Genomic DNA, 254,981 nt, shown 5'->3' with positions numbered 1-254,981 from the left:
GTGGTGGGGAGATGGTTAGAGTGGGTGTGAGTGGTGGGGAGATGGTTAGAGTGGGTGTGGGTGGTGGGGAGATGGTTAGAGTGGGTGTGGGTGGTGGGGAGATGGTTAGAGTGGGTGTGTGTGGTGGGGAGATGGTTAGAGTGGGTGTGGGTGGTGGGGAGATGGTTAGAGTGGGTGTGGGTGGTGGGGAGATGGTTAGAGTGGGTGTGGGTGGTGGGGAGATGGTTAGAGTGGGTGTGGGTGGTGGAGAGATGGTTAGAGTGGGTGATGGGGAGATGGTTAGAGTGGGTGTGGGTGCTGGGCAGATGGTTAGAGTGAGTGTGGGTGGTGGGGAGATGGTTAGAGTGGGTGTGGGTGGTGGGGAGATGGTTAGAGTGGGTGTGTGTGGTGGGGAGATGGTTAGAGTGGGTGTGGGTGGTGGGGAGATGGTTAGAGTGGGTGATGGGGAGATGGTTAGAGTGGGTGTGGGTGGTGGGCAGATGGTTAGAGTGAGTGTGGGTGGTGGGGAGATGGTTAGAGTGGGTGATGGGGAGATGGTTAGAGTGGGTGTGGGTGGTGGGCAGATGGTTAGAGTGGGTGTGGGTGGTGGGGAGATGGTTAGAGTGGGTGTGGGTGGTGGGGAGATGGTTAGAGTGGGTGTGTGTGGTGGGGAGATGGTTAGAGTGGGTGTGAGTGGTGGGGAGATGGTTAGAGTGGGTGTGGGTGGTGGGGAGATGATTAGAGTGGGTGTGGGTGGTGGGGAGATGGTTAGAGTGGGTGTGGGTGGTGGGGAGATGGTTAGAGTGGGTGTGGGTGGTGGGGAGATGGTTAGAGTGGGTGTGGGTGGTGGGGAGATGGTTAGAGTGGGTGTGGGTGGTGGGGAGATGGTTAGAGTGGGTGTGGGTGGTGGGGAGATGGTTAGAGTGGGTGGTGGGGAGATGGTTAGAGTGGGTGGTGGGGAGATGGTTAGAGTGGGAGTGGGTGGTGGGGAGATGGTTAGAGTGGGTGTGGGTGGTGGGGAGATGATTAGAGTGGGTGTGGGTAGTGGGGAGATGGTTAGAGTGGGTGTGGGTGGTGGGGAGATGGTTAGAGTGGGTGTGGGTGGTGGGGAGATGGTGAGAGTGGGTGGTGGGGAGATGGTTAGAGTGGGTGGTGGGGAGATGGTGAGAGTGGGTGTGGGTGGTGGGGAGATGGTTAGAGTGGGTGTGGGTGGTGGGGAGATGGTTAGAGTGGGAGTGGGTGGTGGGGAGATGATTAGAGTGGGTGTGGGTGTTGGGGAGATGGTTAGAGTGGGTGTGGGTGGTGGGGAGATGGTTAGAGTGGGTGTGGGTGGTGGGGAGATGGTTAGAGTGGGTGTGGGTGGTGGGGAGATGGTTAGAGTGGGTGTGGGTGGTGGGGAGATGGTTAGAGTGGGTGTGGGTGGTGGGGAGATGGTTAGAGTGGGTGTGGGTGGTAGGGAGATGGTTAGAGTGGGTGTGGGTGGTGTGGAGGTGGGTTGAGTGGGTATGGGTGGTGGGGAGATGGTTAGAGTGGGTGGTGGGGAGATGGTTAGAGTGGGTGGTGGGGAGATGGTTAGAGTGGGTGTGTGTGGTGGGGTGATGGTTAGAGTGGGTGTGGGTGGTGGGGAGATGGTTAGAATGGGTGTGGGTGGTGGGGAGATGGTTAGAGTGGGTGTGGGTGGTGGGGAGATGGTTAGAGTGGGTGTGGGTGGTGGGGAGATGGTTAGAGTGGGTGTGGGTGGTGGGGAGATGGTTAGAGTGGGTGTGGGTGGTGGGGAGATGGTTAGAGTGGGTGTGGGTCGTGCGGAGATGGGTAGAGTGGGTGTGGGTGGTGGGGAGATGGTGAGAGTGGGTGTGGGTGGTGGGGAGATGGTTAGAGTGGGTGTGGGTGGTGGGGAGATGGTGAGAGTGGGTGTGGGTCGTGCGGAGATGGGTAGAGTGGGTGTGGGTGGTGCGGAGATTGGTAGAGTGGGTGTGGGTGGTGGGGAGATGGTTAGAGTGGGTGTGGGTCGTGCGGAGATGGGTAGAGTGGGTGTGGGTCGTGCGGAGATGGGTAGAGTGGGTGTGGGTGGTGGGGAGATGGTGAGAGTGGGTGTGGGTGGTGGGGAGATGGTTAGAGTGGGTGTGGGTGGTGGGGAGATGGGTAGAGTGGGTGTGGGTGGTGTGGAGGTGGGTAGAGTGGGTGTGGGTGGTGGGGAGATGGGTAGAGTGGGTGTGGGTGGTGGGGAGATGGTTAGAGTGGGTGTGGGTGGTGGGGAGTTGTATGAGGAAGCCAAGACCACTGCTTAATTCCAGCCGGGTCTGACCGGGTCGGTGACCCGGCAAATATTTCCACCCGGCACCACCACATCCTGTACACCGTGGACTGTGATTCGTCACGTGCCGCCTACTTTAGTCTACCAACCACCCAAACAATGTTGCAGTGTAAAATGAATCTCTGATCACGACTGTCGGTCTGATGCCCCAAAGTGGGGCGCTTGGGACCTAGAGGGGCGGGGAGGCAGCGGGGACCCCGGAGAGATCAGTGGGATCAGGGGGAACAAGGGGGTCAAGGGGATCAGGGGGGATAGCTGCTCGCGTCCCCACATTGCTCTGTGGATGAGCGCGGGGGAAATGAGCGACTCGGCTCATCACGGAATTAACCACCAACATCACCACCACCAACATCACCACCAACAACATCACCACCACCAACATCACCATCACCAAGATCACAAGACACGCCGCCACCACCACCAACATCACCACCAACAACATCACCACCACCAACATCACCATCACCAAGATTACAAGACACGCCGCCACCACCACCAACATCACCACCACCAACATCACCACCACCAGCATCACCACCACCGAGATCGCAAGACACGCCATCACCACCAACATCACCATATTCCCATCATCAACTTCACCATTGCCAACAGCATCAGCGGGACTATCACTCACGTAGACGTCACCAAATATCCCATCAACTTCATCATCCGCTCCTCACTACAGCCACCAATTATAATCACTGGGGAGTGGGTTGGTGGAGTGAGAGAGAGCGAGAGGATGAGATGGATGAGATGGATGCAGAGGTTTGGAGATGGCGAGGGGAGAGATGAATGGGAGAGCGCTGGGGAGGTGGAGGGAGAGATGGGGGAGGTGGGGGGGTGGAGGGAGCGAGGGGAGGGGCTCGACCTCGTCTCATCGACAGCTGCGCCGCTTATCCCGCTTCTCCCCCCTCGCCTCCCCCTCCCCTCCACCATCGGAGCGCGAAGTTGAAGGAGACTTCGACTCTGAGTGCCCACCCCGGCCCCCCACCCCGGCCCCCCACCCCTGCCCCCCACCCCTGCCCCCCGCCACTGTAAGTGGATCTGTGCGCGATCGATGAGAGACGCGCGCGCCTTCAATAATTAACACCGGGTGGGGGGCACGTTGGGGGATCGATGTGTGTGAAGTGGGGGGGGGGGGGCTTAGGGAGAGGTGGGGGGGGTGTTGGGGGTTAATCCACCTCCCTCCATCTCTCGCCTCTCGCTCCATTTCCCTCCCCATCTCAGTGGCTCTATCTTCCTCCCTATCTCTTCCCATCACACCCCCCCCCCCCACTCATCTCCCACACTCTCTCAATCTTCCTCCGTAGACATCGCTCTCCCATATCCCACTCCTCTCTCTCTCTCCATCTCTCTCTCATCTCCCACACTCTCTCTCCCATCGCCCGTCTACCCACATAGCCACGCTACTCAATTCACCGCGGGCTATGCATTTCGCACGTGACGAGGTGATGTTGGGATGATGATCATGGTGATGATGATGATGGTGGTGATGGTGGAGATACCAGCGGTGTCAAGATCGGCCGCTACGGAGGAGGCTCGTGAAGGACGCTGCTACTGGGCAGTTGGAGACAAATCGCCCTCCATCAATAGCAGAGGGAGGAGTGACGCTCACAACAACGAGCGGAGCGCTGGGCGGATAAAATACAGCGAGGTGACAAGAGTGGGTAGCGCAAGATGTGGTGCGTCTGCCATCCGTCTCAGTCAGGCCATTGAACCTGGGTCTGTCCCACGATCTCCTGAGCCTAGCCCGGCACACACGTCTACGCAAGCTGCCTGGGTCTCTTCCATAACCTGCCAGCGAGCCTGACACACTTCACGTGGTAGCCTCAACGTGCACATAGCCTGGCACATTCGCCGTTGTGGCGTCACCGCAACGTAGCAGCGAGTGGTGGTTGTTGCTGCGTGTGGGTGGTGGTGGTGGCGGTGGTGATGATGACGTAGGATGTGTGTGTGGAGCGGTGATGCAGCGGTTAGGTCACTGCTATGAACCTGGCGACGTGGACTCATGGAAAAGCAAACGCAATCATTTCAGGCAGAGAAGACCAAATGTTCGCCGCGACTGGAAATCGAAAGCGGGTGTTCGGGGGGTCACAGCGCAGTGCGCTAACCACTCCGCCACCGCTCCCCACATTCACACACACACAGACGCGCCGAGACGCTTACACACAGAGACAAGTACAAACAGCCATGCATACTTGCACACAGAGATTCACCAGCAAGCATCGACACACGAACACACACGCACAGACAAAAAGACAAAGATCCCTCGTATAGCCTTAAGAGACTGTTGGGGCAAGTGCTGTTAGCGAGCACCTTTGAAGGCCGGCACGGCACACGAGGGGGTGGGTGGCCAGCACCACGCCCGACCGCCTTTGTCTCCCTAGTGGCGATGTTTACATACCACACTAGGTATTCATTTGAGGCTGAGTCGACCCACACGGACACACGCGCACAGACACACACACGCACATGTACACGCACATGTACACACACGCACAGACACACAAAAACAAAGACACACGCACAAACACACACGAACAGACACACAGACACACGCACAGACACACGCACCGCAGAAGATGGAACTCGAGCAGGAAGGTGACCTCCCCTCCTTACAAACCACGTCACAAGAGACCAGGCCGGGTTATGGGGAGAGACCACAGACACACACACACACCATCCTCAACACACACACACACAACCTTCAACACACACACCATCCTCAACACACACACACACACACCATCCTCAACACACACGCACACACAACCCTCAACACACACACACACCATCGTCAACACACACACACCATCCTCAACACACACACCATCCTCAACACACACCCACCTCATCCTCAACACACACACAACCCTCAACACACACACACCATCCTCAACACACACCATCCTCAACACACACCATCCTCAACACACACACCATCCTCAACACACACACCATCCTCAACACACACACCATCCTCAACACACACGCACACACAGACACAATCTTCAATACACACACCATCCTCAACACACACACACCATCCTCAACACACACACACCATCCTCAACACACACACCATCCTCAACACACACCATCCTCAACACACACCATCCTCAACACACCCACCATCCTCAACACACACACACCATCCTCAACACACACACCATCCTCAACACACACACACCATCCTCAACACACACACACAACCCTCAACACACACCATCCTCAACACACACACACACAATCCTCAACACACACACACACCATCCTCAACACACACACACCATCCTCAACACACACACCATCCTCAACACACACACACCATCCTCAACACACACACACAACCCTCAACACACACCATCCTCAACACACACCATCCTCAACACACACACACACAATCCTCAACACACACACACACAATCCTCAACACACACACACACCATCCTCAACACACATGCACGCATAGACACAATCTTCAACACACACACCATCCTCAACACACACACATACAATCCTCAACACACACACCATCCTCAATACACACACACACCATCCTCAACACACACACCATCCTCAACACACACACACACACACCATCCTCAACACACACACCATCCTCAACACACACACACACCATTCTCAACACACACACACACCATCCTCAACACACACACTATCCTCAACACACACACCATCCTCAACACACACACACAGACCATCCTAAAAACACACACCATCCTCAACACACACACACACCATCCTCAACACACACACCATCCTAAAAACACACAAAGACAAATATCCCCCCCCCCCCATAGCTTTCAACAGACAGCGAATAACTATGAAGGTCGGCACGGAACAAGATCGGGTGGGTGACCGGCACCACGCTCGGCCGCCTTTGTCTCCCTGGTGGCGATGTTTACACACCGCACCAGCTACTCATTTGCGGCCGAGTCGACCGAGGGGAGGCCCAGGACCGCTTCAGACAATCGTCACCGATGTTGGCCGTGAACGCGAATCAAACTCGGGTGGCTGAGTGCGTAGCGCAGCGTAGCGCTAACCACACGCACACCCAGCCCATACTCACACCCAGCCCCGACTCACACCCAGCCCCCACTCACACCCAGCCCCGACTCACACCCAGCCCCTACGCACACCCAGCCCCGACTCACACCCAGCCCCCACTCACACCCAGCCCCTACTCACACCCAGCCCCCACTCACACCCAGCCCCGACTCACACCCAGCCCCTATTCACACCCAGCCCCTACTCACACCCAGCCCTCACTCACACCCAAACCCCACTCACACCCAGCCCCTACTCACACCCAGTCCCCACTCACACCCAGCCCCTACGCCCACCCAGCCCCTACTCACACCCAGCCCCCACTCACACCCAAACCCCACTCACACCCAGCCCCTACTCACACCCAGTCCCCACTCACACCCAGCCCCCACTCACACCCAGCCCCCACTCACACCCAGCCCCTACTCACACCCAGCCCCTACTCACACCCAGCCCCCACTCACACCCAGCCCCCACTCACACCCAGCCCCTACTCACACCCAGCCCCCACTCACACCCAGCCCCTACTCACACCCAGCCCCCACTCACACCCAGCCCCCACTCACACCCAGCCCCCACTCACACCCAGCCCCTACTCACACCCAGCCCCCACTCACACCCAGCCCCCACTCACACCCAGCCCCCACTCACACCCAGCCCCCACTCACACCCAGTCCCCACTCACACCCAGCCCCTACGCCCACCCAGCCCCCACTCACACCCAGCCCCTACTCACACCCAGCCCCCACTCACACCCAGCCCCCACTCACACCCAGCCCCTACTCACACCCAGCCCCTACTCACACCCAGCCCCCACTCACACCCAGCCCCCACTCACACCCAGCCCCCACTCACACCCAGCCCCCACTCACACCCAGCCCCCACTCACACCCAGCCCCTACTCACACCCAGCTCCTACACACACCCAGCCCCCACTCACACCCAGCCCCTACTCACACCCAGCCCCTACACACACCTCAGCCTCCTCGCTCACTTCCCCCGGGTAGCCCACACGGGCTGGAGGGGGCAAGCGCCGATAGAGCAGAGGTCGCAACCGGGTACCCGATACCCGTACCCTACCCGATACCCGGCTACCCGTACCCGGCCGGGTACGGGTATCCGTTTGCGACCCTGGTGCGGCCGGGTACGGGTACGGGTAGGCCGTGTGTCACTGTTAAGTAACCGTTTGTCACTCATTTCGGGTAGGGTACGGGTAGGGAACGGGTACCCGTACCCGGCCGGGTATGGGTACGGGTACCCATTTGCGACCCTGGTGCGGCCGGGTACGGGTAAGGAATCAAAACCCGTTTGCGACCTCTGCGAGGCCGGCACGGTGCACGAGGGGGGTGGCGTGGAGGGCACCACACCCGGCCACCTTTGCCTCCCCAGGGCTGATTGTCATGTTTAAAGCGAAGTCGACCTCGTAGGGGAGGCTCATGACCCGTTCAGACATCACTCGCCACTCGTGTTGATCAAGGCCGGGAATTGAACTTTGGACGCTGGGTTTGTAACAGGGTTGTTAAATCAAATTTTTTTTTGCATTACCGGTAACCGCATGATAAACAAGTATAACCCGTAAAAACAAAGTTTTTCACTATAAATCCTTTATATGCGTGGCGGCTAGAGTCCTCTCGTCCTCTGGCTTGAGATGGCTGCCACCTATGGGTCAGATGATTGCATGGCAGCATTAAGCAATTGGTAATTAAATATAATATTTTTGTCCTAAAAAGTGTACAATTTTGGAAAAAAAATTTCACGAACATTAATTGTCACGCACAACGAGTCTGTGTGGAAAATGTCAGCTCGATTGGATCACGGGAAGTGGGTTAAAAAACGACCGAAAATGTGCACGGTCCTAAGCAAGCAAGCAAGTGAACTTAATATAAAGGATAAAAAAAGGTTACCGATTTGCCGCACACGTGGCGATAATCGTAACCTGCCTTCGTGGTGCAACGGCGATCAGCGGCACCGGAATTGCAGTCCCAGAAGTCGCAGTCGAGTCGATCTTCCGGCCCAGCAGCGTGAACGGGTTCAGCACGGTTAGTGCGGTGTGGGCAAAGTGTGGGTACGACCACCTCGTCCAAGGTGTGTGATCGACGTGTACGCCTGGACCAAGTGCCCTCGAGGGCAAGGTTCTTCAGTGCAAGGCCCGCAGGCTACTAGCGGCCCCTGGTGGCCTTGGGTGCGGCCCCCCAGACAAGACACACGGAGTGACAGCACTCCCCACCACCATCATCATCATCATCGACAAGACACACGGAGTGACAGGACTCCCCACCATCATCATCATCATCAAGACACACAGAGTGACAGCACTCCCCACCACCATCATTATCATCATCGACAAGACACACAGAGTGACAGCACTCCCCACCATCATCATCATCGACAAGACACACAGAGTGACAGCACTCCCCACCATCATCATCATCATCATCATCGACAAGACACACAGAATGACAGCACTCCCCATCATCATCATCATCAAGACACACAGAGTGACAGCACTCCCCACCACCATCATCATCATCGACAAGACACACAGAGTGACAGCACTCCCCACCATCATCATCATCATCGACAAGACACACAGAGTGACAGCACTCCCCACCACCATCATCATCATCGACAAGACACACAGAGTGACAGCACTCCCCACCACCATCATCATCATCAAGACACACAGAGTGACAGCACTCCCCACCACCATCATCATCATCAAGACACACAGAGTGACAGCACTCCCCACCACCATCATCATCATCGACAAGACACACAGAGTGACAGCACTCCCCACCATCATCATCATCATCGACAAGACACACAGAGTGACAGCACTCCCCACCACCATCATCATCATCAAGACACACAGAGTGACAGCACTCCCCACCACCATCATCATCATCAAGACACACAGAGTGACAGCACTCCCCACCACCATCATCATCATCAAGACACACAGAGTGACAGCACTCCCCACCACCATCATCATCATCGACAAGACACACAGAGTGACAGCACTCCCCACCACCACCATCATCATCGACAAGACACAAAGAGTGACAGCACTCCCCACCACCATCATCATCATCATCAAGACACACAGAGTGACAGCACTCCCCACCACCATCATCATCATCATCGACAAGACACACAGAGTGACAGCACTCCCCATCATCATCATCATCAAGACACACAGAGTGACAGCACTCCCCACCACCATCATCATCATCATCGACAAGACACACAGAGTGACAGCACTCCCCATCATCATCATCATCAAGACACACAAGGTGACAGCACTCCCCACCATCATCATCATCATCGACAAGACACACAGAGTGACAGCACTCCCCACCATCATCATCATCATCAAGACACACAGAGTGACAGCACTCCCCACCATCATCATCATCATCAAGACACACAGAGTGACAGCACTCCCCACCACCATCATCATCAAGACACACAGAGTGACAGCACTCCCCACCACCATCATCATCATCATCGACAAGACACACAGAGTGACAGCACTCCCCATCATCATCATCAAGACACACAGAGTGACAGCACTCCGCATCATCATCATCATCATCGACAAGACACACAGAGTGACAGCACTCCCCATCATCATCATCATCAAGACACACAAGGTGACAGCACTCCCCACCATCATCATCATCATCGACAAGACACACAGAGTGACAGCACTCCCCACCATCATCATCATCATCAAGACACACAGAGTGACAGCACTCCCCACCATCATCATCATCATCAAGACACACAGAGTGACAGCACTCCCCACCACCATCATCATCAAGACACACAGAGTGACAGCACTCCCCACCACCATCATCATCATCATCGACAAGACACACAGAGTGACAGCACTCCCCATCATCATCATCAAGACACACAGAGTGACAGCACTCCGCATCATCATCATCATCATCGACAAGACACACAGAGTGACAGCACTCCCCACCATCATCATCATCATCGACAAGACACACAGAGTGACAGCACTCCCCACCATCATCATCGTGCTGTCAACCCCCCCCCCCCCCCCACAATAGTTTCAAATGGTGTGGCGGCCCTCACACTAACACTGACGATGTCTTATCAGCGAAACTGGTGGGCCACCTCTGAAAATGAGTGAAAAACGCCGGGCTACAGCAGCGGCTACCAGCCTGAGGTCCGCCGATGCCCGGTGTTCCGCGAGGCTACTGCAGGGAAAGGGCAAACAACAACAACAACGACAACAATAACAATGACAACAACATCCTCGGCAAGGAGATGTGCAATTTCAAACGGCCAGCAGCGCGTGGTGGTCCGCGAAATGTTTGGAGGCTGAAAAGGGGGTCCGCGCACTCGAAAATATTGGGAACTGCTGCTCCAGAAAGCCCTCGACTGGAGGAGGAGGATGAGGCGATGCCACTGCGTCACGTAGAGGGAGGGCGATGCACAGCGAGATGATGGAATTGTGATTGCATGCAGGCGATGCCTGTGATGGGATGATGATGATTATTATTATTTCGGGGGTGACGTCACGGGAGGTGACGGGGGTCTCGGTATTTTTGGGAGCGAGGTGCTTGACGTGGGCTCGTCTCGCCCGTCTTGTTGTTGGCTGAACGGCGCTGTGCAGAGGTAGGTGGTGGTGGGGGGGGGGGCGGTGATGGGAGGCGATGATTTGGGACGTTACCCGAGTGCAGGTGATTGCGGCTCGTGGTATTTCGGGCCTCGCGAGATGGAAGGTGACGGGGTCGGTAATTAGAACCCCCACGGTGGTGGTGGTGGGGGGGGGGGGGGAGAGTGAGGGGGGGGGGGGACCCCAGCGCCCCGCGAGCTCGTTTATTTACCCCAAGTCGCCACTCACTCTACAAGGGGGGGGGGTCAATTCCTGTAGCAGAGGGGAGCCGACACAGCGCATCCCGTGGGAGAGCGCTGTGGCGGTTTTGGTTGGCGGGGGGAGGTTCCTCGCGCGGGGGAGCCAGAGCCCCCGTTAGGAAGTCGCGCTCACTACGGTCGCAAGGGGTCCCCAGAACGGGAGTACACAGACCCCTCTCGGGGACCGCGAGAACGATATTGGCGAGCCTTTACGCGGCTACTGGCGCACACGGGCGCGGGGAGGGGGGGGGGTATAATCACCGTTGATAAAAGGGATGTTTTCCGAGGTCAACACCGCGTCTCCGTTTTTTCGTCTTTAATTCACGGTCGCTGTGCACTGGTCCAAAACAAGCGGCCAGCAATAAACGGCACAATGTAAGTTGCGATCGATTATAATTAATACGTTCATCAAATTGTGGAAGGTAATTAATTGGGAAAAGAGACGATGGGAGAGAATTCCAAAGCAGGTTGCAGCGGAAAGCGAAAGCGAGGTGGTGACCGAGTGGGGGAGTGTGTAGTGACTCGCAGTGCGGCGAGTGAGTGGGTGAGTGAGTGGGTGAGTGAGTTGGCGAGTGGGTGGATGGCTGAATGAGTTGGCGAGTGGGTAGATGGCTGAATGAGTTGGTGAGTGGGTGGATGGCTGAATGAGTTGGTGAGTTGGTGAGTGGGTGGATGGCTGAATGGGTGGGTGGGTGAGTTGGCGAGTGGGTGGATGGCTGAATGAGTTGGTGAGTTGGTGAGTGGGTGGATGGCTGAATGGGTGGGTGAGTTGGCGAGTGGGTGGATGGCTGAATGAGTTGGTGAGTTGGTGAGTGGGTGGATGGCTGAATGGGTGGGTGAGTTGGCGAGTGGGTGGATGGCTGAATGAGTTGGTGAGTGGGTAGATGGCTGAATGAGTTGGTGAGTGGGTGGATGGCTGAATGAGTTGGTGAGTTGGTGAGTGGGTGGATGGCTGAATGGGTGGGTGAGTTGGCGAGTGGGTGGATGGCTGAATGAGTTGGTGAGTTGGTGAGTGGGTGGATGGCTGAATGGGTGGGTGAGTTGGCGAGTGGGTGGATGGCTGAATGAGTTGGTGAGTTGGTGAGTGGGTGGATGGCTGAATGGGTGGGTGAGTTGGCGAGTGGGTGGATGGCTGAATGAGTTGGTGAGTGGGTAGATGGCTGAATGAATGGGTGAGTGAATTGGTGAGTGGGTGGATGGCTGAATGAGTGGGTGAGTGAATTGGTGAGTGAGGGATGGCTGAATGAGTTGGTGAGTTGGTGAGTGGGTGGATGGCTGAATGGGTGGGTGAGTTCGCGAGTGGGTGGATGGCTGAATGAGTTGGTGAGTGGGTGGATGGCTGAATGAGTGGGTGAGTGAATTGGTGAGTGGGTAGATGGCTGAATGAGTGGGTGGGTGAGTTGGCGAGTGGGTGGATGGCTGAATGAGTGGGTGAGTGAATTGGTGAGTGAGGGATGGCTGAATGAGTTGGTGAGTTGGTGAGTGGGTGGATGGCTGAATGGGTGGGTGAGTTGGCGAGTGGGTGGATGGCTGAATGAGTTGGTGAGTGGGTAGATGGCTGAATGAGTGGGTGGGTGAGTTGGCGAGTGGGTGGATGGCTGAATGAGTGGGTGAGTGAATTGGTGAGTGGGTGGATGGCTGAATGAGTGGGTGAGTGAATTGGTGAGTGAGGGATGGCTGAATGAGTTGGTGAGTTGGTGAGTGGGTGGATGGCTGAATGGGTGGGTGAGTTGGCGAGTGGGTGGATGGCTGAATGAGTTGGTGAGTGGGTAGATGGCTGAATGAGTGGGTGGGTGAGTTGGCGAGTGGGTGGATGGCTGAATGAGTGGGTGAGTGAATTGGTGAGTGGGTGGATGGCTGAATGAGTGGGTGAGTGAATTGGTGAGTGAGGGATGGCTGAATGAGTTGGTGAGTTGGTGAGTGGGTGGATGGCTGAATGGGTGGGTGAGTTGGCGAGTGGGTGGATGGCTGAATGAGTTGGTGAGTGGGTAGATGGCTGAATGAGTGGGTGAGTGGATTGGTGAGTGGGTGGATGGCTGAATGAGTGGGTGAGTGAATTGGTGATTGGGTGGATGGCTGAATGAGTGGGTGAGTGAATTGGTGAGTGAGGGATGGCTGAATGAGTTGGTGAGTTGGTGAGTGGGTGGATGGCTGAATGGGTGGGTGAGTTCGCGAGTGGGTGGATGGCTGAATGAGTTAGTGAGTGGGTGGATGGCTGAATGAGTGGGTGAGTGAGTTGGCGAGTGGGTGGATGGCTGAATGAGTGGGTGAGTGAATTGGTGAGTGGGTGGATGGCTGAATGAGTGGGTGAGTGAATTGGTGAGTGGGTGGATGGCTGAATGAGAGGGTGAGTTGGTGAGTGGGTGGATGGCTGAATGAGTTGGTGAGTGGGTGGATGGCTGACTGGGTGGGTGAGTTGGTGAGTGGGTGGATGGCTGAATGAGTGGGTGAGTGAATTGGTGAGTGGGTGGATGGCTGAATGAGTAAGTGAATTGGTGAGTGGGTGAATGGCTGAATGAGTTGGTGAGTTGGTGAGTGGGTGGATGGCTGAATGAGAGGGTGAGTTGGTGAGTGGGTGGATGGCTGAATGAGAGGGTGAGTTGGTGAGTGGGTGGATGGCTGAATGAGTTGGTGAGTGGGTGGATGGCTGAATGAGTGGGTGAGTTGATGAGTGAGTGGATGGCTGAATCAGTGGGTGAGTGAATTGGTGAGTGGGTGAATGGCTGAATGAGTTGGTGAGTGGGTGGATGGCTGAATGAGAGGGTGAGTTGGTGAGTGGGTGGATGGCTGAATGAGGGTGAGTTGGTGAGTGGGTGGATGGCTGAATGGGTGGGTGAGTTGATGAGTGGGTGGATGGTTGAATGAGTCGGGTGAGTTGATGAGTGGGTGGATGGCTGAATGAGTGTGGTGGCCGAGTCGGCGAGTGTTGTTGTGACCTCCAGCGCGGTGGTTAATCAGTGCAGATAAAACTAGACGGTCTCAAGGCCGTTAGACCGAGATGCGCGTTTGTTCCCCTGATCTACATCTCCCCGTGGTAACGAGCATGGGGCAGACAGAACAAATCACTCGGAGGGATGATGGCCGATGGAGACTCCGGGCAGAACGACAAAGGAGAGAAAGCGCCCGAGAGCACGACCGCCCACCGTGATCAGTTCGCGTGCAGGAATGACAGATGCGTTGCGCCGTCGCAGGACCGCGAGGACGACGTGGGGGAACACCTCCACCCAGCAGCGGACAGAACGTGGCACATGACGACTGTGGCATCGGTACTTTTACATCCAGCAGAGAGGATCGAGAACGGTTGCTGATAATCGTCAATTTGCGAGGAGAGACGCCCGTGACCCGCTGAGTAATGGGCGCTGTCCCAGGTCCTGAATGTGCTCTGGAGGCTGGGGGAGGAAGGAGGGGGGTTGGGGGGTTGGGGCGCCCCCCCCTCTCCCCACACGGGGGAGGGGGTGGATTGTAATTGGGCTTCGGGAATTGTTCCACTTACCAATGACTCAACTGCCGCACACGACCAATTCACCCGGAATGCACCCAGAATGCACCCGTCTAGCAAGTTAAGCAAGGGATGAGACTGGATGGGCGACCACCATTAATAAATCAGGTGCTATAGGTTGCTGAGCGGCTATGTTGCGTGCAGCAGAAGGCAGGGCTGCAAAGCCCCTTGTACGGTAGTCTATTCTCCCGCGTCTGTTACGGACGTGTGCGAGTCCGTGGGTCTCGGCGAGAGTCCGTGGGTCTGTGCGAGCCCACGGTGTCGGTTAAGAGTCCGTGGGTCTCTGTGTGTGAGAACTCATCAGCCGGAAAGCACCGTGTTCTGGAAAACAAAGTCCCATCACCACGCTGATGTCATCGGTTTCCAAGAAAACCCAGGGCAGCCGCTCTGTTTACGCAGCCTTATCAGCACGGGGTCCGTGCGTTCCGTGTGCGCGTGCAATCACCGGTGACGCGTACAAGATGTAAACAAATCAGTAAGCGTTGATTTTATTGAGAAATGCACGCGCATGCGACATCCCAGAGTGAACAGGCGCGTGGGTCCAATGCTGGCACCACCGGACAGACGTTCCATGGCACCAGCCCTCAACATTGTCATCATAAATAAATCATATTTACAAGCGGCAGGGCACTCCAGAGCCATCTCAGAACCGAGCACCCCCCCCCCCCTCCCCACCATAATCACCACACCACCATCGCCATCTGACTCTCTGCAATAGGCATGTAGCGATTCACCGCGGAACACTGCTCACGGCATACGAAGCAACACGCATCGTCCACGAACAAATTAACTGACGCGTTCATTGCGCTCGATATCCACGCAACAAAAGTGTCTCGGAGCGCAGGGCCCCCCCCCCATTGGCAGCTGTCCCTGTGCGGCATATGGTGACATCAGCGGCTGGCTCGGCGATGCCCGTTAGTCTGCCAGTAGGGGGGGGGGGAGCCGAGTAAGGTGAGTAATTTGAGGGCAAGTTTTTAAAAACTTGGCGTTGTAAGGTTTTTGTTTCTGTGTATTCGTTTTTGGTGAGTAATTTGAGAGGAGGAAACCCTGTGAAGAATGAGGGGAGAACAAAAAAACGCTACTGACAGAGATTCACCCCAGTCGGAAATTGAACCACAAATTTGGGCGAAATTACAAAATTAAAAAGTGCAAAAACCCGGGAATAAATCCTGCGTATAAACGACACCCCCCCCCCCGCCATCACCCAGCAAGAGAGATGATGGCTCCGCTGTAAAAAACGTAAAATAAAACTTAAACGAATAGATTAAAGAAATTACTAGTGACGTTCTGCTACTGCTGCCGCTAACAGTTTGTGCTCAGAAGCGACGACGACTGGTTTTCCAGGTGACTCGGCGCTTGAATTAAAAAATAAATCTTAGACCCACGTTCTTAACTCGTGGCTCAGGCTTGGCTCTGGCTCAAGTGAGCGGGCTGAAAGTCATCATCCTCCACTTAACACGAGCCAGCTCTGAGCACAGTCCCCAGCGGTGCTCTGGATTTTGCGTGCGGAGGCTGCGCTGACGCCACACAGCAGAGCCGCATGCTCGTCGCGTACCTTTCAAAGGAAACCACGCGGCTGGCTCAAAGCCCGAGCCTGAGCCACTGTGTTGGAGGCCGAGCCAGAGCCGAGCCGAGTCGAGCTGAGCCAGAGCCGAGCCATTCGGTGGCCTCTTCGCTGCAGAGAGGAATTTTAGTTAAGTCGGGGAGGATGCTAAGGGTAGTGTTACATAGACTGGCGTGGGGGTGCTGATCGATGCCAAATAAAGATACATTATTTTATGACTGTGTGCGAATTAACACTCAGGATTTTCCCTTCAGAATGATAATCACAACCAACGAGATGGAACAAATGAGACAAAGAAGAAAACGCGACAAACGGTAGAAATGGGGAGATGCCGTACAGAAATGACTGACAGTCCAGAAGCAGTAAACAAACAGTCCAGACTAGACAGTACACGGACAACGGTCACTACGGACGAGACAAACGGTGGAAATGAGCGAGACACGGGGACACGGCGCGCCCGTTCAGATGCGACGGGACAGATGACGGCACGGACAAGAAGAGCGACCGCTTCAGGATTGTGATCGAGATCCAGGGGACGACGTTTCGCGTGGCTGAATCGCTACACCTATACAATGCCGCCGCGCGGGCCCAGGGTCTCCACCGTGCCGGTACACATGTGGATCCCCCCCACCCCCCCCCCCCCCCGCTCCTGTCACGATGTTCACACCGGCATCCTCCTCCACCAGCCCACCCTGTATTTGATGTCCACGTCTCGATGGGATCTCACCCGATTTCACAAGTCATCAATTACCTATATTGCCATTACCTATCATTACTGTTGTCCCGCTGACTGCCAACAAGCGAAAGCGGCAAACTCTGTGACTCGGCGTGGCTCTCTGCGCGAGCCTCAACTGGTTCTGAGTGACAGGAGCCCCCCCCCCCACCCCTCCCCTGCCTGGGGACCAGAGGGGTTGTGGAGGTCATGGGCCCCCAATCCAACACTCCGTTCTAATTCTTGCCCGTCTCCTCTCCGAACAATAACTTTCCCTGCATATCTCTCCCCCTCTCTCTACCATGCCCACCCCACTATGTTGCTTAATTTGTTTTGTTACCGAGAAGCAAATGGCTCAGTAAGTTAATTCCAGCACTCTCGGGGTAAACAGGGAGGACCACACAACCACATACGTAGCCACATACACACACACCCACTCACACACGCCCACTCACACACGCACACGTACAACCAGGTACGATTGTTCACAAATACACCCGACCACACGCGGCCACACACATTCACACAAACACAACTACGCACACGCTACACACAAGCACAGATTACCATACGAGCCAGGCTGACACACACAAACACCACCCCAATCCACCTCAATCCACCTCAATCATTAATTGCCGTTGCTGCTGCTATTGCTGTTGCCGCTCGCACAATCATTGCGATTTGCCCCAATGAGCAACCCGTTAACTGTTGCCCAGACTGGAGTAAGTGGCTTCTTGTTTGGGGTATGAGGGAGGGGGGTGGGGGCTCGGTGAGTGTGGGAAGTGGGGGGGGGGGTCCTGGTAGAGTGGGAAGGGAGGGGGGCACAGGGAGAGTAGCCGCTACCCCTCCGCACCCGCCCACAGAAGTGCGCCCCTCCTCCACATGGGCGCACACGGAACCTCGCGTAAATTCCACCCCTCGCAACTGAAACTGTAAAACTCAAAAAGTTCGGCCGCATCCTCGCCTCCGCCTGCCTTGACCACGTGTAGCTGGGTCAGCGGGTCATCGGGTCAGCAGGTCACCGGGTCACCTGGCTGGCCGGCCCAGCTGGGTCACCATGTCGCGTGCCATCCCGGCTGTCTTGCTCGTCCTTCCTCGTGCCGGCCCACGCTCACGGATTGGGGGGGCCCCTCCGTCCCCCCACGTAAGTTCAAGCGGGAGCGGCAGTGCCATCGCGTCTCCCACAGGGAGCAAGAGAAGTGGGGGCCGCCCCCTCGCCGAGGGGGGGGGGGGGGAGTGGGGGGGGAAAGGGGTCGAATTGGGGGGAAGGGAGGAGCGGAGGTGCGGGGGGACCCCAGAATTCCTCATGGGGGCTCCATCTCTCCGACGTCATTCAACATCACCTTCCCTGCGCCCCCCGCGGGGACCCCGAAAGCCTCCGAGACCCCCCCGGAGATCCCTGCGTGAACGCGTGGGGACTCACGGGCAGGCGAGCGTGTAACTGTTGGGGGTGTGGGGGGCAGACACAGAGAGGGGAGGGGGATGCATCACGATTACCATGACAAGAACAAAGATCCCCCCCCCCCCATATACACAATCTTTACCTCGGGCGTCATCACGTTCAAACACACTGCCAGGGCTACCTCTGGGATAGCTGGGGATACTTGGAAGGCTTCACTTCGTCAGTGCGTGCAGGCGCCTGGCAAGAGGCGAGCTCGGCCTGCGCACCAACAAATCCCGGAACGATGTGAATCCGATCCTGAGCTGGAGTCTGGGAAAAGCCTGCGGCCTGGTCATCTCTGCCTCGATCCTGCAATCTCTATCCTACAACCTACGGACTTTATCTCATACCTAGGTCACTCTTGCACGTGAGACTTATCCTGGGTCCCTCTCGTTCTCGCCTGTGAAAACTTTGGATTGGTCAACGCACGCTCCATAGCCTACAAGACGGCACTCATCCAGGATCTGATCAACGATTGTGGATTCGACATATTGGCCCGTTACCAACACCTGGGTAAATGACGACAAACCGGACATAATTCAGCACGAGGCTGCACCTAACGGATACGCTATTGTACATCGGCACCGGGGAAGGAACCCACAATTGTACATCGCAGTTAAGTCAAAGTTAGATATGGAGATCCTTGGTAACCTCGAAGATTGCACGCGAGCAGTGCACGTGTGCGGTTTGCACAAAACTAAATGGTACTTAAGCCAGAACATTCAAGAGGTTCTGCTGGTTGGCACTCAGGCTCAGGCGGAATAAATTGTGGGAGGATAAGGTGTGGCGGTCGCAGCCTCGGCACCATACTCGACCAGAATATGTCACTTGATCACCACGTGCAAAATATTGTTAGATCCTGCAATTTTCATATCAGGGCTCGATGACACATTCGACCACACGGTGGTGTGTAGCATTGTATCGACAAGGCTCGATTATTGCAACTCACTCCTCTACGGGACGTCTGGCAAAAATATGAGCAAGCTGCAGTGTGTACAGCATTGTTTGGCACGTGTCGTGACGGGTACTGCAAGATCCAAACGAGTCTGGCCGGTGCTCACTGAGCTGCATTGGGTTCCGGTTTCTGAACGAATAGATTATAAGGTCATATTCATTACACAGAAAGTTCCCGCCACAAATGAACCACAATACCTTGCCGATCTTGTCAAGAAGCATAAACCATCAAGCGAACGCCAGTCGTTCTTGCAGCGGCTTTTGGCTAGCTATCGAACAAACAAGATCACCGTATCGCGTGCTTTCAGATGCGCTTCTGCGACCATCTTGAACACCATTCCTTCCGATATTAAGAAGTGACCTGGAACTATGCACTTTCAAATATAGACTGAAAACTATTTTTTTTTACAACTGCTTTTTGTGTTTAGATAGTTACCCTTCCCCTGCACCTCCGTACGTACGGTGTGAAAGAAATGCAAGGTACACGCATACATGCAATAACCAATAAACTTGACTTGGCTCGTCTTCGATTTTACGCTCCTGCGACCCAAGGTGGCGTGGCGACGGTCCCTCGTGTGCGGTGGCAGTGGGCGCGATGGCGGCGCAGGGTGGCGCTTTTCGCAGTGCAGTGTGGCGATGCTTGTGCGGCGCGCTTGTGGCTGGCAAACTGACCGGTCGCGACCCCGCAGGCCGTACATCTGGTGGTTGCACTCCTTCTCGCGGGGCAGTGTGAGGAGCACGCGGTTGTGCGTGAGCGTGCGGAAGCGGCGCAGGGCGTCGTCGGGGAGGTCGGGCACCGCGCGCAGGCACAGCATGCGCAGTCGGGGCATGCACGCCAGCGAGCTGAGCACGCCCTCTGTCACGCCCCTACATGAGCTGACGCAAACACACAAGGATCCCCCCACGTGTAGCCTTAACAGACTGTTGGGGAGAGTGCCGTTAACGAGCGGCTATTAAGGCCGCCACGGCACACGAGGGAGTGGGCGGTCGGTACCACCACGCCCGGCCGCCTTTTTCTCCCCAGTGGCGATGTTTACACACCACACCAGGTGCTCATGTGAGGCTGAGTCGACCTAGGGGAGGCTCAGGACCAGTTCAGATAATTGTCACTGGTGTTGGCCGTGAGCGGGAATCGAACCCGGGTCGCCGGGTTCACAGCGCAACGCGCTAACCGCTAAACTACCGCTCCCCACAAGAATCGAACATGCGTACACATATGGGTAAATACACACTCATGTACAAGGGGGTTATAGCAAATATACAGGTTAGCATGGTTATACACACACGTACATGGGTACGTATACACACACAGGTTAGCAAAGGCATGTACAAAGGACAGGTACACACACATGCACAGGATAGCATGGCTATTTACATACACAAACATGGTACACACAGGGGTACATGAACATACACACACACACAGATATTCGTCACTGATGTTGGCTATGAACGAGAATCAAACTTAGGTTGCTTGGCTGGTAGTGCGGTGTGGAAACCACCACACGACTCTCTCCTCACCGACACAAAACAAAGATCCCCCCATTAAACCTTAACAGACTGTAGGGGCAAGTGCCATTAGCGAGCACCTATGAAGGCCGGAATGGCACACGAGGGGGTGAGTGGCCAGGACCACGCCCTGCCACCGCCTTGCCGAGGGCAGGGGCGGGGAACCTTGTTTCTGCCAAGGGCCATTTGGATATTTATAACATCATTCGCGGGCCATTACAAAATTATGAACTTAAAAATTAGCCCGTTATATTCGGTCAAACATTTAATTAACTCACCCCTAATGCGACGGCTGGAACTGCTTCTCTTTGGTGAGGCGTGTGATGTTAACTGGTATTGATGATGTTGCTGCTACTCGCAACTGCTTTTCCAGGTTTGCTCCTAGATTTATTGAATTTCGAGACCCGCCTGCGGTTGCCTTAGCAGGGCTTGAGCAAATGATTTTGCGGGCCTTATACGGCCCGCGGGCCGGACGTTCCCCACCCCTGGCCTAGGGGAAGCCCAGGACCGGTTCAGATAATCGTAACTGGTTTTGGCCGTGAGCGGGAATCGAACTCGGGTCGCCTAGTTCGTAATGTAGCGCGCAAACTGCTACACTACCGCTCCCTACATCGACACACGCGCGCGCGCGCACACAAACATCCCTCACCACCCCCCCATGGCCCACGCAGGTGACATTCATTCATCCGCATTAGCAGCTACAAGCCGCGTCTAATTGAGAGGGATCGCTGCGCCCGGCCACTCAGAATGGCTCCCTCGACAGCCGGGGCCACACGGGTCAAGATCGCTCACTCGCTCTCTCTCTCACTCGCTCTCTCTCTCACTCGCTCTTTTGCTCTCGCTCGCTCTTTTACCCTCTCGCTCTCTCTCTCTCTTTTGCCCTCTCGCTCGCTCTCTCTTTACCCTCTCATGGTCTCCCATCCTGTCATTTACTTGCTCATTCGAACGCTGTCATTCATTCGCTCACTTTCTCACTCAGTCTCTGTTACTCACCAGCTCTCTCACGCTCTCGCTCGCTCTTTTACTCGCTCGCCCTCTCAATTCATTACTCACTCGTTCCTGCACCCTCACTCTCTCACTTAATCTCTCCCTCTTGCTTGCTCTCCCTGCGTGCGTGTGCATGGGTGTGGTGGAGTCACCCATCTCTGCGCGTGTACGGCGCATGTGCAGTGCGTGTACGGCACGTGTACCGTGCGTGCAAGCAATTCGTCACTGGCAGCGGGGAGAGGAGATGGGGAGAGTTCGGGATAGTGGGAGGGAGAGAGGGGGGAGAGTGTGGGCAACGTGATTCATAATTCAGCCTAGACCCAACATCTGTTCAATCATGAGGTGCGGCCGTCGCCACGGCAACCAAGGACGGCCGCTCAGCCCCGCGATGAAACACGGCGCAACACCCCCCACAGGGCCCACTCCTCCTCCTCCCTCTCCTCCTCCGCCTCTCTTAAGCTCCTCCTCCCTCCTATTCCTTCTCCATCTCAGCCCCCCCCCACCGCCACTCTTTATTCTGTCCCCCCTTCCCTACATGGGACCCCAGTCCTCCTGCTTCACCACGCCCCATCTTTCCCGTCTATTCAGTTGACACCGTCACCCCTCACCCCACCCTGCCCCCCCCCTGCCCTTCTCATACCATCCCCACAAGCCCCCCACATCTCTCCCCCTTCCCCCCGATGACGAAAACGGGCCGCGGCATCCCCCTCGTATCCCTCCCCGCATCTCCCCAGTAGCTCCCCCCCCCCCCCAATTACACAACAAAAAATCTCTCCCCCCATCTCACCTTTGTTTCTCACACAGCCCCCCTCCCCCCAATGTCTTCCCCTTCTATCCCAATGCCACCAATGGCCCCCCACCCCATCACATGACTATCCCTCCCTCTTCTGCCCAAATCTCTCCAATATCCCCCCCACCCATCCTGCTTTCATCTCCCCCACAGTTCCGTGGTGTCCCACCCCACCCTGCCCCACACCGGCCCACCGTGACCCTTCGTGACGTCGTCGCTGTGAGTGAAATGTCAGGCTGTCTTAACCTCCACGCTGCTGGGAAATGCGCTCTCCCTTTTTTCAACCCCTTCCTCCTCTTCCTGCCTCTTCCACCACCCCCACCCTGCTGCCCCCTCAACGCCCCTCACCCCCCTGCACTCCCTGCCGTGCCGGGACATCAACACCCGTGTAAATGTGACGTGGGTTTCTACCGAGGTGTCCGTGCCACCGCACACCCTGTCTGTACGTGTTCCGGACGACTCTGGAGACGATGGCGATCAAGACGACGGTAACCATTGCGAAGATGATGACGATGATAAAGATGATGATGAAGACGAAGACGATGACGATGCGGAGGTTGATACCTGAGGTCGAGGCTCTCGAGGTTGGGGAAGAGTTTGTGCAGCACGGCGAGCGGCTGGTGCGACACGCGGTTGCACAGCGAGAGGTTGAGGTGGCGCAGCGATGTGCCCGCGCGCTCCCACAAGAACTGCAGCCCGGCGCCCGAGATGCTGTAGCAGTCGCGCAGGTCCAGCGACTGCAGCGACGCCGGCACGTGCTCCAGCACCGCGTTCTTGCAGTTCGTGGCTACGTGCGGGGAGTGAAGGAGGGACGGGAGGGAGCGACACGGGGGCGCGGTGGGGGGCAGGGGAGAGGAACGGAGGGACAGGGGAAACAGGGGGGCAGAGACAGAAACACGAGAAGAGAAGGAGAGGAGGGCAGGGAGAAGGAAACACAGGAACGGGGAGAAGGAAACAGGGGGGCATTGGGAAACAGGGGCACAGGCGGTTAGAGGAACACGGGGGACAAAGACACACGGCCGCATGCCATGATGCTGTACAGACAGTGCACCTAATTATATTCTTGCCAGAGGCAGTGAGTCATGGACAGAGGAGGAGAGAAAAGGTCTTGAGCCTTCACACGGGCAGGGAGTGGACAGCCCAGACGGCTGTGGGGAGGGAGTTGTGGACTGTGGGGGAAGCAGGAGATTGAGTTTGATGATGGTGAAGCTGGTAACAGCCGCGGCTGATCCTCCTTGGTGGGCATGTTGTGTCGTTGTTTTTGTCGTGTCGTTGTTTTTGTTATGTTGTTGTTTTTGTTATGTTGTTGTTTTTGTCGTGTCGTTGTTTTTGTTGTGTCGTTGTTTTTGTTGTGTTGTTGTCATTGTGGTTGGTACTGACGAGCTGTTATTGTATTCTTATTTCTTGTTATGCTGAAAGCCGGAACGGCGCACAAGGTGGCCAACACCACAATTAACCACTTTGATCTCCCCAGTGTTGATGTTTACACACTGGACCAGGCACTCATTGAGGCCGAGTCGAACTGCGGGAGGCCCAGGACCAGCTCATATAATCGCCAAGGGTGTTGGCCGTAAGCGGGAATCAAACTTGGGTCACCAGGTTCCCAGTGCGCTAACCACTGCGTCACCGCGCCCCATCATCCAAACACAAAGTACGTGTGCACAAGACAAACATACAGACGTACACAACATATAAATACAGTGCACAATGCCGACAAGACATGCGCACCAGATTCTAGAGAACGCACAAGAATATAAAACGGCACAATGCCTGGCTCTAGCGGACCGTGAAAAGGCATTGATTAATTGGAAAGTGATGGTCATTCAAGCTTGCACCATTTAAGGCCTTAATTAAAAAAACAAATATAGAGAGAAATTGTCAAAGCCATTTTACAACTCGATGGAAGAGATACACTGTGACGCCACAGAGCCATGGAGAGACAAGAACCAAATAGAGGGCAGACACTGGGGTCAAGCGGGGAGATGCTTGGCAATAACAGATGTAGTACACCCATCATTATAGTCATCAGCCGTGATCTATCCACTGCTGGAGGGCCTCCCCCAAGCCGCTGCCATCTCTCACGACACTGATGCAATACAGAATGACATTAACTGGACCAACACACTGCTGCGCAAACTCACTCCCACACCAAGCACTAACTCACTCACGCTACGCTCACGCTCACTCATGGTGTGGTGTCAGCAGTGGTGGGCGGCGAGCACTGTTGGTGTGAAGAGGTGATGGGTGATGGAGCGGTGGTGGACTGGTGGTGGAGTAGTGGTGGTGGTGGAATGGTGGTGGAGCAGTGGTGGAGCAGTGTGCGTGTAGAGCGGTTGTGGAGTGGTGGTGGAGCAGTGTTGATGGAGCGGTTGCAGAGTGGTGGTGGAGCGGTGGTGTAGCAGTGTGCGTAAGGAGCGGTGGTGGAGTGGTGTGCGTGAGGAGTGGTGGGTGGCGAGTCGTGTGGGTGAGGGGCAGTGATGGTGGGAGGACAGAGGGAATCTCTAACGAGGAGATACGGCTCTACCCAGCCCTAAATCCTCATCTTCCACATCTCTCACATCGACCCATTTTCCAATCTTCCCTCTCCCGTACAGACTCCGTGTCTCTCCCCCATCACAGCTCTCGGTACGATCTCTCACCTCTCTCTCCCCTCTCTACCCTCTCTCTGCCACACTAAACGCGCCCTTCCCCCTCTTCTACATTGACATTCTCCCTATTCTCTCCCCCTATCTCTTGTCCTTCTGCTCTATTCTCTAACTTTTTTTTCATCCCTTCCTTTCTTGTTATCGCTCTGTTCTGTATTCTCTCTGCTCTCTCTCCCCGTTTCTCTCTCCGCTCCCTCACTCTCTCATCACCCTCCATCACACTCCCCCGCCCACCACCGCCTCTCACCCCCGTGCCGTCTCCCCTCCTCTATTCCACCCTGTCACCGTGTACTCAAGATATTTTTTTCTTAACTACCGTATTCCCTCGTTATTCACGAGGGATACGTTCCGGAAATGATCGTGAATAGCACATTTTGCGGATAATGATATTTGCCTATGAATAAATACATAAACAATAAATCTCATCACTTTTTCATATCATATTTTCTATCATCCCTTTACCTCATCACTCTCTCTCTCGATGAAGTAGTCATGTGGTGTTCCAGATACGATTCGCGGATAGCCAAAATCGCGGATAGCAAGTTCATAAATAACGAGGAAATATTGAATTTTTGTTTAACCAGGTAAGGCCCACTGAGCCAAATGGCTCTTTTTCAGAAGTGACCTGGCCACAAATGATAGCTCAACGAAGTGGCTTATCATGTGGAAATTTATAGCAGCCAAATACTCGAAAAAATGTTTTCTAAATGTGCAGGGAAAAGCCGGAAGACCCAGAGAAAAATCCACACGACCACGGGGAGAGAGACATGCAAACTCCAAATATACAGCAGGCATCAGGGTCAGGATAGAACCCACGAGCTCCTTCATACCAGGCGAGGGAGTTAACATCTCGCCACCACGGCGTCCAAACATAGTACTCACACAGTACAGAGTACTCGTATGGCATTGGCAAGGTACACATGCAGTGCATCAACACATCTCTATGCGGAACCGCACAGTATGTGGCATCTGCCGGCACATGGGTACACATGCCAAACCACACAGACAACGAATCGTACACAAACGACACTGTGTACCATTCATGTACCTGTGCAGATGTGTACCCTAGGACATGAGTGTATACCCGGGTATTTAGCCAATACTAGGTATGGTACACGCAGCCTGGTCCGGTGTGTACAGCCTCATAAACAGCACAAGCCCATACACACAGCACACCCACAGAACGCACAGTAAGACCGCTACATGCACGGGGAACGTGATACGGTACACGCAGGCCATCTGCTGGCCACTCAGTGAGCCTGGTAGTACAATGGCAAATAATAATTCACCTCAGGATGGAGATGATCTGGTCGTCGTAACTCTCACACATGTACAAATACAAAGATCGCCCGTGTAGCCAACACGGACTGTTGCGGTAAGTGCTGTTAGCAAGGACCGATGAAGACTGGCACGGTGCTACGAGGGGCGTCGTGTGGACCAGCACTATGCCTGGCTGCCTTTGTCTCCCCAGTGGCAATATTTAAACACCGCACCAGGTGTTCATTCAAAGCTGAGTCGACCCCATGGAGGTCCAGGACCAGTTCAGATAATCGTCACCGGTGTTGGTCATGAGAGGGAATCGAACTTGGGTCGCCGGGTTCGTAGCGCAGTGTGCTAACCGCTACACCACCGCTCCCCACATACACACACGCTCACATCACCATGCTCGTATGCGCATACACACACATTGCGCACCTCGCGCACACTCACATCCCAGGTCGAGGTGCACGACATTGGGTAGGCGCTGGAAGATAGCGGTGACTTCGCGGATGGGCAGGTCTCTCCGCCGGAACAGGTAGCACGAGTTGACAAGGAGCGTGCGCACGGTCGCCAGCTGATCCAGCGCCTCGTCCGACAGCGGCCAGCTCAGCGAGTGCGTCAGCCCCAGGTTCTCCAGCGCCAGCGACTTGATGCAGGGGAGATCGCCCTCTGCGTTACACGCTGGCAGCAGGCGGCAGCCACGCCGGGGACGGCAACAGCGATGGCAGCAGCAGCAGCGTCAACCGTTAAAACTTTTATCCCGCGGGGGGCGCCGGGTAGCGCGCTGTGATGCTTTTTAGTGTTGTTTTTTTGTTGATTTTGCTATTGAACTCAACGTGTTGAGAACTTAAAAGGGGCCGGGATGAGTCTCGTTTGCAAAGAGAGACTTGGGTCACCGACACTACAAAATCAGAACAAAATAAAACTAAACGTAGCGACGAAGCAAATAGAAATCGGCGTTAAAAACAACCGCATCACGCGAGACATAAAATATATTGCACAAATGTAAATCGACAGTAACTAGTAAATTCACTGTAGCGCAAGTCGGCACAGGCAGGCCTGATAATTTTCAGAGTGATCACTGTACGGCTACGACGCTACGCCAACCAGCGAACCAATCACCGTTCTCGATTACCGGTTGTCGTAGTGCGGAACCTGTAACCGTTTCTCAACAAAAACATTCAATGATTGGCACATGTGAATGGACAAACAGCAAGATGGCAATCTTTCAAAAAGGTGCAGGGGCAGCCCTGCAATCGCTTGATGCTCACACCACTGCTGGCGGAAGGAGTCTCGACTCCAGGAAGCTCAAGATATTAGGTCTCATCCTCCACGTGGACCAGACGTCTTTGAAGAGGTGGCAGTTTATTTATTTAGCGAATTCTATTTCACACGTCTTCCCAAAGTCAAAACACCAGACACGTTTACAAAATATATTAATAAATGTTCTTTGAGTGGACGTCAGCCCACATAGCCACAGGGCCACTTTGCAGCCTCCTCCTCCAGCACCTGCAGGGCAACCAGTCCGCCCTGAGGCACTTCACAGCCGAAGACGATGTGCGCCGTGGTCTCCTGCTACCCGCATTCACACAGTGGGGCTGTCACATAGGATGCCCCATCGATGTTCGGAAGCAGCAACACACTCCACGATCACACCGCAAGCAGTTTAACTGCACCCAGTGGCGCCTTGGAAGGTCGAAGCCAGGCATCTGGACGGATGGATCGCTTATGAGGTCCAAGTTTTCGGCACTTACACGGCTCTCAATTCTTCACTCCACTCCAGAGCTCGCAACCGGTTACCCGATACCCGTACCCTACCCGATACCCGGCTACCCGTACCCGGCCGGGTACGGGTAGCCATTTGCGACCCTGGTGCGGCCGGGAACGGGTACGGGTAGACCGTGAGTCACTGGTGAGCAACTGTTTGTCACTCAATTCCCAACGTCTTGTCTCTTCTCACAATTCAAGTTCATATAATCAACCCACCCGCGCCTGCAACATGGCTTCATCCCAGAGGTTGCAATCAGGTACCCGATACCCGTACCCGGCCGGGTACGGGTAGGATACGGGTACGGGTACCCGTTTGCGACCCTGGTGCGGCCGGGTATGGGTAAGGAATCAAAACCCGTTTGCGACCTCTGCTCCACTCTTCGGACTGTTGTATTGCCCACACTGGGTGTCGGGACTTCAGGCGCATGGGTGGTGGGGCTTGAAAATGTCGACACGAAGGGGTAACTCCGGTGCCGCATGTACTTGCCCAGCATCTTGGCGGCGAATGTTTGGCGGGAGGATGTTGCACAGCACAGGCAGCCATGGTAGTGGGTTGTCCTAATTGCCCAGACTGTGGCTGTATTCCATTGTTTTGACTGCCGAGCCGGGAGATGGAAACGAACCGGTGACCTCTGGATTGCGAGTTCAGTGTGCGACCATTCGACCAGTGGAAACTCCCTTCTTTTCTCAGTTTAAGAGGTTACGTTCATTGGTCTCGAGTTTGCTGTACGTGTGGCACCGTGAGCCGGGATTTTCCAAAATGTAGGCAATGTGGTTGCTGGTAATGGACACAAAACCAATGTTTTAACAACCTTACTATGAACCCGTCGACTTGAGCTCGATTCCAGGCAACAGCTAATATCGGTTGAGCGTGATATCCAAAGAGGTTCGGGGAATCCCCCTTCATCGGCCCGCATTGACCAGCTTGGTGAAGTATGGCCAAAAAATCCCCTCCCCTCCAAATGACTGACACGGTGTGGTAAGGCACTAATCCAGAAATGAACTGACATGGGACTATACATTATGATTGCTATTCACCGTAATACACAGATTCCACCGGTGTTCGCACGTCCCGTTCACACTCCGGCAGCACAAGTGGTAGAAATTCCACATTTACACGGCGGAGGCAAATCCCTCCGAAGGACAATCACTGGAAGACGTCCCCAGGAAGTGGTGCGAGCCGCTCGCTCTGCAGGGGAGCCACGTGGCCGGTTTCCAACTCAAAACATGGCATTAACCAGCATTTTAGACACTCATTTACATGAATGCTGGTATTCATAGTTTTTAGAAAACTCTCTTCTCATTTACACTATGAGACCTCCTTTACCAGTGGCAAAATATAGTAGTAGGTTTCTACCCTTTAAACTGGTACAAAACTGTCACCTTTATACAAGGCATCATGTTTGCAATAAACACAACACAAGCAGTCAAATGCAAACAAAAAGAAACAACTCTGATTATGATAATATGCACTGTCCTTGAAGTTGATTGGTCCACACTCGATACAGCTTTCCTTAGAGCCTAGTCTCCATTGGTTTTGGACCAGATGACGCCTAAAGGCATACAACTCAAAAACAGCGCACTATCAGAGTATTGAAAGCTCGGGGTAAGCATTTACACTATGAGTGTGGACCAATCAACTTCAAGGACAGTGCATATTATTATCATTATCAGAGTTGTTTCTTTTTGTTTGCATTTGACTGCTTATGTTGTGGTTATTGCAAACATGATGCCTTGTATAAAGGTGTCAGTTTTGTACCAGTTGAAAGGGTAAAAACCTATTACTATAACTCTCTTCTCCATTACAACGTTTGAATAACGAGCGTTTTGTTTCGTATGGGAAGAAACCAGAGTAGCCAGAGACAACCCACAATGCATACGAGGGGATCACACTCAAAGGTTCACGATACAGACGAGTTCACGAACCCGCTTGCTGTATTGCCATCTCCTGGTCAAGTCGGAGACTTGTGGGATTGGGAGTTTCACAAACCTCGACGTGATCCGCCAACCCTTGCCTCCAAAACAATTTATCCCGCTACCCGTGTGTAAACCCAGCGATAGTCGTGGCTAAAATGGGGCTGTATTTCCCGGTCTTGATGTCCTGAACCCCCGGTGGTGTGAACAGACCTCCCGTGTAGCCTCAACAGACTGTTGGGGCAAGTGCTGTTAACGAGCACCTATTAATTCCGGCACGGCACACAATATCGCGGTTGGCCAGCACCACACCCGGCCGCCTTTTCTGTCCAGTGCTGATGTTTACATGACGCATTAGCTGCTCGTTTAAAAGCAGTCGACCTCGGGGAGGCCCAGGACCAGTTCAAATATTCGTCACCGATGTTAGCCGTGAGGGGGATTCGAACTCGGGTTGCCGGGTTTGTAGTGCAGTGCGCTAACGACTGCACCACCACTCCAGGAATGAAAATCCAAAACCGGGAAAGTTATGAGCTGTGACCGAGCTCAGAAGTCAACCAACTCAAGCCCTTGCTCCAACCAGCCAGCCACACATACTCGCCCTACTACCACCACCTCCAGTGAACCCACCAACCAGTTAGTCACTCAGCATTCCCACTGACCTGAACCACACCAGTCAACCACATGGTAGCTCGTGGCCCGAGGGATGCCGCGCCAGCTCATAGCATTTCACTCTCCATTCACTCTTCAGTCCTGGCATTTTCTGCGCCACGCCGAGCCACCTCCACCCTCTCCCTCCGCATCCCCACCGACTCCACCCCCACCCCCCCCCCAGAGAGTGAAATGGCCGTACGGGCCCCCTACCTGGGTCCTGGCAGGGCGGCGTGAAGGCGAGGGAGAGCCCGTCGCTCGATAGCCCGGCTGCGTACAGCGCCAGCGAGCGCAGCTTGGGCAGCCGGAACAGCACGTACTGTAGCGCAGGGCCCGAGATGCTGAACCCGCCGGAGCTCTTGAGGCAGCGACGCAGCGAAAGCGCCTCCAGGTTTTGCAGCCGCGCCAGCTGGCGTAGGTCGTCGTCGCCGAAGCTCGTGAGGTTCCCCAGCGTGAGGTGCGTCAGCCGGCCCGTGAAGGGTGCCACGTCGCGCAGCAGCTCGGCGCCCGACAGCCGCGTGCAGTCGTCGAGCCACACGTCGCGCAGCCTCGCCAGCGCGGCCAGCGGCGCCAGCGCGCCGGCGCGGGGCGAGCCCGTGAGCCGCACGGCCGTGACGTCGGGCAGGCCCTCGGCCAGGCGGCGCAGGTCCTTGGCGGCGGCGCGCGCCAGCTCAACGCGGCTGACGCGCCGGCCCTGGAGCGTGCGCCACGTGCGCGCGTCGTAGCGGTGCAGCTCGCGCAGGCGCACCGTGCGGTCGTGCCACAGGCACGGGTGGTCGAGGAGCGCGCGGAACGCCCGGCAGGCGACGCGAGCGCTCGCCCGCTCGCCCGCCGTCAGGTACTGGAAGATCTCCACGTACAGGTCGAAGGGTAGGAGCAGCCAGTCGACGGCGCCGGACATCACCGATGCCATCGCAGCTGCCGGTGCCGTGGGGGGGGGGGGGGCGCGTGGCCCGAGGGATGCCGCGCGGAGTCGAGCTGAGGGGCTGAGCGGCGTTCACACCACGCACGGAGACACACGCAGCGTAAACTCCACACACACTCAATACACACGCTGTACAAGATATAGACATTGTGCATAACACTAATAATGGCGGTGGCACTAGAGACTACCGACAACCAAATTAGCTGCCATTTGCCACGATGTGGTGGTGATGTCAGCATGGCGCTTGTGCCAAACTCAGTGCACTTTGAGGCCACGTGAAGTATCAAAGGCTCGTTGTTAGGAGGTACAGGGGTAGATCCAGGTGTTACAGGTTATATGATTTGAATGATCGGGCCATGTACCACCTACGCTCCCTACCGTGCCACCTTACTGTATTTTAGTCACCCATCGCTATGCTCGTTGGTGAGGGGGTCACTCTTTTACCCCCCTCCAAATTTGCCTCCCAACTGCCCAGCAGTATTTTTCAACTGCGCAGAAGCGAATTTCACGGGCCTCCTCCACAGAAGCTGACACCACTGGAACCAGTGATTCACAAGTCCAATCAAGCTCAACATTTTCTTGTAACACATTCGCCCATCTCCTCCATAGCCCATACAGCAACCGTTTAGCCCCCTCTATTCGGCCAAAGCGGAAACTGTTTTGGAATGCGGTGGCTGGGCATGCGGGCTACATGACCCAGCCCATGCAGCTTCGCTTGTCGCGGAGGTCAATTCTCGGACTAGGTCCAGATCTCTCATGGATCTGAAATATCCAATATGGATACATCCAGGGACGGATCGTAGGCAGGGCCGTCTGCATGTTGCAAGGTGGGTTGCAGGCGTTGTTGCAGGCACAGAGAAGAGGGGGTTGTGTGATTGCGACTGAACAGATCCAGCCGGAGCTTCGTGGGGAGGAAACAGGCCAAGGCAGCTTTACGCGGCCAATGGACTGCTGCTCGACGAATTCTGAGCGAGACCTCCCCCCTCCTGCCGCAATGGAACTGGTCACGAACACACTGCCCACATACGGGAAGTCGTCAACCCTCCGTAAAAACCCCACCGTTACTCACGGAGGGACGAGGTGGTGGGGAGTGTGGATGACACAGAGTTTCTAGGCTGCCATTTTGGTGCAGCTGACGGTAAAGACCCCCCCCCCATCACCTCTTTCTGCCAAAATACGGAGTTTAGAAGCAGTCTCCAACTCATCAGAATCGGCAGTAATTAACCAGGTCAGCAGTGGACAATAAAATTGTTTAACGATAGGGAGCCATCCCTAGACGCTCACCTGAGCAGCAGCCTCCCAATGTATCTGTACCCAGATGAAAAACTCCACGAGTATAGATAGATAGGTATGGAAAGATTGTCAATCTACTTGGTGAAAAACACGACACCTGACAGCACCACAGGGACACACAACTCGTAAAAAACCACGCACAATACACCACTCCGGACACGCCACGCCTCACACCAACACCTCACACCAGCCGCTGTTAGCCACGAAGTGGCGGTGATGTCACCACGGCGATTGTGCCAGGTTAGGTGCACCTCACACTAAAACACACAACCACACACACACCACAGCAGCAGCAATAACCAGCATCCGTTCGGCGCCAAGTGGTGAAGTTTCTGTACCAGGCTAGGTTCACCCTCATGCTGGCAAACGTTGTGGGGTGGGTTGGCCACGTGTATTATATACAATGTCTAGGGCACTACAATTACATTAAATGGACCGCAAAGTTACTTGGCCGGACAACCCAATACCTCAACCCCGATCCTGGGATTGTGGCCTCTTTAAAATACTTCGCTGATGGATCCCTCAAACCCGCATCGGTTCCTATGTTCATTACCCATCGGTTTCTGGGGAACTTTGCCCACCAACCCAAACCCGGGCTCCCTCACACCCCGTCTTTATGATCTCCGTAATCCACGCTCAGTGACCATGATACTCTAAACTACCCCCCCTCCCGATTCGGATCCCAATTGGGTTCACCCCGGAGAATCATTCCAGCCGGGGTTGGAGCACCGGAAAATGAACATCTCCTCGCCCAGCACACACGCAGTAGCAAGCTCGACTATGGCTGCTACAGTACTATCCACCAGCCCACCCCACTGTAGTAGGATCACAACGACCCTAAATACAGCGCTACATTATAACAAGCACACATCATCAAGCGCAGCAGCACATCGCCATGGACTGTGGGTACGAGTTAGAAGCTACGCCAGTCCCAGTCCTGGTTACACCCCGGTCAATGATCGCCGGTCCCTGATAACAGAGTCCCTGGGCCTCTGATCCCCACTGGGATCATTGACCCTCCTACTCCGATCCCTGATCCCCGGACACAGGACCCCCCTACTCTGATCCCTGATCTCCACTCCCCTGATAGTTGCCTCCCCCGCTGCACAATCCGAAGGCCGAGTCCCCGACCCCCCCACACCGCACCGCTGATGCCGCACTCACGCGAGCGAAGTCGGCAGGCCCCGCAGGCGACGCGGGAGGGAGACCGAGGGGGGGGGGGCCTTCAGCTGGCGACGGCGTGGCCGGAGATCAGGGAGGGGGTCAGAGAGTGGTGGGGGGGGGGGGCAGAGGAGTGGGGGGGGGGGGGGCAGAGGAGTGGGGGGGGGCAGAGGAGTGGGGTGGGGGGCAGAGGGGGATGGTGGTGGGGGGCAGAGGGGGGGTCTCAGGGAGTGGTGGGGGGGCAGAGGGGGATGGGGTCTCAGGGAGTGAGGTGGTGGGGGGGTCTCAGGGAGTAAAGTGGGGGGGGGGGCAGAGAGATGAGCCCAAGCAGTCTATGAGGGGGTCGCTGCGTTAAAGGAATCGAGGGGAGTGGAATGGGGAGCAGGAAGAAGCAGAGGGATCAAGCAGGAGACCGGGTAGGGGGGTAAAGGGCGGGAGAAGGGAAAAGAGAACGGGGGGGGGGGGGGGGGGTGAGCAGTGACAGGGAGTGAGAGGCGACCAGGCGGCGAGAGGAGATGGAGTAGTGAGGGTGGTTGGGATCAGGGGATCAGAGGGGGCAGTAGGACGGGGGGAGATCAGTGGATGAAAGAAGTAGGGGACGAGGGAGTGAGTCGGGGGTGAGGAGTCGGCAGACGAGGGGGGATCGGAGAGAGTACAGCGAGCGGGAGAACCGGTTTGAGGGGCTGAGGGGGTGAGGAGTAAGGGGATGAGGGGCTCAGGGGGATCAGGGGGTGAGGGGGATCAGGGGGTGAGGGGGATCAGGGATCCCGCGTCCCCGCGCCGCGAGGCCTAGAGGCGAGCGCCTCCCCCCGCGTACGGGCAGCACGGCGCCATGTCTAGTGCGCGCGGGGCATCACGGGAGCACGGCCCGCCGAGCGAGCATGCACCTCGCACCCACGGCACACCCGGAGCATAGCACATACACACAGCACACACATAGCATACACATAGCACACACACACATAGTATACAAATAGCATACACACAGCACACACACACATAGTATACAGCATACACACACATAGTATACACACACATCATACACACAGCATAGCATACAGCATACACATAGCACACACACATAGCATACACACACACAGCACACACATAGCACACACATAGCACACACACACAGCACACACATAGCACACACACACAGCACACACATAGCATACACATAGCACACACATAGCATACACATAGCACACACACACAGCACACACATAGCACACACACACAGCACACACATAGCACACACACAGCACACACACAGCACACACATAGCACACACACACAGCACACACATAGCACACACACACAGCACACACACAGCACACACACAGCACACACATAGCATACACATAGCACACACACACAGCACACACATAGCACACACACACAGCACACACATAGCATACACATAGCACACACATAGCATACACATAGCACACACACACAGCACACACATAGCACACACACACAGCACACACATAGCATACACATAGCACACACATAGCATACACATAGCACACACACACAGCACACACATAGCACACACACACAGCACACACACAGCACACACATAGCACACACACAGCACACACACAGCACACACATAGCACACACACACAGCACACACATAGCACACACACACAGCACACACACAGCACACACACAGCACACACATAGCATACTCGTAGAATGCACTTGTAACTTGCTGCTCCCATACAATGTATACTATTCCGCAGCAAGCCATATGGCAGACCTAGCATACGCATCCACACGTAGCATCCAGACAGCACACTCATTCATACATTTAATAGCAACATCATAACACTCATAACAGACAGCATACTCCTTCATAGCATGCACATAGCTGACGTAACACACTCCTGCGGAGGGAGCTGGTAGGAACGTTGGGTTGCTCGGTCAATGGCCAGGGTCAACGGCGGCGTGGTGTATTCCGCAAATATGCCCGACTGTGAGGGCGGGTACAAGCCGGCGTGAGTAGGTTAAACGTTGAGTTTTATAAGGGCACCACGGGGTGACCAGCACCTCCCCACCCAGCCCCACCCAGCCCCTCCCCACCCAGCCCCACACTCCCCACCCAGCCCCTCCCTGCACGACGGACGGACACAATAATCCCATGTGGGCTGGTGTAACCAGGAGGTTCCTACCAGTATTATATTCATGCATACAAAGCATAGTGCACATCACACTCATACATAGCATACTCATTAACAGCGCATCATAGCACTCATACATAGCACAGCAGACAGCATACTCAGTGTAGTTAATTCATAAAAAAAGCATCGCAGACATGGCATCCGCAGTCATAGCAAACAGCACAGCACTCTCATACATAGCAGATAGCACGCTCATACATACGCCATATATAGCAAACGAATAAACTCATCAAAATGCACAACTTTATAGACAGCATACAGCCGATATAGCACTCATACAGCGGAGGACACCGCGCACAGCTGACTCACACATGCAGCGTGTTCAATTGAAGGCAGAGCTCACGTGCACGCACAGCAGCAGAAGCAGCAGCAGAAGCAGCAGCAGTAGTAGTAGCAGCAGTCGTAGTAGCAGCAGTAGTAGTAGCAGCAGTAGTAGTAGCAGCAGTAGTAGTAGCAGCAGTAGTAGTAGCAGCAGTACACTCGCAGAGAAGACCCAGGTGGGGAACACGTGCCTCTTACACGGCCCCGCGCTAACATGACGCGACCGGTCGGGTCCTCCACTCACCACCCAGCGAGCCTCAAAGCCAGAGTCCGGCAACACGTGGAGCCCAGGCGCCCTCAACCTCATCCGACCTCAACGCAGCTGACCTCACCCTGACCGTGACCTCACCGCAGCTTACCCAACCCTGACCTCACCGCAGCTGACCTCATCCTGACCGTGACCTCACCCTGACCACGACCTCACTGCAGCTGACCTAACCCTGACCTCACCGCAGCTGACCTAACCCGGACCTCACCGCAGCTGACCTCACCGCAGCCGACCTCCGTGACCCAACCCTGATCTCACCATAGCGAACCTAACCTGACCACCTCACCCCAGCGAACCTATCCTGACCTGTTGACCTGACCCCCACTTGACAAATTCTGATCCTCGACACCACCGGGCATAATCCCACGTGACCAGACCTGAACTCGAGCGCACTTCGACAAGCGATAGATATTTCATTTAAATGGGTAGCCTCGCCGGCCCCCACCACCAGCGGTAGCTGTGCTGCACAGGACTGGGCACTTCGCTTCCGAGGCGGCACGTCCACCAGTAAGGGGCAACGATGGCCGTATTGCTCGTTGTGAAATTACATTTGCGCTAACCCAACACGTATTATCCTACCAGTCACGGAAGCCTACGTGGTTAAATTAATTGATCCACACCGGATTCAATCCATTCCAAGTAAACACATCCCAACCTTGATCATACCAAGCTATGACGCCACAGGACCCTGAAGCCACCAACTCAGTCACTGCTGTATCGCGCAAGTGACGCCACACAAATCAGCCTTGTTCTACCCACTGCCGGATGGCCTCCCCGGCCACCATCACTCACGGTCTTGTGATGGAAGCAACAATCCACGTCACTGTTGCACACAGAGCTTTGTATCAACACTCCATCTCAGCGTGACCTCTCAGGCATGTCATCATTCGGCTCCGTCGCCAGTTGTCCACCGGCCTTGCGGCCATGTGTTGTACAAGCCCCCTTTCGTTCAAGGACGTCTTTAACCAGTGCATCTTCAAATCCACTTGTCCTTTCTCCACATGAAATGTAACCTCAAGCATGCATTTCTTCATACTTCTTTGCACACTTTTAAGTTGTTTTATCAGTGTTCCCATTTCAGGTGTACATCATAGAAGTTTTTTTATCGGCATGTTTTAGACCAAATTGGCATAATTTTATCAATAACAATTTTTTCAGAAGCTCCCATTATAATTTTCCCTGGAAAACCTCGACAACTCTTTTTCGAGTGCCTTGCCAAGTTTCGGAGCTTTTTTCCCTCTTGGAGAACCGAATGGGCTTTTAAAAACCTTCGGGCAGGCAACTACACATTCACAAGACCACCAATGACTTGTCATTACAAAAGGCCCTTGCAGCAATTGACAGGAAATACTTGAGCGTGTGAAAATTAAGTGTGCTGTTGCAAGGTCGTTGAAAATATTTTTCCCTCCAGGACCCAATTGCACTCGTGGAGAAATGTGGGGAGTTTTGAAGTGGTCGGCCTCCTCTACCTGCGGGTTGCATAAAATGAAGTCACGGGCCATAGCCACGTGAAACGGAGTTACAGGCTGCGTGAAATTAAGTCACCGGTCATCGGTTTCTCACCCCTGTAGTAGCCAATTCAGCGTAACGATCGTATCCAACACTTGGAGATAAAGTCAAGCAAAGCGAATGCCTGCAATGGGAGTCTGCCAGGGAACAGCGAGCGCTATATGCTGGGCTGCAAAGGTGGAACAGATGGCTGTACGAGTCGACAAGCAAATGAAATAATCTATCCAATGGTGGGCATTTAGTCTGCAATAAGTTGATACAAACGTGCGATGCTAAACTCGTGCGAGTGACGTGTGCAAGGCTGCGGAGACACGAGGGTGAATGATCTTGAAGGAATCTCCACAACCCCGGGCCACTCCACGCGAATACAATTCTTCCCACACTTCCGATTTAGCAAACGGTGCGAAAGTTCAATACACATACATTGCAGGCACCGCAGTGGCATGTGGAAGCCCATACCCGCGATCCAGTGCTTGAGAGAAGAGTTGGTGGATCACGTAAAGATTTATGAAACTCCTAAACCCACCACTGGCTTGTGAGGAGGCCAAGCAGATGACAGTACAACTGTGGTGCTGAACCTCCCTGTGTGCACCTGTGTTAAAGTGCTATCCTCTATGTATGGTATATTTTTTAAAATTAAAACTGGGGCATTGCAGCACCTGAAGTGGCTATAACTTTTTCCGGAGGCTCCTCCCATCGGAATTTTTGGCCAATTAATTATTTTAAGAATTGTTTTATTTGGAGGAAACCAGACAAGAGAAAACATACCCATCACATACGAGGGGATAACACTCAATGGACCGCGATATAGATGAGTTGACAAACTCATATGCTATACTGCCTTCCTTTGGTCACAAGGCCCAGGTTTGGGAGTTTTGCATCTCTGCACGATCCACCAACCCTTGAATCAAAGCAGTTCACCACCAAGCTGAAGGTCGCCAAACAAGCGAGGGGGGGGGAGGAGATGTGAAACACGGTATATATTCCCTCGCCATGGCCGGGGTCCCACGCCTCCCAACGAGGTGAAGCATCGTCACACATCACCTGAGACACAGCCGCACACGACACTCGGGAGGCTGCTCCTCATCTCACATCGTTTATTTAAAACCCAAAATAACAGCGGTGGCGACGCGAGCTCAGAGTGGAGGCAACGACGCCTTCCATCCCTCTCATCCGCCGCCGGCTTTAATCGAGCTGCGAGGAGGGGAGAAGGGGGAGAGACAGAAGGAGAGTTGCAGTCAAGCAAATCGTCACACGTGACATTTATACACAACTCGCATGGGTGTTACACAACATCGATGCAGTGATATCACAAGCCCTCTCTGAGTATTAACCACGACTTAAGTGTTTTTAATGCTAACAGCATCCATGCATTAGCTGCATCTCTAACAGTGTGTGTGGGGGTGCACAATAACTGTCAAAAAGATGATGACATGTAAACAACTTTTATTGTAAGGTTATGTTCCTATCAATGACAAATAGCAAAGCCTGCAGAAAACCAGCAAAATTGATCCAAGAAATGCCTCACTTGGCAATATAAACAGCGCCAAGAGAACGAGCCTAGCCGGCCAAGGCCATTTCATTGCTACGCGTCATATCACAAGACTTCCTGAAGCGCATCATTATTACCGCTATTTAAAAACCTCGAGGATAGGCACATTGGAAATCAGTACAAAATTCCAAAACAGATTCACTCCTCGTCATGAATAAATCAATTCCTATAAAGCCTCGGGATTGAGTGTGCGCTTCCTAAACCGAAATCTCGCACTGACGGAGACACCTTGGGAGTTGCCACTGATCTTCGGCTCTCCCCACTTATCTCTGCAGGCCCTTATTTCCAACTGTGCAACATCTCCCACATTCATCAGTTCCTTACCAGAGGCTGTAGCCGAGACTCATCCATGCCTTCGTGACATCCTGACGATTGCAACTCTCTCCTCTATGGCATCCTCACATCCTGTACCACCCAAAATACCTCAACCTCCCAATGTCCCTTATCACCAAACTCAAGACGATCCAAAATTATTGCTGCCAGATTCCTCAACTGCGCCATAAACGCGACCGCGTAACCAATATTCTGATCCCAGATAAATTCTAAGATCGAACTCGCTATCTGCAAGATCTTCCCATGGACTGGCCCTGGCCTACCTTTCCACTCTGATGTCCCTACTCTCCCCCACCCCAAGCACCATCCACTCCAGCAACAGAGGCTTCTGTTGAAGCCCTGGGTCAAGTTGTCCAGTGGGAGGACTCTCCCCTCCTCCTCTGCTGCCCCCATGGTCTGGAACTCCCTTTCCCCAGAAATCTGCACTTTCGACTTCCTACCCCTGTTCTTGCTCAGGCTAAAGACAGTCCCCTCCTCCTCCCCTCCACCTATGACTGACCAAGTATATAAAATCCGTTTTCTTGCCACAATTCCCTGGTCTTACTTTTCTGTGCAGCTTCATGAGATGTTGTTGCATGACTTGGCGATAAACCCGAGCCTAATACAACGACCATGACACATTCCCCACTAAAACAAAAGCTGACTTAACCACAACGCCCAACTTAATTATAACACCAACATAACAAAAACCTTAAGCCAATGAACCCCCTGACTTTAACCACGGTTTCTCCGACTCTCATCATCATGACCCAACCAAGGGCAAGCCTTTCCCAGCTCACCAATCTTCTCTATAAACATACATCGAGGCTGTACACTGCCCGTGCCAGATGATTGTTAAACATTTCCTGAGGGACATAGTACCAATTAAAATAAAAAGAACTCCATATTCCACCTCTGATTAGCACAGCTGGCTATGTACGGCACGAAAGAAGTTGAACATACATACATTCCATGTTGGAACATGCACACATGCACAACATCTCCAGCTTATCATATATTGTATTTATTTGGCTTGTTTACCGAGGAAAGCCCAATTGTCAGGACTTTGAGGGTCCTGCCAGGTTTCTTTGTGTGGGAGCCCAATTGTATCATTTTCAGGTATGGGGGATGTTTAACCAACACGAGTTCCATTGTGTTTGAGGAACCAGAGAAAACCCAGAGAAAACCCATGCATAGCAGGAAGAAGTTACAAACTCCACATAGGAAGACACCAGAGTTTGGAATTGAACTCGGACGCCTCCTTGCTGCAGGCTCAAGTGTTACCAAAAGCCTGTCAACCGCAATACATCTTATTAAAATAATTTCAAGACCACAGATTAGACTCAAACAAGATCTCTATACTCATCCGAACCTGCACTCCACATCACAGGTTCACACAATTCAAACAGGCACTTCACATGGAACACACATTCACGAGCTGCAGGTTTGAATCTGTGCTCTCTACATGTGGAAGTCTAGGAATCAAACAATCAAGACCTCCGCTCCTGCACCCGTCGTACACTTGTTTCACGTCGTGTATTAGCACGTTTTGTCGCCGCAACGTAGGCGCTGACGTACGCCCGAACACTCGAAATTTCTCCTGCACGGTATCCACGCCGCAGCCTGCGCCTAAGGCAGCGGATGCTCTCTCGCGGCTGTTCCGGGGGACCGGGCCTCGCTCGTTGAGCCTCCTCACCTTCTGGAAGCCAATGTCCTTGGCGTACTGACGGAAGCACTGGCGGCACATGTTGAGGCCGTACTTGCGGATGAGTCCGTGGCGGTTGGAGCACACGCGGCTGTCGGACGCGCACAAAGGGGGGGGGGGGTAGGTGGGTGAGAGTTAGAATCCACAACGTGGAACCACAAAGTGCACCATGGGCGAATGCAGAACCTAAATGCAATGAACGTAAGGGGTGGGGTGGGGCTCTTCCTGGAATCCAACTCAATGGTGCTCTAAACTAGCATTAGGTTAGAATTTCAACGAGGGTAGTTTAGTTTTGTTTAACCAAGTGAGAACTCAAAGCCAACGTAACTATTTTAAGTTGCTGAGCACAAGTTCAAATGCTCAACGTCATGCAGCCAGCAACAAGCAGCAGTAGAAATATTGTAAGTGTTGTGGTCCGAGTTATATATTACGGTCAGGTCAACATCATTTTTCAGAACAGGGCAAAAGGTCGGTTGATGATCACAAAGTGAACTTGGGGAAGAGTCCCAAGGAATTGGCCAGACGCTTAATTTGGTCAGGTCATCAATTCGGCTTTTAAGGCATCTTCGCATAAGGATCAGATTAATCGTTCGGTGTCCGGATCATTAACTGGGGTAAGTGGATCGTGATAATTGCAGTTATTCGAATCGATCTTTGCGGTAACCTCTTAAACGAGGTTCGTTAATTGGGTCACGTTAATAAATGTAATTATTCAATTACGATTTGGCTCACCAAGGTAATCAACTACATCAGCCGGGGCGGTGGCGCAGCGATTATCGCACTGCGCTAATAATCCGGCCACACAAGTTCGATTCCCGGCCGCGGCTAGCAGTGATCAAACACCCGGTGTGTTGCCCCAGCCCCGCTTCATCAACCCGCACCACCCAACTTGGTGATCCATAGTCGGACAACGCCAATGAACGACACGACGGCGTGAAAGTAGCCTTCATCCAGCAGTGGAGCAAAGATGTACACGGCGATGAGATCCGGGCTGCGACCAGCCGCGTGTCCCACGTGCACGGGGTACTAGGCCCCAACCCCGCGCGCCTTCCGGCAGCACCGCCACTCCACACGTGCCCACCCCGCTCTACCGCTTCCCATCAACTCTCATTCACCAATTAACCACTCGCAATCACCAATCGAACCTCTACAATTCCTCGGTAACACCGACAATCATTTTCACCACCACCCCTCTCTGTCCAGAGGCCTTACTCGGGCCTTGCCCAAGGAGGCTTTATTCGCACACGCTTCCCGCACTGCACACACTCCTGCGCGCTCCTGAGCCAGGCAAACCACCAAAGGGGATCTCCCCTCCTCGGTCCCCCGAACCGCGAGCGAGTTCCGCTCACCAGGAGCGCGAGCCCTGGCCGAACTTCCTCGGGTGAGAGAAGTAGATCTGCTGGTGGCCCATGGCGGACGAAGCGGCGGCGGCGCGAGCAGACGAGGAGGAAGGGGGGCGGGGCGACACGCGCTTATATACCCGCACCCAAGTCTCGCGAGAGCGGGATCTATCCCGCCCGCCTGCCCGCCTGCCCGCCGCCGCTGTCCAAACCACAGATCTCGCGATAAGTGGCGACGCGTTCGTCTGTTAAATAGCTAGAAACATTTATTTTTCTCTGCGCGTGATGAAGACCGCTTGTGTTGCGATTGAAACGTCGCGGGGTTTTTTTGCTTTTGTTATTTTAATTTTATTTTCTATCTACGTGACTTTACCGAAAGAACCAATAATATGAATTACTGCAGTCACGAAAGTTTTAAGTAAAAAGTCTAAAGTCTCGCGAGATGTTAGCGTTAGCCCGGACGCGCCAGGATATTTTCTCAGTCTCGCGAGATTTTAGCGACGAACGCGCACCTCCTGTTCGCGTTGATTGGTTGCCTGCGTGGCGGCCATGTTGGTATGGGAGAGCGACTTGAAGAGTACAGTAGTTTTCAGTTTCATTTACAGTATTTGGTATAGCCCTGTGAGCCATTCGGCTCTTGAATCGGGTGCAACCGCAACAAACAAAAAACAAAAACATGGACAAGAAAACATCTTAAAGTGACTATGTGACTACGCGCAAACAGAAAAATCCAGGAAAAAACAGCAAAAACTTCCAGAAAAAGCACCGTACACCAACGCTGTGTGCAAAAATCCCAGTGGGATGCAAGTCAAACAAAAAGAACCACAAGACAACTTAGATTAAAGCTATCAGTCTAACTCCGTACTACAACAAACAAACATGGCCAAACCAAGAAGCTTTTTGAAATCACCAAAATAAAGCCATAAAAGCAATGTAACAGTGATCATAGGAACCGTGACCGAAATTTCACGATAAACGACATAAATAACATGTACCACCAAACCATGTAGCCATAGCTCGCTGCATGAGTCACTCCACAACAGCAGGAGCATCAGTAGGAGTATCAACATTTATCAATGCACCTTTAAAGATCAGCACACTAAATCAAAACACAAGATCATACTTTGCAGCGGTCATCCTGAGCGAAACATTTGTGTCAAAATCCACCGCTGGATGAGGGGCCTCGTCACGCCGTGATTGGGTGATGGTCGTGAAGGCAGGGAACACAGAAGTAGAGTACAACAATGTACTTTGCTGCACTGCCTCCTTAGGGGCCGTCCATAAATGACGTCACGCGATTTTGGACGATTTTTGATCACCCCCCCCCCTCGTCACACGGCGTCACAAAAAGTCAGACCCCCCTCAAACATGACGTCACAAAGTGCTTCCCCCCCCCCAAATAAAACGTGCTTCAAATCTCTTTAAACTATTGTCTTTGTAGTGCGTATTTAATGTGGCGCTGCACTCTGATGTTGTAGGAGAAAACATTTATTAAAAAGTCAATTTAATCAAGTAGAACGTGTTGTCTATATTTATTTAAAGTTGTGCATTTTGATGTGACGTCACATTTCTCACACCCCCCCACCTCGTCATACATCGTCACAAATATCCGACCCGCCCCCGTAGGTGCGTGACGTCATTTATGGACGGCCCCTTACTGCTGTCCGCCACGTAGCCCCTTCGCCCTGTCCATGGCAAATTAAAAGTGACTGCCAGGTGTATCATTCCTGAATTAGTGAGATGGCACAAACGTCGAGATGCGTCCTACGAGTAACACGACAACAAAGTTTGCGTTGTTTTTTGTTAGATAACAGAAATGTCAATTGTGTGATTAATCATTGTTTTTTTGTAAGGCCACGTTATGAGTGGGACAGATTTGCATCATAAGGCAACACCACCATGCAAAACTACACAGCCAAATTAAATATTTTATGTGGTGTATTGTACGAGCCTTTAACGTACCGGTTATTGTTTCAGCGTATTCACAGGTAAGCTGAAGAGCAATCGTGAAAACCAAACCGAGCTATTAAACACATTCCTGCGGAAGGAGCTGGTAGGAACGTTGGGTTGCTCGGTCAATGGCCAGGGTCAACGGCGGCGTGGTGTATTCCGCAAATATGACCGACTGTGAGGGCGGGCACAAGCCGGCGTGAGTAGGTTAAACGTTGAGTTTTATAAGGGCACCACGGGGTGACCAGCCCCTCCCCACCCAGCCCCACCCTCCCCACCCAGCCCCACCAAGCCCCACCTCCCACCAAGCCCCACCCTGCCCCTCCCCACCCAGCCCCACCCCATCCAGCCCCTCCCCACCCTCTCCACCCAGCCCCTCCCCACCCTCCCCTCTCCACCCAGCCCCACCCCTCCCATTTTTGATGCACGACGGACGGACACAATAATCCCCTGTGGGCTGGTGTAACCAGGAGGTTCCTACCAGTAATATTCCACTTGAAACTGCACCAGGCATCTTCAGAACAAGATCCAGGAAGTCAAAATTAATTTGGCCAGATCATTACGTGGCCGAACCCAAAAAACATGCGTTTTGGGTATTTTTGTTTATACCTTGACAGTAATAGCATTAATCTTTGTTTAAAAACATGCCTTTGGAAAAATAAAGGCATAAGTATAAATGGGTAAACATTTAACCATCTTATATTTGCTTATGCCATTTATGAATCCGACACATCCAATTGAAATATAGCGTACAGTAAATTACTGATTAACTTGAAAAGAGAGAAGACTGCAAAGTTGAGCTTTAGATAAATACTAGCAAGACAAACAGTAAGGAAACAAGGTTCACTAAAACAAACTAATTGCTGGAAGCACACATCTGAAACAATAGCATTGCTATAAAGTACAATGCACACATAAATACGTCAGTAATTGAAGGCGGACCAAAGCAAAATTATTAACGAGATGCAAGCAATGGCAGGTTGGAATACATAGGCTATCTAAACTTGTTTTAACCGTATAAATATTCCAATAGAGGAACGTTCAATAAAACCGCGCTGTGATGTGGCTCAAACACGTGGAAATTTGGCTGGGTGTGGCCTAGGCCCGCGGCCATATTGGTACGGGAGACCGCCCCACACCCACTGGCGCCACACGCGGTCGTGTCCCTGGGCAAGATGGCCGCAGCATAGCCGCGTCTCCTCGGCCTCGAGTTATCATCACGCTGGTGGTGGTGGAGGTGGTTGAGGTGGACGTTTCTGCGGTGAAACCATGGACGACCAGGGCTGCCCGCGGTGTAAGACTACCAAGTACCGCAACCCGCAGCTCAAGCTCATGGTGAACGTGTGCGGACACACGCTGTGAGTAGCGGCCCCATACCCGGTGTCTCCTGAGGCTCTGCACGTCTGCTTGGGACCCTCTCTCCCCGTACAAAGATCCCCCGTGTAGCCTTAACAGACTGTAGGGGCAAGTGCTGTTAGCGAGCACCTATGAAGGCCAGCACGGCACACGAGGGGGTGGGTGGCCAGCACCACACCCGACCGCCTTTGTCTCCCTAGCGGCGATGTTTACACACCGCACCAGGTACTCATTTGAGGCTGAGTCGACCTAGGGGAGGCCCAGGACCGGTTCAGATAATCGTCACTGGTGTTTGCCGTGAGCGGGAATCGAACCCGGGTCGCCAAGTTCGTAGTGCAGCGCGCTAACCGCTACGCCACCGCTCCCCACTCACGTACACCGCCTCACTCACGCCCCGTCTCCATTGTCTCCCCCTACACTACCTCACTCAGACCCTCAGTCTCAACTGAGTACCTGGTGCGGTGTCTAAACATCGCCACTGAGGAGACAAAGGCGGCCGGGGGTGGTGTTGGCCACCCACCCCCTCGTGTGCCGTGCTGGCCTTCATAGGTGCTCGCTAACAGCACTTGCCCCAAGTCTGGCAAGGCTATGCAGGGGTTCTTTGTCATTTGTGTCAGTGTGATAACTATGTGCAAGTGCTATGTGTATGTGGTGCTGTGTAGGTGAGAGCTGAGTGGATGGTGCTGTGTGTGTGTGTATGTGCTGCTGTGTAGGTGTGAGAGCTGAGTGGATGGTGCTGTGTGTGTGTGTATGTGCTGCTGTATGTAGGTGTGAGAGCTGAGTGGATCGTGCTATGTGTATGTGCTGTGTATGTGTGAGAGCTGAGTAGATGATGCTATGTGTGTGTATGTGGTGCTGTGTAGGTGTGAGAACTGTGTGAAAATGCTATGTGTATGTATGTAGGTGTGAGAGCTGTGTGGAGATGCTGTTCGCGCGGGGCGCCGGCTCGTGCCCCGATTGTGCGACGCCTCTGCGCAAGAGCGCGTTCCGCGTGCAGCTCTTCGAGGATGCCCTCGTCGACAAGGAGGTGGAGATCCGCAAGCGTGTGCTCAAGACGTGAGATCCCGGAGACAAAGACACGAAGATGCAGAGAGACACTGACGCGGAGACATCGGGAGACAGACATAGACACACAAGGAGACACTGACACAGGGAGACGTAGACACGGGGAGACGCAGAGAGACAGAGACACAGGCACATCGGGAGACAGAGAGACATGGAGACAGATACATAGACAGGAGGGATGGAGATAGCAGAAAACCCACCATGCAGAGGGGGTGACAATCACCAGCTCCACACAGATAGGGTCGCAAACCCACTTGCTGTACTGCCAACCACACGTGCATTTACCCGCCAGGTACAACAAGCGGGAGGAGGATTTCCCATCGCTCCGCGAGTACAACGACTACCTGGAGGAGATAGAAGATATCGGTACCACTGATACGCTCCCAACCTCACCTACATCACCAAAGATATTTCACCATTTAACCAACACTGCATTACCAACCGCACTCCACCATCACTCCACCAAACCACAGATGACCAACCACACGCATGTCATCAACCCAACACATCCACACCACCAACCCCACCTTGTTTGCTACAAAGTTTAACCAACATTGACCCCCTCCCCTAGTATTTAACCTGACGAACAACGTGGATGTGGAAACCACAAAGCGGCGCATGGAGCAATACCAGCGCGACAACCGTGACATTATCCAGAAAAACCGCGTCAAGACGGTACGTGGTTTGTGTGTGCGCCCCCACTTTTCTATGCTTGCAGAAATGTGGACCCCTTTAAAGGAAGATCTGCACGAAATAGATTGTTTAGCTGGATAGAGGGGGCTAGCTGAGCGCAGCATGGGCAGGGGAAGAGATAAACTGATGTGGTACAGGCGGATGTGGAGCTGATTTGACTTGCCGATAACTGGCACCGGCGGTGTCAAGATCGGCCTTTGTGGAGGCTCGTAAAGGACGTTAATGGGTAGTTGGAGGCCGTTGCCCTCCACAGTTTGCACGGTGGGGAGCACAGATGATGCATCTATTAGTCAGTTAATCCACAACACCTGGGTTCGTCCCGCGAGCTGCCAGTGAGCCTTCGACAATCCACGCGATGGCTTCAAAGCGTACCTCGCACAAGCATTGTGGTGACGTCATGACACTTAGTGGCGAATGGTGGCGGCTGTTGTTGTGTGTGCTGTGGTGCTCTAGAGCCGGGAGCAAGAGGAGCTGTGCGTGGGGCTCCAGTGGGAGCTCGATGAGTCGGAGCGCCGGCGCCTTGAGCTGCTGCAAGGGGAGCAGCAGCAGCGCGATGCGCGCAAACGCGCCGCGCAGGCCTTGCTGGACCAGATGGTGAGCTCGCGGAACCTCGCCAAATGTCAGACTCGAGGGACCTTACTGAGACTTGCCGAGATTCAACAAGCCTCGTCAGTTCTCACCGTGGCTCCCGCATCGTGTATGTGCCCATCTTCACGTAGGAGGCGTCCCAGCTGTGTGCATGTGTACCCATGTGTGTAGGGGGCATCCCAGCCGTATGTATTGATGTATAGCTGTGTATGTGTACCCGTGCGTGTAGGAGGCGTCCCAGCTGCCAGCACGCTTGCTCTTGGCCGAGCACCGTGAGCGCGTGGCTCAGGGCGAGCGCGAACTCCGTCGCCTCCACCCACCCGCTCCCCCCTCCACCACCTTCTCCACCGGCATTAAGATGGTGCGACACTCACCAGCACTCCACAGAATGTGACGTTCTGTTGCGTGATGTTAGCAATGATGGTTATAACCAGTTGAGAACTCAAGAGACCAGGTTGAGTCTCATTTGCAAGAGCAACCTGGGTCACCAAAATGACAAAAAAAACAAATGTTGGTGATGATATAGATGGTGACGGTGCGCGATTGTGATGACTGTCGGTGATGTTTGCTGTGCGTAGAAGGTGCTGCTGGAGCCCGTTATGTGCTCCCAGGAGTCGCTGTTCTCCTACCGTGCGGTGGAGCTCACTACGTGGGGGCCCCGTGCCCCCACCGAGGAGGAGCTGGGGCCCGCTGGGTAAACACAACCACCACAACCCATGCTGTGGTAGTGCCAGGCTGATGATGGCAGTGATTTATAGCAATGGTGATGCTGGTGGTAATGATGCTGGTGGTAATGCCGATGCCAATGGCTACAGTGCCGATAACGATGTTGCGGATGCTGGTGTTGGTAATTTTGTTTACGCTGCTGCTGTTGATCATGCTTTTCGCATTGCCGATAGTGGTGGACATGGTCTATTGCAGAGATCCACGATTCATGGTTTTAATCTAGTGGCCACCTTGGTGAATACAGCGGGTGTAATAATCAGAAAAAACATGTCTGCTTTCACAGTGCACGTAAAAGTGACATAATTCGCAAAAGTAGGCCATTGTGTGCCGGCAAATCCTCCCAATTGGAATCTAATAGCAATTGTCGCCCCCCCTGAAAACTTAGCAGGACCCTCCTGAATAAGTCTTCAGGCTCGGCGAGACTTTCCTGGCGTGATTACATTCACAAATGACAAATCTTCACAAAGCAACTGTAATTGCAGCCATTGAATCACAAGCAGTTGCTGTTGCTGCTGATGGTGGTGCCCGCGGTGTTGGTGGTGTCCCCCAGGTATCTGAGTCACGTGCGCTCGGCCTCATCCCTGGATCAAGGCGGCGGGTACTCGTCGGCTCTCGCCTGCCGCCGTGCGCTGCAGGACGCCCTCAGCGGCCTTTTCTGGCGGCCGCACGCGGCGGCAGGCGGGGGGGTGGTGGCAGGAGGAGCGGCCGCCACCGGGACCACGTGACGGTGCCATCCACACGACGGGCGACCTGGCACCAGCTCAACACCCGGTTATGCAGGCATAGCGTATGTCAACTTAGGCGCGCACACACTGTTGTAGGAGGCAACGCGTTTATTAAACAATTAACTATACACTGGATTCTGTTGCTAAGTGTGGCTAACTTCCTAGGCTGCTCACTATGTGCGCGTGTTCTAGCTTGATCACCGAAACGAGCCCCGAGTCCCCCTTACGCTCCCCCTTTATCCCTTGGCCCCTGCCCCTTGCTGTATCAAGGCCGGCGCTCCAGCACCCTGACTGGCGCGACCCACAGAGATCTGCGTCTCTCCACAGGCAACCAGAGCGACACACAGGCAGCTGTACCACCACCACTGCCAATAGCAGCACCTTCAGCATAACCACCACCGGCAGAAGTACCAGCACCCCCAGCAACAGTCCTCTCCTTTTTCTCAATTAACTCGATCATTAATTCCAGTTTTGGACTCCCAGAATCCCTGGCAAGTCACATGGGGTGGGTGGGGCTGGTACTGGTGTGAGAAAGGGAGGCACATGCAGATGTGACACGAAAAATAATGCTGCAGGCCATCAAAATGAGTTTTGTTACGGGAATGCTAATGAGTGGTGCATCACCGTACATGGAAAAAGGCCTTGAGTAGGGTTAGAGCTACACAGAGTGATTTAAGTTTATTCCAGCTCCAGCAGAACACACAACACAACTTTTATCAATATAAACAGCTGCCATTCGTCACTCGGCAACGGTGATGTCACTCCATCGATTGTGCCAGCCTACATAGGTACACTTTCGGGGGCCACGTGAAGTGTTAAAGGTTTGTCAGCAGGCCACGGGACAGACAGGTGTTAACAACGGTTGAGTGCCCAAGACTAGCAGATGCACCACCGCTTGTGCCGCCCGCTGCCACCTCGCTGCGTTTTAGAAACCGGGTGCTCCACTCAGGGTGAGCGACTCCTCCGCCAGCTATTGCTACTTGAACGGCTGCTTCCAACCGCTCAGTATGTCCTCCATAGGCCGATCTTGACACCGCTGGTACCCGTCTCCGGCAATGGTAAACACATATGCAACCTCCGCAGCGCATGGGAAGATTTTAAGTCTTGTTTTGTCAATGCAAGGCAGCTCAGGCTTTCACAGCACAGGGAGGGGAAAGATGCAATCACAGCTTTGCCCCATGTCGGAGCAGTGTGAGCCCAGCAGAGCGACACACCAACGGGTGACTTATTTGAGCTAAAGGGAAGAAGGCTTTCCGATATCGATGGCTAATTAACCGTTAGTGGCACACAAAGCTCAGCATTTTGGAGGGAGAGCAAATTGTTATGGCCAAGAGGTACCATGTCAAAAACAAGTGTTCCTGTGTTAGTTCGCATCAAACTCTCCTTGGTGAATGCTTATTTCATGTTCATAATGGCAATGTGTTTTTTTTACATGAATGAATAGCATTTGAATAGTTTTTTTAAATGTATAATGACCGTTTAAACATTTCCGGGCAAGGGGATAACTGCCCATTTTTGCTACCGTCTGAGTGCTTTTCTCGGATTAGGACTGTGTGCGTTCCCGCATCTGTTAAACATGTTAGTCCACAGGCACAAACACACAAACACTTGTCATTTTTTAAGCGCGTTTATAATAAATATTTCTGCGTGGACGCATATATGAATGACGTTCACCAATCGCGGTGTCACAGTGCACGGAATGTTCAAATCATTCATGGGGGGGGGGGAAATCGTGTAAACGGGGGAAATAGTCGGGCCCGTGTTGCTAGTCCAGCATCGTGGGTGACCGAGTGGATGGTTGATTGAGCGAACATGCGAGTGAACAAGCCAGGCACCGCGTCGTGCCCTGCCGACGTGCTTTACGATGCGACGGTGGCGATGCCGCCCTTTAGCTCTATAGGTCACAGTTCGGCTCCACGCGATGGTAAAATGTCGCGGTTAGCACCTCGATCCTTCACGAGGCCCGGTGGTGATGATGATGCAGATAGATGATGGTGCTGCGGTCAACCGTGTTTACATCTCGTCGTCCAGACCCAGGTCCTCCTCTGGGAAGTCGCCCACAGTGATTGACATCGGCTTGAGGAATGCGCCGTAGCGTGGCTCGCACTCAAAGTACCGGCGACCACCCACACTGCACGGCACACGCAGCCACGGGAAGAGCATGTGAGCGAGGGGCTATTTAGGCAGCCACCAGACATTGCTATGCATTATAGGCCCAGTTGACATAAGAGGCAGACGCACACAGGACAATGCGCCACAGTAATTGCATCAAACATACCGGGCCCACCACTCGGCACTTGTCCTCACATTTATATTCAAACCACACCCACCAGCACACTCTGCACACACTTCACCACCCTGTGCAATGAGCAGGCGAGGCCTCACCTGCCGTCGTTCTTGCCCAACGGTTCGTCATACTTCACCCCCACCCAGAACCCTGGCTTGAAGTCTGCCTGACCTGGGGGGGTGGGAGGAGCGTTATGTCACCTCACAGCCAATCACAAACATTTACAGCCAACCACACCCAGCAACCACAATGACACTACAACCTATGCCAGCAGTGGAATTATGGGTAGGCGATGAAGGCAACCGAGTCTCAAGGCTTTTTATGAGGGTCCTGCCAAGTTTTTGCAGTCCAGGGCAATGTTGCTATGTGCAACCCCAATTTGGTAATTTGCAGATTATTTTACAGCAATGCAATGTTTGGCAAATAGCAGTTACATTGTTTTTAAAGGTGTGAAACATACCGCAGCTGCAACCTAAGATAATAATGCTGACAATCGTGATCAGATTTTAATTACACACAACACCACCATAACCACACAGGACACCACACACGGCAACAACGACACCACACTCGCACACCAAAACCCACATGCCACGTACCCACGAACATGACGGTTCCACGCTTGTGTGGCTGCCCCACCACTTCCACCTCACACCGCTGCCCGACCGTGATGGCACTTGCCGCCAACTTCTCTTCTTCCTCGCGCTTGCGCCGCTCCTCCTCGCGCTGCGCCTGCATCTCCTCGTCGTAGCGGCCCAGCCGCCGCTGCTTCATGAACGTGCGCACCGACTCTATGCGAGGTGTGATGACAGGTACATGGAGAGGGAGTTAAAATATTAACTTAATGCAGCTGCACCTCTTCACAAACTTCACAGGACGGTGACATCACATCACACTTTCTTCACACAAACACATCCATCAATACTTCTTTAAAAAATCCCACACTGCATTTTACCTCTCAAACTACCTCTTCACACCAATTAACATCACATCTCCTTAAAACAATTACACGACCTCATGGTCCCACACAACCTCACCACCACCTCTTTACACCACCTGAGTAAAAAATGTGTGATTAAGCACCGACTGTGTAAATAGATGTTAATCTGCGAGTGACGAGGGTGAAGACTGCAAGACTGTTGACATGCGAGCGTGAAGAGCGAGCGAGAGAGACGAGTGTGCAAATCTGTCCAGGAGTGAGTGGGCGAGCGAGTGAACGGGATTCTGACCGGAGCGTTTTTCGTAGTCGTCTTCCTGCATGTCGTACTTGGGCACAGACGACAGGTCCTCAAACTCGCCCTTCTGTTGCCCCGTCACGTCCATCACCTGGTGGGGGAGGTGTGGAGCGAGAGCGCGGTGCACACATGCCAGTGTCGGTATCACCGATACCGGAGAAATAGAAAACGTCAATCCGCACTGGCCAGCGTGAAGTACGGTCAAACAACCCCGAGGACCTCAACCAACATTGAAAAAGGGATGTACATGATGAATATTATACAAGCATCCCAAATGTACAGGTGGTATTTTCCAGAATCCTTAGACCCCCCTAATCCTAGGACCCAAGCATCCGGTCGTGGCTACGCACGTGGCCTTTAATCCAGCACTTTGGAGGCAAGGGTTGGTGGATCAGGGACATTCCTCTCAGTGGGCGTTGAGAAGCCATGCTCTGGCGCACCACAAAAATGCAGGAAAGTAAAGTGCAGACGAATATCATGTTCCTTCTGTTAGGGATAGTGTTGCCCCTTCGCAACCTGCTTTTTCTATGGGTGCTCGGGTTTCCTCATGCATGCATAAACACTCATTAGCTCAACACATCGCAATGTATAGGACTGCAGAGCTTGGGCAATTGTTGGCACAGACTCACCACCTGGCTGCTGCCTTCCAGCTAGCATGTGGCTCCTTAGCGATTGTAATATGCAATTTTAACAATGTGAAACTAAACATTATCCCGAGATCCCCCGAATCCCAGGACCCTGGTAGTATTCCTAGATTCGTGGTATCCCTAGAATGCCGAATTGCAGGCCCTGGTCATATCCCTAGACCCAGAACCCTTAGAATCTGGTGGTATCCCTAGACAATCCCAGGACGTTGATGGTATCTCTAGGCAACCTCCGCGCCCCTCAATTTTAGGACCCCCGTGTTGGTATGCCCTATGGCGCACGTGGATGCGACAGCCGTTGTCCACGGGGTAGGATCCGAGTTGGGCGTCGTCGTCGCTGAGCTCGGGGAGGGGCTCGTCATGGGGCCCAAACAACTGCAGGCGCATCCCCGCGGCGGGGGCCCCCGTGATCATCTCCAGCTTCCCCTACACCAGCACGACATCGTACACACAGCATACACACGGCATATCAATTAATGCCCAACAACACAATGTATACACCACGCACACACACACACCATGCTGCAGAGGCTCACGTGATCAGCTACCCCTGAGCGCAGACAAAAGATAAAGATCACCCGTGTAGCCTCTACAGCCTCTTGGACCAAATGCGCTGAGCGAGCACCTATTAAGGCCGGCACGGCACACGAGGGGGTGGGTGGTCAGCACCACGCCCGGACGCCTTTGTCTCCCCAGTGGCGATGGTTACACACCGAACCAGGTACTCATTTGAGGCCGAGTCGACCTAGTAGAAGAGGGCAAGGACCCAAGTCATACCTCCAAACACCAACAGCACACACGCTACACACCACGCAGCACACCAATACCCGGTGACGTCAGCACGGCGCCTGTGCCAGGCCAGGTGCACTTTGAGGCCACGTGAAGTGTCGAAGGCTCAGCTGACAAGATGATATCTCGGGATAGACCCAGCAGGTGCCATGGGTTGGCTGAGATGACCGACAGATGCACCACCAGCTGTACCCACCACTGTGCCAACTTGCTGTATTTTACTGGTAGGAACCTCCTGGTTACACCAGCCCACGGGATTATTGTGTCCGTCGTGCAGGGAGGGGCTGGGTGGGGAGGGGCTGGGTGAGGGCTGGGTGGGGAGGGGCTGGGTGGGGAGGGAGGGGATGGGTGGGGCGGGGAGGGTGGAGCTGGGTAGAGAGAAGAGGGCTGGGTGGGGAGGGGCTGGTCACCCTGTGGTGCCCTTATAAAACTCAAAGTTTAACCTGCTCACGCCGGCTTGTGCCCGCCCTCACAGTCGGGCATATTTTCGGAATGCACCACAACCCAACGTTCCTACCAGCTCCCTCCGCAGGAATGTGTTATCCGCCCGAGCGCTCCCCTCGTTGTTGCGAACGTCGCTCCTCCGCCCTCCGTTGTTGCTGGAGGGCGACTGCCTCAAACTACTGCCCAGCAGCAACCCACGCAGCACCGCACCACACACGCAGCAGCAGCAGCAGCACACACACACACACGCAGAGCACCTTGAGCTGCGCCACGGTGATGTCTCGGCAGAATCTCTTCTCGCTGGGGAAGGAGGAGAGGGAGCTCGTGACGAGCACGGAGACCACCGCGCCCTGCACCTCGCCCAGGTAGAGAGCCGCCATGGCGAAGACAGCTGCGGCCCCGAGGTTCACGTGGCTCTAGGGGAGAAGGAGGCGGCTGGTGAGGGTGTGTGGTGGATGTTGAGAGTGGCGAGGGTGAGGAGGTTACGGTGAGGACTGGTGAGGAGGCGATGCGCACTTCCCGCGTGCTTCTCCCGCGCCGTTGAACCGGATGTGACGTCACTCCTCTTCACGCCGCAGTTTTCGCGATTCCTCGATACCAAATTGATTCTTCGATTCGATCATACAGTCACGATACTCGTTTGTATAAATGCAAAGTGATGTCTTGCAAATGATCGGGTTGTTATCCATAACACTGCTGTTCGAATTCACCCCCCCTCCCCCTTTACAAATTAATAGTGGCCCTGAGTTATTCACGCGAATCGATCCTCGACTTCAACTTTTTCGACTAACTTGGGAATCGACGGCACCCGTTTCTGGATCATACGATCGGCGAAACAAATAGAATCGATTCGGACTACGTAGGAATCGAGCGTGCGAATCGACCGGGTTGTGTCAATGCGATCGTTGCCACGGTGATGGGCAAAAGGGGCCCTGGGATTCTGAGACTTTGCCACAGAAAATGTCACCACCCAGCCACCAAATAACCACACATGGAAGAACACCGCTCTCTTTGTCAACTAAGGCCGTAATTATAATATATATTGGGGGGGACACACCCCCCCCCAATATATATTATATTATAATTACGGACTTGGACACATCCCCCCCAATATTTAAATATGCTCAAAATGTCCCCCACCCCAATATTTTGCTAGAAAATTGATTCCTATTTATATGATTGTGGTTATGGTTGTACTTTATTAATCCCTAATCTCTGCAATTACATACAATGAAACAAGAAAAGGTGAAAAAGAAAAGAAAACAGCAATGTAATACAATACACTATTATATATTATTGTAATAAATAAATAAAAAGTCCGTCCCATGTGTTAGTGAATTTTTTTATATTTTAAGCAGGATATTAGTTTTCAAATTTAGATTTTTTTTTCTGGGGGGGGACCCCCAGGAAGATTTGGTCCCCCCCAATGTTGACTCCATGGCTACGGCTTTGGTGTCGGATACATCACGCACAACTCATCGTCAAACATCGCAAACTCCCTGTACTGAGCACTCTGTGCGTGCCCGGTGGTGTGCGTGGTGGTTGTGTGTGTAGGTGTGTGTGTGTAGGTGTGTGTGTGTAGGTGTGTGTGTGTAGGTGTGTGTGTGTAGGTGTGTGTGTGTAGGTGTGTGTGTGTAGGTGTGTGTGTGTAGGTGTGTGTGTGTGCGTGGGGGGTGTGTGTGCGTGGGGGTTGTGTGTGTAGGTGTGTGTGTGTAGGTGTGTGTGCGTGTGGGGAGCGGTGATGTAGTGGTTAACGCTACGCTGCGCTATGAACCCGGCGACTCGAGTTCATCTGAACTGGTCTAGGGCCTCACCTGGTGCGGTGTCTAAACAAACATTGGGACTGGAGAGACAAAGGCGGCCGAGCGTGGTGCTGGCCACTCACCCCCTCGTGCGCCGTTTCGGCCTTCATAGGTGCTCGCTAACAGCACTTGCCCCTACAGTCTGTTAAGGCTATACGGGGGATCTTTGTGGTGTGGGGCAGTTGTCGGTAGTCGCCCTCCAGCAACAACGGAGGGCAGAGTAGCGACCGCTCACAACAACGAGTGGAGCGCCGGGCGGATAAAATACAGCAGGTTGGCACAGTAGGGGGTACAGCTGGTGGTGCATCTGTATGTAGTGGGTTCTTTAAGACGGCGTAGACGGATCGGTCGAGGCAACGCTATTTATTACAGAGGGGGCTATTACAGCACAACGCAGCCGAACACTTGAAGGGGTAACGGCCCCTTCACCTGCTGCCCGAGGAGCTATGCCTCTGGACTAGCTCGCCCTATCCCTGTGGCTAGGGTCTCGGGATCCTCCAGCTAAGAGGGTCCTAGGGGAGGCTAGTCTGACCTGACCCAGCCAAGGTACAGGTCTCGACCACTGGCCATACGGACCCGGCCCTGATAAGGACGGCGGGTCAGGTGAGTCCCAGGGTCCTGGCTGGCTGGTCTTCCGTCTTCAACTGGCTCTTCGCTTGTGCTGGGCAACACTGCCCGGACCCTCCCTGGGCCCGGCCTTTTATCCTGCGCTGTGGCTTGCTCCGCCCTAGCCACGCCTCCCTTCCCGAACCTTCCACCAGGTTCTGGAAGGGTGACATCATCCCCCCACAGCCCCCTACCTGGGGGTTGGGGTCTTCGTTCCAGGATCCGTTTCCCCGGCTGACTGTTGGCCTCTTGGGTCATCGTCCCCTGGTACCGGCTCAGCCCGTTGACTGCCCCCTATTGGTAAGTAGTGGGTACTACCCAGAGACGGTGTACGTTCACCCAATAACACCGTTACACATCTACAGGTGAAGTATTGGAAAATGACGGCAGGAAACTCCTTGACGGGAACACACTTCTTTTATTAAATCTTGACTTGTAACAATACAACGCGTGGCCTCTCTTCTTCACACCGCACTTCTCTTGACTCAGGATTCTGTGCTGCCGGCTCTCTGTGCCTCGTGTAGACTCCGCGCCTCGGCTACACTCCTCTCTCGCCTCGTGTAGACTCTGCGCCTCTGCTACACTCTCCCCTCTCGCCTCGTGTAGACTTTGCCTCTCTCGCGCTGGCTACACCGTATGCATACTCGGCTCGTGCAGACCGTTCTCTCTCGCTGGCTACACCGTATGCATACTCGGCTCGTGCAGACCGTTCTCTCTCGCTGGCTACACACTACACATTACTCAGCTCGTGTAGACCGTTCTATCTCGCTGGCTACACACTATACATTACTCAGCTCGTGTAGACCGTTCTATCTCGCTGGCTACACACTATACATTACTCAGCTCGTGTAGACCGTTCTATCTCGCTGGCTACACACTATACATTACTCAGCTCGTGTAGACCTTTCTCTCTCGCTGGCTACACACTATACCTTACTCTCTTCTACTCTCCATTACTCTCCTCTCCGGGCTCTATCTCTACACCTTCGTCTTCATTCTTAGATGGTTCCACTTCTGCCCCTTGCTCCTCTGTGCATCACCTTATATACCCCTTCTTCCCGGGAGACGGAGCGGATGCGGACCTCAACGTCGGCACCGCTCCTCCGTTACCCAATCCCCACGCGCTATCCCCACGATCCGGTTCCGCTCAGCGCGTGTTTCCACTCTCCGACCAATCACACCGCGCTGCTACCCGATCACTCCCTCTGGGCGCGTCACCGGCACACAGCCAATCAGCAGCACTACCCCCACCCGCGCACTGACGCCTGCTCCTCCCCGTCAGCGCGCGTCACCACACACACACCCGTACATACGCGCTGGCACACGACATATACACCCAGCGCGTATCACCACTACATCACCCCCTCCCACATAGCTCGCAGCCGGCCCGGCTGCTAACAACAACCAACCACGACGATAAAACGACAACCAACAAAAAAAAACCCCATAACCCCCCGAATGTGCCCCGTAACATAACACAACAACAACAACAACAAGAATAACTATGTACAGATTGACAATGAACGCGAAAAGTCAACAATAACACGATACGAGCAAATTCGAAACAAACGCGCCCCACGTCCCTGCGACTACACGCAGTGACGAGGCGCTCCAACTGCCCCGACTCCTCACGAGGCAGGTCATGCAAAGTAGCACGACCTGGCGCGAGTCCGTCTGGCTGGTCCATCGTATGGGGCGGGACACTGACGACCGTCCGGCGGTTCCGGCCGCTCCAGACGGCGCGGAACGGGCCTGAAAGGGCCGGCCCCGCCGCGGAGATCCGGCCGCCGGTGATCGGCAGCTGTCAGTTCCGAGACACCTGGGAGCAGATCAGGCGACAATACGTGTGGATCAGGCAGAGACATTTCCCCCTCTGGGTCGCCGGTCACGTCACACGCCCGGCCATCACGACACAAGGGGAGGCCATATGGAGGCGAGAACGGTTTCAGTCGGGAGGGGTGAACGTACCACCGGCGCTTTCCCCACTTTATCTGAACGCACTGGGGCCGTGCAACGCGCACGACCTCCACGGGTCCCCTCCACGGTCTCAACAATTTAGGCGACGTAGCCAAGGGTGCCTGAGGGCAATGCAGCCAGGCCCTGTCACCTGGTTTCCATTCGTGCATGGACACCTTCCGTGCCCGCAACCGTTCATTAGCAATTTGGCGAGCCCGCGAATTAAGCCGTGCGGCCTCCCTCGCCTCTGTCAGCTTATGAATATTAAACTTAATATGTTCTGCCAAATTAGAATTAGTTCGTGGAGCGGACAGGCCAAGTTGCGTTTCTATTGGCGGGTCAGCTTCCCGACCGTACATCAAATAGAATGGGGAAAACCCCGTAGCTGCATAGGGGGCCATTCTATACGCGGCAAGGACTCCCGGGACCTGCAGGTCCCAATCTACATGTGCCTCGCACACCTGCTGGCACAGCATGGAAGTCAAGGTTTTGTGGAGTCTCTCCACCATCCCGTCAGTCTGCGGGTGGTACGGGGAGGTACGCACCTTCTTGGTACCCAACAGATCGCACACCTCTTGCAACAATTTACTCGAAAAATGTTTACCTTGGTCGGTCAGCAGGCGTTCGGGAGCCCCCTTGTCCAGGACATAGCCCTGGACGAAGGCATCCGTCACAGCCGCTGCCGACTGGTTAGCGAGAGGCCACGCCATAGGCCATCGGGTAAAGTATTCGACCCCCACTAACAAATATTTATTCCCTCTCGGCGTGACTGGGAAGGGCCCCAAAATATCGAGTGCAACGAGCTCGTTGGTACGCGAGACCTGAATAGATTGCAGCGGTGGATTAGCTGCCACGGCCGGTGGTTTACGCCTGGCGCACTCAACGCACCCCTTCAGAATATGCACCACATCACTTCCCATTCCCGGCCAGTAATAGTCACGCTGAAGCAGGGCAAGCGTCTTGTTAACTCCCAAGTGCAAGAGGCGTTCGTGTGCCGCCAAGACAACCCTCCCCCTCACAGCGGAAGGCACCACGAGTGCGTTCCGCCGGGACAAACTGTCCCATTTCAATAACACGCCCCGCTCAAGTACATAGGAGCCGGTACGCTCCTGGTCCCCCTCGGGACCCCCAACCTTGCGGCGCAATGCTAGCAGCGAGCTGTCCGCCATCTGGAGGCGGCCCCATTCGCTGAGCGACAGCGAGAGCAGCGAGTCCCGACCCTGAGAGGCAGTGGAATCATCCCCACTCGGTGCGCCCGCTGTCGCAGCCAGTGCCCCCATCTCCCCCGCAAGCGTCGGTTTACAGCGCGCCGATCCCGACAAACACGCGCATTCATCACAAGGCAACAACCGCGACAAGCAATCGGCATTCGTGTGTCGCAACCCCTTACGGTACGTAGTCGTAAACTGATAGTCCTGGAGGACTTCCAACCAACGCGACAACTGGCCCGAGGGCTGGGCGACCCTCAATGAATACTGTAGCGCCGCGTGGTCCGTTCGGACTGTAAAGTGACGACCATACAGATATGGCCTAAACTGCTGCACAAAAAAAACAATGGCAAGCAGCTCGCGACGGGTGACACAGTAGCGCTGCTCCGCCGGAGACAACACCCTACTACCGTAGGCGACAACTCTTTCGACACCCCCAACGACTTGGGATAGCACCCCCCCAATGCCCGTGTTGCTAGCATCCGTGTCCAGCAAAAAGGGACTGGCAAAATCGGGATAACACAAGGGTGGGGCACCCACCAAGGCGTCCCGGAGGGAGCGAAACGCGGCCTCCTCCTCCGGTCCCCATTTGAACTTCACTCCCTTCGCCGTTAGAGCGTGCAAGGGTTTTGCAATAGTGGCGAAGTGCTCAACGAACCGCCGATAATAAGAAGCAAACCCGATGAAACTACGCACGTCGGAAACGGACGTAGGTGTCGGCCACGAACCGACACAATCCGTCTTCGCGGGATCGGTGGAGATCCCCGAAGAATCGACAATGTGACCCAAGTATCTAACGGACCTACGAAGGAGGTGACATTTGGCCGGTTTAAATTTCAACTTAGCCGATCGCATTCGCGAGAACACCCCTCTCAATCGCCGGAGGTGTTCCTCAAACGTTTTACTGAAAACAATGACATCGTCCATATAAATCAAGCATGTATCCCACTGCAAGCCCGACAAAACCAGCTCCATAAGTCGCTGAAACGTCGCTGGAGAGGAGTGAAGTCCCATGGGTAACCGGTTAAACTGGAACAGCCCCCCTGGAGTCCGAAATGCTGTCTTAGGTTTCGACTCTTCGTCGAGCGGCAACTGCCAAAACCCCGATAACAAATCAAGAGTGGAAAAATATCGCGCACCAGACAATGCATCGAGGGACTCATCCATCCTGGGGAGCGGATACGCGTCAGCCACAGAGATCTTATTCAGGCGACGGAAATCAACGCAGAATCGCAGGGACCCGTCCTGCTTCTTAACCAGCACAATAGGCGCTCCCCACGGGCTAGAGGAGGGTGAAATAATATCGGCTTCTAGCATATCGTTAACAGCCGACTGAACATGTTCCTTCTCCACGGGACTCAGTCGGAAGGGATTTAGCCTGACCGGCGCCGCATCGCCCGTTTCAATGTGATGGTGCAACAAATCCGTGCACCCAATGTCATACTTATGTTTACTGAATACATCAGAGAATTCAATGAGCAACTCGCGCAGCGCACCCAACTGCGCCGCCGACAAATCGTCCGAGGCGGCACATAACGAATGGACCCACTCAAGGTCTTCCCTTGGCTCAACGTTCCGCGCGGGGCTCGAGCCCACCTGCGCAACCAACCCATCATCCCCAGGAACCTGCGCCGCGTGAGCCAGCACGGTGCCCTGCGGGATGACAGCTGGTCGCGACCCCGCGTTCAAAACCATCACAAACGGATCCCTGTCAGCCCGCACCAAAGTGTGAGCCACCGATAAATCAAGACCCCCGACAGCCTTGTTAGAAGGACCCAAAAGCATACTCTGTCCCGAAGCCTCCCTCACCCATGGTTTTCGCAACCGGAGGGGAATCAACATCTGTGAACCCGGGGGCACTTGCACTGTCTGCGTCGCCACCGCTTGTATCGTAGCGCACGCCGTCCGAATGTCAGTAGGGCCCGTCAAAAATGAAATCCGGCGACCCGATGGCAGTTCAATGCATCGTTGATCGATAAGAATTTTAATGGGCATTTTAGCCAAAAAGTCAGTGCCCAAAAGACACGGAACTGCCAAAGAAGACGAAACGAAAACGGGTCCCGATAATTTGATATCTCCAATGCAAATGGACGCCCTAACCTGACCGATAATGCCCAACGATCCCCCATTAGCGGCGTAAAATGGCACATCCACTGGAAGCAGCGGACGACATTGGACTGGAAGAATATTATAAATGAGGTCCGATATAATAGTTGCCGATGCCCCCGTGTCCACTAACACCCTAATCTCAACCCCATCAATAGATCCCGTAACAACGGACGAACCCGCCGAAGCAGCCACAATTCTATGCCCCAATTCCGCCCATTCAATGTCTCCCTGGTCCCGGCCGAACCCCCCTCGCCGAACCGAATCCCCGAACCTTAACCGGCCCTCCTCCGCCGCAACGCGGCGTCCCATGTGTGCCGAATAAACAGGCCGAGCGTGTGAGGTGCCGCGACTTGCCGGGGATTGTAGAGATGACTTGGGCTCTCGGTCGTCGTCCAGCCGAGCTCCCATGGCGCGCTGCCGCGGAGCGCGGCACCCGGACGCCACGTGGCCCCGGAGGCCGCAGTTATAGCACGTGACGAGGGTCGAAGTAGATCTTGGTTGCTCCGACTTTCGGCCCGATCGCAGAGGCGACCGGGCCCCCGGCCTCCAGTCCCCTGGTCGTCCCGTGGCGAACGCCTCCTCTCGTGGGCTGACGACTTGGGGTTCGGCGACCACCAACCCCGGGGCTGCGACGACAGCAGCGTTGCAACCAACGCCTTGCTTCCGTTGTAGGGCCTCGTGCGCTTGAATACTCGTGGCGACTCTCAAAGAAGAAATATCAATGTCGTCAGCTGTGTTGATAGGGACCCCCAGGTCCTGCGCCAACTTGAGCAGCTGCTCCAAAACCATCGCGTCTTGGCCCTCCTCGTCCATCCGAGGGAACGCAGCATCAGCAAGAGCCAGCAACGCCGTGCGATAGGCCAGCGCGGTCTCCGTGGCCGCTTTCCGTCTTGCGTAGAACTGATGGCGGCATGTAGAGGGAGGCCCGTAGACCCTGGCCAACAAACCCAGCGCATCCTTCAGCGTGGAGCGGTCCGACTTCCGTGCAGCCCTGAAGGCCGCGAGCGCATCGTCGTCCAGCATGGCGGGCAATGCCCGCAGCGCCGTAGCATCGGACCACGCTGACATCTCTTGATGCGCCAAAAACCTTCGCTGAAATTGGCCCCAGTCTCCGCCTTCCGCCTTGAAGGCTGACAACGTGGGCAGGCGTTGCTGAAAAATGAAGTCATCCGCCTCGTGGTTCCTCTCCGCCTGTCCGTCGGTGTCTAAGATGGCGGCTCCAGCAGCAGACGTAAGATGGCGGACCCCCTCGCGCGCTGATGACGTCGATGCGCGCGCTTGGGAACCCACCACCACGTGGCGCTCGCCGTTCCCGCCAAAAGTAGGCCCAGGCGCAATGGCGGGAATCCCCCATTCGTTTTGGCGGGAATCTGCGGGGCGACCTTGTAAAATGTCCCCCACCGTCCCCGCTCCTCCCGACGAGCTGATCTCCGCCAAGATGGACGCGGCGGCGAGCAGCAGCTCCGCCAGTCGGGAGTGCGCCTCACGAAGCCCGGCGTCTGTCCCCGGTCGCTCGGCCGGCGCCGTCGACGGACCCTGCAGCGTGGGCAAGTCCTCTTCCTCACCCCCCGCCACCAGCGGCTCCGAGTCGTCCAGGTCTTCCTCGCGGTCAATCCCGTGGGTCCTACGGGTCTTCCTCGTCTCCATACTTGGAAGCCCGTTTCACTTCTGACGCCAGATGAAGTATTGGAAAATGACGGCAGGAAACTCCTTGACGGGAACACACTTCTTTTATTAAATCTTGACTTGTAACAATACAACGCGTGGCCTCTCTTCTTCACACCGCACTTCTCTTGACTCAGGATTCTGTGCTGCCGGCTCTCTGTGCCTCGTGTAGACTCCGCGCCTCGGCTACACTCCTCTCTCGCCTCGTGTAGACTCTGCGCCTCTGCTACACTCTCCCCTCTCGCCTCGTGTAGACTTTGCCTCTCTCGCGCTGGCTACACCGTATGCATACTCGGCTCGTGCAGACCGTTCTCTCTCGCTGGCTACACCGTATGCATACTCGGCTCGTGCAGACCGTTCTCTCTCGCTGGCTACACACTACACATTACTCAGCTCGTGTAGACCGTTCTATCTCGCTGGCTACACACTATACATTACTCAGCTCGTGTAGACCGTTCTATCTCGCTGGCTACACACTATACATTACTCAGCTCGTGTAGACCGTTCTATCTCGCTGGCTACACACTATACATTACTCAGCTCGTGTAGACCTTTCTCTCTCGCTGGCTACACACTATACCTTACTCTCTTCTACTCTCCATTACTCTCCTCTCCGGGCTCTATCTCTACACCTTCGTCTTCATTCTTAGATGGTTCCACTTCTGCCCCTTGCTCCTCTGTGCATCACCTTATATACCCCTTCTTCCCGGGAGACGGAGCGGATGCGGACCTCAACGTCGGCACCGCTCCTCCGTTACCCAATCCCCACGCGCTATCCCCACGATCCGGTTCCGCTCAGCGCGTGTTTCCACTCTCCGACCAATCACACCGCGCTGCTACCCGATCACTCCCTCTGGGCGCGTCACCGGCACACAGCCAATCAGCAGCACTACCCCCACCCGCGCACTGACGCCTGCTCCTCCCCGTCAGCGCGCGTCACCACACACACACCCGTACATACGCGCTGGCACACGACATATACACCCAGCGCGTATCACCACTACACAGGTAATCAGTCAGCCAACCCATGGCACCTGCTGGGTCTGTCCCCAGACCTCCTCCTGTCAGCGAGCCTTCGACACTTCACGTGGCCCCAAAGTGCACCTAGCCTGGCACAAGCGCCGCGGTATTGGGCCTCCCCTAGATCGATTCAGCCTCAAATGAGTACCGTGGTGCGATATGTAAACATTGCTACCGGAGAGACAAGGCTGTAAGGGGGGATCTTTGTCTTTGGTGTGGGGAGCGGTGGCGCAGCGGTTAGCGCGATGCGGTACGCACCCGGAAGCTAGGAGATGTTCACTCCCTCGCCTGGTATACAGGAGGTCGTGGTTTCGATCCCGACCCTGACGCTTGCTGCTGTATATTTGGAGTTTTGCGGTGTCTCTCTCCCCGTGGTCGCGTGGATTTTTCTCCAGGTCCTCCGGGTTTTCCCCCTCCACATTTAGAATCATGCGTTTAGCGTATTTGGCTGCTATAAATCCACGTGATGTTAAGCCACTTCGCGTTGAGCTGTCATTTGTGGCCTGGTCGCGTCTGGAAAAAAAGCTGCAAAGCTCACTGGGCCTTTACCTGGAACAATAAAAGTAGTTTGCTTCAATTCGATTCTCGCTCGCGGTCAACCACCGGCGACGATTATCTGAACCGGTCCTGAGCCTCCCCAAGGTCGTCTCAGCCTCAAACGAGTACCTGGTGCGGTGTGTAAACATCAGAAATGGTAGGAAGACAAAGCATGCCGTATGATTCTACTGAAATTATACCCTCCCAGGATGTCGTATGGCTGATGGGATGTGTAAAACATATTTTTACATTCCATGTGGATTCACAGATAGGTGAAGGAGGCGGGTTGTCTGATTATAATTTATAATTAACTGTAATTAACAAAAATAGTAACTTTTTTTTATTGACCTGGTAAGGCCTGAGTTATATAGCTCTCTTATAGAAGCGACCTGGCCACAAATAATAGATCAACAAATTAGCTTAACACGTGGAAATGTGCTTGCCACCGACACCATCTATAGCCGTTAAGGCTATTGGGGGAATATTTGTCTTATGACACTCAACCGAGTGCGTGCAAGGGGCTGCTGGTAAACACCTCCACCTTGCACTGATTTAACAAATCACTACGGTTAAAGGGGTGATTGTTTACCCTGCCACAATTCCAAAAAACCCCGGGGAGCATTCCAGTACATAAACTAAACCACGTGCAACTCACACACCCGTAACAAAGCACAAACAAAGATCCCTCAATTATCTACAGGACATTTTTATTGCCAGTGCAGTATCAAAAATATTGAAACAAGATGCCTTGCAAGAGGTGGTCTATTTGGTGTTTGAACATCTGAACGCGCACGTGTTACTGCCAGTAAGGCTCAAGCCCAATAATCGGCCATGTCGCCCGCCCCAGAGGCTGTTGGGGGCAAGTAAAGTGGCGTTCGGGGGCATCAACTATGAAGGCCGCTTACACGGCCGCCTTTGTCTCCCCACCAGTACTGATATTTACACACCGCACCAGGTACTTATTTGAGGCTGAGTCGACCTTGCGGACGCCCAGAACCGGTTCAAATATTCGTAACCAATGTTGGCCGTGGTGGGAATCGAACTCGGTTTGCCGGGTTCCCCATACACAAAGATCCTCCTTATAGGCTTAACAGACTGATGGGGAAGGTGTTGTTTTCGAGATTTCTATTTGACCTTCACAAAGTTCAATTTATTGATCCTTCCCCTTAGGGGCCGTCCATAAATGACGTCACGCACCTAGGGGGGGGGGGTCAGACATTTGTGACGATGTGTGACGAGGATGGGGGGTGAGAAACGTGACGTCACATGAAAATGCTCAACTTTAAATAAATATAGACAACACGTTCTACTTAATTAAATAGACTTTTTAATAAATGTCTTCTCCTACAACATCAGAGTGCAGCGCCACATTAAATACGCACTACAATGACAATAGTTTAAAGCGATTTGAAGCATGTTTTATTTGCAAAATGGAAATATGGTTTTTGGGGATGGCAGAGCTTTGTGACTCTGTGACGCCGTGTGACAAGGGGGGGGGGTCAACAATCCTCCAAAATCGCGTGACGTCATTTATGGACAGCCCCTTATACGTTTAAAATAAGGCATTTCAAACGTAAAGTACAGAACGTTTACAAAACAAAAACAATAAGCAAAACACGCAAGCTGCATTTTTAACAGACTCAGCAGTAATGCTCAAATAAAAAACTATAAAACTTAACTTTTTTTACCAGGTAAGGCCCGCTGAGCTATGTAGCTCGTTTTCAGAAGCGACCTGGCTGCCACAAATGATAGCGCAACGAAGTGGCTTATCATGCAGAAATTTAGAGCAGCCAAATTTTCTAAACGCGTGACGTCGATTATACATTCTAGAGGGGGAAACCCGGATGACCCGGAGAAAAAAAATCCACGCGACCACGGAGAGATGCAAAATTCAAGTATACAGGCGTCAGGGATCGAACCCACAAACTCCTGTATACTAGGCGAGATAGTTAACATCTCGCCACTGTGGCACCCCATTACACAGCAATGCCAAACCGTTGAACCGATTCTTTAACAACTCCGGGTCAAATCCCAAGATCTGTTGTTATTGTTATCACGCTCGTTTAACGAGGCAAAGCCTCATCGAGTCTCAACTCTTTCTCAAGAGGGTCCTGCTCAGGTTCTGCAGTAGGGGGCGATGTTACTTCTGTAATAAACGATTTCCACGACGACTCTTGACTGGTGTCTTTTACTCTTTGGTTCGTTCGGTAAAGTCACGTAGTTAGAAATAAAATTAAACAAATCACGACGTTTCGATCGCTTGTGGTGCGATCGAAACGTCTTTCTCTCTCTCCGTTCACGCCTCTTGCTAGCGGCGTGCCCGGAGGAGATGCTGCTTCGCTGGGGGGTTCGCCACGTGGTCGTTGGCGAGGAGAGGTCGAGCGGCGATGCAGTCCGGACCCGAGGCTTCCCACACCGACGCCGAGTCTTCTCCAGGCTCTCCTGCCTCTGCTTATATGCCACCCTCGTGGGACCCTCTAGAATAGTCTAGATTGTTCCAGAATATTCCCCGTAGCGCCGTCCGTTACCGTTGGCCGAGATGGAATCCCGACTCCAGATTGTATAGCGGTCACCCAGCGGTGGCCATGCAGATGTCCCCTGTAACCCCCCCCCCCCAGGTGGCGCTCTCTCATTACACTTCTGCTGCAGCTATTTGTGATCCAAATTGAGTGAATTGCAGGGAAATTGTTCAGCATTGGGGATTTTGGCGAATACCGGCTACATTGTGTGTGTGTTAAGCTATGCGAGGAAACCAAAGACACTCATGCAGAACAGAGGGGAGACATACAAACTCATCAAAGACAAAGATCCCCATGTATAGCCTGAACAGACTGTTGGGGCGAGCGCTGCTTGGTGGGCACCTATGAAGGCCGACATGGCACACGAGGGAGTGGGTGGCCAGCAACGCGCCCGGCCGCCTTTGTCTCCCTAGTGGCGATGTTTACACATCGCACCAGATTATCATTTTAGGCTGAGTCCACCTAGAGGAAGCCCATGACCGGTTCAGATAATATAATCATCACCGGTGTTGGCCGTGAATGAGACTCGAACTCGGGTCGCTGGGTTCGTCGCGCAACATGCTAATCGCGACACTACCACTCCCCACAAACTCCTCACACGCTCACCCCACACCCTCACTCGTGCTCACTCTCTGACTCCCACTCTACAGATCAGGGCAAGGGCATACAAACTCCCCGCAGAAATACGCCCGAGTCAGCAATTAAACCCACGAATGTTTTGCTGTGGGGCACAAATGTTCCCACTGTGCCGCCCTGCCACCCTATTTAGCTTCACCTCCAGTTGTTGTTGACTGTTGGAGCAGACAGTCGTTTGTGACCACGCGAGATGGCATCTCGATTCTGGAAGATAGAAACTCGCTATCTGATACTCAACACGGTTTCCGGCCTGGTTTTTCTTCAAGATAGGCAGCATTTGAGGGCTTGTGCAAGACTCTACATATCGCCAATGGCATTGACAATTCTGCTGCGTGCGATGCAACAGCTGTTGACTTCGAGAAGGCATTTGAGGTGGCGCCTACCCCACGACTTGCTCAATATTTAAAATGGTTGAATGTGGGAATTTACACAAAAAGGGTGATTTTTTTGGAGCAAATTATATTATTGTTGAGCAACAGGGCTGAGGCAGGTCAGAGTGGTGACATCTGGAGTCCAGCCGGGCAATATTCATGCTCATCTCCATGGATGACCTGTCAGGTGCCTTAGCTTCTTACGTCGTCAGGTATGGACAAGCAACACCCGTGGCAGACGCAGCAAGAGGAGGCTTTCATTCAGCAATGGGTTGGCAAAGGACTGTGCATTTCTATTCAACATAATGACGTCAATATTTGGACATCTGTTACGTTATCTATTATAGTAATATGTTGTTACCCTTTTGTCTGGCACCAAAACTGACACCTTTATACAAGGGATCAAGTTTGCAATAACCACAACACAAGCAGTCAAAATGCAAACAAAAAGAGACAACTCTGATAATGATATGCACTGTCCTTGAAATAGAGCCTAGTCTCTTTTTGTTTGCATTTTGACTGTTTGTGTTGTGGTTATTGCAAACATGATTCCTTGTATAAGGGTGTCAGTTTTGGTGCCATACAAAAGGGTAAAAACCTATTACTATATCTTGCTACTGGCAAAGAAGGTCTCATAATGAAAACGTTATCTATTATCATGTTGAAAGTGCCAACATTTAAATCTCGTCTGCTCGAGTCAGATAAGCACATTCATTATCCGCGTGCAGCCACGAACATTACTCTCACGTGGCAGGGCGGGTGGCATCTTGACGCCCCCTACTCTGTGAACCAGGAGTCACTTGAACGTAGCTCTGCGATCCCCGCGTCCGCGTGCCGCTCTCCAACACGCACGCAGGGTCGCACTGCTCGGCGAGATTTCCGCATCGATTCGTCGCCTCTAGAAGATGTGTCGTGACGCCGATTGCGAAACTCGGAACAGCACTGGAGGTGTAGAATATTTCTAAAAAAGCAATTAACCAGCTCCTGCTGCCACGACCACCACTCTCATAGTGCGATAAACGAGCCCAGTAAAATCAGCAACTACTGGCCCATAAAACAAACCGGTTTTCAGTGTCACATGACAAGTCTGGGGAACTGGGGCGAGTCCCCATTCCCATTGTGGAATTATCATTCCGGAGAGCGATGGGCAGGGAGTGAAGGGTGCGGGATGGAGGGATGTATTCTAGGAGGGAGTGGGGGGGGGCATTGGTGTACGTAGCTGTGGAGTGTGCAGGCGGTGTAACTGCACCGGGCCCAAAGGGCAGAGGGGCCCAGGCGACGGTCTGTGAAGAGAGTTGGGGGAGTGTGTGGATTGGACAGAGGGGGGGGCGGGGGGGGGGGTGTGCAGAGGAGGGGGGGGGTAGGCTGGAGTAGGGGGGGGGTATTTCATTCCTTGCAACCACATTAGGCCACTGGGGGAAGGAATGGACGGTTTGAAGGAGTGATCAACGGATGGTTTGAACGAGGGAGGAAAGGAGGTATTTGAGAGATTGACAGAGGGATTGAAGGAGGAATTGGGGAGGAATTAAAAGGAGGGACTGAAGGATTGAAGGGGGAGGAACGGAGGGGCTGGTTGTAACTAGCCGTCATTACAGAGTTGTAGCCTCAGGGACATAGGGACCCAACCCCATTCCACATTCCTATTTACGCTCCTCCTCTTCCTACTGATCTCCAACTCTTCAAAGTCCGTTTGCGCTGCCGTGCTGTGCTCTCCCCCTCCCAGGTTCTCTACCGCTCTCTTCTCTCTCTCTCCCTCTCCCAGCTGCGCGTGTAAGAATCAGCAGCGCCTTTGCAATGCAGGCGAACTCAACACGCGGCTCGGTGCAAGATCCCGAGCCGCACCTGGGCCAGGACTGGGGGTCCCTCCGGGCGCAGTGCAAGAGAGAGAAAGCCCTCTTCTGTGACCCCCTCTTCCCCGCGGAGCCCAAAGCCCTGGGACCCCCGGCAGAGACCACCGCGGCTCCAGAAAAGGCGCCTCTCGAGTGGCTGCGGCCCCGGGTGAGTGGTAGAGGTCGGGGAGGATGGGTTTGATTCCAGACCCGGGCGGAGTCGGTGGATGAAGTTCGTGGTGGGGTGTGTGTGTGTGTGCTTCAAATGAGTTCGAATCCCGCACACGGGCCAACACCACCAGTGACGATTTTCTGAATTCGGTCTTGGGCCTCCCCCGAGGTCGACTCAGCCATAAATTAGTACCCTGGTGCGGTGTGTAAACATCGCCACTGGGGAGACAAAGGCGGCCGGTCGTGGTATTGGCCACCCACCCCCTTGCCCTTGTGTGCCGTGCCGGCCTTCATAGGTGCTCGCTAACATAACTTGCCACAACAGTCTGTTCCAGGCTATACGGGGGATCTCTGTCTTTGGTGTGAGTGATAGGTTTGGTGTCTTTCGTGGGTGTCTGATGTACGAGTGGGGGCGCGTGTGTGGTGTGTGTGACGCGTGCCATGCCGGCCTTCATAGGTGCTCGCTGACAGCACTTGCCCCTACAGTCTGTTGAAGTCTATACGGTGGGGGGGGGGTCTTTGTTTTGTGGTGTGTGCGTGTGGGGTGTGAGTGATTGCCTGTGAGTGGTGCGCGTTTCCTGTGACGGTACGAGGGTGTGACTGTGTGTGATGCCAGTGTGTGGTGTGAGAGGAGTGTGTGTGTGGGGGTGTGAGAGGGGTGTGTGTGGGGTGTGAGAGGTTTGTGTGTGGTGTGAGAGGTGTGTGTGTGTGTGTTGGGTGTGTGAGAAAGGGGTGTGTGTGTGGGGGGTGTGAGAGAGGGGTGTGTGTGGGGTGTGAGAGAGGGGTGTGTGGGGGGAGGGGGTGAGAGGGGTGTGTTTGTGTGTGGGGTGTGTGTGTGCGTGTGGTGTGAGAGGGGTGTGTGTGTGTGTGTGGGGTGCGGTGTGTGTGTGGGGGGGGGTGAGAGGGGTGTGTGCGTGTGGTGTGAGAGGGGTGTGTGTGTGTGGGGTGCGGTGTGTGTGTGTGGGGTTTGAGAGGGGTGTGTGTGGGGGGTGTGAGAGGGGTGTGTGTGTGTGGGGTGCGGTGTGTGTGTGAGGGGTGCGGTGTGTGTGTGTGGGGTTTGAGAGGGGTTTGTGTGGGGGGTGTGAGAGAGGTGTGTGTGTGTGTGGGGGGAGGTGAGAGGGGTGTGTGTGTGGGGTGTGTGTGGGGTGTGAGAGAGGTGTGTGTGGGGTGTGTGAGGGGTGTGTGAGGTGTGTATGTGGGGTGTGTGTGGGTGTGAGAAGGGTGTGTGGGGTGTGTGTGGGGTGTGAGAGAGGTGTGTGTGTGTGAGGGGGGGGGGTGTGAGAGGTGTGTGTGTGTGGGGGGGGGGGTGTGGTGCGAGAGCGGTGTGTGTGTGTGGGGTGTGTGTGTGGGGTGTGTGTGGGGTGTGTGTGTGTGGGGTGTGTGTGGGGTGTGTGTGTGTGGAGTGTGTGTGAGGTGTGTGTGTGGGGTGTGTGTGGGGTGAGAAGGGTGTGTGTGTGTGGGGTGTGTGTGTTGGTTGTGTGTGGGGTGTGTGTGGGGGTGTGACGGGACGTGGCACAGCGACGCGGACTGCGGCGACCCGAGTTCGATTACCGCTCACGGCTAACATCAGTGACGTATTACTGATCCGGTCCTCGGGGCTCCCCTAGGACGACTCAGCCTTAACCGAGGAGTTCCTGTTGCAGTGTGTACACGTCAGCACTGGGGAGACAAACCGCCCCCTCGTGCGCCGTGCCGACCTTAATAGGTGCTCGCGAACAGAATGTGCCCATGTCGCCTGCACGAGATGAACTGTGAATTTGACAGTAATGGGGCATTTGTGTTTCGTGCGTGAGGGTGTGGTGTGCACGTGGCGTGACAGTGGGTGGACGGGTGTGCGATGCGAGTTACATGGGGGTTCAAACGCGATGTAGTCGTGTGTGTGTGGGGGATGGTTTTGGCGAGACGTGATTGGTAAGTGGTGAATGGTGAGTGTTTGGTGAGGGAGTATGTTAGTGCAATATAGTCGAGTTCCATAACTGTCAACCCATACGGTTTGCCCCGTATTCTTGCACAGCGATATTGGGGTTTCAGGTCCACACGGCGAACAGCTGTTTCGATGCGGGCAAAGAAAACAAGTGTGTCTATTTGATTTTGACTGAAAACTTTCGTGACTGCAGGAATTCATATTCTTTAGTTCTTTCGGTAAAGTCACGTAGTTAGAAAAAAATAACAAAAATAAAGTGGATAAAAAAATAATAATAAAAAAACACTAATGTAGACTGTCGCCTGGTTCTTAATCGGAGTGAGTGTACTGGTTTTATTTTTATTCAGTTTATTATTCAAATTTTTTTCTATCTACGTGACTTTACCGAAAGAACCAAAGAATATGCGTCTATTTGTTTGTGTTTCTCCCTTGTGATGAGACTTTGTAGGATGAACGTCAAGATGTATAAGGGGCACGGGGTGACCAATACGGTCTGAATTGCTCTGTAATGCGGTAGGGCACTGATAAGGGGTTGCCAGCTATGGAGTCTTCAAAGCAGCAATGTTCTTTTAGCGCAGATTTCTGTTGCCTTAATTCCCGTACCATGTCATGTTGTGCTCGCGTCAGTTTGGTGACCTCTTGCAAATGTGACTCATCCTGGTCTCTTGCGTTCTCACGGCTGGTTAAACAAGAAAACAACCCCGAGTGACGGTGTTTAACGTCGTGAGCGGTGGGAGGCGAGTGTTGTGTTTGTTGTTGCTCTGTGGAGTTGCACTATTGTTTTTGTAATTAAATCCGTCTCGATTGAGTCATGCAGAGCAATTATCAGACACCTGAAGCATACGTGGCTGGGTGCGTGTGTGCATTGCAGAGTTGATTTAGGGTCACGTGTAGGTGTGCGGAGACACATGTGGTCTGTGTCTTCTTCGTATGAGGGATGTGCTTCCGAATTCCACGCACAAAAACACATAAAAAATACCAATCCCTATCCACACACGCGCGCGCATCTGCATTGAGTTTACGAAAATCGAAAACATCCCCGTAAACCCGTCCTGATATCCGGACCCCAACTACAATACTGGCCCCCTAATACTGCCCCCCTAATACCGACTGCAGACCCCCAATGCCGACGCTGAGTACTTACCATTCAATGAAGACCCCTGATACGGACAACCTCCACCCCACCCCTTCCAGCAATGCAGATCCGTTACCAAATCACGCGTTTAAGCCGAGCCGGAATTCTGCCGCTGTCACATCTGGATAGAATTCAGAGTAAAAAGCAGCGGTCAGAGTGATTGGTGAGCCAGCACTGACGGTTCTACTCCGGGTCAAAACAACCTCGATTATGGATCATATTGGCCGCGAGAGCCAACGTGTAATAAAACTTACTCCAGTCACTGGCTCAAGTGTTACCACTTGCGCCACGTTGTAGCATAGACCACATTCACTCACACCGCCCCACCCCAAGCCATCGCTCACGCCCTACGCTTACCCCACTCGCCCCGACTCTCTCTCTCTCTCTCCCCCGTAGGAAATTTGCCCAAAGCCGTTCTTCCTTCTGGACGGAGCTTCAACAACAGACATATGTCAGGGAGATCTGGGTGAGAGGAGCTCACCACCGCCGCTCACCACCGGCTCATCATGCACCTCTCACCACCTCTCATGTATCACGTACACTCACCACCTCACCATTACCCACCCATTCCTCATCACGACCTCCTCACCCAAACACCCAACCCCCCTCCCCCCATGTAACCCTCACCACCTCACCAACCTCCTCACCTTGAAGCACCCACCACTCTTCTCCCAGTAACCCTCACCTATCCTCCCCCAGTGACTCTAACATCTCCCTCACCCCGCACCTTCACCACTGCCCCAGTACCCTTCACCACCGTTATACACCCTCAGCCAAAACCCTCACTACCTCCCTGCCAGGTAATCCTCACCACCTACCCTCCTCTCTCACCTCACCCCTCACCTCACCTTTCACCCCTCACCTCACCACTTAACTTCCCCTGACCTACTCCCCGTCTCCCCGCATCCCTCTTCACCCCACCCCATTCCCTCACCCCCCCCGACCCCCACCCCGCCCCGTTCCCCCTACCCCTTCACCCCACCCCGTTTTCTCACCCCCCCACCGACCCCCACCCCGCCCCGTTCCCCCTACCCCTTCACCCCACCCCGTTCCCTCACCCCCCCATCGACCCCCACCCCGCCCCGTTCCCCCTACCCCTTCACCCCACCCCGTTCCCTCACTCCCCCCGGCCCCGTCTCCCCGTACCCCTCACCCACCTCACTCCCCCTCACCACCTCCACCCCAACCCTCCCCCCGCAGGGGACTGCTGGCTCCTGGCCGCCATGTCGTCCCTAACGCTGGAGCCCGCCCTCTTCGAGCAGGTCGTGCCCGCGGGACAGGACTTCGGCACGGACTACTGCGGCATCTTCCGCTTCAGGGTGAGCGGCTTCGACATCCCGGGCACCGGCACGCGGACGATTGGAGGACACAGCCCACGCCGCGTGAGGCCGTGGTAGTCTCGCCCCGGGCGGCGATCGGTGCAGAACTCTCGATGAACAAATCAATTGGCTTGGAAGCGACTTCCAAACTGGCGTTGCCGCCGGTTTACTTTGGGGGTTCGTTTACCGTTTAAGAGAGCGACAACAACATAGGCAGCGCGGCTTGTTGAAAGGGGAACTCATGTACAGCAACTCAATCACTGCTCTCTCTCTCTCTCACGTAACGTTCGCGATGCACATTCATTGCCACGTGCAATTCCAGCACGATCTCTGCTGCCAACACCAACACCTGCACTGAGTCCACGCGGTGCTCCCACCCTGGCCCTTCCCTCCAGCCAAGCTCGGCCCTCTCTCTCCCCCAACACACGATTACCGTCGCCGAGAAAGACCTCCTCGGATCTTCCGGTGACCCGAACGCCTAGAGGCCCACTGCGTGCCTTCTAAGCCAATCAGAGCCACACCGCGTGCATTCTAAGCCAATCAGAGCCGAGCACCGTGTCCCGCTCAGCACTGCCCCTATGGATCATTGAGTAAACCACCGGAGTCACTGCGCTCCTTCAACGAGGAGGAGGAACACCAAAAACGACACGAACTCTCCTCTCCTGAAGCCCTCCCGTCGTGGCCAGCAGACCTCGACGTTGCCGTTTAGCTCATGAACGTGTCCGTGCTATATGCAAGAATGAAACTGATTACCGACCGTTATCAATTTGATTACATGGGTGGGGAGGGTGGTGGCGTAGTGGTAATGCTTGTGCCTCATAGCAAGATAGACCTTGATTCGATTCCCGACTCGGACGCCTTTCTGCGTACCCCCCCCCCCCGTGCCTCCCGTGTCCCCCTGTGCCCCCCCCCCTCCCCCCAGTTCTGGCAGTATGGTCGCTGGCTGGAGGTGGTGGTGGATGATCGCCTCCCATCGCGGAGCAAGCGCCTCGTGTACACGCGCTCCAGCACACGCAACGAGTTCTGGAGCGCACTGCTGGAGAAGGCCTACGCCAAGTGGGTACTCGCACAGCTGGGTACTCACACACACACAGCTAGTTACACACACACACACACAGCTAGTTACACACACACACAGCTGGGTACTCACACACACAGCTAGTTACACACACACACAGCTAGTTACACACACACACAGCTGGGTACTCACACACACAGCTAGTTACACACACACAGCTAGTTACACACACACAGCTGGGTACTCACACACACAGCTAGTTACACACACACACAGCTAGTTACACACACACAGCTAGTTACACACACACACTAGTTACACACACACACAGCTAGTTACACACACTAGTTACACACACACAGCTAGTTACACACACACACAGCTAGTTACACACACACAGCTAGTTACACACACACACTAGTTACACACACACACAGCTAGTTACACACACTAGTTACACACACACAGCTAGTTACACACACCCACAGCTAGTGACACACACACACACAGCTAGTTACACACACACAGCTAGTTACACACACAGCTAGTTACACACACACACACACAGCTAGTTACACACACATACAGCTAGTGACACACACAGCTAGTTACACACACACACACAGCTAGTTACACACACAAACGGCTAGTTACACACACACACACAGCTAGTCACACACACACAGCTAGTTACACACACACAGCTAGTTACACACACACAGCTAGTTACACACACACACAGCTAGTTACACACACACACAGCTAGTGACACACACACAGCTAGTTACACACACAAACAGCTAGTTACACACACACACAGCTAGTCGCACCCACACACACACAGCTAGTTACACACACACACAGCTAGTTACACACACAGCTAGTTACACACACACACAGCTAGTCGCACCCACACACACACAGCTAGTTACACACACATACTGCTAGTTACACACACAGCTAGTTACACACACACAGCTAGTCACACACACACAGAGCTTACACACACACACACAGCTAGTTACACACACACACAGCTAGTTACACACACACACAGCTAGTTACACACACACAGCTAGTTACACACACACAGCTAGTCACACACACACACAGCTAGTCACACACACACACAGCTAGTTACACACACACACACAGCTAGTTACACACACACACACACAGCTAGTCACACACGCACAGCTAGTTACACACACACACAGCTAGTTACACACACACACACACAGCTAGTTACACACACACACAGCTAGTTACACTCACACACAGCTGGGTACTCACACAAACATAGCACCGTATGTGTATCACCATGTGTATGTGTAGAGAGGTTCCCATGGACGTACTCAGAGACGGAGGTAAGTTAAGGGCTTTCGCCAGGGTTTATTAAAGCTTAACAATAACACACAGGGTACACAACTCCCAGGGGCTAGGGGTCCTACTCTGAGTCCGGGTTCCTGCCGGCTAGCTCCGGTCTCTCTCTCTCGTGTCGGATCGTGGACTCTGCCGACTCCACCGACCGGAGAGAGAAGCACCTCTACGGCTACTACCGGCTTCTCCCCACCACTCGATCCCTCTCTCTACCCCTGGTTCCCTCTTCACCCTGCTTACTCTACCCGTTCCCACGGTGACCCCGCTTACGTCACGGGGTCCCCCTTAAGTACCCTAGGAGACGTGACGTCATCGCACTGAACGGCACACCTGATGTCACGTCCCCATTTTACTCCTCTACATATGTATCACCGTGTGTGTATGTATCACCGTGTGTGTGTGTATGTGCTATGCGCCAGGCTAAACGGCTCGTACGCTGGGCTCAAGGCCGGGAAGATTCTGGAAGCCATGGAGGACTTCACGGGCGGCGTGGGAGAGTCGTACCGCTCCGACCCCGCGACCCCCAAACTCTGGCTCTGCGTCACCTCTGCCCTGGCCGGCAATGCCCTGCTCGCCGGCTTTATAAAGGTGATACGTACTATCTTGATTTGAAGCTTTCGTGACTGCAGGAATCCATACTCTTTGGTTTTTTCGGTAAAGTCACGTAGGTATAAAATAAAATAAATTACGACGTAATTTATTTTAATGTGAGAAATTTGCATGTAACTGTAGGATCAGAGAGCGGCATCGTCGACGAGGGCACGGAAGTGGCTATGTTCATGTGAGAGATTAGCATGTTAATGTAAGATCTTAGAGTGGCCTCCACGAGGCAAGAGAGTGCAATCCAAAGGCATGAGAGTGCAATGCAAAGGACATGTGAGCATGAGAGATCTAAGAGAGAGGCATAGAGAGAGAGAGACACAGAGAGTCGGAAATAACAGGTGACATGGGCAGGTAGGATGAAAACATCACAGTCAGTTAAGACTTTACCTGGTTAATAACGTTCTTCCAATGATTGCTCAGTTTGTACCCATCTTCTCGATTGAAGATGTGTCTGTGTTTATATATCTGGATGGCTTCATGAGCAAATCTCTGAAGGTAGCCGGTAGGTTTGCAGAGTACCTCCGTCTTAGAAAAATTTATTTCGTGTGAGCCCACAGCGTTAAAACAATGATCAGCAACGCAGAGGTATTGGTCCTACCTTGTTTCAGATCTGCCTTGTGTTCACGAACGTGGTCCGAGACATGTCGTTTCGTTTCCTCAATGTAACTGCTACCGAAGGTACAACTCAGTTTGTAGACTCCAGGATATTGCATGTCAGGAATGACCTCCTTCACAGATGGGATTAGATCACGGATTTTGTGTACTGTATTGAATCGGACCTGGATCTTGTGTTTGTTTAATATTCCTTTGCCTGATGACGACCGCTTGTGTTGTGATCAAAACGTCGTGATTTGTTTAATTTAATTTAATTTCTAACGACGTGACTTCATCGAAAGATCCAAAGAGTATGGATTCCTGCAGTCACGAAAGCTTCAAATCAAAATCGTCACTGGTGTTGGCCGTGAGCGGGAATCGAACTTGGGTCGCCGGGTTCGTAGCGCAGTGCGCTAACCACTACGTCACCGATCCCCACACACACACACGTGACACACGCATGTGTCGTGTTTCCATGAAGGTGGCGAGTCCCGCGGAGGTGGGTCGCGTGAACGAAAGCGGGCTCGTGCTGGGACACGCGTACTCCATACTCGCCATGGACACGGTACGGAGACACGGGGACCACGGGGACACTGGGGCATGGGGACTTGGGGGGACATCAACACGGGGCACGGAGATACGTGGACATGCGTAATCCATACTCGCAATGGACACGGGACGAAGACACGGGGACCACGGGGACACTGGGGCATAGGGACACAGGGACATGGAGATACGGGGACATATGTAATCCATACCCGCCATGGACACGGTACGGAGACGCAGAGAAACAGGGACAATGGGGACACGGGGACACGGAACACACGTACTCCATACTCGCCACAAACACGATGCATAGACACAGAGACACGGTACATGGAGACGCCGAGCCACTCCGTGGTGTGTGAACAAGACGCTCCCCCACCTCCCCGCCACCCCCAGGTCTCAACTCGGGGGGGATCCGTGCGCCTGGTTCGCCTGCGAAACCCGTGGGGTCGCCAGGAGTACACGGGGGCCTGGAGCGACAAGTAGTGATCCCCCTCCATCCCACCCTCCCTCCCTCTCGTCATCTGTCCATCTTTTCATCTCCCCTCTACTTCCCCCCAATGTCCACTATCCATCTTGGATTTAACAAAACTGGAGTGTGCGAGGAGCTCACAGATCCAGACACAGTACCATCAGGCAGACGAAGCTGCGTTGGCTGGGTTATGTAGTCCGCATGCCCAGCCACTGCATGCCCAAGCAGATTTCTGTTTGACCGGATAGAGAGGGCCAACCTGGCGTGGTACGGGCTAGAGAAGAGATGGACTGATATGGTACGGGGGGTTGGGGAGTGGACTTGTTGATGACTGGTACCAGCGGTGTCAAGATCGGCCTCTGTGGAGGAGGTTCATGAAGGATGCTACTGTGCAGTTGGAGGCAGTCGCCCTCTGTTAGAGAAGCGATGCTCACAACAACCAGCAGAGAGAGCAATGGGTGGCTAAAACGCAGAAAGTTTGCACAGTAGGGAGGTTCTGTTATCTCAGTCAGTTAACCCATGGCACCTGGGTCTGTTCCGGGACCTCCTGCCAGCGACCCTTCAACACTTCACGTGGCCTCAAAGTGCACCGAGCATGGCACACGCGTCGTGATGACGTCACCACCACTTAGTGCCGAACGGCGGCAGTCGTTGTGTGTGGATGCGTGGGTGTGTACCGGCGTGGTGTGTGTGGCGTGCACCACCAGGGCCACTGAGTGGGATTCGGTGGAGCCACAGGAGCAACAGCGACTCAAGCTCAAGAAGTCAGAGGACGGAGAATTCTGGTGAAATCATCAACACCGGCATCATCATCATCACTCACACACTCAATAACTCCCTCGCCCACCACTCATTCACTTACCCACCGACTCCCTTACGTATTCACCCATTCACTCACCCCCCACCCACCCAGCTACCAATTTGTTCACCCACCCACCGAGCCACCCACTTACTGTCGTGTCGATGGCGCCGTCGTCCGGCCAGGATGTCAGTGGAGGAATTCACGAGATTCTTCAGCACCATCGAGATCTGCAGCTTCAACCCCGAGGAGACGGAGGGGACCGACTCGGCCGAGGCGGCCCCGGGGACCCCAGCTCCACCCTCGTGGGCCCTCACCACTCACGACGGACGCTGGATCCCCGGCTGTTCCGCTGGCGGCTGCAGGAAATACAAAGGTGACTCCTGGGAATTATCCGGGAATGTTTAGTAAATCTTACAATGCATAGACGTAGCACCCTCCCTGATAATTGTATGATGATGATAATGATAATCTTAATAATCTGTGCACTCCAATGGCGCTTGCTTAGATACATGAGCAACTCAAAACCACCTGACGTCACATCTCATCCACACCTGGCCTGCAAGTGGGCATCAGTCTGCCAGTAGCGCGCTCATGATTGCTTCCGTGTGCAGTCCCAAATTGAGTTAAGAATGGTGCAAATGCCAAATTAACGTCATGTTAATTTATATTTATAAAAGGGAAATTTGTGAATATGTGTGTCTGTTCGAAATGTTTAGCATACTTCCCGACATGTAACAAACTTGAAATTTGGCATGTGGGTAGCTTCCAGACTGTACACAATGCAAAAAGTATAAACATTTACTTTTGTATTTGGGGGGGGGGGGGGCGCAATAATGGATATATTTTGCACGGCAAGTTAGCGGTGACGTCACGTCTGTGATGTCACCCGAATGCGACAGCGTCACACAGTGTGCCTGCTGACGTCACGCATCCCCCCCCCACCCTCCGCGTAGGCCGTCTATTAATCCAAGACAAGAATCCAAGTCTCAGGCGAAGCCGGGTAGTAAAGATAGTTAGAAATAATTCGCGAATCTATTTACCCAGGATTTATTTCGGCCGGGGTTTGTGTAGGTTGATGGCCCAGACAATATCCCCGCGCACTGCATGCCACATCCAGAATACCTCGCTCTCTCGCTATGTGCTGTGGCTACCACGAGCCAAGGTGCCACGTGCTCTCATCTACCAGAAACCTGGAAGACTGCTCGGCGAGAGATGAAGCGCTGGAATTACCCGCGTGGCTTGTGAGTGACGAGGGAATGATCGCAGAATGAGTCGGAAGTCGTTTGGCCCTGGAATCGGATGAGGCAGCAATGACAAAAAGCTCTCCCAGGACACGCCCTCATCTCTCGAGATCTCAGAAGCTAAGCAGGCTGTTGAGCCTGGATAGTGCTTTGAAGGGCGTCCGCCCACGGACGTTGTGGGCAGCAGAGGGAATTGCAAGAAACTCTACTGCTGTACTGTGCTTCTATGCCCCCACGTCTATGCTCGCCGCATTTACCAACCCGTGCTGACCAGCGTCGTGGTGAAGTATGGTCAAATAACCGCCCCCCCCCTCCCTCGACCTGCAATGTGCTGGAGGCTGTCATCCAGCAGTGGATTTCCAAATCCACATGTACAGGATAGTTCTGGGATATTTCAGGACTATTGACATTCCACCTGCACCCCCTCGCCCCCCCCCCCCCCCTCCACCGCCCCCCACCCCTCTCGCGACCCCACAGTCTCGTTCTGGACCAACCCCCAGTTCCGCCTGAGTCTACGTGCTGGGGACGACGAGGGGGGGTCCCGAGGAGGAGGGCCAGGGGCGGCCCACCGGGGAGGAGCGGTCACCCACTGTACGGTGGTGCTGGCCCTCATGCAGAAGAACCGCAGGGGGGGGGCGCCGGCATCCAACGGGAAGGGGACCCCCGACTTCCTCTACATCGGATTCGCCGTCTACCCGGTGAGTCACCTCGCCCTGGGGTCACGATGGCCTCGTGAAGGTCACGGTGACCGCGTCGGAGACGGCGAGGCGGTGTGCAGCGCGGTGGTGACGCTCGTGCCTTGCGGCAAGAAGGGCCTGGGTTCGATCCCCGATTAGGGCGTCTGTCTGCGTGGCGTTTTGTATGTCTCCCCATTGTTCTGCATGGGTTTCCATTAATTGTAAACTGGGCTTGGCCAAAACATCCCAATGCTGAAAAATGTACCTGCAGATCACTCAATTGTTATCACAATGACAAAGATCCCCCGTATATCTTTCACAGACTTTTGAGGCAAGTGCTGTTAGCGGGCACCTATGCAGGCCGGCATGGCACACGAGGATGGCCAGCACCACGCTCGGCTGCCTTTGTCTCCCAGTGATCACACACACACACAGCAGCAGCATCGCCCCCCTACTGTAAAACTTGGCAGGACCCTCCTGAACAAGGAGTCTTGAGACTCAGTGAGGCTTTCTTGGTTAAGCAAGCGGAATACTGTAGCAGTGCTAATCATTATAATAAATGAATGATTTACTTTTACCCGATGCGGCAGAATGAGTAGGGTACAATATGAGGGGCATGTGGATGCTGTGAGGAGTCCCTGGTTTTAATTGAAGTGTTGTCTGTGTCTGTGTCTGCACAGGTGCCAGAAAAGGTGTGTACAGTGCAGGGTGCAGTGAGTACTGGGGCCAGTCATCACCACCACCATCACCATCAGCATCGTCAAAACATGCAGCATCATCAATCTATATCACCATCAATCGAATTAGAACATCAATAGTTGATTTGCACATCAGTTTCACATACATTCAAAATTCAATACAAACCACAATAGCGCGATCGTGGCCATGCAACCCAAACTATGCACCATACACATTAAACCCATACAGACATACGAAGATGCATACAGATGCATAGATATACATAGAGATGCATAGAGACATATCGAGAAACAGACAAATAAAACACAGAGGTACAGTGACACATAGAGACACACGGAGACTCATGGAGACCCACAGAGATGCATTGATAACAAAGCACATTCGTGTGATTGTGGCCTTGCAACCCAAACTATGGACCACACGGTAACCCACTGCAGTCTGTCCTCCTTTGATGTAGGAGGAACAGCAAAACGAGACCATCTCCAGCTCCTCAAGCCCTCTCGTCTTGGCCACAGACATTGGCATTTTGCCCATGAACGTATTGCCATCATGCGAAATAATCGAATTGTCATCATCGACACACACACACACACAATCATCACTGCTTGCAGCAGCATCATGATGATCATCAAGGGGCTCTCCCTGTCCCATCTCTGGGTCAGTGGCCACGAGCAGAGGGTGATTGCTGGCGTTGGGGCGGGGGGGGGCGTGCCCACGTGACCCCTGCCCCCCCTTGTGTGTAGCTCCGCAAGCAGAAGGACCCCCTCCCGTCCTCGTTCTTCGTGACGACGCGGCCAGTCGAGGAGACGCCGGGATTCTCCAACGCCCGCGAGGTCGGAGGTCACGGGGGTCACGGGGGACACGCGGGAGACGCGGGGACATACGGGACATGGGAACACGGGGGACACGTGGGACATGGGGGACACGCGGGGACACACGGGGAACACGGGGGACATTCGACACAGGGGCAAGGGGGACGCGGGACAAGAGGGGGGGGGGGGGCATTGGGGACGTGGAACACAGGGAGACAGGTGACACGGGGGGCACGGGAGACGTGGGGACAGGGGCACATGGGAACACGTGGTGCCACTAGGACACGGGGACATGGGGACGCAGGACACACGAGGGATACGAGGACACGGGGGACACAGGGCACAGAAGAACACCCAAACCGCTGGGACCACTCCCCCCCCCCCTCTTGTGTCGCAGGTGAGTGTGCGCGCCCGCCTGCCCCTGGGCGACTACGTGGTCGTCCCCTCCACCTACGAGCCCGACGTGGAGGGCGACTTCTTCGTGCGCGTCTATGCCAAGCAGGAGAACCGCTCCCGGTACGAAGGCAAAGCTCCCCCGCGCGCGCACAGCCTCTCGCAGCTGGACAGCCGGTCGGGGCGAGCGCTGTGAGCGCTGTGAGCGTGTAGCACCCACGGAAGCCGGCATGGCACACGAGGGGGTGGGTGGGTGGGTGGCCGGAACCACGCCCGCGCCACCTGTGCCACCCCACCAGTGCTGATGTTTACACATCGCACCAGGTACTTACTCACTTAAGGCCGAGTCGACCTAGGGGAGGCCCAGGGCTAGTTCAGATATTCGTTGCTGATTGTGAGCGCAATGCGCTGACCGCTGCGACACCGCTCCCCGTACCCTCACCACCTCCTCACCACCACCACTTCGCTCTCACCCCCCCCCCCCCCCCCTCAGGAAAGCGGAGCCCCTGAAGTGCGAGTTTAACGGGAGTGTGAGTGTTGACGGACCACCACCACCACTACACCACAACCATGGTCACCACCACCACCACTACTCCACCACCACTTCACCACAACCACCACTACACCACAACCATAGTCACCACTACACCACAACCATAGTCACAACTACACCACCACCACTACACCACAACCATAGTCACCACCACCACTACACCATAACCATAGTCACCACCACCACTACACCACAACCATAGTCACCACCACCACCACTACACCACAAACATTGTCACCACCACTACACCACAACCATAGTCACCACCACCACTACACCACAACCATTGTCACCATCACGACTAAACCACAACCATAGTCAACACTACAGCCACTGCTATCATAATTACAACCAACAACCATCACAACAACCACCACTAAACCACAACAATCACAGCCACCACCACTAAATCACAACCATAGTCAATACCACAACATCCACCACCACCACACCACAACCATAGTCACCATCACAGCCACCGCTATCATAACCACAACCAACAGCCACCACCACAAGAAACCACCACTAAACTACAACAATCACAGCCACCACCACCACCACAAAACCACAACCATAGTCACCACCACAACAACCACCGCCAGTCACGGCCATCACCACAACAGAAACCAACAACAACCACGACCACAAATCGTTGCAGACATTTGGCTACTCTTGTTTATCTGATATCGTTTATGTTTATGTTGTTGTTGTTTATGTTGTTGTTGTTTATGTTGTTGTTTAGATTGTGTTCGCCGCTCCTGCCCCCACTGAACCCGAGCTGGATGACGCCGAGTTTCAGAAGTTGGCGGGCAGAGTAACAACAACCCCAACCATCACTACCAAACAACCACACAACCACCACATCACCAGACAACCACCACACCACAGCCACTGCCAAACAACCACACAACCACCACATCACCAGACAACCACCACACCACAGCCACTGCCAAACAACCACACAACCACCACATCACCAGACAACCACCACACCACAGCCACTGCCAAACAACCACACAACCACCACATCACCAGACAACCACCACACCACAGCCACTGCCAAACAACCACACAACCACCACATCACCAGACAACCACCACACCACAGCCACTGCCAAACAACCACACAACCACCACATCACCAGACAACCACCACACCACAGCCACTGCCAAACAACCACACAACCACCACATCACCAGACAACCACCACACCACAGCCACTGCCAAACAACCACACAACCACCACATCACCAGACAACCACCACACCACAGCCACTGCCAAACAACCACACATCAACACAACCACAACAACTTCCACACTGTAAGAGCCGTAACATTAAGACGTAAATACACGAAGCAGCTAATGGTAGGTGTAGTGGTGATGATGGTGGTGGTAGTGGGGGTAGTGGTGGAGTTTCTACTGGTGATGTTGATAGTATTGGTGGTTATCTATGGTGGTGGTGCAGGAGATGGTGGTGGTGATAATGTTGGACATGGTGATAGTGGTGATGGTGCTCGTGGTGATAGTCTTGGTGATGGTTGTGGTGGTGATTGTGGTGATTGTGGAGGTGGTGGTTGTCTTGGAGGAGGAGGTGGTGGTGGCTTTCTGTAGCTACGGGGGTGATGTTGTGGTGGATGTTTCTATGGCCGTAGTGTCTGTGGTTGGTGTTGTTGATGTTGTTGTTGCTGCCCCTGGGTCCATCCCTTCCCCCCACAGGATGGACGAATCTCCCTGTCTGAGTTCACGCGTCTCGTCAACTCAAGTAAGTGGGGGGCACAGCGGTAGTGGGGGGAGGGGATGACGGCACACAGGGGGGCACGTGGTGCATGGGGCATCGCATGGAACAAATTAGGAGTATTGGGAGCATGGCATGCAAAAGGCACGAGTTGTGGGGGTACATGGGGCATAGCGGGCTTTTGTACTGGGGGGGCTATGGGAATGTGAGCGGCACGGGGCGTGGGGAGCATGGGGGGCACGGGGTGTAGGAGGCACAGGGAATAGGGGGTGGGTGGGCGCAGGGATATCAGAGGCATCATCAGCGGCAGATGGACACGGCTTGTGGGGGGGCACGGGGACACGGGGGTCACAGGGGAGGACACGGAGCGGTCGAATGTGGACCTGAGTTATTGGGCCCCCCTGCCCCCCCCCCCTCCACTGCAGGGTTACCTGCTCGGAGCGCCCTCTCCATGGACGCGTGTCGCAGCCTGGTCTCCTTCCAGCGCGGCGTATCCTCACTGCCCCGACCCCCACACCCCCCTCCCCCCCCCCAAACTGTCGAGATTCGAATGTGGCAATGTTGCTTATAATGATGAATGTTATTAACATTATTGCTTAAACTCGTGTAATGGAGATCACAGCAGCGCGGTCAAGAGAGCAATGCAGTAATATCCATTGTTGTGCTGTACTTCTGTGCTCCCACTTCGGTGCTCCCGACCTTCGCCAACCTGCACTCACCAGAGTGGCGAGGCAGGGTTTGACGACACCCACGAATCGCGCGGCGTGGTGCGTGGGGATGCCCTCATCCAGCAGTGGATTGACAGAGGCCTGGACACGGGTGGCAGGCTGGCCGCGCCTCACAGTCAGAAGGGCCTGGGTTGAACTCTCGACTCTGGCACCGGTCTGATAGACTTTGTATGGCCTCCCTCTGTTCTACATGGGTTTCCTTTGAGTTCTGTGGTTTTCTTCCATAGCTAATAAAACGCACACACACACAACGTAACTGATATTGGCCCAACATCCCCAATGCTGAAACATTATTAGCAAATGACTCAATTTTGGATCTTAAAAGGCAAAGATACCCCGTATGGCCTTAACAGACTGTTGGGGCAAGTGCCGTTAGCGAGGATCACACACAGCAGCAGCAGCAGCAACAGCATCGCCTCCTACTGCAAAAAGAGCTTGGCAGGACCCTCACGAAGGAGAGTCTTGAGACTCGGTGAGGCGTTGCTGAGGAGGAAAAAAATAATAAGAGGAAATGATTGGGACGTATGGTCAATGACGATTTGAGTCCAGGCTTGGATTGGTGCGGGCTGAGGGGTACGGAGAGGCACCCTCAGAAAGCCCGCCGTGCGCGCGACGGGGCAACACGCGCAGTTCCGCACAGATGGCTGTCACGGACCCACTTGCTGTACTGCCATCTGCTGGCTAAACGTGCAGACCCAGTGGGGTTGGGAGTGTCGCAGCTCACGGCGGCATCTCTGCGTAATCCACCAACCCTGCAATCCAGGATTGGGGAGTTCAACTCAAGACTTTAATTCTGTGGATATGTAGCTGCGGGGCGAGGGGGGGGGGGGTCGTGGCAGGGGTTGTGAATGCGGGGTCAAGGTGAAGGTCACGGGTCGATGTCGCGGTCAGTTATGTCCAGTTTTCACTTTGACAATTACGATCAACCTCTCACCACCACCAAACTCACCACCCCACCACTCACCATACACATACAACCACCATGCACTACACACACAACCACGAACGCAATCACCACACACTACCGCCACTCACCATACACACACAAAACCGTGAACACAACCACACTGCCGCTCACCACCGCTCACCACCACAGAAGAAGAAGTCTCTGAGGAAGCTGAATCTGGAGGAAACTCACCAGTCCATGGTCGTCGTGAAGAAATTACAGGTACCGCTCACCACTCACCATTCGCTGCTCACCGCTCCCCACTTCCCACTCACCATCCACCAATCACTGCTCGCCGCTAACCACTGTGCCACCGCTCCACTCCAAATAATATCTTGATATGTACGTTATATTTGACACATATATGAAGGCAACACTCACTACCTCCTCACCACTTCCTTCTCACCACTTATGGTTCACCGCTCACCACTCCCTCCTCACCCCCCACCGCCCCCTCCCCCCCCCCCAGGCTGTATTCCTGGAGTTTGACCGCGATGGTTCGGGCGGCATGAGCACCTTTGAGCTGGGGCAGGCGCTCGCCCAGTGTGGTACATTGCACGATACACCACGATGCACCACACCGCGATACACCACGATACACCACACCACAATACACCACACCACGATACACCACGATACACCACGATACACCACACCACGATACACCACGATACACCACGATACACCGCACCACGATACACCACGATACACCACGATACACCACACCACGATACACCACGATACACCACACCACGATACACCACGATACACCACGATACACCACACCACGATACACCACACCACGATACACCACGATACACCACGATACACCACACCACGATACACCACGATACACCACGATACACCGCACCACGATACACCACGATACACCACACCACGATACACCACACCACGATACACCACGATACACCGCACCACGATACACCACGATACACCGCACCACGATACACCACGATACACCACACCACGATACACCACACCACGATACACCACGATACACCGCACCACGATACACCACGATACACCGCACCACGATACACCACGATACACCGCACCACGATACACCACACCACGATACACCACACCACGATACACCACGATACACCGCACCACGATACACCACGATACACCGCACCACGATACACCACACCACGATACACCACACCACGATACACCACGATACACCGCACCACGATACACCACGATACACCGCACCACGATACACCACACCACGATACACCACGATACACCACACCACGATGCACCACGATACACCACACCACGATACACCACGATACACCACACCACGATACACCACGATACACCACACCACGATACACCACGATACACCGCACCACGATACACCACGATACACCGTACCACGATACACCACGATACACCACACCACGATACACCACGATACACCACACCACGATGCACCACGATACACCACACCACGATACACCACGATACACCGCACCACGATACACCACGATACACCGCACCACGATACACCACGATACACCACACCACGATACACCACGATACACCACACCACGATACACCACGATACACCGCACCACGATACACCACGATACACCACACCACGATACACCACGATACACCACACCACGATGCACCACGATACACCGCACCACGATACACCACGATACACCGCACCACGATACACCACGATACACCACACCACGATACACCACGATACACCACACCACGATACACCACGATACACCACACCACGATACACCACGATACACCGCACCACGATACACCACGATACACCGCACCACGATACACCACGATACACCACACCACGATACACCACGATACACCACACCACGATGCACCACGATACACCACACCACGATACACCACGATACACCGCACCACGATACACCACGATACACCGCACCACGATACACCACGATACACCACACCACGATACACCACACCACGATACACCACGATACACCGCACCACGATACACCACGATACACCACACCACGATACACCGCACCACGATACACCACGATACACCGCACCACGATACACCACGATACACCACACCACGATACACCACGATACACCACACCACGATACACCACGATACACCGCACCACGATACACCACGATACACCGCACCACGATACACCACGATACACCGCACCACGATACACCACGATACACCGCACCACGATACACCACACCACGATACACCACACCACGATACACCACGATACACCACACCACGATACACCACGATACACCGCACCACGATACACCACGATACACCACACCACGATACACCACGATACACCACACCACGATACACCACGATACACCGCACCACGATACACCACGATACACCACACCACGATACACCACGATACACCGCACCACGATACACCACGATACACCGCACCACGATGCACCACACCACGATACACCACACCACGATACACCATGATACACCGCACCACGATACACCACGATACACCGCACCACGATACACCACGATACACCACATCACGATACACCACACCACGATACACCACACCACGATACACCACGATACACCACGATACACCACGATACCCCACACCACGATACCCCACACCACGATACACCACGACACCCCACACCACGATACACCACACCACGATACACCACGATACACCACGATACCCCACACCACGATACACCACGCTACACTGCACCACCTAAGAGCAGACGACGGCGGTGGTGGTGGTGGTGATGAGACCGTTAGAGAAGACATTGGATCTCGGGTGCCGACTATACAACAGCTGTGGGACCTGGCAGAAGGAAGGAAGCGATCGTGGCATGGGCGGCGATAACCCAGAAGTAGATTGGGACATTTCCTAGGGGTGGGTGGGTGGGGGGGTGCAGCCCTTAAATGTGAAGCTTCTTCAATGGGGCCTGTACTAATACAAAAAAAAAATTCCATTATCTGGCAAATATAAAAAAAAAATAGCAACTTTGGGGGTGGGGGGTGGGGGGGGGGCGGGGGGATCGTAGGTCGCGTGCTGACCTTGAGCCGTGTGTGGCGTGACCCCGCAGGTGTGAAGCTGCGCATGGCCGTGTACGAGCGCGCGTGGACGCGCTTCGCGAGCGCCGACTCCAGCCTGAGCCTGAGCGCCTTCGTCAGCTGCGCGTGTCGCCTGCAGAACCTCTTCAGTGAGGCCCCCATCGCCGTCCCGGCAAATCGTCGATCATCACCACCATCGTCAACATCGCCATCATGGTTATCTGATCATCACGATAGGCAGCATCAACACCACCATCATGATTATCATCGTCGACATCGTCGTCACAATAGCCAACATCACCGTTATGGTTATCATCATCGAGGAGCAAAAGCCATCATGCAAACTCCGGTCATCCGCGCAGTGGCTTTTGACTAACCGTCGAACAAAGACGGTCACCGTATCGCGCGCTTTCAGATGCGCTTCTTCGGCCGTCTAGAACGCTCTTCCGTCCAATCATAGGAAGCCACTGGAGCTGTGCACTTTCAAATCTACATTGAAATCACATTACTTTAGAACAGTGTTTTTGTATTTAGTTTATTGTCCTTCCCCCACACTGCCGATGAGCACAGTTGGCTACGTACGATGCGAAAGAAGTTCAGCATACGTCCATCATCACGATGGCCAGCATCAACATCACCATTAGCATTATCATAATCAACATCATCATCATGACCATCATCAACAACATCATGGTTATAATCATCAATATCATAATTATTAACATCGTCATGATCATCATTACTATTAGTATGCGTCAACACTCATTAATTGGCTGCATTTTTTAAATAGAGGACCGCAGAACTTGGGGAATTGTTGGCAGTGCCAGCTCGATGCCTGGTTGCTGCTTTAACCGCTCGTCTGTGCTTCCACAGCAATCGTGGGATTCAATTTGCGTGAGCGACGACGATGAGATGCATACAACTAATCGTTTATTGTCATCAACATCATCGTTCTCATCGCCACCATCGACAGCACAATGACCAAGGCCATCGTCAAAAACCCACCATCACCGTTGACCTTCATAACCATGGACGCTCATCAACCGTCAACCATCAGCGACCGTAACGAAATGAAAACATCAATCCATCATCGGTGTCGGGTCACATAACTTGTGCCCCCCCTCCCCCCTCCCGCCCAGGTGTTTACGAGGTGGAGAAGGAGAGAACGGGGGATGCACTTCCCGAGTTTGACGAGGTGAGGCCAAGGAGATAGTCTCCTCCTGCCATCATCGCTCCACCCTCACGTCACCCCTTCCACATTCCACTCCGCCCATCGCTCTGCACACTTCATCACTTCATCCACACGTCACCGCTGCATACATCACTCCGTTCACCTATGCACCATCCATCCACCCATTCCTCCATCACTCCTTCCACCCATTCATCTGCACGTCAACCCACATACCATCCATCAACGCTCGTCCTTCAACTCGCATCATCTTGTTCCTGCTCCCACACCCCCTTATGCCCCCCTCACATCCTTCCGCCCCCCCCCCCCCCAATTTTATCCCGACTATCCCTTCTCCCCATCCTCTCATGTCTCTGCTCCTCACATTTCTCCCCTTGTATCCCCCCCCCCCCCACGTCCTCACCTGGTGACGCAGTGGGTGACTGCGTACATCGGGCTGTGATGAACCCGGGTGACCCTGGTTGACCTCTGGTGACCTCGGATGACTTCAGCTCACTTCTACTTGGCTCTGGGATGGCTCATGGAGAAGTGGTGATGGTGTGATGACGATGATGATGCTGGTGATGATTGTTAACATGCCATGTATTTACCCGGGCCAACCTTTTTATCAGAAGGGTCCTGCTACATTGGGATGTTTGGCCGTGAATTCCATAGTTAATGAGAGCATGGCTGCATGTGGGAGAAAAGCGGTGAGGAAACCCACCCTCACCTACAGCACCTGGCAAGCCCTGGTGCTGGTCAACCCATCCAGGCTCATCCTGCTGAGCTTCATGATGACGGTATTTGATGGCAATGGTGATGGTAATGGTACACAGTGAAGACGATGGTGATGGTATTAACAGTATTTTGTTACAATGGCAGTAATGGTGTTGGTGGTAATGGTGCAAACATTAGCAGTGAGGTTAGTTCTAATCAATGCATTGATGGTTTGTGGTGATGGTGTTGACGATAATACAGGGATGGTGATGTTGGTGGTCGTCATGACGGCTGTGATGATATTATAGTATTTGATGATGATGTTGGTGGTAATTATCATTGTGGTGGTGATGGTAGCGGTAATGATATTTCGGTAATTGTGATAAGGATGGTGACGTCGATGATGATGTGTACAGGTTGGGTGTTAGTCCCCTCTCTCTCTCCAAATAAACAACACATCGTTTTCACCTCCTAAAACCCGAGTCTGTGGTCGAACTTCGTTTTCACCCAGTAGAGGGCGTCACGCGCACGCAGTTTGCATGGCAATTCCACTTCATCTAACATTCTAACGCATCCACCTCGATTATTGGAATGGGTTAATACTGGTAAAAACCCACTGGTTCCACCAGCCCACAGGGGATTATTGTGTCCGTCCATCCGTCGTGCAGGGAGGGGCTGGGTGGGGAAGGGCTGGGTGGGGAAGGTGGGGCTGGGTGGGGAGGGGCTGGGTGGGGAGGGTGGGGCTGGGAGGGTGGGGAGGGGCTGGGTGGGGAGGGTGGGGAGGGGCTGGGTGGGGAGGGTGGGGCTGGGTGGGGGGTGGGAGGGGTGGGGCTGGCTGGGTGGGGAGGGGCTGGTCACCTCGTGGTGCCCTTATAAAATTCAACGTTTAACCTACTCACGCCGGCTTGTGCCCGCCCTCACAGTCGGGCATATTTGCGGAATACACCACGCCGCCGTTGACCCTGGCCATTGATCGAGCAACCCCTCTGCAGAAATGTGTTTGCTTAGTAATGACTATGCAGTTAATATCGACTTAACACTTTCGTGACTGCAGGAATTCATATTCTTTGAGTCTTTCGGTAAAGTTACGTAGATAGGTTAAAAGAAAATAACAAAAAACTACGACGTTTCGAAAGACCCAAAAAATATGACTACGCAGGACAGTATATTATATTCCAATATTGAATAATCTGCGTGAGCGAGACGAAGATAACATTTATTTTTTTCGTCAAAAACAATCGCGACGAAGGTGGGATTCGAACCCACGCGTGCAGAGCACAATGGATTAGCAGTCCATCGCCTTAACCACTCGGCCACCTCGTCTCGTTGGCCGCGCCCCGCCTCGCGCCACTAATAGGACGAGTTCTGTGTCCACGAGCTCAGAGCAATGGAGAAGATCACTGGGTCCATGTGCGCCTGTGGTGATCCAGAACAGAGACGGAAGAACGTATAAAGACGCAATGCCCCGATCCGCAAATCCGAAGGAGACATCGCGGCGTTCCGCTCCGCGGTTTGTCTGGTCTCGACCACCTTGACTGTGACATTGGAGTTGTTGCTCTGCCTCGAACATCAACCATACGAAAGGGGCCGTTCATAAATGACGTCACGCACCTAGGGGGGATGGGGGTCAGATATTTGTGACGATGTGTGACGAGGGGGGGGGGGTGAGAAATGTGACGTCACATCAAAATGCGCAACTTTAAATAAATATAGACAACACGTTCTACTTAATTAAATAGACGTTTTAATAAATGTTTTCTCCTACAACATCAGAGTGCAGTGCCACATTAAATACGCACTACAATGACAATAGTTTAAAGCGTTTTGAAGCATGTATGGGGGGGGGGGGCAGAGCTTTGTGACGTCATATTTGAGGGGGGGGGGTCTGACTTTTTGTGACGCCGTGTGACGAGGGGGGGTTCAAAAATCGTCCAAAATCGCGTGACGTCATTCATGGACGGCCCCAAAGAAGAATCTCAGAGCACATTTTCTCACTCGTCGGTACCACTGGAGTGGAATTGGAGTGGTTCCTATTGATGTATGTGGTCAATAACAGTGAGTTACATGAAAGACGCTTGAAATGAGTGGGGTTAACAAGTAATTCACTCTCATCGGCCGAGTAAATTAATCGTGAATAAACTCTATTGTAACGTATTGGTTCGTGACGTCATCATATACGAATATATACTGGTGACGTCAAAGATCACAGGAGAGACTTATCTTTTAGTGACGTCATCGCCCACTAACATAGGAGTGACGTCAAAGCTCACGAAAGCGACTTCTCTATTCATGACGTAATTATCCACTAACATATACGAGTGACGTCAAAGCTCACGAAACTAACTTATCTATTCGTGACGTCATCGCCTACTAATTTATACGAGTGACGCTTTGCCCATAATACGCGACGTCTGCTTGTGACGTCAACCGGCCACGCGCTTACCCCCGTCACGTGACGTCACCGGCGGAAGCAGTAGCGGAAGTGAAGTGCGGCGGGGCAATGAAGGCGTCTTAGAAGAGCGGAGCCGCGTCTCCCGTGCCCGCTCTCTCTCGTTCTCTCTCTCCTCCCCCCCGTTCCTCCTCTCTCCCATCGCTCTCCCATCTCTCCCCCCACCACCATCACCACCCTTCTCTCTCTGCCCAGGGGTCGCGGGGTCGCAGAACCCCGACAAGATCGGAGACCCCCCGGCGCCTACGGCCTAGCGGACAGGCCTCTGCCAGTCGACTGTAAATATCAACAACAGCAGCAGCAGCATTTACACAAATATAGTGACAACAACACCTGTAGGGACACAATCATAGTAACAACAACAACAGCGACGGTACCAATAGTACCTATAGCAACCACAACATCGTTTATAATTACATTGACAGCAGTAACGATGATTATACAGTAGTAACACAAATACAACCGGCACTCAGCGATAACTACACGACAACAACAACGCGTATGTTGAACACGTAGCTGGCTTTCGCGACCAATATAATAAAGGGTTTTGTGTTAGATCGCGTTAAGTATAAATGTGTCACGTTTTGTGTTTACGTGACAAACCTTACCGGCTGTGTCGGGTTGTGGAGGGTTACGACACAACATTTATACTTAACGCGATCTCACCCAAAAAATCTGTATCTTAAACAACACGTATGAGTAATTAACATTGACAATAACGCTTATTGCCACAGATTCCATGTTTCAAGTTAACTGGTGGCAAAAAATTGTAATCACTGTACAAACAATGGTGGTACGAACAGCAGCATAAACATCAATAATAACAGCGATGTTAATACTACATGGTAACGGCAACGCTACGACGGGTGACAACACAAACACTGCTCGTGAAAGCGCTATAAGCAAGCTACAGCAACAACGCCAGTCGTAACCAGATCAAGTTAGAATTAGCGAATGTACGATAATAGGATTCGCAACGGTAACCCCATTAATAGCATAGTCAAATTGAACATCACTCTGCAATCAGTGCAACAACACTGATTGCAGAAATAATACAAATACGAAGTCCAACGCTAACGAAAATACAGTATTGTACCATGAATGTCAAACATAACAGTACCACTAGTCACAACGACAATACTCAACATTAAAACCCAACCATAGCTACTCTAAACACAACTAGAATACAAAAACGACGATTATAACAACAATAATTATTATAATAGTAATACAGTGTTCTGTGACGATCAAGAGCTTGCTATGCTGTGTGACGCTGCAGTATGAGGGCGTAAACCGTTTAAAGTACAGTGGAGCTTTTACAACGTCCAATGTTTACACGACTCAAGGAAGCGTGATTTGTATTAACTTATGGGAATTTCCAATTCCTCTGGCGGGTTAAAGTTGTGGTTGTCTGTGTGCCAGACAATCGTAACTTGTGTGTGTGTGTCACTGCCTGTGTATGTGGGGAGCGGTGGTGCAGCGGTTAGCGCGCTGCGTTACGAACCCGGTGACCAGAGGTCGATTTCCGCTCACGGCGAACACCAGCGACGATTATCTGAACCGGTCCAGGGCCTCCCCTAGGTAGACTCGGCCTCAAATAAGTACCTGGTTCGGTGCGTACACATCACAACTGGGAAGACAAAGGCGGCCGGGCGTGGTTGCTGGCCACCAACCCCCTCGTGTGCCGTTCCTGCCTTCATAGGTGCTCGCTAACAGCAATGTTAAGGCTATATGGGGGATTTTTGTCTTTGTATGTTACTGTTTGTGTGTATGTATCACTACCCTTTTTGTCACTGCCGGTGTTTGTCACTGGTGGGGAGCGGTAGTGTAGCCCTTTTGAGTACGAATCGTGATGGATATCTGAACTGGTCCTGGGCCTCCCCGAGGCTGACTCGGCCTCAAATAAGTTCCTGGTGCGATGTGTAAATATCGCCACTTGGTAGACAAAGCTGACCTGGTGTGGTGCTGACCACTCACTCCCTAGGGTTCTGTACCGGTCTTCAAAGTTGCTCACTAACAGCACTTGCCCCAACAGTCTATTAAGGGCTATACGGGGGATCTTTTTCTTTGTGTCGCTGCCGATGTGTGGTTGTGTCCCGGCCTGTATTTGCTTACGTCACTGCTTGTGTGTGATTGCCTGTGTCACACCACACGAAGCTCTGGGTCTTTTTTGGCCACTGTCATGCCTCTAATGGAACATCTGCTCCACTTTGAAACTTTCAGGTTGGCCTGCCTATGATCCATCCTGGGTTTAACCAGGCTGGATTGTGTGAGGAGCTCACATATCCTTGAAAGGTCTGGACATATTCCCATCAGTGAGCTCCTCTGGCAGGCAATGCTGCGTTGGCTGATTCATGTAGCTCACATGCCTAGCCACCAAATGCCCAAGTAGCTAGAGGGGGCTAAACGGGCGCATCACGGGCTGGAGACAAGATGGACTGATGCAGCACGGGAGGATGTGGAGCAGTGTGCACTTCGTTACGACTGGTATCAGCGGTGTCAAGATCGTCCTCTGTGGAGGAGACCCGTGGGTAGTTGGAGGCAGTCACCCTTCAACAACAGTGGAGGTCAGCGGAGCGACACTCACAACAACGAGCGGAGCGCTGGGCAGCTAAAATGCAGCAAGCTGGCACAGTAGGTGGCCAGTCATCTCAGAAAACCCATAGCACCTGGATCTGTCCTCTAACCTCCTGTCAGTGAGCCTTCGACACTTCACGTGGGCCTGGAGTCCACCTGGCCTGGCGCAAGCGCCTTGGTGACGTTACCACCACTTAGTGGCAAATGGCGGCTATTGTTGTGTTTCATCTGCCTATGGGTAAGGTCACCTGTGTATATTTCACCTGTCTGTGTTTCATTAGTCCGTGGGTGTGTTTCTTGGATGGGTGTGCGTTTCGCGTCTCTCTGGGCGAGGTTTATGTTCACGGATCTCGCTCCTGTGTCCATCCCACAGAGACAGGCTGGTGGGGGGGATGCGAGGGGGCCTGGGCCCACGTGGGGGGCCTTCCCAGTGTGGGGGACCGCTGTTCATGGGGTACCTGTCGGCCACCCTGGGTGCCCTGCTCGTGCTCGCACCCAGCCTCACGTACGCCGCCGTCGTCATCAGCACCCGTGCCGCCAACGTCATCAGCACAGGCGAGGAAACTCACCTGACACCACCTGACACTGTTGACACAACCTCATATACCATCAGACAACTGCCGAACACCAGATCGTCACTACCGGTGCTGTTGATGCTATCCAACCTTGCCCTGGCTGCTGCCAGATCCTGTAGTTGTTGCCAACTTGACACCCCACTCTGAAGGCTTCCGTTACAAAATCCCACTCACTGGTTTAGGTCTTCCCCTTAGTCACTAACCTCTGGTTGCCAATCCAATGCGTGTAACTTTCCCTCCTCCACATAGTACATGGTGTCCATCACAACCTCTACATCTACGACACTTTTCCTGCCACACTTCTATTCTGAACTTCCGAGTGGCTTACTTTTCCACATTATTCAATTCCTAGCATCCTTCACACACACCTGTATTCAAAGGGCAGAAGTTGATGTTCTTCTAGTTGCTTTACAAAATTGTAATGACAAAATTGTCATTACAGTAAGTCCCCCGGGTTGCGGAACACCCGACTTACGAAAATCCGACCTTAGGGAAATGGTCCCATAAATCATGGACATTTTTTTAATATGCGCAAGTAGTGCCGCGCGGTGAGGATGAATACCGTGGAGTGAGGCGTAAGGCGGGGAGCCGCCTTACGCCTCACTCCACCAAAACGCCACCTTCACGGAGCCCGAGTTTCACTAGGATTAAGGTAAATGGAATTTTTTGTAGAGTTACGTAATTTTTTTTCCTTTTTGTTGCATTACGTAATTGTTTATTTTCTATGTTTAGAACTTTTTTTCCCATGTTTCTATTGCTAGTTTTCTTCATTTTAAGTTTATTTCACGAGTTATTTACTGTATGTACTTTATTTAACACAATTATGCTGAGGTTGCTTATGGTATCAGCCAACATCGATCAGAGAAGTTTAGGCCCAGCCTAATGCATGGTAAACGAACATTCGGAACGGAGCACTTTCTGTTAACAATTAATATTAAAATGTTTCGTGGTATTCATAAACAGTTTGATACAATGATAGGGTTTTTCCCCTTTTTTTCTAGCAACAAAACTGAAACCTTTTGCAAGGAATCATGCTTACATTAACCACAATGCTTGCAGTTAAAATGCACACAAAAAACAACACTGATAATTTATACATTGTCCTTGAAACTGATTGGTCCACACCAGAGACAGCTTTCCTTAGAGCCTAGTCTCATAGAGTGTTCGACCAAAAAGGCGTCATCTGGTCGAACACCGTTGTTGGATACAGTCTATGTTCCATTCGTTTAATTATGGGTCGTGTTAGGGTGGATATTCGATTAAATGAAAGAATCGTAGGAAGTGCAGAGCGTATGTACAGCGATACGATACAGGTAACGATAGAAAACGGACGACAGCGTGATACGGTACTGAGAGAAAGCAAACCTAGTAATTGGGTAGGAGAGGCACAACTATTTCGAGCTTTGGGATTTTATCGTTCATTTTGGGGGAAAATTGTTCAGTTTCCGACATACGGAAAATTCGGGTTACGGATTGTTCTCAGAAACCTAACCCTTCCGTAACCCGGGGACTTCTTGTAAATACTAATTCCGCTCCTGCCAAACACGGGAATTCCCCACAAACCAATCTGAGGTTTCTCTTCTTCGTGGGACACACAAGCCTCAGTTCTATTATAACAGTTCTCACAACCTGCTCGTCCGACCTCGGGTGTGATACCAACCGCGGAGGTATCACGCGTCACCTGACACTGCTTGAAACCACATCGCAGCCCCAGCATGTGGCTCAGCAGCAGGGGAGGTCATCGCGCTCATGGTGTCGCATTGGGCCACAGATACAGTTACAGTACAGTGTAATCATAGGTCTCAATGTCAGTCTGTTCGTCTCTATGTTCGCATGTGTCTCTTACCTATGTGAGTATGTGGATACTCTGTGTCTCTATCGGTGTGTGGGTCTCTGCATGAGACTCTGGGTCTCAGTGCTACTTGAGTCTATGGGTCTCTGTGTGAGCCAATAAAATAAATGCCATACAGACGTAGAAGGCCTATTTATTATACAGAGAATGGCAGTCAGTCATAGGCAGAGAAGAGGAAGGTCTTGAGCCTGGCCTGGCCTGAAGTCAACTGCACAGATGGGTGGGGGAAGGAAGTACCAAACTAGGAAAATGAGCAACCTCCTAGATCTTTTCCTGATGTGCCCTCGTGTCCCCGTGTGTCTCCTGTGTCTCCCCTGTGAGCAGTGGGGATAAAATGCGTTAGTCCCCGCATAGACCATGCGCTGCCAATGGAGACGCTATGGGAGGTCGGTGCGATGCTGGAGGTGCGGTGCTACCCAGGCTACCGCCTGCAACTGCCCACTCGCCATACTGCCCCGGATCTCGCCGCGACTCGCTACCCCATGTGTCTCGGCAACGGAACCTGGGACTACCAGCCTGTGTGTGCCGGTGAGATTCCGGTGCCAGTGAAGGGTTAGAGTGGCAGGGTGGTGCAGTGGTACCACTCGTGCCTCACAAGCAAGACGGCTCTGGTTTTGATTGCTGGTCAGGCACCTATCTGTGTGGAGTTTGTATGTCCTCCCCCTGTTCTGCATCAATTTCTCCTAGAATCTCCAGTTTTCTCCCAAAGCTAAACACACACCCACACAATGCAACTGGTATTGGCAAAACATCTCAAAGCTGAAAAATTACATGCAAATTACTCAATTGCAATTACACATAGTAATATCGCCCCTACTTCAAAAACTTGGCAGGACCCTCCAGATTCCTGAGACTCGGTGATGCTTTCCTGGGGATACATGCGTACGAAAAATAATCATATTATACAGTTGCTGTAGAGTATAGAACTAGCTTTAGACGGAATATGGGCTTATGTACGGAGGCTGCGTTTTTTCTTTGCCAGGTGCCAGGCCATTTGAAACGCGAGTGAACCCTCGTTGAATATAAAACAACGGTGATAAAATAAACAATGTTAAGCATGTAAAAACGGCAATCGTCATGGCTACATCGTTCCCGTGCATGTTAATACATCGTCGATGCAACGAGAGTGCCATAACGGAACATCCAACCATTTTAGATATTTTTTGATTTTAAGCTTTCGTGACTGCAGGGATTCATCTTCTTGGTTCTTTCGGTAAAAAATACCTCATTAAAAAAGTTTCGCTGCCCAGGTGTGTGTGTACCTTACATGATATGAGACAAAAGTTCCCATCAACAATTAACAGATAAAATAACATGTCATTCCATCAGCCTCTATCTAGTTACTCTTTGGTTCTTTCGGTAAAGTCACGTAGAAAGAGCGCTTTCTCCTGCGTCAGCAGTTCTCCTGCTGTGTTTGTCTCACCTGATGACGGTTGCTTGTGTTGCGATCGAAACGTCGCGGTCTATTAATTTTCTATCTACGGGACTACCGAAAGAACCAAAGAGTATGGATTTCTGCAGTCACGAAAGCTTCAAATCACTCAATCTAGTTATTCTGGAATAATCAATCATTACTTTTAGCAGTGGACAACTCTCGGCTGGTATAACTTCTCTGAGCCTCAACAGGAGGGTCTTGCCTATTAAACCGGAGCTACTGGACGACCTGCTGTTCTTGGCAAGAGCACTCCACAAACAGCACGGCAGGGGGGGGGGGCATTCAGCACAGTGCAGATGGCGTAAAACTCAATCCGCGCTGGCGTGCTGGTGGGAGCAAGCGATGAGGGTGTTTCGCGTGCAGGAAGGAGCTCGATGGATTGTTACATCACTGCGTGGTCACCGACGGTGATAACTTTGGGAGGCTTCATCCAGCAGTGGATATATCGTGGTTGATAATGATGTCAAGGATGTGTCTCGCTGGTATGCGTTGCGTACAAGACAAGGGCCATTTGTTTTGATGGTGGTTGCTGTAAAACGGCCGCGCACCCCCAGTCGTAAGATTTCATCGCCTGTTTTTTTCTCCTCGCCCGGGGCAGCCGGGGTTTGCGACGGTGCTCAGAGCGCCATCGTCACAGGCCAGGGGTCACAGCTCGGGGCTCCCGGACCCTGTGTCCCGCATGTGTGGCGGCGCCCCTGGGCGAGTTGTTGTCTTGGCGAAGTCGGGTCGGGCGGCAGTGCAGGGAACCCGGCGGCGTGTGACGTCGCTGTTGGGCGGGTTTGTGCAAGAGGGGAGAGCGGGGAGGCCGGTCACGCCACATTCCGTGTGGCCTCCCGTCACGTGTACAGTGCGGTCGCCAGTGTGCGGTTTGACGCCGAGACTTGAAAACCCACAAAGGCACAGATTAGTTTACCGATTAAAAACAAAAACTGCGAGTGTGAGGTGTGTTTGTGTGTGTGTTAGTGGGGAGCGGTTGTATAGCGGAGTCTGAATGAAACTTCAGACTCTGTCTTCTCGACAGACCTGTTCTCCACCTGAGGACGGCTGCTTGCGTTGTGGCCGAAACGTCGTGAGAATTATTTTATTATGTTTTATTAGTATTATTTTATTATTTCCATGCTACGTGACTTTACCGAAAGAACCAAGAAGGTGAATCCCTGCAGTCACGAAAGCTTTAAATTGAAAAGTGTAAGGTGTGTTTGTGTGTGTGTCAGTGGGGAGCGGTTGTGTAGCGGTTAGCACACTGCACTACAAAACCAGCAGCCCTGGTCCCATTCCTGCTTACGGCTAACATCAGTGATGAATGTATGAACTGGTAATGAGCCTCCCCTGAGTCGACTTAGCCTGAAATTATTACTAGGTGTGGTGTCTTAATTATCACGTCTGGGGAGATGAAGGCGGTCGAGCATGACGCTAGTCGCACCACTCCACCTCGCGTGCCTTGCCGGTCTTCATAGGTGCTCACTATCGGTACTTGCCGTAACACGTAACAGTCTGGTAAAGGCTACAAAGGGATCTTTGTCTCGTGTGTGTGTGAGTGTAGGCTGTCCGGAGCCGCAGGTGCCTGACAGCTGGGTGAGCGCCAGTGGTGTCACCCCTCCGGCGTACGGTGGTGCGGTGGACATTGAGCCGAGGGACGGTCATGAGGTGGTGCAGGTGGGAGACGGTGGGAGGAGCGTTGGCGGGGTGGAACCGGGACTCAGATATAGTGACCGATAACGCAGGGAAAGGTTTGACAGGGTAATGGGATGATGTGCCGAGAGGTGGATGGGCTGAGCAACTGATGGGTTCACTGATTGAGTAGTGGGTAAGTTGGCTGGTTGATGCAATGACAGGCTGACTGATTGATTGGTGGATGTGTTGACGGAGTGATTGGTTGACAGGTGGATGAGTTGACGGGTTGATTGTAGACTAACAGGCTGACCGGTTTACTCATAGATGGGCTGACTGGTTGACTTGTTGTTAGGTTGACTGGTTGAGTGAAATTTTTGACTAGTTGACTCCGTGAATGGCTGGATTGCTGTTGCCAGGCGGACGTGGGGGACATGCAGCAGTTTCCGGTGGGCTCAACGCTGGCGTTCTCATGCTACCCGGGCTACGTGCTGCAGGGCGCACGCTCCATCTCCTGCACAGAGGCGCTCAGCTGGTCCGCACGCCCTCCACAGTGCCTCGTCTCCCAGTGTGAGTAGTGGGGAGGGCTGGGAGAGTGAGGAAGGGAGCAGAAGGGAAAATGGGAGAAACTGGGGGAAGAGAGAAATGGGGGTAGAAGTGGGTGAGAGGGATAGAGAGTGGGAGAGAGAAACGTGCCTCGTCTCTCGGTGTGAGTGGAGAGAGTGCAGGAGAGTGCAGGAGAGAGAGCGAGGGAGAGGGTAGACGAGATAATGGTGGGGGGCAGAGTCGGGGAGTGACCTCAGAGCCCCACAGTGGAAGTGAGAGCAAGAGAGAGAGCAGGGTGGTGAGGCTGTGGGAGAGAGCTGGAGAGAGAGTGGAGCAGAGAAAGGAGCTGAGAGAGGAGCCGGTGAGATATGGCTTCGGATCGGGGAGGCCTTCATGCAGCAGTGGATTCATCATGGCCAGTGATATTGCAGTGTTGTAATGGTGCCATCATGTGCACGCCTGTGTGTGAGGTGTGTGTATGTGGTGTGTGTGGTGTGTGTGGGGTGTGTGTGTGTGGTGTGTGTGTGGCGTGTGTGTGGTGTGTGTATGTGGTGTGTGTAGCGTGTGTGTATGTGTGGGGTGTGTGTGCGGTGTGTGTGTGTGGTGTGTGTGTGTGGTGTGTATGACCGGTGTGTGTGGGGTGTGTGTATGTGGTGTGTGTGGCGTGTGTGTGTGGTGTGTATGTGTGGGGTGTGTGTGTGTGGTGTGTGTGTGTGGTGTGTATGCCTGGTGTGTGTAGGATGTGTATGCCTGGTGTGTGTGGTGTGTATGACCGGTGTGTGTGTGGTGTGTGTGTGTGGTGTGTATGACCGGTGTGTGTGTGGTGTGTGGGGTGTGTTGTGTGTATGACCGGTGTGTGTGGTGTGTGTGTGTGTGGTGTGTATGACCGGTGTGTGTGTGTGTGGTGTGTATGCCCGCTGTGCAGTCTGTGAGGTGCCCACGCGGCCGCCCCACGGGAGCTTCCTGTGCCACCCCGGCCCGTGCGACCGCTACGTGGGGAACACGGTGGTGGAGTACTACTGTGACGCAGGCTTCACCCTCAAGGGGGAGTACCGCTTCATCACGTGCCACAAGGGCGTGTGGTCGCCCCCGCTTGAAGTCGCCTGCGTGCCCGACTCGGGTCAGTGCTGCTCACGGCCCCGCGCCGGTGCCTTCAACATAGCACGAGCCCCTAACACTTAATGCTAATGCCTAGAATCGCCCGAGCACTAGCCCTATCCCTAACCTTAACCCTACTCCTATCACTTATCCTTACTGAATTCTAACCCATAACACTAACCACACTTAAATTGACCTTAATCCAAACATCTATTAACAGATCACCCTGAATGATCCCAACCTGAGTTGATTCTCGGCCACAAAAAACATCCGTGGCGAGTAATAATTGAAACCAGTCTTTAGCCTCCGCTTCACGAAGCCGCGCTGACCAGCGTGGTGAAGTATGGTCAAACAACCCCGATGGCTGAAACGGTGTGGGGAAGTTTTCATTCAGAAGTGGATTGGCAAAGGGCTGTCAATGTTATCTCCCCTCTCACCCACTTTACCCTCCCCTCCCTGCACTATCGAACCTCTATCGAAGCTCCCAGGAAACCTTTGCTCAATGGGAGATCGCTCATTCTTCTCTGCTGCCCCCACAGTCTGAAATTCCCTTCCCCCTATTCGTCCGTGCTATCGACTCTCTGTTCAAGTCTCGACTGAAGACCTTCTTCTTTTCCTTTGCCTGACTGACTGCCTCTCTCTCTCTCTAGTATAAATATGCCTGCTGTGTCTGTGCAGCATCTTCTAATGCGATCAAATTTCCATACTATAGATAGCCATAGACTCACAGACCCGTAGACGCACATATAGACCTATTGAGTGACACGGAGACCTGTAACTGAGACCTGCATCTGATTGCCTTCATAATATAAGCATGCATCCCCCCCGTGTCTGTGCGGTGTGTTGAGATGCAGTCACATTAGACGTGTTATAAGTCCACATTGTGTTGTATTCTACTTACCCACTGAATTCCAATTGTGTCCACCCCCACGTGTCCACCCTGCGTTTCTCGTGTCCACAACGAGTAGCGGACCCAGGTAATGCCCGTGGCGACAAGTCGCTGACGTCGCCGTGGGCGATCGTTGCCGCGACGGCGAGCTCCGTCGTCATGGTACTGCTGCTCATTGTTGTCCTCGTCATGCTGCAACCTCGACTGAAGAGCCTGCGGCATGCACGGTGAGCGATGGCCACGAGGTGTGGGGAGCTGTGATCTGGTGTGGAGAGGGGCGATGGGGTGTGGGGAGGGGTGGCGAGGTGTGGGGATGGGTAATAGGGTGCAGGGAGGTGTGTGGAGAAGGCCTACGATTTGGGGGATGGGACGACGAGGTGTGGAGAGGATTGGCGAGGTATGGGGAGGGATGAGTACTTGGTGCGGTGTGTAAACATCAGCACTGGGGAGACAAAGGCGGCCTTCGTAAGTGCTCGTGAACAGCACTTTGTCCAATGCTAAACAGTGTCTTTGTTTTGTGTGTGTGCACGTGCAGTCGTGAGCGCGGCATATCGGGCTCCGGCGCCACGCTGTTGGTGGACGGCGTCCCCGTCTCCCTCCCCTCCTACGACGAGGCCACTGGGGCCTCCGCTCTGAGCTCCCCACTTGAGACGTCCGGGGTAATCCCAGGGGCACCCCTCTCCCCGGCACAGCCCCCCACCCTGCTACTTCTACACCAGCAGCAGCAGCAGGCGCCCGCGATCCCCGGAACCCTGCTGCTTACGGGGATTGGCCCGGCGGGATCCCCGCACGTCGCCGACAGGCGTCAGGGGCCGTCCGCGGAGGCGGGGGTCTGCGCCGCACCGGCGGGGGTCGCGTTTTCGGACGGTGACGGAAGCGAGGACGGCACCGGCAGCCTCCTGTCCATGTCTCTGGCGGCCTGCGCCGAGGGTGAGTGGTGCGGTGGGTGCCGTGTGGCGTGGAGTGGTGCGGTGGGTGCCGTGTGGTGTGGTGCGGTGGGGTGCCGTGTGGCGTGGAGTGGTGGGGTGCCGTGTGGCGTGGAGTGGTGCGGTGGGTGCCGTGTGGCGTGGAGTGGTGTGGTGGGGTGCCGTGTGGCGTGGCGTGGTGTGGTGCCGTGTGGCGTGGAGTGGTGTGGTGGGGTGCCGTGTGGCGTGGCGTGGTGTGGTGTGGTGGGGTGGGGTGCCGTGTGGCGTGGAGTGGTGGGTCGAGTGGCATATAATGATTGTGATGTATACGTATGTGGAGCGGTGCGTGGTGTATAATGTTTGTGAAGCATTACGTATGTGATGCGAAGTATAATGTTTCCATTGTCTGTGTGGTGTGGGCTGCGGTGTGCAGACACTCCACTGCTGGATGAGTGACCTCTCCTGGCTCCGACACCAAAATCTTCACCTCGCGTTCTTTAGGCTGCCAAGGCGGCGCCAACGGGAAGCGCCCCCCCCCCCCCCACACTCAGACCCTGCCCCCCTCCCCTCTCCAGTTTTAGCTTTTGTTTAAATTTGTTTTTGTTTGTAAATTATAAAATTAAAATGTCGACTTATTTATGGTGTAATGTGTGGAATCAGCAGCGGGTGGTGTGACTTGTATCGGCCTTCTTTTCTCTCTTCTGTATTCTCTCATACTCTCCACCCCCCCACCCCTCCCCCCCCCCCATCGTGCCCCCCTATTTCCCACATGTTGGGATTGCTGGCGGGGAGGGGGGGGGCTCTGTCGGTTTGGCGTTGGGGGGCGGTGTGTTTATCGTTTATGCGATGGAAGGTGCACGCGCGCGGTGCATGCTTTTAGCTCAGCTTCCTGTTCATTCGATTGCCGTCAGAAGAAGCCAAGGTTTACACTTTACGATTCTTATTAAAAAAATACAAAAAAAACGGTATTCACGTTAGTTTTACTGTAACAGTCGTGATTGTGAGGAGAAATTCACGTCTGGGTTCTAATAAAGTCATTGGCTGTTTATGCGGTGGCCTTAACATTCACGCGGCTCCGAGGCCTCCTGTACTCTCGGGGTGCGTGGTACCGGGTTTGTGTCGAACCGGTTGTGTGGTACCGGGTGTCACACAGGGTATGTTGTACCGAGTTTGTCGTGCCGGGTGTGCGTCCAAGAATGAGGCTCTCCACCACCTTCGCTTGGAGGTTTGGAGAGCTGTGCCGTGAGTGGTAGTTCTGGGGAGATGGACATTGCCTCAACAAGCCTGCGATCGTAAATCACTTGAATTCGATCCAGATAATAACTTGGTGCCATACCTCTTGCTGCGCTTAAGGGAAAGACTGGCGATCTGATCTCTAACCCCTAGGAACAGGTTTACAGATTTGCTTTTCTGTGAGGTCTTGGGGGAGGAAAAAACCCCTTGGCCCAGACAACATCGTGGGGGTAAAGTGGGGCTAGACCTTGGGTTTGTGGAGCCTATTGAAGGAAATGGCCACCGCCTTTGGCTAGCTGATGTGTCATCTGCTTAGGAAGTGCTAAGACCAATCTAGAACCTGAGACCAAGTAAAACCATTGGGAAGAGATGAGCTCCCAAACGAACTTTCTAAGGGAGGGGTGTGATTGCAGGCCGCCCTGCATGACATTGCAACCGCCTGGACTCCAGGATGGGAGCCATAGGATAGGATGTCCTAGTGGTCCATAGTTGCAAGAAGGAGGACCTCACAGAAACAACTTGGGGAATCCCTGGCTTTACTGAGTTGGGAAAGTTCCTGGTAAGGTCAATTCAACGTCTTGCTTTCAACACACGGGGGAGGTTTGCAGAGCTGTGATATTTCAGGCTATTGAGGTCCTGCATGGATGCCATTTTCCCACTTGCTCTGCTATAGCAGAGGTTTAGAGAATTTAAATAGAATCGACATCTCTGCTTTATCGTCTTCGTCAAGGCGTAAGATACTATTAAGAGACCAGACTTTTGCTCACAGCATGCCCAAGTAGTTTCTGTTCGGGTAGATGTAAGAGCCAAGCCGGGTGCGGCACGGGTTCCAGAGGAGATGGGCTGATGTGGTACATGACGATTTGGAGTTGTGGACTTCCCGATGACTGGTACCAGCGATGTCAAGATCAACCTCTGGAGGAGACTCATGGATGGCACCACCGAGCAATCGGAGGCAGTTGCCCTCCAACAAAACGCTCGCAACGAGTGAAGCACCGATAGGATAAAACGCAGCGATTTTGCAAAGTTGGGGGGCACAGTTCGTGCATCTGCCGGTCATCTCAGTCAACTCGTAAACTTCGACCTGTCCGCCAGCAACTGACCCACGCATCACGTGGCCCCAAAGTGGACCTCGCCTGGCACAAGCGCCGGTGGTGATGTCACCGCCACCCCGTGGCGAAAAGCGGCTGTTGTGAAGGGGTGGTGTGTGTCTCGTGTACACATCGGGTCTCGGTAGCTGAGCAGAATTTCAGCCTGCATAGCGCTGGGGTGGGCTGTGCATACCGAGGTTGGCTATAGGCGACGTGGTGGCCAGCAGAGGGCAGTACACCAAATATAAATTGTTGTCCTCTACTTCTACGGTCACGTTGCCTGTGCTCCGCGCCATGAACCACACTGCACTGGCACAGCGTGCAGAGCGGTGCGACTCCGCGCGACATGGGCAGGACCTCATCCAGCAGTGAGTGGGTTGATCAACAAAGGTCCCCTGCACTACGAGTGCACGCTCCCTACGTTCACCGCTAGGGGGCGGCCGAGTCCCGGGGTAATGGATGAGGCGGCGCTGCTCACGATCTCGCTCCACGCGCTCCGCTCCGTGTTAAGTTCAGGCGCTCACCTCTCCCATCCCGTGGTTCTTTGCGCGCTGTCGAGCTCCTGTTCCGTTATTTCTGCAATCCAGCAGTGGGTCGACCTTGGCTGAGGGCGATTACAAAACACAAATCACAGCGCTGTTGTAGTTCACAAACATTATAAAAATAATATGTGGCCCGTACGGGGATCGAACCCGCGACCTTGGCGTTATTAGCACCACGCTCTAACCAGCTGAGCTAACCGGCCACTGATGTAGGTGGGGTCGCTAACGCAGCATGGATAGCAACGTCCCTCACCACAAACTCACCCACACAAGGTGACATCCTCACCAGCTCATCCTTACCGGCAACAACAAATACCGCATAAGCAGAACTCAATTATATCTCCACAAATAACAACAATAATGCTAATACAACAAATTCTCGTGCATGTGGCTGTCTTTCCAGGCAAACGTGACCGACCGCATTTGTTTAAGCACGTGGAACTATGGACCGGTTTCGACGTTCTGGGTCTCATCAGTGGAATGAGACTTGTTTAAACAATTGCTATTGTGTTGCCAGATCTTATTGGCAGCGCATGGCCATCACCATCATTAACAGCTATGCTCAATCCACTGCTGGATGAAGGCATCCCTCCACACCAAGCTGCCACCACCTCTCACGATTCTGTTCTTCTCATATGCACACGTTTTGTTCTGGCGAACAGCAAAAAATGGGATTTTGCAATGCTTGTAAGGAAAATTGTGAGATTTTTAAAAATCGTTCGTGAGGTAAATGTATCTAATTAATCCCGTATTCAATCGCTTTATCATCTAATTCATTCTTACCTCATTCACGCATATCTCTCCTTCAATTTAATTTTCACCTCATTCAATCATTGACACCTCTAATTCATTCTTTCCTAATTCAATCACTAGTTTCCTCTCATTCATTTGAATTATTACTTAGTTAAATCACTTATGCCTGTTATTCATTTCTCATTCTGGCCTCATTCAATCACTCCCTCAAGTACCACCCACAAGGCTCCTTGAGACTGCAATGACTTCGTGGCCTCGCCGTTGCTAGGGGCACCGTTGCTAGGGACCCCGTTGCTAGGGACCCCGTTGCTAGGGACACCGTTGCTCGGGACACCGTTGTTCGGGACACCGTTACTAGGGACACAATTGCTCAGGACACCGTTGTTAGGGACACCGTTGCTCAGGATACCGTTGCTTGGGACATCGTTGCTAGGGAAACCGTTGCTCGGGACATCGTTGCTAGGGAAACCGTTGCTCAGGATACCGTTGCTCGGGACATCGTTGCTAGGGAAACTGTTGCTCGGGACATCGTTGCTAGTGACACCGTTGCTAGGGACACCGTTGCTAGGGACACCCTTGCGCGGTTGACAATTGACCCTCTTGGCCAACAGAGAAATGTTTGATTCCTTCGTGCACATAAGCACGTTAGCGTAGCGAGGTTTTGCATTTTGTAGTCCACATAATGAGTTTTGTTTTTCGTTTATAACACGGCAACCCAAGGTCGTATAATCTTTTTTTTGCTTGCACACCCTCAGACAACGGGGCAATCAATCGATTTCAAATGTGATCAAGTAGCTATAAAAAAAAATGTGGATTTGTATGAAGTGTTTTAAAAGTTCGTACGTCCATACAGACAGCCAAACAAAACAAACAACTAGGTTACGTGAGTATATATATACAGATGGATAGATTGATCCGCCTGGCGCGTGCACGCGAGCTTTCCATTCAATGAGCTGCTCTACATCATTTCCCCGTCACTATCCTTGGCCATCTGCCGGTGCGGCGCTTCTCCACTTCACAGTGATGATATTTATTATTACTGCGACTACTACTACAAGGTTCCTTGGAACACTTTTCAGAGTCAATATCATTCAGTTACACAAAGGCTCCCAACAACCAGCCACGACGACGGTGATGTTGATGTCTCTCTCTCTCTGTCTGTCTCGACGTGAGCCGCGTTCATAGCGGCCTCCCTTCCATTTCGCTCTGTCCGTGATATTTACTCAAGATTACAGGGGTGTTAATTCTAGATTTGAAGCTTTCGTGACTGCAAAGATTCATATTATTAGGGTTTTTCGGTAAAGTCACGTAGGTAAAAAATAAAAATTAATAAAAAGTAAAATAAAAATAAAATAATAAATCACGACGTTTCGGAGGCAACACAAGCTTCCGTCTTCAGGTGAAACCGTCTCACTTGATACAGCAATCGTGCTGTGACGGTTCCACCTGACGACGGAAGCTTGTGTTGCCTCCGAAACGTCGTGATTTTTATTTTATTTTTATTTTACTTTTATTAATTTAAAATTTTTACCTACGCGACTTTACCGAAAAAAAACCTGAGAATATTACAGGGGTGGCCAATCTGTTACAGACCCAAGGCCCAACAAGTTCCCGTGAGTTCTGTAAAGAGGCAAGTGTACAATATATAGCGGCGGGTGATTTTGGCACAGCACGGGAGACATTCGTTCTTCTTCGCTACGACTGTGAGAGCACATTCTACGTTATGCCCCTTCGACAGAGACGCGTGTGATGGATTAAAGAGCCGCATGCTTGCTGCTCAAGAACTTTTCATTGTAAAACTTCTCCAAATTCCATCCAGTTGTTCAAATTGATCGTGGCACTTAATTCGCTGTTTTCCACGGCTTCTTGTGGTACCTCTAATTATCCCGGTCTGCCCCACACTCATATTCAGTGTTTTGTTTTCTTATTACATGTCCAAGAAATATAACTTTGGCTTGCCCCAATTATTCTCTTTCATTTCCTGAGGAGGAATCATACACGAGCGAGAAGGCAGCAGCAGCAGCAGCAGCAGCCAACAACTACCAACAATTGCCCAAGATCTGAAATCTTACGTATATATGTTTTCAGCCATTTAATAATGAGTGTCCATGCACGTAGATCAAATGTGTGATAATTTCGCTAATTGTAATAAAAATATCTTAATAGGGGGGGGGGGGTGGTGATAATAGCAACATGATACACTGGCTGACAGGGTGGCACAGTGGTAGCGCCTCTGCCCCACAGCAAGACATTTTCTGGGTTCGAGTCCCGACCCGGGCACTCTGTGTGGAGTTTATATGTACTCCCCCTGTGATGCATAGTGTGTGAGAGTGTGTGAGTGTGTGGAGTTTATATATCCCCCCCTAATCTGCAGAGTGTGTGAGTTTGTGCACCTAGCCTGGCACAAGCGCTCTGGTGACGCCACTGCCACACAGTGGCGAACAGCTCTTGTTGCTGTTCGAGTTTGCATGTGTCCCCCTGTTCTGCGATGGGTTTACTCCCATAACTAAACACGCAACACACGCGTAGGATGCAACTGGCGTTGGTTAAAAACATTCCCAATGCCTAAACATTACCTGCAAATTACTCAATGGGAATTATACATCGCAGCGACATCGCTCCGTAACTGCGAAAACTTGGCAGGACCCTCCACAAAAGAGTCTCAAGACTCGGTTGGGCTTTCCTGTGTAAACAAGCGGAATGAAAACAATCCCAAATAAAGTATACTGGGTTTGTGGTTGAAAACGAAGGCTCTTGGCTGCGTGAGTTGGCTCAGACAAAAGCGATGCCAATGGGGGGGGGGGGTGAGGTTACCTGTGCGCGAGTCACGTGGTGCGGGCTCTGGGTCGTCTTACCTGGTGAGGGGCGGGGTGAGGGGCGGGGTGAGGGGCTCCTGTTGCCTGTGTGAGGAGGAGTGGCCATGATGATAAAGGCGTCCCCCATTAATCGGCACCGCGCAATCAGCGGCGGTGATTTGTGAACAGGAGAGAGTGGTGACAGCGGACAGGTGAGAACCTGTCTCCCCTTCTCTCTGTGTCTCCCAGCGGAAACCATTTGTCTGCCTTCTTCTATCTCTCTGTGTCTCTCTGCTTCTCTGTGCCTCCCGTATCTGCCTGTCCCCGTGTGTCTCTCCGTGTCTGCCACTGTCTCCCCGCGTCTCCCTATGCCTCCTTACGTCTCGCCGTCTCTCTCACAATGTCCCCATATCTCCCTTGCCGTGTGTCCCCCCCCCCCCCAGTCTCCCCTTGTCTCCCCGTGTCTCCCCGTGTCCCCCCCCCCCCCGTCCTGTCTCCCCGTGTCTCCCCGTGTCCCCCCCGTCCTGTCTCCCCGTGTCTCCCCGTGCCCCCCCCCGTCCTGTCTCCCCATGTCTCCCCGTGTCTCCCCGTGCCCCCCCCGTCCTGTCTCCCCGTGTCTCCCCGTGTCTCCCCGTGCCCCCCCCCCCCGTCCTGTCTCCCCGTGTCTCCCCGTCTCCGCACGTCCCACCGTGCTCTTGTCTCCGGCAAAGGTCACAGAGAAAATACGGGAAGGGGGGCACTTTTGCGGAGGGGGGGGGGGCACAGTGGGAATAGGAAATACGTGTAAGGGGGGTGGGGGGATAAACGAGGCACAGGGTGGGTTGTGGGGGGAGGGGGGTTAGAAGAGGTCACAGGGGTCACGGAGGCGGGGGGGGAGTAGGAGGTTGGGGGGTTCAGACCCCTTCCGCCCTCCCCCTCTGGGGTCCCCGGGCGTGAGTCCCACGAGGTGGCGGATCTCGACTCAGACTAAACACAACGGCGGGGGCGGACAGGCGGGGGGCGGGCGGGTGGGGGGGGGAGGGGACAATTTCCTAAATTCCTTCATCTGGGCCGAGAAAACCCGAGAGACGCGGGGGGGGGGCGGGGGGCAGAAGCCATGGGTGGCCCCCTCCTCCCTCCGTGAGACGTGAGAACCACGAAGACGTCTGACAGACACAGCTGTAATCACGACTTCATCTCTCTCTCTCTCGATCTCTTTCGGAACGCCGCAATAGGCTGGCTTGGAGTTGGGATTTTCGGCGTAAGGCACTGCCACTAGAGTGCACGAGGAATACATCTACGCATAAGAATTGTACATTGTTGTACCACCGTATAACCCTAGAATCCTGTGAACAGGTTTATAAAAAGGGTAAGAAAAATAATGCGAGTAGATGTGACGCGCCAATATAATGAGCGCTAATTCGGGACTGTTATGGCTGAGATGAAGCACCGGGTATAATAACAACGCAACAATGCACGGAGCTTTTCCCAATCCACTGCTGGATGAAAGCCTCCCAAGCCCCGTCGGTCATTGCATCGTCTGACCATACTTCACCACGCTGGTAAACGCGGATTGGTAAAGAAGGGAGGGAGGGGGGGCGTCAGGAACGGTGCTGATAATGAAATCGCCACTGATATGAGCCGTCGTCTGGACTCAGTCTCAGGTCGTCGGGTATCTGACAGTGCAGTGGCCGCTAACCGCTGCGCCACCGCTCCTTCAAATGTAGAACTCTTTCACGGACACCTTTTGCACAGACCATCAGTCTTGTCGTGATCTTACCTGGCGAAATAAGGCCGTGGTGGCTAATGAAATGTGTACACATTTTTTTTTATTTTTTGTATGCAGAGAGACACATGAAAGCGAATGTTCTGCGAAATATTTTGTTAACATACAGCTTTCTCCACAACGACGCGATAACGAATACTTTGTGTTATATAACATAATTTTGCGTCCAAACTCGGACCCACATCTTAGTGAAAGTGGGCCCTTGCCTGTAACCATCTGGCAGTTTACCAGCAATTGATTCCAGCGAGCCCCACGCTGCTGATGAGACACTGAAGGTCGAAACCGGCCCCACGGCCAGATGGGATTTTTGTAAGAAAAGAAATAAGTTATTACATTTTCTGTGGAAAGACAGATGTATGTTGGAGACGTAAAGTCTGCTCGTCAAGTTGGTGAAATAAAGGACGTCACTCACGGTGCGGTGATATCAACAGTCTCTCACCTGGTTAAATAAACAGCCGTAAATTACTGCCGACATTGAATCCCAGTGCTCTTTAACTTGGCAAGTAAAGGACGTCACTCACGGGCGACGTTGAATCTCGGTGTACAGTACTTTCTCCTCGTTAAATAAAGGCAGTACATTCATCTCAGTTGTGCTCTCTCAACTTATCTCTAACAACAATAATTATGATTTACAGTGGGCTTACGGTTAATTAAAGGACGTCCTCGTTTTGCGTTTGTGGTGTCGGGAGGGAGCAGGGTTGGGTGCGTGAACCCCACAGATAACCCGGTCCGGTTGGACTCCCGTTCTGTGACGATCCCCTAAGTACAAGCCCATCCTATAGGAGGGGTCAATGGGAGCACCCCCCCCCCCCACGTCGCCTCATCACCGTGAAGGCGCCTTCGTGTGATCGGGGAGCGGGCGGCGAGTGGAAGCGAGCGGGTTAACGAGAGAGTGTGTGCGTGTGTGTGAGAGAGTGGGTGCGTGTGTGCGTGAGAGTGTGTGCGTGTGTGAGAGAGTGTGCGTGTGTGTGAGAGTGTGTGCGTGTGTGTGAGAGAGTGTGTGCGTGTGTGCGTGAGAGTGTGTGCGTGTGTGTGAGAGTGTGTGAGAGAGTGTGTGCGTGTGTGTGAGAGAGTGTGTGCGTGTGTGTGAGAGTGTGTGCGTGTGTGTGAGAGTGTGTGAGAGAGTGTGTGCGTGTGTGTGAGAGAGTGTGTGCGTGTGTGCGTGAGAGTGTGTGCGTGTGTGAGAGAGTGTGCGTGTGTGTGAGAGTGTGTGCGTGTGTGTGAGAGTGTGTGAGAGAGTGTGTGCGTGTGTGAGAGAGTGTACGTGTGTGTGAGAGAGTGTGCGTGTGTGTGAGAGTGTGTGAGAGAGTGTGTGCGTGTGTGCGTGTGTGAGAGAGTGTGTGCGTGAGAGAGTGTGTGTGTGTGTGAGAGAGTGCGTGTGTGAGAGAGTGTGTGCGTGTGTGAGAGAGTGTGTGTGGGTGTGTGAGAGAGTTTGTGTGTGTGTGAGAGAGTGTGTGCGTGTGTGAGAGAGTGTGTGTGTGTGAGAGTGTGTGCGTGTGTGAGAGTGTGTGCGTGTGTGAGAGAGTGTGGGAGAGTGTGAGAGAGTGTGCGTGTGTGCGTTAGTGTGTGCGTGTGTGAGAGTGTGCGTGTGTGCGAGAGTATGGGGGAGTGTGAGAGAGTGTGAGAGAGTATGGGAGAGTGAGAGAGTGAATCTGTAAGTGTGTGTGGGTGTGAGAGTGTGGGAGAGAGTGAATGTTTAAGTGTGCGTGGGTGTGAGAGAAAGTGTGGGAGAGTGTGAGAGTGTGGGAGAGTGTGATATATTGTGGAAGAGTGTGTGATAGTGAAAGTGCGAGAGATTGTGTATTGTAGTGTGAGAGAGTGTGAGAGAGAGAATGTGTAAGAGTGTGGGGGATGTGAAAGTGTGTGAGAGAGAGAGGACATGTGTGTGAGAGTACAGTATATGGGGGAGCGGTGGGGTAGCGGTTAGCGCGCTGCACGACGAACCCGGCGACCCGAGTTCGATTCCTGGCCAACACTTATATAAATCGGTTCTGGGCCTCCCATAGGTTGGCTCAGCCTCAAATGAGTACCTGGTGCGATGTGTAAACATCGCAGCTGGGAAGACAAATGCGGAGGTGGGCGTGGTGCTGGCCACCCACCCCCTCGTGTGTCGTGCCGGCCTTCATAGGTGCTCGTGCAGAGCACTTGCCCCTACAGTCTGTTAAAGCTATAGGGGAGGGGGGGGGGGCTCTTTGTGTTGAGCAGATGTTCTTGCTTGGACCCAGCGTGCGCTCAAGATGTTTTGTGGATGCGCTTATACCGGAACAGATTGTTGGCGATTCCATGTCCATGGGCTGCACAGAAGTCTAACAACTTCCTCCCGTTGTTATTGAGCTGATCTGGCCCATGCCTTCCAATCACTCAAATTCAAAGTGTTTGCGTCACGACCCCACGCGGGCGTTACCGTTCACCCAGCAGGACGACTCGATCCCGCGGGGCCACGTTAGCCAGCGCCTTGAGCCTTGCCTGCATCCCACCAATCGTGTCCATCTTCGGTGGGGGCAAAGGCAACCACCACCATTTATCACCTCCTGTTGATGGGGAGGTGAGTTCACAGAAGCCTCGGACTGCCTTACAAATCTGCAGGGTGCTTAAAAAACATGTTGACGCTTATATGGAACTATCGTTTTCAGTTGAAAAAGAACGGATAAACACTGTAACATGATGAATGTATGTTAACACGTGCCTGGAATCTTCTCCAGGTGGTCTCCAGAGCCCGGAGGCACATTTCTCGTAGTATTGTTGCAAATTCTCTGAAGTGTTAACATCTTTTTGAAGCACCCTGTATTTCACCCTAGGACTGCAGAGGACTGTCCACCCCTCGTGGTGACAGGAGCCAGCACCAGTCCACAGAGGCGGTACTGGCCCAGCTCCCCACAGAGAAGTGGCAGCCTCTCCTCTCCAGTGAGCATTCGTGCATTCCACGTGGCCAGCCGTAGTAAATGGTTCCGCGAAACCGGGTTTGGCCAGGGGACGTCATGGACGCCCGTGACCCCTCAGGCCTCTGGTGCATGCTCACGGTGCATGTCCATGTGGTTGGCAAACCAAAATAACAAGAAGAGCGAACATTCGAATTCGGTAAAAAAAACATCAATATTTCAAGAGATGCGATGCATTTGAATTCGAGACGGTGGTCCTGATTAAATAACTTCCGCGGAGCAGCCTTTGAAGAGGCGCACGCGGCTCCACAGCCGAAGGTTGCCGACCCCTGCCAAAGCACAATCTGTGGCCGCGGCTCTCCGGTTCGTGAGGTGGAGGGATCATTCGCGCCTCGCACCGCACCAGAGCCCCCGTTTTCCTTTCGCGTGGCTGGCGCGTTGATAACGGCCGTGGCCTCGCCGCGAGAAGGGCCGAGGTTCGATTTCCAATTCGGGCGCCGTTTCTGCTGTGGAGTTTGTAAGTTCGCCCCCTGTTCTTCACGAGGTTCCTCTGGGCTTTCCAGTATTCTCATATGGCCAAACATCCCAATGATTAACTTATTGAGGATTACGCCTCCGACTTTGACAACTTGACGGGACCCTCCTGAAAAAAAGTATCGGGACTCAGTAAGGCTTTCCTGGAGAGCCAAATATCATGCAATAAAATGAAGATTTCCCCATTGTAAAGTGAGGATGCCATGAGATTGTCTAATATCAATCAGCCCCCCCACCCAGTGCAATTGCTGACACTGCATTACGGGTGGTAGCATAGCCCAGGGGAAGGGGCATGGGCCAGGGGAAGGGGCATGGGCCAGGGGAAGGGGCATGGCCCAGGGGGTAGGGGGCATGGCGCTGCTACGGAGGAGCGTGAATTTGGGTGGATCACGCGGACGTCTGGTGGGGCAGGGCCCAATCCAACCACCCCCTATCGCCGGCCCTGGTGGAGCCAAGTGGTGCGTGAGATCTGTCCTGGGCCTTCCTGAGGCCGACTCAACCTTACGCGAGCACGAGGCTCGCTGTTTTAACATCGGTGCTTGACAGACAAATGCGCATGGGGGTTGTTGTTGGCTGCACCACCTCAGAACTCGCGCCAGCGGTCTGCAACGGCACATGGGGGGGTGGTCGTTGTGCTTCGTGTGTTGTTTGAGAGCTGTGTGTGTGTGTACAGAGGACACACACACACAGCTCTTAAACAGCACACGCGCAACATACACACACGACACACAAACCACTCACAGACTCCTTACAACGCGCATACACACATTGCACACTTATCTCACACACACACACCTGATACAACACCAAAGACAAAAATCCTCCGCAAAGCCGGCACAGACTTAAGCGAGCCGGCACCTATGAAGGCCGGCAGGGCACACGAGGGGGTGGGTGGCCAGCACCACGCTCGGCCGCCTTTGTCTCCCCTGTGGCAATGTTCAAACACCGCACCAGGTACTCATTTGAGGCTGAGTCGACCTAGGGGAGGCCCAGGACTGGTTCAGATATCGTTCGTGAGCGGAAATTGAACTCGGGTGTGCACTACCGCTGCCCACATATACATGTAACCCACACACCCCCCTCTATATACCCCTCTTACACACACACACACACCTCTACACACCCCTCTTACACACACACACCGCTACACACCCCTCTTACACACACACCTCTACACACCCCTCTTACACACACACACCTCTACACACCCCTCTTACACACACACACCTCTTACACACACACACACACCTCTACACACCCCTCTTACACACACACACCGCTACACACCCCTCTTACACACACACCTCTACACACCCCTCTTACACACACACACCTCTACACACCCCTCTTACACACACACACCCTCTATATACCCCTCTTACACACACACACACACCTCTACACACCCCTCTTACACACACACCTCTACACACCCCTCTTACACACACACACCTCTACACACCCCTCTTACACACACACACCTCTACACACCCCTCTTACACACACACACCTCTTACACACACACACACCTCTACACACCCCTCTTACACACACACACACCTCTACACACACCTCTTACACACACACACACCTCTACACACCCCTCTTACACACACACACACCTCTACACACCCCTCTTACACACACACACACCTCTACACACACCTCTTACACACACACACCTCTACACACACCTCTTACACACACACACCCCTACACACCCCTCTTACACACACACACACACCTCTATATACCCCTCTTACACACACACACACACCTCTACACACCCCTCTTACACACACACACACCTCTACACACCCCTCTTACACACACACACCTCTACACACACCTCTTACACACACACACCCCTACACACCCCTCTTACACACACACACACACACCTCTACACACCCCTCTTACACACACACACACCTCTACACACCCCTCTTACACACACACACCCCTACACACCCCTCTTACACACACACACACACACACCTCTACACACCCCTCTTACACACACACACACCTCTACACACCCCTCTTACACACACACACCTCTACACACACCTCTTACACACACACACCCCTACACACCCCTCTTACACACACACACACACACACCTCTACACACCCCTCTTACACACACACACACACCTCTACACACCCCTCTTACACACACACACACCTCTACACACCCCTCTTACACACACACACCTCTACACACCCCTCTTACACACACACACACCTCTACACACCCCTCTTACACACACACCTCTACACACCCCTTTTACACACATACACCTCTACACACCCCTTTTACACACACACACCCCTACACACCCCTCTTACACACACACCCTCTATACACCCCTCTTACACACACACACCCCGCCCCCCGCTGATGCTGTGATAAGCTCTGTTGGTAGGGGGTGGGGGTTAGAGGAGGGCAGGGGGATGGGGGAGTGGTGTTGATTTTCCTCCCCGATCTGATCGGGAGTCGCGATTAAAACGGAACAATTACAGAGCACGCGGTGGGGGGGCAGGAGGGGAGGGGCACCCCCCCCCCACTCTCGCCCCCACTGAGAGTTTGAATGAAGCCGCTTCTTCTTGGCATGAAACGGCGCGAGACGGGGACGACGACGACGATGATGATGGCGGCGGCGAGTTTATGATGATGAGTTAATGATGAGTTGATGATCATAATGACGGGTCTTTAATAGTGGTCATTAGGTGATTATGCGGTAGTCGTGATGACGATGGTGACCGGAGACGACAGCGGAGGGGAGAGCGAGGGGTGGGAGGGGGGGGGGAGAGCGAGGGGTGGGAGGGGGGGGAGCGAGGGGTGGGAGGGGGGGGAGCTGGAAAAGAAGAGCGAGCGGAGAGTTCGAGGAGAGAGCGGAGGGAGAGTGTGGGGAGAGGGGAGAGTGTGGGGAGAGGGAAGGAAGAGTGTGGGGAGAGGGGAGAGTGTGTGGAGAGTGTGGGGAGAGAGGAGAGTGTGGGTCAGAGGGCAGAGTGTGGGGAGAGGGGAGAGTGTGGGGAGAGTATGGGGAGAGGGGAGAGTGTAGGGAGAGGGGAGAGAGTGGGGAGAGGGGAGAGTGTGGGGAGAGGGAAGGAAGAGTGTGGGGAGAGGGGAGAGTGTGGGGAGAGGGGGGAGTGTGGGTCAGAGGAGAGAGTGTGGGGAGAGGGGAGAGTGTGGGGAGAGGGGGGAGTGTGGGTCAGAGGGGAGAGTGTGGGGAGAGGGGAGAGTGTGGGGAGAGGGAAGGGAGAGTGTGGGGAGAGGGGAGAGTGTGGGGAGAGGGAAGGGAGAGTGTGGGGAGAGGGGAGAGTTAGGGGAGAGGGGAGAGTGTGGGGAGAGGGGGGAGTGTGGGTCAGAGGGGAGAGTGTGGGGAGAGTGTGGGGAGAGGGGAGAGTGTGGGGAGAGGGAATGGAGAGTGTGGGGAGAGTGTGGGGAGAGTGTGGGGAGTGGGGAGAGTGTGGGGAGAGGGAAGGGAGAGTGTGGGGAGAGGGGAGAGTGTGGGGAGAGTGTGGGGAGAGGGGAGAGTGTGGGGAGAGGGAAGGGAGAGTGTGGGGAGAGGGGAGAGCGTGGGTCAGAGGGAAGGGGGAGTGTGGGGAGATTGTGGGTCAGAGGGGAGAGTTTGGGGAGAGGGGGAGAGTGTGGGGAGAGGGGAGAGTGTGGGTCAGAGGGGAGAGTTTGGGGAGAGGGGAGAGTGTGGGGAGAGGGGAGAGTGTGGGAGAGTGTGGGGAGTGGGGGAGAGTGTGGGGAGAGGGGAGAGTGTGGGGAGAGGGAAGGGAGAGTGTGGGGAGAGGGGGAGAGTGTGGGGAGAGGGGGAGAGTGTGGGTCAGAGGGGAGAGTGTGGGGAGAGGGGAGAGTGTGGGGAGAGGGGAGAGTGTGGGTCAGAGGGAAGGGGGAGTGTGGGGAGAGTGTGGGTCAGAGGGGAGAGTGTGGGTCAGAGGGGAGAGTGTGGGGAGAGGGGAGAGAGCGTGGGGGGGGGGGGCAATCCTCTCGCTCGACTCGGCCGCGCGCAGAGAACAAAGCGCCTCTTGCCAGACCCCTCCACGTTACATCGCCTGCAGCGTTACCCCTCCACGTTACATCGCCTGCAGTGGCGTTACCCCTCCACGTTACATCGCCTGCAGCGTTACCCCTCCACGTTACATCGCCTGCAGTGGCGTTACCTCTCCACGTTACATCGCCTGCAGCGTTACCTCTCCACGTTACATCGCCTGCAGCGTTACCCCTCCACGTTACATCGCCTGCAGTGGCGTTACCTCTCCACGTTACATCTCCTGCAGCGGCGTTACCCCTCCACGTTACTCGCCGCGTTACTCGCCGCTCGGGGGGCTGTTTAAATCCCCGCCTCCGATGCCAGAGTAAACTGTTTAAACGACACGGGGGGGTAGGGAGGGAGGGCATTGCTGGGTGGGAAACGGGGTGAGTGCGGTGGCTGGGTGAGTGGCTGGGTGAATGAATGGTTGAGCCGGTGGCTGGGTGAATGAGTGGGTGAGTGAGTAGATGGGCGAGGGGGTGAGTGTTTGGGTGAGTGGTTGGGTGAGTGGTTGGGTGAGTGGTTGGGTGAGCAGGGGAGTGAATGAATAGCTGGGTGAGTGACTGGGTGAATGAATGGTTGAGCCAGTGGTTGAGTGGGTGAGTGAGTGGGGTGAGTGAGTAGATGGGCGGGGAAGTGAGTGTTTGGGTGAGGAGGTGAGTAGCTGGGTGAGTGGTTGGGTGAGTGGCTGGGTGAGTAGCTGGGTGAGTGGTTGCGTGAGTGGCTGGGTGAGTGGTTGGGTGAGTGGCTGGGTGAGCAGGGGAGTGAGTGTCCTGCTGGACAATGTCTGGCCATGTTTGGCAATGGAGGCTCTGGGCCCTCGTCAATAAGAACGTGCCTCCTCACGTCACCGCGGTGAGGGACGTTACCGCGACGAGGCCGAGTACAGTCTCCAGTCGAAACATTCACCCCCACCCCCACCCTCACCCCCACCCTCACCCCCACCCTCACCCCCACCCTCACCCTCACCCCCACCCCCACCCTCACCCTCACCCCCACCCTGACCCCCACCCTCACCCTCACCCCCACCCTCACCCCCACCCTCACCCCCACCCTCACCCTCACACCCACCCCCACCCTCACCCCCACCGCTGGTGTCTGTGACGAGCGCCTCTCTCTCTCCCTCCCTCCCGCCCCTCAATCCCTGCGTTCTCTCTCCCCGTGTAAACATCTCTCTCTCTCCACTCTCCACTTACTCTCCACCCCCCGTGCATCATCGGCTCCCCTCTCTCTCTCTCCCCTCACTCTCCACGTGTAAAATACCTCCTCTCTCCTACCTCCCTCTTCTCTCTCTCTCACCTCCTCACACCGTGGAATCCCCTCTCCTCCTCCTCATCATCCTCACCCCCTTCTCTCTCCTCGTATATCGTCCGTCTCCCCTCCCCCTCTCTCTCCCCTCTGAGTATTCCCGTTATACCGTCTCTCCTCTCTCTCTGCGTCTCTCCCCTCTGTCTCTCTCCACGTGTACCCCCCCCTTCTCTCTCACCATCTCTCCCCTCTCTCTCCCGTGCCCCCCCCCCCCCACGATCTCCGCCATGCGTCTCAGGTGACGCAGCCCGAGCGAGATTCGAGCCGGGCGAAGCAGGAGGAGGAGGAGCGTGGGGATTCGGGGCTCCCGGTGGCTCCCGGTGGCTCCCCGTGAGAGCCCCCCAACCCCTCCAGCCGTGAGTCTGTGAGCGCCTCGCAGGAGGAGGAGGAGGATGCGTCACCGCCGGCGCCGCGTGGCTGCGCTCTCCGCGCTCTGCCTCTCCCCGTTCCTCATCTCGCTGCTCAACGTCTTCCTCCTGCTCCTCCCGGGCGCCATGGAAGACACGGACGCGCCGCGCACGGCCAAGCCCAGCCCCGGCACGGGAACGTGGACACGATGGACGCGATTGACACCGTGGAGCTGGGGATGCTGCCCCCGCCCCCCGGCGCCGCGGGGGGGGCCCCCGGCGGAGGGGCTGCTCCGCTCGCTGGCGCGCTGGGCGGGGGTGCGCGCCCTCGGGGGCACGGGGGGCGGCCACGCCGAGCTGAGCCGCCTCATCCGCGCCCGGCACGCCGAGGTGAGCCGCCTCCGGGCTCTCCACGCGGGGGGCTCCCCGTGGGGCGGCGGGCGCGTCTCGGACCGCCGCCTCATGGAGACGGGGGGCTACCGCCACCTGTCGAGGCGGGGGGGGTCCCCCCTCTCCGTCGCCACCACGGCCGCCGCCGCCACCAAAGCTGTTGACCCCGAGGAACCCAGGTCTCTGGGTTGCGCCGATTTGGCCACCGTGTCTGGCCTCCAGTATCTGGGCAGCGGGTACACGAAGGCCGTGTACAAGGCTGTGCTGGGGCCTCCCACGGGGTCACCCTCGGGCTGGAGGGGGCCCGTGGCGCTGAAGACGGTGGATTTGGGAGGCCACGATATGGCGACATGCGTGAAGGAGTTTGGTGACCCGGACGGATGCTACCGGCTCGCGGCGGCCAAGCTGCTGAAGGAGATGACCATCCTGGGTCGACTGAGGCATCCCAACGTCGTGCGGGTGAGGCGTGCTGGCATCGGCAGAATCATCGACATCCATCGGCAGAATCATCGTCATCCATCGGCAGAATCATCGTCATCATCTATTTGCAGAATCATCGTCATCCATCGGCAGAATCATCATCATCTATTGGCAGAATCATCGTCATCTATTGGCAGAATCATCGTCATACATCGGCAGAATCATCGTCATCCATCGGCAGAATCATCGTCATCGGCAGCAACGGTAGCATCATCATAATCAGCAACAGCAGCAGAATGAGTCTGCTGAAGCAGTTGTAGCAGATGTAGAATAACCATCATCATCTGTAGCGTCATCAGCAGACATTAGTATCAGCAGTAGTAGTAGCAGCAGTTCCATAATCATGATCGTCATCAGCATCATCAGCAGGGGTAGCAGCAGAAACAGCAGCATCAGCAGTAGCGTCATTGTAAACATAATTAGCATCAAACTCCATCATCAATAACAGCTACATCAACAAAAGTATATACATCATCAGCAGCAATGTTATCATCATTATTGTAATCATCGTTACAATCACCGTCATCCTCAACATTAGCAACATTCTAACCACCATCGTGATACACGCCTTCATCATGCTCCTCTTTATCTGCAGCATGATCAACATCATCAGCATCCTCAACATGATTCATCATCATCATGGAGTCTACTACACTCCATCACCATAGATGCCATCAAAGCCATGAGTGTCGTCATATGTGTTGCTCGTACGTTTACACACCTTACACACTGTACCTTATGTACACACCTACATAAATATCACACACGCCTCTTGCATATCGTACACACACACACACACCGTGCACACATCATACTGTAACGCATTAACCCTTCGTCACCTGCATTGTTGCGAGTACACGCGTGTGTGTACACACGGGATACAAACGCGAGTACGCGTGCGAATATATTATTGTAAACGTGTGAATCCACGTGCGTGAGTACATGTGTGAATGTCGTCGCGTCCGTGTCGCTGTGCGCGTGTGTGTGTGTACAACACGTGGCGTGTACACCACGTGTTGTGTACACGCCGCGTGTTGTGTACACGTGCGCACGTGTTGTACACGCCACGTGGTGTACACACGCACGACGAGTGGCCTTGGATGATGGCGCGACGTGGCCTTGACGCACAGAGCAACATTGGGGGACAATGACCCGTGAAGGACGACGCGTGGAGCGAGCGGGGTTGACGGCGGATCTCGTCTTGATGTGCCTGTCGTCAGCATGCTTGTGGGACAGCCTGTGTGTGTGTATTGAAGGGCGTGAGATCGTAAATGGACACAGTGATCGATGTTGCCACTTGCGTTTGATGGATGAGATCATTATGGAGCCGGGATTGAATTTATGGATGTGAGATTGGTTAGGGTTTTAGTTTGACATCAAATAATTGTGGTGTCTGGTGTGATATTGTTATTGTTGTGATGCTCACTTGCACAGAAAGGCCTCACTGAGTCCCAATACTTTTTTTCCAGGAGGGTCCTGCCAAGTGATTCGCAGTAGCGAGCGATGTTACTATCCGTGATCCCAATTGAGTGATTTGCAGGTAATTTGTAAAGTCTAGGTTGCTTGGCCAATACCGGTTACATTGTGTGGCGCTTTTGCGATGGTAGGAAGAAGATACAAACTCCACACAGGTGCCCGAGTGGAGTGCTGCGAGGCACACGGGTTACCGATGTGCCACCCTGCCCTGGGATTAATGTGGGTCTTGCATTTGATGGATACGAGATCACTATGGATTTGGTATTGGATTATGGATCTGTAATTGGCATTGGGCTTGAGTTTGGGTGATGTCAGGTGGCTATGGTGCGAGGTGTTATGCGGACCCGGGATTGAATGCATCTGAGATTGGATGGATCTGTGATTGAGGATCTTGGATTTATGGATCTGGAATTGGATGGATTCACCAGCGCGGAGATGAAGCGAACGGATACGTTCATGTGCCAGAGAGCGATGTGGGTGGTTTTGCAGATCGTGGGGGGGGGGGGGGCTTCGATCCAGCAGTGGATTAACAAAGGCCTGTGAATTCGAACACCGAGGAGAGATGAGATTCGCCGGAATTCTGTGATGGGAGGAGGAGGGGGGGTGGGAGGAAGAGGAAAATCCGCCCCCGAGGCGACCTCCCACGTAGCGGATGATGATGATAACGAAGATAAACGATGATGATGAGATGATGTGAGCCGGGCGAGATGATGGAAAATATGGGGGCGGGAAGGGCAAGGAGGGGGGAGGGAGGGAGGGGGGTGGATTCCACGTGTGTCTGCGTGTCTGCGTGGGGAGCGTCGTTGTTAGTGCAGCGATTAGCGCTACGCTGCACCACGAACCCGCACACGGGCCAACACCACCAGTGACGATTTTCCGAATTCGGTTTTGGTCCTCCCCCTAGGTCGACTAAGCCCTAAATGAGTTCCCTCTAGTGCGGTGTGTAAACATCGCCACCGGGGAGACAAAGACGGCCGGACGTGCTTGTTGGCCACGCACCCCTTCGCGTGCCGTTCATAGGGTGCTCGCTGAACAATCACCTGCCCCAAGAGTCTGTTTAGACGCCTATAGCGGCGGGGATCTTGTAGAGAGTTGTTGCTGCTTTGTGTCCACTCTTTGTTGTTGTGCGTGCGAGTGGGGAGCGGTGGCGCAGTGGTTAGCGCACTGCGCCACGAACCCGGCGGGCCACGGCCACCATCAGTGGCGACTTCGCTGTAGACGGCTGCCCGGCGCTTTGGGTAAACGTCGCCACTGGGGAGACAAAGGCGGCCGGGTGTGGTGCTGGCCCTCGTTGTGCCGTGTCGTCTGTAGTCGGTGCCCGCAAACAGCACTTGCCCCGACAGGCAGCCGAGGCTACGGCGGGGAGATCTTCTTTGTCTTTGTGTGCGTCCACGTGCGTCTAACGCAGTGCACACCCAACCGCGTGTGCGGTGTGTGGTGTGTGTACGTGTGTGTGTGTGGTGTGTGTACGTGTGTGTGTGTGGTGTACGTGTGTAAGATGTGTGTGTGTACGATGTGTGTGTGTGTACGATGTGTGGTGTGTGTACGATGTGTGTACGGTGTGTGTGTACGATGTGTGTACGGTGTGTGTGTACGGTGTGTGTACGTACGTGTGTGTGTGTACGTGTGTGTGGTGTGTGTACGTGTGTGTACGTGTGTGTGTACGTGTGTGTGTGTAAGATGTGTGTGTGTGTACGATGTGTGGTGTGTGTACGATGTGTGTACGGTGTGTGTGTACGTGTGTACAATGTGTGTGTGTGGTGTGTGTACGTGTGTGGTGTGTGTGTACGTGTGTGTGTTTGTATACGTGTGTGTGTAAGATGTGTGTGTACGATGTGTGTGTGTGGTGTGTGTACGATGTGTGTACGATGTGTGTGTGTAAGATGTGTGTATGTGTACAATATGTACGTGTGTGTGTACGGTGTGTGTGTACGTGGGTGTGATGTGTACGATGTGTGTGTGTGTATGATGTGTGTGTGTACGGTGTGTGTGGTGTGTGTACTGGGTGTATGTGCACGATGTGTGTATGTGTGAGGTGTGTGTGTGTGTACTGTATGTGTGTGTGTACTGTGTGTGTGTACACATTCGCGCCTTGTGGGGTAGCGTGTGTACAGTACGGTGTGTACAGTACGCGGTGTGTGTGAGGCTGTACTGTATATAATGAGTGTGAGGTCAAATGCAGTCGGACGCGTTCAAGGCAAGGTGAGGGATTGGTGGGTACTGGAGGAGGTTAATGTGAGCAGGGTGAGGGAGGTGTGAGTGGTGAGCGAGGTGTTAATGGTGAGGGAGTGGTGAGGGAGGTGTGAGTGGTGAGCGAGGTGTGAGTGGTGAGGGGCAGGGTGAGGGAGTGGTGAGGGGCAGGGTGAGGGGCAGAGTGAGGGAGTGGTGAGGGGCAGGGTGAGGGAGTGGTGAGGGGCAGGGTGAGGGAGTGTTGAGGGGCAGGGTGAGGGAGTGGTGAGGGGCAGGGTGAGGGAGTGGTGAGGGGCTGGGTGAGGGAGTGGTGAGGGGCTGGGTGAGAGGGTGGTGAGGGGCTGGGTGAGGGAGTGGTGAGGGGCAGGGTGAGGGAGTAGTGAGGGGCAGGGTGAGGGAGTGGTGAGGGGCAGGGTGAGGGAGTGGTTAGGGGCTGGGTGAGGGAGTGGTGAGGGGCTGGGTGAGGGAGTGGTGAGGGGCAGGGTGAGGGAGTGGTGAGTGGTGAGGGGAAGGGTGAGGGAGTGGTGAGGGGCAGGGTGAGGTAGTGGTGAGGGGCTGGGTGAGGGAGTGGTGAGGGGCTGGGTGAGGGAGTGGTGAGGGGCTGGGTGAGGGAGTGGTGAGGGGCTGGGTGAGGGAGTGGTGAGGGGCAGGGTGAGGGAGTGGTGAGTGGTGAGGGGCAGGGTGAGGGAGTGTTGAGGTGCAGGGTGAGGGAGTGGTGAGGGGCTGGGTGAGGGGCTGGGTGAAGGAGTGGTGAGGGGCAGGGTGAGGGAGTGGTGAGGGGCTGGGTGAGGGAGTGGTGAGGGGCTGGGTGAGGGAGTGGTGAGGGGCAGGGTGAGGGAGTGGTGAGTGGTGAGGGGCAGGGTGAGGGAGTGGTGAGGGAGTGGTGAGGGGCTGGGTGAGGGAGTGGTGAGGGGCTGGGTGAGGGAGTGGTGAGGAGAGGCTGGGTGAGGGAGTGGTGAGTGGTGAGGGGCAGGGTGAGGGAGTGGTGAGGGGCTGGGTGAGGGAGTGGTGAGTGGTGAGGGGCAGGGTGAGGGAGTGGTGAGGGGCAGGGTGAGGGAGTGGTGAGTGGTGAGGGGCAGGGTGAGGGAGTGGTGAGGGGCAGGGTGAGGGAGTGGTGAGGGGCAGGGTGAGGGAGTGGTGAGTGGTGAGGGGCAGGGTGAGGGAGTGGTGAGGGGCAGGGTGAAGGAGTGGTGAGGGGCAGGGTGAGGGAGTGGTGAGGGGCAGGGTGAAGGAGTGGTGAGGGGCAGGGTGAGGGAGTGGTGAGTGGTGAGGGGCAGGGTGAGGGAGTGGTGAGGGGCAGGGTGAAGGAGTGGTGAGGGGCAGGGTGAGGGAGTGGTGAGGGGCAGGGTGAGGGAGTGGTGAGGGCTGTGTGGGGTTTCCGGAGTCTGGGTATCGTCAGGAGCAGCGGTGAGGGGGGAGGGGCTGTGATAGGGATGGGGGGGTCACGAGGGGAGGGGCTGTGATGGGGATGGGGGGGTTCATGAGGGGAGGGGCTGTTATGGGAATGGGGGGTCACGAGGGGAGGGGCTGTTATGGGAATGGGGGGTCACGAGGGGAGGGGCTGTGATGGGGATTGGGGGGGTCACGAGGGGAGGGGCTGTGATGGGGATGGGGGGTCACGAGGGGAGGGGCTGTGAGGGGGATGGGGGGTCACGAGGGGAGGGGCTGTGATGGGGATGGGGGGTCACGAGGGGAGGGGCTGTGATGGGGATGGGGGGTCACGAGGGGAGGGGCTGTGATGGGGATGGGGGGTCACGAGGGGAGGGGCTGTGATGGGGATGGGGGGTCACGAGGGGAGGGGCTGTGATAGGGATGGGGGGTCACGAGGGGAGGGGCTGTTATGGGGATGGGGGGTCACGAGGGGAGGGGCTGTGAGGGGGATGGGGGGTCACGAGGGGAGGGGCTGTGATGGGGATGGGGGGTCACGAGGGGAGGGGCTGTGATGGGGATGGGGGGTCACGAGGGGAGGGGCTGTGATGGGGATGGGGGGTCACGAGGGGAGGGGCTGTGATGGGGATGGGGGGGTCACGAGGGGAGGGGCTGTGAGGGGGATGGGGGGTCACGAGGGGAGGGGCTGTGATGGGGATGGGGGGTCACGAGGGGAGGGGCTGTGATGGGGATGGGGGGTCACGAGGGGAGGGGCTGTGATGGGGATGGGGGGTCACGAGGGGAGGGGCTGTGATGGGGATGGGGGGTCACGAGGGGAGGGGCTGTGAGGGGGATGGGGGGGTCACGAGGGGAGGGGCTGTGATGGGGATGGGGGGTCACGAGGGGAGGGGCTGTGATGGGGATGGGGGGTCACGAGGGGAGGGGCTGTGATGGGGATGGGGGGTCACGAGGGGAGGGGCTGTGATGGGGATGGGGGGTCACGAGGGGAGGGGCTGTGATGGGGATGGGGGGTCACGAGGGGAGGGGCTGTGATGGGGATGGGGGGTCACGAGGGGAGGGGCTGTGATGGGGGTGGGGGGTCACGAGGGGAGGGGCTGTGATGGGGATGGGGGGTCACGAGGGGAGGGGCTTTCTGGACTTTAGTTCACGAAACCCGAGCGTGGGATGTAACCTGAACTCAGACTCACACACAGACACACAAATACTCCCTCTCACACACACAGACTCACACACACACAGACTCACAAATACTCCCTCTCACACACACAGACTCACACAAATACTCTCATACACAGACTCACACACACAGACTCACAAATACTCCCTCTCACACACACAGACACACACAGACACACAAATACTCCCTCTCACACACACAGACTCACACAAATACTCTCAGACACAGACTCACACACACAGACTCACACACAGACTCACACAGACACACACACACACAGACACACACACAGACTCACACACACACAGACACACACAGACACACAAATACTCTCTCTCACACACACAGACTCACACACACACACAGACACACACACATACACACACAGACACACACAGACACACAAATACTCTCTCTCACACACACAGACTGACACACAAATACTCTCATAAACACACAGACTCACACACACAGACTCACACACAGACTCACACAGACACACACACAGACACACACACAGACACAGACACACACAGACACACACAATATTCTCCCACACAGACTCACACAGACACACACACACAGACACACACACAGACACACACACAGACACACACAAAATACTCACACACACAGACTCACACACATACACACAGACTCACACACAAATACTCTCACACACACACAGACTCACACACAGACTCACTCAGATGCACATACAAAGACAAAGATCCCCCGTATAGCCTTAACAGACTGTAGGGGCAAGTGCTATTCGCGAGCACCTATGAAGACCGGCACGGTACACGAGGGGGTGGCCAGCACCACGCCCGGCCGCCTTTGTCTCCCTAGTGGCGATGCTTACACACCTCATAAGGTACTCAATTGAGGCTAAGTCGATTAGATGCAGATGTAGTGGTGGTATTGACGTGCGCCGACTGTGACAGTGATGGATCACGGGGCGGCGCGGGGTGCGGGGTTGGGCACGCGTTGTGGGCGTGGTGTGGACGCGCGCGCCGGGAGTGACAGATGACGGGGCGGCGCGGAGTGAGTGGTGAGGCACGATGAGATGTGGGAAAAGAGGATCGTAGCCAGCGCCCGGCGATTGGTCGAATAAGTGGGGGCTCGCAGCGACGTCCGCAGGTGGGGTATAAAGGGGGACGCGCGAGAGCACTCGAGGAGAGTTACCCAGTTGAAGACCCGAAGACGGAGCTGAAGACCTAGTGAAGCCGAGTAGCTCAGTGGCGTTAGTCGCCGAGTAGCTAAGTGGATGTTGGTCATCCGAGTAGCTCAGTGGCGTTAGTCGCCGAGTAGCTAAGTGGATGTTGGTCATCCGAGTAGCTCAGTGGCGTTAGTCGCCAAGTAGCTAAGAGGATGTTGGTCATCCGAGTAGCTCAGTGGGCGTTAGTCGCCAAGTAGCTAAGTGGGTGTTTGTCACCCGAGTACTAAGTGGATGTTGGTCATCCGAGTAGCTCAGTGGGCGTTAGTCGCCAAGTAGCTAAGTGGGTGTTTGTCACCCGAGTACTAGGTGGATGTTGGTCATCCGAGTAGCTCAGTGGGCGTTAGTCGCCAAGTAGCTAAGTGGGTGTTTGTCACCCGAGATACAAAGTAGGTGTTAGTCACCTGTAACCAAGTTTGATAAAATAAAGAGTGTGTTACCCGTGAAGTCGTCTCCCGCCGAGTTACTACATTACAACTGGCGTCAGAAGTAAACCTGTCTTCAAGAAGTATGGACACAAGGAAGACTACCCGTACCCACGAGCGAGGTCGGGATGACGACGGCGTACCGGGGACACCGACCTCGGGAGTAGAGGACGAGGAGTTGCCGCCGATGCAGCACTTCGCGGTGATGGCCGACGCTCCGCTTGCCTCCGACACCAGCCTCCAGGACGCGCACTCCCGGTTGGCGGAGTTGCTGCTCGCCGCCGCTGCAATCTTGGCCGAGATCTCCGTTCCAGCGGGCGGGAAAACGGCTGCGGGGTTGGAGGAAGGAGCGAGGCTGGCGGGATCCCGCCAAAAGGCGCTTCGCGCCAAAAGTCTGGAAGTTCCCGCCGTTTTTGAGGGGCCGCCATTGATTGGCGGGAAACACGGACGCCACGTGGCCGGACACCTCCGCGCAGCGCAGCCCACGTCATCAGAGCGCGCCGGAGCCCTCCATTTTGCGCCTGACAACCGAGCCGACATTTTACACAACTCCAGCGGAGCGCGGGAAAATCTCTCCGACGTCGACGACGATCGGGTCCTCCAGCAAAGATTGCCCGCGCTGTCGGCGTTCAAGGCGGATGGGGGCGACTGGGGAGCCTTCCAACGAAGGTTCCTCGCTCATCAGGAGATGTCGGGGTGGTCCGACACCACTGCCCTGCGTGCGTTGCCAGCGATGCTTGACGACGACGCGCTTGCAGCCTTCACATCTGCTGCAAGGTCGTCCCGCTCTACGCTCCAGGCCGCACTACACCTGATGGCGAAGGTGTTCGGGCCGCCCTCCACGTGTCGCCACCAGTTCTACGATCGGCGGAAGGTGGCTGGGGAAACGACGCTAGCCTACCGCACGGCACTACTCGCCTTGGCGGACGCAGCTTTTCCCCGCATGGATAAGGAGGGGAAGGACGCCGGCACCCCGGGAGTTGCGCTCGCCGCCACTGACACCCCGGGAGAGGACACACACTCGTACACAGATACTCATACACACTCATACACACACGGATAAACACATACTCATACACAGACACACACACTCACACATATATACTCAGAGATGCGCACACATACTCAAAAGGCAAAGATCCCATTCCATGTGTAGCCTTCAACGGACTGTTAGGGCAAGTGCTGTTCGCAGAGGTCGCAAACGGGTTTTGATTCCTTAGCCGTACTCGTACCCGGCCGCACCAGGGTTGCAAATGGGTACCCATACCCGGCCGGGTACGGGTACCCGTTCCCTACCCGTACCCTACCCCAAATGAGTGACAAACGGTTACTCATCAGTGACTCACGGCCTACCCGTACCCGTACTCGGCCGCACCAGGGTCGCAAACGGCTACCCGTACCCGGCCGGGTACGGGTAGCCGGGTATCGGGTAGGGTACGGGTATCGGGTACCCGGTTGCGACCTCTGGCTGTTCGTGAACACGCACGAAGGCCGGAACGGCACAACAAGCGGGTGGGGGCCCAGCACTACGGCCGGCCACTTTGTGTCCTCAGTGATGTTTTTACACACCGCACCAGGTACTCATTTAAGGCTGAGTCGGTCTAGGGGAGGCCCAAGATCGGTACAGATAATCGTCACTAGTGTTGGCCGTGAACGAGAATCGAACTCGGGTCGCTGGGTTCGTAGCGCAGCGTAGCGCTAACCGCTGCACTACCGCCCCCCACTCATTGACACACACACTGATACAAAAGACACAGATACACATAGATACCAAGATACACACACATACTCATGGATACATTCTCACGTACACACAAGCTCGTAGATACACGCCCATCGACATTCACACGTAAAGTCACACTCGCACACAGATACACATAGACACAGACGAGAGGCCGACCGAATCTGAACCGAAAAGTTAAAAATTTACTTTCGACCGAGACCGAAACAGAAAGGTATATAACCGAAGTTACCGAATACAAGATTTATGAAATATGTCATGATGCAATGCTACTTTAATTAAAATAAATCTAGAACTAATCATTGAGAGCCTGCAGTAAGAGTCGCTAAATATCAAATCTTTAGGTGTTACGTACTTAGTAATTATATCCAAACAAATAAATGTTGTAGTTAAGAAACAACAGTTTTTCCGCATTCAGCCAGTCAGGCTGCCGTCTGTTGACCGGTCGTATCTACATTAGCAGACCGTGGTTGCGGCTGTAACCTCGCTCCCAAGCTGCTGCTGCTGACCTGTGTGTTTGCAGCCTATCGCATAGGATTGCCTAGCGCCGACTGACCGGCCGATAGGCAGAGTGATAGACGTAGCACTAGCGTTATATTCTAAAAATAGATCTTCGGTTGACGACCACCGAAAGTCAATACTGTATCAGTTTCGGCCGAAACCGAAACCAGACCGAAAGTTAAAAATTGACTTTCGGCCGAAACCGAAAGTATGCCGAAAGAGGCCATTTGCCAACTTTCGGTGCTGAAACCGAATTTGGGTCGGCCTCTAACACACAAAGATATATAACAGTAGCCGCCATTCGCCACAAAGTGCTTTTGCAAGAATAGGTGCACTGAGGCCACGTTAAGTGTGGAAAGCTCACTGCCAGGAGGTCACGGGACCTTGTTGGAGGGCGACTTACTCCAACTGCTCAGTGGCGTCCTTCACAAGCCTCCACAGAGGTCCATCTTGAATACTGCTTGTACCAGTCATCGACAAGTTCCATTAGCTCCACATCCTCCTGTACTGCATCAGCCCATCCTTCTCTTGCACGTCCCGCACCCGTTTAAGCCACCTCTGGGTAGCCTAACAGAAACAGCTTGGGCATGCGGTGGCTGGGCATGCGGGCTACATGACCCAGCCAACGCAGCCTCGCCTGCCAGAGGAGCTCACTGATGGGATCGTGAGCTCCTCACACAATTCAGTTTGGTTAAAGCCAGGATAGCTTGAAGGCAGGTCAGGTCAGCGCACATTTCATTTTTAAAGGCGACCACATTTCACAATCATAAATAAGAGGGGGTATGAGTGTGGCTGAGAAGCCCCGGAGCTTCATGTGGAGCTACAGACTTCCTGATAGCATTATGTAGCCATTGACAAGATAATGCCTGCTCGACTCCATTCGGAGTGAAACCTCTTTCGCCTTATCAGAGCTGGCCACGAAAAACACTGTCCCCACCTCCCCCCCGGTACTCCTGGAAAGCTGGTCAGCGTGGAGTGTTTGTTCACACAAAGTACCCAGAGATTCGCTCTGATTTGGTGCCTCTGATGGTAAGGCTGGATCCACCTCTTCACGGCGATCTCCGGTGGGACGCGTTAACGCTTGCTGCCTGGGATCCAGTGGACTGGAGGGCCTGCTGCCGTCACAAGAGGAATGGACGGTCCTCCATTCGGGCCAGGATGACATCAAACAACAGGGAGTGTGCCTTCTGAATACAACAATGAATGGGTGTGTGGGAGGCCACGAGTCCCAGGCCATTGTTGGCTCGCCTCCGCATCAACGGGAGGAATGGTGGTGGTGGTTGCCTACATCCTCACCAAACGTCACCATCTGTGGAGGGATGCAGGCAAGGCTGGTGATGACTCAGAGTCTGTCTGACCCCTTTCCCGAGCCTCGGCTAAAGTGTCCACGTGATATCGAATCAGCTTATTGGGTGACGTTAATGCCCCCCCCTCCCGAGTTTGCGAGTTTAATCGTGACTCGAGCACTTGATTTTTATTGAGCCAGATTGGCTCATTAAGCAAAGGCTGCTTGATTTCTGTGCAAACCATGGGCTTGTGAGCACCAACAAACCGTTCACCCATTGACACATCCATTACAACGCCTTGCGTGCATGCGGAGTCCCAAGCAAGAACATCTGCTGGCCATGGCCTACACACCAAAATCTGTCATGGAGCTGATCTATCCACCGACCATCGGTTTGTTGTCTATAAGATGATGCGCCTGTCAATCTTCCACTGTGGGGGTGGGGCATCCACCTTGGACCCCATTCAAAACTCACAAACACCTGGTCTCAGATAACTGTTGAAAGTCGTAAGCAATGATGTTATCATGGCTTGCAGGTAGTTGGCATCGACCCGCTGCCAAGGGGGAATGGCTAAGATTCAGGACTGCGACTCGCGCAGCTGTTATGGCTGCACCGGGGTTCCCAGTCGAGACCTCCACAGAAACCCTTCTTGGCGGAGGTGTTCCAGATAGAGCGGGCGCGCATTCTTACCGCCTTCAACATCCCACGGCAAAGAACGAGGAGGTTTACCGCAGCCTATGAACCGCGCGGTGCTGCAACGCTGTTGAGCGGTGGTCGCGGGCTATTGAGATGGAAACGGTCTCAGAGGCACGCATGTGAACATATGAACATACAAATCATAGAGATCCCACGATGTAACGTTACGCACGAACACACGAGATGTGCACACGTGCGCACAAACACACACGTGAACACGCGCACGTAATTCACAAGCGAACATGCACACATGATTTGAAGCTTTCGTGACTGCAAGGATTCATATTCTTAGGTTTTTTCGGTAAAGTCACGTAGGTGAAAAATTAAAATTAATAAAAGTAAAATAAAATTAAAATAAACCCCTCCATCTCTCTGCCCCCGCCCCCTCTGCCTATTTAAGGCCACTCAACAGAGACGATATCCCTCTCTGTACTTGTGTTACTCTCTCTCTCTATGTATCTTGGTGATATCTGTCTGCTTATATGTCTGTCTATAGTTTTTATGGTTAGAATGTTTTGTTGCTATTTCATTTATACCTGATGATGATTGCTTGTGTTGCAATCGAAACGTCGTGATTTTTATTTTATTTTACTTTTATTAATTTTAATTTTTTATCTACGTGACTTTACCGAAAAAAACCTAAGAATATGCACACATGACCTCACGCTCACAGTCCGTTACTAGCCTCCACGGGGAGAGGTAGGGAGACGGGGGAGGCAGGAAGGGGAAGATGTGAGTAGAGAGGCAGGGAGGTAAGCGTGGAGCAATGCAGGGAGCTGAGTCTCGTGCAGACGCCAGGGGTCTCGGGGAGTGGTGAGGCAGGCAGCAGCAGCAGCAGCGGTGAGACGCGCTCGGAATGTCTCGCGCTCCTGCTGAGAGGCGACTCCCATCCCCCCCCCCGTCAACTCCCCGCTGCTCCTCCAGCAGATAGACTCGTGACTGACGAGGAGGAGAGAGTGTGAGGAGCGACACGTGTACACACGTACTGTATCTAATTTAAACACCATGCACATGTAAACAAAGGCGGTGACCCCCCCATATTCGCCTTTAATAGACTGCGAGGGCAAATAGCTGTTGAGGAGCACCTATTAAGGACAGCATGTTCCATATAAACATACCCGGCCGCCTTTGTCTCCCCGGATTTGATGGGTTTTTAATACACCGCACAACTTGGGTCAACCTAGGAGCCGCTGACCCAGGATGTGCATGGCGTGTTGTTGTGGAGTGGACACTGCTACCGGGAGGGTAACGACGTCTCGGACTCGCTCACGACGATGACGACGTTGATGATGATGAGGTTGTTGACGCTGATGATGTTGTTGTTGTAGCTGTACGGACACTGCTACCGGGAGAGTAACGACGTCTCGGACTCGCTCACGGCCATCACGGAGCTCGGCTCTCCGCTCGAGATGATCCAGCTCCTGCAGACGTCGTGGGAGGAGCGATTCCGGGTCCGAGCCACGTGACTACCTCTGTGCCCACCTGTGTGTGACTACCTGTGTGTGTCACTAGCTGTGTGTGTGACTGTGTGTGTGTGACTACCTGTGTGTGTGACCACCTGTGTGTGTGTCTACCTGTGTGTGTGACTGTGTGTGTGACTATGTGTGTGACTATGTGTGTGACTGTGTGTGTGACTAGCTGTGTGACTGTGTGTGTGACTACCTGTGTGTGTGACTACCTGTGTGTGTGACTGTGTGTGTGTGACTACCTGTGTGTGTGACTACCTGTGTGTGTGACTGTGTGTGTGTGACTGTGTGTGTGTGACTACCTGTGTGTGTGACTACCTGTGTGTGTGACTGTGTGTGTGACTACCTGTGTGTGTCTACCTGTGTGTGTTACTACCTGTGTGTATCTACCTGTGTGTGTGACTACCTGTGTGACTGTGTGTGTGTGACTGTGTGTGTGTCTACCTGTGTGTGTGACTACCTGTGTGACTGTGTGTGTGACTGTGTGTGTCTGACTACCTGTGTGTGTGACTACCTATGTGTGTGACTACCTGTGTGTGTGACTGTGTGTGTGACTGTGTGTGTGGCCGCCACCACCCTTGTGTGTGTGTGTGACCGCCCTTGTGTGTGTGTGTGCGTGACCGCCCCGCGTGCGTGCGAGTAGATCTGCTTGAGCCTGACGAGGCTGCTCCACTACCTCGCCCACTCCCCGCTGGGCCCCGTCGCGCTCCTCGACTTCCGCCCGCGCCAGTTCGTGCTGCGCGACGGGGAGCTCAAGGCCAGCGACCTGGACGACGCGGGGGCCGGGGACCCCCCCTGCCGGTGGCGCGGGGGGGCCGCGGGGGGGGCCGCGGGGGGCCCCCCGCCGTGCTTCCTCCACTTCCCCGCGAGGAACTTCACGCTCCCCTGCTGCCCCCGCACCAGGACGTGCGCGGGCCTCAACGAGAAGCGCAACCTCTACAACGCGTACAGGTGAGCGGAGCGGCGAGGGTGCGGGGGTGAGCTGAGCGGTGAGTGTGTGGCGTGGTGAGTGTGCGGGGGGTGAGCGAAGCGGTGAGTGTGCGGGTGTGTGGCGTGGTGAGGGTGCCGGGGGTGAGCGTCGTGGTGGGTGGGTGGGTGTGTGGCGTGGTGAGTGTGCGGGGGGTGAGCGGTGTGGTGAGTGTGCGGTTGAGCGTCGTGGTGAGTGTACGGGTGAGTGATGGGGTAAGCGATGAGTTGAGTGTACAGGTGGGCGACAGGGTGGTGAGTGGCAGGGTGAGTGTATGGATGAGCGAAGGGGTGAGTGACCAGCAGAGTCATGGGTGAATGGCTTAGTCAGTCAATGCTGGGGTGAGTGCGCGTATGGTTGAGTATCTGAGTGAGTATCTGAGTGAGTACCTGGGTGAGTATCTGAGTGAGTACCTGGGTGAGTATCTGAGTGAGTACCTGGGTGAGTATCTGAGCGAGTACCCGTGGCTCTTGCAGGTACTTCTTCACCTACCTCCTGCCCCACAGCGCCCCCGCCGGCCTGAGATCCCAGCTCAACGACATCGTCAACGCGACCGGTGAGGAGGGGGCGCCAAGGGGGGTGACGGGGGGGGTGATGACGGGGGGGGGGGGTGACGGGGGTGGTCAGGGGGGGGGTGACGGGTTGGGTGGTGACGGGAGGGGGTGACGGGGTGGTGAGGGGGGGGGGGTGACAGGGCGGGGTGACGGGGGGGGGGTGACGGGGGGATGCTGGGGGGGGGTGACGGGGGGTGGTGACGGGGGTGGTGAGGGGGGGGGTGACAGGGCGGAGTGACGGGGGGGGTGTGACGGGGGGGGTGGTGAGGGGGGGGTGACGAGGTGCGTGGGCACTTGGGTTCGATTCCCGCTCATGGCTAACATCAGTGACGATTATCTGAACCGGTCCTGGGCCTCTCCTAGGTCGACTCAGCCTCAAAATGAGTACAGTACTTGGTGCGGTATGGAAACATCGCCACTGGGGAGACAAAGGCGGCCGGGCGTGATGCTGGCCACCCACCCCCTCGTGTGTGCCGTGCCGGCCTTCATAGGTGCTACTCGCTAACAGCACTTGCCCCAAGTCTGTTAAAGGCTATATGGGGGATCTTTGTTCTTGGGTATCTGCGTGAGTGACTGCTATTTGTGTGTGTTAGTGTGTTAAGCATGTCCGTGTGTTAACGAGGTGTCTTAACAATGTGTGTTCAGAAGGTATGTGTGTTCACGTTGTGTGTTAAGGAAGTGTAAGTGTGGGTGAGTTAAATGCGTGCTAATGAGGTGAGTGAACAATGTGTGACGACGTTGTGTCCATGAAGTGCGGCGTGGTGAGGTTCGTGTAGGTGAGCTCGCGAGCTGTGTGGTGATGTTAACCAACGAGCTGTGTGTGTTGACGAGGTGAGATAAAGATGCATGTGGTGACGAGGTGAGCTGACGAGGTGTGTGTTGGTGAGGAGAGTGTGACGAGGGGGGTGATGACGAGGTGTGTGTTGGTGAGGAGTGTGTTGGTGAGGTGAGTGTGACGAGGGGGGTGATGACGAGGGGGTGATGACGAGGTGTGTGTTGGTGAGGAGAGTGTGACGAGGGGGGTGATGACGAGGGGGTGATGACGAGGTGAGCTGACGAGGTGATGACGAGGTGATGACGAGGTGTGTGTTGGTGAGGTGAGATAAAGATGCATGTGATGACGAGGTGAGTTGACGAGGGGGGTGATGACGAGGGGGGTGATGACGAGGTGATGATGACGAGGTGTGGCGTGGCCCAGGGGAGCTGCGGGTGGGAGTGGACGAGACTCTGAGCCGCATGGAGTCGGTGCTGCACCAGTACCAGCACGGCACCTACCGCTCCAACCACAGCCAGCAGCTCACCACGGGTGAGCCACTCCTCCTCACCACTCACCACTCACTCACCACTCACTCACTCATCACTCACCACACACTCACCACACACTCAGCACTCACCACACACTCACCACACACTCACTCACTCATCACTCACCACACACTCACCACACACTCATCACTCACCACACACTCACTCACTCATCACTCACCACACACTCACCACTCACTCACTCACTCACCACTCACCCACTCACCACTCACTCACTCACTCACCACTCACCACACACTCACCACACACTCACTCACCACTCACTCACACACTCACCAGTCACTCACTCACTCACTCACCACACACTCACTCACCAATCACTCACTCACTAACTCACCACACACTCACCAGTCACTCACCACACACTGACTCATCATTCACCACTCACTCACCACACACTCACCACTCACTTACTCACCACACACTCACCATTCATTCACCACACACTCACCATTCATTCACCACTCACTCACTCACCACTCACTCACTCATCACTCACCACACACTCACCACACACTCACTCACCACTCACTCACTCACCACTCACTCACTCATCACTCACCACACACTCACCAAACACTCACTCACCACTCACTCACTCATCACTCACCACACACTCACCACACACTCATCACTCACCACACACTCACCACACACTCACCACTCACTCACCACACACTCACCACACACTCACCACACACTCACCACACACTCACTCACCACTCACTCACCACTCACTCACCACTCACTCACTCACTCACCACACACTCATTCACCAATCACTCACTCACTAACTCACCACACACTCACCAGTCACTCACCACACACTGACTCATCATTCACCACTCACTCACCACACACTCACCACTCACTTACTCACCACACACTCACCATTCATTCACCACACACTCACCATTCATTCACCACACACTCACCATTCATTCACCACACACGCACTCACCACTCACTCACCACACACTCACTCACCACACACTCACTCACCACTCACACTCACTCACTCACCGCTCACTCACCACACACTCGCTCACCACACACTCACTCACCACACACTCACCACACACTCACTCACCATTCATTCACCACACACTCACTCACCACTCACTCACCACACACTCGCTCACCACACACTCGCCACACACTCACTCACCACACACTCACTCACCACTCACTCATCACTCACCACACACTCACTCATCACTCACCACACACTCACTCACCACTCACTCACCACTCACTCACCGCTCACTCACTGTCTATGGGCACGCGTGTGTATGGCGACTGCGTTGGTTGTTGTCGCCTCCACGTGAGTGGGGGGGATGAGTTTATAGGTGGGTTGAGTGAGTGAGGGAGGGGGTGAGTGGGTGGGTTGAGTGAGGGAGGAGGTGTGTGGGTGGGAGGGGGGTGAGGGGCGGGGCTGGGGTCTCTCCACCCTCACGTCGTGTTCGCATTGAGCCGCACAAAGGGAGCCTCTCGTCCTCTGCCCCCCCACTCACAAAGGCAGCCCCCCCCCCTCCGCTCTGCGCCTTGACGACCCAATTAGCATTACTCAGCACGGGTCACGGTGGGGGGTGGGGGGACATGGGGGGAGGGGGGGCACGGGTGGGGGCCATCGCCCCCCCCCCACGTCCCACGTTGGAACCTAGATAATGTCCATGCTGTGGATATTGGGCGAGAGAGTGAGATTGTGAATGAATGCACGAGGCGTGCTGTCCCTCCAGCAGCACCACTCGCGTTGTCGAGTCACGTGGTCGGAGCAGCCCCGCATTAGATGTCCCCCCCCCACACACCCGGCACACCACGTCAAGTATTAACGAGTGCCCATGAGAGATTAGGCGACGTGGGGAGAGGCGTGTGCGTACTCACTCACATCCACACACTCTCTCACGATCCCCTGTATAGCCTTAACAGACTGTTGGGGGGCAAGTGCTGTTAGCGAGCACCTATGAAGGCCGGAATGGCACACGAGGGGGTGGGTCGCCAGCACCACGCCCGACCGCCTTTGTCTCCTGAGTGGAAGTGTTAACAGACTGTTGGGGCAAGCGTGGTTAGCGAGCACAGGTACTAACACACACACACTCTCACCCACGGACTCGCACAAACAGCACGTGTGCATACACTCCACGTTACACGTGTACACACCCCCAAACGAGTGAACACACTCCCCATACACGTGTACACACCCCCAAACGAGTGAAAACACACCCCATACACGTGTACACACCCCAAACGAGTGAACACACACCCCATACACGTGTACACACCCCAAACGAGTGAACACACACCCTATACACGTGTACACACCCCAAACGAGTGAACACACACCCCAAACGAGTGAACACACACCCCAAACGAGTGAACACACACCCCATACACGTGTACACACCCCTCGGCTCGCCACAGGAATGCACTCACAGGGGTCCAGGGACCCCTGGGGTCAGGGGTTGGGGTCGGGGCACCTAATAACCGTGCTCGGGAGGGGGAGGGGAGTAGGGGGGAGGGGAGGAGAGCAGAGATGGGAGGGGAGCAGAGAGGAGGGGGGGAGCAGAGAGGAGGGGGGTAGGGGAGGGGGGGAGCAGAGAGGAGGGGGTAGGGGAGGAGGGGGAGCAGAGAGGAGGGGGTAGGGGAGGAGGGGGAGCAGAGAGGAGGGGGTAGGGGAGGGGGGGAGCAGAGAGGAGGGGGTAGGGGAGGGGGGGGAGCAGAGAGGAGGGGGTAGGGGAGGGGGGGGAGCAGAGAGGAGGGGGTAGGGGAGGGGGGAGCAGAGAGGAGGGGGTAGGGGAGGGGGGAGCAGAGAGGAGGGGGTAGGGGAGGGGGGGGAGCAGAGAGGGGAGGGGAGCAGAGAGGAGGGGGGAGCAGAGAGGAGGGGGTAGGGGAGGGGGGGAGCAGAGAGGAGGGGGTAGGGGAGGGGGGGAGCAGAGAGGAGGGGGTAGGGGAGGAGGGGGAGCAGAGAGGAGGGGGTAGGGGAGGGGGGGAGCAGAGAGGAGGGGGTAGGGGAGGGGGGGGAGCAGAGAGGAGGGGGTAGGGGAGGGGGGGGAGCAGAGAGGAGGGGGTAGGGGAGGGGGGGGAGCAGAGAGGAGGGGGTAGGGGAGGGGGGGGAGCAGAGAGGAGGGGGTAGGGGAGGGGGGAGCAGAGAGGAGGGGGTAGGGGAGGGGGGGGGAGCAGAGAGGAGGGGGTAGGGGAGGGGGGGGGAGCAGAGAGGGGAGGGGAGCAGAGAGGGAATCAGAGAGGGGAGCGGAGGGGGTAGGGAAGCAGAGGGGGGAGGGGCGAGAGGTTTCGCTTTAATCCCCTTAAGCCCCCCTCCCTCCCTTCCCCCACGACCAGCCCTGACCTGCCTCCCCCCTCCCTTTGGGGTTGAGGGGACACAGAGGGATGGGATCCGGAGGATCCTGCCCCTTGCTGGGCATGGGGTCTTCGAACACGTGACAGGAACAGGGTGATGATGGTGATGGTGCTGATAACGATGAGTTGGTTGTGATGGTGGTTAGCACGGTCGGCTTCGTACGGTGTGAAAGAAGTTCAACATACATGCAACGGTGGTGTTGATCATAATGGTGATGATGTGACTGTAATTCGTCTGATGATGATGGAGATGTTGGCGGCGACTGATGCTGATGATGACAAAAACACCTGTGCAGGACATCGATCCTCGCAATCACGCACCGCTCTCTCAACTCCCCTCACCCCTCCCCTGCCCCCTATCACTTGCCACCATATCCCTTCCCCCCCCCGGTTCCCTATCCCCTTGGCCTCTTATCCCACCTCCCAACTCCACTCATCTTCTACTCGGTTCTCCTTTCTGCAATATCTCCTACCCCCTGCCCTTCTCTGTCTGACGCTCTGCTCCCCATCCCTGCACTTCGCTGGCTGTGTTGCTCTTGCCCATCACTTCCCTTTCCGCCACTCATGTGCTCTGCCCTTTCTTCTCCGGCCGCCCCGCTCCGGTGCGTAACCCCCCCCCCGCGCCCCACCGTGTCCCCCCCCCCCCCCCGCAGACTACCGCGAGTTGCGCGGCGTGGCCGTGTCGGAGCGCCACGACTACCGCTGCATGCCCTCGTACCACCCCACGGCGTGCCTGCTGTCGGTGCACGACGCGGGCGAGGCCGCGCTCGTGTGCAGCGCCCACGCGCCCTGCCGCGCCTTCGTGCTCACCGGCACGCTCACCTGGACCGGTGAGAGACGCGCCGGCGGGGGTCAGAGAGGGGGCTGGAGGGAGAATGGGGGGCTCACCAGGACAAGTGTAAGGGGTCTAAGATGGGCAGATTGGTGGGGGGCGTCACACACACACGCATACCCATGAATGCACACAGACAGGTACATCAAAATTGGGGAGACAAAGGCGGTCGGGCGTGGCGCTAAGCACCGCCTTGTACCACCATGCCAGCCTTCAGTGGTGCTCGCTAACAGCACTTGCCTCAACAATCCTTCAAGCTATACGGGCATCTTCGTCTTTGTTTGTATATGTGTATTAAGTGTGTGCCTGTGTAGTGGTTAGCGCACCTCCGGTTAGCGCGGTTGGCTACGTACGTTGCAAAAGAAGTTCAACTTATGTACATACATCCTGTGCTACGAACCTGCTCACAGACAACATCGGTGACGAATATCTGAAGTGGTCCTGGCCCTCCCCTAGATCAACTCAGCCTTAAATTAGTAGCTGGTGCGGTGTGCAAAAACATTAGTACGATGGAGACAAAGGCGGCCGGGCGTGGGGCTGGCCACACCACCCCCTCGTGTGCTGTCCCGGCCTTCATAGGTGCTCGCTAACAGCACTTGCCCCAAGAGGCATTCATGGTTACAAAGAGTGTCTTTGTGTGTGTATTTAAATGGCATGTAAGCTTGTGTGTGTGTATTTAAATGTGTGATCACACATGTGTGTGAATCACAGGAGGCACGTGTCTGCCTTGACCGCCTTTGTCTCCCTCACGTGGCTTCCAACTCAATTTAAACATTCACTGCCAGAAAGAATGCGTCTGCAGATTTCAGTCTCCAACCCCCTCTCTCAACCCCTCTCCCTCTCTCCCTCTCTCCTCCCTCCCCATTATTAATCTCTGTCTCTCTGCGTATCCCTCCCCCCGCCTCCCCCATGCTCCCCCCTGCTCCCCCCTCGTCTCTCCCACCGCCCCCAGGTCGCCAGCTTGTGTTCTTCAAAACCGGGGCTGCAGATTTCACCTCTGACCCCGACAAAATCACGTACGTGCGGGAGTGAAGATGGGGGCGGTCACGTGAGCCTGTGTGTGCGCGCGTGCGCGCGCGTGTGTGGCATGTGTGCGTGTGTGTACGTTTGTGCGCGCACACACGCATGCGTGCACACGCATGCACTGGTTTATACAAACACAGCCGACAGAAGATGGAGGGGGAGAGGGGGAGACAGAGAGAGGGAGGGAGGCAGTGGAGGAGGAGAGGGTGTGTGGTGGTGGAGGAGAGTGTGTGTGGTGGAGGAGGAGAGGGTGTTTGGTGGAGAGGGTGTGTGTGGTGGAGGAGGAGAGGGTGTGTGTGGTGGAGGAGAGGGTGTGTGTGGTGGAGGAGAGGGTGTGTGTGGTGGAGGAGATGGTGTGTGTGTGGTGGAGGAGAGGGTGTGTGGTGGATGAGAGGGTGTGTGTGTGGTGGAGGAGAGGGTGTGTGTGTGGTGGACGAAATGGTGTGTGATGGAGGAGAGGGTGTGTGGTGGAGGAGAGGGTGTGTGATGGAGGAGAGGGTGTGTGTGGTGGAGGAGAGGGTGTGTGGTGGAGGAGAGGTTGTGTGGTGGAGGAGAGGTTGTGTGGTGGAGGAGAGGGTGTGTGGTGGAGGAGAGGTTGTGTGGTAGAGGAGATGGTGTATAGTGGAGGAGAGGGTGTGTGTGGTGGAGGAGATGGTGTGTGTGGTGGAGAGAGTGTGTGGTGGAGATGGTGTGTGTGTGGTGGAGGAGGAGATGGTGTATGTGTGCGTGGAGGAGAGGGTGTGTGTGGTGGAGGAGAGGGTGTGTGGTGGAGGAGATGGTGTGTGTGTGGTGGAGGAGAGGGTGTGTGTGGTGGAGAGGGTATGTGGTGGAGAGGGTGTGTGGTGGAGGAGAGGGCGTGTGTTGGAGAGGGTGTGTGGTGGTGGAGGAATGTGAGTGTGTGTGGTGGAGGAGATGGTGTGTGTGTGGTGGAGGAGAGGGTGTGTGGTGGACGAGAGAGAGTGTAATGGAGGAGTGAGGGGATGAGAGACAGTAGGGGGAGGGGTTGATGGAGATGTCGGCTTGTCGTCATGGCAACCTGATGTCACGTGAAGAATTCAGTCAGCTGTGTTGCCATGGCAACTTCGGGGCTCTGTGCCACGTGCCACTGGGGGCCACAGGGGTCCTTGTCCCGAATTCCCAGGGGGCCCTGCGCACACAACACCATCGCCATGGCAACGGCCAGGGAACACACACACCCCGAACCCTGAAATCAAAGGAGGTCAACAGGGGTTCACATGTGATGACAATGATGCTGATGACAATGATTATGACGATGTCGATGATGAAGATGGTGATATGACGACGGTGATGAAGATAGTGAGAGACGGTGACAGTGAAGATGACGGTGATGATGATGATGAAGACGGTGACGACGATGGCGTCGACAATGATAAAGACGACTGTGATGATGTCGATGGCAATGATGCTGAAGACAATGCTTACTACGATGGCGTCGTTCATAGTGACGATGCTGATGAACTGTTAAGAAGATATCACGACGACGATGAGGGTGCTGATGGTGATGAGTCGTCACGATAACATTCACGTCACGTGTTTCATGTAACCACGTGTCCCTCTGATTTCTTGGCCTTAAAGGCCATGGGGTTGGGGAGGGGCATGCAGGGGGTTTGAGGGGGGGGGGGGTTTAGGCGGCCATTGCTGTGTTCTACCTGGGCCGCATTTATGGCTGAGTAGATCTAGAGGCGGCTGCGCTCGCCATTGAGCCGCTACGCTCGGAGCGTAGCGACTGTTGCCACTTGCCTTGAGAAGTGGGGAGGCCATTATGTGCCTACATCTCCCAGCCCAACCCGATGGAGAAGAGGCGGGGGAGGTAGGGGGGGCGGCGCTTGTTACTGTTTGCGGGCCTGAGCCAGCGATGAAAAATTCCACATTCCTGTGGTGGGGACCAGTCTATCCGTAAGGTGGGGACTTCCGTTCACTTCCCACAGTGGTACTACTTGTTTTTTTTTTATCAGCCTCGCTGCGGGCGGCGCGATGGCGGTGAGCGTTCCGTGTAGCTGCTTGGGAGTGTCGCGACTGCACGCGTGGCCCGTCCATTGTCGGTGCTGTGACGTCACAGGCGCGCGGTGACATCACGGGCGTACTGTGACGTCACGGCCGTGCTGTTCCGGAGCGCCTGATGTGAATGCAATAACTCCCATGTTCATGGGACGGTATTAAGATGATGGAAAAAGAAGAAGACGGCTCCATTGCCTTCGTGGCGTTCTCTGGCCTAACACTGCTGCGGAGAAAAGGCCGCAAAGGAGGCCGTGTCTGGTGTAGGTCAATCGGTTCCAAGGACAATGCACACGATATTATCGAAGCGCGTTTGTTTGCATGTTTTACCGCAAGCGTGGATGCGTGTGGTGAATGCGGCCTTGATGCCTTGCCGACGATCGGGGTCTATTCGGCGTTTGAACATCTTAACGCCTCCTGTGCTCTTACTGGAACGGGTCAAGCACTATGCTGTTTTTTTTTCCATCGGCTCTCCGTCCGGCCGCAGCGCCAGGGTCACGGCGACTCTCGCTGACGTCGATGCAACGACTTTTGACGCTCAAGAGTCGCGTTGTTGTCAGGGCCCATTCGGCCTGGAGGGCGCCCGGCCACGTGGACCGAGAAGTCGCCCCCCAACCCCGCCCCCCGCACCGTCCCCGTGGCCTCACCGCACGGCCCACCACGGTCACCGCTTCCGATGCGTAGCGCTTCCGCAATTGCCGCCGATTAAACACTTCCGAGGACAAAGCATAATCGTTCGTTCATTAATTAATAATGATCACAATCATATTTTTTGCACGTGTTGGTTATTCACGCTGTCGTTCTTGTAGCGAGCGCACGAATATCGCTAAGGAAGGTGCTGCCGTTGGGTTTCACGGACGCAGTCTGGGGTGGTTTCGCCGTAGGGGGCGATGCTGCTTCTGCTGCTCCTGCTGAGTAATCCCTGTTGAGTAATTCGCGGTGTAATCTACTTTCCAAATCTGTACCGTGACACCGGCGCACAATGGCTCACTCTTTCAGAATGACGGCAGGGGGGGATCTTGAACGTCCACTGTGAAGCAGACGGTGCGTAGCATTAGTGCGGTCAATGCAAACTGCAGTATTAACTAGGGCGGCTTGCTGGATTCCAACCACGTAACCCCTGACACAAGCGGCGAACGCCGGGGCCGCGTCGCCGCCACCGTGTGTGGGAAATGGTGACGGAATCCGTGCGCGTGATTGTTTTTTTCCTTCTTCCAGGTTTCTCGCCAACGAAGCCTAATTAGGTGCGGCCACAAGGAAATGTTTTGGCTGGGAAGTTAACGCGGGGGACAATCGAGTTGAGTTTGCGTGACCAGGATGAGTCTCGTTTACGTCAACACATACAGTTCATCGTCGTCTCTGATTCATAATTGCTTATTGGGGGTTAGGCCACGCCATGAGCTCACTAAATGTGTGTGATCATGAACCCTCCACCACCCGACACGGTCTAACATTAATTTGTCACGTGGTGTACAAGCGTGTTAACTACGTGCCGATTATGATCGTTTCGGCTCGGTCGCCCGCCCGTAAGTTCGGAGAGCAATTCTGACGGCCGATGTTGTTGAATTAAGAAGGGCAGCGTTTCGCTTGAAACTGCGTCAAGCATCTTCAGGACAAAATGCAGAAAGTCGGAGTGACAATCCAGGAAGTCGGAATCAGGATTCTAATCGATACATCTGGCACACCACGTGACAGTTTAATTTGTTTGGCTATGTCGGAGCGCAAAGAAGTGAAATCGTCATCATCATCGTCGACGAGCACCTCCGATTAGCACGGTTGGCTACATACGATGCGAACGAAGTTCAGCATACACACACAGGTCGTCATCTCTGCGGGGTCGATAAAGTGAGTACTCGGTGGGTGGGGGGAGGGGCTGTGAGGCTGAGACTGCGTGAGCTGTACACGCCGGATGTTACTCGTCACTGTGATTCCTCCCGTATTTATTGTCGGAGCAATAAACGTCCCGTGGACACGGCCCTCGTGCACGCTTCTCGCTCCCCTCGCGCGACGAAACGCACGGTGCCGAGTCGAGAGCACGCCACGTGCACGTAGCACGACCTCGAAGCACGAGCATCCTTGTGCAGAATACAGGTAGCTGTGTAAATGAGAAGACACTGTCGCCTCCACGTACATAAACGTCCCCTCCACTTTACAGATTACAAGTACGCAGTATTTTTTTTTTACACATCCTATCAACCACACTGCGTTGTGGGTGTGTAGAATTTCAGCAGCACTTGGTTCATTGGCGGCAAACTGCACCGCGTTCAGACAGTCAATGGCTCCATCAGCAGAATCAGGCTCGTTCGAATCAATCGTTCAATGCAGGTGTCATGACGACTTGACACACTTACTTCTCTTGAGGTGGCACTTTATTGGAGACACGGTCACTCGACGTCAGGCGGAGACCCCCACTGCAACAGCCCCGAGTCTCCCGCGCATCTCCCCCTTATATACCGACACGAGGCCACGCCCCCCTTCTCGATCATTCTCGCTGATTGGACGGCCGCTCCACCGCCCTCTTCCGTCACCTGACCACGCCCCCTTCTCGAACATTCCTGTAGCCACCGGTCCCTTCGCACTCACAACTGACTCCCCCTGTCATTACCTCCCGTGGCCACTAGTCCACTCACACCGCGTGCAGGCTCGATTGCCATGACACAAGCAAGCACATTCTCCACGAGTTTCGACATTCGTGCCTTATCAGCATAGACAAAGATCCCCCCCCCCCGTGGCGCTAACAGACTGTTGGGGAAAGTGCTTTTAGCGAGCGCCTATTAAGACCAAACCCCCCACATCGGGGGATTGGGTGGCCAGAACCATGCCTGGCCACCTTTGTCTACCCAGTGTCAATGTTGACATTGTGCACCAGGTACCCATTTGAGGCTGAGTCGACCGAAGGGGAGGCCCAAGACCGGTTCAGATAATCGTCACCGCGTGTTGGCCATGAGCGGTACGGGAACTCGCGGAGCACGCTAACCCGCTGCACTGTCGCTCCCCACAGACGCACACAGAGACAGAGACACAGACGAGGACAGACACACGCACTCACACGCCCCCAGCAGCCTGTCCAGCTAACACCACCCCCTGTGAGTCGTCCACACCGCCCCTGGGATGTAGAGTGGTTGGGGTGTAGAGTGGGTGAGTGGTTGGGGTGTAGAGTGGGTGAGTGGTTGGGGTGTAGAGTGGGTGAGTGGTTGGGGTGTAGAGTGGGTGAGTGGTTGGGGTGTAGAGTGGGTGAGTGGTTGGGGTGTAGAGTGGGTGAGTGGTTGGGGTGTAGAGTGGGTGAGTGGTTGGGGTGTAGAGTGGGTGAGTGGTTGGGGTGTAGAGTGGGTGAGTGGTTGGGGTGTAGAGTGGGTGAGTGGTTGGGGTGTAGAGTGGCTGAGTGGTTGGGTGTAGAGTGGCTGAGTGGTTGGGGTGTAGAGTGGTTGGGGTGTAGAGTGGTTGGGTGTAGAGTGGGTGAGTGGTTGGGTGTAGAGTAGGTGAGTGGTTGGGGTGTAGAGTGGGTGAGTGGTTGGGGTGTAGAGTGGGTGAGTGGTTGGGGTGTAGAGTGGCTGAGTGGTTGGGTGTAGAGTGGCTGAGTGGTTGGGGTGTAGAGTGGTTGGGGTGTAGAGTGGTTGGGTGTAGAGTGGGTGAGTGGTTGGGTGTAGAGTGGGTGAGTGGTTGGGGTGTAGAGTGGGTGAGTGGTTGGGTGTAGAGTGGGTGAGTGGTTGGGGTGTAGAGTGGGTGAGTGGTTGGGGTGTAGAGTGGCTGAGTGGTTGGGGTGTAGAGTGGTTGGGGTGTAGAGTGGTTGGGGTGTAGAGTGGCTGAGTGATTGGGGTGTAGAGTGGGTGAGTGGTTGGGGTGTAGAGTGGTTGGGTGTAGAGTGGTTGGGGTGTAGAGTGGCTGAGTGATTGGGGTGTAGAGTGGGTGAGTGGTTGGGGTGTAGAGTGGTTGGGTGTAGAGTGGTTGGGGTGTAGAGTGGCTGAGTGATTGGGGTGTAGAGTGGGTGAGTGGTTGGGGTGTAGAGTGGTTGGGTGTAGAGTGGTTGAGTGGTTGTTGGGTGGTGGAGCACCAGGCTAGGTCCCCCCATGGCCTCGGTTGTACAAACAGAGAACTGGAATGCGGTGCCGCCTCAATGGAAATGAAAACACGAGACGGGGCCCGAGGCGGGAGAGAAGGGGACTCAGAGAGACACAGACAGAGACACAGAGACACACAGCATGGACACAGCATGGACAGAGATACAGACAGAGACACAGCATGGACAGAGACACAGACAGAGACACAGACAGAGACACACAGCATAGACAGAGACACAGACAGAGACACACAGCATAGACAGAGACACAGACAGAGACACAGCATAGACAGAGACACAGACAGAGAAACACAGCATAGACAGAGACACAGACAGAGACACACAGCATGGACAGGGACACAAACAGAGACACACAGCATAGACAGAGACACAGACAGAGACACAGCATAGACAGAGACACAGACAGAGACACAGCATAGACAGAGACACAGACAGAGACACACAGCATAGACAGAGACACAGACAGAGACACACAGCATGGACAGGGACACAGACACAACATAGACAGATACACACAGCATGGACAGGCACACAGACAGAGACACAAAGACAGAGACACAGACAGAGACACAGACACAGACAGAGACACACAGCATGAGCACAGTATGGACAGAGACACAGCGACACACAGCATGGACAGGCACACAGACACAACATAGACAGAGACACCAGCATGGACAGGCACACAGAGACACGGATAAAGGCAGACAGACCGAGACAGAGACACACATCATCTACAGACAGACACATTGAGACACACACATAGACACAACGACCCACAGACAAACGGACAGAGCGACACGGACGCACGGACAGAGACACTGACAGATAGGGATTGACGGAGACGCACAGAGGTCGTACACACAGGCTAATGGGCAGGCAGACGCGGACAGAGACACATATACACGTGGACAGAGATAGAGAATTAGATACACGCACGGAGAGAGAGATTCGCATACCTACAGACAGACACAGAGACAGAGGCACTTTCACAAAAAGGGAGATAGACAAAGATGCCCCGTGTAGCCTTAGCAGACTGTTGGGGCAAGTGCTGTTGGCGAGTACCCCTATGAAGGCGGGCACGGCAAACGAGGGGGTTGGGTGGCCAACGCACCACGCCCGGCCGCCTTTGTCTCCCTCGTGGCGATGTTGACACACCGCACCGGGTACTCATTTGATGCGGAGTCGACCTAGGGGAGACCCAGGACCGTTTCGGCTAATCGTCATCGGTGTTGTCCGTGAGCGGGAATCGAACTCGGTTCGCCTGGTTCGTCGTGCAGCGTAGCGCTAACCGCCGCACCACCGCTCCCCATGAAAGGCGCACGCACCAACACACACACAGAGAAAAACACGCTCACGTACAAGCAGAAACACAGGCAGACAGACGGACAAACATAAACCCAGACATACACACGGGCAGGCTCACAACGGAGGGGGGAGACAACCACAGACGCACCGACAAACATTCACACGCGAGCAGGCGGACACGCAGGCACATACGTAGACGAACGTACACGCAGAGACACGGAAAGGGGCACACACACACAGACACTTTGGAATAGCCTCTCACCGGCTCCTATCCCCAGCTCGTGTCAAGCCCTGCTCAGCAAGTCAAGAACCGTGTTACACTCTTATCACTCACACCTTTGGCGGTGCCGTTTGTTGCTGGTCGCGTGACGTTTTGGATGCCGTCCATAAATGACGTCACGCAATTTTGGACGATTTTTGACCACCCCCCTCTCGTCACACGGCGTCACAAAAAGTCAGACCCCCCCCCCCTCAAATTTGAAAGCTCTGCCCCCCCCCCCCCAAAATAAAACGTGCTTCAAATCGCTTTAAACTATCGTCATTGTAGTGCGTATTTAATGTGGCGCTGCACTCTGATGTTGTAGGAGAAACCATGTATTAAAAAGTATATTTAATGAAGTAGAACGTGTTGTCTATATTTATTTAAAGTTGCGCATTTTGATGTGACGTCACATTCCTCACCCCCCCCCCCTAGTCACACATCGTCACAAATGTCTGACCCCACCCCCTAGGTGCGTGACGTCATTTATGGACGGCCCCTTGGACGATTGCTCAGTAAGTGTGTTACAAAAAAAGTATACAGACGCTCGCGGACACACACAGGCGCCCAGCAAAAAGCGATAACGGAATCACCCTAAGACCATTCCACATTCCCATGGCCAGAGCCGTGGCCTCCGTGTGTCTCGCACGGCCCCGGTGAGTGGACGGTGTGAGTCCCCCCCCCCCTCCGTGTCTCGCTCCATGAGTGGTTTTTGTTCCTGCTGCTGGGGTGGTGGTGCTGGTGGTGGTGGAAATTGCACGTTCCTCTGACAAGAGCAGTCGATAAATAACAACGACGAGTGGCGCTTTACCACAGAGCAGTAGTCGTTTTATCGGCCCCGGAGCAATGACGAGTACGATGATGGGTCGAGGAAATTTTCACACGAGACCCACAGACCGACAGCGCCACCCGGCGGCGTGAGTGAGTACTGCCAGCTGAGAGGGTTTACGTTGGAGTCCGAGGTCCGTGGTGCTGGAGGATTTAGGGGTTGACATTTGGAGTTACGTTCTGGTTCGGAGTTGGGTTTAGAGGTAAGGGTTCATGTCACGGGAAGGATTAGAGTAAAAAAAAGTGTTTAAGTTAATATGGTCGTTAGGGGGTTCGGGCTGGGTTTAGTATTCGGGTTTAGTAGTAGCAGTCGTGTTGGGGTTTAGCGTCAGGGCTTGGGTTATTGTTGGGTGTTAGCGTTATATTAGGGCTGGGTTAGATTAGGGCTTGGTCCTGGAATGAATTACTAAACATTTTAACACTGGAGAAGATTTCAAAGCTCCGATAGAAGAAAATGTCATTGACCATTGTAATTGTTTTTTTATGTTTTGTATAGTACTAGTTCGTATTGTGTGTGTATGTGTGTGTATGTGTGTGTATGTACGTGTGTGTATATGTGTATGTATGTGTGTATGTGCAGCGGCTTCAGTTTAACAGCAGAGGTCTCACTCCGAATCAGTCGAGCGGCAAAATCTTTTAATCAGTTGCGTAACGCTGTGTGGAAGCTACCTGGTCTGTCGCACCGCACGAAGCTTCAGGTCTTCTCGGCCACAGTCATTCCCTCCCTTCTCTACACTTGCGAAACGTGGACCCCCCTAATGGAGCATCTTCGCCGGTTGGAAACATTTAGGCTGGCCTGCCTACGATCCATCCTGGGTTTAACCAGGCTGGATTGTGTGAGGAGCTCACAAATCCTTGAAAGATCTGGGCAAAGTCCCATCGGTGAGCTCCTCCGGCAGGCAAGGCTGCGTTGGTTGGGTTATGTAGCCCGCATGCCCAGCCACCGCATGCCCAAACAGCTTCTGTTCGGCCGGATCGAGGGGGCTAAACGGGCGCGGCACGGGCTAGAGAAGAAATGGAGTGATGTGGTACAGGAGGATGTGGAGCTGAGTGGACTAGCCGATGACTGGTACCAGCGGTGTCAAGATCGGCCTCTGTGGAGGAGGCTCGTGAAGGACGCTACTGGGCAGTTGGAGGCAGTCGCCCTCCAGCAACAACGGAGGGCGGAGGAGCGACGTTCACAACAACCAGCGGAGTGCCGGGTGGCTAAAGCACAGCAAGTTGGCACAGTAGGGGGCACAGGTGGTGCATCAACCAGTCATCTCGGTCATCTCAGTCAGTCGACCCGTGGCACCTGGGTCTGTCCCGTGACCTCCTGCCAGCGGGCGTTCGACACTTCACGTGGCCTCAAGGTGCACATGGCCTGGCACAAGCGTCGTGGTGACGTCACTGCCACTTAGTTGCGAATGGCGGTTGTTGTTGTATGTGGAGTGGTAGTGTAGCGGTTAGCGCTATGCACCTGGCAACCCGGGTTCGATTTCCGCTAATGGCCTACACCAGTAACTATTATCTGAACTGGTCCTGGGCCTCCACTAGGTCGACTCAACCTCAAATGACTACCTGGTGCGGTGTGTAAACATCGCCACAGGGGAGACAAAGGCGGGCGGGCGTGGTGCTGGCCACCCACCCCCTAGTGTACCGTTCTGGCCTTCATAGGTGCTCGCTAACAGCACTTGCCACTACAGTCTGTTAAGGCTACACGAGGGGTCTTTATGTGTGTATATGGCCTATTATGCCATCAGTAGGCCTGGGCTGTGGGTTGTTCTTTGTGCTTTCGGAGTCCCTGACCCTCTGTTCACGCTCATTAAAGACCTTCATGATGGTGAGCGGGCCCGGGTAAAACTACGTGGCCGGGAGTCGGAGCCATTCACTGTTCACCTTGGGGTGCGACAGGGATGTCCTCTGGCTCCCACATTATTTAACATCTTTTTCGACCACGTAGTTCGTGAAGCCTTTGATGGCTGTACCAGAGAAATTTCCATCTGGTACAGATTCAATGGGAGGCTGATCGATGCCCGGGTGCGGTCAAGGGATGGCTCCCTATTGATCAACCACGTTATGTATGCCGATGATTTGGTAATTGCCGTTCACTCAGAGGAGGAGTTGGAGGCGCTGCTGTTGAAACTGGAGCGTGCCACTAAGAGGGTGGGGCCTTACCATCAGCCCCACCATAACTAAACACCTGCCTGGGTATGTTGTACCATCTGGCACTCCACCCCCACAACTCCCAATCGGTGATGGAGCAGTTGTGGAGAGAGTGGAGAGTTTCCCATACCTGGGCAGTGTGCTCATGACCGGCCCCGGTTTGACAGCAGAGATCTCACTCCGAATCAGCCGAGCGGCAATATATTTTAATCGGTTGCGTAACGCTGTGTGGAAGCTTCCTGGTCTGTCGCTTCAGGTCTTCTTGGCAACAGTCATTCCCTCCCTTCTCTGCGCTTGCGAAACGTGGACCCCCCTAATGGAGCATCTTCACCGGTTATGAACATTTAGGCTGGCCTGCCTACGATCCATCCTGGGTTTAACCAGGCTGGATTGTGTGAGGAGCTCACATATCCTTGAAAGATCTGGCCAAAGTCCCATCGGTGAGCTCCTCCGGCAGGCAAGGCTGCGTTGGCTGGGTCATTTAGCCCGCATGCCCAGCCACCGCATGCCTAAACAGCTTTTGTTCGGCCGGATAGAGGGGGCTAAACGGGCGCGGACTAGAGAAGAGATGGAGTGATGTGGTAAAGGAGGATGTGGAGCTGAGTGGACTTGCCGATGACCGGTACCAGCGGTGTCAAGATCGGCCTCTGTGGAGGAGGCTCGTGAAAGACGCTGCCACTGGGCAGTTGGAGGCAGTCGCCCTCCAACAACAACGGAGGGCGGAGGAGCAACGCTCACAATAACGAGCGGAGTGCCGGGTGTCTAAAGCACAGCAAGTTGGCACAGTAGGGAGCGCAGGTGGTGCATCAGTCAGTCGTCTCAGTCAGTCGACCTGTGGCACCTGGGTCTGCCCCGTGACCTCCTTGCAGCAGGCGTTCGACACTTCACGTGGCCTCAAGGTGCACATGGCCTGGCACAAGCGTCGTGGTGACGTCACCGCCACTTAGTGGTGAATGGCGGTTGTTGTTGTTGTGTACGTGTGTATGTGTGTGTATGTGTATGTATGTGTGTGTGTATGTGTGTGTGGTGATTTATTTTTGCTGACTTCTTGCCACGTCCCCCTCGCGAAAGAGGGGTTTAACCTTGATGTTTTATTTTACCTGGTTAAATAAAGGTGAAATGAAAATAAGAATAGAGTTCGGGCTGGTGTTTGGTGTTCGTGCTCATACTCGGGTTCGTGTCAGGTCTGTACGACGTTGAACTTCTTTCGCACCGTACGCAGCCAACCGTGCTTATCAGAGGTGTGCGGGGGAAGGACAACAAATTAAACACAAAAATCATTCCTGCAAAAAGTGAGTTTGTCAATCTAGATGACGAGTTGAAAGTGCGTAGCTCCACTGGCTTCCTCATCGGTTAGGAAAGAGGCATTCCAGACGGCCGCCGCAGAAGCGCATCTGAAAGCGCCCCGCGACGATGCGGTGACCGCTGCCTTCGTTCGACGGGCGAGCCAGAATGCACTGCGACGAAGATGACTGACGGAGTTGGCGTTGATGATTCATGCTCCTTTTATTCAAGTTCATTTCAAGTTCATTAAGTAGGTATAGCCCTGTGAGCCATTCGGCTCTTGAATCGGGTGCAACCGCAACAAACAAAAAAAATGAACAAGAAAACATCTTAAAGTGAATATGTGACTAAGTGCAAACAGAAAATCCAAGAAAAGACAGCAAAAATATTGCAGAAAAAGCACCGTACACCAACGCTGTGCAAAAATCCCAGTGGAATGCAAGTCAAACAACAACAACCACAAGACAACTTAGATTAAGGCCATCAGTCTTACTCCGTACTACAACAAACAAACATGGCCAAGCCAGTAAACTTTTCGAAATCACCAAAATAAAGCAATGAAACAGTGATCATAGGAACTGACGAAATTTTCACAATAAACGACAAACAACATGTACAACCAAACCCTGCAGCCATAGCTGGCTGCATGAGTCACTCCACAACAGCAGGAGCATCAATCGGAGTATTATAATTTTTCAATGCACTTTAAAGATCAGCACACTAAATCAAAACACAGGTCATACTTTGCAGCGATGATCCGGAGCGAAACATTTTATTTTCGGCCACTGAATAGCACTGGCAGCTAGGGGTGTACAACTCCTCTAGAGCAGTTTACAGTGAAGATCTCATAGGTAGTGACTCAAGTTGCAATTTATTGGCAATAGCATTCCAGACCCTGGGGGCATCAATAGCAAAGGCCCTTCCTCCAGTATATGTACGGCAATAGGGAATATGAAGCTGGTGAATGAGTGTAGACCTTAGGTCAAATTTGTTCTTTGAAACAGAGAGGAGATCTAGCAGGTAATCTGCGGATTTTTTTGTAAGTACATCATGAATAAATAAGATCTGGTGCACAAGCCATCGAACGTTCAGATATTGATCCTTGACAAGATGCGCAAGGCGTTTATATCTTAGGGCAAGCTGTTAATGTTACGGTTCAGGTCAGACCTAGAGTGAAGGGTGTATTGGTAGTGTTGGGGCTGTGGCTGGGTTAGGGTTACTTAGGTGATGGAGTTATTAATTATTGACCATTTACGTTCGTTTACACTGGTAACTGTGTTTTTTTCAGGAGGGTGCTGAGAGGTTTTGCCAGAGGGGCGATGTTGCTGATGAGTGTGATCCAAAATTAAATAATTTGCCGGTAACTTGTTCAGCATCGGGACGTTTTGGCCATGATCAGTTATGTTGTTTTATGTTTAGCTCTGGAAGGAAACCCATGCAGAACAGGGAGAGATAAGAGGCTGCCCACAGAAAGGCGTCAACATCGGGAATCGAACCAAGGTCCTTCTTTCTGCGGGGAAAAAGTATTAAAACGAGGCATAGAGGTGGAATGAAGTGTTAAGAGTTGGCCCAAAGTTCGTGGTAGATGTGTAGATGACCAGGTTTAGTGGTAGGTGTGTGGATGACCAGGGTTAGTGGTAGGTGTGTGGATGACCAGGGCTAGTGGTAGGTGTGTGGATGACCAGGCTTAGTGGTAGGTGTGTGGATGACCAGGGTGAGTGGAAGGTGTGGGTATGACCAGGGTGAGTGGTAGGTGTGTGGATGACCAGGGTGAGTGGTAGGTGTGTGGATGACCAGGGTTAGTGGTAGGTGTGTGGATGACCAGGGCTAGTGGTAGGTGTGTGGATGACCAGGGCTAGTGGTAGGTGTGTGGATGACCAGGCTTAGTGGTAGGTGTGTGGATGACCAGGGTGAGTGGTAGGTGTGTGGATGACCAGGGCTAGTGGTAGGTGTGTGGATGACCAGGCTTAGTGGTAGGTGTGTGGATGACCAGGCTTAGTGGTAGGTGTGTGGATGACCAGGGCTAGTGGTAGGTGTGTGAATGACCAGGGCTAGTGGTAGGTGTGTGGATGACCAGGCTTAGTGGTAGGTGTGTGGATGACCAGGGTGAGTGGTAGGTGTGTGGATGACCAGGGCTAGTGGTAGGTGTGTGGATGACCAGGGTGAGTGGTAGGTGTGTGGATGACCAGGGGTAGTGGTAGGTGTGAGGATGACCAGGGCTAGTGGTAGGTGTGTGGATGACCAGGCTTAGTGGTAATGACCAGGGTGAGTGGTAGGGAAAGAGCTGGGTGTGAGTTTTGGGCTCCACCGCCACCTTCATCGCAACCGAGACACTGCACATCCTGCCTCACAGGGATGGTGATGTGGTTGTTGGTCAGGGTGATGGTTACGGTGTGATGTTGTAAAGATTGTTTTGCTGCAGATCATGAACTCTTTTTCACTCTCGCACCCCCCGATCCAGACTTGAGACCAAATGGCCACAGAGTACCGAGTTGAACTAATTTATTTCGCACCCCCTGTTCCAGTGGTGGATAGTCCTCATTCCCATGGGGGACATGTATTTGGCTTGTTGTCCTTCCCCCGCACTTCCGATTAGCATGGTTGGTTTCGTACACGCATCCGTGAGTTAGCCACTGCTGACTTCTCACAGTGTTACTAATTTTATTGACCCAGAATGATGACAGGCTGGGCCGAGTTGACGCCCAGCCTCCTGCCTTGGTCTCCCAGTGCTGACTGTGGTCTTAGATCCACTACCAATCAGCTGCTCCCACAGGGCCCCTCTCTTCCAAGTCCTTCTGGGTCCCCTTGCAATGTCTTCTCTGAACCCCCTGAGGTCGCATTCCTGGGTCCCCCTAGGACCCTTAGGTTTCCCTCTGGATCCCCTCCATAGTTCCCACTCGGACCCCCTGAGTTATCTCTCTGGGTACCCCTCCCCCCTGGGGTCACCTCTCCATGCCCTCCTGGGCCCCCCAATATCATCACTCAAGCTGCCCCTGGGTCTCTTCTTGAAAAGCTCCGTCGCCCCCCCACCCCAAGTCCCCTCTTCACGGCCCCCAGGGTCCCCTCTTTGGGCCCCCAGAGTCTCGACTTGCGGTCTCTCTGAATCCCCAATGTAGCTCCCCTCTGCTCCCCTGGGTCATCAACTCCGGGTCCCAGTGAGTCTCCCCATTAGGTTCCCTTGCGTCCCCTCTCCGTACCCCCCCCCCCCTCCCGGGACCCCTCTGGAGGTCTAGATCAGGTACCCCCCTGGAGGTCTAGATCAGGTACCCCCTTGGTCCCCTCTCCGGTCCCCCCCCCCGGGGTCCCCTCTCCGATACCCCCCCCCCCCCCCGGGGTCCCCTCTTTCGCTCCACGTGGGACACTCCGGGCGGGTTTTTAGGCCGTGCATTGCTCGCGTTGTTCCAATTGGACGGTGCGAGTCACGTGCTGCAAGCGGCGCGCTCCCATTGGTCGCTGCGCGGGGCCGCGCTCGAGCGGCGCGGAGTGGAGAGGCGAGGCGAGACGCGGGGCACCCCAACAGCGCGGAGCCCCTCGGCGCGGGACCCCCTCGGCGCGGGACCCCGCCAACGAAACTCGGGGACCTGCGCGAGCCGTACGGCTGCCGCTGCTTCCGCTTACCCCGAGAGCCCCCGAGGGCGGGCGGTCGGGCGCCACCGTGGGGCCTACCAAAGGCTTCTGCCGGGCAGAGCGCGGGGATCGCGGCGGAGCGGCCAGGCGAGACCGCCCGACCCCGGGACCCCCCCCCCGGATCGTCGCTGTCCTGCCTCGCGCGCCCAAGCGGGAACCGGCCCGGCTCGGCATGGAGGCGGACGCGCAAAGTAAGCGGCGGCTCGCGAGCGTGGGGCGCCACGAGGCTGTGGCGGGAGTGTGGTGGTGGGGGGCGGCAGGCGACGAGGGGGGTCTTGGGGTAAAGAGTTTTCCCAAGTCCCGGGGGTCTCCACTCAAGAGGAGTTCCGCGACTTGCGGACTGGCGGCTCCCGCGGATAAGGAGCCGAGAGGTTGAGGGGGGGGGGGTAGCCGTGGTCGTTCAACTCGTGGTCCCGACGTAAGGTTCTGACACTCGCGGTGTGGGTGTATGGGAATGTGTGTGTTCATGTGGAGGTATGGGGTGGAGGTAGGTGTGGGTTTGTGGGATATGGTGTGAGTGTATGGGAATGTGTGTGTTCATGTGGAGGTATGGGGTGGAGGTAGGTGTGCGTTTGTGGGATGGTGTGGGTGCATGGGAATGTGTGTGTTCATGTGGAGGTATGGGGTGGAGGTAGGTGTGGGTTTGTGGGATATGGTGTGGGTGTATGGGAATGTGTGTGTTCATGTGGAGGTATGGGGTGGAGGTAGGTGTGGGTTTGTGGGATATGGTGTGAGTGTATGGGAATGTGTGTTCATGTGGAGGTATGGGGTGGAGGTAGGTGTGCGTTTGTGGGATGGTGTGGGTGCATGGGAATGTGTGTGTTCATGTGGAGGTATGGGGTGGAGGTAGGTGTGGGTTTGTGGGATATGGTGTGGGCCGCAAGGCTTCGGTGGTACGGCCACGTGATGCGAAGTGAAGAGTCATCAGTGGCCAAGACTGCCTTGCGTATTGAGCCAGAGGGCCGCCGTCCACGCGGGCGTCCGAAGAAGCGATGGATGGACCGAATAAAGGAAGACATGAAGACGGTCAACGCATCCCCTGAAGATGCCCTGGACCGAGCCAAATGGAGAAGACAATGCCGAAAAGCGGACCCTGCGCCACAGCGGGAACAACGCTAGGAAGAAGGTGTGGGCCGCATGTGGAGGGGTGGGTTTGTGGGATGGTGTGCGGTGCATGTGGAGGTCCTCGGTGTTTGGGAGGGGGTGGTTGCTCGTGGAAAGGTGTGTGGGGTGAATGGGAATGTGTGGGGTTCATTGGAATGTGTGGGGTGAATGGGAAGGTGTGGGGTGAATGGGAATGTGTGAGGTGAATGGGAATGTGTGGGGTGCATGGGAATGTGTGGGGTGCATGGGAATGTGTGGGGTGCATGGGAATGTGTGGGGTGAATGGGAAGGTGTGGGTGCATGGGAATGTGTGGGGTGCATGGGAATGTGTGGGGTAAATGGGAAGGTGTGGGGTGAATGGGAATGTGTGTGGGGTTCATTGAATGTGTGGGGTGCATGGGAATGTGGGGTTCATTGGAATGTGTGGGGTGAATGGGAAGGTGTGGGGTGAATGGGAATGTGTGAGGTGAATGGGAATGTGTGGGGTGCATGGGAATGTGTGGGGTGCATGGGAATGTGTGGGGTGCATGGGAATGTGTGGGGTGCATGGGAATGTGTGGGGTAAATGGGAAGGTGTGGGGTGAATGGGAATGTGTGTGGGGTTCATTGAATGTGTGGGGTGCATGGGAATGTGGGGTTCATTGGAATGTGTGGGGTGAATGGGAAGGTGTGGGGTGAATGGAATGTGTGAGGTGAATGGGAAGGTGTGGGGTGCATGGGAATGTGGGGTTCATTGGAATGTGTGGGGTGAATGGGAAGGTGTGGGGTGAATGGGAATGTGTGAGGTGAATGGGAATGTGTGGGGTGCATGGGAATGTGTGGGGTGCATGGGAATGTGTGGGGTGCATGGGAATGTGTGGGGTGAATGGGAAGGTGTGGGTGCATGGGAATGTGTGGGGTAAATGGGAAGGTGTGGGGTGAATGGGAATGTGTGTGGGGTGAATAGGAATGTGTGGGGTGAATGGGAAGGTGTGGGGTACATGGGAAGGTGTGGGTGCATGTAAAGGTGTGTGGGTGCATGTGAAGGTGTGTGGGTGCATGTGAAGGTGTGTGGGGTGCATGGGAAGGTGTGTGGGTGCATGGGAAGGTGTGTGGGTGCATGGGAAGGTGTGTGGGGTGCATGGAAAGGTGTGTGGGTGCATGGGAAGGTGTGTGGGGTGAATGGGAAGGTGTGTGTGGTGCATGTGAAAGTGTGGGGTGCATGGGTTTGTGTGGGTTCGTGGGATGGTGTGGAGGGCATGTGGAGGTGTGGGGTGCATCTGAAGGAGTGGCTGTTTGCGAAGGTGTGGCGTGCATGGGAAGTGGAGGGGGTTGTGAGTGCCTAAGGTGTGTGGCGCAATAGGGAGCAGTGGGGGTGAGCAGTGGGTTTGAGGATGTTTCGGTGTGTTGCGGAGTGGTGGTGGTGGGGTGTGAGGGAGGGTGGGCAGGAAGGGGGCCCGCATGTTCAGGTGAGAAGGCGCGCGGTGTTGAGGGAGTCGTGGGTGTCCAGGAAGGTGTGAGAAGAATGGGGAGGTGTAGGTGTACAGGAATGGTCTTGGGGTGCGAGAAAGTGCATGGTTCCTGGCAAGGTGTGGAATGCGCGGGAGAACGTGAGATGTGTGCGGTGTAGGTGAGGGAGGCATGGTGGGTGTGGGGTGTGTAGGGAGTAAATGGTGTGCACAGTAATGTTGACCAGTGAGCGAGTCAGGTCAATGAACGTGAGTTGTCGGGTCACCGTGGCTCAGACATCGTCTGGGTGATGGCGATTCGGGCGGTGGTGGTGGTGATAGGTTGTTGTTAGTAGTCGTGGTGGTCCTGGTGGCATCATTATTGGTCAGTGGTGTAGGTTATAGCGATTGTGACGATGCTGTTGGCTGTCGTGGTGTCGGCGGTGCAGATGATTTGTCGTGTTGGTGATGAGGATGTTGGTCTCATTGCCAGACAATGCAACTGACGGCATCGCAGTGGCCTGGCTGCAAAAAGCAGAGCGGATGAAGATACTGGGAGGGAAGGGAAAGACTGGGGGGGGGGGGTGATATGGTTGGAGATGGAGGCAGGGAGAAGGCAATCGAGGGAGGGATAGACTGGGAGAATAATGTAGAGGATAGAGACCCTGGGGGAAGGTGCAGACAGCAGTGAGAGGTGATGATGGTGCTGATGGCGATTGAGATGGTGCCGAATTTCTGTATCCCCGTTTACACGTGTTGCGGTGGTGAGATGTTTACTACCTTGCCTGGTGTACAGGAGGCCATGGGTTCGATCCCAACCCAGATGCCTGTATATATTTGGAGTTTCCGTGTTCTCCTCGTGGTCGCGTGGATTTTTATCCGGGTCCTCCGGTTGTCCCCTCCACATTTATAAACACGCGTTTAAGAGTATTTGGCTGCTATACTTTTAAAAACGATAAGCCACTTCATCGGGCTATCATTTGGGGCCAGGTCACTTCTCAAAAAGAGCTGCTGTATAACTCAGTAGGCCTTACATGGTAAAATAATAGTTTTGAAAATGCTAGTTTTACACGCATGTGTCATTGCAGAGTCATACCGAATCGATGTTGCTGCACCCTCTCCCCGGTGCTTGCTCTTGCAGGAGCGACTGACGGAGCCGTTAGTATTTGCATGGTATACTGGTGCTGCGGTCAATTTAATGAAATGGCTACAATGATTTCCCGTAAGCACAACTGCGCTTAATTACAAAGCAAGGGAAATTCCCAATTGAGGTTTTTTTATGTAACCAGCCAGGGGCATCCATAAATCTCAGTCATTCTCATCATCATGACCATCAACAGCAGTGTCATCGTGATCATCATGATCATCATCATCAGGATCTTCCTCATCGTCATCATCTTGATCATCATAAGCAGCAGCATCAGTGGCAACATCTTCTCTGTCAAAACTCTGCAAAAGCTGCTGATGGGAAGGCAGTGATGAGGTTGTGTGGAGTTCTTTGAGGATAATCATTGCCAGGATGATGGTGCTGCTGATGATGTCTAAATGTCCCCCTTTTTAAAACGATTTTCTCTCTCACATCCCAGGTGAATGTGTGATCTTCATGTAGTCGCTATCACCGCCACCACCGCTGGTACCATAACCACCGCCACCATCATAACCATCACCACCGCTATAAATACGACCACCGTAACCACCACCATCGCTACCACCGTCATAACCATAATCATCACCACTTCCTCTGCCACCATCGTTAACCACCACCATCACCAATGCCACCACCATCATCATAACCATCACCACCACGCCTGGCCCCCATACTCCCCAATCTCCCGCCCCTCATCGCGCCGCGGGCGATTTCTCCACATTCCAGCGCCTTAATTAAAACTGTAACGAGAGCGCGTAAACAAATAAATAAATAAACAGAGCCCCACGGCCACCGTGGGAGCAGCGGTCCCCATGCCGGTGGCTGAGTCTCCAAGGGGTGGCCTTGACAAACAACGGTAATAGTGCCGATGATGGCATTGATGATGATGGTGCCAATGATGGCATTGATGATGGTGCCGATGATGGTGCCGATGATGGTGCAGATGGAGCTCATGATGGTGCCAATAATGGTGCCGATGATTCCAATGGTTCATTGCCTGGCTTCTAACGATTCACCGACATCCCCGTTGATTAAAAAAAATTGTTCACTCCGTTCACCTAAATGTAACATTACCATATAATGTGTCCATTGTGAATCATCAATTCTCACTTGTGGTGCATCCTGACCTTAAGAATCGATTAAATTAAGTGATGCATATTGAAATGCCCAGTGTCTATAAGTAGATGTTGCATGAAGTGTACTTGTAGGCAGCGCTTTTGCAGGTGCCGACATTGATGGTGGTGGTGATGCAGCTGGTGGTGATGCAGGTGGCGGTGGTGAAGGTGGTGGTGGTGGTGGAGATGGTGGTGAAGGTAGTGGAGATTCAGGTGGTGGTGGTGATGCAGGTGGTGGTGGTGATGCAGGTGGTGGTGATGCAGGTGGCGGTGAAGGTGGTGGCGGTGAAGGTGGTGGTGGTGATGAAAGTGGTGGTGATGCAGGTGGCGGTGATGCAGGTGGCGGTGATGCAGGTGGTGGTGAAGGTGGTGGTGGTCCAGACGAGTTCAAGATACACTTGCCAAATTGCGAGCACAATAATTAATTACAAATGTTATGCTAATTATCAATATCCGGGTGCGTTCCCAGCAGACCTCGCCGGACTGCTAATGCAGGTTTTGTCCACAGAGGTTGTCATAGCCTTCATGAACCAGAGCATGAAAGAACCCGTTGAGACTCATGAAATGGCATTGCCTGCTTTGCAAGATAGATAAACAAACAATGTCTCATTAACATATGTCTTCCCGCTTACATTAAAAAAAAACATTTTTAATCCCCAACCCGTCGGCCCCACAGCCTTGTGGGAGTGAATAATTTCAGCGGGGCACATTTGCTTTAAACAAAACAAACTCTGTACCGGTTTCGACATACAGAGTCTCACCAGCAGAGTCGGGCTGCCTGACTCAATCGCTGGTGAACTGCCAGATGTAATAGGCAAGGACCTTGTGTTTAAGAAGTGGGTCCTAGTTGAACGCAAACATTTCATAATAAGGCACGAAACGAATGAATCGTTAAGTGTCGTTCGTTACTTATATTCTCTGCCACGATGTTGCTGATGAGGATCTCTCTTGCAAGAGCGACCTGGGTTACATTGATTTAAGAATCGAATAAAACGTTAAACAAATGTGAACAAATCTTCAGGCTAAATTCAACGAATATAATTAATACAGGACAATGTGCATAAGGCGAAGCAATAATGGGTGCAATGTTACTCGATTATACATACATACATGTATAAAAAGTCTAAGTCTAGGAGAGGAAAGTGACTGGATTAGGCAAGTACTGCCAAGGTTTAAATCTGATAACAAAAAGTTACAAAGTGGCTTTGGCAGTTGCAAAACATTGAAGCACAATCCATAAAAACGTCTGCAACGGGGCGATGCTCATTTGCCTGGGGCCTGCGCAAGTGTCGTAGGCAGCGTTGGCGTAGGGGCTGACTGCAAGTGGTGCTCATGGAACTCGTGCCGGGCGGCGATTTGGCACACGCCTGCTGATGATGCCCGTGCAGGTGGTGGTTGTGCCCGTGTCGTGCGCTGAGCTGGGTAGGAGCTGACAGTGCATGCTATGTGGGTGGTGCTGGTTGTGTGGGTGGAGGGGGTGGTGTGTGTGGTGTGGGTAGTGCTGGTGGTTTGAGTGGTGCTGGTTGTGTAGGTGGTGCTGGCGGTGTGGGTTTTGTGAGTGGTGTTGGTTGTGTGAGTGGTGTTGGTTGTGTGAGTGATGTTGGTTGTCTGGGTGGTGCTGGCGGTGTGGGTTGAGTGGATTGTGTGGGTGGTGTGGGTGGAGGGGGATGGTTCTGTTGGTGAGTGATGCTGCTTGTGTGTGGTGGATGGTGTGGGTTGAGTGGATGGTGTGGGTTGAGTGGATGGTGTGGGTGGTGCTGGTGGTGTGGGTGGTGCTGGTGGTGTAAGTGGTGCTGGTTGTGTGGGTGGTGCTGGTGGTGCTGGTGGTGCAAGTGGTGCTGGTGGTTTAAGTGGTGCTGCTTGTGTGGGTGGTGTAAGTGGTGCTGCTTGTGTGGGTGGTGCTGGTGGTGTGGGGACTTGACTCCGCAGGCTCGACTGAAGTAGGCGGTGCTCTGGGCTGACGCGTTTCGCTCACTCGCTTGTGTGCGGCCTCTGTGGCACAAGTGGCCTCTTGTGTGGCCACGGGCGGCCGCGTGCAATCGTTAAACAGAGGAAGCTGTGCCCGCCCGCACGGCTCAAACTTCACAGTGTAGCGTCTCAACCCTCACCGCACGCGTCCGCATGCGCACCCATGCGCGCACACACTGACACACGCGCAAGAAACGCATGCACACACGCGTGGCACACACACACGTGTGGCACACACGCACTTGATCGCACACTCATGCGCTCTTGCACACTCGTGCACACTCGTGCACACTCATGCACACACACCGCCAGTGAGTGGGCACAGCGCGGGTCGGGGATAAAAATTCCAAATATTTCGCTGGTGAGCGTGGAGGGCGGTGGCGGCGCACCGCCCTCCCCGCTCTGTTTACATTCCCCGCCGACGATCGGACCCAGACCCCCCCCCCGACTCCGCATCACCGGCCCCCCCCCAAACCTCCTGCGCCAGTGAGAGCAACATCCGAGACCCCCACACCCCCTCACCTGGCCCCTCTCCCCCTCACCATTCAACTGGCACATCTCACCGTTGCCGCTCTCACCTGGTCCCCTCTCCCCCTCACCGCTCACCTCGTCTCCTCTCCATTCACCTGTTACCCTCTCCTTTTTATGGCTCACCAGCTCCCCTTCCCCTCACCGCTCACCTGGTGCCCGCACAGACCTGCACCTGCTGCTGTGCTTTGGCATGGGGGCTCCTGGCGACGCGCATCTCTTAATGGTTTTTATAATCTCGATGACGCGGGCGTTGTGGATGTCGTGGATATGGGTAGCGGAGCGAGAGGCAGGGGGGGAGGAGGAGAAGGAGGAATGTGCCCTCGCTGCTCGCGATTGTTTTGTCTCTCGCGACGAGGACGATGAGGCCCCCGATCGGAGAACGTGATGGGGGCGGCGTGCGTCTTGCACCCGCACTCGCACACACGGCCTCCACGCTCGCACACACGGCCTCCACGCTCGCACACAGGGCCTCCACGCTCGCACACACGGCCTCCACGCTCGCACACAGGGCCTCCACGCTCGCACACAGGGCCTCCACGCTCGCACACACGGCCTCCACGCTCGCACACACGGCCTCCACGCTCGCACACAGGGCCTCCACGCTCGCACACACGGCCTCCACGCTCGCACACACGGCCTCCACGCTCGCACACACGGCCTCCACGCTCGCACACACGGCCTCCACGCTCGCACACACGGCCTCCACGCTCGCACACAGGGCCTCCACGCTCGCACACACGGCCTCCACGCTCGCACACACGGCCTCCACGCTCGCACACACGGCCTCCACGCTCGCACACAGGGCCTCCACGCTCGCACACACGGCCTCCACGCTCGCACACACGGCCTCCACGCTCGCACACACGGCCTCCACGCTCGCACACACGGCCTCCGCGCTCGCACACAGGGCCTCCGCGCTCGCACACACGGCCTCCGCGCTCGCACACAGGGCCTCTCCCCACTTCCACTCACACACCGGGACCCCCACTTCCACTCACACACCGGGACCCCCACTTCCACTCACACCCTGGGACCCCCACTCATGCTCACACTCTCCCTCGCCTCCCCCTCTGTGCCTGCACGCTCTCTCCCAGGTATCTGGGCACGAGGCACATGTGGAGGCCAAGAATATGGTTGAGTTGTTCAGAAAGGGTGGATGAAGCCAGAAACATTGGAGTAGAGATGGGGGTCGAAAGGAGAGGGGGGAGCATGGGAGGGGGTGGGAGCAGGGAGCGGGGCGGGGGGAGCAGCGAGGGGGAGTTGCGGTGGCGCGCTCCCTCGCTCCGCCCCCGTGTAGAGCCGCGCGATGAATGCCGCCTTTCACCGAACTTCCTGCCGCCCGCTCTTTATTTGTGTTGCAAAATCAGACTCGGTGTTTTCTCTACAGCTCTACCTCAGCCGCAACTCCACCTCAACCCCGACTCCACCTCGGCTCCACCTCAATCCCAGCTCCACTTCAATCCCAGCTCCACCTCAGCTCCACCTCAGCTCCACCTCAGCCCCAGCTCCACCTCAGCCTTAGCTCCACCTCAGCCCCAGCTCCACTTCAGCTCCACCTCAATCCCAGCTCCACCTCAACCCCAGCTCCACCTCAGCCCCAGCTCCACCTCAGCTCCACCTCAACCCCAGCTCCACCTCAACCCCAGCTCCACCTCAGCCCCAGCTCCACCTCAGCCCCAGCTCCACCTCAGCCCCAGCTCCACCTCAATCCCAGCTCCACCTCAGCCCCAGCTCCACCTCAATCCCAGCTCCACCTCAGCCCCAGCTCCACCTCAGCCCCAGCTCCACCTCAATCCCAGCTCCACCTCAGCCCCAGCACCACCTCAATCCCAGCTCCACCTCAGCCCCCTCCACCTCAGCCCCAGCTCCACCTCAATCCTAGCTCCACTTCAGCCCCAGCCCCACCTCAATCCCAGCTCCACCTCAATCCCAGCTCCACCTCAGCCTCAGCTCCACCTCAATCCCAGCTCCACCTCAATCCCAGCTCCACCTCAGCTCCACCTCAGCCCCAGCTCCACCTCAATCCCAGCTCCACCTCAGCCCCCTCCACCTCAGCCCCAGCTCCACCTCAATCCCAGCTCCACCTCAGCCCCAGCTCCACCTCAATCCCAGCTCCACCTCAGCCCCAGCTCCACCTCAGCCCCAGCTCCACCTCAATCCCAGCTCTGCCTCAGCTCCACCAAATTTCACCGAGTTCCACCATATCCTGGCTGCACCACAGGCCACACGTGTGCACTGAGATTACCCGTGGCTGGGGCCGTTAATCCCCTATCTCTTAATCTCACCACAGCCGGCGTTTGTGCAGACAGGGTCATGGGCCATGGCCTCCTGACCCAGACATAGGCAGCAACAGGGAGGCCTACGTGGTGCAAGGATCCTCACTTTGTCATCGCCATCGTTAACATCGTTGTCGTCATCGCCATCGTCACCCTCGTCGCCATCCCTGTCATCACCATCATCGTTGTCACCGTTGTCATCGCCGCCATCATCACCATCGTCGTGAGCAAAATCATAGCCATCACCATAATTGTCGTCAGCATCACATCATCATATGAATCACTGTTGTGGCCATACTCTCCCACAATCATCTATCACACTCGTGCAGTGTTTGCAGCCGCAATTGTCTTCCTGGTCCCAAGTGGACTGGTTAATTTCTGACATAACCCACGCCCTTAGTCTCATATTCACCACCCTGAGTATCATAGCCGGCACTCTGAGTCTCATAGCCAGCACCCTGAGTCTCATAGCTGGCACCCTGAGTCTCATAGCCAGCACCCTGAGTCTCATAGCCAGCACCCTGAGTCTCATAGCCAGCACCCCGAGTATCATAGCCAGCACCCTGAGTCTCATAACCAGCACCCTTAGTCTCATATCCACCACCCTGAGTATCATAGCCGGCACCCCGAGTCTCATAGCTGGCACCCTGAGTCTCATAGCCGGCGCTCTGAGTCTCATAGCCGGCGCTCTGAGTCTCATAGCCAGCACCCCGAGTATCATAGCCAGCACCCTGAGTCTCATAGCTGGCACCCTGAGTCTCATAGCCGGTGCTCTGAGTCTCATAGCTGGCACTTTGAGTCGCATAGCCGGCGCTCTGAGTCTCATAGCCGGCGCTTTGAGTCTCATAGCCGGCACTTTGACTCTCATAGCCAGCACCCTGAGTCTCATAGCCAGCACCCCGAGTATCATAGCCAGCGCTCTGAGTCTCATAGCCAGCGCTCTGAGTCTCATAGCCGGCGCTCTGAGTCTCATAGCCAGCACCCCGAGTATCATAACCAGTCACGTGCATCATAGTTGGTGCCCTGATTGTCGTATGTCGTAACTGGTGCCTTGAGTTGTATCATCGCGAGGTGGTGTGGGAGTTGCTGTGGTGAGCAGGGGAGGAGGGGGTGGGAGGTTTCTTTGGTGGCCCTCAGGGCTCCCCGTCCGGTTTATCGACATAAATCATTAGTGAGTGGGGCTGCGCTGCAGGTGACGATTACAGGTATGCGTCCCGTGAGTGCTTGTGTTAGTGTGTCAGCACGTGTGTGTGTGTGAGGGAGCGAGCGCGCGCATGCATGTGTGCGCGCGTGTGTTTGTAGGGGCTGAAATTGCACCTAGCCTGGCACAAGCGCCGTAGTGCTTTCGCCGTCACTTAGCGGGGACTGCTGCTGCTGTTGTTGTTGTACTCTGCACGCCGTGTATGTGTGCTTGTGTGTGAATGCATGCCCATGCAAGATACCCGGGCAACTCTATCCCCTCCCCCCAATTTCCATGAGCAACCACTCCGCCCCCCCCCTTGTCTATCACCACCCCAGTTCCCCCCCAGCTCACCCCAGGAGCCCCCCTTTGTGAGTGTGGAGGAGCTGCCCCGTGTCTGTGTGAGCTGATTGCACCCCCCCCACTCCTCCCCCTACGGGGGCACTGTTTGTTTGAGACATTTTTCTGCAGAGTTTTTGTTTGATCCCCACATGCCCCCACTCCCCCACCTCCTCTCATCCCTCCCCTCTTCTCCTCCCACATCGCTCTCTCATGGTCCAGGGCTGTATGAGCTGGGTGTATAAGAGGGGGCCTGTTGGTGGGGAGGAGGGGTGTGCGGCGGTGGTGGTGGGGGGGGGGCTTCTGCCTATCAGGGATGTTTGTGGGATCTTGAGGAATGGACAAAACAGGGGTGGGTGGGGGGGGGGAGCTGAAGTGGAGGAGCAGTGCTGATGAAAGTGGGAGCAGAGAGAGACAGGTGGGGGAGGGAGAGCGAGAGAGAGAGAGAACGGAGCTGGAGCGAGAGACGGGAAGCTGTGAGATAGACGGTGAGAACTTCAGGGAGTGAACGGAGCTGGAGAGAGTTGACGGAGCGGGACCAGAGGTTGGGAGGAGGGGGTAGAGAAGGGAGCGGTAGGGAGTGTGGGGAGTGAGGCGGGAAGAGGAGGTGCACGGAGAGGGTCAGGGTGGTGGGGATATATCTGCGAGAGGCCCCAGGGCGTGGGAGTCGGGGGTGGCTCGGGGAGATGCAGCACGGAGCTGGGATCTTCTACGTCTCCTGTGGGGCCCCTCGTGTGGGTGAGCATGGGGGGGGGGTGGTGAACGTCCACGGGTGAGCGTGTGGGTGAATGTAGGGGTGAGCACACATGGGTGAGTGCGTGTGCGAGCATGTGTGTTCGAGAGTGAGTGTGCGTGCTGGCGTGAGCCTGTGTGTTCGCTAACAGCGCCTGCCCCAACAGTCTGTTAAGGCTATATGGGGGATCTTTATCTTTGCCCGTATGTGAGTGTGTGTGGGGAGTGGTGGCGCAGTGGTTGGCGTGCTGCGTTAGGAATCTGACGACCCCAGTTCGGTTCCCGCTCCTGACCAATTTCAGTGGCGCATATCTTAACTAATCGTGTACCTCCCCTTGGTCGAATTATTCTTAAATGAGTACCTGGTGTGATGTGTAAACATCAGTACTGGGGAGACAAAGGCGGCCGGACGTGGTTCTGGCTACCCACCTTTGCATGTACCTTGCCGGCACTCATAGATGCTCAGCAGCAGCACTTGCCCCAATAGTCAGTTTAAGGCTACATGGGGGATCTTTGTCTTTGGTGTGTGAGAACAGCTTTCGAAGGCTCGACGGGGGACATTTGTCTTTGTGTGCTTGTTCGTGTGTGTTGGCAGCACTGCTATTAGGAAGCCACTGGAGCTATGCACTTGCATCATCTAGATTGCAAACTCATTTCTTTAGAACTGCTTTTTGTGTTTAGTTTGTTGTCCTTCGCCCGCACCTCCGATTAACACAGTTGGCCATGTACGGTGCGAAAGAAGTTCAACATACATACATACATGCTGTTGCTATAGCTTCCACAGCTGATACAGCTATTGATGCTGATCGATGCTGCCACTGCTGCTCCTGCTGCGATCATTTTGAGGCCATCATTCGCAGGGTGAAATTACTGAGAATAGCAGGGCACTCATCTCGACCGTAATGTGTGTAATAGCTGGTCCTGTTGCAGCTTGTAGGTCACTGTGCTGTGCGTGCGCGTGTGTATGTGCGCGTGTGCATGCGTGCGTGCGTGTGTGTGTGCATGCGTGTGTGTGTGTGCGCGCGTGTGTGTGCATGTGTGCGTGCATGTGTGCGAGCGTAGATCCAAGAACCTCAACTGCATCTGCATGGGTGTCTGCGTGCGCAACCGTTCATGCCTGCACACGTTTGTGTGTGCATGCGTACATTAGCATAAGCGTGAATGTGCATTGCATGTGACTTTAACACTGCACGTGCAAAAAGTGCATGCGATCATGCACCTGTGTGCACTTAAGTATGTGTGCGCGCGTGTGTTCATGTGTACATCGCATTTGCGGGCGCTTGTGTGAATACAAATCGCCAAACGGGATTGCATGTAGGCGTGTATGTGCGTGCGTGCGGATTGCACATGCGCCTGCGCTCACGAGTGCAGTGCACCCGTGCGGGAGAACATGTGCGTGCATGCATGTGAGCACGCACACGTTCATGACACGCGTGTGTGTGGTACGAACGCGTGCCCCGTGCGTTCGCCTGTCGTGCGTTCGCCTGTCGTGCGTTCGCCTGTCGTGTGTTCGCCTGTCGTGCGTTGGCCTGTCGCTCGCACGTGCACGTGTGACCCGGGGTTGGTGGTTTGAGCTGGGATCGGGCGCACGGATTTACCCCGGTTTTACTCGGGGTATTTTTAGCCAACGCATGGTAGGGGGGTGGCGGTGGTGGTGGTGGTGGTGGGGTTGCCGCCGCACATCCCCGCGCCTCTCCGTGAATTTATTCTGATTCGCTCGCCCGCGTTGGGAAGCCGCATTTTGAAAAAAAAAAGAACAAGAATATCTTCTTCAAAAAATGCTGACCAGCTGAGCTTGTTCCCTCCCCCCAATGCAATGCCTCGTGGGCAATGCCTCGAGATGTAAATGGGCGAGCTGCGATTGCACGCGCGTGACCGCAGGGTCCGGCAGTAGGCACCGTATTTGCCAAAAAATGGAGTACGAAGAATGTTTTTTAATTAAAGCATGTTCACAGGCAGCCTCGTGCAGGCACAGACGTCTGTAACTCCCCCCACCAACCCACCCGCACAGACCTCTCCGCTCACACCCCTCCCCTCCTCCCACGAAAACCTCAGAAATCAACATCCGCAATTGGCCCGACTCTGGCCGATGGAGTCCCCCCCTCTCCCACCACCTCCACCCTACCCACTTGCAGGCACTGCCAACGCACGCACACGGCCACACGCACGCTGACGCTCACAAACACTCATTCACATCGTCGCACGCACATCGAAAGTCATACACGGCCGTACACTCGCTAAGACAACAACGGCAGCAGCCCGCCATTCACCAGCAATGGCGGTGACGTCAGCACTTGTGCCAGGCAGGGTGCACTCAGAGGTCGCATGCAGTGTGGAAGGCTCGCTGGCAGGAGGTCTCGGGATAGACACGGGTGTTATGGGTTGATTGAGATGGCTGGTAGATGCACCATCTGTGCTCCCCACTGTGCCGTCTTGCTGAGTTTTAGCCACTCGGTGCTCAGTTCGTTGTTGTGAGCTTCGCTCCTCCACCCGCTGTTGTTGTCGGAGGGCGACTGCCTCCAACTGCCGAGTAGTGTCCTTGACGAGCCTACTCCGCATCGGCCGATCTTGACACTGTTGGTACCATTCATCGGCAAGTCCAATCGGTTCCACATCCTCCGTTACCGCATCAGCCTTCCTCCTCCCTAGCCCGTGCGCAGGTTAGCTCCCTGTGTCCGGCCAAAGAGAAGCTGCTTGGGCATGCGGTGTCTGGACATGCAGGCTGCATGACCCAGCCAACACAGCCTCGCTTGCCGAAGGAGCTCATTAATGGGACTGCGTCCAAATCTATTAAGAATGTTTGAGCTCCTCACACCAGGATGGATCTTAGGCAGGTGAGCCTGAATGTTTAAAACTGGTGCAGGTGTTCCTGTAAATGCGTTCACATTTCATAAGCGTAGATAAGAGAGGTCTTAACTATGGCCAAAAAGACCTGGGGCTTTGTATGGAGCAATAATAGATCAGGCAGCTTCCACATAGTGTTGTGCAACCGATGAAAAGATTATGCCACTCGACTGCTTCCAAGCGAGATCTCTGCTGCCAAACTGAAGCTGTTAATGAGCACACTGCCCAGGTATGGGAACTCCTCCACCCTCTTTACAACCACCCCATTACTCACGGATAGTTGAAGGGGTAGAGTGATTTATGACATACAATACCCACGCAGGTGCTTTGATTTCGTTGGGCTAATGGTAAGGCCCCACTTCTTAAGTGGCATGCTCCAGGTTCAGCAGTCCAGTCTCCAATTCTTTGCATTTTTCTCGGATTGAGCCGTAATGACCAGATCATCGGCGTACGTAGCATGGCGGACAAGTAAGGTGCCGTCCCTAGACCTCACCTGGAAATCCATCAGCCTCCGATTGTATCTCTCCCAGATGGATGCAAATTCCACTGGTAGAGCCATTGAAGCTTCTGCGAACTGTGTGGTTAAAGAAGATGTTAAATCGTGTAGGGGCCAGAGGACATCCCTGTCACACTCCACGGTGAACAGGAAATGGATGTGACTCCCGGCCGCACAGCTTTATCCAGACCTGCACGCCATCATGACAGCCCTTGATGATTGTGAGCACTGGGTCAGGGATCCTCTTGATGTGGTTCCTGCGCTGCGCTGCAAACCCATCGACCAGGGTTTGATTCCCGGCCACGGCTAGCGTAAGTGGCGAGTGATCTCAAAACCTCCCTTCGGTCGACTCGGCCATGAGGTCGACTCGCCTGCGTTGGTGTGTAAAATACCAACACTGAGGAGACAAAGGTTGCCGGGCGTGGTGGTGGTGGCCACACCACCCCCTCGTGCGCCGTACCGGCATTCATAGGTGCTCGCCGACACACAACGCCCACGTTACGCGCCCACAATTCGTAACCCGCTCAATACCACTCTCGGATGCAATTGGTGACACAGTCCCATTGATTCACACACACACACAGGCACAAATGTGTCGGTGGCTGCTCTTTCAGCTCCCATCGTCAATTAAAATGAAATAAAATGAATCGGGGATGGCATGGATGGCTGCCTTCCTACCCCGCTACCCACCCCACTCACCCCCACACGCTCTCCCTCCTCCTCTGACCACTCCCCCCACGCACAAAGACAGCTTTGAGCGGCGCTGCACGACTCGGGTCCCTGCCACCCTCCTCGTCCTCCTCGCTCCCGTCGTCGTGACGAAGGCAGGAGGCCGCCTCGCTCGCCGCAGCGCGCTGCCCGCAGCGGCGCCGCTCGCTCGCCACAATTAGCAGCGGCGACCGCTCACGGCCGCCCGTTCGTTTTTTTTGGGGAATTTTCGTGGAACAAAGGGAAGGGTCAAGCCATTGTCGCTGGGGGTGAGTGGGGAGATGGAGGCTGTGTCTCTGTGTGTGCGTGCACGCGCTGCGCAAGCTCTCTCCGTGTCCGCCTCCATTTGCCTCCGAGTCTCTCCGTCTGCACCGCCATGGTCACAACCGTTGAAGCTGCTGCTGCTGCTGCTGGTGGTTGTAGTGACAATGAGGATGCTGCACTTGCTGTTGATGCTGTCGAAGGTGCCGTTGCTGCTGCTGCTGTTGATCGTGATGATGGCGGTGATGAGGACGTTGCACCTGCTGCTGATGAAGATGCTGTTGCCGATGATGGTGGTGATGAGGATGCTGATGGTGAAGATGCTGCTGCTGATGGTGTTGGTTGTGGTGATGGTGGTACTGGTGGGGAGGATGCTGTGGCGGCTCGGGAGCTTTCTTGCGACGCGGCGACGTGCGCCGTCGCCCGCGCTAATCGTGTGTGCGCAGTCGCTTTGTCTGTGGAGCCAGCGGACTAATCTGTGTCCCGTGTGCCCGAGTGCGCGTACTCGTGTGTGTGTTTGTGTCCATGTATAACCCATGTGTGTGTGTGTGTGTCTGGCCATGTCTGCCCCTCCATCCTCATGTCTGTGTCCGTGTGTGCATATGTCCGCGTCTGTCTTCGTGTCCATGGGCGTGTGCCTGTGTCTGCCTGTGTGTATCTGTGTATGGTCCGTATGTCTTTGTGTGTGTGTATTTTGTCTTTTCTGTGTGTGTCAAGTGTCTTTATGCATGTGTGTCACGTGTCTCAATGCATGTGTGTTAGTGTATCTGTCCCATGTCTTGTGTCGGTGTGTGTCCTCCGTCCCCCGTGGCGCAGGCGAGGACGGGAGCTGCGTGCTGACGGAGAGCGACGGCGCCGACGCCCCCGGCGACGGAGACCCGGACCTCGTCGCCCTCGGCAATCGCTTCCTCGGCACCGACGCCGACGGCACCGGCGACATGGCCAACAGCACCGACGGTGACGGGGCCGGCCCCACCGGCGGCGGGGCCCAGCGCTCCGTCTCGCTCGCCGAGACCACGGCCTCGTTGAGCCTGGGCTCGGTGAGCGACTACCACCCGCTGCACCACCACCAGCACCAGCACCATCAGCAGCAGCAGCAGCACGGCGGGGCGGGCGGTGCCGATGCCCTGCACCGGCTGGCGGCGCTGGAGCGGCGGGCGCGCGCCCAGGACGACGAGATCACGGTGCTCAAGGCGGCGCTCGCCGACGTCATCCGGAGGCTGTCGGCCGCCGAGGAGCAGCAGCAGCAGCAGCAGCCCGGCACCACCACACCCACGCGCGGCAGTGAGAGACGCCGCACGCTCTATCGCTCGCTCGCACACTCTATCGCTTGCTCGATCACTCGCTCAAGTCTCTTTCAAAGTCGCTCACTCAGGCTCCCTCTCACTCAACCGCGTGTCATGGTGAGAGATGCTGCCCACCCGCTCGCTCACTCGCTCGCTCACTCGCTCACTCCCTCTCACACACGAGCGGCGGTGAGACTACACAACCTTTCACACAATCTCTCTCAATAGGCCTATTTAACTCGCGCAAGCAGCTTTGCCTTTCACATTCCCTGTTTGTCGTGCGTCAGTGAAGTCAATGTGTGGTCCTTAAGAGCTGGGAACGAGCCAAATTAAATAAATCAACTAAATTAATCTGTGCAGCGACATTGGCGTCCAACCATCGACTCCTTGGTCTCAAGAACCTGCTTTCATCGCAAGCAGCTGAAAGCTGGATTCAAACCCTGGATCTCAGCAGTGCCGTCATCCGTCTCTGACATGGCCATTCGGAACCCCCTTGGACCCATCCTGTTACTAGGTTACTATCAACCTGTCTCCTTGCTGCCGCCTCCACACGCCGTCCGTGCGTGTGTACAGTCCGTACACGTTTCCGTCCACTCGTGTCTTTGTGCGTCTCTGGTGTGTGGTGTCCCCGTGTGTCTCCACTTGTCTCCTTTCTGTCTCAACGTCTCCATGTTTCTCTGCGTATCCCCGCGTGTCTCTTTGTCTCACTGCCTCCGTGGGGAGCGGTAGGGTAGCGGTAAGCGCGCGCTGCGCTACGAACCCTACGGCCCGAGTTCGATTCCCGCTCATGGTCAACACCAGTGACGATTGTCTGAACTGGCCATGGGCCTCCCATAGGTCGACTCGGCCTTAAATGGTTACCTAGTGCGATGTGTAAAAAAATATCGCCCTGGGGAGACAAAGGCGGTCGGGCGTGATGCTGGCCACCGACCCCCTTGTGCGCCGTGCTGCTAGGTGCTCGCTAACAGCACTTGGCCTGACAAGCTGTTCAAGGCTATATGGGGGATCTTAGTCTTTGCACTTCTCCGTGTGTCCCCAGGTCGCCCATCTCTGTCCTCCCACCCGTCGCGCTCGAGCCTGCTAAGCGACGGGCCCCCCCTGACCCCCCGCAAACCGAATTCGGGATACGCCCCCCTCAGCACCCCCTCACCCAGACCGTGAGTTTCAACCACAAGACGTCCACCGCACCAATCCAACCAAACCACACCAAGCACACCATGGCAATCGCCCCAGTGAAACCACACCATGGCAACCACACCATTTCAAATACACCACATCGTGTCAACTACGCCACACACTGGTAACCACACCATGGCAACCACACCACTCCCACCCTGCTACACCACTCCCACCACACCACGCCATGCCAACTGCGCCACAACATGGCGACCACACCATTGCGATCAACCCACACCTCGGAGTGCAGCGTCATGAACCACCAATGTGTAATTGTAGGAGCAGTCTGCAGTGCTGCTGCTGCGGCTGTCGCTGCTGCTGCGTCTGCATGCGTCTGTGCTGTGTGCAACCGGCCGGGTGGCGCAGCAATAGAGCGAGCGGCTCGCTAGCGGAAGGTCGCGAGTTCAAACCCTGGTTGGTGGATGGTTGACTCAGCCCATCAACCCTCCCCCCCGGGGTCGATAAAACCAGTACCGCTTTGTGGGGAAGTCAACAGTGGCTCTGCTATGACTGCTAGACGCACCCCCGCCATAGGAATGTGGAATTTCCCACCACTGGCTCAGGGCTGTGAATAGGAGATGAGCACCAATGTCCTCGTAACGTGATGATCAGCTTTGTGTCTCGCTGGGTCATAATGGATGTTCGTGTCTCGCTGTCGCATATATCGCGAAGGTATTTAAACGTATGGTCCTCGCTTTATGACCATATTTGTGTTGATTGTTAAAATTCATGTTTAAAGAGTGTCTTATTTATCTATCATTATCATCATCGTCATCATCGTGATCTCTCCACTGCTGGCTGGGAATCACCGTGGCTTGCTCCTGTGCCGTGTGCAGCACGGAGAACTGCACCCTGCGCAGGGAGGCGCGGCTCAACCGCTCGCGGTCCGTCACGGAGAACAGCGCAAGCAAGCGCAAGCAGCTCGAGTGAGTTCCCCCTCCACACGCTCGCCAAACGCTCACACCACGTTCACCACACTCCACACGCTCACCACGCGATCGCCACACTCCACACGCTCACCACACGCTCACCACACGCTCACCACACTCCACACGCTCACTACACGCTCACCACACGTTCACCACACTCCACACGCTCACCACGCGCTCACCACACGCTCACCACACTCCACACGCTCACCACACGCTCACCACACGCTCACCACACTCCACACGCTCACCACGCGCTCACCACGCGATCGCCACACTCCACACGCTCACCACGCGCTCACCACACGCTCACCACGCGCTCGCCAAACGCTCACCCCACGTTCACCACACTCCGCACGCTCACCCCACGCTCACCACACATTCACCACACTCCACACGCTCACCACGCGCTCACCACACGCTCACCACGCGATCGCCACACTCCACACGCTCACCACACGCTCACCACACTCCACACGCTCACCACGCGCTCACCACACGCTCACCACACTCCACACGCTCACCACGCGCTCACCACGCGATCGCCACACTCCACACGCTCACCACACGCTCACCACACGTTCACCACACGCTCACCACGTGCTCACCACACGCTCACCACGCGATCGCCACACTCCACACGCTCACCACGCACTCACCACACTCCACACGCTCACTACGCGCTCACCACGCGCTCACCACACGCTCACCACACTCCACACGCTCACTACGCGCTCACCACACGCTCACCACGCGATCGCCACACTCCACACGCTCACCACACGCTCACCACGCGCTCACCACACGCTCACCACACTCCACACGCTCACCACGCGCTCACCACGCACTCACCACGCGATCGCCACACTCCACACGCTCACCACACGCTCACCACGCGCTCACCACACGCTCACCACACTCCACGCGCTCACCACGCGCTCACCACGCGATCGCCACACTCCACACGCTCACCACACGCTCACCACACGTTCACCACACTCCACACGCTCACCACGCGCTCACCACACGCTCACCACGCGATCGCCACACTCCACACGCTCACCACACGCTCACCACACTCCACACGCTCACCACGCGCTCACCACGCGATCGCCACACTCCACACGCTCACCACGCGCTCACCACACTCCACGCGCTCACCACGCGATCGCCACACTCCACACGCTCACTACACGCTCACCACATGCTCACCACGCGATCGCCACACTCCACACGCTCACCACGCGCTCACCACACGCTCACCACACTCCACACGCTCACCACGCGCTCACCACACGCTCACCACACGCTCACCACACGATCGCCACACTCCGCACGCTCGCCAAACGCTCACCCCACGTTCACCACACTCCACACGCTCACCACACGCTCACCACGCGATCGCCACACACGCTGCACCCACCGCACACGCCACGTGCACCGCACGCACTGCACACATTACTCGCATCATGCCTCCACCACTCAGACCACACAGACCATGCACACGACTCGCACCACTCGCACAAGTCCTGCGCTGGAGCGGAGTTGAGGCCTCGAACTTTCACTCACCTTCTACCCCCCATCCCTTCTGCCCTCGCTCCCTCTTCTCTCCGAGTAGCAAACCCAAGCCGGAGTATTGCTCAGGTGAGCTCTCCACAAAGATACACACACTCACGTGCATGCACACAGACGCACGTGCACACACGCACGTGCGATCACTAGCGTTGCCGCTGTGTAATTATTCACGACGCGAAATGACGGTCCACGATGGTGATTATCGTGATGTCAGCTTCCCCATAGTTTGTGGTTCTCATATTTGTTGTAACTGCTCATGGGAACAAATATTTACTTATTTTTCAACTGCAGGTCACTCTGCCTTTGCCTGCACTGAGTTATGCAATGTTATGCGTAAAATGCACATGCTGGCCATTATGCAAAAACTGTTGCATTTCCAAATATTAAATCTATGATGTCAATGATGAGGTCATATAATCATGCCATTACTTGCTCCGCAGAACATTCTGCAGAGCACTCAATTTAACGTATAACATCTGTTCGTTGGCAGCTTTAATTTTAGAGTTTGTTATTTCAGACGCAATTTTGTTAGGGAATAAAATAATAGAAATGATCAGGATTTGATATTTAGCAAAACTGACGATAACGATCGTTGTGGATCTTATATATGGTACGACGAATCGTGGTATCGTCACAACGTGGCAACGCTCGTGATCGCACTTCCGGGGGTGAGGCTGGGCGCCAGATAACTCCATCTGCCTCGACCGTGCGCACGCGCGTTCATCGTTATGCTGCGATTGTCGTTTTGCCGGTAATTGATTGGATTGGTGCTGTGATGGCTGCTAGTTGATGTTTAAATGGTTGTGTCGGTGTGGGTGTCTGTGCGACAGACAAGCGTCGCGTCACGTACTCACCAGGTGAGCCTCACCCCACACGGTGCCAGCTTGCTATGCAGCCCCCCCCCCCCCCCACCGTTCTCCACCTCCTATCCTCCTCGCTCACTACCCCGGTCACTCTGCTCCTGTGTGCCGCTGCATGATATCATATCGTGTGTGTTGGTGGTGGGCTGAGGTCACTTCCTGCGTTGGTGGTGGCGTGACGGCACCATGTTGCCGGCGGTGCGACGTCACTTCCTGTGTTGGTGGCGGTGCAACTTCACTTCCTGTGTGTTGGTGGCGGTGCGACGTCGCTTCCTGTGTGTTGGTGGCCATGCGACATAACTCCCCAGCGTGTCGCTGGCGCGGCTGTGTTACACTCCGCTCTGGCTGTTGGTGGTGGTGGCTGCGCTTGTTCCCTGTGGCTGTACCGCTGTCGCTGCCGCTGCTGCCGCTGCTGCTGCTGCTGCATGCCGGTGTTCCAGCTGCTAAACGCTTCTGTTCGATCAAGAAGCAAATCTTAACCCAAACGGCTCTTATCTTGTAGCTACACACCTCGACTCCCTGTTCAGGCTCAAACCCTTCATTTCTTTCCCTTGGCCTATAACCAACGGCGTCAATCGCTCTCGGTACGATAAATATGGCCCCTGTTCCTGCGCCGCGTTTCTGTGATGCGCTCGCATTTGAACGCGATGCCAATCGACGTTGTGTCGCTTTGTATCCACAAGATGAGGGCCGCTCGTTTTTTCCCCCCGTCTTTTAACAAAACAAACTTCGCTCGTGGTGCGTTTCGATGTCTTTTGCCACACGAGGGCGGGCGTGTGAGAAATGCTTCCTCCCCCCCCCCCCCCCCGCGCTTGCGATGGTGGCGGCGCGGAGACCTCGCTCCCCGGCCGGGGCTGCTGATTTCGCCACCGATCATTGTCGGCGACGATGATTGTGTGGCATTGCCTGTGGTGGACGGGGGTGGCGGGGGGGGGGGGGGGTCGGTGCCTGCGCCTGAGACTCACTCGCTGACGCCTTACACTCGAGACGCTCTGCGTCTCCTCGTCTCGCTCTCCCCCGTGGACACTGGGAACGGGAGGGAGGCTTCTTAACGGACCCATGGCCTAGCCCAGGGAAAGGGCAGGCACTTCCCGTTGTGGTTACACAATAATTGTCCCAACGATGCTGTCGGTGCGCCATCATTAAACGAAGATTCCAATTCGGATCTCTCGCAGAGAAGTGCGACCCTCCGTTTTGGGGCACGGCCCGCCCCCTGGTCCACAGAGTAGAGGGCAGCACTTGGCCACCAACAATGCTTCTGAGAGTAAAGTTCATTGCATGACATTGAAACCGATGTTTATGATTGTCAGTGATGGAATTTAGCCAAATTAAGTGAACAAACTAATTTTATACAGTGGGGTTTTTGTGTAGTCATTGGTCATCCGGCTAAAATTATTTTCTTTTTACATCTTGAGAACCCATTTGAATCATGAGCGGCTGAATCCTGGATTCTAACCAAAGACTACAGCGGTGCCGGCTTCGTGCTCTGACACGGCCATCGTGAACCCACTCAGCATCTGGCCACTGCCTCCAGCGTGGTTTTGATTATCTGCTTTTTCCGCACCTCACAACAAACACCTGTGCTCACTCTCCCACCCTCACCCACTCATCTACCAACCTCCACCCGCCCATTCGTTTTATCAAACCACTCATTAACCCACTTATCCACTCAATCAACCATCTATTCCGTCAACCACTCCCTCCCTCCTTCAACCATTCACCCACTGACCCGCTCACCTATCCACCCACCCATACACTACCTCGTTCATCCAACCGCTCATCCACCCCCTCACCCACTCAATGTCACCCCCATCTTCCCACTCACCCTCGCTCACTCCCACCCGCTTGCCCGTGCGGTGGGGGTCACCCGCGCCACCCGCCCGCTGTCCGCAGAGGAGGGCTACGTGAAGATGTTTGTGCGTGGCCGCCCCGTCACCATGTACCTGCCCTCGCACCTCAAGGACGATTACAGCCTGAGCCAGAAGGTGGCGCTGCCTCCAGACAAGCTCAAGCTCGAGTGGGTGTATCCTCTCACCTCGTGTTGTTCGTACAATAATAGAGGGGTGAACGGCACGTCGCCTTCACGTATTTGTAGCGACATGTAAGTAAAAAAAAGTGTCTCCCATAACCCGTTGGCCACGTAGCCTGGGAGCGGGTAAGTTCAGCAGCATTTATTGAGTAAAGCAAATTCTAAACCGGTTTTGACACGCATTGTCCCATCAGCAGGGTCAGGCTCGCTGCCATGGCATGGTGCTGATGGGTTGTGTGAGAAATGCGTCTTTATTTTTTGCATTATGAAACAGATATGTGAAGGAGACATTTTCTTGAAATCTACTCTGTTATCTAAGTTCCCCAGAACTACGCTCATGGTTATTTTATGTTGTTATTATTACATTTGTTTACCCAGGAAAGTCCGAGTTTCAAGACCCTTTTGTTAGCCGGGTCCTGCCAAGTTTTCGCAGGAGGGGGAGATGTTGCTTTGTGTAGTCCCAATTGAGTAATTGCCAGGTCATTTCTGAGCATCGGGATGTTTGGCCAATATCGGTGAACATTGCGTGCTTTAGTTTAGCTATGGGAGAACCCGGAGGAAACACGTGGAGAACAGGGGGATGACATACACACTCCACACAGGTGCCCAATTCGGGAATTGAACCCAGGCCCTTCTTGCTGTGAAGCACACCTATGACATATGTGCCACCCTCTCATATTGATCATCTTTGCATCACTGTGGCGCTTGCTTAAATGCGCCTTGCGCCGCATCTCATCGCAAACATCCGGAGGGCTCCCCCCTAGTGGCAGTTGCAGGGTTCTCGACGACAGCGAATGACCCCTTGACAGCGACGCCCGACCTCAGATACGGCTACCGCGGGCAGGACTGCCGCTGCAACATTCACCTGCTGCCCACGGGGGAGATGGTTTACTTCGTGGCGTCTGTCGTGGTGCTCTACAACGTGCAGGAGGGCACCCAGCGCCACTACCTCGGCCACAACACCGACGTCAAGTGGTGAGCACCACCGCGGTGATGCTGGTGATGGCGGTGATGGTGGTGGTTGGCACAGTCGGCGCCACAGCTGGTGCATCTGTCAGTCATGTCGGTCAACCCATGGCACCTGGGTCTGCCGCTTGACACTGTGAGCGAGCCTTCGACACTTCGCTTGGCCTCAAAGTGCACCTGGCCTGGCACAGGTGCCATGGTGACGTCACCGCCACTTAGTAGCAAATGGTGTGTGCTATTGATGATAGTGGTGATAATGATGGTGTGATAATGAAGGTTAGGATCAGGGCCTAATTTGAGCTGGAGCTGTGCCGGGCTGAGCTCCAGAAAATATATTTCCGAGCGCTGGGTCCAGGAAGTTGCGGGTTTGGGGGACCCCGCAAAATATTCCATGAGCAATGAAGCCCTGTTTATGATGGTGATGAGAGTGATGATGGTGGTGCCTTTGTGATGAGGTGGTGCTGATGATTGTGATGATGATAGTGTGGTGGTGGCGGCAGTTGTCATAATGGTTAGGAAATTATGGTAATTGGTGGTGGGAGTGATGGGTTGGTGGTAGAAGTTATGATGGTGATTATGATGGTTATATTGTGGTGATGGTTGCACTGATGATGATAATGATGAAGAGCATGTTTTAATATTGCTTGTGCCGCACCACTGCCAACGCAGCAGCATCGCTCATTAATTTGATGACCGCGATGGTGCTGGTGGTAATGGTGATTGTGGGCGTAGTGAGGAGATCGTGGTGATGGCGGCGATATTGGTGGTGGCAGTCAGGACAGTGCTGATGATGCTCATGATGTTGCTGGTGATGAGAGATGCGGTGATAACAATGTTGAAGGTTACATGAATAATGGTGGGGGGGGGGGAGTGGTTACCATGGCGATAGTCATGCGGTGTGTTTTTTCCCTGCAGTATCGCAATACACCCTGACAAGGTCACCGTGGCGACAGGCCAGATGGCTGGTGTTACCAAGGAGGGCAAGGTGAGGGTGTGCGTGTGTGTGGGTGAATGTACAGATATGTGCACGTGTGTGGAACGGTCGTGTATTGGTTGGCGCACTTCACTACGAACCCGGTAAGTTCAATTCCTGCTCGCGGCCAACAGAATTGACCGACATCTGACCTGGTCCTCCCTACGGTCAACTCAGCCTTAAATGAGTACCCGGTGCGGTGTAAACATCAGCACGAGAAAGACAAAGGTGGCTGTGGGTTCTGCTGACCACAACACCCCCTTAGTGTGCTGTGACGGCCTTTTATAGGTGCCTCCAAACGGCACTTGGCCCAGCAGTCTGTTAAGGCTACACGGGGGCTCTTTGCCTTATTACGGGCGTGTTTGTGCGCATTCCGTGTGTGTGCGCCCCGCGTAGCCGTTCGCGCCCAACGTGCGGATCTGGGACTCGGTGACGCTCAACTCGCTCCACGTCATCGGCACCGGCTCCTTCGTGCGCTCCGTCAACTGCCTCTCCTTCTCCAAGGCGGTGCGTACACGCGTGTTGAAGTGAGCGAGCGAGTTTGTGTATACGTGCGCCCGAGTGTGTGTACACGCGCGTCGGAGTGAGCGACTGACTGCGTACACGCGCGTCGGAGTGAGTGTGCGTACACGCGCTTCAAAGTGAGCGAGCATGCGTATGTCGGAGTGAGCAATTGTGGATCGTAGGCCATGCGTGGCGACCCCAGTTCGTGGTTTCTCAGCCTGTTACCCTCGGTCTCGGCACTGACGCTGTCATTTGTCATCTCGGTGGACGTGAGGCCATGCGTGGAGACGGCGTGATGTAGGAATGAGCAGTGTTGAGTAATGCTGATTAGTCCGGAGTCGAAGTGATTTCCTGCTCAATTGAACACTGAGGGTCAGTGCTCATCTCCCGTTTACAGCCCTGAGTGATGGACATTCCGCAAGACTGTCCATAGGACAACCACCGTGGATGCCGTCTGCTCACTTGCGTCCATGGCACCCCCCTCCCCTGCGCTCCCATATGACCTTTGACCCCTGCATTTAGATTTTGCGGCGATAAAATTCCACGAGATGACAATTTGTTGAGCTTTCACTTGTGGGCATTTCGCTTATGAAAGTTAAGTTAATACCTCCGTGGTCTTTACCTGGTCAAATATAAATAGTTTAGTTTTAGTTGCATATTTTTCAAAAACGATGTTTACCTTTTCCTATACTTTGTACTTCTATCGCGTTTTTGTATCGTTTGTGTTGTGACGTTCTGACTCGCCCCGACTGGACATCAGTGAAAAGGAGCTTTATAGCTCATCGGATTCCTCCTGCAGTGTAAACATTCTGATTCTTTGACCCCTGCACGCGTGCAGAACGGAGGCCTACACCTCATGGTGGTGGACGATGCGAACGAGCACGTGATGTCCATCTGGAACTGGCAGAAGGAGGACAAGTTTATGGAAATCAAGGTCCTTGTCACCTCCACGTCATCACCATCACTCTCATCATCAGCTGACGATCATTCTGCGGCTTTCATCGTCATAAGCCATCGCTATCTCGCACGATCATGTCAGGCAACGACCCATATCGCTCCGTGCTTCTTCCTCTCGAGTCTCAACCGCTGGCTATTGTCCCTTCGAGTTGTGACGTGTCCTGCACAACCAAGCCCTCTTACTTTTCTTAAGAGCTGGGACACTTTTGTCTGTAACCTGCATTTGTTTTCTTATCCACGTGTTCCTCTCCCGTCTCAAAGTAAAACGATTGTATCTTTCAATGCTCGTGTTGTGCTGCTGCTTGTGATGAGACAATTAGTGATGTGACGGTGGCGATGTCGCGGTGATCGTGACGCTGCGGTGATGTGTTGGCGCGCGGTGCTCTAGTGTGCCGGGGACCCCGTGTTTGCGGCCGAGTTCCACCCCACGGAGAGCAACTCGATCATCACGTGCGGCAAGGGGCACATGTACTTCTGGAGCATGGAGAGCGGCATGCTCACCAAGAAACTCGGCCTCTTCGAGGTGACGCCGCCACGCCTGCGTGCCCGAGTGTGTTTGCACGTGCATCAACATGCAAGCGTGCGAGAGTTTCTGAGTGTTCGTGAGGCTGCGTTTTTGTGCACGCGTGCGCGCACGATGTTGTGCGACGTGTGACGTCGTGCGGTTGTGCCCGCCACTGCCCCGGCCCCGCAGAAACACGAGAAGCCCAAGGCGCTGCTGTGCCTAACGTTCAACGAGAGTGGCGACGCCGTCACCGGCGACTCCAGTGGAAACATTCTCGTGTGGGGCAAAGGTACGTTGGCTTGGAGCGCGCTGGCGGCGGCGCAACCGCGCACCTCGCGTGGCGTGCGGCGCATGTCACGTGTGTCATGTTGCCTATGCGTCCCTTGCATCTCAGGCACCAACAAGATCAGCCACGTGATCTCGGGCGCGCACGAGAGCGGGATCCTGTCCCTGTGCCTCCTGCGTGACGGGACGCTCGTGTCCGGCGGAGGGAAGGACCGGCGCATCGTCGCCTGGGACAGCGCCTACCGCAAGCGCCGCGAGATGGAGGTGTGGGGCAGGGGCATTGGTTGTATTCGAGTGTGTGTGATTTGACATGCGGGGAGCAGCGGCCCATTGGTTAGTGCACTATGGTACTAACCCTAGCGACCCGAGTTCGATTCCCACTCACGCCCAATATCGGTGATGAATATCTGAAACGGTCCTTGGCCTACCGTAGGTTGCATCGGCTGGGCGTGGTGCTGGCCACCCATCTTCTCATGTGCCGTGCCGGCTTCAATAAATGCTTTTAACAGCACTTGCCCCAACAGTCTGTGAAGCCTCCGAAAGGCATCATTGTCTTTGTACACGTGTTTGTGTATGTACACGTGCGCATGTGTACACGTATAGGTCCCCGAGGCATATGGGCCGGTGCGCACGGTTGCCGAGGGGAAAGAGGAAGCCATCTTGGTGGGGACGACCAAGAACTTCATCCTGAGCTGCTCCCTCGACGGGGAGGTCAACCCCATCATACAGGTGCAGCCGCTCGCCCACCCCTACCTGTTCACCCATCGGCTCGCCCACCCGCCTGCTCACTCCCTGCTCACTACACCTTCACCCCCCCCCCCCCCCCCCAAGGGCCACACCGATGAGCTGTGGGGGCTGGAGTGCCACCCGAGCCGCGACCGCTTCTTCACATGCTCCTACGACAAGCGCGTGTCCATGTGGGACGTGCACTCGCACCGCCTCATCTGGAGCAAGTCTGTCGAGGTGGGGGCCTGGCGGTTCGCTCGAGTGCCCTCTCACCCACGTCGCTACACTCCAGCACGTGCTACAATGCTGCAGCGCACACACTGACGTGCGACAAGAACATACAAACAACACACCAACGAACCCACAGTCGTCGAGGTTGTGCGTGTTCATTCACGTGCTTTAATTAGAACTTGTCAAGAGCCCAAAGAGACAAAACATGTATTTCACTCGCCCCGTTCATTTGTGCTTTATGCATAACCAGGTGAGAGCCCATTGCTTAGGAGGTTGTGTTTGTTTTGCTGTGTCTGCAGGAGGCGGCTCAGTCAGCTGACTTCCACCCGACGGGGACAGTGGTTGCGGTCGGAATGCAGAAGGGAAAGTGAGTAAAGAGTTGTCATGGAAGTGATGACACCCGATTTGCAAATGATAATGCATGTTGCGCTGACAGCTAGCTCCCCATCGTCATACTGCTAAAATATTATCAGTGCCATATTACTTTTGAAGACGAATGGACATAACCCACGTGTATACATGGCTTTTCCTTACTAATCTTTGTCCCAATTCTTCTGGAACTTGCTGCTTGTGGGGTCTTGCCACTGAGAAGTGAAGCCAAGTGAGTCGCCCGGCCACCTCAGGTTTCCAGACTGACGTGTGGTTGTGCTGTGGTTGTGCTGCGGTTGTGCTGCGGCGGTTGTGGTGCAGGTGGGCGGTGCTGGACGCCGAGACAAGTGACCTCGTGACCCTGCACACGGACGGAGCCGAGCTTCTCTCCGTCATGCGTTACTCCCCAGGTCCCTATTCGTTTCTCCCCTCGTCTCTTTGCGTTACTCTAAGGATAACGCTCCGTGCCTGTGTTGTGGACACTTGGGTCTGGGCTGTGCCTGGGTTCATTTGGGGTAAAATTGAGCGAACATGGAAGGGTGTGGGATACACCCATACCTGGAGAGACACTGTTTTGGACTTGCTTATTGGCACTCACTAAAAATGTGTGTGTGTCTGTCTGTGTGGGGAGTGGTGGCACAGTGGTTAGCACAATGTACCATGAAACTGGCGAACCAAGTTAGATTCCCACTTATGGTAAAAATCAATGGTGAATATCTGAACTGGTTTTGGACCCTCCCCTAGGTCGAATCGGCCTTAAATGAGTGCCTGTTGCAGTGTATATCTGCATTAGAAAAACAAAGACGGCTGGGTGTGGTGCTGACCACATCACCCCCTCATGCACTGTGCCAGCCTTAATTGGGGTTTGCTAACGGCACTTGCCCCAACAGCTGATGAGCTACATGGGGGATCTTTGTGTGTGTGCGCGATTTACATACAGACGGCTCAATGCTCGCCATCGGCTCACACGAGAACTTCATCTTCCTGCATGCAGTGAGCGAGGATGGGCGGCGATACACACGGCTCGGCAAGTGCACGGTACTGCCAACACCGCGTTCGCCGCACACGTACCACACCCGACACCCCAAACTCACTATACACCCTGCACTCACCACATACCTAACCACACCCAGTGTTGCCAATACTACAAACAGTTGGTCATATCACTGCAAGCTTGATAGGTGCTAACAAACAGCACTTGCCCCAACACTCAGAGATGGCTGCACGTGTGATGTTTTCCGTATGCACGTGTGCGCATGCAGGGTCATTCCAGCTTCATTACTCACCTGGACTGGTCGGTGGACGGAGAGTTCCTCGTCTCAAATTCCGGGGACTACGAGATCCTATACTGTGAGTGCGAGAGGCCATGTTGTGAATGCCTGGGAGTGTGGGTGGAAATAGACGTGTGCCTGTGTATTGTTTGCCACATTGCCCCAACGTGTGCCGTGCAGGCATGCATAGGTGCTCGGAATGGCAGCATTTTCCCCAACAGCCTGTGTAGGCTACATGGATATGTCTGTGAATTTTTTTCTATTTTTTGTAGATGCGTGCCTGCCTTTATAGGTGCTCGCTCACAGCACTTGCCCTTACAGGCTATACGTGGGATCTCTGTCTTGTTTTTGATCATGTGTGGATGTGCTCTTTCAGGGAACCGTAACTGTAGGCAGCAGCTGATGGCGGATACCATCCGGGACATCGAATGGGCGACATACACCTGTGTTTTGGGCTTCCACATCTATGGTACGCACACACGAGCACACGTGATCTTGGATGTTTTTGAGTAAATGTAAGAAATTCTGTCTATGGAATGCCTTGTTTGCAAGAGTGTCAATATAAGTATCCAGCTAACACACATGGGTACATCGTCACATGCGTGTGTACATTTACTGGTGCACAAAGACATTTGACTTCAAGGCTCCTCCCTCCCTCGGTGGGATGAGGGTTAAGTCCTGACGAGGCAACCACCAATTGAATGTGTCTGTGCTCAACAGCCCATTGCGCCTTACAAATTTAAATTATTTGTATCTTTACACGCGCATCTATGAGTAGAACGTTGTTGTGATTTGTGCACTATGCTATCATCCCGGTGACCCGAGTTAGATTAACGGTCACGACTAACGTCAGTGTTAAATATCTGAACTGGTACTGAGCATCTTCTAGGCGGCTCAACCTTAAATGAATGAGTACGTGGTGCAGTGTGTAAACATCAGCACTGCACAGTGCATGGCACACCATCCCATTGTGTGGCCTTCATATGTGCTTGCTAGCATTGCTTGTCCCAACGTTGTGTGTAGGCTACACGGGTGGTTCTTTGTCTTTGCGTGCATCTAGGAGTGTGGCCAGATGGCTCCGACGGCACGGACATCAACGCAGTGTGCCGAGCTCACAACCGCGCAGTCGTTGCTGTGGCCGACGACTTCGGGAAAGTTCACATCTTCGTGTACCCCTGCTCCCAGCCCAAGGTGTGCCATTGGTCCCGTCCAAAATGCAGCGACCAGATTCCTGGCCCACACCTTTCAACGAGACTGTCACCCCTATACTCCGATCGCTGCATTTGGCTTCCGATCTCACCCTGTTCGAAGAACCTCCAGAGACTCATCCCTGCCTACCTATCCTCCATGCACTCTCCTAACTCTGCCCTCATCTCGCTTTACTCGTTTCCACACTCCTCTCCCCCTCACTCTCATCTCACTCTATTCCCCTCCACCCACTTTTCTGTTAAAGTCACAAGTCAACCTTTGGCCTGGAAAAAGTTCAGGCTCAAGTCCTTCCTCTGCTCCTATGACTGGCTGCCCCTATAAATATGCCCAGCATCTCAAGATGTGGTCAAATCCAGATCCTGTTTCCTGTATATCCACAATGAATTGTGTTGCGCAGGTGCCGAGCCGAATCTACAGCGGGCACAGCAGTCACGTGACCAACGTGGCCTTCCTACACGACGACTCGTACCTGCTGAGCACGGGCGGCAGCGACACGTCCGTCATGCAGTGGAAGGTGTGCTGAGGCTGGCGTTGGGGCGCCCCCCCACCCTCCGCAAAGCCTGCGCCACTTGGTTGCCCCCGCTCTCCCATTGGTGGAGAAATTCCGAAAACCGACCGTTGCTACTGCGTCGAAGAGGTAAACGGTACCGTGGAGGCGACGGCGAGCCCTCTCATCCGTCTCGATGGTGGCGTCGGTGCTGGGGAGGCCATGGCTTTGTTGTGCACATGGGTGGGTGAGCGACCCCTCGCAGAGCCCCCTTCCTGACCACCTTGACCCCCTGAACCTGCTTATAGAGCCTGCCCCACACCGCACGGAGTTGGTGAACAAGTCGATTATTGTTGTAAAAACTAAACGGTGACGTTTTCGTGCGCTGGTCTTAAGTGTCCTGCTCGTGTCGGATTCCTGTAAATGTGTAGCTTTGCCTTGTGCCGTCGCAAATGCGCCCCGGTTGTGCGCACACGTTGCTCGATGTCGTTTTTGTAAACAAGGAAATATTTTCAAGAAAATAATAGCGGCTTTGCAAAGAAAAAAATTAAAAACGAAAATACCAGTGGTGTTTAATTGTGGGGCGGAGGATGTACAGTATTTAGTATTAAGGCGCAACTTGGCGTTGTCGCGAGGATCCGTTTTAGAACATAGTGAGTTTTGTTGGTGGCGCTCTAGTCCTGGTAACGGTAGCGTTGTAGTACATTTCACTCCTTGGTTGTTCTGATACATTCCTGTGTCCGCCCCCCCACCCTGCCTCACCTGGCCCCCCACACCCAGGAGAGGGTTGGGTTGAGAGTTTTGGGGCGAGAAGCTTAGGCATTTTTACCTGGAATGTGTTAATGGGTTTTTATTAATTTATGTTTATAGTTTTTATCGTGAATCGTCGGGGGAAGCTGGCATGATGTTGATGCACGATTAGAGAAGAGGTCGTGATGGTGCAAGAAAGGGCATGGAGACTGGCGGCTACAGCTCATGTTTGCTTGACACTGATGGAATGCGAAGGAGGGGGGTAAGGCAGGGATGACCAACCCTTCCCCTGCTTCAGGGTGGGGACATCAGTCCCCCCTCACCCCCCCCCAGTCCCCCCTCACGTCAAGTCACCCTTCACCCCCAATCATACCTTACATTGCTATCCCTTAGTCACTCTTCACTCCCTCGCACCATTGAATCCTCGCCCACTCTCGCCATAATCCCCAGTCACTGCTCACCTCTCAGTCACTCCTTGTCATTCCCAGTCACCTATTGTTGTGCACTTGGGTTGAGGGGAGGTGGAGCCACGTGAGATGAGGGTTTAAAGGCAAGCACGCGCCGGCCACGTGATGATGCTTGTAACTATGATGATGACCCCCCTATTTTGATGGCGACTGTGACAATGTTTGGTGGTGATGTTGGTGATGATTGTTAGTGGTGGTGATGATGTTTTTATCGTGGTGGTTAAGACGATGACGATGGTGACTGTGGTTCATGTCGCACGCTCTCCCGAGTTACGCGCGAGAGGCCGAGCTGTTTTGCTCGTTATCTGAGAAATAAAGAAGACTTCACACGGTGAGGAGGGGCCATGTTGTGGATGATGAGTGACCCTCTCCCCTGCTCGCACTTGTTACTCGCTCTACAGAAAACTCCTCAATAGCCATGAGCAGAATAACTACACTTTTGATGAAAAACGATACGGTAAAAGCACTTTCTTTCAGGATTAAAAAATTTAACTTCAATACATATTTAAATATTTCACATTTTCTTATTAAATGTTTGCATAAAATCAGTTTACAACAACGAGCAGAAAAAGTTGGACTGATTTTTCACAGACTAGTAAATTTAATTATTTAACTGTATAATATTTGTTGTATTTCATAGCATATTTAGGATCAACACCCGTATAAATACTAACATAAGTTAGCATGTTGGGGTTTTACCCCAATCTTGGCAGGACATTTTATAAATACAGTGTCTATACATTTTGTTTCTTATTGAAAAACCAAGTCAATTCTTGCGTACGTTTTTAAAAACCATTACTAGATTGGTCGTATTGAAACATTTTGGCCAATTTTTTTTTTTTACAAATCCCTACTTGTCATTATTTAATATGTTAAAAGCTTATCTATGCCTCGTGAAAAAGTAAAATCTCCTTTTAAATTCCAGTCAAATGTCACAATGTTTTTACCAAGCTACAATACTTTGTTTTTTTGACCCCAGTGACAGCACTTTCAAATTAGAAACGCATTGCCCTTTAGTACCCAATTAGTCCCCAAACAGTCATAGCCTGTGTCAAATTAAGTCGGGGCCAAATGTGGAGGTTCCTCACCCTAGCCGTAAACAAATGACAGCACTGCTGTGCGTTGGGCTTCATCCCAATGCCCAGGATTCACATGTGAAAATATGTAAAACAAGCTAAATGCCATGTGCGCCAGGCAGACCCGGAGGAATCGCAGCCACAACTTTTGAGGCGTGACCTTCACAAATACAATCTCCCTGCACCCGGGCAAACAGTGCCTGGTCACGGTTAAAGGACGGAGGCTGCGCGGAAGTTGGCGTTGAGCGGACGGTCACCTGGGGCAGGTGAGCAGCGGGGGCTAGTAGAGGCCGGGCAGCAGGCGGTATGGCACGCGGTGGCAGTACTCGGCCCACGCGGCGCCATAGCGTCGCACGCACGCCTGCTCGGTGTGCACGCCCCGCACGAGCAGCGCGCCGCACACGTACACGGCCTGCACCCAAGGCAGGGCGGCCTGCACGCCTGAACAGCCCAGAGCGCAGCGCACACGGGGCCACACGGCGCATGCAGGATACATTACACATGGACTTGGAGAGCACACAAATTATAAGATATACATGACACAGATAGGACACGACTGCACACAGGACATGGTATACTTAAAACACAGATCACATACACGAACAGCGCACATAGTATATGCAACACATGGGATATTACACATGCACACAAACACTATATCCGATTGAGAGAATAATTGAACCGACAATCATTATGAGTAAATTATTACATAAATAATCAGATAATCCAGATAGAGGGGTGCAGATGTTTACCACAGGGCAGGGTCCACGCCACCGTCATGAGCAGCTGTCCCAGTGTGTCAGGGTGGCGCAAGACGCCCCACCAGCCAGACACCAGCAGACGCTTGCCAGTCGCCGTGGGAATGCTCTCCTTACCTACGCAGTGGAGAGTTTTACGCAAATGGCACCAATGGGTGGCTCAAGAACACAATCCATCCGCAAAACTCGGGACTTTTCACTTTGGTTTTTCAGTATCGTCAATAATTCGCAAAAGTATTACATCCTCAGAAGTATTTAATTAACAATCAAATGTTTCAAGCCACACAACAGGCTTGATGTCACTAGATGAAGCCACGCAAGATGATGTCATCCCCTTGGCCAGCAAGGGGAATATACTTTAAGCACTGGCGTTTGTCTTCAGAATTTTTGGGCAATGCTTTAATTTTAAAGTCACACTGCTCAAATGAGCGTTGAGGCGGTGCCCATCTCCTGTTAACAGTCTTGACCCAGTGATCGATGTTCCGCATGGCGGAGGGGATATTTGGCCAGTTTTATAAAGAGTAGGTCCCTAATATCAACGCAACTTTATACTAAAAACGAATGCATAATGGATCATCTTTTATGAGAGCTATTGTGGGGTCCCCCGTGGCAGACAGCTAACACATTAACACTTTCAACCTTTGTTGGAAAGCATAAAAAAAAGTAAAACGGTAAGAGGAGTGCGCTGTGAGGCTTACGAAAAGAGCGAGTCAAGCTGGGTTTGTGCTGGAAGGCGCGTCTCTCGGCGCTCGCTCTGCAGTAAATGTACAGACCCAGTCCTGCAAGAAACAGTATACATGGTACAGTAAAAATGTCGGGTACTGACACAGCCAGTGAAGTCGGTGTTTAACACTGCAGGATTAAGAGTGGGTAAGCAGTTAAGTATTAGTGCCATGCAGTCGGTAAGCGGGCATACCATATAGCTATGTGTGCGGGTGAGTATTATTTGTCAAAGTTGAGGGCGAGTGCAGCGCTGAGCAGGTACCATAGAGTAGCGCGAGTGAGGCAGAGTGGTATAGGGGCAGCTGAAGGGGCTGCTGGACCAGGTAGGCAGCCGGAAGGGAGCACACGAGGGGAGTCCAAGCCAGATCAATAAACAGCAGCAGGAACCCGGCCCCTAGAGGCGATGTATCCAATGCAGCCACCAGCTTCCCCTACAACAACAGCCACCATTCATTACTAAGTGACGGTGATGTCACCACAGCGGTTGTGCCAGGCTAGGTGCACTTGGAGGCCACAAAATAACATCTGACTTACCGGTCATGAAACATACCCAGTTGTTGGGTAGTTTTAGTATAAGTGGTGTAACTCCTAACTAAACTATTTTTTTATTTTACCAGGTAAGGCCCTACATCCTGTAAGAGCAGTTGACTGTTGATTATAAACCAAAACAAATTGTCCTGCTTATTGATTTCATTTCAATCATGATTTTCACAAACCAAGGCCTAAGTAAAAAACGTGATTTTTAAGAAAAAAATTCCACATTAAACGGGCAGTCAGACAAGGATATGCTTTTGGCAAAGTTACAGCAACTGAAGATTTCATTGGATGACATAAATAAAGGCATAAATATAAATGCCGAAAATATTAAGCATCCCAGACTTGCCGATTGCAGAGGCCAGTCATACTGCTAGTGCAGGAACCAAAATCGTCCATACTTCACCAGGTCACGCGTTACCTCGTTCCACAGGGCAGCAGCGATGTACACGATCTGAAATGTTGCGACGAGAGCAAGTGCAGAGCACGGGGTGCCAGCATCCCGTGTCTGCGCTGCCACCAAGCCCAGCACTAGCACCACCTAAACCAGCACCGCAACAGTCCAGCAGGGACAAGCGGTTGACTCGTTCCGAGTGTTGTAATGATGCATCGATTAAAATTGATTAAGGATCAAGATGTGTTCATTGAGTCATTGATTAAAATGTATTTTTAGTTACATGTCTAAAGACCATCACTCCACGCTCACAACAGCTCCTCTCACCCACATGTGTTTTTGTTCGAGCACCATTTACGTAGAGGTGTTTCAAGACTGTTCTACACGCAATAACCAACATCTCATCTCAAACATTTGCAAGGGCACCCCCAGTGACAGCTGTCCCTGTGTGGCGCAAGGTGACTCGACACCTGGTCCACAAGCAGGCAAGAGTGTGCCAAGTAGGGGAGGATTCTTGTGTGTATCCCAATTAAACAATTTATGAGTCAATTTCGAATTTGGCAAATTTGGACCATGCATGAAGAGCAATGAACATGGTCATGGACATGAAGTTAGTGATTCTGTGGAGCAATAATCTGAGGCAGGGAAGAGCGTGGGACTTGTTCAAGGCATGGCACGAATCCCCCATAAAGCGCAAGCTGTCACTTGCAGCAGACGAACATGCACCCCGGCACTACTCACCCAGCCCAGCAGGCCCAGACGCAGCTCGCAGAAGTGCTTGACGTTTAGGGCGCCCATGCGTGGGTTCCGCTCCCGGCCGAGAACAAAGTCATATGCCATGTTTCCTGTCAACAGCATGAGGTCGAATAACGATTGGGGGAGAAACCTTAACAAAGATAAATATCCCCCGTTGAGGGAAGCGCTGTTGGCGAGAAACTCGGCAGCCTCTCTGAGGCACAGACGACTGCACCTGGAAGCAACGCTTCTGCACCTCATTGAGCCACTTCAACAAAGTCTCCATTTAAGTCCTATAGCCCGTTTTGGGATCGTGCACATGCTCTCAAAGCACCCTCATTCAATGCTGAAGCAATGGAGAGAAATCTGGGACAATACCAACGTCCATAATTGCTGAATCCACAGAAGATCCACTCGTAATGGTGTGTACATAATCACATCAGAAACTCACACAGCGGATGTGGTTATTTCCTGCAATGTATAATAAACAATAGTCTACAGTGCAATTACATCGTAACGCCACTGCCCGCTTCGATCATTCACAAGCAGCGTTTTGATATTCACGAGGCTACTCCTCAAGCCGCCCACTGGCTGACTCACCAATCTCGATGTGCGCATTTTCATATTGTAGATCAAATGTCTGCTATACAAAAGCAGAGGATGACATACGTTATGCAGCACACAACTTCAACCAATGGCATATTTCGCACAGAAGCCATTCGCTCTTCAATCCTCACCACTGACGCAGCTTGATCCAATGAACGCAACCCAAGGTGCTTACGCTCACCTGTGTTCCCGAGCGGCGCCAGGTCTGCGGTGTCTTTGCCAAGCGAAGCTATGTATAGCGCAACGCCCAACAGCAGTGCGGCGCCGGCAGCGGCGGTGGCCAGGGGAGTGAGGAGGGTGGGAGCCGAGGTGGGGTCCAGATCAAATGCCCACCAGCCCGCCCCCATAGCAGCCATTGTCAGCAACAGCGCCAGCATCCCTGCCCACAGGGAGTGACCACGTGTCAGTGAACTGTCACTGTTGTGTTCTAAAACAGGGATTCCACACTTCATTAGCGTGACTTGCATCCGCAAGTTTTTTTTACCTTTGCTAATCTATTTAAATAATGATTCAGTCGTTTCAAGTTTTATGCACCTGATGGTGAAAATGTAAGGTAACAATCACTTTGAAAATGTTTGTAAAACTATAAGACAATTTATAAAATCGAGATTTCTTGTTTAAGGTTGTGAGTGAGATTTGCAGGTCCAATGAAAGACAGTGAGTAAATGGGGGAATGTATACCAATCATTAGGAATGTGCAGCATGTAATAACCTAATTTGTATGAGACAATTGGTAAATGTGAAAAGACGTATCATGGCAGGCCACGAGGAACGCAGTTTTTCTAAATAAGTACCTGCGATGGCTGCTCTGGACCCAACTGTACCCCACCCTGCCTCAAGTGTCTCACCGTTGGTTCTGTAGGCAAGCACCTCCCCGCTGTGCTGCAGCGCTCCCTTCACCACCTGCACACGACACGGTGCCCAGGTGACATGGCGGCCCCGCATTTACAGAACCACCTGCAAAATTTCTATGATAATTTAATTCGTGAATGCTAAATATTGTATCAGGGTCAGTGAAGCAAATTTATTGCCAAAGTACCAAATAAAGTCAATATAATTTTTTTTACAAAACACCTACGTGTTAAAGCAATAGTTAAAGCTGTAAATAAATAGAAAATATTAAAATTAAGCCTTCAAGTTCATTTATTAGGTATAGCCCTGTGAGCCATTCGGCTCTTGCATCGGATGCAACCGCAACAAACAAAAAACAAAAAAGCATCTTAAAGTGAATATGTGACTGAGTGCAAACACAAAATCCAAGAAAAGACAGCAAAATATTGCAGAAAAAGCACCGTACACCAACACTGTGTGCAAAAATCCCAGTGGGATGCAAGTCAAACAACAACAACCACAATACAACTTAGATTAAGGCCATCAGTCTAACTCTGTACTACAACAAACAAACATGGCCAAACCAAAACACTTTTGCGCCCCTGCCCCCAAACCAACTAAGGTTACTAAAGACCACAGAGGTCACAGGCCCACGCCTCGAGTAATTGTGGTGCTCATAAGGAATTTGTATCATGTGTATTAATGTTTTATCACCGCAATGTGGCACTGACGTTCATTACACATGTATGTTATGCACAATAAAAAATTGTCAGCCTACCTGACTCCCTTTGGAGTGGGTTGAGAAGTCCTGTTGTATTGTGAAAAATTATATCGCAGTAAAACCTCACTACAATCAGCTGTGGCAACAAGCAGGCACCTCTCACCTCACCGCCAAGGGGCAGCACAAACAGCAGCACCTGCAAAGCCATCCACGCCAGCAGTGCCACAAGGCAACGCGGGTCCCACAGCCGCGCTGGGGTCCAGGCAGGAGCACCGGGTGACTGGGACAGGGACCCCAGCAGGCTGCAGCTGGGGGAGCCGGCAACCTGGGCCAGGCACAGCAGACCGGCTGGCCACACCAGCAGCAGTATCACCGCACCTGCAACCCCAGAATTGGAAACTGCCTGATGATGCTGGTTGTAACCGCAAGCGAAACGTCGTATCCAATTGTTAAATGTTGTGGATTGCTCTCCAACATACTGGTGTGCTGAAGCAGTAATACATTGGTACGTTTGTTCACTTAACAACTTTATTAATTGGCTGTTTCGGATGGAGGGCATATGATACATTTAATCTAACCCAAAATATGAATTAGGAATCAATAAAAATGTGACCTTACAAATTATACAAAAAAAATTATATGCATTGATTATGTAATTGTAATAGTTTTCAGGAAGTATTGATATAGCAGTAAGGAAGCCGAATGGTAGCCGTCAGGGTGAAATTTATTTACATATTAGTTCCTTAATTGCAACAACTCTATACTGTAGGTTTAAATTGATCTCCATTACAGATGAATGGAGAGTTTATGGATTAACGTCGTCAACCTTGGTTGGAAAGCATTAAAAAATAAACAACTCTTGGATCAAATCATGACAACTCATCACATTGCAGGGAGCGGCGAGCAGGTGGGTGAGGCAAGTGAATCGTTACTCAACTACCGTGCACTCACCTGCCAGGCCACGGGAGGTGAGCGGTGTTCTCTTGGGGCGACACGGGACGGCACGCTTGTGTGGGGAGAGGAGTGGGAGACACAGGGAGTCCCAGTGTGTGCCTTTGGGTCCCCTCCGAGCACCAGCCGCCCAGCGTCGTTGGAAGCTGTAGTTCTTCACAATATCAGGGGTACGCATCTGCTCATGACGCTCCGCCTGCATGGCATGTCGCACAGCCATGACACGCAGCAACACATAACATGGAGTGCACAGTAGAAACAGCACGTCTGATTAGCACGGGTAGCTACGTACAGTGCGAAAGAAGTTCAACATGCAAGCATTTTTTATCTCCATTATGCTCTTGGCATCATTAAATGAAGAAACCATTTGGATCGCTCACACAGCAGCGCAAGCGTTCGTGTTAGAGAACAGCGCACGGTCAGAGGCAGCACTTCAAGTTTGCCAGATAACTGTCATACAGCAGTGGAATTTAGCCTAACCCAGAGAGTTAATTTTTTGCAGTTATTGGTGGCCGGTTTAATCACAGGCAGCTGCCTGGATTCGAACCCAGACTCTCATAGATGCCAACTCAGCACTCTGACCCGAGCCATATAATTGATTCACATAACCTACTCGACATCTGTGAAAAAGAGCTTCATATCTCATCAGATTTCTCCAGGATCAATATTCTAACCTTTATTTATAAAGATGAAAGATATACATTTTGAGACACATTAAATATTTCCTCAGCAACGAGTGGCACAACTGTTTACCACAAATGGAATCGCAACCCAAATTGTGATTACTCTTCAAACCGCCAGGATATGGTGAATATTTTAAACCACAGTACACAGCAAAACAGGCTTACAGCACGCATCCAGACCAAGGTACACTCATTACTACACACACCTGTGGTGCAGGTGCATCTTGCGAACTGGGCTGGGGCTCAGTGCGGTCAGGGCTGCTCTCCAGGCTGACGCTGCTTGCGGGTCCAGGGGGTTCCGGAGGGCTGGCGGCTGGCTTTGTGGGAGAGCGCGAGATCCTGGGGCGTCCACGAAGGCGCGCCGAGCGACCAGGGGAACCAGGAGCGAGCGAGGACTTGGGGCTTCCAGAAGAGTGAGCAGAAGAGTCAGGAGAGACGGAAGACTGTAAAAAAGCCTTGGAGCGGCCCGGAGGGATAGCATGAGAGGAGGGAGGAGAACCAGACGAGCGTAAAGACTTGTTGCGGCTGGAAGAGCGGGTAGGAGAGCCAGGAGAGACAGCTGAGCGGCGAGCCTTAGAGCGGCCGGGAGAGCGGGCAGTGGTGACCCGGCGCTGCCTCCCTGGCTGCAGACACAACAAAGACGATACAGATGACACAACATTGCACACGCATAGGGGCGGATTAAAAAGATGCACGCAATGAAAATAAGCAACTATTTATCCTTGCATTCACGTCACGGGTTATCCCACGTGATTTAAAGCTTTGCTAATGAGAAAGAACACGTGAATATCAGTTGGGCACGCTCTGATTAAGGCACGGAAGTGATGCTATGCCAAGAACAATTGGAGAGAAGCCATTGCAACATCACGTTAGATATCCTTATGTAGAATGTAAGCTCCTGATCTTACATTCTATTTTCTCATTAACCTCACGTCAGATAGCCGATGAAGTGTTACTGGTGTGAGTATACCAGATTTTGACCCCTGCAATCTAATATGAACCATACAATACTTTTGAGTTGCCCAGAGTTAATAACATAGTCAAGATCATGTGCATTAATCCGTGATGCTGCAAAATAAGTTGAACCTGGTTTCCCTCTTGCAATTCACAAGTCCCCTTTAACATTGGTATCATGCGATAAACTGGATGGCTTTTAAAAGTTGATGTGCAATTATTTCTCATCGTATATTGAAGCTCACACGTAGACTGGAAAAAGAGGTGCCGTGGATGTGGTGTGCAGGGGTCGTAAAATGTTTTCCCAGGTCACTAAACACGGACAAAACCCGTCTGAAATGAAGCCCTGGGTTTAATTTGGGGCTTTGCCAACGTCAACTGCTCCCTTTAACATTGGTATCATGCGATGACCTGGATGGCTTTTAAAAGTGAATGTGCAATAATTTTTTTGATTTAAAGCTTTCGTGACTGCAGGGATTCATATTCTTGGTTATTTCGGTAAAGTCACGTAGAAGGGAAATAATAGTTTTATATTGATATTATTTTATTATTTCCCTTCTACGTGATTTTACCGAAAGAACCAAGAATGTGCAATTATTTCTCACCGTATTTTCTACCCCACTTCATTTACTCTCCAGTGATATTTTCTCACCAAAAAAAATAGAACATTTTCAAGCTCACTCGTAGACTGGAACAAGAGGTGCCGTGGATGTGATGTGCAGGGTTCGTAAAATGTTTTCCCAGGTCACTAATAAACACGGACAAATCCCGTCTGAAATGAAGCCATCTGTTTACTTCGGGGCTTTGCCAACGTCAACTGCTCCCTTTAACATTGGTATCATGCGAGAACCTGGATGGCTTTTAAAAGTTGATGTGCAATTATTTTTTGATTTAAAGCTTTCGTGACTGCAGGGATTCATATTCTTGGTTCTTTCGGTAAAGTCACGTAGAAGGGAAATAATTGTTTTATATGTATATTATTTCCCTTCTACGTGACTTTACCGAAAGAACCAAACACGTGCAATTATTTATCTTTGTATTTTCTACCCCACTTCATTTACTTTGCAGTGATATTTTCTCACCAAAAAAAAACATTTATTTTTAAAAATCTCACTCGTAGACTGGAACAAGAAGAGGTGCCGTGGATGTGGTGTGCAGGGTTCGTAAAATGTTTTCCCAGGTCACTAATAAAACACGGACAAAACCCGTCTAAAATGAAGCCCTCTGTTTAATTCGGGGCTGTGCCAACGTCAACTGCTCCCAACAGCTGCCACCAACGGAACAAAAAAATGGTGTCGCGTGTGAAAGGCAAAGCTCGCGGTCACTCCTCATCCTCTCATCTTCATAATCAGTCACTCCTGACTCCCCCAGTCACCCCTCACAGGTGCTCATCTCAGCCACTCCCCACAGATAAATCAGCCACGATGCCCCGTCGCTCACAGACCCGGCCACACGCCTCGGTCACCACTCTTCATCACTCCCCTCAGCCCTGACACTATCACTTCCCCCCCTAGTCACTCCTCATCCTCTCATCTTCATAATCAGTCACTCCTCAGTCACTCCTCACAGTCACTCATCAGAGTCGCTCGCCTCGGTCACTCCTCACACTCCGTTACCCCCCCGCGTAGCCGATTCTCGGCAGGGTCGAGGCGACGGGAGGTCTGCTTGGGTTCACCCACCGAGCGGGCGACGGCGCCGACTTGCATGCCGTCGGAGCCCCGAGCCTCCGCGCGTGTCTCTCTTCTCTCCTCGTCTTCCCCGCTTCTCTCCTCGTCTTTCCCTCGTCTCGCCTCCGCTCTCCCTTCTCGTCTCTTCGCCTCCCCCCTCATCTTCTCGCGTCCTCCGCCACCCCTCGTCTCGGTTCCGTATTTTGGGCGGGAAAGGCGAAGCAGCTTCGCGAAGCTCTCAGTGCGCATGCGCGAGCGCGCGGATCCAATCGGAATGCCGAACTGTGGGTCCCGCCCACATTAAGTTGTGCACGCCCTCCTTGGCTCCTCCCCCCCTCCTCTTACCCGATATATTAATGCGCCATCACAAATAACTCCCACTATAGTTATTTTGCTGTGCCTTTTTACACCTGATGAAGGAAGCTTGTGTTGCCTCCGAAACGTCGTGATTTATTATTTTATTTCTATTATTATTTCTATTATTTTTTTTTAATTTTTACCTACGTGACTTTACCGAAAAAAACCTTAGAGTATTAATCCTTGCAGTAAAGTCACGTAGGTAAAAAATGAAATTAAAATTAATAAAAAATAAAAACAATAAAATCACGACGTTTCGGAGGCAACACAAGCTTCCGTCTTGTAGGATGAACCTGTAGGATGAACCTCCGAAACGTCATAATTTTATTGTTTTTATTTTTTATTAATTTTAATTTCATTTTTTACCTACGTGACTTTACCGAAAGAACTAAGAGTATGAATCCTTGCAGTCACGAAAGCTTCAAATCTAGAATTAATCCTTGCAGTCACGAAAGCTTCAAATCTAGAATACACGCCCCCTTATTTGCATGCGGCGTCATCGACCATGGTCACTCCGCTGCTGGAATAAGACACCTGTCAACCCGTGTATTCTTGTACAGGGAAATTTAGTTTTCAAGTCAATCGCGCGTACAGCCGTTTCAATACGGGCAAACATAATTGTGTATTTGTTTGTGTTTCTCTCCCTTGTGATGGGACTTTGTAGGATGAACGTTGAGATTGCTAAGGGCACGGGGTGACCAATAAGGTCTGAGTTGGTCTGTAATCAGGTAGGGCACTGATAAATAAGGGTTTGACATGGATGGATTAAGGCCTCCCTTAAGCTGCTCCATCCTTCAAGGCGATTTGTCTAACCAGGCAAAAACTCACGGTGGACCAGGATGAGTCTCAATTGCAAAGGGGGGATGGATCTCGGTCACCAAAACGACGCGCAAGTGAAAACAGCACGAAAATAGCAGTCTCACCACGTGAGCAATCGAAAATATTTCACAAACATAAATCAATGTCAAATGTCAATTAATAAATTCCTCCCCTTCCAGGGAATGGGATCGGACAGATTATGCATAGAATGCACGAAAAGGAGTAAAAGTGCAGAGACAGGAATATGGGGATGGTAAGTTTGGTATTGGAGGTCGTATCTCGAGGTGGACATCTAATACGAGTTCACATCTTCAGCAAAGCATCTTTTAGTTGAAATTGGAAACGAGATCGAATCGATTGTAATGGACAAAGATCAGTGTCAGAGGCATTTCTCTCACTTCGTCCTCACAATTCAAACGCAGGAAGTGACCAGAGTGGCTGTGATGCAGGGTTCACTTCAGCGACCCCCCCCCCCCACATTAGGGGCCGTGCATAAATGACGTCACGCGATTGTGGACGATTTTTGACCCCCCCCCCCCTTGTCACACGGCGTCACAAAAAGTCAGACCCCCCCCCTAAAATATGACGTCACAAAGCTCTGCCCGCTCCCCCAAAACCATATTTCTATTTTGAAAAATAAAACATGCTTCAAATCGCTTTAAACTATTGTCATTGTAGTGCGTATTTAATGTGGCGCTGCACTCTGATGTTGTAGGAGTGTTGTTATAACAATTAGTGTTGTTATAACATTTATGGGCGACCCCTTAGGGGAGGGGTTGGAGGAAGAGGGGGGGCGAAACTAATTACTGTAAATACAAAATATAAATAACATCGGTAAGAGAGATCAGGAGGATAAGTCAGTCGATTGTGACCTCGAATTCGGAGGCTTCGCGGAGCAGCACACGATGCGATGGTTGTTGCCACTTCGCTGCGGTGACCGAATGGAATGAAACCTGACCGGCGAAACGTAAAATGAAACGGGAGTTTAAAAGTAAAAGCTTCAATTTTTTTATACATATATAAAAACGGAGAATGCTCGCGTCGTAGACCCGCGGCGAGACAGACGCTGCGCTCGAACCGCGCGGGTTCCTGCGCTCTTTATTTCGTGAACGCGCGGCAAAGAAGAAGCGAAGCGGTGCGCGCGAAGTCGGCCACTGCTGTAGCCAGCGGGGGGGGGGGGGTCACGGTGGGAGCGGAGGAGGGTCAAGGTGGGAGCAGGGGGGGGGGAGTCAAGGTGGGAGCGGGTGGGGGTCAAGGTGGGAGCGGAGGAGGGTCAAGGTGGGAGCAGGGGGGGGGGCAAGGTGGGAGCAGAGGAGGGTCAAGGTGGGAGCAGGGGGGGTCAAGGTGGGAGTCAAGGTGGGAGCGGGCGGGTCAAGGTGGGAGCGGGGGGGGTCAAGGTGGGAGCGGGGGGGGGGGTCAAGGTGGGAGCAGGGGGGGTCAAGGTGAGAGCGCGGGGGGGGTCAAGGTGGGATCGGGGGGGTGGTCAAGGTGGGAGCAGGGAGTGGTCAAGGACGAGGCGACGAGGCGGCGACGCTGGTACTCGAACCTTGCCGTCCAGCGGCAACAATGAGCCCAGGTCCGCCGAGCTCCCCAGGAACTCTGGGATTTTCTGAACCCCGTGGGCCGGCGAAGCTCCCAGGACCCCGGGGAAGGTCACGTGGCACGCGTGTGGTTGCTAGCAGCGACGTTATTGCTTTGCAAATTATTAACATTGCCATTGCTGCGACTACTACTGCTACCGAGCGGTGAAAATAAAACTTCATATTGCAACAACCGTGGCGGTGGCATCCACCGCCGTGGAGCTCCGAGCACAACGGGAAACCGGGCAGGGCAGCAGCTGCGCTCAGTCCCCCACACACCCGACAGCCCCAGCACATCTGTACACACACCTATATATACACACAAACCTGTGTGTGTGTATATATACCTACACACGCACACACTTGTCTTCACACATGTCCACATAGGGTGCACATCTTATCCAGGGTGTGGAGGCGATTGTTGCATGTCATGGAGGTGACAGGCTGGGCTAGGGGAGATGGATCATGGCAGTGTTCTTCACCAATTTTCAGAGGGGGGCCACTTTTGCCGATAAGACATCGTCATTGTGAGGGCCGCCACAAATTTGAAACCTTAGGGGGGTTTGACGATGATGATGATGATGATGGGGGATGTTGTCACTCTGTGTGTCTTGTCGGGGGGCCGCACGTCAGAGGCCGCACTAAAGGCCACCGGGGGCCGCCAGTGGCCTGCGGGCCTTGCAATGAAGAACACTGAATTATGGTGAATGGATGATGGACGAAGTGCAATGGGATAGGATGTATGGGCTTCGAAAACAGCGATGGATTGGGTTGACAGCAATGGGCGAGCCTAATAATGGAGTGGCGAGAGCTGATCTAGCAGTGGTGGGCTCAATGGAATGGGCAGAGATACATCACATTTGAGGAAGGCCCAGGATGGGTATAATTTGGTGGGGGGGGGGGGTCCTCTTTGTATATTTAATTCCTTCCCTTGACCATTTCACCACCACCCTTGCCCAATGAAGCCAAATGCTCGATTGTTTGGCAATCTCAGCTCTTGTCTTTTTTTTAAACGCGATGCAAGATTTAAAGGCTCAATCAAAGTTAAAAAGAACTATTTTAATTTCGGTACAAGGCTGCTAGTCATACACACAGCGATGCGATGGCTTTTACTCCCAAACTACCCGCAGGACGTGTCATAGTGCTCCAGTATTGCGTTGTAACCATTATAAATTAATACACATATATTTCACAATAAAGGGGGACTTGTCATTCCTAGGACCCAGGCTGCAGCACGATCAGCCCCTGCGTTAATCGAGCCCAGGTGATGGGTTGGGGTTGATGGTCTAGGATGTATGGGCTAGGGTTGATGGGCTAGGATTGATGGACAAGTGTGTATAGGCTGGGGTATCATGGGTTGTGCAAGCAGGAGGGTGCGGGCTGAGGTGTGTCAGAAGCGAAACTCCCACGGCCCCGTTTCAACCACCACGACTGGAAAGCAGCGTTATCGCTTCACCACCCTGCCACCCATTTAATAAAGGGTAGTATTTTTGTTATATATATTGTCCCCATATTAAAATGACAATATCAATAAAGTTCTATATACTTTTTATTTATAATTGATATTTGGGTTAGGCCACGTAACAATCCGGTTACATTTCTGCTGTAAGACCCACCCACCCAACAGTGAAATTGTCACGCGTATGAGCGTTTAACGACACGCCAATTATAATTGTTTTGCTCACCGGTGAAGTTAGTGAGTAATTATCACAACCAGATTCAGCGATTAGATATGCCGCGACGTTCCGTTCGAAACGTTCCGCTTGAAACGGCGAAGAGCATCATCAGGACAAGGTCCATGAAGTCAAAGTAAAATCCAGGAAGTCTAATGGATAAATGTTGATTGCGAGAATCGTTCTCCAACTTTATCCGTTGAGCGAGCTGAAAACAACTGGCATCGTCAAACGCGTGAATGCAACAACCGATTTTGTTTGGCTGCGTCAACCAGTAGTGGGTCTTGCGACAAATTTTACGGGGCCTGAACCAAAACGCAATTATGAATCGAAATACTGACTGCGCACAGATTCGTGCTTAGTTGTATTTTTCGTCGTAAATCATTTTACATTAAACATTTTTATATATATTGTGGACCTGCGTACCACACGGGCAGGCCAACAACCAATTCCAGCCGTGGCCGGACTACAACCACGACCCTTGCATGAAGCCACGGAGAATGGCGAGGACGGGGAGGTGTGGGATGGAGCGAGAGGAAGCGAGTCTATATAGCGTGGGGATGAGGACCCGGGCCCTGGGCCGATACTGGGCCACAGACAACAGTTCCCAATGGTCATGGACATGACGTACCGTACCCCCTTTTCCACTGCCAAATCTGAGCAGAGCCAGCGTGGGGCCCGTTATGGTATGGGTGGTTTTCCAGCGGCTGTTTGCCGTGCCGAGCCAGAAACCAAACAGTGCTACTGCTGGCCTCGCAAGAAAACGTCTGAATCTGGCTGGGGGCCAAGCAGGGTCAGGGAAGACGAGGCGCTGATGACGCGTTCATTGCATCTCACGTCATAACACCCGAACAGTCAACAGCAAGGCGTCTAAGCGAGTTGGGAGGCGTGCGATTGTGAGCGAGTGAATGAGTGCAACGGTGAGTGTGCGAGTCAACTCAAACACAGTGTGACCGCGTCCATCGTGGGTCCCCGACTTCACACGCAGTGCTCGGCAAGGGCGGGGGAAGTGCGGTTGCAACCGTCGCGGTGTGGCTGGTGGTGCCTGAGGGGGGGGGGTGGGGGCCCGGCCCCAATCCTCGGCTATTGCTGCTGCCACCGCTAGGCTTTGCTGAACCGCGTGAGCTCCTGGCGCACGGCTGGGGAAGGAGGGGGGGGGGGTGAAGGGGGGCAGGGAGAGGAACAGAGGAGGGGGATAGGTCAGGGTCGACTAAGGCGCTCTCCGATCCCTTGCCTATTGTCAGTGAAGAACACTAACGGGCGATGGCGCTTAACGAGCCGGGACGTGAATGATGCCACCAGGGGGGAGAATGGGCCATGCGAGTCCCGGTGTCTCCTGGGCCGTGCAATTGTGGCCCCGGGCACGGAGACGTGACTGCTACGAACACGGCGGCCGTGTGCACAGGGAGGGAGGGGGGGGGAATGGAGACACGGAGCTAGAGACTGCGAGACAAAGACGTTGAGAGATACACGGAGAGCAGAGACACGGAGAGGGAGACATGGAGAGGGAGACATGGAGAGGGAGACAGAGACACCGAGAGACGCTGAACAAGAGATCTAGAGAAAGTAAAATGGGGAGGAAACAGACGGAGACACAAAGACACAGAAATACACAGAGATGCAGAGAAATGTGGATGCGCAGAGACACGGCACAAGGTTGCAGGCACCTGAAGAAATGGGGGGCCCTGTGCACAGGAGCCCTCCAACATTAGAGACCCCCCCCCCCTCTACCAACATCCCCCTCACCCCCCACCCCCCCCGGGTCTCACCGGCCAGGATCTCCTCCTTCACCTTGTGCAGCTCCTGCCGCACGCCGGCCAGGATCTCCTAGGGCACCGCGCGCACCACACAGCCACCGTCACGACGCCCGTCCGCTCCGCGAGCACCCACTATCGGCGCCATGAACACCAAGAGGGTGGCGGCGCGGTGGTAACACCTGTGCCTCACAGCAAGAAGGGCCTGGGTTCAATTCCCCGACTAGGGAGTTTGTATGTTCCCCAACTTTCCTCTCTAAGGTAAAACCACCACGAAATGTGACCGCGTTGGCCAAACGTCCCAATTGCTGAAACCTGACCTGCCAATTTATCGATTGGGACTTCCCACACAGCAACAGCATTGCTCTCGAGCGCAAGTACATGGCAGGGCTCTCCTGAAATAGTCTTGAGTCTCACAGTTAGGATGTTCTGGGTGAGCATGTGGAATAATAATGATAATTAACTGATGTTTCATTTGGTTTTGATATCATCCTCAAATTGTCCCGATCTGACCTGGACTAACCCTCCAGTATTAAATCGCTCAATCTGTCGCCGTAGAACTTGCAAGCTCTACTTCAGGCGGTGTCCTGCTACATCAGGCTGTTGAGCCACAAATTCTATAACCAACGGGCTTGGCTTCGCGTGGGAGGAACCCAGAGCAAACCTAGACACGAACACTCCACGCTCCGTACAGATAGATTCAATAATCCATCTGCCTTACCGACATCGGGACACATTGCAGCTCGGCGGTAGGCTTTGGGAGTTTCACAAATCTCTCACGTGATCCACCAACCCCTGCTTTAAAATAGCACCACCACACAGAGGCCCCAAAACCTGGAGGCCGCAGACCCAGAGGCCTTGGCGGGCCCCATGTGTGTGTGGAGTCGGTGCTCGGAACCCTTTTTTCTTATTTTTTTGCGACAAAACGTGAGGCCGGTACAATACGCCGATGAACATTGGAGGACGGGGGGGAGGGGGGACAGAAAGTGCGCAAAAACTCAAATTCGGCGCAAAAACTCAAATTCGCTGCGACGAGACCGAATGTAAGTGGTGGGGGGGGGGGGAGGTCGGGGGGGGTGGGGTGCACGAACCTCTTTGAGGTTCTGCGAGGGGCCGCCATCCGGCACGGCGTGCAGCGTCAGAGACCCGACACACGACTTGGTCCTGGTGGTGGAGAGAGGTGGGAGGGGGTGGGGGGGCCAGTGGACAGTGAGGGGGGCGAGGGGGGGGGGAAGCCACAGGGACATTTGGTGGCTCAGGGCCCAGGCCAGTCCCCCCGCCCCCCCCCCCCACCCCACTAGTGCTGTCCCTGCATCCGCACCTGCTCAGGTTGCGCAAGGAGTTGAGCGCAGCGTCCGGCTGCTTCTTCTCGGCCCCGCGGCTCATCTCCAGCCTGCAGAGACGGAGACGGAGGAGGAGGAGCGGGCAGGTGTTGGAGAGACATGTGGACGCACTTTGCAGGCGAATGGACAGACAGCCAGATGCACGAACGGACCACCGGTGGACGGACCGACGAACAGACGTGGAGAGGCATACGGACAGATGGACAGGGAGACAGATTACGAGACGTAGGCACCTGCTCAGGCTGCTGGAGGAGTTGAGGGAGGGACCGGGTTCCTTCCCCGTGGCCTCACGGCCCATCTCCAGCCTGACGGGGACACGGGGACAGGGGACGGACACAACGCACGCGTGGACGGATGGACGGACGTGTGGACAGATGATCGCACAGATAAACAGTAAAATGGACGGAGAAACGAATCGACATACACAGGAACAGACAAAGCAATGGACGGATAGACCTGACTGATAGACGGCGAATCAACCGACAGATGGACGAACAGTTGGATGGAGATGACGCATGACGATGGGGAGGGGGAGGAGAAGGCAGACATGAAGGGACGCACTTGGACTGCGATCGACTGAGCGGCTTCCCGTTGGCCCACGGCGCCTTCTTGGGGCTCTCTGCGGGCAGACACGGGGAGGGAGAGAGAAAGCGGTACACGGGGAGAGGGAGCGGTACACGGGGAGGGAGAGAGAGAGCGGTACACCGCCAGCAACAGGCGCCCAACGAGAGCCCACACACTCACCAACAACACCACCCAACAAGCACTCGGTTCACACACGTCACACACACACACACACAACAATACCCAATACACACCCCCTTGTTGCCAGGTTGAAAACATTTGCGCCCCTCTAGTGCTCGATTAGTGCTGCTAAGGTGCTACTTGCAGTGACTGAAAAGCATCGTCTATGGGCCATTTCTAAGCGGTAGGCCTCATGTGGCAGGTTCCCCCGCCCCTGATGATCTGGAAGGGTCTAGAGCTGAGATGATGCAGTCGCTATGGTGACACACCGAGAGGCCTCGTGTCTTTCTTGGGACCAGCGATCGCAGCCGGAGCCTCCTCCTACACAGAGAGACCCACCACCACAGTGACACACCATCACATCATCACACAATCATTGGCACACCATCACAGTCACACACCATCATATCATCAGTGGTACACCATCCCATCATCACAGGTGAACCTGGAGACACTCACGGGTCCCGGTGCTGGGTCTGGGGTCCCTGTGGTCCCTGTGGTCCCTGGGGTCCCTGGGGTCCCGGGGGTCCCGGGGGTTCCGGGGGTCCCCGTCGCTGCTGAGAGAACCCCCTGAGAGGTCTTTCTCCTGGTGGGGACACACGGTGGGGGGGGGGGGTGCCGATGATGGTGATGAGGTGTGTGGAGGCAGGAAGGCTCCGATTGTTATTATTGTCGTGCAAGCCGCATGCCACATGACGATGGTGTTGACGATCGTGATGACGTCGACAGCAGCGACGGTCGTCAGGATGATGGTTGTGATCATGGTGAAGGTGGCAGAAGTGATGGCGACGTAAGTGATGGCGACGTGAGTGACGGTGATCGTGATGGTAGTGGTGGCGGGGATGATGATGGTGATTCATGGTGATTATTGATGATGATGGTGATTCATGGTGATTATTGATGATGATTCATGGTGATTATTGATGATGATGGTGATTCATGGTGATTATTGATGATGATGGTGATTCATGGTGATTATTGATGATGATGATGTTGACGAGGGACCCCACCTCCGGGCCAGCATGGCGCTCATCTCATCCATTAGGCCCCCCCCAGAGCCTCCTCCTGCTCCTCCTCCTGGGGGACCCCGGCTGCCCCCTCCTCCTCCAGGCCCCGACTCCTCAGTCTTGGGGGGGGGGGGGGTGCCCAGGGGAGGGGAGTGGAGAGGAGGGGTGAGAGAGGGGGTTAAAGGTGTAGTCCACCTGTCCATACCCAAGGAGCCCTTCACAAGCTCGAGTCGAGGGTTTGGACATGGACTGAGAGCCATCGACGTATCGAACTCTGGATGTATTTGATGAAATCATCGACGTTCACCAAAAGGTCTCAATGAACATGCCATTATTTACGGTAGATATCAATGTCTCTAATTCAAACGCAATGTTTGTTTATTGAATAATACAATTCGCAACGAATCGGTCCGTTCCAGACGTGTCCACGTTTGCTGCCCAATCCCTCCGCGTGGACACCGGCTCCCGGGCGGCCCAGTCCCACAAGCGGTGTGGGGCCCTAGGGGCCCTCCCGAGATTGCCCTGGGAGAGGCGCTGGGAGAGGCGCTGGGGGGATGCGTGGACCCCTTTCTCGCAGGCCAACCCCCAGACACATTTCTCAAGTCGGCCTAGGTCCACTGCGGGCCGACCGAAGTTCAACGCAGCAACAACGGCCGCGAGAACTCGGCACAAACCAATTTCTGCCGCCCGAAACACAGACGCCAACACCCGCACTGTCCCGGGCAAACCCAGAGGCAGGTGGCAGCAACCCTCACTCCGGCCGCTCACGGACTCTTCTGGGACTCGTTGGGCCTTGGTTGCTTTGTCCGCCCCCTGCCCCCCCGACTCCGCCAACTCCCAACCTCCTCGTCCTCCACTTCCGCTTTTCTTCTCCCCGCACTTCCCCCCCCCCACCCCCAATGCCACTCACTCGCATGATGCGGTTGCGTTTTGACGCTGTTTATATATTTCCTGGGTCGTTGACCCGGGCAAGTGGCGGCTAAATTAAGCGTTGCTCCGTGTCCCTGCCTTACAGTGTTCGTGGCGTTGTTTGGTTGTTGTTGGAGTATGTTATCGGTGCTGTGTTGATGTTGTGTTTATCTTGTTGTTTTTTGTTGCAGTGTTCTTGCTGTCGATTGCCTTATGGTTGTTGCGATTGCGTTGCTGTTGGTTACCGGCTGGACTTTCTTGAGTTGGACCCCTGCGATCGAGGCCCCGAACGCAGGGGGCCTTGGGGCCGCGCTTCCTCCCGCGGGGGGCGGCGGTGGGGGAGGGGGCGGGGGTGGCGGGGGCCCCCCCCCAGGCTGGGCCCCCCCAGGCTGGGCACCCTGGGGTCCCGTTCCACACACGGGGGCCGCAGTGTGGGCCAAAGTGGAGGCCCCGTTTCGTCCTGAAGTGGGCACAAACAGGGGTCCCGTGAACCCCCTCCAATCCCTCCCTCGAGTCCCCCCACCCTGTCCCGCCCCCACCCCCCCCCCCCTTTAGGTCCCCCCCTCACTGAAACCTAAACACGGACGGTGAGACTGAGGAGGGGACACAGCAACGAGGTTGAGGACGAGGAGAGGGATGATGGGGAGGGAAAATGAGAGGTGAGGGCGAACGTCATGAACGAGCGAGATTAGAAGAAGAGAAGATGAGGTGAGGAGGGATTAGCAAAGAGGAGAGATGGTGAGAAAAGAGGGGAGATGGGAAGTAGACAGATGAGAGAATAGAGATGAGGTGAGACGAGAGAAGAGGTGAAATTATCGGGAGGGAATATGTGAGACAGGAAATGAGAGATGAGGTAAGGAAGGGGAAAGTGAGATGAGTGAAGGGGACAGGTGGAGAAGGAGGAAGTGACGTGGAGGGAAATGATGAGAGGTAAGACGAGGAGAGATGTCAACTGGAATGGAGAAGAGAAGGTGGTCCCCGTGAGGAGGTGTTACCGTGGAAACTCTTGTGCAGGTCCTGGTACGAGTCTAGGGACTCGTACAAGCTGAGATGCAGACACATGGAGACAGACAGACACACACACACACACAGATTCCCATAGAGCCTATTAAGGCCGGTATGGAACACAAGGGTGGCCAGCACAACGCCCGGCCACCTTTGGTCGCTTCTCTACCCTCCTGTTGGAGGGCAACTTCCTCCAAATGCCCGGCAGCATCCTTCACAAGCCTCCTCCACAAAGGCCGATCTTGACATCGCTGGTTCCCATCATCGGCAAGTACAATTAGCTCACATCCTTCTGTACCGCATCAATTAATCTCTTCTCTAGCCCGTGCCGTACCCATTTAGTTCCTCTAACCGGCCAAACATGCTGCTTGCACTTGGGATGTCTGCACATGTGGGCTACATGACGCAGCCAACACAGCCTCGCCTGCTGGAGGAGCTCCCACAGACAAAAAAAAAATACAAAGATCCCCGTGACTTTACCGAAAGACCCAAAGAATATTAACCAGACTGTTGGGACAAGTGCTGTTAGCGAGCACCTATGAAGGCCGGCACGGCACATGGGGGGGTGGGTGGCCAGAACAACACCCGGCCACCTTTGTCTCCCTCGTGGCGATGACTAACTAGTGCCATGTTAACACATCGCACATGTTAACACATCGCACTAGGTACTCATTTGAGGCCGAGTCGACCTAGGAGAGGCCCAGGATCGGTTCAGATAATCGTCACTGGTGTTGGCCTTGAGCAGAAATCGAACCCGGGCCGCCGGGTTTGTAGCGCAACACGCTACCCGCTGCACTACACAGACACGCACACAGACACACACTCATTGCACACTCATTGCACACTCATTGCACACTCACCACCATTGCCATCATAGCGCAGCAATAGGAACCATTCAGAAGCGTGCTGCTCGGCAAGTTTGGTGCACTGAGAAGTGCCGGTATGGCAGAACGACGCATTAATGACGTCATACTTATCCACCAGGTACAATGACAAAGATCCCCCTGATAGCTTTAACAGACTGTGGGGGAAAGTGCTGTTAGCGAGAGCCTATTAAGGCCGGAATGGTACACGAGGGGGTGAGTGACCAACAGCACGTCAGGCCGCCTTTGTCTCCCTGGTGACGATGTTTACACACCACACCAGGCATCCGATTCAGGTAATAGTCACCGGCGTTGGCCGTGAGCGGGAATCGAACTCGGGTCGCCGGGTTCGTAGTGCAGCACGCTAACCCGCTACACCACCGCTCCACGTACACACACACACGTACACATACATACATACACACACGTACATACATACACACACACACGTACATACATACACACACGTACATACATACACACACGTACGCACCTGTCGCCGCCCGACTCGGCCTCATCACGATCCGGGCTTTGTGGAGGTCCTCCTCCTGAGATGATCACGCGCACACACACACACGTGTACGCCAGTCCACACGCGCGTGTGCAGACAAAGATCCCCCGTATAGTCTACACAAGCTGTTGGGGCAAGTGCTGTTGTTAACCAGCACCTATGAAGGCTGGCACGGCGCACGAGGTGGTTGGTGTGACCAGCACCACGCCCTATCACTTTGTTTACACACCGGACCAGGCATTCATTTAAGGCTGAGCTGATGTGGGCGGGGCCTAGGACTGGTTGAGAAGTCACTCGCTAACGATCTTGGCCGTGGCGGGGAATCTAACTTGGGTGGCTGCGTTCGTTCTTTGTGGTGCAGTCTGCCGACTACCGCACCGCAGGTCCCACATACACACAGTGTCACACACAGTGTCACACACGCAACGTGTCACACACGCACAGTGTCACACACGCACAGTGTCACACAAAGATCCCCCGTATAGCCTTAACAGACTGTAGGGGCAAGTGCTGCTAGCGAGCACCTATGAAGGCCGGAACGGTACACGAGGGGGTGGGTGGCCAGCACCACGCTCGACCGCCTTTGTCTCCCCAGTGGCGATGTTTACACACCACACCAGGTACTCATTTAAGGCTGAGTCGACCTAGGGGAGGCCCAGGACCGGTTCAGATAATCGTCACTGGTGTTAGCCGTGAGCGGGAATCGAACCCGGGTCGCCAGGTTCAAAGCGCAGCGCGCTAACCGCTACACTACACGCACAGTGTCACACACGCAGGCACCGAGCACGCGCAGGTACTACAACCCGCGCAGCTACTGCAGATTTCCTCCCATCACCACAGACCGGGATCCCGCTTCCCCTACACCCACGTGCGTTTAACTACACAAACATACGCCGGTACAACTGCGTACACACATACACACGTTCACACGTGTGTACACACACAACTGCCATTCGCCACTTAGTGACAGTGACGGTACCACACCGCTTGTGCCAGGCTAGGTGCACTTTGGGGCCATCAGATGAAGTGTGGAAGGCTCGCTGCTGTCAGGGGACAGACCCAGGTGCTATGGGTTGACTGAGATGACTATATCCCCTACTGTGCCAACTTGCTGCATTTATCTACCCGGCGCGCCGCTTATTGTTGCGAGGGTCACTTTTTTGCCCTCTGTTATTGTTGGAGGGCGATTGCCTCCAACTGACCAACAGCATCCTTCATGAGTCTCCTCCTGGCACCACTGGGACCAGTTTTCAGCAAGTCCACTCAGCCAAACATCCTTCTGTACCACATCATCCCATCTCTTCTCTAGCCTGTGCCATACACATTTAGCCACCACCATCAGAACAAATAGAAGCTGCTTGGGCATGCGGTGGCTGGGCATGTGGGCTACATGAACCATCCTTGCCTTCCCGAGTAGCTCACCGATACGACTGTGTCCAAATCTTTCAGGGATCTGCGAGCTCCTCACACAATCCAGCCTGGTGAAACCCAGAATGGATCGGTAGGCAGGCCAGTCTACGTTTTTCAAACCGACGCAGATGTTCCATTTGAAGGGTCCACGTTTTGCAAGCATAGAGGAGGGCACAAAACTATGGCCGAGTAGATTTAAACCTTTGTTTGGAGCGACAGACCAGGAAGCTTCCACACAACGTTGCACAGCTGACAAAATGATAACGCCGTTTGACCGATTCGGATATAACATACAAGGACAAAGATCCTCCACAGAGTTGAATCTTGGGGCAAGTTCTGTTAGCGAGCACCTATCAAGACCGGCACAGCACATGAGGGGGGTGGTGGCCACACACACACACGTTCACACACGGACTTGTACAACCAGGGCTTAAAAACTAAACTTTTTCCGAGTCGCTGGTAAACTGCAGTAGCAGTCGTAGCCACAGCTCATAGCGAGAGAGAGGAAGACTGGATGTGGTTTGTGCAGGTCTGGAAATATTTTCCAGGTTGATGACCCGGTCATTGCTAACTGAACTTCAGTTCTGGAAACAACGACATTCACACACACATGCACAAGATAAAGGCAACGATCCACCGTATAGCCTTAACAGATTGTAGGGGCAAGTACTGTTAGCGAGCACCTATGAAGGCCGGAATGGTACAAGAGGGGGTGGGTGGCCAGCACCATGCCTGGCCGCCTTCGCCTCCCTAGTGGTGATGTTTACACACTAGGGGAGGCCCAGGACCGGTTCAGACAATCATCACTGGTGTTGGCCGTGAGCGGGAATCGAACCTGGGTCCCCGGGTTCGTGGCTCCGCATGCTTACCGCTTCGGCAACGCTCCACACCGTACAAGGGCACACACAGAGACAACAACAACAACCGCCATTCGCCACTAAGTGGCGGTGACGTCACCACGACGCTTGTGTCAGGCCATGTGCACCTTGAGGCCACGTGAAGTATCGAACGCCTGCTGGCAGGAGGTCACGGGCAGACCCAGCAGCTGCCACGGGTCGACTGACCGAGATGACTGGCTGATGCACCACCTGTGCCCCCTACTGTACCAACTTGCTGTGCTTTAGCCACCCGGCGCTCCGCTCGTTGTTGTGAGCGTCGCTCCTCCGCCCTCCATTGTTGTTGGAGGGCGACTGCCTCCAACTGCCCAGTAGCGTCCTTCATGAGCCTCCTCCACTGAGGCCGATCTTGACACCGCTGGTACCAGTCATCGGCAAGTCCACTCAGCTCCACGTCCTCCTGTACCACATCACTCCATCTCTTCTCTAGCCCGTGCCCCGCCCATTTAGCCCCCTCGATCCGGCCGAACAAAAGCTGTTTAGGCATGCGGTGGCTGGGCATGCGGGCTACATGACCCAGCCAACGCAGCCTTGCCTGCCGGAGGAGCTCACGGATGGGACTTTGCCCAGATCTTTCAAGGACTTGTGAGCTCCTCACACAATCCAGCCTGGTTAAACCCAGGATGGATCGTAGGCAGGCCAGCCTAAATGTTTCCAACCGGCGAAGATGCTCCATTAGGGGGGTCCACGTTTCGCAAGCGTAGAGAAGGGAGGGAATGACCGTGGCCGAGAAGACCTGAAGCTTCGTGCGGAGCGACAGACCAGGTAGCTTCCACACAGCGTTACGCAACCGATGAAAAGATATTGCCGCTCGACTGATTCGGAGTGAGACCTCTGCTGATAAACTGGAGCCGGTCATAAGCACACTGCCCAGGTATGGGAAACTCTCCACTCTCTCCACAACTGCCCCATCACCAATTGGGAGTTGTGGGGGTGGAGTGTCCGATGGTACAAAATACCCAGGCAGGTGCTTAGTTTTGGTGGGGCTGATGGTAAGGCCCCACCTCTTAGTGGCACACAGAGACACACACACAGACACACACACAGAGACACACACACAGACACACACACAGAGACACACACATACACACAGACACACACAAAAACACACACACACACACAGACACACACACACACACGTGCCACCCCTCCTCCAAATACAATGTACGTGGTGACCTCGACCCATTTTGATCAATCCTGAAGACTCAACACTTCCCAAGTGTCACCCCTGATCCTATGACCCAGTAAACAGTGGGAGAGGGAGCACAACAGGTGGGGGGGGGCACATAGCTTCACCTGTGACACACACCTGTCGTGCATCACACCCCGTGTACAGGTGCCCCCCCCCCCACGTGCTTCTGTACTGGCCACACTTCCATGCACCCCCAAACGCACACACACATACAACTACAGACACACACACGTACAACTACAGACACACACACACGTACAACTACAGACACACACACACGTACAACTACAGACACACACACACACACGTACAACTACAGACACAGACACACACACACAACTACAGACACACACACACGTACAACTACAGACACACACACACACGTACAACTACAGACACAGACACACACACACGTACAACTACAGACATAGACACAGACACACACACACGTACAACTACAGACACACACACACACACAGGTGCCTCCAGGCCACCCTCCCTCCTATCACGAGCCCCCCCCCCCCCCGTACCTCCCGCGCCCCCCACCGAGAGCGCCTCGGTCCCCCACGTCATGGCGTTGATGAAGAGGTTGGCGTCGTCCTCGCTCGTGAAGCTCAGGCCGAACACGCGGCCCTCGCTGCGCCACTGCAGGAAGGTGGGGGTGGCGCGGTGGAAGCGCGTGCCCTGCGTCAGGTGGCACTCCAGCACCGTCTGCGGGACGGGGGGGGGCACGGGGTGAGGGGGGGGCACGGGGTGAGGGGGGGGGCACGGAGTGGGGGGGGGCACGGAGTGGGGGGGGGGCACGGAGTGAGGGGGGGGCATGGAGTGAGGGGGGGGGGGGCACGAGGTGAGGGGGGGGGCACGGAATGAGGGGGGCACGGGGTGAGGAGGGGAACGGGGTGGGGGAGGTGTACGGGGTGAGGCGGAGGGGGCACAGGGTGAGTGGGGGGCAGCGGCGAGGGCAGGGTGGCGAGGTGTGTGTGTGTTTCACCTATAACAGGCATCTCGTCACTGCGATGCTGGACGGGAACCTCGTCAGGCCGCGTGGGCGATTGTTTTTTTGTTTATCGCACTTCACCACGCCGCTCAGAGCTAGGGCTGGCGAGTGCAGTGCAACAGAGCGCTGCACAATTTCCCTGCACCGCCTTTGCTGACGGCGTAGCCAGCGCAGCGCTTGGACATCGGCTCGAGGTGCGGCGGTCGCTGTCCAAGCTCAAAACTGGCTCAGCTGCCGAGATCTGCCGAGATCGGGCGGGTTCCGCGTGACTTGGTCGCAGGAGGGGGACACGCGGAGGAATAATAATAATAATCACCACAGTCACAGGACTGTGACAGCGGCCATTTGTTTACACGGGGAAGTCCTACCGAGTCGGAGAGGCAGCAGAGTGCGTGGAGGGGATTAGAGCGCGGTCAGAGTGGTGAGGTGGGAGGAGTGCGTGGAGGGGATCAGAGTGAGGTGAGAGGGGAGTGTTAGGCAGGAGTGAGTCCATGGAGGATTTTGAATAAAGTGAGTGCAATCTTGACATTGATCTGAGATTGTATTGGGTCGGGGTGATGTGGTCTTGGACCGCGGGCTTCCTGAGCACTGCAATTGAGATTCACTGCTCTACATCAACAACAGCCACTAAGTGGCGGTGACGTCACCACGACGCTTGTGCCAGGCCATGTGCACCTTGAGGCCACGTGAAGTGTAGAACGGGGCAGACCCACGGGGCAGACTCAGGTGCCACGGGTCGACTGACTGAGATGACTGAGATGACAGGCTGATGCACCACCTGTGCCCCCTACTGTGCCAATTTGCTGTGCTTTAGCCACCCGGCGCTCCGCTCGCTGTTGTGAACGTTGCTCCTCCGCCCAGTAGCGTCCTTCACGAAACTCCTCCACAGATGCCGATCTTGACACTGCTGGTATCAGTCATCGGCAAGTTCACATTCTCCTGAACCACATCACTTCAGCTCTTCTCTAGCCCGTGCCGCGCCAGTTTAACCCCCTCGATCCGAACAAAAGCTGTTTAGGCATGCGGTGACTGGGCATGCAGGCTACATGACCCAGCCAACGCAGCCTTGCCTGCCGGAGGAGCTCACCGATGGGACTTTGCCCGGATCTTTCAAGGATTTGTGAGCTCCTCACACAATCCAGCCTGGTTAAACCCAGGATGCATTGTAGGCAGGCCAGCCTAAATGTTTCTAACCGGCGAATATGCTCCATTAGGGGGGTCCACGTTTCGCAAGCGTACAGAAGGGAGGGAATGACTGTGGCCGAGAAGACCTGAAGCTTCTTGCGGAGCTACAGACCAAGTAGCTTCCACACAGCGTTACGCAACCGATGAAAAGATATTGCCGTTCGACTGATTCGGAGTGAGACCTCTGCTGTTAAACTGGAGCCGGTCATAAGCACCCTACCCGGGTATGGAAAACTCGGGAAACTCTCCACTCTCTCCACAACTGCCCCATTACCGATTGGGAGTTGTGTGGGTGGAGTGTCCGATGGTACAAAATACCCAGACAGGTGCTTAGTTTTGGTGGGGTTGATGGTAAGGCCCCACCTCTTAGTGGCACACTCCAGTTTCAGCAGAAGCGTCTCTAACTCCTCCTCTGAATGAGCAGAAATTACCAAACCATCGGCATACATAACGTGGTTGACCAATAGGGAGCCATCCCTTGACTGCACCCGGGCATCGATCAGCCTCCCATTATATCTGTACCAAATGGAAATTCCTCCGGTACAGCTATTGAAGGCTTCACAAACTACGTGGTCAAAATAGATGTTAAATAATGTGGGGGCCAGAGGACATCCCTGTCACACCCCAAGGTGTACAGGGAATGGCTCTGACTCCCGGCCACGTAGTTTTACCCGGGCCCACTCACCATCATGAAGGTCCTTAATGATCGTGAGCAGAGGGTCAGAGACTCCGAAAGCACGAAGAACAACCCAGAGCCCAGGCCTACTGATGGTATCATAGGCCTTGACCAGGTCAATAAAGCAGAGATGTAGGTCTTGTTGGAATTCCCTACACCTCTGCTGTAGCAGCCGGACAGAAAAATATGGCATCTATGCAGGACCGCCCTTTCCTGAAACCACACCTACCCACACCTACACACACACACCCACCTACACACACACACACACCTACACACACACACACACCTACACACACACACCCACCTACACCCACCTACACACACACCTGCTGGTCGTATACACGCTGCCCCCACACGCGGATGGAGGTGCGCTCCTGGAGGAGGTGGATGAATGCGGGACCGGATTCCCCCGCTCCTCCCCCAGCACACGGAACCCAGCGGCGACTCGAGTCATCGTATAACATTGGGGCAGCGACCACCACCGCGAGTTCACTGTGGACATCGGCACGGAGACATCAACATAGAGACGTCGATATTAACACATCAACATGGAGACATGAACACATCAACACGGAGACATCCAGACATCAACACGGAGACATCCAGACATCAACACGGAGACATCAACAGAGACATCGACATTGAGACATAAACACAGAGTCACAGAGACATGAACAGAGACATCGACATTGAGACATTGAGACATCGAGACATCGACACGGAGACATTGACACATCAACACGGAGACATCAACACGGAGACATCAACACGAAGACATCAACACAGATACATCAATACGGAGACATCAACACGGAGACACGGAGACATCAACACAGAGACATCAACACGTCAACACGGAGACAAACACATCGACACGGAGACATCAACACAGAGACATCAACACGAAGACATCAACACAGATACATCAATACGGAGACATCGACACGGAGACATCAACACGGAGACATCAACACATCGACACGGAGACATCAACACAGAGACATCAACACGTCAACACGGAGACATCAACACATCGATACGGAGACATCAACACAGAGACATCAACACGTCAACACGGAGACATAAACACATTGACACGGAGACATCAACACAGAGACATCAACACGGAGACAACACATCGACACGAAGACATCAACACAGAGACATCAACACATCGACACGAAGACATCAACACAGAGACATCAACACGGAGACACGGGGATTCTGATGAACGCATACAAAGACTCGTGGGGACATGGGGGACACGGAGACACGGAGACGTGGGGAGTGGGAGACGTGGGGAGTGGGAGACGTGGGGAGTGGGAGACGTGGGGAGTGGGAGACGTGGGGAGTGGGGGAAGTTGGGAGTGGGAGACGTGGGGAGTGGGAGACGTGGGGGACGTGGGGACACGTAGGGAGACACCCCGGCCGGTGGTGGGGGGGGGGTCAGTGGGGTCACTCACCTGCTGGTCTCCGCAGGTCCCGCGGGTCCCGCGGGGACCGTGGGAAGCAGTCTCCTGCTGCTCATGGGGCCGGAGCTGGGAGAGAACACAGGCGCAGCGCTCTGGACCGCGTGTGTGTGTCTGTGTGCGTTGTATGAGTGTTGGTGTGTGTGTGTGTTGTATGAGTGTTGGTGTGTATGTATTGGTGTGTGCGTGTGTTCCACAGTGCGAGTTGAGCTATGGGAGGTCAGACCACATCCGGTCGGCTCTCTCACACACGCAGACAAATATGCATACACATCAACAATTGTACAACACACACACATACACATCAACACTTGTACAACACACACACACACAAACACACATCAACAATTGTACAACACACACACATACACATCAACAATTGTACAACACACAGACACACATACATACACATCAACAATTGTACAACACACAGACACACATACATACACATCAACAATTGTACAACACACAGACACACATACATACACATCAACAATTGTACAACACACACATCAACACTTGTAAAACACACACACACACATCAACACTTGTACAACACACACACACACATCAACACTTGTACAACACACACACACACATCAACACTTATACAACACACACATACACAGACACACACATACACATCAACACTTGTACAACACACACATACACAGACACACACATACACATCAACACTTGTACAACACACACACACAGACACACAAACACACATCATCAACACTTGTACAACACACACATACACAGACACACACATACACATCAACACTTGTACAACACACACACACAGACACACAAACACACATCATCAACACTTGTACAACACACACACACAGACACACAAACACACATCATCACTTGTACAACACACAGACACACAAATACACATCAATACTTGCACACACACAAATACATACACATTAACACTTGTACAACACAGACGCAAAAATACATACACATTAACACTTATACACACAAATACATTCACATTAACACTTGTACAACATAGACACAAATACATAAACACGTGTACAACTAAAAAGATGAAGATCCCCTGTATAGCCTAAACAGACTGTAGGGGCAAGTGCTGTTAGCGAGCACCTATGAAGGCCGGAACGGCACACGAGGGGGTGGGTGACCAGCACCACGCCCGGCCACCTTTGTCTCCCCAGTGGCCATGTTTACACATCGTACCGGGTACTCATTTGAGGCGGAGTCAACCTCGGGGAGGCCCAGAACCGATTCAGATAGCCACTGATGTTGGCCGTGAGCGGGTAAGTAACTCGGGTCGCCGGGTTCGTAGCGTAACGCGCTAACCGTTGCACCACCGCTCCCCCTTCTCTTTCGCACGACACACACACACGCACACACGACACACACACGCACGCACCCACGACACAAACACACACGCACCCACGACATACACACACACACACGCACCCACGACATACACACACACGCACCCACGACACAAACACACACGACACATACACACGCACCCACGACATACACACACACGCACCCACGACACAAACACACACGACACATACACACGCACCCACGACACAAACACACACGCACCATACACACGCACCCACAACATACACACACACGCACGTGTTCGCGAAAGGGCGGATACGCACGGTGGGTTTATCCCTTAGTAAAGGGGACCTGGATAAGTGGGGGGGGGGGGAGCTGTCAGGATGGGTAATAAGGGGTAGGGGGCTGGTAGTGAACCCGAGTTGGGGTCTTTGTGAAAGCACACGCAAGGCTGGTGGAACTTTGGTTGGGATCACCACAAACCACACTCGGCACCACCACAAACCACAGTCGGCATCACCGTCAGCACCATCACTTGCGACCGGGGTATCCATTCAGATTTCGGGAAAATCTTCCACGAACATGATCACCATCATTACAAACATCACCATCACTGTAATCCTCATTACCACCACAATTATTATCACAACCATCACGGATAAAACACTGCGACTACCAGCGTGACAATCAACACCACCCCCTCGACAGCCATCACCCTCCTCAAGCCACCACCATCACCACCACTTTCTCTCTCGCTCACACCACCAGCATCACCACCACTCCCTATCACCACCACCAGCATCACCACCATCACCACCACTCCCTATCACCACCACTCTCTCTCTCTCCCTCACACCACCAGCACTCCCTACCACCACCACCATCACCACCACCACCATCACCACCACTCTCTCTCCCTCACACCACCAGCATCACCACCACCACCATCACCACCACTCCCTATCACCACCATCACCATCACCACCACTCTCTCTCTCCCTCACACCACCAGCACTCCCTACCACCACCACCATCACCACCACTCTCTCTCCCTCACACCACCAGCATCACCACCACCACCACCACCACTCCCTATCACCACCATCACCACCACCACCACTCCCTATCACCACCACCACCATCATCATCACCACCATCACCACCACCACCATCATCACCACCACCACCACCACCATCATCATCACCACCACCATCATCATCACCACTACCATTCCCTACCACCACCATCATCATCACCACTACCATTCCCTACCACCACCATCATCATCACCACCACTCCCTCCCACCATCATTCCCACTCCCTATCATAACAACCACTACCTCCAACTACCACAACTCCCTTCCACAACCACCACCGCTCACTACTCCCTTCCACCGCTCCCCACTCCCTTCCACCGCTCCCCGACCACCACCACCGCTCCCTGACCACCACCACCACCAAACCATCACAGCCACACCCAGGCCGCGCCGGGTCGTGGCCTCGCGCCGCGCGCACCCTCAGACAAAGGGGACCCGGCCCCTCTCCCCTCGCCACGCCCTGGCACCCCCTCGCTCCCTCCACACACCGCGTGTCTGTCTCCCTCCACACACCGCGTGTCTGTCTCCCTCCACACACCTCGTGCGGGACCGGGGCGGGGGGCTCCGGCACCAGGGTGGACGGCGGCGGCGGCGGCTGCCGACGACAAGGAGGAATGGGAGGATGATGAGGTGGTGGAGAACGAGGTGGATGAGATGAATGAGAATGATGCGGATGATGATGCTGATGTTGTGTATGAGAAAGACGAGGCGGATGATGACGATGATGTAGTGGATGATGATGATGATGTGATGGTGGATGATGATGTTGTGGATGATGATGATGTGATGGTGGATGACGATGTGGTGGATGATGATGACGATGCGTAGAGGTCACGCATCTCTCCCTCCACACGCGGCCACGCGCACGCGCAAAACCTCCCCTGCAGCCCGAGCGGCGAGTGTGAGCACGTGGTCATTCATTCGTGTTCTCATTCACTCGCACGCGATATCATTCACAAGCATGTCTACTCACGTCCCCTCATTCATTCCCGTCTACTCAGACGCGATTTCATTCATTCACGCGTGCACCCGGCGCTTTCATTCATTCGTGTGCTCAGAAACATGCTGTCATTCATTCACGTGTACTCATCGCAAGTGCTTTCATTCAGTCGTTCATTTATCCACACCTGTGCTTTCGCTCGTGTACGCGCTCTCAAAATTCATTCACACCTGCTTCAATCAATACGTGCTCATTCACCCACGTGCTTCAACTCATTCACACACTTTCATTCATCCACTCACACGCGCATTCATTCGCTAGCACGTGGGGGTGGGGCCAAGCGTCAAGTCACGCCTCCCCGCAGCTCCACCCCGGGGAGGTTTCTCTTGAGGACTCCGGCAGAGTGGAGTGGAGCACGAGAGAGCGGAGTGGAGCTCGGCAGAGTGGAGCAGGAGAGAGCGGTGTGGAGCCAGGCAGAGTGAGGTGGAGCCAGGCAGAGCCAGGCAGAGCGAGGTGGAGCACGAGGGAGCAGAGTGGAGCTCGGCAGAGTGGAGCTCGGCAGAGTGGAGCTCGGCAGAGTGGAGCTCGGCAGAGTGGAGCTCGGCAGAGTGGAGCTCGGCAGAGTGGAGCTCGGCAGAGTGGAGCTCGGCAGAGTGGAGCTCGGCAGAGTGGAGCTCGGCAGAGTGGAGCTCGGCAAAGCGGAATACTGCTGCTGCTGCTGCTCTCATTTGTCCTACCTTTACCTGGCTAAACGTAGCCACTCAGTAGAAGCTGGGCATACCTACGCACACCTGATGCAGCATCATCACAGTTCTGTCGTGCTACGGTACGCTGGGTATGTTTTGGATACAATTGCTGAGCACAGGTACGAAGGTCTCGAAACGTAAAGCGGTCAGCAACACACAGCACTATCCGAGTTGTAAACAGAGGGGTGTTATTGTCGTTATAAGAGCTTGGGGAAAGCGACGACGGGAGGGAATTCCACAGCGGAGCAGTGGCAAGGGAGGAAGAGGCAGGATCGAGAAGCGTTGCGTGACCTGCAGGATGGTGGTGCATAATACAGCTTTTGTTTTGGGCTAGATCGCGTAAAAATGAATGTCGTTAAACCCGCCGCCACCAACCACCCGACACAGCCAATTAGTAAGTTTTGTCACGTAAACAGAACATGTAGGAGAGCGAATCCACATTTGTTCACACCGGTGTGCTGTGCTAGTGACGAATTGGCACGTTCTGTTTACGTGACAAACCTTACTAATTGGTGGTGAACGGGTTTAACAACACATATTTACGCGATCTCACCAAAAAAACTTTGCGATGTTAGGGTGGTGATGGTTGAACACAATGTGTGGATGAGACGAAACGATCGGTCTAAATCAGTGGCTTAACCTTCTACTGCAGCCTTGCACCCCTTTGGTTCTCAAGCGTTAAAACATCGACAATGTTAACACACACGTAGGCGGCTTTGATGAATACAAAGCTATGATTTACCTTCTAAAAAGAAACCTGCCCATGTCTCGCAGCCCCAGAAAGGGCAACTCGCACCTCCTGGTCTAAACTAAACAATTTGTATTTTTTTACTTTACCAGGTTAGGTAAACGAAGCTAAATAGCTCTTTTTCAGAAGCGACATGGCGATCACAAATTGTTGTAGGAGGGAGGGCGAAATGGAAGGATGTGGTGGATCGCGATCAGGGGACAGTGGATGTGACCAAAGAAGATGAAATAAACTCGCGGTGGTGAGATAATCAGAGCACACCGACCCTCTGCAATAGCAGTCGGTGTGTTTTTATTTTTTATATTGGGACGCTTGGCTTGGATGATGTAAGCACAGTTATTATAATACAAGCAACACATCATTATAGGAAACTGGTAGGGGGGGGGAGAAGGAAAACTTCTGATACAAGGACACCATCTGGGATCTAGGCAGTTGGCTTTGCTCCCAAGGGGGATGTGCTTATATCCAGATGTGACTTCGCATGGCTAATGGCTACGTAACGATATACCCAAAAACCATCTCCGGAGCAGGGCCGGCGCGATGGTGGGCCCTGGGGTGGGCCCTGCGCCACTAATTGTCCCTGCGGCCCACCCAAGTTGACTCTCCTCGGTAGCGATGACACTGTGCCAACCCCCCCACACACATCACGAATGCCCCCCCCCCCCCGAATCCGAGAGTAGCTGGAGCCAGGCCTGCCCCGATGCCCCCCAGTCCCAGCAGCGTGACTATGGATTGTCACGATTCCGGGTCCCGCAAACCATTCCCGTTCGTCTCGTCCCCCCCCCCCTCCCCCACCTCGTTCGCGTTGTTTCGACCTGGTTGGTGCCGCTGAGTTTGCTCCTTTCTAGTCGGAATGCCACATTCGCTTAGAAAGCATGAGTCCCAGCCATTCTCTATCCACCAACGGCTGAAGGCCTCTTCCCCCCACGCAGTGTCGGTCAGTGTGCTGTTATGACAATACTTCACCACGCTGTCAGCGCGGGATGTCACTTGCGACCGATGTCTGGGAATCGGAACTCCCGTCACCGGGTTCGTACCGCGGTGCGCAAACCGCTGGACCACCGCTCCACGTTCACATGCCGCCTGGTGACGTGGCCCAGCCATGTCAGGTAGGCAGTTCGAATCCGGCAGGCCGTCCTGGTTACTACTGCGTGCGTACATCTGTATAAATATGCAGTTGGTTTCACAGTGGATGTCAGGCCATAGTGTGCCGGAGTAATGGTCCGTAAAAAATTTAACTGCAAATTACTCAATCCGGGTAACGCACATCAATCAATGCTCCCTACTGGCAGAACCATATCCATCTGTGAAACAGCCCCTTGCTTTCTGACAGCAATGCACTATGAGAGTGGCATGAACGCCAAATGCGCGAATTATAAATCTGCGTTCATCGTAATTGCTTCTCGCACACACGACTCGATGCGCGTATCTTGAGTCTAAACAGTCGTATTTAATCGACCAATCGACACATCACGCCAACGGCACACGACCGTTGCTGCACCCTCAATTATGATTGGCTGCATCAGTGTTTCTCTCAGAGCATCTTCGTTCCAGACTACAGCTCCAGTGACAAAGTCCCACGCCATCCGCCAGGTATCGGCCACCCGGCCAACAGGCATCGGAAGAGATTCATTTCTCACTGAATATATTCCAGTTCACAGGTAGACTGGAATGGGTGGCATGTGAACAGTGGTAGTTGGGGCCATAGTAAGGGACAGGGATATACTGGATGTGGTGTGCTGGCGGTGCGGAAATATTTTCCAGGTCAATGCCCCGGACAGACCGCCAGTAGGACCATGTATCTTCCAGGTGTTGACCGGGTATCGTTTCCACAGTGGAAACATATCGCTACAATAGAATGTGTATCCCCAGAGTTCAAACCCCGTGTTTCATATTTTATTCGGTCAAATTTGATCTCACACCAGTAGCAAGGTATTGGCCTTGTGGCCAGGCGTGTGGCCAGGCGTGTGGCGCAGGCCGCGAGTGCAGGCGAGGGTGCGAGGTGCTGGCCGTCGGCAGCGGCGGCGGTGGTGGTGGTGGTGGTGCCCAGGAGCTGGAATCACTTGCGCTTGGTGGCCTGAAGGTTCGGAGCGGAGACCTTCACCTTGCCTGGAACGTTCCTGGACAGGTCCGTGTCCTACGGGGGGGGGGGGACACAGCCAAACTTCTCGGCACTCGGCTCATCGATCCGTCCTCCCTGTGCCCTCTCTGCTGGGTCTGGAACAATCGTGTCATCGTGGATGTGCGATTTGATTCGGTATTCGATGTTTTTGCCATTGAGTTTGACATTTAACACCCCGAGTGGTTGCAGGAATGAGCACCCGCAGTGACTGCAGGGTATGTGTCTGCGTGTTAACGCGCTGAGCTACGAAAGCGGCAACCCGAGTTTGATTCCCGCTCACGGCCAACACCAGTGACGATTATATCAACCGATCCTAGGCCTCCCCTAGGTTGACTCAGCCTCATATGAGTCCCTGGTGCGGTGTGTAAAAACATCGCCACTGGGCAGACAACGGTGGTCGGGCGTGGTACTGGCCACCCACCTCCTTGTGTGCCGTGCCGGCCTACATAGGTGCTCGCTAACAGCACTTGACCCAATAGTCTAAAAGGCTATACAGAAGATCTTTGTCTTTGTCGTGTGTGTACGAGTTTGTGTGTCCCGCACAGCTTCAGCCAGATCAGGGGCAGTCGACTCAGGAGGAAAACTAGGCTTGGAGCAGGGTTCGTCTGAGCAAGCGGTGGAGGCCATGGTCGTTTGAACGTCAAGGTCACGTCCGGCCTCGTCAAAGTTCAAACGACTCTGGCCGGTGTCTCCGAGCTCGAGTCGCTGCCCACCCCCTCTCCCGTGCTGCCCCTGTCGTCGTCAGGATCATTTGCCCTCCTCCCCTGCTGCCCCCGCTCGCTCTCTATCTCTCTGACTCGCCTTGACGCTCTTGAAGAGATCCTTCTCCCGCGCCGTGGTGTCGCGCGCGTGGAGGAAGCTGTGCAGGGCCGTCTTGGCAGCTGCGACGCACAAACGTGGATGTTCGGCCACACGGGAGCGCAGTAAGGAAGCATGCAACGGCACACAGCCAAACAACGGCGCACACCCAAACAACGGCGCACAGCCAAACAACGGCACACAGCCAAACAACGGCACGCGCCACCACCACCGGCCGTACACACCACCACACACTAAAAGTACACACCGCTACAAAGACCGCCGGTGTAGCCTACGCAGACTGTGGGGCAAGTGCTGGTTACCGAGCACCTATGAAGGCCGGCACGGCACACGAGAGCGTGGGCGGCCAACACGACGCCCGGCCGCCTTTGTCTCCCCAGTGCTGATGCTTACAAACTGCACTAGGTGCTCATTTAAAGATGAGTTAACCTAAGGGAGTCTCATGACCAGTTTAGATGTGTTACTAATGTTGCCGTGAGTGGGATTCGAATTCAAGTTGCGGAGTTCTTAGAGCTCTTTGCTAACCACTGTGCCATCGCTCCTCACATACACCAAGACCACCGGTATAGCCTCAACAGACTGTTGGGACAAGTGCTGTTCATGACCACAGACACACACAAGCGTGCACGCGCACACACACACACAAGCGCGCACACACACACACACAAGCGCACGCACACACACACACACAGTAGCGGCCGTCAGGACGCACCTTTGCCTTTCTTCTGTGCCCCAGGTGTAAGCTTCACCTTGAACCTGGTGGCAGAGCGTAGTTTTCATGTTCACCACAAGTACGTGTGGTTAATGCAGACTTGATTCCTTGAAAAAGGTTTCTGTTTGGTGTTTGAACATCTTAACACCACCTGTTTTGTTGCCAGAAGGGTCCCCCATGTTGTGGTAGTGTAGCGGTTAGCGCATTGCGCTATAAACCTGGCGATCCGAGTTCAAATCCCGCTCACTGCCAACACCAGTGATGATTATCTGAACTGGTCCTGGGCCTCCGCTAGGTCGACTCAGAGTCAAATGAGTACCTGGTGTGGTGCGTAAACATCGCCACTAGGGAGACAAACGCGGCCGGGCGTGGTTGCTGGCCACCCACCCCCTCGTGTGCCATTCCGGCCTTCATAGGCTAACAGCACTTGCCTCAACAATTGTTCAGGCTATACGGAGGATCTTTGTTTGTTTGTGCGTGCATTTCCTGTGCGTGCGTGTGGTACTTGTAGTTGGTCATGGCTGTGTAGGGGGCGCAGGTCGGGATTGCAAACAGGAGGAGGTCGTCTGCATCCGGCTGCCCGGTCAAAGAGTCCAGCACAGCCTCCGCGTCCTAGACATCACATCACCGTCACGTCACCCCCCGAAGTATTTGTCACATCACCGGTCAATTCATAACCGCATCACTGTCACATCACCACCGCTTGATGACCACATCATGGCACGTATCCACATTATCATCACATCATCGCCAACATCCCTGTCAGCTCACACAACATACCACTCACTCCAATCACACAAAGGCAGGGGTGGCTGCAAGTGGCATCCCACGTGATCAGCTGGAGACAGGGCCCCCCCCCGCCCCCCCCTGCCCTCCCCCGCCCCGCTTACCTCGACTGCGGCCTGCTCTGTTTCTCCGTCGTCCGGGTCCTGCGTGGCGACACGAAGGGTAAAAATTTGAGACGCGACGCAGAAAATCAGAGACATGTGGGGGACCTCCCCCCACCCGGTGCAGAAATCCTGTGGCGAGACCGCGACTCCGCACTCACGCCGCCACTCACTCACCTTGTCCTCCACGTCGCCCCCCTGCTGCTCAGAGGAGACCGTCACGTCTCCCAGCTGATTGGCAGCCTGCTCCACGTGGGTCACCTGACCCTGAGGCTGGATGTTGATTGGGCGTGGCGCAGGCTTATGTTTCACGCGCTCATCCTTCTTCCCCTTGCCTTTTTTGTGTTTGGGTTCCTTCGGTTTCCCCTCCGACTGCCAACACATGAACAGCACACAGTGTCATGTGATAGGAACACGAGCACGTGACAGGACACGTGGTCACGTGACATGTCGCGTGGTCACGTGACAGGTCGCGTGGTCACGTGACGCGCGTGTGGCTAGGCGACGCACACACGCCTCCATATGTGAGATGAGTAGCAGGGCAAGGCCTCACCCCGAGCAGCTCCATCCTCAGCTTCCGCTCTTCCTCATCCTGGTCCGCGTACTTCTCCCGAATCTTCTTTAACTTGCCCTGCTCGCACCCAACACACGCGAACACAAAGATGAAGATCTCCCAGGTAGATTTTCGCAGGCTGTTGGGGCTAGTGCTATTTCCGAGCATCTATGAATGCGAGCCTGGCGTACGAAGGAGTGCTGTGACCAACACTACATCCGGCCGCCTTTATCTCTCCAGTGTCCATGTTGACACACTGTACCAGGTACTCATTTAAGGTTAACCTAGAGCGGACCCAGCATGGGGTTCTTATATCACGTGCCATTGATGGTAGCCATGGCTGGGAATTCAACTCAGGCAGGAGAGTTAGAACACAGCAGGAGGTAGCAGGAGGAAGCAGGAGAAAGCAGGAGGCAGCAGGAGGCAGTAGGTGAAAGCAGGAGGTAGCAGGAGGTAGTCGAGGGAAGCAGAAGGAAGCAGGAGGCAGGAGGCAGTAGGGGAAAACAGAAGGTAGCAGGGGGAAGCAGGAGGCAGGAGGGGGAAGCAGGAGGTAGCAGGAGGTAGCAGGAGGTAGTCGAGGGAAGCAGAAGGAAGCAGGAGGAAGGAGGCAGTAGGGGAAAACAGAAGGTAGCAGGGGGAAGCAGGAGGCAGCAGGAGAGTGAGAACACAGCAGGTGAGCCCCTCACCTTCTGGCCACGTTTGTGGGCAGGCTGGGCCACCCCTCCCAGCTTCTCACCCTCTCCGGTCACCCTCTCCGCCTCGGCCTGGGATCCAGCAGCAGCAGCAGCAGCGGGGTCCGCGAGGTCCGCGGGGTCCGCGGGTTCCGCGGGGTCCGAGGAGGGCGTTTCCAAATCCTGCGGGGTTGAGCTGCAGGCGAGCCCTGGCTGAGCCCCTGGCTGCTTCTTCTGCTTCTTAAGGTCCCTGGAGTCACAAGGGGTGGTGGAGGGGTGGAAGGGCAGGGTGGAGGGGTGGGAGGGGGCAGGGTGGGTGGGGTGGCAGTGAGGTCATGCAGCTGCAGTTATAAGGTCAGAAGCGCGAAGCAGGCACTGCTGAGATCCTGGGTTCGAATCCGAGTTTCAGCCTCCCCTGGTTAAACCGGGTTTTCAAGTTAAGTGTGGACTGACCTGCGCTCCTTGGCAGAGAGATGTTTCCGGGATTTGTCATCTCTCTGGAGAGAAACGCGGCATACGGAGAGGGAAAAGAGTGATTGGGGCAAGTTACGGTTCACAGATCAATTCATTATTAGGATCCAGGTTGACAGTTCATCACGATTAAAGATGCACAGTTACCATGTGTGTGTCTGTGTTCATTACCCGTGTCCTTTACTTATGTGTGTCAGTGTGTCTCTGTGCGTGTCCGTGCGTGTCCGTGCGTGTCCATGCATTTCCGTGTGTCTCCACGTGCGGTACCTGAGCGTCTCCCTGCATCTCCGAGGCTTGTGATGTGCTCGCTGGCACTCCGTCGGACCCAGCTGCCATGCCGGGCCTGCGGGGGAAACACGGGAGACGCACGATAGGCACACACAGTCGCTGGCGCCCAGTGCGAGCGAGTGAGGGGATGGGGGCAGGGGGAAGGTGGAGCGATGCCCTCACCTGTGCATGTGTAGGTGAGACGGCTGAGCCAGGTGAGACAGGTCGATGTTCGTGTCGGGGAAATCCATCTCCCCGCCACTATCGCCCCCGCCATCGGAGTCCCCGCTGCCTGGCTGCACCCTCACCTCCTCCTCCTCTTGCGAGCCCTCCGATTGGCTGTCTTCCTCTTTGGGGGGTGGGGGGCCACCCTGAGCGGAGGGGGCGGCCGAGACGGCGTCTTCTGATTGGGTGGCAGGGAGGCCTCCTCCCTCCCTGTCCCCCGCCGCCCCCTCCTCCTCCTCCCCATCAGAGGGTACCTCCTCTGTGGGAGAGCGGGTCGTAGGCCTCAGGCTGACAAATGCTCGCACGTGCGTTACCACGGCAACTAGAGCCGGGTGCCATGGGCTGCGGTCGTCCTCAACAATGTCAATGTTAATTTGCTCGACCCTGATGAAGGGCACCCCCAGTGGCAGCTGTCTCTGTGTGGCACAAGGTGACTCAGCACCTGGCCTGCAAGCAGACATAAGTCTGCCAGTCAAGGATAATGATTGCTATGTGTTATCCCCACCAACTATGTTAAATTAATTCGGCCAATATTTGGACCATGACGCTGGTAAACATTGGTCCATTTGGGATGAATGACGAGATGTAGGCAGCACATTTTCATGGTTCATACTCCGTCAGTCGAACTGATATGTATTGGCAGAGCTGGAACTTAGGAGAATTAAGCGCACATCCAAATTGTAAGCGATTTTTTTTTTTTACAGTCCTTGTCAACCAGCCTGAGATCAACAGCTCACTAGAAACGATACCGGTAATCAAACCCAGGATTCTCAGCGTTGCCAGCCCAGCTCTCTGACCTCCTGACCCAGCTGGGCACCACCACTCCACCAGCCTGCGGGGTCAAACAGGGGTCGCACTCTGTGACCTACCCAGGTCGACGGACGCCTCCTCCATGAGTCGCCCCGCTTCCCTCGCCTCCGACTCCAGGTCCTCGTCCTGAACTCTGACCTTTCGCTCCCCCTTGTGACGAGCGACACAAGACTCGTCCACCTGATCAACACGAGCGAACACACACACGGGACAGTAAATATATACACACACACACAAGTATTTAAGGTTGAGTCGACCTAGGCTAGGCACACAGACGCCAGCAGCCCGAGTCACCACGATTGGGCTAAGAACAACTTGTGGGTGCAATTTGTTATTATTTTTATTACTACGATTGTTTACCCAGGAGAGCCTCACTGAGTCTCAAGACTCTTTTTCAGGTGGGCCCTGCTAAGTTTTTTTGCAGTAGGAGGGTGATGTTACTGTGTGTGATCCCTCATCAGTAATTTTCAGGTCATTTTTCAGCACTGGGATGTTTTGTATGTTTTTGTTGTTGTTGTTGTTGTTGCAATAGGAAGATACTGGAGAACCCAGAGGAAACTCATGCAGAACAGGGGGAGGGAGAACATACAAACTCCACACAGGAAGGCACCCAAGTAGGGAATCGAACCCAGGTCGTTCTTGCTGTGAGGCAAGAGTGTTACCACTGCGCCCCCACCCTGCCACCCAAGTAAACGTGGCAACGTTGTTCATTAAAACGTGGCGACGGACTCAAGACACACACCTTGAACAGGAATCCAAACCCCATCATCAGGTAAGAAGGAGGCAGGTAATTCTTCTTACCTGTGCCAGCAAAGACACGCACACACACACACACACGCACGCACACACACACGCACGCACGCACACACACACACACACGCACACACGCACACACGCACGCACTCACACACACGCGCACACACACGCGCACACACACGCACGCACTCACACACGCACGCACTCACGCACGCACGCACACACGCACGCACACACACGTATGCACACGCACGTGCGTTAATACCAATGACCAGGTGCTTTCAGAGCAACACTCACCAGATAATGCAGCCGTTATGTACTGCACGCAATAAACACATGGCACCAATTCTAGATTTGAAGTTTTCGTGACTGCACGGATCCATACTCTTTGGTTCTTTCGGTAAAGTCATGTAGGTGAAAAAAATCTAATGAAAATAAATAAATAAAATCGCACTTTAGCGATTGTTTTCTTGCTGTGGTTGTCCCACCTGATGATGGGCGCTTGTGTTGCGCCCGAAACGTCGCGATTTAATTTATTTATTTTAATTTTATTTATTCACTTACATGACTTTACCGAAAGAACCAAAGAACATGGCACCAAACCTGTACATCGCCACACCCGCGTGTCGCCATATGCATACAGCGTCACACCAGTACGGTACCACACCTGCATTGTCGTGGCAATTCTACAGAACAAAGTATTTGCTTCGGGTTTATTTCGTGTCACCAGGTGACAACTCGAGAGGGCAGGACACGAGTCTCATTTGGTAGGAGTTACCTGAGGAGGTTGCAAGAGTGACACCCGCGTGTCACCGCACCTGTACGGCACTACACACGTACAGCTCTAACACCTGCATGGTAAAACACCGGTGTTTCACCACACCTGTACGGCACTACACATGTACAGCTCTAACACCTGCATGGTAAAACACCGGTGTTTCACCACACCTGCATATCACCGCCAATCCTGGCTCCAGGTGCTCTTGGATTGTGGGGGGCCCATTTGAGCTGTCGAGTGTGGGGGGCACCGTAACATCGACATACCGCTAAGAAGCATCAACTTGGGTGGGCCACGGGGACATCTGGTGGTGAAGGGCCCAGCCAAGCACGGCCCCCATTACACGTGCGTGCCCCCCTAAACGTGCGTGCCCCCCTAAACCTGCGCGTCCCCCCCGCACACACCTGCATCGCGCCGCCCGCTGCGTGGCACTCACCGCGGACCATGAAGCTGCCCGTGGTGAGGTACTCCCCGGAGGGCGCCGTCTTGGTGACCTGGTGGTGGTGCACCCACCAGGCGCTGGTGACGACGCGGGCATCCCACGCGGCGCTGTAGCACACGGCCATCGTGCCAGCCTCCGTGAGCGTGCGGGGGGGCACCGCCTCTCCTGGTGGGGGAGGGGGTGGGGGGCATCATCATAATAGGTGCAGCGTGATTATGGAGGGGTCCTCATCATGGTGAACAGAGTTCATGCAGGCCTGAGTCCTTGAGAAAGGTTTCTGTTTGGTATTTTAACATCTGAACACCTGTTTTATTGCCAGAAAGGGTAAAACCTATTCTTATATCTTGACGCTGGCAAGGGAGGTCCCATGATGTAGCTGCTCACCCCGAGATCTCAATGTCCTGACAGTGGCATTGTCTTTGTGCTGGTCGCCTTTTGGCATTCTCTGGTCTAACACCGTTTGAGACTAGGCTCTAAAGAAGTTGTCTGGTGTGGACCAATCAGTTTCAAAGACTATGCGTATAGTATCCTATGGTTCTTTCGGTAAAATCACGTAGATAGAAAAAATAATAACAATAAAATAATAAAAAGAAAGTGAATAAATAATAATTTAAATATCATCCTGATGACGATTGCTTGTGTTGAGATCGAAACTTTATTTTCATTTTTATTATTTTATTGTTATTATTCCTTGCAAAAGGTTTATGTTTGGTGTTTTAACATCTTAACACCTGTTTTATTGCCAGGAAGGGTAAAACCTCTAGTTTAGTGGTTGGAACGTGTTTTGTGGTTCCAGTGGGACGTAACCCGTGCCAGGCTAGGTGCAGGGATCCCTGCGAGTGGCTCGGAGTGGCGGTCGCACCCGTGGGGTTTTTGATGACGCAGCTCGTGGCTCCGTGCAGATCAGCGTGAACGTAAAGATCTCCTGTCAACGGCAGCAAACACACACACGTACACAATATACACAAGATACACGATACTAGCATGCACACATAGAATACACACACACACACTTACCAATTTACACAATACAAATATACACGCAAATAAATAAACATAAACACACAAACACGTAAATACACACACATCACTATGTCAATGACAGTGCACACATACGTACACCAGTACACACACAGACGTAGAGCAAAGACTAAGATCCCCCACAGCCTACACAGGCTGTTGGGGCGAGTGCTGTTAGCGAGCACCTATGAAGGCCGGCAAGGCATATGAGGGGATGGTGTGGCCAGCACCACTCTTGGCCGAGTCACACCAAGTACTCATTTAAGGCTGAGTCGACTTTAGGGAAGGCCAGAACCAGTTCAAATATTCACCACTGCAATTGGTCGTGAGCTGTAATCGAACTTGGGTCGCTGGGTTTGGAGTGCAATGGGCTAACCACTGTGCCGCCGCTGCCCACACCACCCCAAGACACACTCACACCCTCTCACACACACAGGTGAGCTCACCTGCTCGCAGGTAGCGCTTGACGATCATCTCGTTCTGCTGCTGGTCGCGGCCGGCGATCACCAGGAAGTTCTCCGAGCTGATGAACCAGAGAAACTTCTCGAACCTGCTCGCACGCACGCGGCACGGCGCCACGCATCACTACCGCGCCGAGGGGGTCACAGCAAAGCCCAGCGTCACGCAGTGGAGTCGTCGCCTCATCGATACGGAGGTCAGGAACACTCGGCATTGAGGAGAGCGGCTAACTTCCGCTTGGCTCTGAGATTGCGGGTCAAGTGGCGTGTTGGGGTCAGGGTTGAGGGGTCATACCAGTAGACCTTGCGCGCCTTCTGGATGGAGCTCACGACTTGCACCTCCTTGAGAGTCTGTCGCGTCTTCTTCTCGGCAGACTTGAATGCCTGTGGCACACCTCGTCAACAAGCCACCTCGTCAGTCTCATGTCTTGATAACACGCCACTTCGTCGGTGGCACACCTGGCAACAAGGCAGCTGCTGATACGCTCAGCACATGAACATGTGGCACACACATCTAGCATGTGACACACACACCTGACACGCACATTTCTACCTTTTCTGATGCCTCAATGGTTTTCTGCTCCTTCTTGGCGGCGTGTCTCTTGTGATCGTAATACCTACACACGGCACCGCAACACACACGCAGCACCACGCCGCACACTTAGTGCCACACGCACAATTAACACCACACACACAATTAGCACCACACACACACACACAGCGCCATGCCATACACTTAGCACCACGCGCACACTTAGCACCACACGCACAATTAGCACCACAAGCGCACAATTAGAACCACACACACTCAGCACCACGCCACACGCGCAGCACCACACGCACAATTAGCACCACACACGCACAATTAACACCACACGAACGTACAGAGAGAGGGAGTGAGAGTAGGAGGGGCAGGGCAGGGCGACTAAGAAGGGGAGCAGGAAGGGGGAGTCGGGAAGGGGAGCAGAGAGGGGAAATGGGAGGAGCACCTCTTGGAGTTGGCGTAGGCGGACAGGCTCAGGTCGATGTCGATCAGCGCTGGGCGCCCCTGTTGAGGCTTCTGCCGCTTGTGCTGCTGCTTTGTCGCTTTTACGGCCTCTCCATCGCCGGCCTCACCATCCGAGCCGTCCTCACCACCAGCCCCAGTGTACGGGTTACTGTATCACCGCCAATGCCACATGCACCAATAACACCACCATTACCACCACATGCACCAATAACACCACCATCCCATTCACCGTTAACACTATCACATGCACCAATAATAGCACCATTATATACACCAATAACACCATCATCCACTACTGTATCAATGTGCGCACCAGACCTGGGGTCAATTATAATCATAATTCCAGAAGCATTGTTGGCTGAAATTAAGATAACATTGTGATTGTAACTAATGAGTTATAAATCACACAGTTAATTGCAATTGCCCCCAGGTCTGCTACACTCAGTGTTTGTGTTCTGTTTAAAGTAGGCTTTCGTGACCAATATTATTCATAATCAAGGCTTTTGGGTTAGATCGCGTAAGTATAAATGTGTCGTAACCCTCCACCACCCGACACAGCCAATCATTAAGGAATTTGTCACGTAAACAAAACGCACCAATTAGTCACTACTTCAGCCCACCGGTGTGTTGGAGAGCAAATCCACAACATTTACAATTTAAGTTCGACGTTTCGCTGATAATTCCATCCAGCATCATCGGGCGATTTGCCAGAACTATTCTGGATTTACTCTCTAACACACCGGTGGGCTCAAGTAGTAAACTAATTGGCGCGTTTTGTTTACGTGACAAATCCCTTACCGATTGTCTGTGTCGGGTAGTGGAGGGTTACGACACATTTATACTCACGCAATCTACCCCAAAAACCTTCATCGTGAATTTGTGTTCTGTGTTCACCGCTTGTAGCGCGCGTGTTGTGTGCTCGTTGTGTCGCCGTGTGCAGCACGCGCGCCACATCCGCACGCTGCGCACGTTGCCGCGTGCCACCCCACCTAAGCGCCATGGTGATGTGGTTGGTGTTGAGCTTCAGGGCCTTGATGGCGCATGCCACGGGGTCGCCCTGCTCGCTGGCCTCGCGCACCAGCGCGCCGATCTCGGCCCAGTCCAGCTGGTTGGCCAGGGCACTGCGCACCACCGTGATGGCGCGCTCCACCACCAGCAGGTTCACCTCGATCAGCTCCGCCTTGCGCCGGTCCTCCTCCTGCACTCGCACGCACGTACGCACGGGTATGTAGAGGCACGGGTATGTGGAGGTACGCGTTGGTGCCGGTGTTTCACACGCGGTCGGGGGGTGACAACGTCACGTAAAGACTCTGGGCGATGCAGACGCTGTAGCCGAATGGCAATAGGGGGGGCCCCATCTGTGCCCCCCGCGCCCCCCCTATGGCGGTGTTAGTGCCCCGGCGAGAGCTCACCTGCGCCTGCTGCAGGGCGTCCAGCCGCCTCGTGTGGTCCTTGCGCACGTTATCCAGCTTCTTGAGTGCCTGCTTCTCCTGTGAGACACATGGGACAGTTTGCACACACGCTTCACACACACACGCTCTACACACTCGCTACACACACACACACTCTACACACACACTCACGCTACACACACACGCTACACACACATGCTACACACACGCTCCACACACACACGCTCCACACACGCTACACACACACACACGCTCAACACACACACTACACACGCTTCACACACACACTCTCCACACACACACACTCACTTCACACACGCTTCACACACACACGCTTCACACACACACGCTTCACACACACGCTTCACACACACACACACGCTTCACACACACACACACGCTTCACACACACACGCTTCACAAACGCGCGCACAACACACAAACACTCTACCCACGCTCTATACACACACACACACACGCTACACACACACACTCCAATATCACCACCTGCCATTTCGCCACTAAGTGACGGTGACATTACCACAGCGCTTGTGCCAGGATCGCGGTGCACTTTGAGGCCAAGTGAAGTGTCGAAGGCTCGCTGACAGGTCACGGGACAGACCCAGGTGCCATGGGTTGACTCGGATAAATGGCAGAGATGCACCAGCTGTGCCCTCTACTGTGCCAACTGTGCCGTACTCTCCACACCCACTCATCTTCACACACACACACATACACTCCACACACACACAATCCACACATGCCCATCTCAACACATACGCATGCTCTAAACACACACAGACATCTATATACACACGTACACAGAGTATACTCTCAACACACACACACGCACTCATCTTAACACACACATACAGACACTCCACACACACACAATCCACACATGCCCATCTCAACACATACACATGCTCTACACACACACACATCTATATACACACGTACACACAGAGTATACACTCAACACACACGCACTCATCTTAACACACACATACAGACACTCCACACACACAATCCACACATACCCATCTCAACACATACACATGCTCTACACACACACACACACAGACATCTATATACACACGTACACACAGAGTATACACTCAACACACACACACATGCACGCATGCACGCCCAGACCTGATGCAGTGCCTTGATGTCGATCTTCTGGCCTTCCATCTTGGAGAAATACTCATCCACGGCCTGAAACACATACACACACATACAAAATTCACGACGACGGGACCTCGTTTTGAGTCACAAACAATAAACATAAAGGGAATGTATAGAGTATAAAGGTAACCGCAATGAAGGTAAAATAATCGTTACGTATTTTCCCAGGAAAGCCATACCGAGTCCAAAATCTATTTTTCATGAGGTACCTGCATTGGAAAGTTTGATCAAACAGGACCCTGCGGGGTGGGCTGGTAGGAATAATACTAATACCGGTACAGGGATATCGACCGCACACACACGCACACGCGCACACACGCGCATAAACGTACACACGCACACACACACACGCACACACACCGCACGCACACACACATACATGCACGCGCACGCGCACGCACACGCACACGTAATGAAGTTGTGTTGCTACGCTTCCAGTTCGCCGTGAATAACGATCCGAAGCCCAATAGCGCCCATTCATCACGCCGCTCGAGTGGGCCGGACACGCACACACGCACGCACACACACGCACACAGTCACACATATACACACACGCACGCACACACGCACACACACGCGCATACACACGCACACACACGCACGCACGCAAACACACACGCACACACACACACGCGCAGGGGGAGCGGGCGGCCATCTTGTCGGACGGACGGACGGACAAACGGACGCGGACGGACGGACGGACGGACAAACGGTCGGACGATATAATCTATTGGTGGTCTGGTCCACTTCGTTCCTACCAGTATAACATACAAACTCCATAGATAAAGGCATCCGAGTAGAGAATCGAACCCAGGTCCTTCTTTCTGTGAGGCACAAGTGTAACCGCTGTGCCGCCCCGGTGAAGTGGCGATTATGGGAGAGGAGCGCACGGGGAGGGAGAGGGCTTCTGTCTGTTTTTACATCAGACACTGGGACAGAGAGAAACGGTCATAGGGAGAGAACAGGGAGGAGATCTTGAGTCTTGACTTGAATGGGGAGGTGAATTGACCGTGCAGCAACGGATAAACGAGTGACGTCCTGTTTAAGACATTTTACTGGAGCTTTGGATGCAAGGCGTAGGGGGGTCATGGAGAAGAGTAGAGTGAGACGAATGGGGAAAGGAAGGAGAGTGCGCGGAGGGGAATAGAGTGCAATGAGAGTGGAGAGGTAGGAGAGTGCATGGGAAGGAGTCGAGTGAGATAAGAGTGGTAGACAGAGCTGAGTCCATGGAGGATCTTAGCAGTTGACATAATTTGATTGGGAGCCAGAGGAGGGGGATTGAAGTGTGGGTGCGCCATGGTCTCGTGACGGATACTGATGAGGGAGTCTGGCATCGGTATCTTCGATCATAGGATTTTGGAATTGAGGGGTTTGTAGAGGCCCTGAAGGAGAGAATTATAAAAGTCAATAGAGAGATGGGGTCGTGGTGGGGTCATGGTGGGGTCATGGTGGGGTCATGGTGGGGTCATGGTGGGGTCATGGTGGGGCCGTGGTGGGGTCATGGTGGGGACAAGGTGGGGTCATGGTGGGGTCATGGTGGGGCCGTGGTGGGGTCATGGTGGGACATGGTGGGGTCATGGTGGGGTCATGGTGGGGTCATGGTGGGGCCGTAGTCTGTGTGCACACCTTATCAAAGCTGTCCATCTCCAGGTAGGGCCCGCGTGAGTGCTGCGCAAACAGGAATGGGTGGAACTCCTCATACCTGTAAACACGAGCACACACACAAGGCACATGCACTCACACACATGCACAGAGATTCTACGTTGTGGCCTCAACGGACTGTTGGGGCAAGTACTGTTAGCGAGCACCTATGGCCAACAGTACGCCCAGCCACCTCTGTCTCCCCAGAACCGATATTAACACACCACATCATGTACCAGTTTAAAGATGAGTCGACCAAGTGGAGACCCAGGATACATGCACACAGACACGTGCATGCACACATGCACAGAGACAAGTGCGCACACACACACATATCCCCATTTCAATATACACAGACAAAGGGAATCCAAGGAAAGCTCTCACTCTCACATTCTCCAACTTCCTTCCCACTCTCTCACTTTTTCACGCTCCCCCAATAAGTATCCACCACTCTCCCACTCACTTCCCCGGTCTCGGACTCATTCTCCACCACGATCAACCACTCACTCTCCCAGTCACCTACCCACTATCCCACACTCTACAACGCTCTTGCATATCCCTCCGCACACACTCCCCCGCACTCTCCCATATTCTCCCGTGCTCTCCACCACTCTGCCCCACGCTCCCCCGCCCGCTCCCACGCACGTGAGCAGCTCCTCGGGCTGCTGCGTTGCGTCGACGCTCGGCTTCTTCTCTCGCTTCTGAATGATGTAGCCCTGGGAGGAGATGGAAAGCGGCGATCAGCTCGCTAAAGACGAGAACCGTGCTAATGACGCTAACGCAGCTAACCATGCTAATGACGATAACAATGATAGCCTCGAATGACAACAATGCCATTGACTCGAACGGGACGATCGACGCTAATGAACGTTGCTGGTGACGAGAGCGGCACTAAGGGCACTAACGACAGGAGTGGTGCAGAAACGCAAAGAACGCTTATGAATTCTAACTCGAACCCCAAACGTTCAGGTCGCTTAACTCCGACACACAATATTGACACACGTGACTTAGGAAACACTTCGAAATAATTTGCCCTCCCCCCCCCGCCGAAATATTTTATCAGCAAGCGCCACTCATGGGCGTCAGCAAGTGGCATCCTGCACAACAGGGTATGAGCATCACGAGTGAGGGCACCGCGCGAACGACTACGTGGGGACGAGCTGTGTGGAGTCGCCCCCTTCAACCACGCTCCGCACCTTTCCCTGAAAGTCACTGGCTCTCTCCATGAACTCCTCCGACAGGGCGATGGCCTGCAGGACCTTGGGCAGATCTGTGTGTGTGTAGTGACACACAGGCACACAGACACGAACACATAAACACACATGCATGAGCTCGCATAAGATGCACGTGAGATGGGGAGATGTGAGGGATGGGAGGGGGGATGTGAGATGGGGAGGAGATGTGAGAGATGTGACGGATGGGAGAGGAGGAGAAGGGGATGTGAGGAGGTAGAGGGGACCTCACCTCGTGTGAGATCGAACCCTTGGCCCAGCTTGGCCCCCTCGGGGAGGCCGGCCTGCAGGAGGCAGTGCTCAATGACCGCAGGACCAGGCGCTGTCAACAGCACGCGCACACACGCACACACGCACACACGGGCACACGCGCACACACGGACACACGCGCACACGCGCACACACGCGTACAAATATAAAGACAAAGATCCCCCCTCTAGTCTTAATCGGCCAACACGGCACATGCCCGGCTGAATTTGTCTCCCCGGTGCTGATAGTCACACACCGCACCGGGTACTTATTTAAGGCCGAGTCGACCTAGGGAATGCCCAGGACTTGTTCAGATATTCACCACAAACACATAAACACACACATGTTGTATAAACATGTGCACTCAGATTGGTAATGCACGTTAGGCATTGCAGATGAAATAATGGAGGTGCACAGGTGCTGTCACGGGCTGTACATGTGTTTGGTTGTGTGTGTTGCGACCTGATAAACTAATGTGGGCGAGGCACCCTGCTGCTTTCAGACACATCCTCAAAACCCAGCATCACACGCACGAGCACGACCGGTGGCCGCAGACTTACTCATGTGGGGGTTCAACACCCGCTTCAGTTGGTCGCCCTTCGATGCCGCTTCGAGGATCTCCGTCAGCCTGAAAAAAAAACAACCATCATGACAACAACACAAACACAACAACAATAACCATCACGTAAGTTGCTCCTGGCTTGCGAAGTGCTCCACAGCACTCTATCAAAAACAAATTATTATAACATTATGCACGTGACCACCGGCGTGCGAATACACATGGGTGGGCACGCACATGTGCACACAGTGCCCACATACCCCACGCATGCTGGGACTCACCGCTCCACGGAGAGCGGTGCTTGCACCGCGAGTGCGGCGGCGTCGCGAGGGTAGCGCTCACGCACAGCCAGCTTCACATCCATCGACTCGTCCGTGCGGAACCGCAGCAGGTTCAGGATGGTGAACTCGTGGTCCGTCAGCACAACATTGCCCTGGGAGCCACAACAGCAGCAACAACAGTAGCAACAACAAAAAGACGAACATCAGCAGTAGCAATATCATAAGCGATAGAACATCTGGAAATGATAGATTCCGGCAGTGACAAAAGGCTTGAGAAGCACACTCGGAGAGCACATGGAGGGCACAGAAAGACACAAAGTGACAGTGACACACAGAAGCACATAGTGACACGTGGTGATAGTGACACATAGTGACACATAGTGACACACTGTGAAACTGTGACACATCAAGGTACATTAGCACAAGGACCTATACAGTGACACACGGCGATACACGACGGCACACAGCGATACACAAATACATATTGAGACACAGTGACACACGGAGTACACAGTGCGACACAGAGTGACAAAATAGTTTCATGCGAAGGTACACAGTGACACACAGACATACGTAGAGGCACACGGAGGGACACAGAGACACACAGAGGAGGTGGGTGCATGGGTGGGTGCTGGCCCCTCACCCGGTCGTAGAGCTCCACGATGAGGTGGTACGCCGCCTCGTTGGAGCCGAACTGGAGGTCGACGACGCGATCTGTGCCCAGCTGCTCTACGCTCACGAGGCGCCGCGACTTGAGATGCTTACGGCACTGAGCGCAGCACAGAGCGCATCACACATCACGCCACACTGGACATGTAAATAAACATGGTACGCGCAACAAATACCGCACCATACACACGCAACACACCACACGCAATACAAAGCACCCCACGTACGGCACATCAAACACCACACCGCAACAGACTACCACGCACCACACATAAACACGACACACCGCACACAGAAGGAGAGGAGGGAGACGGGGCAGTGGGGCCCCCATGAGCACCTTCATGGAGAAGCCGGAGGGCATGTTGTTCTTGGGCCACTCAAACTCGGTGGTGTGAAGCCGCGTGCCAGACTCGATGAGAAGCACAGCCTTAGCGTCAGGCCTGTACACACGTGGCCACAACACCGCAGGGTCACACCGCCAGAGAGTCACGACGCTACTACACAGCCACAACACCACCGAATCACGACACTACCCAACCACAACACCACACAGCCACAATAACCACAGAATCACACCACACAACCCCAACACCAAACAACCACAACACCGCCCAGCCACAGCACCGCACAACCACAATAACTACAGAATCACAACACTACCAAGCCACAACACCACACCTCCACAATAACCACAATCACAACACTAACCAGCCACAACCACAATACTAGTCACAACACTACCCAGCCACAACACCACAGAATCACAACGCCACACAACCACAGAATGCTACAGAATCACAACACCACACAGCCACAACACTACCCAGCCACAACACCACAGAATCACAACACCACACAGCCACAATAACTAGATAATCACAACATTACCCAGGCACAACACCACACAGCCACAACACTACCCAGGCACAACACCACACAGCCACAACACTACCCAGCCACACAACCACAGCACCCCGGGTCGCGTACCGTTGCAGTCGGACCAAGTATGTCCGAGTGTCCACATCGTAGACGTTGTTCACGCGCATCCCCAGCAGGCTGCAAGACACAGGACACAGCAAGAGGACACTTAGACACTGACACACACCGACACCGAGACGATGATACACCGAGACAGAGTAATATTAGAGACAGAGGAAGACATAGAGACACTGAGACACTCACTCAGACACCGAGACACAGAGACCGACGAAATGAGACGGAGACACGCATACAATGAGACGCTCAGACATTTAAAACAGACACAGAGACACCGTGACAGAGACACTGAAACATACATAGAGACATGGAGACGCGGAGGGACACGGAGACCGCGCCACAGGGCCCAGACCATCGGCCTAGGCTCTCGGCCGACAGAGGCCGCGCCGGGACGGCGGGGAATCTAGGCAACGCAGGGCGGAGCCGTTCTCAGTCCCAGAGATCCCTCACAGGGGGTCCCCTCGCACGGGGACCCCTCTCGTACCCCTCTCGGGAGCCCCTCACCTGCGCCGCAGCTCGCTCACCACGGCCCGCACGTCCACGGTGCTGAACCTCGTCTTCATCTTGCGTGACGGACCCGGAGCCGGGGTCTAACCTAGGCCTCACACACGTGAAGGGGTCAGAGGACGAGGGGGCGGCTCTACCAGGGCCCCTCCCACCGGGATCCTCCCACAGAGATCCAGACCCTCCCATCGGGGTCAAGTTCCTCCCACCGGGGTCCTCCCAAAGGGGTCCAGATCCTCCCACCGGGGTCCTCCCACAGGGTATCCAGACCCTCCAACCGGGGTGGTCCCAAAGGGGTCCAGATCCACCCACCGGGGTCCTCCCATGGAGTTGAGACCTCCCACGGGGTCCAGACACTCCCACCGGGGTCTTCCCACGGGGTCCAGATCCTCCAAAAGGGGT

At 54.1% G+C, this 254,981-nt stretch overlaps 11 protein-coding genes and 2 non-coding genes across 25 annotated transcripts; 5 read left to right on the top strand and 8 right to left on the bottom strand.

The window, feature by feature from the left end:
* Positions 1–15,217: 15,217 nt before the first annotated feature.
* Positions 15,218–34,431, bottom strand: LOC144723579 (uncharacterized). Of its 2 annotated transcripts, none has more exons than XM_078602431.1 (6): positions 34,330–34,431; positions 31,161–31,933; positions 27,066–27,296; positions 23,275–23,497; positions 20,097–20,300; positions 15,218–18,470 (listed from the first exon to the last, which is right to left on the bottom strand). In XM_078602431.1, the coding sequence occupies exons 2-6, from the start codon at positions 31,858–31,860 to the stop codon at positions 18,449–18,451; spliced, it is 1,380 nt and encodes a 459-aa protein (XP_078458557.1). In that variant the 5' UTR covers positions 31,861–31,933; positions 34,330–34,431; the 3' UTR covers positions 15,218–18,448. The 2 variants fall into 2 exon arrangements, with proteins under 2 accessions (XP_078458557.1, XP_078458558.1); XM_078602432.1 differs by having other exon boundaries at positions 27,066–27,284.
* A 5,261-nt stretch (positions 34,432–39,692) lies between these two features.
* On the bottom strand, positions 39,693–43,741 carry RPS29 (ribosomal protein S29). Its single transcript, XM_078602436.1, has 3 exons — positions 43,529–43,741; positions 42,171–42,270; positions 39,693–39,804 (listed from the first exon to the last, which is right to left on the bottom strand). Exons 1-3 carry the CDS (start codon positions 43,588–43,590, stop codon positions 39,796–39,798), a joined length of 171 nt encoding a protein of 56 aa, XP_078458562.1. The 5' UTR covers positions 43,591–43,741; the 3' UTR covers positions 39,693–39,795.
* A 2,578-nt stretch (positions 43,742–46,319) lies between these two features.
* On the top strand, positions 46,320–52,278 carry MNAT1 (MNAT1 component of CDK activating kinase). Of its 2 annotated transcripts, XR_013586227.1 has the most exons (9): positions 46,320–46,827; positions 47,729–47,881; positions 48,183–48,256; positions 48,462–48,565; positions 49,037–49,177; positions 49,401–49,532; positions 49,750–49,865; positions 50,448–50,684; positions 50,893–52,278. XR_013586227.1 is itself a non-coding variant. In XM_078602433.1 (8 exons), exons 1-8 carry the CDS (start codon positions 46,739–46,741, stop codon positions 50,620–50,622), a joined length of 984 nt encoding a protein of 327 aa, XP_078458559.1. In that variant the 5' UTR covers positions 46,320–46,738; the 3' UTR covers positions 50,623–52,278. The 2 variants fall into 2 exon arrangements, 1 of the variants encoding a protein (XP_078458559.1); XM_078602433.1 differs by having other exon boundaries at positions 50,448–52,278.
* TBCB (tubulin folding cofactor B) lies at positions 50,716–56,585 on the bottom strand. Its single transcript, XM_078602434.1, has 6 exons — positions 56,279–56,585; positions 55,071–55,214; positions 54,139–54,235; positions 53,509–53,700; positions 53,008–53,080; positions 50,716–52,753 (listed from the first exon to the last, which is right to left on the bottom strand). Exons 1-6 carry the CDS (start codon positions 56,399–56,401, stop codon positions 52,636–52,638), a joined length of 747 nt encoding a protein of 248 aa, XP_078458560.1. The 5' UTR covers positions 56,402–56,585; the 3' UTR covers positions 50,716–52,635.
* Positions 56,586–70,408: 13,823 nt separating this feature from the next.
* LOC144723575 (calpain-8-like) lies at positions 70,409–95,476 on the top strand. 7 transcript variants are annotated; one of them, XM_078602426.1, is made up of 23 exons: positions 70,409–70,662; positions 72,213–72,448; positions 75,906–75,975; positions 76,710–76,828; positions 77,751–77,884; positions 79,646–79,814; positions 80,905–80,988; positions 81,366–81,451; positions 82,149–82,226; positions 82,426–82,616; positions 83,962–84,182; positions 84,842–84,874; positions 85,604–85,693; positions 86,070–86,188; positions 86,559–86,595; positions 87,361–87,432; positions 88,337–88,382; positions 88,781–88,845; positions 90,180–90,251; positions 90,499–90,577; positions 93,147–93,263; positions 94,254–94,309; positions 94,719–95,476. In XM_078602426.1, exons 2-23 carry the CDS (start codon positions 72,245–72,247, stop codon positions 94,743–94,745), a joined length of 2,169 nt encoding a protein of 722 aa, XP_078458552.1. In that variant the 5' UTR covers positions 70,409–70,662; positions 72,213–72,244; the 3' UTR covers positions 94,746–95,476. The 7 variants fall into 7 exon arrangements, 6 of the variants coding, with proteins under 6 accessions (XP_078458552.1, XP_078458550.1, XP_078458553.1 ...); XM_078602424.1 differs by having other exon boundaries at positions 72,174–72,448; XM_078602427.1 differs by lacking the exon at positions 70,409–70,662 and adding an exon at positions 71,839–71,928.
* Positions 95,477–96,240: 764 nt separating this feature from the next.
* On the bottom strand, positions 96,241–96,322 carry TRNAS-GCU (transfer RNA serine (anticodon GCU)). Its single transcript has one exon. It is a non-coding gene; the product is annotated as a tRNA-Ser (tRNA).
* A 1,116-nt stretch (positions 96,323–97,438) lies between these two features.
* LOC144723578 (sushi domain-containing protein 4-like) lies at positions 97,439–110,004 on the top strand. The gene is made up of 9 exons (XM_078602430.1): positions 97,439–97,726; positions 100,399–100,580; positions 102,777–102,980; positions 105,431–105,543; positions 105,918–106,068; positions 106,970–107,164; positions 108,111–108,258; positions 108,567–108,961; positions 109,370–110,004. Exons 2-9 carry the CDS (start codon positions 100,418–100,420, stop codon positions 109,390–109,392), a joined length of 1,392 nt encoding a protein of 463 aa, XP_078458556.1. The 5' UTR covers positions 97,439–97,726; positions 100,399–100,417; the 3' UTR covers positions 109,393–110,004.
* Positions 110,005–111,931: 1,927 nt separating this feature from the next.
* TRNAI-AAU (transfer RNA isoleucine (anticodon AAU)) lies at positions 111,932–112,005 on the bottom strand. The gene has a single exon. It is a non-coding gene; the product is annotated as a tRNA-Ile (tRNA).
* A 3,458-nt stretch (positions 112,006–115,463) lies between these two features.
* PKDCC (protein kinase domain containing, cytoplasmic) lies at positions 115,464–150,071 on the top strand. The gene is made up of 8 exons (XM_078602421.1): positions 115,464–115,562; positions 126,124–127,081; positions 140,528–140,650; positions 141,309–141,616; positions 142,109–142,188; positions 143,385–143,492; positions 147,523–147,699; positions 148,654–150,071. The coding sequence occupies exons 2-8, from the start codon at positions 126,278–126,280 to the stop codon at positions 148,731–148,733; spliced, it is 1,680 nt and encodes a 559-aa protein (XP_078458547.1). The 5' UTR covers positions 115,464–115,562; positions 126,124–126,277; the 3' UTR covers positions 148,734–150,071.
* A 13,966-nt stretch (positions 150,072–164,037) lies between these two features.
* Positions 164,038–198,287, top strand: LOC144723570 (echinoderm microtubule-associated protein-like 2). 4 transcript variants are annotated; one of them, XM_078602419.1, is made up of 23 exons: positions 176,016–176,094; positions 181,214–181,681; positions 182,723–182,840; positions 183,696–183,785; positions 185,407–185,432; positions 186,194–186,220; positions 188,117–188,246; positions 189,078–189,227; positions 190,134–190,203; positions 190,588–190,698; positions 191,534–191,629; positions 192,041–192,175; positions 192,347–192,446; positions 192,552–192,706; positions 193,046–193,171; positions 193,274–193,405; positions 193,699–193,766; positions 194,090–194,178; positions 194,709–194,806; positions 195,031–195,118; positions 195,416–195,508; positions 196,100–196,230; positions 196,646–198,287. In XM_078602419.1, the coding sequence occupies exons 1-23, from the start codon at positions 176,043–176,045 to the stop codon at positions 196,769–196,771; spliced, it is 2,679 nt and encodes an 892-aa protein (XP_078458545.1). In that variant the 5' UTR covers positions 176,016–176,042; the 3' UTR covers positions 196,772–198,287. The 4 variants fall into 4 exon arrangements, with proteins under 4 accessions (XP_078458544.1, XP_078458545.1, XP_078458542.1 ...); XM_078602418.1 differs by lacking the exon at positions 176,016–176,094 and adding an exon at positions 164,038–164,460 and having other exon boundaries at positions 192,347–192,706; XM_078602416.1 differs by having other exon boundaries at positions 192,347–192,706.
* On the bottom strand, positions 197,283–208,890 carry LOC144723572 (delta(14)-sterol reductase TM7SF2-like). The gene is made up of 12 exons (XM_078602420.1): positions 208,598–208,890; positions 206,171–206,587; positions 205,282–205,477; positions 204,494–204,708; positions 203,627–203,681; positions 202,960–203,157; positions 202,179–202,282; positions 201,465–201,584; positions 200,772–200,940; positions 200,485–200,565; positions 199,781–199,903; positions 197,283–199,469 (listed from the first exon to the last, which is right to left on the bottom strand). Exons 1-12 carry the CDS (start codon positions 208,832–208,834, stop codon positions 199,309–199,311), a joined length of 2,076 nt encoding a protein of 691 aa, XP_078458546.1. The 5' UTR covers positions 208,835–208,890; the 3' UTR covers positions 197,283–199,308.
* Positions 208,891–212,379: 3,489 nt separating this feature from the next.
* LOC144723569 (uncharacterized) lies at positions 212,380–229,490 on the bottom strand. 2 transcript variants are annotated; one of them, XM_078602414.1, is made up of 15 exons: positions 228,973–229,490; positions 227,836–228,001; positions 225,179–225,359; positions 221,133–221,187; positions 219,767–219,816; positions 219,017–219,231; positions 217,866–217,981; positions 217,315–217,441; positions 217,125–217,176; positions 216,673–216,730; positions 216,345–216,416; positions 216,090–216,161; positions 215,860–215,932; positions 214,784–214,841; positions 212,380–214,153 (listed from the first exon to the last, which is right to left on the bottom strand). In XM_078602414.1, the coding sequence occupies exons 1-15, from the start codon at positions 229,281–229,283 to the stop codon at positions 214,116–214,118; spliced, it is 1,644 nt and encodes a 547-aa protein (XP_078458540.1). In that variant the 5' UTR covers positions 229,284–229,490; the 3' UTR covers positions 212,380–214,115. The 2 variants fall into 2 exon arrangements, with proteins under 2 accessions (XP_078458540.1, XP_078458541.1); XM_078602415.1 differs by lacking the exons at positions 219,767–219,816; positions 227,836–228,001; positions 228,973–229,490 and having other exon boundaries at positions 225,179–225,278.
* A 5,788-nt stretch (positions 229,491–235,278) lies between these two features.
* NEMF (nuclear export mediator factor) lies at positions 235,279–254,725 on the bottom strand. The gene is made up of 32 exons (XM_078602413.1): positions 254,580–254,725; positions 254,067–254,135; positions 253,417–253,519; positions 253,054–253,179; positions 252,411–252,562; positions 252,131–252,198; positions 251,554–251,643; positions 251,286–251,359; positions 250,735–250,805; positions 250,075–250,150; positions 248,416–248,478; positions 247,261–247,338; positions 246,838–247,046; positions 245,829–245,996; positions 245,393–245,456; positions 245,135–245,223; positions 244,828–244,931; positions 244,224–244,286; positions 243,356–243,526; positions 242,128–242,186; positions 241,445–241,565; positions 240,534–240,834; positions 240,351–240,426; positions 240,066–240,109; positions 239,628–239,862; positions 238,942–239,019; positions 238,566–238,760; positions 238,392–238,430; positions 238,007–238,113; positions 237,502–237,545; positions 236,772–236,851; positions 235,279–235,985 (listed from the first exon to the last, which is right to left on the bottom strand). Exons 1-32 carry the CDS (start codon positions 254,636–254,638, stop codon positions 235,908–235,910), a joined length of 3,354 nt encoding a protein of 1,117 aa, XP_078458539.1. The 5' UTR covers positions 254,639–254,725; the 3' UTR covers positions 235,279–235,907.
* Between the last annotated feature and the right edge of the window lie 256 nt (positions 254,726–254,981).

The sequence above is a fragment of the Lampetra planeri genome, chromosome 18, assembly GCF_965212315.1.
Source record: "Lampetra planeri chromosome 18, kcLamPlan1.2.h2, whole genome shotgun sequence".
NCBI lineage: Eukaryota > Metazoa > Chordata > Hyperoartia > Petromyzontiformes > Petromyzontidae > Lampetra > Lampetra planeri.
This window is presented reverse-complemented; position numbering and strand designations above follow the sequence as displayed.

Excerpts from the sequence above, each read along its gene's own strand:
- TBCB (XM_078602434.1), bottom strand. The coding sequence starts at position 56,401 with ATGGCGGCTCTCTACCTGGGCGAGGTGCAGGGCGCGGTGGTCTCCGTG. Across the intron at positions 53,701-54,138 it reads CGACTACGAAAAACGCTCCG|AGTCGGTGCGCACGTTCATG; the intron begins GTCAGAATCCCG and ends CACCTCGCATAG. Across the intron at positions 53,081-53,508 it reads TGGAACCGTCATGTTCGTGG|GTCAGGCAGACTTCAAGCCA; the intron begins GTACGTGGCATG and ends CCACCCCCCCAG.
- NEMF (XM_078602413.1), bottom strand. The coding sequence starts at position 254,638 with ATGAAGACGAGGTTCAGCACCGTGGACGTGCGGGCCGTGGTGAGCGAG. Across the intron at positions 243,527-244,223 it reads CGTCATCAAAAACCCCACGG|GAGAGGCGGTGCCCCCCCGC; the intron begins GTGCGACCGCCA and ends CTCCCCCACCAG. Across the intron at positions 235,986-236,771 it reads ATCTCTTCAAGAGCGTCAAG|GACACGGACCTGTCCAGGAA; the intron begins GCGAGTCAGAGA and ends CCCCCCCCGTAG.
- LOC144723579 (XM_078602431.1), bottom strand. The coding sequence starts at position 31,860 with ATGGCATCGGTGATGTCCGGCGCCGTCGACTGGCTGCTCCTACCCTTC. Across the intron at positions 27,297-31,160 it reads GCCGCCCTGCCAGGACCCAG|CGTGTAACGCAGAGGGCGAT; the intron begins GTAGGGGGCCCG and ends GCCTGCTGCCAG. Across the intron at positions 18,471-20,096 it reads GGCCTGCGGGGTCGCGACCG|TTACACGCTCGCCTGCCCGT; the intron begins GTCAGTTTGCCA and ends CACCCCCAACAG.
- RPS29 (XM_078602436.1), bottom strand. The coding sequence starts at position 43,590 with ATGGGCCACCAGCAGATCTACTTCTCTCACCCGAGGAAGTTCGGCCAG. Across the intron at positions 42,271-43,528 it reads GGCCAGGGCTCGCGCTCCTG|CCGCGTGTGCTCCAACCGCC; the intron begins GTGAGCGGAACT and ends CGCGTCCGACAG.
- LOC144723569 (XM_078602414.1), bottom strand. The coding sequence starts at position 229,283 with ATGTGTATGTGTGTGTGTTGTACAATTGTTGATGTGTATGCATATTTG. Across the intron at positions 219,232-219,766 it reads CCTGCACAAGAGTTTCCACG|GACGAAACGGGGCCTCCACT; the intron begins GTAACACCTCCT and ends TGCCCACTTCAG. Across the intron at positions 217,442-217,865 it reads AGCGCCATGCTGGCCCGGAG|GAGAAAGACCTCTCAGGGGG; the intron begins GTGGGGTCCCTC and ends TGTCCCCACCAG.
- PKDCC (XM_078602421.1), top strand. The coding sequence starts at position 126,278 with ATGCGTCACCGCCGGCGCCGCGTGGCTGCGCTCTCCGCGCTCTGCCTC. Across the intron at positions 140,651-141,308 it reads CGTGGGAGGAGCGATTCCGG|ATCTGCTTGAGCCTGACGAG; the intron begins GTCCGAGCCACG and ends GCGTGCGAGTAG. Across the intron at positions 141,617-142,108 it reads AACCTCTACAACGCGTACAG|GTACTTCTTCACCTACCTCC; the intron begins GTGAGCGGAGCG and ends TGGCTCTTGCAG.
- LOC144723575 (XM_078602426.1), top strand. The coding sequence starts at position 72,245 with ATGCAGGCGAACTCAACACGCGGCTCGGTGCAAGATCCCGAGCCGCAC. Across the intron at positions 79,815-80,904 it reads TGCTCGCCGGCTTTATAAAG|GTGGCGAGTCCCGCGGAGGT; the intron begins GTGATACGTACT and ends GTTTCCATGAAG. Across the intron at positions 87,433-88,336 it reads TTCAGAAGTTGGCGGGCAGA|GATGGACGAATCTCCCTGTC; the intron begins GTAACAACAACC and ends TTCCCCCCACAG.
- MNAT1 (XM_078602433.1), top strand. The coding sequence starts at position 46,739 with ATGGACGACCAGGGCTGCCCGCGGTGTAAGACTACCAAGTACCGCAAC. Across the intron at positions 47,882-48,182 it reads CGCAAGCGTGTGCTCAAGAC|GTACAACAAGCGGGAGGAGG; the intron begins GTGAGATCCCGG and ends TTTACCCGCCAG. Across the intron at positions 49,533-49,749 it reads TCTCCACCGGCATTAAGATG|AAGGTGCTGCTGGAGCCCGT; the intron begins GTGCGACACTCA and ends TGCTGTGCGTAG.
- LOC144723570 (XM_078602416.1), top strand. The coding sequence starts at position 176,043 with ATGCAGCACGGAGCTGGGATCTTCTACGTCTCCTGTGGGGCCCCTCGT. Across the intron at positions 176,095-181,213 it reads CTGTGGGGCCCCTCGTGTGG|GCGAGGACGGGAGCTGCGTG; the intron begins GTGAGCATGGGG and ends CCCGTGGCGCAG. Across the intron at positions 182,841-183,695 it reads AGCACCCCCTCACCCAGACC|CACGGAGAACTGCACCCTGC; the intron begins GTGAGTTTCAAC and ends TGCCGTGTGCAG.
- LOC144723578 (XM_078602430.1), top strand. The coding sequence starts at position 100,418 with ATGCGAGGGGGCCTGGGCCCACGTGGGGGGCCTTCCCAGTGTGGGGGA. Across the intron at positions 106,069-106,969 it reads ACAGTGCCTCGTCTCCCAGT|TCTGTGAGGTGCCCACGCGG; the intron begins GTGAGTAGTGGG and ends CCCGCTGTGCAG. Across the intron at positions 107,165-108,110 it reads CGCCTGCGTGCCCGACTCGG|CGGACCCAGGTAATGCCCGT; the intron begins GTCAGTGCTGCT and ends CACAACGAGTAG.
- LOC144723572 (XM_078602420.1), bottom strand. The coding sequence starts at position 208,834 with ATGCGCACTGAGAGCTTCGCGAAGCTGCTTCGCCTTTCCCGCCCAAAA. Across the intron at positions 205,478-206,170 it reads AAGATGCACCTGCACCACAG|GCGGAGCGTCATGAGCAGAT; the intron begins GTGTGTGTAGTA and ends CATGCCATGCAG. Across the intron at positions 203,682-204,493 it reads TGCTGCCCCTTGGCGGTGAG|GTGGTGAAGGGAGCGCTGCA; the intron begins GTGAGAGGTGCC and ends TGTCGTGTGCAG.